Source organism: Bubalus kerabau, chromosome 19, assembly GCF_029407905.1.
Source record: "Bubalus kerabau isolate K-KA32 ecotype Philippines breed swamp buffalo chromosome 19, PCC_UOA_SB_1v2, whole genome shotgun sequence".
NCBI lineage: Eukaryota > Metazoa > Chordata > Mammalia > Artiodactyla > Bovidae > Bubalus > Bubalus kerabau.
In genome coordinates this window covers 60,508,590-60,796,947 of record NC_073642.1, presented here as the reverse complement: position 1 = coordinate 60,796,947, position 288,358 = coordinate 60,508,590, and the positions used below count along the sequence as shown (strand labels likewise).

The following is a 288,358-nucleotide window of genomic DNA, read 5'->3' as shown; positions in this document are numbered from 1 at the left end:
ATGCCAATAAAAATCTCAGCACATCCAGCCTACAGGCCCCGAGGCTCTGCCCTAGGGCCATAAACCTCCTGATACGAGCAGCTGGGGAGCCCAGGGGAAGAGTCCTGTGCTGAGAAGGCCACCAGCCAAAAGCCTGCAGTCTGGAAAGTCGTGGAGACACAGTTAGGTAAAGATGCCAAGGTTGGAGAGCAGGAAGGGAAGCTGCCTGCCCTGCCCAGGCCCTGTTCCAAGACCAGGCCAGAGCTGTAAAATCCAGGGGGACTTCAGGGAGGAGTAAGGACTGCCCAGAAACTGCAGGTTCTTGGAGAAACTGGGGAGGAACCGGCCTCAGGATGCAAACGGGAACAGACGCCATGGTGGTCAACTCAACTTTGAGGACATCCTGGGGACTCAACTGCACTCAATGACAAAGGGGGATGAAGTGAGTGTGTGTGTGTGTGTGCACATACACACATCTGAATCCACAGGCACTGGATATACCAGTCCTCTGTGTTATTGCTGTTTAGTTGCTAAGTCGTGTCTAACTCTTTGCAACCCCATGGACTGTAGCCCGCCAGGCTCCTCTGTCTATGGAAATTTTCCAAGCAAGAATACTGGAGTGGGTTGCCATTTCCTGCTCCAGGGGATCTTCCTGATGCCAGGATCGAACCTGCATCTCCTGCATTGGCAGGCAGGTTCTTTACCACTGAGCCACCAGGGAAGCTGGTCCTGTGTATACGTGAGCACATATTTGTGTATGCGGAGTAGGTGTTTGTGCAAGCAGAGTCACATGTACAAATGTGTCTATTTGTATGTGCATAGGATTGCCAGATTTAGCAAATAAATATACAGAATGCTCACTTACATCTGAAATTTAGATAATAAGTGAGTACTTTTTTGCTGGTACACATGTTCCCAAGTGTTGCATGGGACATGCTCAGACTGAAATTATTCACTGTTTATCTGAAATTCAAATGTAAGTAGGTGTCCGGTATTTCATCTGGTAATCTGATGTGTCTGTGAGTGTTCAAATTTAGAGTTGTACAAAGCATTTAAGACTACAGAAGGGGATTCTAGTAATGAGACCCCAGATACTTATATTTATGTATTATTAGCATGATCGTCCTCAAAATTTCTCCTACCAGGTGAACTACTCTCTATGAGAGGAAGGTTGTCTGCCTTATATGGTTTGGTGCAGCTATAACCTTGTTGTTGCTGTTGTTCAGTCACTCAGTCGTGTCTGACTGTGACCCCATGAACTGCAGCACACCAGGCTTCTCTGTCCTTCACCATCTCCCAGAGTTAGCTCAAACTCCTGTCTGTTGAGTTGATGATGCCGTCCAACCGTCTTATCCTGTGTCACCCCCTTCTCCTGCCTTCAATCTTTCCCAGCATCAGGGTCTTTTCCAATAAGTCATTTCTTCACATCAGGTGGCCAAAGTATTGGAGCTTCAGCTTCAGCATCAGTCCTTCCAATGAATATTCAGGACTGATTTCTTTTAGGATTGACTAGTTTGATCTCCTTGCTGTCCAAGGGACTCTCAAGAGTCTTCTCCAATACCACAGTTCAAAAGCATCCATTCTTCAGTGTTCAGCCTTCTTTATGATCCAACTCTCACATCCATACATGACTCCTGGAGAAACTATAGCTTTAACTAGATGGACCTTTGTCGGCTAAATGATTCTCTGCTTTTTAATACACTGTCTAGGTTTGTTGTAGCTATTCTTCCAAGAGCAAGCGTCTTTTAATTTCATGGCTGCAGTCACCATCTGCATTGATTTTGGAACTATAACCTAAATACATTTAACTTGCAAATGTATCTACAGAGCCTTGCAAAGAAGCAACACATGTAAATGGTGCGTTTGTGTTTCCCGCAGTTCCAACCAGTGAACTTGCATGAGTGAGTACCAGTTGAGAGACGCAAATCTGTACTCCCTCTGCCATCTCAGCCCAGACACCCCTCCTGGCAGGAGCACTGATCATCCTGGGGTCCTCTATGGTTTAAATATACCCATTTTGGGGCCTTCCCATGTGGTTCAGTGGATGAGAATCCACCTACCAGTGCAGGGGACATGAGGTCAATCCCAGGTCTGGAAAGAGTCCACCTAGCTCAGAGCAACTAAGGCCATATGCCACAGCTACTGAAGCCCGAGCGCCCTAGAGCCTGTGTTCCATAACAAGGGATACCGCTGCCGTAAGAAGCCCGCGGACCACAGCTAGAGAGTAGCCCCTGGTCTTTGCCACTAGAGAAAGCCTGCGCAGCAATGAAGACCCAGCGCAGCCCAAACAAAATTCATTAAAGCAAACAAACACATCCGTCGTCCTGCCCTTTGATACTGAAATACAAGCCAGCTCCTTCATTCTCAGCTTGCCACAGGTACAGACACTTGTTTGGAGTGAAATGGGAAAGATTGATCTGCATCCCTATTCAGTCCCACAGAAACTTGTGGAAACCAGCCAGAATTATGCCCATTTTACTACATAAAGAAACTGAGGCTCCAAGGAGGAGGAAAGTGCCTTGGAGGAGCAAACACAGACAGCCTCATTCTTCTACGATCTTGTCAGCAGAAGAGAGGAGGGGAAAGAGTGATTAGGATTATCTTGTAGAAAAAACCAGCAAATTCCTTCCACGCTGGATGAAACAGGAAATAAAGCGGACTGCTAATTTGTAGCTGTTGGAAATCCAAATACATCACTTGGAATAGAATTCTAGAAATTAATAGGGTCAAACAAATAAAATAACCAAAGACACACACATTTACTTTCTTAGGTTGATGGTATTGATAAAACAGATGCTAATCTAAATCACATCTGTTATTTTAGTTTTTAATTATCCTGATGAATAATTCCGGGCGATAACTTCCCATGCTGTTGATTAAGCTGACATGGCTCCGGTTTCAATGTGAATTGTGTTAGCTATAATTGTTTAGTCGCTAAGTCATGTCAGATCTTCTGCAACCCCATGGAAATTTCTCAGAAAATACTGGAGTGGGTTGCCATTCCCTTCTCCAGAGGATCTTCCCAAGCTAGGGATCCAACCCATTTCTCCTGCATTGGCAGGCAAATTCTTTACCACTTAGCCACCAGGGAAGCCCTATGCTATGCTATGCTAAGTTGCTTCAGTCGTGTCCGACTCTGTGTGACCCCATAGCCTGTGCGACCCACCAGGCTCCCCTGCTTCTGGGATTCCCCAGGCAAGAACACTGGAGTGGGTTGCCATTTCCTTCTCCAATGCATGAAAGTGAGAAGTGAAAGTGAAGTCGCTCAGTCATGTCCGACTCTTAGCGACCCCGTGGACTGCAGCCAAACAGGCTCCTCCGTCCATGGGATTTTCCAAGCAAGAGTACTGGAGTAGGGTGCCGTTGCCTTCTCCAAGGGAAGCCCTAGCTACGGTCGTTTGCATTTTATTTTTAATTACACTTAATTAGAGCTTCCCTGGTAGCTCAGATGGTCAAGTCTGCTTGCAACGTGGGAGACCCAGGTTTGATCCGTGGATTGGGAAGATCTCCTGAAGAAGAAAATGGCAATCCACTTCAGTAGTCTTGCCTGGAAAATCCCATGGATGGGAGAGACTGGAGGGCTACAGTCCATGGGGTTGCAAAGAGTCAGACACAACTGTGCACACACATGACTAATGTACACAATCGCACTTGCATTTTATTTTGTTATTAATAAAATGTTATTATTTATTGAGCATCACCTATTATATATCAGCTCTGTATAGTCTTTGGTAAATCTCACATCACCTGTATGAGATAGTTACTGTCATTATGCCCATTTTACAGATGAGGAGACTGGAGTCAAAGACATCCTTCAGCCAGAAACCAGAAAGTTGGGATTTGAGCCCAGCATTGCAAAACCAGGGTTTCTTCCAGAACACAAGTGCCCAGAGAAGCAGTACATGTGCTGAACTTAGCAGGAAATGTTAAAGGGGAGTGTAGGAAAGAGTCTTCACTGTCTCCTCTACCCCAAGTGTGTGTACTGAGGTCAAGGGCAAGTCCAGGCACAGAGGGAGATCCGGGTGATGTGCTAAGTCCTGACCTGTGGTCTGGCTGGTGACTCTGACCCTGACCCTCGGCTCACTGTCTGCTCATTGTGATCACAGTGGTCAGGGTCGGGGGCAGGCAGCCTGCCCCTCAGGGGGCTCTGATGAGAAAAGCACGGGTTTTGAAGGCAAACAGAGCTCCATGTGAAGCCTGACTTGACTATTCGCCAGTTGTATAGCCTTCAAGCTGGGACCACCTCTCCCTAAACCACAGAATCCTCATTATGAAGTGTGGGTCTGTAAGACCTTCCTGGCAGATAACACTGTGAGATGCAATGCTAGTTCCCTTCCACGCCCCAGCCCTGAGGAGCAGGTAAGCACACAACTGCAGCCCTCCTCCCTGAGACAGGGGACTGACTGCACAGAGGTGGTCACAGGCGTGCAGTGACAAGGGACCAGGGCAAGCACCTGCTCCGCACTGCTGGCTTATTGGCCATCTTCATCGACAGGAGGGAAGAGATTGCTCTTCCTCCCTTCTCAGGAGGAAGCTGAGCTGCCACTGAGGGACTGAGCACAGCACCTCCTCCTCTGACAGCTCCAAACCCCAGGCCTTCCTGGACACTTGGCATGAACTCGCCCCTTCTGTGTACCACCCAGGCTGCTATTTACTAAATACTTCCAAGTCTACTTGGTGTCTTTACTGAGATTCTCATTCAGAAGAACCTGTATTGCTGTAAATAGACTATAGCCCCGACAAAGCATTGGATTGATACCAACCAGGGTTCTCGGCCTTCCCCAATCAATAGGAATTGATGAGAAGCCAGATGAGAAATTCAGGTAGGGCTTTGCTGGGGCTCCTGTAGCTGCAGGAGAAAGAGAAAGCAGGTAAAGGGTTCCCTTGCTCGCTCCCCATGGGGGGTGAGCTAGTTCCTTACACGGGGTGAGGGTAGGGGTGTGTGTAGGGGTCAGGTCGGAGGGCTGGCTTAGGTGGTCTTGTGTGCAGGGGACATGTGCTGGACCCTGCTTTTGTTCCCGACCCACTGATTGTGCTCCAGCTCTTCAGAAGTGGCAGTTGGTCTTTTTGAGTCTTTTGTCCAGAATTTGCCCCCACCTCACATGCATACAGTGGTTCCTTGTAGTTTCTTTGTATTTTGCTGCGATCCAGGAGCAGTTTGTCCAGGTGCAAGCACTGCAGCAAAGGGTCCCAGGTCCCAGCCTGTCTCAGGATGACAGGAAGTCCAGGTTAATAAATTCCAGCCGGATGAGCCACCGCCTGCCCATGGCTCTGAACTTGGGCCTCCCCACTCCAGGTTTGAACCCAGAGGGAGATGAGTGAAGGTCAAAGGAGCGTTCAGGACAGAGCAGCACCAACAGGAGACTTTCTCCTCGACTCAACCAGAGGTTTGGAAGCAAACTCAAAAGGGAACAATTACATCCTGGTGTGGTCCCATGTTATTTAAAGCGACGATCCCCGAGTCACCAGAATCATGATTGGGTTTCCAGAACCAGCCCACTCTTTAGGAGCCACTGATGGACACAACCGTCCTTAGGATCAGGATGTTGAATGGCCTGCCCAGTGGTACACAGTAGGAAAACAGAGAACCAGCTTCTGTGGCTGGCCTCCGATGCTAAGTCCAGCTAACCCCTGCTGCCCACAGGGTCCAGAAACCCTCAGGGAAGGACTCAGAAGGCATCACTTGCCCAGGAATTCTGTTTCCAGATGTGGCAGATACAAATTTTCTCCCACGGATCATCCCCAAAGTGGGGCAAACTGGAGCCCTTGTGGGTTAGAAGCAGCTGTCTCCTACATGGAGATGCTTCATCCCTCGTGTCTGCTAATTTAGACCAGCGTTTCTCAACCTCAGCATTTGAGGCCAGATAGTTCTTTGTCGTTGGGAGGCCTTTCTGTGCACGGTGGGATGTTAAACAGCAACCCTGTGGCCTCCATCCACTTGATGCCCATAGCACCCCTCCAACTGGGACAGTAATAAATGCCTCCTGGGAGGCACACACTCCCCACCCCATTTGAGAATACTGCTGTCGATCGAATGAATATGGTTTTTAGCTCCAGGGGGAATATTCTCATATTAGTGAGGTTTTTAAAAAACTTTTAATAAAAAGGATGAGAAATGTGTAAGTAAGACTTATTATTCTTGCTACTTGAAAGTCATCTGCCTAAAGATTGATAAGCATGCAGGGTGCAGTCATGTATTATTTATGTCACTTGAGGCAAACTAAAAGCTAAGAGAATGGACCAGAGGGTGGGGGAGGAAGGAAGGAAGGAAAGGAACAGACATTTAAGGAGCACCCACTGTGTGCCGGATGCTTGACACACCTGCTCTCCTTTAACTCTTGGGAAAATCTTCAGGGAAAGGATGAGGAAGGGAGATTGGAAAGGTGGACTCTTCTGCTGCTGAGAAGCCCACACTCCCTGCCCCAAAGGGGAGAGAGGAAGACATTGTTGGTCCCCGTACTTGGAGGGACTTGGAGCCTGGCTGGTCCAAGCTTCCCAAGCTCAGAACAGTGATGGGATGTCCCGGAGGCCATCAGCTGATGTGACTAGAACCCAGTCTGTCATCAAGAGAGCAGAGAGGTTCATTCGTGAACGTTCTCCACTCCCCTAAAGCCTCGCACAACCCCATGAAGCAGACAGTCTCCTTACTCAGTTAAGGGAAGGGGAAGTCATTGCATACACTGAGCTCGTCACAGCGCTGGAGGAGGCAGAACAGGCTACAACATAGATGGTCTATCTCGTTGTCCTCTGCTCCAGACTCGACTCAACCAGATAGCCCTTCCTGCAATTATGCACAGATGGGGATGGACCTGGAAGGAAGGCATCTGAAACCACTCGATCCCTCATCTTCTCTCTCCGTCTCCTTTCAACTTAGCAACTCACTGCTTGATGGCAGAAACTCACGTCTGATGGAGCAACCCCTTGCACCTGGAAAGCCAGAGACCACACACGGGTCACTCCTCGGGCCAGGAGAGCCCGCCACATTTCTAGCCAGGTTAGGAGATAAAGTCCGGCTGCCAGAGGGAGGACCACATTTGCTTGCTAAACAGCAGGAGAGGAATCAAAGCTACTTCCCAACTGGCCATCCTGACATCAGAGTGAGTGTGCTGGGCACCTCATCACTGCCCTCAGCTTCTATGGAAACACTCAGAGGATTAAAGGGGTCATCATTTCTAGTGAAGTTCTATCCAGGGGACACTTGCCCTCCTCCAGGATTCTCTGAGTGCTAGGTGCCCAGCTTCACAGTTGCTCCATGGCAAGCTTATTAAATATGAGCTGGAAAGGACTTGGAGAAAGATGAACACTATCTCCTTCCTGTGATGGGAGAACTTCTCAGCAGAGGAACTTGCTCTGGGGCCCAGAGCTCTGCCCATTGCTCATGGAGGCCACGAGCAGCCTCTGCCTGCTACATGGAGCCAGACCCATTTGTGAAGATTTCTGTCTACTTTTGTTCTTGAGAGGACAGATGCTGGCGTTAACTTAGAGAAATGGGAGAATGAACCGGGGTGAATCAAGGAAGGCAGTCCTTGGCAGGATGCGTCTCCTCCGGCTGACACAAAAGGATTCACCTGGGAAAGGGGCCAGCTCAGGAAGGTCTTTGTGAGCGGCTCCTTGGCCGGAAGCTTCTGCCAAGCCAGCCAGTGGAGTGCCAGCCAGGCCATAGGTCACTCCTTCAGGGGCACTGGCTGTGCAAGGTGGCCGGTCCTTTCGCCAACTCGGACAACTGTCCAGTAGGGGGCGCTGTGGCCTCCACACTGGCAAAGCTCAAACATCCGCTTCTGGTGGACCCTGGCCCTGCACTCCCCAGGACTAGGGGCCCATCTCCAGCCCTGCAGCTGGCAAAAGGAGCTGGTGCTTACAGGCTGCCCAGGCCAGGCCTCCCTGGCAGTCCTGCGTCCTTAGGGATGATACATTATATGATACATAGTCATCATTATAGCGGCTGTTTACTGAGCACCTACTGTGTGCCAGGTGCTTTAACTCTGTTACTTCACCAAAATTTCACACGAAGCCCCTGGATTAGGTATAATTATGCCCGCTTTTCCGATATGAAAGGCAAGGCTCAGAGGCCACATGGTCAGTGAGCAACAGAGCTGTGGCTTTATGTACAGGTCCAGGCTCCTTCCACTACCCACACAGCCTCACATCTTGTCATTCCAGCTAGGCTGCCTCTCCTCTGGGATCCAGGATTTCCTCGACTGGCTAGAGCAGCCTTCAAGGGTACTTCAAAAGGGAGTCAAATAGATTCCGGGCCCCAGAGGGTAGAGATCAGGTTCTAAGTGGCTGCATGAGATTGGGCAAGTCATGTCCCATTTCTGATGGAGCTTCAAATCTCTCATCTGCAAACATCATCTCCAAGGGTTGTTGCGAGGCCAAGGGAGATGATGTCTGGAAGGGCTTTAACTTAGCCTGGAGAATCTTGAGGGCTTCCTGGAGGTGATGATGCCTCATCTTGAACCTTAGGTCCCACAAGGGTCTGGCCTGGAGAAGCCACCTGGTGAATCCCTGCAGAACTTGTTTCTTGTGTGAATGCTTATTGCATGTTGCAAGCACTGGGAGTTGGTGATGGACAGGGAAGCCTGGTGTGCTGCAGTCCATGGGGTCACAAAGAGTCAGACACGACTGAGCAACTGAACTGAACTGAACAGAACCTGAAGATGAGGTCCCTGTGGTCATGCCGCCTGCAGTCCCCAGCAGAGCCTGGGCACAGGTGGGTGTTTCCCGCTCCTCATCTGCTCTATAGGCAGAGATGGAACATCATCTTCTACTCCAGGGAACGCTTGGCAAGGTCTGGGCACATTTTTCTCATCACAAATGGCAGAGGTAGAGGGTGCTACTGGCACCTAGTGGGTAGAGACCAGGGATGCGGTTCAATATCCTCCAACACACAAGACAGTCCCCACCACAGAGACTGACCCACCTTTGAACTTGAACTAAAGTGTCCCTCTTGTTGATGGTGAGAAGCCCATTCGAGTCCAGGTCTACTGCCTTCTAATATTTTACTGAGGGGAAAACTGAAGTCCAGAGAGGGAATCGGCTGACTGGGCTATGTTGAGGTCCACGTGTCACAGTTCTGAAGGTCCCTTTGTGAATCCTCATGACCAGATGCCCATGAGCTTGGCTCTGTGTACAGGCTGGGCATGTGTTATCTCACCGAATCCTGACAAGCAGCTTGTGAGACTGGTACTATTAATAACCAAACACAGAGGGGTTAGACAACCTTCCCAGGGTCACACAGCTGTAGCAAGCAAAGCAGGGATTTGAACCTAGGATTCCTCGGATCCAAAGCCCATATTCTTTGCATCACCTGTGGCAGAGTCCCCATCAGAAACACAGCAGCCTTGTTTTCCAAAATAAATAGAAGAATCCTAGAAAGATTCTTAGGATCTGCATCACCATTGCCTTAGGGTCATAATCATTGGGCTCCTGCTGATCGGGGACTTTCTGGTCCTTTTCAGGATCAGCCACCCTTACATGGCCTTGGCCAAATGCTCTGGCCTCTCTGAGCCTCAGTTTCCCCACCTGAAAACAGACTCCAGGGCCAGTGCCTGCCGGGTGCTCTCTGGAATGAGATCACACTTGCCTGGTCCAGCCCCCTGCAGAGGACAAGCCAGCTCTGTCCCTCTTCGGAGCCCCTCTCCTTCCTGGTAGCGGCAATTCTGGTTCTGGCTCTGGAGTGACCTAGTGGGCTTTTTCCATGGCCAGAATTAAGGAGTCTTTACATATTTGTGTGGGCGGCTGAGTAGCTGCCCTGCTTTGCTCCTGAACAAAGACTCCTCATAGCACTTCCCTCTGCTCCCGCCTCCAGGGTGCTGGGAGCCGGCTGAATGGAGTGCTTGTGGCCCTGTGAGCAGCATTGTGCATTGTCAGAGGCCAGACCCAGCCGCCTGGAGGTCCGCGATCAAGGTCACATGGGGCGGGGCGTGCTGTGCACAAATCACGTGGGCTGCCTCCCAGGCAGCCTCCCAGCCCCGTGGATTGGTCCCAGCCCCTGGGCCGCGGGGACTTCCACCAAGCACGCCTTTCCCAGCCCCTCTCTGAACCTAATTAAGGCACCCATCGCTGGCTGACTGCAACCCTGCCCAGCTCAGGCGAAACCCCACATTCCTTAACGGAGCCCTGAACTGAAATGACCCAGGAAGCCAAGGGGGAATGAACCCCCAGCTGAAGCCAAATGTTTGTTTTTCACTGAACTGGAACAGCACTTGTGGGCTTTCCAAAGTCATTCACTCGGAACGGTTGTGCGTTTGTTTATTCATGGAACACACACTTAACTGGCCACTGTCCTGTGGGTCAGACCCAGTTCAAAGGCACAGGGGATATGTAAGTGGGGAGGAAGACATGGCGTCTGCCTCAAGTTGTGGAAACAGATAAGGGGAAACATTTCGAGATATGATGGCCTCTTCCACACTTAGTGCAAGGGTAGCGACTGCTTCTTGGAGCTCAGTAGGGAAAGGCAGGTAGAGGAAGCTGGGAGAAAAGTGGGGAGCAGGTTCCCCTATAGAGTGTGACCAAGTGCTAGAGGAACAGAAAGGGGAGGGCTGCTCCTTCTCCTGGCAATCTCAACCTGAAGCAAACTGGAATTTCACCTCCCTGAAGGGCAGGAGGAGCTTCCCTGATGGCTCAGTGGGTAAAGAATCTGCCTGCAATGCAGGAGACACGAGAAACATGGGATGCGACCCCATGGGCTGTACAGTCCATGGAATTCTCCAGGCCAGAATACTGGAGTGGGGAGCCTTTCCCTTCTCCAGGGGATCTTCCCAACCCAGGGACTGAACCCAGATCTCCCACACTGAAGGCGGATTCTTTCCCAGCAGAGCCACCAGGGAAGCCCAAGAATACCGGAGTGGGTAGCCTATCCCTTTTCCAACGGATCTTCCGAACTGGGGTCTCCTGCATTGCAGGCAGATTGTTTACCAACTGAGCTATCAGGAAAGCCCTCTGGATCCCTGCATAGGAAAATCACCCGGAGGAGGAAATGGCAACCCACTCCAGTATTCTTGCTTGAAAAATCCCAGGGACAGAGGAGCTATAGCGCAAAGGGTTGCAAAGAGCGGACCAGGACTGAGCAACAGAGCACGCATGCGGGAACTACAGGAAACTATGCAACATGAGGAGGATAAGGGATGCTGTTGGATTTTCAAAGGTCCAGAAGGTATCCTGAGCAGAATGCTGGGTTATTCGTTCATTCATCCCTCATTCTTTCATTCAAGCAGCGTTTATGGAGCACCCACCCTAAGCCAAAACCTGCCCAGACTTAACCCCAAGCCCTTCCAGTTTCCATAGCAACACAAAAGCATCTTCTAGGCAAGCCATTCAGTCAGTGGGGCTCGCAGACCTGGGTTCAAATCTCACAACAAATTACTGGAATAAAAAATTTAATTTATTTGAGGTTTTGTCCTCATTCGTAATGCAGCCTGCATTACGGCAACATTGGGAGAGGGCAATGGCACCCCACTCTAGTACTCTTGCCTGGAAAATCCCATGGATGGAGGAGCCTGGTAGGCTGCAGTCCATGGGGTCGCTAAGAGTTGGACACGACTGAGCGACTTCACTTTCACTTTTCACTTTCATGCATTGGAGGAGGAAATGGCAACCCACTCCAGTGTTCTTGCCTGGAGAATCCCAGGGACGGCGGGGCCTGGTGGGCTGCCGTCTATGAGGTCACACAGAGTCGGACACGACTGAAGCGACTTAGCAGCAGCAGCAGCAAAGTGTAAAAAGAGCATAGATCGAGAACCTTGAAGTTTGACCTGATGCTGTAACCAAGCTTCATGATGATGCCTGGAGGCTCTGAGGATTGATATGAAAGTGATGAGTCACACCTGACATCTGGGAGAGACTCGGGACCAAATATCACGCATCCCACCCATTCACGGCATGTTAGTGGCCAGAGAATGTTCTAGGAGGACTGCCTGGTGAGACAGATTTTATTTTCCAAAGGTGATCACAGCAGTATCTCCTCGTCTGCATTCTCTGCTGTAATGTAACTTTGCCAGTCTCCCATCATGACGTGGAATCTAATTCCTCTCTCTTAGAATCTGGCTTGGCCTTACCGACTTGCTTGACTGTAGAAAGTGGCTAGGCTCTAGGGCTAGGTCATAAGAAACTCTGCAGCACCCACTGGGGTCTCCTGAATTGATCTGGGAGTGATCTCAGGACCCAGCCACCATGCAGGAAGAAGTCCCCTCATGGAGAGCCCATCCTGGGGTGTGCTTGCTGCTCTCCCATTTGACAACCAGCCTGCCATCATGCTGTGTAAACTATCTCAGATAGCTGCAAGGTAAAGTCTGCAGATAATTTCAGCCCCAGCCAAATTCTGATATGCAAACAGCATGAAAGCCCGTAAGCAAGAACCACCCAGTTGAGCTCAGTCAAATCACTGAATCATGAGAAATGCTTCACTATTTTAAACTACAAAGTTGTGGGGTTTTTTTTTTTTTTTTAACATACATGGTGATGGATAACTGGAACACTTAGGGGTAATTTTCAGGACATTTTGATTAAAGAGAATTAAGGACAAGACATTAATCAGGGCTCCTCCTCTAAGCTCCCAGAGTTCACAATCAGAGTACCCTGAACCCAAATCATTTGTTTACTTGTCTCTCTCACTAGACTGTGGGATCCTGGAGGGCAGGGAAGATATTAGGATTCTGGGGTTGCTAACAACAGAAATTTTTGGCTCCAAAAATTTGGGGCTCCAAAATCACTGCAGATGGTGACCTTAGCCATGAAATTAAAAGATGCTTGCTCCTTGGAAGAAAAGTTATGACCAACCTAGATAGCTTATTAAAAAGCAAAAACATTACTTTGCCAACAAAGGTTCATCTAGTCAAAGCTATGGTTTTTCCAGTAGTCATGTATGGATGTGAGAGTTGGACTATAAAGAAAGCTGAGCCAAAGAATTGATGCTTTTGAACTGTGATGTTGAAGACTCTTAAGAGTCCCTTGGACAGCAAGGAGATCCAACAAGTCCATCCTAAAGGAAATCAGTCCTGAATATCCTTTGGAAGGACTGATGCTGAAGCTGAAACTCCAATACTTTGGCCACCTGATGTGAAGGACTGACTCATTTGAAAAGACCCTGATGCTGGGAAAGATTGAAGGCGGAAGGAGAAGAGGACAACAGAAGATGAGATGGTTGGACAGCATCACCGACTCAATGGACATGAGTTTGAGTAAACTCCAGGAGTTGCTGATGGCCAGGGGGGCCTGGCGTGCTGCAGTCCATGGGGTTGCAAAGAGTTGGACACAACTGAGCGACTGAACTGAACTGAACGACAGAAACAAACAGTGGTTTATGTATGTGGAAACAGAATTGATCAGGAGAATTTGGGAGAACTTGAAGAGTCTCAATAAAAATCTAAAGCTGGGTTCAGAAAGGAGTGAGGGAGCTCTAGGCAGTAGGGGTATCAGGAGAGTCCTTCAGGTGCCAGCACCGTAAATGAAGAATAGCCCTTTGTCATCCTCATGCCGCTCCGTGTGTGTGTGTGTGCTAAGCCGCTTCAGTCGTGTCTGACTCTTCGTGACCCTATGGGCTGTAGCCCTCCAGGCTCCTCTGTCTGTGGGATTCTCCAGGCAAGGATACTGGAGTGGGTTGCTGTACTGGAGGATCCTCCAGGGGATCTTCCCAACCCAGGAATCGAACCTGCGTCTCTTATGTTTCCTGCATTGGCAGGCAGGTTCTTTACCACTAGAGCCGCCTGGGAAGCCCTCCTGTCACTCTGCTCAATATGCAGATTCCAGGGGAAGACTCTTGGGTCACAGAAAAACAGGCCCAGCTGGATGACAGTCCCACCAAGGCTGTATCTGTTAGATGGAGCTGCTTCCTAGACAAAAGGCTGGGGAGTGGGTACTGAGCAGGCAAAACTGAGTCCCCCACCATTTACCTTCAGTTCAGTTCAGTCGCTCAGTCGTGTCCGACTCTTTGCAACCCCATGAATTGCAGCACGCCAGGCCTCCCTGTCCATCACCAACTCCCGGAGTTCACCCAGACTCACATCCATCGAGTCAGTGATGCCATCCAGCCATCTCATCCTCTGTCGTCCCCTTCTCCTCCTGCCCCCAATCCCTCCCAGCATCAGAGTCTTTTCCAATGAGTCAACCTTACCTTAGAGACCCCATTACTTGGCTTGAGGTCTGGCACATAGTAGGTGCTCAAGAAATATTTGTTTAATGAGTGAACAATTGAATGAATAAATCTGCATGAATGAATGAATGGAAAAATAACTGAGTGAATGTGGCTGGGCAGTGTGCTGGCCTGTGAAGATACTGGCCAGATTACAGCAGGCTTTTCTCCTCCACCCAGCCAGACTTTTCTCCTCTCAGGAGAGTTCCCAAGGCTGGATTCTAGAACGTATAGAATTTTAATCCCCTTATCTTCTCTTAAGAACATTATACACTTGGAACAGTGTGATAATTCCTGATAACACTCCCTAGCCCTGCTCGATTTTAAGTTAAGTTTTCAGGGGAAGGAGGGTGATGGAGACAGATGTGAGGAAGAGTCGACTCTGAGGCTGGAAACTGGAATGTCTGATGTTTCTTTTGTGGAACCAAGCAGCTGTTAAGCAGAAGGCAGGTGTATGATGCTTGGTCTGCTGGAGGCTACACTTGACCCAAGACAGGTGGGTCATCCACACATCTGCCCAAGATCTGCCCATAGAGGACGTCAGATGGTGCCTTAGCCTTTACACGGTCTCCTGAGAATAAATGGATGGATTTCATTAGCCCCTAAACAAGATCCTGCTACTTCTGTTTATTTTGTATGCTCTCAGACTCCTCCTAAGTGTATAACACAAAGTGGACACACAAGGAGAAGTGTTTGCAATATGAAACGAGTCTTTGATGCCTTCACAATTCCTTAGAACATACACAATGGAAGAAAAATTAAAAAGCAATTTGGCTCAAATGCTCAGGGAAAAAATTGAAAGCAAAAGGAGAAGGGGCTGGAAGAGGATGAGCTAGTTTGATAGCATCACCGTCTCAATGGACATCTGAGCAAACTCCAGGAGATAGTAAAGGACAGGGGAGCCTGGTGTGCTGTAGTTCATGGGGTTGCAAAGAATCCGGCAGGACTTAGTGACTGAATAACAACAACAATGTATCAGTATCTAGAAACATCCTAAATTAATTGCCTGGAGGTAAGTTGATGGGCTTCCTAGAGGGCGCTAGTGGTAAACATGCCTGCCAATGGAGGAGACATAAGAGACATGGGTTCGATCCGTGGGTTGGGAATATGCCTTGGAGGAGGGCTTGGGCACCCACTGCAGTATCCTTGCCTGGAGAATCCCCATGGACAGAAGAGCCTGGAGGGCTATAGTCCACAGGGTCGCAAAGAATCGGATATGACTGAAGCGACTTAGCACACACACACATGCGCTGTAACTTGACAGCTGTTCTCCAAACAGGAGGAAAAGAATAAAAGGAGGGAAACTCATTCCTGGTGGCACCTACCGTGCCAGGAGCTGTGCAGGGCACTTTCACTGTGTTATGTCCTTTTATCCCTACAGCAATCTGGAGATTCCTGTTAACCCCATTCCACAAGTGAGGAAACTGTGTCCAGAGAGTTTAGGTACATTACTCAAGGTCATGAAACTGCTAAGTGGCAGAGCCAGGATTTCGACTTGGATCACGTCAGATTCTGTGGCCTGTCTCCATTTCATTACATCACACTGCCTCCAAGGAGTAAACAAAAGAGGCTTTTGAGCTGAAACTCAGGGACCTTGTTCATGAGTGAGTCTGCCAGAGCCATTTAGTCTTGCTTTTACACAACTCTCACGAGTGTGATCATCTGATCCCTTACTTTCTGAGACAGCAAATAAGAAACAGGAGAGAAGGCTACAGAAGGAGACACTCTGGTAATGACAAATAGTGAAGCAGGGCTTACATTACAGCAAATGAATCGGTTGAATGAGAGTAACTCTCCTGATTGTAATGGCTAAAACCTCAGGACAGTGTATTTTAAAAAAATAAATAAATAAAAACATTTGAAGGCACTGAAAAAAAAATAGAGGGAAATCAAGTCTTGGAAAAAAAGAAAACGCACAATTTTATTAATCTCAAAGATAAAGCTTTTGGTTTCATTTTCTGCTTTTCAATTTCATTGATTTCTAATTTTACTTTATTACTTCCTTTCTTCTTCTTTCTTTGGTTTTAATTTGCTCTCCCTTTTCTTGTTTTTTTTTTTTTCTTGTTTTTAATGTGTTTTCATTGCTTTGAGAACTTTTCTCTCTTCTCGTGGCGATTAGTGCTATACATTTTCCTCTAAGCACCACTTTACTGCATCTTGTGAATGTTTTAATTTTCATTCAGTTCAAATTACTTTCTAGTTTCCCATTTGATTTTTTCTTTGGCCTACATGTTAGAAATGTGTTATTTAGTTCCCAATACAATGGGATTTTCTAGATATCTTTTGAGTATTGATTTCTAAATTAATTCCTTTACCACAGAACATACTTTGTATAACTGGAATCCTTAGACATTTACTGAGACCTGTTCTGTAGTCCAGACCTTGGTCTACTTAGGTGTATGTTCAGGGTGCTTGAAAGGAGCTTGTACTTTACTATCCTTGGGGGGAGTGGTCTATAAATGTCAACTAAGTCACGTTGGTTGATAGCATCCCATTTGGTTTTTTGTTCCCTTTTTTTTCTCTTTTTCTACCTTCCTTGGATTATATATTTTTTAACTCATTAAGTATTTATTTCTAGGTTTATTCAGTGCTATTAAAGTTCAATCAAATGTAAAACAGGGACTTCCCTGGGGATCCATTGACTAAGATGCCACACTCCTGACACTGGGGACCCGGGTTCAATCCCTGGTCAAGGAACTAGATCCCACAGCCACAACTAATAATTAGCATGCCACAACTAAAAAAATTCCACATGCTGCAATGAAACCTGGCACAGCCAAATAAATACATATTTATTAAAAAAAAATGTAAAACCTAGCAGACAGCCCACAGTTGTTAGGATTATCTCAAGGGACATTGAGTTGGGTATTGCAAGTCAACATAAACTAAAATGAGCTGGACTTAAGCTGTTGGCTCAGTCTCTCCAACCAATAGTCACTGCTTTGTTCCACCTCGGCTCAGTGAGAGCTCTGGGTAGCAGCAGCAGTGGGGTGGGGTGGGGGGGGGCGCGGTTGGAAGCTATTGGTATTGACATTTGCTTCCAGATGGATTGTACTTTTTATGATTCCATTTTATCTTTTTTGTTAGTTTCTTAATTATACCTCTTTGATTTAGTGCTTGCTTTAGGGTTATAGTACACGTTTTTAACTTATCACAGTCTTACCTTCAAATGATATTCTATCACTTCACATACTGTATAAAACCTTAAAACAGAGTGTCCCATTTCCTCCCTCCTGGCCTTTGTGCTAATGTGCCATACACTTTTACTTCTTTATATTATAAACCTTAGAATAAACTGTTAGTATTTTCACTTAAGTCAATTATCTTTTAAGCAGATTCTTTAAAAGAGAAAATACATATTTTACATTTACCTACATATACATCATTTCCAGTATTCTTCACTCTTCCAAAAAGAATTAACTAAATCAAGTATTGTCAACAATGTGAAGCAACTGGAACTTCCATGCACTGTTGATGGGGAAATAATATTGTGTAACCATTTTGGAAAACAGTTTGGTGGTTTCATGCTAAACACACACCTACATATCTAGATATTCTCATAAGAATTTATACAAAAGAAATATAAGCATATTTCTACACAAAGACAAATAGATGAATATTCACAGCTGTTTTTTCTATAACTGCCCCCAGCTGGAAGCAACCCAAGTGTTCATCAACAGGTGAATGGATAAACAGATTGTGGACATCCATACAACAGAATACTACTCAGCAATAATAGTGAATGCATGAGGACACCTATGGTAGTACAGATGAAGGGCAAAATAATTACGCTCTAAGAAAAAAATCCAGAAAGGAAAAAAGATACATGTTGTACAATTCCAATTATATATAATTCTAGAAAATGCAAACTAATTGGTAGTAGCAGAAAGCAAATCAGTAGCTGCCTTGAAGGAGAGTGAGAATGGGGGATAGATTTCAAAGAAGCACAAAGAAAGTTTTAGGGGTGATGGGTAAATCCATTATCTTAATTGTGGTGATATTTTATGGTTGTTCCATATCTCAAATTTCATCAAAGTTTACACTTTAAATATGTGCCATTTAGTGTATGTCGATTATATATCAACACAGCTGTAAAAATTTATTGAATGGCTTTAAAGCCAATTGGACACAGCAGAAGAAATGATCAGTTAACTTAAGGAAAACATATTGCTTCCATTGAAGAAAAATGAGAAACTAATATTGAAAAACAAAGAAGAGATCCTAAATGATTAGTGGGACAGATCCAGCAGGTTAACAGATGTTCAGCTAAAGTCTTGTAAGAGGAGGAAGATAAGCAGACAGGGAAAAAAAAACAAACAAACCAGGAAGAGATAAGGGCCACATTTTTCCTTTCCAAACTTGCAGTACACTAGAGGTCCAAAAAAGATCGACAAACTCAAGCAGGAAAAAGATGAAGAAATCCACATCCTAGTCAAATGTCTGAAAACTAAAGATAAAGAGAAAACCTTCAAAACATGTAGAATAAAAAAGGATACATCCAGCACAGGAAAATAGCAGCAGGAGTGACAGATACATTCTGTTCTCTATAGAAACAGGGAGAGACAGAAGACAATGGAATCACAGCTTTACAAGTGCTGAAAGGAAACAACTGCCAACCTAGAATTCTATATCCAGTAATAACTTTCTTCAAAAATACAGGGAAATAAAGACATTTTCTGATAAACAGACACTGAGAGAATCTACTGCCAGCAGATTCACACTGCAAGAGATGTTATATAAAATCCCTCTGGTTAAAGGGAACTGACACATATGGAAAAACAGATCTAAAGGAAGAAAAGAAGTGCACTGAAAATGTTGAATATGTGGGTGAACATAAATGACTAGTTTAAAAAAGATTTCTTTAAAATATGATTAAACATTTAAAGCAAAAAATATTTAAATGTGTAAAAGTTTATAACATAGAAATAAAACGGATGACAAGAAAAGCACAAAAGAATAAGAAAATAAATGAATTTATGCCATTGTGGTTCTTACATTTTACATGAAGTGGTAAAATATTAATTTAAGGTCAACTATAATAAGTTCAGAGTACCTACTGTAATAACTGAAGTAACCACTAAAAAATAATACAGATGCCAAAGTGTCAATGAGAGGGGAGAAAATTGGAACACTGAAAAATACTCTATTACCCCAAAGAAAACCTGAAAGGAGAAAGAGGAAAAGAGACAAAAAGAAAACAAGTAGAAAATGAAGGCTTACACCCAACCGTATCAGTAATTACTTTACATGTAAAATAAACACACCAATTAAAAGATAGCAGCTACCAGACTGGATTAAAGAGTAAAGAATAAAAAATTAATGCAAGACACAACTCTATGCTGTTGACAAGACAGAACTTTTGATATAATGAAGAAAACAGACCTGAAGTTCCAGTGACAGAAAAAGTACATAACATGAAACCATTAAGCACAGAAAAGCTAGTGTGGATACAATAGCAGAGTCAAGCTTAGACAAGATGTGTTGCCAGAGAAAAAGAGGAACGTCTCATGTTATAATCATTGATTAGTAAAAACATCATAGCAACCTTCAATGTGTATGTATGGATAATAGAGTTTCAAAACAGGTGAAGCAAACATTCTAAGAATGAAGGGGGACAGTAGACAGCTGCAATCACAGTTGGAGGTTTTAACAATTACTTTACCAATAACTCATTGAAACAGGGCCAGGACCAGGGAAAGACAAGTGAAGCATTCATCTTGAGTACAAAATTTAAGGGGCATCAAGAAACCTTGTAATCAAAATGATATTTTAAGATAGTATTTAAGAAAATCAAAATAAGTTCAAGAACTCCATAAGGAACAAAACTTCAAATTTTTAAATAATGACAGCATCAGTGTTTGTATTTCTTGAGCAAAGAGTCAGACACGACTGAGTGCACAGACACCAGTGTTCCAGATTTTTCCTTTTGCTCCAGGCTACAGTACAGATCAGAAGAACGTCATCACTGGCTCTTCATTAATAGTTTTATTTTTCCTCTCTCCATGATTCATAAGAAATTACAAAGAGAATTAGAAAGTATTTCAAACTGGTTGATGATGACATATATCATAGTAAGATATGAGGGATGCTGCTATAACACGTCTTATGGGAAAACATACATCTTTAAATGGCTATATCTGTATGACTCAGGGAACTCACACCGGGGCTCTGTAACAACCTAGAGGGGTGGGAAGGGGTGGGAGGTGGGAGGGAGGGTCAAGAAGGAGGGGACATATGTATGCAAGTGTGCTCAGTCACTTCAGTAGTGTCTGACTCTTTGCAACCCCATGGACTGTAGCCTGTAAGGATCCTCTGTCCATGGGGATTCTCCAGGCAAGAATACTGGAGCGGGTTGCCATGCCCTTCTCCAAGGGATTTTCCCAATCTAGGGATTGAACTGGCATCTCTTATGTCTCCTGCATTGGCAGGCAGGTTCTTTAGCACTCGAGTCAACTGGACCTATGGCTATTTCATGTTGATGTATGGCAGAAACCAAAACAATATGGTAAAGCAATTATCCTTCAACTAAATAAATTTTTAAAAAAAGAATAAAGTTTTAAAGTCCATGATCTATGCTTTCAGGTTAACAATATAGGGAGAAAAAGAACAGATTAAACTTTAGCTAACAGAAATTTATTCTAAAAATGAGTCAAAAGCAATGAAATAGACAGCAAACAAAAAATAGCAAAAATCAACAAGGTTGAAAGTTGTTTCCATGAAAAATTAATAAAGTATATAAATCCCCAGCTAGATTGATAAAAGAGTGGGAGAAAACACAATTTATCAATATCAAGAATAAAAAGGGGAATATTGTTATAGATACTATAAACATTAAATGGATAATAATGAATAATTTTATTCCAATGAATTGGACAATGTAGATGAAATGGATAATTACTCAAAAAGTGAAACCTATTAAAATTGATCAAGAAAAAAATAGAAAATTTGAAATTATTTGCTTCTGCTCTTACACACAACTCCCTTTTCTAGATCCTGGGCATCTTATATCTCAGGGTTCCCTGGCCCTCAGCCCCTCCTCTGGGAGATACAGTAAATAAATGTTTTTATTGATTGTGTTTTATAGCTCTATGTCATCTATATTTATTCCGTCATTAATTCAGCAAAAAGTTTACTGAGCATCTTCTGTGAGACACTGCCTAGGTATTGGAGTTACAATAGCTAATTGCATTAATTAGTGTGAATTGAATGTGATCATTTGTTTATTCTTATTAAAAAGTGGGCCTTGGATCCTTGGTGAGGGATGTAGCCCATCATTATGACATTGTTTCCATAGGGAAATCAGACTGTTATTTCCATATAAAAATCAGACTCCGTGGATGTTATTTCAAGGCAGTATCTTTGAATTGGAAATGAAGCTTATTCTAAACTTGAGGATTGACTGCATTCTATTGAGGCAGTAGATACATGCATAATACTATTTAGAAAGCTTTTTAACCAAAAACACTTACAAGGTGGTCAAGGCTTTAAAGGAACCTTCTGAATTCAGGTCAGTTACCTGAAAAACGAATATCTCTGATTCTCCAACAAGATGCTTCTAGATTGCCGGCATCGTGTGACCCACCTGCTGTGGTGGCACGTCAGGTTCCACAGGTGTGTGGGTGCTGTTGAGGCTGGGAAAGCGGGTGGGTGAGGAAGGAACCTGGGCTGAAGGGGAGCAGGACTGAAATCCCAGCTCTGCTACTCAGCAGCTGCCTGTGTCTGAAGAAGGCATTTCCCGTGTAACAGCCGGCTCAGGGTGGATTAGAGGAGTATGGGCGGGTCTCATTGCAGGCCCAGAGGTGCCTCAGCAGGTCTGCCCTGCATGTGACCCAGCCACCTTTTATCACCTGTCCCCTGGGGACCAGAACAGCTAGCCAGGAGGGTCCCAAGAACTCCTCCTTTTTGCACTCCGCCCCCACACCCGCACCTGTGCAGGACCCAGTCACACACAAACTCCAGGACCTCTGTAAACCATTAAGAGGGAGGCACTTGTAAGTTTAGAACAATATCTGCATCTTTACCTGGTCATGCACTCCACCACATGTAAAGCCCTAGCTCATCTCTCATTTAGCTTTCAAAACCACCTCCTAAGACTCCAGGGTGAGAATCATGTGCCCATTTCACAAAAGGAAAAATTGCTTGTCAGAAGGAAGTCGCATTTTCCCCAAGGACCCACAGTCATGGGCACAGCTGGGACTCCAAGCCTTCCCCAATCTTTGTCCCCCATGACCTTGGGCTGCAGGAGATTCTACTGTCCCCCTCTGGTCAGGAAGGCTGATGTGCAGTATTACTATGGATGCTGGAGGCTTAATTGGGCTTTTTTTTAGCCATATAATGAACACTTGTAAATATCTCTGGAGCCAGGTGGAGCCATTAAAATGTTAAACAAATAAGGGCTATCTTTTAGAATCTATAGGTTATTTCCTGGAGTCCGGGCCAAGCAAACATGATGGAGGTAAGGTCACCCCTTTTGCTGTGAAGGAGCTCAAAATAGCTCTTGGGGGTGGTGAGCTTCTACGATGGGCCTGTGGTTTCCTCTCCAAACCTGTGTAAACCTCTGAAGGGTGTCCTAAGGCCGGAGTGGTATTTCTTAGAGTGATGCTACTATACAAAGAGGGAGCTGTGAGGCAACTAGTTCCATGAAGAGGGGGTGCTATGAGAAGGGGGGTGCTGATGAGAAGGGGTGCTGATGCGAAGGGGTGCTGTTGAGAAGGGGTGCTGAGCAGCTGCTCCGGGCTGCCGTTTGCCCACTGTGTGCCATCTCCCCAGCTCCCGCCTCTCTCCCCAGGACCATGCAGATGACAAAGGCATCCAGTCTCCATTTCCCAGGGGCTTCTGTTTCTAGAGACCTTGTTAGTTTCCCCTCTATTTCTCTAAGGCTGCTGAACAGGTGGTTGTTTGACTTTTCTCTGTGCCTACATCAAACTTGCTTCTTTTCAGAAGCAGAGATCTCTGGATCTTCCTATAACCTCTCTTCTTTCCAACAGTACTCCAGGGTAAATTTCTAGCCTTTTGCTTCTGCTGAATTCCTCCCGGCACCTCCATCCCAAGTGCAGGGTCTGAGTCTTCAGACCCACCCAGGACGGCTGCACTGCCCTGGATCTCACCCAGTGGGAGTCCCAATGCCAACTTTGTGGGAGGTCTTCACCCTCTCCACTCCTAATCTCCACCAGCCTCCTCGCTCCACAGAGCCACCCTTCAGAGGTTTACACAGGTTTGGAGAGGAAACCACAGGCCCGTCGTAGAAGCTCACCACCCCCAAGAGCTGCTTTGAGCTCCTTCACCAAGCCATGCCACAGAGACATCAAGCCAGGAGGAAAAGAGCCTGCTTGTCATGAGAACAGCTTCAATATGAGTACAGTAAGCCCCCTACATATGAACATTCAAGTTGTGAACTTTCAAAGATGCAAATGTGCATGCCAGCCCCTGTGTGCTAAACTACTGTACTTTTCAAGGTAATGTACTATCAGATTAAAGGTGTTTTCTTTGTTTCTTGTGTTTGTTTGTTTTTTAGTGGCATAATAGTGAAAGTTGCTTAGTCATGTCCAACTCTTTGCGACCCCCATGGACTTGTAGCCCACCAGGCTTCACTGTCCATGGACTTTTCCAGGCAAGAATACTGGAGTGGATTGTCATGCCCTCCTCCAGGGGATCTTCCCGACACAGGGATCAAGCCCATGTCTCTTACGTCTCCTGTACTGGCAGGCAGGTTCTTTAGCGCTAGCACCACCTGGGAAGCCCCTCTTGGATAATACCAATACTGATAGCAATCCTAGGGTCACAGTGGTCTCCTGGCCTCGTTTTTGTAAATACTATGTTCAGGCAATGTAATGACCAACACTTTTATTGGTGTTTTAAAGTTAAAGCTCCTCCCTCCCTAGGCTAGCACCTGATGCAGGGAACAAAGGCCCGGGAGCGTTGTGGTCCCCGTGGAACACTTCTGCATTCTTTGTCCCATTATCAACACAAGTACAGTTGTACTGTCCCCTCCTCTGCTGCCAAAACCACCTCAAGTAGCTTCTTAAAGCCCTTGAGATTTCACAAGGGCGGGTCACACACCAGTCCACTGTGTCTCTGAAGCTGTGAATGACACATGTCATTCTCTCTGAGATCTTCTCAAAGCCCCTCCCAGCTAGCCTTAGACAAGAGGAAAGCACCACCCACTCCTCCTAACTGGAGAAGGGATTGGGGTGTGGAGGCGGGAAGGGGCTCCACGCACATGGACCACCCCAATGTGGTTCATTGAACAACTCCTCCAATCTCCTGGCTTTTCCTGTATGTTCTGGGGCATATAGTTGCTCAGTCATGTTCGGCTCTTTGTGACTCCATGGACTGTACAGTCCATGAATTTCTCCAGGCCAGAATACGGGAGTGGGTAACCATTCTCTTCTCCAAAGGATCTTCCCAACCCAGGGATCGAACCCAGGTCTCCCACATTGCAGGTGGATTCTTTACCAACTGAGCTACCAGGAAATCCCAGATGAGCCTACAGAGGTCACAAAATCAGTTGCTACCAGCTCCTTGGCAAGTCTGACCTAGGTGGTTTGGAATCCCTTCTAGAACATGGGAGTCTATTCCTTGAAGCCGTCATTTCAAGGCCTTGACAAAAATGAAGAATAAAATAGTTCTGCCTAAACACCCCAGGATATAATGTTCTCTTCATTTAAAAGGGCCTAGCACCCAGCAACCACGCATTAAGTGTTGCTATTCAACTAAGTGAATGAATGTTAACCAGTGCTGTTATTACCACTAATGATTACTCTTAGGATCTGGCCGGGCTTAGCGCTTGCAAAGCTTCTTTCCATTTATGGTCTAAACTTTCCAGATGCCTTGCACTTTCTTGCCTTTGCCCACGCTATTTCACCTCCCCTGGATGCCTTCTCATCCCACTCTCAGTCTGGAGAATTAACCTCTTCCTTCTAGCCCTTGTCACCTCATAGCCACACTGGCCGTCGATTCAACTTCCCCAGACAAACCTAACCTTTCTCTTACTCTGAGGCTCACAGCATCTAATCTGCCTTCATCCTGACACTGATCCCACCCACTGCATGACCTTCAGCTGATATCTCACTCTCCACATGTACACACACACACACAGGATTTTGAACCATGGCTTATGTATTTACATAGCTCTAGTGGACCTGTCCTCCCTGCCGCCACCCCTGGCCTTGGGCGTAGGGGCGTGGGGTAGCTCCTCTCGGCGGCCACCCCTGACCTCGGACTTGGGTAGCTCTTCTTGGCCGTTCCTGCGCCGTTGCAGCCTGGCACTCTCGGCCGCTGCCCCTGACCTTGGACTTGGGGTAGCTCCTCTTGATCGCCGCCCTTCGGGCATGGGGTCCTCCCAGCTTCTGCCCCTGACCTCGGACTTGGGGTAGCTCCTCTCGGCCGCACTTAGTGGGCCAGTCGCAGCCGCCGCCGCTGCGCTGGGCCGCGCTAGTAAAGTAATGCTCAAAATTCTCCAAGCCAGGCTTCAGCAATACGTGAACCGTGAACTTCCTGATGTTCAAGCTGGTTTTAGAAAAGGCAGAGGAACCAGAAATCAAATTGCCAATATCCACTGGATCATATAAAAAGCAAGAGAGTTCCAGAAAAACATCTATTTCTGCTTTATTGACTATGCCAAAGCCTTTGACTGTGTGGATCACAATAAACTGTGGAAAATTCTGAAGAGATGGGAATACCAGACCACCTGACCTGCCTCTTGAGAAATCTGTATGCAGGTCAGGAAGCAACAGTTAGAACTGGACATGGAACAACAGACTGGCTCCAAAAAGGAAAAGGAGTACTTCAAGGCTGTATATTATCACCCTGTTTATTTAACTTCTATGCAGAGTACATCATGAGAAACACTGGACTGGAAGAAACACAAGCTGGAATCAAGATTGCCAGGAGAAATATCAATAACCTCAGATATGCAGATGACACCACCCTTATGGCAGAAAGTGAAGAGGAACTAAAAAGCCTCTTGATGAAAGTGAAAGTGGAGAGTGAAAAAGTTGGCTTAAAGCTCAACATTCAGAAAATAAAGATCATAGCATCCGGTCCCATCACTTCATGGGAAATAGATGGGGAAACAGTGTCAGACTTTATTTTTGGGGGCTCCAAGATCACTGCAGATGGTGACTGCAGCCATGAAATTAAAAGACACTTACTCCTTGGAAGGAAAGTTATGACCAACCTAGATAGCATATTGAAAAGCAGAGACATTACTTTGCCAACAAAGGTCCGTCTAGTCAAGGCTATGGTTTTTCCTGTGGTCATGTATGGATGTGAGAGTTGGACTGTGAAGAAGGCTGAGTGCCGAAGAATTGATGCTTTTGAACTGTGGTGTTGGAGAAGACTCTTGAGAGTCCCTTGGACTGCAAGGAGATCCAACCAGTCCATTCTAGAAGAGATCAGCCCTGGGATTTCTTTGGAAGGAATGATGCTGAAGCTGAAACTCCAGTACTTTGGCCACCTCATGTGACGAGTTGACTCATTGGAAAAGACTGATGCTGGGAGGGATTGGGGGCAGGAGGAGAAGGGGACGACAGAGGATGAGGTGGCTGGATGGCATCACTGACTTGATGGACATGAGTCTGAGTGAACTCCTGGAGTTGGTGATGGACAGGGTGGCCTGGTGTGCTGTGATTCATGGGGTTGTGAAGAGCTGGACACGACTGAGCAACTGAACTGAACCAAGTGGACCTGTACTTAGCAAGGATTCTAGAATGATTGTGTGATGAGTGAATGCAGAATGGATACATCAAGGAACACAAAAAAAAAAAAAAAAAAAATCCGTCCATCCATCCATCAGTGAACTAGGAGAAGTGAAATTTTCCTCAATGAATTTTGCTCAAAGTTTCCACCTGTACTGGGTATTTGTTTTTGTTTTTTGAATGTTTATTTATTTATTTGGCTGCATTGGGTCTTCATGGCAGCACACGAGATCTTTGTTGAAGATGAAGGACCTTTAGTTGTGGCACATGGGATCTAGTTCCCTGACCAGGGATGGAACCAAGGCCCCCCTGTGTTTGGAGTGTGGAATCTTAGCCAATGGACCACCAGGGAATTCCTCCTGCCAAGCATTTGAGTGGCTTAAGTAAAGCTTGGGGATTTTCTCTGCATAAAATTGTATCTAGATTTCACGATGCCATTCACCTAGAAATATAGACTGGTGGGAGCAAGGGTGTGGTTCACCTCAGGTCCTCAAAGCAAGGCATACAACTGCCTTGACTCTGGAAAATCCCAAGGTCCTGAGACTAGTACAGTCAGTGCTTTGAGTGGCGATGGTCATTCCTTCAGTTTTCACTGAGGTTGCAATTCTCGTGATTCAAGAGATGGGAGGGACATATTCCCTATGGAGTAATAGTGATTGTGATCTGTAAGTTCTGCATCTGACACTGATCCTTGACAGTTTGACAAGGAAATTCATTTACCCAGTCTCACTTTTAGTCAAGTCTTTACACTTCCAATTTGCCAAATCCAGTGATCAATTTTCACTCCCATCTTCCTGGCAGCATTTATTAATAACACTGTTGATCACTATTTCCTCTGCCTTGAAACACTTTCTCAGACACCACGCTTTTATGGGTTTTCCTCCTACTTAACTGGCTTCTAATTCCAGATTCTGTCCTCCTCTGGACTTTTCCTTTCTTTCCCTTCCTTTCCTTCCCCTCCCTTCCCCTCTCTTCTCTTTTCCTCTCCTCTTCCTACAACTACACCTTTAGTGACCTTGTCCATTCTCAAGGCATTAAGTATCTTTTTACACTGATGATGCTAAAATATTCATCTCCAGCCATGCCAGCTCTTCTGAGCTTCACAAAGCCAACCGCCTAGTTGATATTGCCTCGCCGTGGATGGGCCTCCCTGGTAGCTCAGCTGGTAATGAATCTGCCTGCAATGAGGGAGACCTGGATTTGACCTCTGGGTTGGGAAGATCCCCTGGAGGAGGGCATCACAACCCACTCTAGTATTTTTGCCTGGAGAATCCCATGGACAGAGGAGCCTGGAGGGCTCCTCTGGGGTTGCAAAGAGTCATTACTGAAGTGACTTAACATACACACACACATACACACCTTGGATATCTCAGACTTTGGATTCTTGATTCGCACTGCCCATCTAACCACATTAGGTTCCCCTGGCCTTGTTCATCTCAGTAAATGACAGCATCATTCATCCAGACCAACAACCTCATATAGTCATTCTTACCTTTTTTCTTCCCCCTTATACTCATATACTCATAAGAGATGGTTGGATGCCATCACTGACTTGGTGTACATAAATTTGAGCAAGCTCCAGGGATTGGTGATGGACAGAGAAGCCTGGCATGCTGCAGTCCATGGGGTTGCAAAGAGTTGGACACAACTGAGCAACTGAAATGAACTGAACTGAACTGAACTGATACTCATATTGGCAAATTCTATTGGCAATGGCTTTAATGGCAGCTGACTGCTTGTCTCCTTCCAGCTCCTGCCCTGGTCCATGTCACTGTGGTTTCTTGCCTGGTTTATTGCAAAAGTCTCCTAACTTGTCCCCTTAGTGCCACACCCTGTCCCATTTGTTCTCCATACAGCACCCAGAAATATCTTTCAGAACAAGTCATAACATGCCTTTCCTTTGTTTGAAATTCTCAGGTTATGTCCCAGCCAATGCAATAAATCAAGAAAAAAATAACAAGATTGTAAAAAAAAAAAAATAAGAAGCAAAAATGGCATAATAGAGTCTGGTCATAAGAAACCTCAAGTTGCATTTTGTTGTCATTTCTTTTCAGTCTCTTCTGATGTGAAATGGGCTCTCATTCTTTCCTGCCTTTCACATCCTCAACAATTATGTGGGATGATCTTCAGCCTGTGCTGGCCTGACCCATTTATTGGTAAGATATATGGTATGTTCAGTTTTAGTAGAAACAGTCAAAAAGTTTTCCAAAGTGGTTGCACTTACCATGCATTCCCACCAGTAGTTTGCTGCACATCCTCATAAACACTTGGTATTTTCTGTTTTGCTTAATTTCAGTCATCCTGGAGGATGTGTAATAAAATCTCAGATAATTTGAACTGGCATTCCTCTCATGACTAATGAGGTTGAACACCTTTTCACGTGCCTACTGGCCATTTGAAGGTCTTCTTTTGTGAAGATCCTATTCAATAATTTTATTCACTTAAGAAGTAGATTTGTCTGTATTTTTTTGTATTGAAGTATAGCTGCAGGTGAACACCTGAATAGTTTCAGGTGAACAGCAAAGGGACTCAGCCATACAGATACATGCCAGCATTCTCCCCCAAACTCCCCTCCCATCCGGGCTGCCGCATAACACTGAGCGGAGTTCCATGTGCTATAAGTAGGTCTTTGTTAGTTATCCACTTCAAGTATGGCAGTGTATACATGTCCATCTCAAAATCCTAACTGTCCCTTCCCTTTATCCTTCCCCCCAGCAACCATAAGTTTGTTCTCTAAGTCTGTGAGTCTCTTTCTGTTTTGTAAGTTAAGTTTATTTGTAAATCATTTCTTTTTAGATTCCAGATAAAAGGGATGTCATATGATATTTTTCCTCCTCTGTCTGACTTACTTCACTCAGTATGACAATCTCTAGGTCCATCTATGTTGCTGCAAATGACATTATTGTGTTCTTTTTGATGGCTGAGTAACATCCCATTGTACATATGTACCACAGCTTCTTTATCCATTCCTCTATCAATGGACATTTAAGTTTTTCCCCATCTTGGCTACTGTAAAGAGTGCTGCAATGAACATTGGGGTGCATGTATCCTTTCAGATCTTTCTCTTATTGATTTGCATGAGTTCATTATATATTTTCAATATGCCTTGAAATGTTGAAAATAATACAATAAAGTTTCTAGAAGAAGCAATATTTTTGTGTAGGCAAAATTTTATTTAAATTGTTTAGGCAAAGATTTCTTTAAATCAATATAAAAAGCTCTAACCATAAAGGAAAAGATTGATAAATTGAATTACACTAAAATCAAGAACTTTTGTTCACTGAAAGATATTATTGAGAGTCTAAAGGCAAGCCATAAAATGAGAGAAGACACTTATAACACATACATCCAATAATGACATTTGGGGGCCATATTTACTAAAATTGATCATTTATATATACTATGAACTTGTACTAAACATTCCTGAGTACATATGTAACAGAAATGCTTACATATGTGTAACAAAAGCATGAACAAAAATGTTACTAGCAGGATTATTCTTTCTTTATTTTGTAAAAAAACTCTTTATATTACACTGGAGGATAGCCAATTAACAATGTTATGATAGTTTCAAGTGGACAGCAAAGGGATTCAGCCATACATATGCATGTATCAGCAGTATTACTCTTAATAGCTACAAACTGAAAACCACCCAAATGACTAGCAACGATAAGAATGGATAAATAAATCATGGTGTGGTTATATAAAATAAATAAATATTTAGTTTAAAAATAAATAGTTATGGGGAGAGAAAGATCTAATTGCTGCATGTACAGATAGGGATGAAATCTCATAGACAAGGTTGATCAAAGAAAGACAGGCACAAAGAAATATGTACAAAGTATTTGCAGTCATATGAAGTTTAAAAATAGGCAAAACTGCTTTTTACTTTGTAAAAACTTATCACTGATGTGTTTTCTTAACAATTGTATAATTCATAGTACATGAAGCATTTTGATTAAAATTAAAAGAATGACAAATGGTGCTCTAGCGGCTTCCTATCATACTCAGATGAAGTCCAGGTTCTTATCAAGACTGTATATTATTGGATGCCTTGGTCACTCACCTCAACTTCTACCTATTTACACCTCATTCACTCCACTCTAGCCATACTGACCTTGTGGCTGACACTTGAACACACAAAGCTAGCTTCCACTTGTGATAAATTTTGCCACGTGACTTTGCAATTGCTTCCACTATAAATAAAGTATATCTAGTATATTTCTCTGCCCTATGGATGTTAGCCTCAACATGGGATGTACTCTGCTCAATCAAATATGTTTAGAAGCCACAGTGTGCCAGTACTAAGCCTAGACTGTAAAAGAACTCATCTCTTTCTGCTTACCCTATTGCTCTTCTACCTCCATCTTGAGAATATATCCTCCTTAGCCTATTGATCCAAAGAGGATGAGAAACACAGATATGTGCCCTGGAGCCAAGCCCAGCTGAGGCCACCCTAGATCAGCTTCCTACTAGTGGATCTGCAGAGGCATCATCAAGAATAAATAGTTGTCGTCTTAAGCCACCTCATTTGGGGATGTTTGTTATATGGCATCATTGTAGCAACAGTTGACGAATACATCACTTCAGGGTCATTACCTTCTGCCAGAAAAGCTTGTTCTCCAAATTCTCACACGGTTCACATCCTTATTCTAGTCTTTGTTCAAATGCCACTTCTGCAAAGGTGCCTTCCCTAACTATTCTACCTTAAATATCCCCATTCCATCCCTTCATTCCTCTCCAGCTTCCTACCCTGCTTTGTATTGCTACCTAACATTTTATTGCACAGAAATACAAAGTGATCAGATGTTAGGTTAGTAGAAGAAAAAATACTAAAGCAAAAAAAAATCTGCAAAATCCACAAACTGTCATACCAGCCCCTGGGAAAACAATTCCATCATGATAATGATTGGGTATGAGCTACTGGGTGCCCAGGGAGTCCAGTTTCTCAGTCCATTCTTCCCAGAGCCCTTTCTGAGGCTTCGCTGCAAGAGAACATGCCCCAGGCAGGAAACAGCTACGCATCAGTGTGGCGTTGTGCATTTGCCAAACACCACCCACATGCCCAATCTTTCTGGAGTCCAACTACTGGCCATAAAGAGGAATGAGTGCCAACTATGTGGCTAGCCCCATGCCAGGTTCTTTGTGGGATTTATGACACAATATTCCCAAGATCTCACCAGGTAAACAGCATCAGCGTTACTGTTTACCAAGGAAACCACAGCCAGGGTGGTTAAAGAGCTTGTCTAAAGAAAAGTGGCAGAAGGATTTGAACCTCAGTCTGGACGGGGCTGAAGCCCAAGTGGCCACCACATTATCAAGTCCCTCTGCACAGAGAGAGACAGGGGTGACTGCACCAGAGCTGGTGAGTCTCAGGGCCGGTATTTGAGCCCCTACAGTTTTAGAGTCAGGATTTGATTTTTACCACATGTTCCTGGTTCTGGAATTCAACTTCGTGAAAGCATCATCTTGAACCTGACCTGCTCATTGTGAAATATTTTCGAGGTCTTAGGTGGATAAACAGATAGTTCTCAGTTGTAGCTTCAGATCCCAGCCTCCTCTTGAAATGCTTAAATAAAGGTGGGGGAATAGCACGTTCATAGCACCTATAAAGGTTGGTGCAGGCATAGTTAGAAAGGTGTACAATGGTTGAAAAGAAAGGAGGAAGTGGCCATGGACATATTTAGAGGGAATTGACATAGAAGGAAGGGAGAGAATAAAAATCGCCTTGGCTTCTACAAGGAACTACCACAGCACTTTGCAGGGTTATGTATGCCGAAGCCTGTGGCAAGAGGTAAAGGAAAAAATGCAAAAAGTTTCTCATCAAATAACTTTCCCAAGTACGGTACAAAGGTCTCTGGGTGTGTGCCCAGCATACCTCAGCCCAGAGGGAAGCAGTGGGAGCTGGAGGGGGGGTAGGGGGAGCAGGACAAACTCGTGAGAACAGGCAATTCAGGTCAGTGCTCACCAGCCTGGAAGGCAAGAGACAGTGGGTCCTGAATCAGCCCTGAAAGAAAGAAATCCCATATGACTGCTTTGCGGCTCCATAAACCTCCCATGTTGGTGGCCCAGGTTAGTGGCTGAGAGCTGGTGCAGATATTTATTACTGCCTGTAAATTGTCATAATCTTTGTGGTACTCCCAAAGAACCTTCCCATTTGCATATTGTTCATGCTGTTCACTATTTGTCTGCAGGAGACCCAGGTTCAATCCCTGCGTAAGGAAGATCTCCTGGAGAAGGGAATGGGTAACCCATTCCAATATTCTTGCCTGGGAAATCCCATGGACAGAGGAGCCTGGTGGGCTACAGTCCATGGGGTCACAAAGAGTCAGATATGACAGAGTGTCTAAACCACCACCACCACCATCTGTCTATCCCAGTGGAATACCAGCTCCATCATTCTGAAGAGTCAGGATGTTGAGTCCTGGGCTGCATGCTGAGAACCTGCCCAGGGCCGCATACAGCAGGAGTGCAGGAAGGGCTTGGGGTGTGAACATGTGTACCCCTAGGAGCTAGGACAGGCCCTTTGATGAGATCAACCCCCAGTGGACACTGGCCAGCTTGCAGCCCCAAGAGCTCTGCTACCTGCCAGCTGTAAACTCCTGAGAGCTCTGTCGATAGATTCAAGGTTCAATCTCCTGGAAGCTTTCCCCTCCCCCTGTCCCCCAGTCAGAATGAATCCTCCTGCCCACGGCTCCTGCCATGGCCTTTATCAGATGCACTTGCCTTTCACAGATGCCAGGCGCTCGGTCAGTGACCTCCATGAATCTCCCCCTGGCGGAGTCAGGAGCCACAAGGTTGAAGCAGAAAAGCATCCCCTTCTGAATGAAGTCTTAACAGGATCTGTCTGGCTGCTGGGCTGAGCTTAGTCTGAGGCGGGCCAGCAAGGATAGACACAAGGAGGCTAATTCAAAAGCAACTGCAATAATCTCATTGTGAGAGGATGCAGCCTGGTGGAGGGGGGCGGGGGGAAGAAATGATTGGATTATGGATTGTTAATTTTTAGGTAGAATCAATAGGGCATCTTAGGCACAGAGAGAGTACCCAAATACTAAGATCTGGAAGATGCGGGGAGCCAGTTTTGGAAGAAAAATAAGGAAGTCAGTTTGGGATGTGTTGAATCTGAGATGTCTGTAAGGCATCAAAGTAGAAATATCAAGTAGGTAGTTGGATCTATGAGACATAAGTGTGGGCGCTATCAGGGTGGAGTTAATGTATTAAAGCTAAGAGCCTGCTTGGGATCACGGAGAAGTGAGGGTGAAGGAAAAAAGAAAACCAAGGAACTGATCCCAGGGCTTGACTACACCTCGCTGAGCCCAGCTTTGTATTAGGAGCCAGGGGAGTGCACAGATTTAAATGAGATGCAGTTTCTGCCTTCAAGGAGCTCACAGCCTGGCTGGGAAGATGGAGTTTGCATCTCACCCATAGATCTAATGAGCTGGGCAACATGGAAAGAACTCCAGCCCCGAGCCAGGCAAACCTGGACTGGACGTCTCCCTCCACCATCCCCTCCCCACCCACTGGCCTGCCTTATCCCTGCTCTACAAGGATCTCCGAGCCTCAGGCTCTTCCTCTATAAAGCAGGGATAATTATACATCTTGCAGAGAAGACGCTGAGAGATGTAAAGAAAAGAGAGGTGCTTGGCACAAAGAGGGCCTCAGCATCCTGTGTTTTATGATTTGCTAGCATGTTCCCCTCCCTTAACCTTCCTGTCCAGAACCCCTTCTTAGCTCATAGCCTCAGTTGGGTTTCCACGGGGCCTGGTCCCCAGGAAGGGGCCCTGGGACTGCCCTTGCCTGCTGCCCAGCCTTCCTCCATGGCTGCTGCTAACTTGAGCAGGCTGGGGACTTCTGGTGGCAAGGTCAAGGCCACAGCTGCCCCTTGGAGTAATTGAAGATGACAACAATATTTCGTGTCTCAGGGAGACTGGTAGAGATCAAAGGCATTGCAAACGGGCTGCTGCGACAGGCAGGAATTCCCTGGCAAAAGCCACCAATTACCCCAAATTGGCTGCAGTTATGACTATTACCATTAAGGGCTGCCTGGCTTCCCCCAGACTGCCGCCGAAGCGCCCTTTTGACGGTGCGTGTAAGAACATCCTGGCCGGGCTGGAGTGGGCGGGTCAGAGAGAATCCCAAGGGTGTCCACCTGCCACACCTCAGGCTTCAACATGGATTATGGGCCAGAGACAAGCAAACAGGAATCTGGAAATGTTCTCTGAGCAAATAGGATTCGGGGGTCCTGGAAAAATGTGTGGGGAGAGAGGCTGAGCTCTTGTGCCCAGCAACGAAAATAACTGTGGGCTCTGGACTTTATCTCCATGAGCTGTGCCTCACCACAGGGCTGGGCATCAATCCTCGGCCCAGGGTCCTGACCAGAGGGCCCGGCTTTAAATGTTGTGCCAGGGATGGCCTCACTCTGGACCTGAGAACAAAGCAAAGGGGACCTTGACAGGGTGCAGGAGCCTGAACAGAGCTCCAGGGCTCTGCTGATATCTGATGCTGCTTCACTGCCTTCTGGGCCTGGCAGTGGCCTTGGGGAGAAGCTCCTGAAGAAGATGGGCAGCCAGAGAGTGATATCTAGGCCACTGACCTCTAGGCCAGCATATCAGAATTCCAGCAGGTGCCAGGGATGAGTGAATAGTACAGGAGCAAATAGTTCCTTCAAGGCTTTCTTCATTCTAGCCATGAAATATCATGTATCTGATCTCTGCCTCTAACACCTATGAGCTATGTGACCTGACCTCTCTGAACCTCTGATTCCACGTGTGGAAAGTGAGCAAAATAATACTGACATCAGAATCATACAAGATGGCACCATAATACGAATCATGAAATTATTATCACTGCTAAGAAAAGGTCCAAGACTAGCTGCTGCTTGGTGACCTGAGGGGGGTCCTTGCTGTCCACAAGGAACACACAGACCACTGCTTCTTGTGCTATCAATCAGCTAGTCAACGGGGATTGAAGGCATCATCCTGAGAGTAAAAAGCAAAATGACTTTGTGTTAGGATGCTTTGGGCTGCAAGTAACAAGATGCCTAATTGACAGGGGCTTAAACAATGAAGATTATCTCAGCCAGCAGCTGAAGGGGTGGGTTTAACAGCTTGACAAGTCAAGAATCCAGTTCCTTTCTCTCTTTAGTCTCTGCCATCTCCAATTAGTAGTCTCAGCCAGCACCAGCTGTATGATTTATAGAGCTCGGTGCAACGGAAATGAAGGACCCCTTATTATAAAACAGGAAAAGAAGCTCTGTAAAGGGTACTAAAACATAAAACATATTCCTTTCTTCCACAGTCTCTTTCTTGACATATAGTGTTTTTATTTGCTATATAATGCCGTGCATGCTTCATCATGAGGGCCTGGGGGTGGTGGGGGTCCTGCCTTGCAACTGGACACTGCTGGGCTCCTCTCCCCCAACTTTGGACTGACATTTGGTGGTCAGATGGGACCTGGAGCAGCAGGGGAACAGGCAGCCAAGAGACCCCTTGGGAAGGCAGTGGGGAAAACCGAGGATCCACTGCTCCAGGACATGCTCCATTGTCCCATGAGACTTCACTTATGAAACAAGAACTCAAAGATAAAATTATTCAGAATTTTAGTACAGCAACTACAGAGCATGAAACCATAAGCACAGGGCCCTTCAAAATAACTGCACTGGCCACACACCCTAAAAGCCAGCCCTGACCTGGGCTCTGCCCCCAGCGTCTTCACATGATGACATCCACAGGTAAGGAGAAAAAGGGCTTTCTCCACACTCTCTCACTTTTGCGAGGGGGAAATAAATATTTCCCTGAAGCCTCCCAGGGACCAGCGAGATGAAAGAGGAACTTCTGTCATCTCACTGGGTAAACTAGGTCATGTGACCCCTGGTAGCCGCAAAGGAGTCTGGGAAAAGGAGTATTTAGGATTTTCAGCTTCTGGAGGAGGAAGTGGGCAGGGAAGAAAAACCCTGGCAATAGCTGCTGCCTAGACAATCAACAGTGTAGACCACAGGCAGGTGTGGGAATTGTTCCTGAAACCCAGCTCCTGTGACCTAGATCCGCTTCTGGCTGATGGGTCATCAGCTGTACAGAGTTCAGGTCCACTGACCAGAGGAAGGGGCGCCGGGGACTGAGCAGGCAAACATCACGTGCCAGCTTCCTGGACACAACGCGTCTTTCTCGCCCCAGCCTAGGGGACATATGGTGTTAGTCTCACTTTCTGCAGATTGGAAAACTTGAGACTCACAGCTTCAAGTAAATTGTCCTAAATTCACAACAAGTGAATTAAGTGAGAGGCTGAGAACACGAGCAGACATTTCTCTGACGGAAGCCTCTGCCACCTCCTGTATCTGGTCCAAGGCCAAGCCCCCGAGGACAAGAAAGTTCCAGTGGCTTGCCTGAGGGGTGGGGACAGGGCAAGGCTCCAAACCAGGAAGGGTGTGAGGGAACATTCTCCAGAATGCCACAGCTTAGTCAATATTTATTGCCCCATTGTTAAGTGAAATGAGGAAACCTGACTCAGGATGCTCTCCACTTTTGCTTTTAAAAATATGTGACAAGCTGAGGACTTGAATAGCGAAATAGTTTGCTGAGGGGAGCAGTAAAGACAGTCCATGAAAAGGCCACAGAAGAGGGTGTGGTGGCAGGAGCTCTCAGGCTTCCCAAACCTGCCTCCTGTGGCTGCCATCAAAGTTCGCCTCCCACACGTTGGCCTCACAACAGCTCCGTGACCCCAAGGGCACGTGCGTTCCCATCACCGGCCTTTGCTGATGCCGCTCCCCCCACCCCTCACTGAAGGCCACTTCTGTGGCATGGTGGGAAGAGCACTGGCCTGGCAGCCTGGTGATGTGGTCCTTGTCTTGACACTGCCACTCCTCCATTTGTGATCCTGAGGACTCACTTCCTGTGTCAGTCAGAATTTGGGGGCTGCAAGCAACAGAAACCCACCTGGCTCACAGGGCAGGCCATAGACGGTTTCAGAATTAAGAGGAAAGCGAAAGGACCAGATTCTGCAGGCAGGATAACGCTTCCCAGAGTGGGGCTCCATGCAGCAGGAACTGATGAGGGGGTCTCCTTCACACACTACCGCACCCTCTCTTCCGGCTGTGTCAGCTCCAGGCATCTTCAGTGCTTGAAATTCTGGGGGTTGAGAGACAGAGCTTCTAATGAGTTGAGCTGGGCCCCACACCCATTCCTTGGCCAGAAGATGTGGGCACCTTGATAATTCCACTGGCCAGCTGATCACGAGGAGGAGGTAACTCCTCCCAAAGAAGTCAGAGTACTATTTTCAGAAGAAGCGGGAAGCGATATTGGTCAGAAAAAAGTCAACACATGTCTACTACAAATCCCACTTCTGGAGTCTCAGTTTCCCCATCTGTACAATGGAGACAGGCTTCCCAGGTGGCGCTGGTGGTAAAGAATCCACCTACCAGTGCAAGAGACATAAGAGATGTGGGTTCAACCCCTAGGTCAATAAGATCCCACTGGAGGAGGGCATGGCAACCCACTCCAGTTATTCTTGCTTGGAGAATCCCATGGGCAGAGGAGCCTGGCAGGCTGCAGTCCCTAGAGTCACAAAGAGCTGGACACGACCAAAGCGACTTATCACACACACACACACAGTGGAGGCGGTGATACCCATCTAACCTGAAGGTGGGGCTGATCCGGAGTAGCTGTGTGTGACCCACACCGAGTAAATAGTGACTGTTCATGCCGTAGCCAAAGGGGTGTCGTGAGATACCAAGACCATCCTTCACATGGATCTCAGCTGGATGGCTATGCATTTGGGACTGGATAAGGACTCAGTGTTCAAGCCCACTTATTTGAGTCCAGAAGGTGTTTCCTTCCAGGAAGAAAGAGGTGAGCCATACGGACATTTATGCTCACGTACTCATTGTGTCCAGCCCATTTTCCAGATGGGACCCAAGTCTCAGAGAACCTAAATAGCTCGTTAGTGTCAGGCACTGCTGAACCCAACTCAGGTCTGCGTGACTGCAACATGGCGATGGCAGTCACAGCTCAGGGTCTCACTGGAGCCTCCCTCCAGAAGGACCTCATGTGGAATTTCTCACCAAGCCTCCCAGGGCCCTGCAGATGGTTCTGCTTATTCTCTAAGGGAGTATTACGTGGATTCACTTGCAGTCATTTTCTGGGGGCAGGCAAGTTACCAGATGCTGGTACGTGGCCTCCCCCACACTCTTCCTGAGAGGTATGAAGCTTTAATTTTTGCTTTTCTTAAAAAATAATGGTTCTTGGGGCAGGAGGACACGTAAAATGAAAAGGAAATTGCAGGCAACGTGCAGACAATTCTTGGTTTCCAGATGCCTATCAGCCACCTCAGGAAATGGGCCCTCCTCACAGGTAGGAGCTGCCAGAATCCCTTTTCTGCGGCGGAACACCCTGGTGGAGAATTAACGAGAACTCTGCCTTCTCACCAGGGACCCTTCTTCATATTTAGCGGCATTTAAGAAACAATTCACCATCACTGCTGATTAAAAGGTACATCAATTTTACTGGAGAGGTGATACCAATGTTTGGCCACCTGCCCTTGCTGGAAGAGGTCACCCCCTTCTGAGTGTCTGCATTTCTTTCCTTTCCAAATTAGGCCCGGGTGTGTGAGGAGGCAGCCTCTGTCACTTCATGGGACCTCCTGGCAAAGATACCCAGTGGAAAGAAGGATCCTCTCATCTGTACAGGGCTGTGGGTCAGGAGACGGGTTACAGATTTTTCTGGCCCTGAGGTGTCACCTAGATGTCACTCTGGGAAACATGATCACTCCTCCTCCAACCACAAATACTCCTTGTGTGATGTTCTCTCTTGTGTTATGTCATGCCCATGTGAATTTCCAGCAATCAGGCAAAGTTGAGGGCATGCAGATTGCAACTTTCCAAATTTTGAGCCAGTCAGTTGTTCCATGTACAGTTCTAACTGTTGCTTCTTGACCCGCATAGTGATTACAAATTGGGAAAGGAGAACAACAGGCTGTATATTGTCACCCTGCCTTTTTTAACTTATATGCAGAGTACATTATGCAAAATGCCAAGCTGGATGAATCACAAGCTGGAATCAAGATGGCCAGGAGAAATATCAACAACCTCAGATATGCAGATGATATTACTTTAATGGCAGAAGGTGAAGAGGAACTAAAGAGCTTCTTGATAACGGTGGAAGAGGAGAGTGAAAAAGCTGGCTTGAAATTCAACATTCAAAAAACTAAGATCATGGGATCCGGTCCCATCACTTCCTAGTAAATAGAAGGGGAAAAAGTGGAAGCAGTGATGGATTTTATCTTCTTGGGCTCCAAAATCATTGCACATGTTGACTGCAGCCAAGAAATGAAAAGACACTTGTTCCTTGGAAGAAAAGCTATGGCAAACCTAGACAGCATATTAAAAAGCAGAGACATCATTTTGCCAACAAAGGTCCATATGGTTTTTCCTATAGTCATGTACAAATGTGAGAGTTGGACCATTAAAAAGACTACGTGCCAAAGAATTGATGCTTTCGAATTGTGGTGCTAGAGAAGACTCTTCAGAGTCCCTTGGACTACAAGAAGATCAAAGCAGTCAATTCTAAAAGAAATTGAATGAATATTCTGAATATTCATTGGAAGGACTGATGCTGAAGCTGAAGCTCCAATACTTTGGCTGCCTGATGGGAAGAGCTGATTCACTGGAAAAGACCCTGATGCTGGGAAAGACTGAAGGCAAAAGGAGAAGGGTGTGGCAGAGGATGAGATGGTTAGATAGCACCATCAACTCAATGGACATGAATCTGGGCAAACTCCAGGAGATAGCAGAGAACAGAGGAGCCTGGTGTACCGCAGTCCATGGGGTCACAAAGAGTTGAACATGACTTAGTGACTGAACAATGACAACAAATTGCAACTTGTAAATCAAAGAGAAGTTGAGTAATTGAATGGAAGCCTAGTCTTCTTGGGCTGCAAGTTTCATGCTAATCTCTTTACCAAAAATTTGCTGAGGCCCAGCGAAGGTATGGATGGGTTTATAGCAAGCAAGAAATGGAGAAAGAGAATGAACACCCTGTGGCCATCAGTCCTGTTTAAGTTCTGTAAAAGGCTTCATTCATGCTAATCAGATGCATCGGTTATCCTGTTGTAGTTCATAAACCCAAAAAATAAGTATTGATAAGAAAAGATCATTCTACATTTACAGAAGAACATCCATGCTAGCTATGATGCCAAGACCTAGGGATGGATTGAGAAATTAAACAAATGCAGGAGATGAGCCTGGATTCATTTTTTCATTCGTTCATTCGTTGCCACTCATTCATTTCCCCAACCAACTTGGAGGGTTTCCCAAGTGCCAGGCAATTTTCTAAACACTGGGATCCAGAGATGAGCAAGGCAGACAAGACCCCTGACCCCGCGGAGCTGTACCTCTGGGGTGGCAGCGCCAGGGCCATGGAGGAGAGAAAACAAAAAGAAGCAAATATTCACATCTTATGGAAAACCTTAACAAACTTCTTGGCACACAAGCCCATGAAAACTGCTAACAAAGACCCAGGGTAGTATGATAAGAATGGATTGCTTACTGCAGGTTAATGCACATGGATGTTGCAGGTATAGAGATACATGTGTATGGAGTCTAATTATCCTGGAGAAATTGGGCAGGAAAAGCTTCCCAAAGATAAGCACCATTTTTGGAATGCTTATTATGCAGCAGAATTTGTATCAGGTGTTTGACAGGTATTTTCTCTAACCCCTACAATGACCATCATAGTCCTACTTTGTAGATGCAAAACATTGAGGTTCAGAGAAGTTGCGCCTCTTGTCTAAGGTCACACAGCAATATGAAGCCAAGTGAGGGAGGACCCCAGGCCAGTCTGTGTCAAAGGGCACAGGCTGTTGAGTCTCACTCTCTTTGCAGAGGTTGTAAGGCCTGAGTAGGTGTTAACCTACTGGGCTGTGACTGCAGGGGTGGGAAGAGCTTAGTGAGTGAGTCAGGTGAGCAAAGAGGGTGGTGTGTAATTGTCTTGGTATATCTTTCCCTTTCTCCTTTGCCTTTAGCTTCTCTTCTGGGGAAACAATGGAAACAGTGACAGACTTTATTTTCTCGGGCTCCAAAATCACTGCAGATGGTGACTGCAGCCATGAAATTAAAAGACGCTTGCTCCTTGGAAGAAAAGCTGTGACCAACCTAGACAGCATATTAAAAAGCAGAGACGTTACTTTGTCGTCAAAGGTCCGTCTAGTCAAAGCTATGGTTTTTCCAGTAGTCATGTGAGGATGTGAGTTGCACCATAAAGAAAGCTGAGCATTGAAGAATTGATGCTTTTGAACTGTGGTGTTGGAGAAGACTCTTGAGAGTCCCTTGGACTGCAAGGAGATCCAACCAGTCCGTCCTAAAGGAAATCAGTCCTGGATATTCATTGGAAGGACTGATGCTGAAACTGAAACTCTAATACTTTGGCGACCTGATGTGAAGAACTGACTCATTGGAAAAGACCCTGATGCTGGGAAAGACTGAAGACGAGAGGAGAAGGGAACAACAGAGGATGAGATGGTTGGATGGCATCATCGACTTGATAGACATGAGTTTGAGTGAGCTCCAGGAGTTGGTGATGGACAGGGAAGCCTGGTGTGTTGCAGTCCATGGGGTCGCAAAGAATCAGACACGATTGAGTGACTGAACTGAACTGAATTGCCTGGTGTGATCCAGGAGCCCAGTGTGGCAGGGAACAGGCATATGAGATGAGGGGTAAGGCTGGAGGGCCTGGTGAGAGCAGGATCCAGTGTTCAGCACCAGAACCATGGAGGGTGTGAAACCAGGGAGGGCCATTTGTAGGTCTTTTCCTATCTTAGCCTTCTAAGCCTGTTTTTTGCACAGGTCCCTGGCACCCAGCTGCAGGATGGAGGCTGCCCCATGTCTGCAGCCTGTATGGACAGGATGCGCAGACAGACAGCAGAGCCAGGTTCAAATCCCAGCTCCATCTCCTCCTTACCGTGATGCCTTGGGGAAGGGACTTACCCACTCTGTACCTTGACTTCTCCCTTTGTGATCTGGGTCGTCATAGGGTCACAACAAGTTGTTGTTGTCTTTAAATAGCCTTTCATTTTCTTTAAGCAGTTTTAAATTCAGAGCAAAATTGAGTGGAAAGTACAGATTTACTGTGTACCTTCTGACCTCACACATGCACAGCTTCCTCTATTATCAACAACCTTCCCAAAGATCGGTACATTTATTGTAATCATTGAACCCACATTGACAAATCATCGTCATTCAAAATAGATACTTTACATCAGAATTTACTCTTGGTGTTGTACACTCTATGGGTTTAATGTTAATGTATGTATCCATCATTATTATAGTATCACACAGACTAGTTTCACTGCCCTAAAAATCCCCAGTGCTTCCCCTGTTTATCTCTCCCTGTCCCTAACCCCTGGCAACTACTGATCTTTTTCTTGTCTCCATAATTTTGCCTTTTCCAGAAAGTCACATAGTTGAAATCCTACCGTGTGTAGCCTTTTCAGATTGGCTTCTTTTACCTAGTAATACGAATTTGAGTTTCCCCACATCTTTTCATGGCCTGATAGCTCATTTCTTTCTTAGTGCTGAATAATATTCCATTGTCTGGAGGGACCACAGTTTATCCATCACCATGGTGAATCTTCGACAAAGTAACACATAAACAGCATGGAGAATGGCTCCTGAATGTAGGAGCCACTTGTAGGCAGAGTGAGGACAGCTTGCTGCCCTTTAAGGTGTCGGTCAAGTGTCCTACAGAGTAGAGTGGCTTGGAGGCAAGTTTGACCCTCTTCTGAGAACTGGACCCCAAGTGAAGGTAGGGTCTGAGGTTCTCAGTGATCTCAGAGTCCCTGTCTAGCAGGTGATGCAGGCCCTGTTAGAGCCGTGGGCTGAGTGCTCCTCTGAAGGTGTAAGGCTGCTGGGTTCATAGTATCCTTGAGCTCATTTCACTCAGAGAGACAGGGCCTGTGCAGTATCCATCACCAAACAGAATTCTTGTGTAAGGATAATCTCATCAATGGAAAGTATTTGCAATATTGCCCCTGCTAATTATCTAAAAAATTTTGGTATCAGTTCTGGGCTTCCCAGTTGGCGCTAGTGGTAAAGAACCCACCTGCCAATGCAGGAGATGCAGGACACGTCTCCTGCATTGGAGGAGGGTTAGGGTTAGGGTTAGGGTCCCCTACGTCAGGAAGATCCCCTGGAGTCAACCCACTCCTGTGTTCTTGCCTAGAGAATCCCATGGGCAGAAGAGCCTGGTGGACTACATTGCAAAGAGTTGGACATGACTGAAGTGACTTAATCACACACGCATGCACCAATTCAACAAACTGTTTTTGAGGCTTGCTGTTCTGTGCAGGGTGATTCCTAAATATATTACTTTAAAGACGTGTCCTAGGGTGTAGGTTCTAGTGAACCAGTGCACCTAACACGCATCTGGCAGCTTAAACCAAAGCTCAGTTCTAAGGATATTCACAGGAGTGTCACAAAGGCTGATTATGGAGTCCATCCCAGACAGTATCTGCCTGCTCCCTCTGCCTCTCCCCTCCCTCCTTGGCCTTGGGAACTGGCTCTTTAAACAACTCATTCCCCTGGACTGGTCACCAGCCAGGCTGAAAGCTGGGCATGGAGGTGGGCAGATGGGAGTTGTGAAGGCAGTAAGGAAGGACAGGGTGTGATAGAAAAGCCCTGGCCTCCATCGTGGGTCCCTGGGGTTGCCCTAATTTGCTGTGTGGCCTTGGAAACCCCTTCCCCTTTGAGAATCACTTCTTCTCTGAACGAGGCGCTGGGCTCTCTGATGGCCCACAGAGCCGCAGAGGCTCGCCACCCACAGGGCATCACCTGGGGAGCTGCAGGTGTGAACCAGGGCCCGTCCTCCCAGGACCACCCCTGGCTGGCCAGGAGACGGCAGGTGCCTCCTCCTCCCTGTTGGCTCTCTCTCTCACCTGCTCTCACCCAGAGAGAGGGGAGAGCCCAGGTCCTCAGGCTCTGGCATCCACAAAGGCAAACTGCTTGTGCCTCCCTCCTGCATTTCCCTCTGCCCTCAATGAACCCACTCCCATCCAGACAGAGGAGAGAGCCTCTGCCTTCGGGGGTATGGAGTCTGACTCTGGACATCACAGTTTGGGGATCTTTGAGCAAAGCTGACCAACACTGGATCCCAACACCACCTCTTCCTGGCAGGTGACCATGGACACAGAGATTTCCCAAACCCCATGTTCTTATCCATTTATTAGAAATATTGACATACCCAGCCCAGATTTTTCCTGGGGCTGGGAGGGTGTTGAATTGAGATTGTGAAGAGCCATGTGCTCGTGACAGCGTGGGCAGTTAATGCTGGGGATCCCTTGAGCCATGATGATGTTCAGGAGGAAGGCAGGAAGGAGAATGTTGCTTGGGTTAGAAGAGGAACCTTCAGCTGCCCACTGAAAAAGCCAGGGACTGAACAAGCAGAGGAAAGAAGAAAGAAGTGGGGAGGGCAGCCAGTGGGAGGAACAGAGTGAACCAAGACCCAGAAGCTGACCTGCGAAGAGTTGGAAGGATATATAGCATGCCCAGCCTGCCAGAGATGGCCCAGCCTGTCCCCTAGCAAAGAAATGCCTCCATTTTCCCAGCACTTCCTCCCTCTCTCCCTCTTACCTCTTTCTCTTCCCTTCTCCTCCTTTTCTTCTTTTTGCTTCCTTGTCCAAATACTTACTGGCACCTAACATGTCTCAGCCACTGTGCTGGCCACGGTAACCACATACCAGCCCCTGCTTGTACAGAGTTAAAGTGGGAGAAGCTCTTTTCATGAACAACACACTTTTCCGATAGTCAATTACAGGGGGCTGAGTGCCCTGCAGGGCAAGTTCAGGGAGTGTGAGAGTATGTAATAGGGAAGCTGTCCTCTCTGTGGGTTGAAGGCAGGGTGGATGGTTTAGAAGACACGGCCATGACTTCCCCCATCCAGAGGTGGAGTTTATTTCTTTACCTCCTGAATCTGAACTCGGTTTGTACCTTGCTTTGGACAATGGACACTAGCAAGTGCAACACAAGCAGAGGCTTAAGAAGCTCTTGTGTGTTGAGACCTGCCCTCTTTTGTGGCTCTTGGGATCCTGAGATGATAATGTGATGAGTTCAAGCTGGCCTGCTGACCACATGGAGGAGGACTGAGGTGACCCCATCAACAGGGTGCCAACTGCCATGCATAGGTGGCCACGCTAGGGCACCTAGCCCAGCCAAGATGCCAACTCACTATGGATACCTGAGAGAGCCCAAGGGAGACCAGTGCAAGACCCACCCAAACGGGCCACTATCGAGTCATAGGCTCATTATTGATTGCTGCTTTAAGTCACCACATTTTTGGGTGCTTTGTTACACACTCAGGACTGACTGATACAATAGGAAAAGAGTTTCCTAATGATGAAAGGTCTGGGCTAGATCTGAACATCCAGTAGGAATTAACCAGGGAAAGACTAAAAGAGGGCAGAGAATTCCAAGTAGAGCAAGAGTGTATGCAAAAGTGGCTTGGCAGGAGGTAGAGCAGTGCTTTCACTTTTGAACACTTTACGGAACTTGCACCCTGAAAATGCACACATTGACAAACTATCAAAGAGTGAAGAAACACTTGTACAATCAGACTCGTATAGTAAACAAAACATGACGAGCGCCCCCAGAGGACCCCTTAAGGTCCCTTCCCAGTCACCACCTCCCTCCAGAGCTGTCCACTATCCTGACTTCCGTCATAGAAAGAAGTGCTTTTGAACTTGTTAATTTTAAACCTCACAGATTGTTTCTGAACTTCTTTTTTAACTGAAGTGATTTATAATATTGTGTTAGTTTCGGGTACAGTGATTCAGTTTTTTCAGATCATATTCCATGAAGGGTTATTATAAGGAAGTGGGTATAATTCCCTGTGCCACAGAGTAAATCCTTGTTGCTTATCTGTTTTATGTATAGTCATTTGCATCTCTTAATCCCATAGCCCTAATTCATCCCTCCCCTCCCCCCCCCACTTTGGTAACCAGGAGTTTAGACTGTGAGTCTGTATATACATTTGTGTAATTTTTTAGATATCACACATAGATGATATCATACAGTGTTTGTATTCTGTAGAGCACTGCAGACGTGGGAAGGAGGCAGTTTTTCATAAGTGTGATGGGAAGCCGGAAAATGACAGGTCCTGATGCCATCCAAGATTGCTCTGGGGACTTGTGGGGAATACACACTGGGATGTTAGGTTGGGCACAGCTGGGGAGCAAGGAACCCAGCAGGAGGGGTGGAGGTTGTGGAAGGGAAAGATGCTGGTGGTCTGAATCAGGACGCCTGGGGAGGCAGAGACAAGAAAGTAGTGCTCTGGTTATCTAGTGCCGCACAACACAACTTAGTGACTTAAGACAGCAACGGCGATGCTTTTTCTCCAACAAGGTTGGGGTTGACGGGGCTCTCTGCTTAGAGGTTCTCACTTAAGGTCTCTCATGTGGTTACTGGCAGACGGTATCCAGGGTAATCAAGAGTTCAGCTGGATTGAAGGTGAGCATCTGTTCAAGATGGCTTTTTCACTCTTGTGCCTGATGGCTGGAGCAGCTGAGAGCTCTTGAGGCCTCTCTCTTCCTCTGTCTCTCTCCTCCTGGCTGCCCATGACTGGCTTGGCTTCCTTACAGCATGGCAGTTTCAGATTTAAGGACACCTGGCTCCCCCTGGAGTTAGTGTTTTAAGAGGCCAAGACAGGAACTGCAAGGCTTCTTATGACTCAGCCTCAGACGTCCTAGAACATTGCTTCTACCATATTCTCTTGGTCTAGCAAGTCATTAGGTCCATCCTAGGTTTAAGGGAAAGGAAATTAGACTCTACCTCTCCATGTGGAAGCAGCCCACACATGCATAGAGGGAAAGGTTGAGAGCAGCCATCCTTGGATGCTAGCAACCAAGAACAGATTTGGGAGACCAGATAAAATCAATAGAGCTTATATCACTGGTTTAGATCAATGCTTTTGCCCTTACTCCTTAGGACTCTACCTGTTAAATTCCATGTCAACCACACGAAACATACATCCTTCCCAGCAAAGCTACACTAAGTGTTTTTTACAACGAAATGCTGCCCCCTTTGAAATGCTTAGGGGTCAGAAGTAGAAATGCCGCTCGGCATTTTACACAAACACAAGAAACCTCCCTACAGAGGGCAATGGACAGAGTTTTTCTACTCCTGACCTAGCAGGAAAATCTCACCCCCAGTGGTCTTGCTTACCTAAAGCCGACAGTTAGCTGACAGATTTTATTTTCTTGGGCTCCAAAATCATTGTGGAAGGTGACTGCAGCCATGAAATTAAACGACATCTGCTCCTTGGAAGGAAAGCTATGGCAAACCTAGACAGTGTATTAAAAAGCAGAGACATCATTTTGCCAACAAAGGTCTGTGGTTTTCCAGTACTCATGTACAGGTGTGAGATTTGGACCATAAAGAAGGCTGAGCACCAAAGAATTGATGCTTTCGAATTGTGGTGCTAAAGACAACTCTTAAAAGTCCCTTGGACTGCAAGGAGATCAAACCAGGCAGTTCTAAAGAAAATCAACCCTGAATATTCATTGGAAGGACTGATGCTGAAGCTGAAGCTCCAATACTTTGGCCACCTGATGCGAAGAACCTACTCATTGGAAAAAAGCCTGATGCTGGGAAAGATTGAGGGCAAAAGGAGAAGGTGGCAGAAGATGAGATGGCTAGATAGCATCACTGACTTAATGGACATGAATTTGAGCAAACTCTGGGAGATAGTGGAGGACAGGGAAGCCTGGTGTGTTGTAGTCCATGGGGTTACAAAGAGTTGGATGTGACTTAGCGACTGAAAAACAAAAAACAGCTAAACTCATTTCCCAGTGAATCTCCAACATGAACCATTCCACTTAATAAGCTGGGCCAGTTAGAAGATTCTAAAGCTGCAGCCATAGAGAAGAAAGATCAAACTGGTTTTGGCACAGTATCTGGGGTTGAGTCCTTTCTCTACTAACCTATGACATGTGTGACCTTGGGGACATTCCTGAATTGCTTTCTGTCCTTAGTTTCCTCATCAATAAAGCCAGGATGATAATCATACTTCCTTCAAAGAGTTGTTGAGAGGATTAAATGAGATAAAGCAAGACATCTGATAAATCCCCCCACTCAAGACTGATTTTGCGGTAAATGTCAGCTGCACAGCAGGTAAGAGAGGCAATAAATTTGTTGAAATTGATTTGTCTGTGCAGGGACAGGGGCTGATCCAGGGACTTTTATTTGCCTAACTTTTCGCTTTTAAACCACCCTTCCTGAGCTTATCATCAGTGAAGTTTTCTTTTGATTTCAAAATGTTAAATTCTATATATTTCCCTAATGTTGTTGCAAGTACCTCATACAGGGTGTTTATTCTTCCTCGCAGCATCCTGTCCCTCCCCACATCATCACATTGCCAACATCTCACACTCTGGGGGAGAAAAAGTTTCATCATTTGCTTTACTGGAAAATATATACTCCTTAAATAGTGTTCTAATGCCTGCAAAAAAAAAAAAAAAAAAAATTAGCAGAGCTGTCTCCAGGGAAGCAGCCTTTGACTATTCAAACCTGGAAGAAATGAAGGGTTTTATTTGTGGAAATTGGGACATCCGGTGGTGTCTACTTAGGGAAGCAAGATTTTTTTTTTTTAACCACCCATCAACACCTCCACACTCTAAAAAGTAATAAAATCCCAGAGAATACATTAATATTTTACATTATGGGGAATCTCCCAGATTCATGGGCAGTTCATTTTATGCCACAGAAATGATCTGAATTTACTAAAGCATCTCTTCTCTATATGCGTATCTTTGCTCTCACAGTAACTTTGCCAGGTAGCGACTCTGGGCCCCATTTTACAGATGAAACCCCCAAAGGCTCAGAGAAGTTAAACACTTGCCCAAGCTCACACAGCCTGAGGCTTCACTGTCTGCCTACACACATATATCCTCCATGGTTTTGCTTGAACCTGAATTCCTTCTGTTTTTCAGTGTGTCTCCCTGCTACCAGCCTTTGTATCATGTCCTTTAGTATTCCTGGAGGCAGGTAGTAATCAACATAGAGAATTTAGCAGCAGAAAATTAGCAAATAGCAGACACGTAACATTCTGCAGGGTCACAAAGTGGAGAAGGCAATGGCACCCCACTCCAGTACTCTTGCCTGGAAAATCTCATGGGTGGAGGAGCCTGGTAGGCTGCAGTCCACGGGGTCGCTACGAGTTGGACATGACTGGGCGACTTCACTTTCACTTTTCACTTTCATGCATGAAGGAAATGGCAACCCACTCCAATGTTCTTGCCTGGAGAATCCCAGGGACGACGGAGCCTGGTGGGCTGCCATCTATGGGGTCGAACAGAGTAGGATAGGACTGAGTGACTAACACTTTCAATCTCACTAGCATTCCTAAGGCATAGAAGAGACCCCCTTTTGTGGCGACACTGAATGGCATGTGGGCTTTTAGTTCCTAGATGATGTTGTTTAGCTGCTAAGTTGTATCTGACTCTTTTGCAACCCCATGGAGTGCAGTCTGCCAGGCTCCTCTGTCCATGATATTTCCAAGGCAAGAAACCTAGAGTGGGTTGCCATTTCCTTCTCCAGGGGATTTTCCTGACCCAGGGATCGAATCTGTGTCTCCTGCATTGGCAAGCAGATTCTTTACTACTGAGCCACTGGTAAGCCTCATAGTTTCTAGACCAGATATCAAACCTGCGCCTCCTGCATTGAAAGTTTGGAGTCTGAACCACCGGACTGCCAGAGAAGTGGGACTTCTAGTCGGATCTTGGGATCCCGACTAGAGGAGCCCAGGGCTCCAAGAGATTTTAGAGTTACTGCTTCACGGAGTTAAATACACATTTATTCATTCATACACGCAACTGAGCTTTACCGACCACCTGCTATGTGCTCAGGATGATATCGGGTTCTGGTAAGACAAAGATGAACTAGGCAGTCCTGCCTGCACAGCACTTTTGAGAAATGTGCAATAAAGTGGGTTTAAGAGACATGCACAAGGACATGGACAGATGCTTCAAAATCCTTTAGCCAGCCTCCAGGTACTGTCAATGCCACTATCTGAACAGTCAGAGAATCTGTCTCTGCACGAGCTGCTCTGGTGTGGGCCATCACCATCTCGCACCTGTGTCACTGAGACCAACAGGGCCTCCCAAGCTGTGATCCCTTCCCATGCCACAACATGGGCATGGGAATGGACAATCTGACCCCTTTTCATCCTACAAAGGCTCCTCTCTGCCCTTAAAACAACAAAGTGCAAACGCCTGTACTGGAACACCTGCTCACAGGCAGAGTCTTGGTTTTGTCCTCTATTGGATCCTCCTGCAGGGCCAGGCCATGGGTGGGCACTGAACCAATGTTTTTTAAATGAATAAATGAGGTCAGGAGGTGGGTGTCTACCCTACAATGCAGTCTTATGACATCACAATGCAGACTCCTTGCTCAGAAGATGTTCTTAGTCTAGTTGAAGCATGATTAGGTAGGATTCACCACAATTTTAAAACTGGACTTGATATGAAATTGCTAACAGTTTTATATGCTGATGAGCGCTCTGATTTTAATGGAGCTATGATTTTTCAAATGTTATATAAACAAGACAAGGCATAGGTATGTGGGATTGATGTGGGTGGGCAGAGAGGACAAAGTCTGGTTTGGGCTTACTCTGAATTTGGACAGGTTACTAAACAGTTTTAAGCCTCGTCTAAAAGTGATGCCTGCCTAGCTGGCCTAACAAGGTCATGGTGAAGACCAGATTAGCTCTGATTGAGAAAGGACCGGCCAAACCCTAAAGAATTGTGCACACAAACAGGGCGATGACAGCGACCAGAGAAAACAATTTCCCGATTGGACACCCCCATCACACTCCTCTCCTGGAAGTGGGTGGGAGGGTCCACTGGGATTATCTTTGTTGTTTGTCTTCTCTGCCAGTGGGAGTGTGAATGGGGTGATATAAACCTCTGTCCACATGACCTGCCTGAAGTCATCAGTCTCTGTTAGCAGAGGCAGGAAGACCCGAGGTTTCAAAGTCCTTCTGTGGGCAGGGATGTTGGGTTTGAGGCTCTCTGAGGTTCGGACCAGGGATTCTCTACAACTCCTTTCACTTGGCAGAAATCAGTTTTAAACAATGACAAGGATTCTAGCAGAATTGGACAATTTCTAGAAAATTAGTTTCTGGAAAGTCCCGGGAAGTCAAGCCTTCAGGCAGAGTACTTTTCCTCCTCTGAAATGAAAGTGCAAAAGAAAAACAGTATTGTTAATTCATGCTAGAGGGCAAATAACCTAATCCCCCCTTGGAAGTCACATGGCCCTCACTCTCAGCCAGAATTCCAGACCCTGGAGGCTGCATGGACCTGAGAAGGAAGGGACCTTTCACAGTGTGGTGCTTCCCTGGTACTCAGCAGCATGGGTTTTACCCACTGCCAATGCACATTTTTTGATGGCCTCCCCAGAAGTTTACTTGGGCCCAAGACCTAGGGATCAACTGTTTGCCATTTGATCCCTGTTGTCTGAGTTCAAGCCAATAAAAAAGTCATTTATTCATCCATTCACTCAGTTTTGAGACCTGTCTCTAAGCCTAGCACTGTGCTAAGTGCTCAGATAGAGAAATTAATGAAACACCACCCTTATTCTCAAGTAGTTCACAGTTAAAGTGGGGGGAACCATCAGTTCAGTTCAGTTCAGTAGCTCAGTCGTGTCCAACTCTTTGCGACCCCATGAATCTCAGCGCGCCAGGCCTCCCTGTCCATCAACTCCCAGAGTTTACCCAGACTCACGTCCATCGAGTCAGTGATGCCATCCAGCCGTCTCATCCTCTGCCGTCCCCTTCTCCTCCTGCCCCCAATCCTTCCCAGCATCAGGGTCTTTTCCAATGAGTCAGCTCTTTGCATGAGGTGGCCAAAGTACTGGAGTTTCAGCTTTAGCATCAGTCCTTCCAAAGAAATCCCAGGGCTGATCTCTAGAATGGACTGGTTGGATCTCCTTGCAGTCCAAGGGACTCTCAAGAGTCTTCTCCAACACCACAGTTCAAAAGCATCAATTCTTCGGCGCTCAGCCTTCTTCATAGTCCAACTCTCACATCCATACATGACCACTGGAAAAACCATAGCCTTGACTAGACGGACCTTTGTTGGCAAAGTAATGTCTCTGCTTTTGAATATGCTATCTAGGTTGGTCATAACTTTCCTTCCAAGGAGTAAGTGTCTTTTAATTTCATGGCTGCAGTCACCATCTAGGAAAGATAATTATAATGCAATGTGGAAAATCGACAGCAGGGTCCACGGGACATCGTGAGATTGTACTGAGTACTATGGGAATTGTATAAGACGGCATTCAGCTGGGTCCAGAGGCTTTGGAGAAGGTTCTCTTATGGTAGATATGATAGAGCAGGAATAAGCCAGACGAAGGTGAAGAGCAGGGAACAGGGAAGGGATAGGGCATTTCAGAGGGAGAAGAAGGAATCAAGGCCTGGAGGTGATTGGACAGGACCTGAACTCGATCAAAAAAGTGGAAAATCAGGATGGATGGAGAAGGAGGCGGCATAGGGACCAATCAGGAAGGGCCAGAGTCCAGAGACCCTGAAGGGTGGGAGGGAGTGATATGGACACACGAGTTCAGGGACTATTCTTGGGCCTTGTAGAAGCCAGCATCATGTTCAGTGTTGAGTCAGGCTCCCAGCCCACTTTAAAAAAAACCACCTAAAAGTTTCTTTCCACTTGGATGCAAAGAAAGAACTTCTTTGGGCTGGTGATCCAACATCTGTTACACAGTTGGTGTTCCACCAATGGTGACCGAGGCCCCTCCTCGCCAGGGAGTGGCTGCCGCCTGTGCAATGGCCTCCAAAAGATGAGGTGTTTCCTTCCCAGGAACAGACATCTTTTTATCATGAAAGATGGCCCATCCCTGCAGCTAACATCCACGATGCTTGTTTAAAGCCCTCTGTTCCCTGAGATCTTGATGTCAAGGAAGGCTGATTCTCTTGGCTCTCGACTGGGGAAAGAAAATGACTTTTGGCCTAACTTAGCCCATAACAATTATGAAAAATAAATTGAAGTGTAAAAACAGGCGATGGCTAGCAGATGGGGCAAAATGAGGTGACGCCTGGCTTCTTGCACCCTGCTCTGCAGGACACAGACACAGACCCTGCTCCCTGGAGTGTGAAATGACCATGCATTTTCTAATCAAATCAGGAGGAAGGCTGCACCAACCTCAGCCTGGGGGCATGTGCCTGGACACCCATGGGCTCCCGTCGGCAACACAGGGCCTTCTTTGGGCTTCTAGACCCTCAGAGGAGGAGAGCCAGGGCAGGCTGGGAACTCCTGGGAAGGGCCTTGAGAGGTTAAAAAAGAACTTATTGGTTTTCTGTCTGATTGTAAAACTATATGCTCGTGGCGGGGAACTTGGCAAATGGAGAACGAGGAGAAAGAGAAAGCAAGCTAGAACTGTGGACCCGGACAGTTAGCTTCTCATTCATCTTCCAGATAAAGTCCCCCCACGGGAGTGGTAGCGCATGCGGGCAGCCACGTCCTTCTCTGGCTGTGCCCCGGGACTGCCTCCACTGACCTCCTGCCCCCAAAGCTGGCTCCTTTCATGTTTTAGGCTCAGATCCAATTCAGTCCTCAGAGACCTCCCTGACCCCTGTCTGCATCCCAGTTGTTTAGCCTGGGTGGATTTTTTTTTTTTCCTGGAGCTCACTTCTGTTTGTAATTGTCTCATTTCCGTGTTTGTTGGCTGGCCACCATTCCCAGGAATCTACCTGAGGGCCCTGCCTCAAGGGCATAGGGTCTGTGCATCGGTGGGGGCTTCATTGTTATTTCTTAATTAGGGAGTAGCCCACGGAGGTTTCTAGTATTTCAACCACATGAATGTGGCAATGATGAACGTGGCCCATATGTATAAATATTCACTGAGCCCTGCCTGTTTTTTTTCCTCTCTTGGAATATCTCATATGTACGCCATTCTCCTCCCCTCTTTCTCTGTGTGTCTGTTGTTTGTTTTCTGGAAAGGGTCAGAGTACTGAGCTGGGGGCAGGGACCTCACGTCTCTAACTCTTGCTTCAGCCTTTGGCAAATTCCAGGACTCCAATGCCTCTTTTTTCTTTTCTGAGTTTGAAAAGCCAATAAAGAATTCTGCCTAAGGTATGAGTTGTGAGCCCCAAATAAGATCCTGGAACTCTCAAGACTCAAAAGAAACAGTGAAGAAACACACACACCCACCACGGAAAGGTCCACACTCATTCTTTGGTTTTCAGTAAAGCCCCAGAGAGGGTCACTTGGAGACTGAGGTGCCCCAGACGCCAAGAGTACCCCAGCTCCCCTTGTGTCGCCGGCTTCTCCCTTCTCCCTATTATCTGGGGTCACCTCTGTACTGGATCCCCGCGGGACAGGTTCCCAATATCCAAACCCAGAAAAGAAATCTGGAGAGAGAACCCCCCGACTCCATCTGCTCACTCGCTGGCCCCCTTCCCAGGCCCTGGCCGGTGCCCGAGTGTCCCAGGGACGGATGGGCACGGCTTGGGGCGCCCCACTCCGTCGGGGGCTGCCTCCTCGAATTGAGCGGGGGCAGGGGGCCTGGGGTACAAGGGTGTGCCTGTCAGAGTCCTAGGTGGGACGGGAGCGGGGTTGGGGGAGGCGCTGGGAGTCAGGGTGGAGGGCGTATCAGCGACCCGCGGGGTGGCGTCACCCGACTCACCGCCCCCTGAGACATCACAATCTGGGGGCCGGGACCCCGCGCCTCATCACCAACCCTTTTGCAACCACACAATCCCAGCCACAAACACCCCGGAAAAAAAAAAGGAAAGAAACCGGCCGGAGTCCAGCCTCCCTCCCCGCCCCGCCCCGCCCCTTCCCTCGGCCCCCGGGGCCCCCGCCCCCGGATGGGGGAGTGAGCGCTAGCCAGGCGCCCCGCACCCGCCGCCCCGCGCCCGCCCGCTGCCAGCCCGCGGCGGGGGCGGCCCGCCGCGCGCTCGCCCGCGCCCCGCCCGCGCCCCGCCCGCGCTCCTCCGGCTCCGCGGCGCCCTCGCCGGGTGCGTGCCGCTCGCACGCCCGCCTGCCCGGCTCTCCGCGCCCGCCGCCCGCGCCCGGCCCCGGCGCCCCGGCCCTCCCGCCCGCGCTTCATGGCTGCGCAGGAATGGGACTGGTTCCAGCGCGAGGAGCTCATCGGACAGATCAGCGACATCCGAGTCCAGAACCTGCAAGGTAAAGCGCCCCCGCCTCCTCGGAGAGGGGCGCCGATCGGGGGGAGCCCGGAGCCCCGGGAGCCGCTCCCCACCCCCACCGACCGAGCACCGACCCGCGCCGGCCCCAGCCCGGTCCTGTCCCCGTCCTGTCACTTACTGGGGGCCCTGGCGGAGGAGGGTGGGGGTGGGGTGGGGAGGGTGGCCGCGAGACACCCGCCCTCAAACCCGGGCATTGCCGCCCCCGTGCCAGATGAACAGTGACCCGGGAGTGGGGTGGCACACGTGTGTGTGTGTGTGTGTGTGTGTGTGTGTGTGTGGCGGGGGGCATCCCATTTGCTTTGTGGAGGGGACGTCAAGACTCCCCCTCCAGCCATAGTTGTGAGTTTGGAGAAGTTTGTACTTGGGCTCTTGGGGGTGGTGGCCCAGGTCAGGGAGGGGAGGAGAAAGTGCGTTTGCATGTGCGTGTGTGTGTGTGTGTGTGTGTTTGCACACAGTTCCTAAGTACCTCCAGGGCTAGGGGAATTGAATGGGGGGCGGTGCCTCGCTATGGACGAGGAGAAGGAGGTCAGAGGCGCGGGGTCAAGAGGCCGCTTTGTTCGGGGAGCTGCGGGCTGGGGGTAGGATAAGGGCGAGGGCCGCCCGTGGCACGGGACGCTGGGACCTGTGTGTATCTTGGGACAAGGTGAAAGAGAAGCTTGGGAGCTAGCAGGTCTGACCTGGGCTGGGGGTGGGGGGCTGTCTCCCGCCACAGATGAAGTGTCTTTATCTTCCCGAGGAGTCTGTCAATTGTGGAAACTTAGAAAGCACAAACATATTTAAAGGGAAAACTTCATCTACAGTCTCCTGGTAACCCACGCATCCACCACACATCCAAAGAAAGCTGCTTTTTTGTGGAGGTGTACTTCCAGCCTCTCTCTTTTCATATACGGACTCTGCAGAACTGGACCAAGTTCCACCTCTGGGCTCTCTTCACTCATATAGACCCCAGCAGCTTCCTCTTCAGGCTTGGATTTCTAGAGATTCCATGGTTAGGGGGTGACTCAGAGAGAGCTGGGAGGCCTGGATAGAGAAGTAATGCGGGGGGTGGTGAGTCCCCCCTCTCATTCCAAGTGGGCGGGGTGCAGTCTTGAAAGGGGTGCCCAGGCAGTAAAGTTTAATTAAACATTACACTTGGTAGAATATTTCCTGGGGGGCCACATGGTCTGTTCACCCCTAGGCTGGGCAGGGACAGTGTATGCAGAGGTGACTTGAAGTGGGGAGGAAGGGAGCCCTGCACACTGGACACTGGAAATCGAGTTTGTTCTGGGCTCCCCTGAACCTTTTCTGCTGTGATTGGTGTAAAACAAGGAGGACTGAGCTGGAGATACTGAAAATCATCTTTTTCGATGTCTCACATCCGGGTCCCGTTGCCTGAGAACAGACATCCTGTTTTTGGGGTGAGCGTTAGTATCTTTTGCTGAGATGGCATCTAGTTTGGGCTGTCAGGGGGTGTGTGTGTGAGGCAATCAGTGGGTGTTTAATAAGCACAGACTAACCAAATCTTGGTGCAACTGTTCCCTGCACTCCTCAACTCTCAGTGTGAAGGATATCAGCTTGTGAAGGGATGTTCAACAATATGAGCAGCTAGTTACACTTGGAACAGTGAGAGAGGGCTTTGCTGAATGGGGGCAATTTGAAATGGGTCTTGAGGGTTGAGTAGGAGCTCACCGAGTGGACTCTCCTCTCTCAGCTCCCAGTAAACTGCCCTCGCTTCTACTCAATTGCCAATTACAGTTTGAGCGTCAATGGGCTTTGCTGTTTTAAAAAAACAAATTTTAATGTTGTGTGTGTTATTTATGTTTATTATGTGTATATAAAATATGCATTAATCTCAAGGACAAGCCCAACGTATTTTTATGGGTGGATACACATGTAGAACCATTACTAAGATCATGATGTAGAAATTTTCTAGTACTCAGATGGATGTTTTGTCTCCCTTCCCACCACCCCACCTCAATAAAGCAGCTACTATTTTAATCTTTATTGCTATAGTTTTGCCTCTAGAATTTCTTACAAAATTGAATAGTACAGTGTATGTACTCTTTTGAAATGGCCCTTTTTTTGGTTCCGCATTATATTGGTCCTTATCACCTTCTTGCTTGTATCAGTAGTTCCTTTTTTAAAGTTTTTTAAAAAACTACTTCACTGAAGTATGATTTACATATCATAAAATTCAACCTAAGTTTATAATTCAGTGATTTTTAGTAAATCTGCAGGGTTTTGCAAACATCCTAACAACACAGCTGGGGAACCCTTACATTACCTGCTAAAAGTCCCCAGTGCCCAGCATCTCGCTGTGTCAGTTGCGCTCCTAGCCCGAGATCAGGCAGAACGTACTTCCTTGTTTTTGCCAAGGACTCATCCACTGTATGGATGTACCACAGTGTGTTGGTATGTTCTTCAGTGAGGCCCCTTTGGGCTGTTTGCAGTTCAGGCTGTCCTGGAGGGTTGGAGCTGTGAGTCCTGGGGGGCGCTGTGGAGTTGCTGGCCGATAGCTGTGTGGCTCTAACCAGCATCGCTGAGAAGAGGCTGGGAGAGGAGGTGGGGACAGGAATCTGTCTTGTCTCTCTCCATCTTTCCCTTGGCATCCCCATCTCTTGAAGATGCTAAAAGGCCATTTTCTCTCCTCGTCTCTCTGGTGCTCAGGAAGTCCAGCCAAAGGGTCAGGTCTGGAAGGCTGCCTTCACCGTGCTTAGAGCATCTGCCCAAACCAGCTGGTGGGTGTCGGCTGGCCCTGGACGTGTCTGGGTGACATGTAGGCCGTGGGCGGGGGCCTCGATCATCTGAACTCGGTACTAGTCCAGGGAGGCAGGAGTCCAGGCAGAAGGGTTGTTTTCCAAACTCTGTGCTTCCTTCGAGCACAGGTGGGCAGCAGTTGTCGTGGTGATGGGATGCTGGGTACAGTGGCATTTCACAGATCTGCGTCACGGGGACCGAGGCGGATCCTCAGCCTCCAACAAGATTTTCTCTATGGCCTTGAACTGTGGAATTCTGGAATCCATGCAAATATGATTGTAATGTCACCAGACCATCCCTCCTGGAATGCTGGAATGAAGAGTTCCCGACCTGTCTCTGGAGGTCGGGGTGGGCAGGGCAGGAAGCATGGCCTCTCTCAGGAGGGCCGCGACAACTCCCTGTACCTGACACGTGAAGTCCTTTCTATGTGCTCGCATCCGTGGGCTCCTAAAAGTGTCTGCACATGAAGACCTCTCTGGCCAAGAGCACAGAGGTCCATCTGGGCGAGAAGCTGCCCGTGTCACCCCCACAGGGTCCATCGCAAGGAAACGGGGGCGGCCCAAGCTGTTGACCTTTTCAGAGGGGAGAACATGGAATTGCAGGATGTGGGCAGCTGCCACCTGGTGGCCCCCACTTCCTGGGAGCCGTGTGGGGTGGAGTGGAGGTTGGAGGCGGCTGGTTCAGGTCTGTGCCTTGGTGTTCAGCCTGGTTTCGGGCAGCCGCGGGCTGGGTGCCCTTCCGATGACAAGGCTGCCCTGACTTCCCCCTTTTGGACTTAGCCTCAGGGTCCAGCTGAATGCTGGACCAGTTCCGGGGTCCCCTGACTGTTGGTCCAAGGCTGGTGTCAGGCCAGGATTTGGAAGACGCCCCTGTTTATATACGGAGCCTCCTCCACCCCCAAGATTCACAGCCCTTTTCCTGTTGAGTTTAGTAAACATATGCCAAGAGGATTGCGTCATGCAGACACCAGGGAGCGCGGAGTTGGTTCCTGTCCCTGCTTTGAAGGAGTGTAACACCATCATGGCACTCAGCCAGACTGGGACTCCAGTTTTCTGCTTCTGGCAGCAAAGTCATCCATTCAGTGTGGGACCATCTCCTGTTACACGGGCGCCTGTTAGGTTTAATGCTGTGAAGCTTGACCTCATTGTTCCTGAGCGACCTGGCTAAGACCTGGCACCCAGAGTTGGAGATGGATGGAGTTAAGTAGGGCTGGGCTTCCTAGGGGGTGCAGAGGTGAAGAATCTGCCTGCCAATGCAGGAGACGTGAGAGTTGCGGGTTCCATCCCTGGATTGGGAAGATCTGCTGGAGTAGGAAATGGCAACCCACTCCAGTATCCTTGCCTGGAAAAATCCCATGGACAGAGCAGTCTGGCGGGCTACAGTCCATGGGGTTGCAGAGAGTTGGGCACGACTGAGCATGTACGCAGCGCGGCAGCGGGCATACGTAAGCCTTCCTCACTGCATCTCTAGGGGAGCCTGCTAGGTAGGGGTGTCCAGCACTGCCAACTGGGCCCTGCTAACTGGGGTTCCCTAAGCAGCATCCCCGCCTTGTTTCAGTGTCTCTCTCAGCCAGGATTTATCGGAGAGCAGTATCACCCAGGGTTAGCAAAACAAACTGTGTCTCGGGACACTTGGAATTGACTGCCAAACAGAGGTGGCGACAGTGCACTCAACTTTGAGCAGCCTGCGTGCCAGGCAAGGCACAAACCGCTCTTTAGAACTCTTTCCACAAGCCTTGGAGGCTGTTTGGGAAGTGGAGAGCTTGAATGACTTGCCCCCAAGGTCATGGGCTCGTAAGTGGGGCTGAGATTTGAACGCAGGTCAGACTAAGCCACGTTTCCCGTCCTCAGTGGCTCTGTAAATCTTGGGCAGAGGCCGCCTGGGTGAAGCAGCTGGTAGCCTCAGGGTGGGGAGCCGGGAGGGCCTCTGGGGGGAGTCGGCACTGAAACCAGACCTTGAGTGTGTGTGCTAAGTCACTTCAGTCGTGTCCAACTCTCTGTGACCCCATGGACTGTAGCCCGCCAGGCTCCTCTGTCCATGGGGTTCTCCAGGCAAGAGTACTGCAGTGAGTTGCCAGGCCCTCCTCCAGGCAATCCGACCCAGAGATTGAACCCATGTCTCTTAAGTCTCCTGCATTGGTAAGTGAGTTCTTTACCACTAGTGCCACCTGAGAACCCAGACCTTGAGGGCATAGCAGTAACTTGACTGCACGAATTCTATTGTATTACGCAACACGGAAGGCAGGAAAGTGGCCCAGGATTGCCTGAAGGCACGCTCAGGGGCAGGACTGTGCCTGTGTGCTCAGGAAGATCGGCCCTGGCCTTTATACCTGCTTCCTCCTCTCCTCCCGTTGGCCCATGCCCAGGCCCTCCTCACAGCAGCCCAGACTCCATAGTGACCTCCTTCAAGTCACCCACCACCCGGCCACCAACACATGTCCCTGCTAATGCTTTCAGTGGGTCTCCATGGCCAACCTGAGGGCACAGGGCAGCTTCTGTCCACCTAGGATAAGCTTCCTTATCCATGAGTGTTGAGGTGTGGAAAAGGTCAGGCTGCGCTGGTTTACAAGGTCAAGTCCAAGTCCTTTCCCTGGTGGATGAGGCCCTGTGGGGTCTGGTTCAGGATGCCACATCAGCCTCCCCTCCTGCTCCTCGCACCTGGCACCCTCCCGAGAGCAGGAGGAGAAGGGGACAACAGAGAACGAGATGGTTGGATGACATCATCGATTCCGTGGACATGAGTTTGAGCCAGCTCTGGGAGATAGTGAGGGACAGAAAAGCCTGGTGTGCTGCAGTCCGTGGGGTAGCAGCGAGTCGGATAAGACTGAGCGACTCAACAACAAAGACCTCTTGCGCAGACAGCCATGGGATCAGGAAATAACGCCACAGTCAAAGCTGGTAGCACCCAGAGAAGCCAAAGAACAGACAGGGAATCTCTTCTGCTTCTGCCTTCCTCAGCTCTCAGAGGGTGCAGCAAGCGTGCTGGAGGTTTGTCTACAAAAAAACCACCAAGTAAATCAAATTCAGATGCTTTGCATCCTCCAGAAACTTGCTGCCCATTAAGGCTCTGCCCCCAGGGCTGTATGCTTGGTTCTAAAGGATGAGTCAGTGTGTAGAACATGGCTTTCGGCCCCCCAGCTGGAGTCATGCTGCTGGCTTTGAGTTAACTCTGGATTTTGCCCACGAAAGGCTGTGTTCCAGCCCTGGCTGTCTGCCTCCCTCCGGGTGCGGATTCTTCTCGAACAGCCTTTCCAGGTGGAGCAGGTGCAGCTGGGGAAGCCGCAGCCAGGACAGGGCAGCTGCAGGCCCGGGTCTGGGTCCTGGCTTTGCCCGCTCGCTTGCTGGGGGATCCTGGGAAATCTCTTCCCCCTCCCTATGCCTTAGTCTCCTCATCTGCTGAAGGAGAGGGTAGGACTGTCAGGGGCTCACATGGGGCCCCAAAGGTGGTGCAGGGAGGGGTGGGCCCTGGACAGAGCGGGTGTGCGTGCCAAGTTGCTTCAGTCGTGTCTGACTCTGTGCGACCCTATGGACTATAGCCTGCTAGGTTCCTCTGTCCATGGGATTCTCCAGGCAGGAATACTGGAGTGGGTTGCCATGCCCTCCTCCAGGGGATCTTCTCCACCCAGAAATCGCACCCAAGTCTCCTGTGTCTCCTGCATTGCAGGCGGGTTCTTTACCATTGAGCCACCAGGGAAGCCCCCTGGACAGAGCATCCCCACGTAAAGCCATCCTGGTTCCAGCCCCTGGCACACATGGGTGGGCGGCCATCCTGAAGCTCTTGGCACCGCTGAGCACAGCTGGCTGCGCTCCTGAATTCTTCTTGCTGTCAGGAGCGGGAGACTCACTCCCATTAAGGGTCCCATGTAGAAGAGGTCGCAGGTCATGAGCTCTGTTAGAAAAGAGCACGTGGATAAATAAGGCACCTTCTTGGTTTATTCTTGGGCTGCTTAATCGTGGTTCTTAGGGTGATCCCAGGAAAGGTCTGGGACATGTACTCTGAACCAGCTGGGCAGAGTTGAGGGTTGACCTGGGGGAAGTTCAGGGACCGGCTCATGCATGGTCCGTGCCCTACACATGGGCATTTGTACTGAGGAATGTTCCAGACCATGTGGAGCAGAAGCCCATCACCGAAAGGGTTGGTCCTCAGTGAGACAGAAGCCCTCCATCCAGATGGCGACCCCGGAAGAGCTTTCTCACAGAATCCCTTGTTAGTGATTGGCCTTGACTCCATCAGAGCAGTCCCGGGGTTGAGGGGAGGCTTCTGAGCAGATCCAGCGTTCTGGGGAGCCAGCCCTTTGCCCAAGAGGCCCAGGTTACATTAACTGCCCTCCCGGAGCCGGGGAACATTCTGACATTTAATTTTTGACCGAAACAGCTGAGACAGTGGGCAGAGTCCTGTCTGACCAGCCAGAGGTCACGCCTGCCCTGCCTCAGAGGGGAAGAGAGAAGAAGAAAGTAATTGTCTTTTTAGTGGTTGAACCATTAGAAATCTTTTCTTACTCCCCCCACCCCGTCCCCGCACCTCTTATTTTTTTAAACAGTGGTGGATTGTCTCAGTCACAGAAGGAATTAGAGGCAGCATCAAAAATCACAAAGGGTGGTTTTAAAGAATCTTTCACAGTTTTTCCCTGAGTAGTCTGCTTTTCTTTCATTAATTTTTTTTTTTTTTTTCATATCAGGGCAGGGATTAGTGAACTATGATCTGAAGGCTGGATGCAGCCTGCTGCCTGTTTGGGGGGAATCAAGTTTTATTGGAATACAGCTCTGCCCATTCGAGTGTATCACAGTGACAACTGAGAAGCTGTGACAGCAGAGACCCACAAAACCCAAAATGGTTACTCTCTGGCCCCTTCGGAGTATGGGAATCCGGAGACCTTCCTGTTGGGTGGTGGGGTCCTTTTGTTTTCTCAACCCAGACCCAGGTCACCTGACAAGTCAGAGATGCTTGTGAAGGGTTGTTGCATGTACGCGGCCCAGCCTTATTTGCAGAAGGTTGACACGTGCCTGGGGTGGGTTCTGTGCCCGCTTTAGAAATGGAATTCCCCCTGGAAGCCTAGCCGTTTGTTTAAATAATCGTTGTTGAGTCCGCCCTGGAATGTGGGAGCTGGGATGGAGGGGTGGATGGATACTTAGGACACCGTGGACAAGGGCATCTTGAGGCTAAGATGAGCACTTTAGGACTGAGGATGCTAAGGTGGGTGCTACCAGGAGTAAGGGGCCAGGGGAGGCCTGATCCAGCCTTAAGGATGTGGGCCTGAAAATGTCTGTGGTCCCAGAGGCGGACAGTGTGGGACCGTGGGGTAGGGGAGTGTGGTGGGGGCAGGAGAGGCCTCTCTGGTGGGGTTGCAGGCAGGGTCGGATGGGGGGCGGTGCAGTGTAGGGGGTGGACCCCAGAGGTGGCCCATTCAGCTGCATTCCCCTTGCCCTTCCTGAGCACCAGGATCCACTGCTGCTTGGAGGTTATAGTCCAGAGCTCTGAGGACCAGGAAAAGCCAGGGAGGATTTAGGGAATTTTGTAGAAGCCTTGGAATCGTTCTGGTGTCAACCAATGGGACCTTCTGCTCCTGCAGAACTTGGGGGTGTCTAACTGGAAGGCATTAGGGCTCGATGTCATGCCCCACCCTGCTTACCCCTCCTAGGGGGGTGCACTCCATGTAGGCAGGAGCCTTTGCAGTATTTATATCCCTTTTTATATCTCTTTTAAACTATTTTTAATCTTCATTGGTATGACATACTTAAAAAGCAGCTTTCTGTGGCCTCCTTGCTGGGAACTGGGGCAGGGGGTGGGGAGGGGGCGTGGAGGTGATCTGAGAGTTTGGTGGTGAAATAACTGGACTCTCAGATGGGGCCCTCTCTCACCTCCCACAGCCGTCAGTCCTGACCCTCAAACATCTTTGTCTACCCCTTTTTTTGCCTCTCTTGCCTGCTTTTGCAAACATCTTCCTAGTCAGTTGCCAGGACCACTGTTTTCTTGCTTCTAGCTTCTCTGGTCCCAATTCAGCCCTGTGATCCGGAGGTCTGGCTCTCTCTGTCTCTGTCTCTCTCTCGCCAAGTCAGTCCTCTACCAAAACTTTTTGCCCTCGGGCAGAAACCCTACCGTGTCCTCTGGGCACCCTCACTTCTGTGTTTGCTGGAATCAACCAGCTGCATCCAGAATAGCTGGGTCCTGTTTCTCCCACAAGTCACTCCTTTCTCATCCCTGTATCTTTGTTTGCATGTCTCCTTCTGCAGAGAATGACCGTGGCTATATCTAGGGCAGCACCCTGCCTGCGCCCGCCTAGGGAGGAATTCACAGCCACCTCCCCTGGACTCCCGGCCACCCAGCCCTGAGCAGGTCCCCAGAGGAGCGCATGCATCTTTGTCCCGCCAGCTCTCAATTGCAGAACTGTTTGCCTCACTGCTATTGGCTGAATGATGGCCCCCAAACATATCGCCGGAACCAGGGACTGTGTTCCCTTACTTGGTAAAAGGGACTTTGAAGATATGATTAAATACAGGATCTTGGGATGATCACGGGTTACCCGGGTGGGTTCCCCTAATCACAAGCATCCTTGTAAGAGGGAAGCAGGAGGGTTGGAGAGGAGATGTGTGGATGGAAGCAGAGGCCATAGTGATGCCATTGCTGGAAGGAGCCATGAGCCATGGAGTGCAGGCAGCCTCTGGGAGCTGGAGCGAGAAGGAAAAGGATTCTCCTTTAGGGTCTCCAGGAGGAACACAGTCCTGCTGACAACTTTGATGTTACTCTGTCACACCCGTTGTGGACCCCTGACTCCAGAACTTTCAGATAATACAATTGTGTTGTTTTAATCCTCTGTGTGTGTGGTAATAGGTCACAGCAGCAACAGGAAACTGACACATGAATGAATTACAGGTGGCTTATCAAGCCTTCTCCTTTTTCCTGGAAGAGACGATCCTGGGGAACATGTGCACACCTGGAATACCCTTTCGTTTCCAGGGGAGTGTGATAGACACCCAGGGTGGTGGTGCTGAGCCTGAGTCAGGAGAGCAGAGGCCTGGGCTCTAGTCACAAGGCTGGCCCCACTTGGCTGTGGAATCTGGTGGGTGGGCTGCCTGGCTAAGGGCAGCAGAGCAGGACTTGAGGGGACAGGAGAGAGGGGCCTGCCTAGGCCTACAGAGACTTGGCTCAGAGGTCCACGTGCAGTAGTGGTGTGATCTGAGATACACGCAGGGCTGTGAATGACCGGGGAACGGTGCTCCGTGGCTCTGGCGACGTGCGTGGTGAGGCAGGAAAGGGTGACGTCACAGCAGCCTCTAGGTACCCCCTGTTATGTGGACCCTGCGATTCAACATGCTTGGACAGCCATACTGTCTCCGTTCTAATCCTTGTGTTCCTTTAGAGTTGAGATAATACACGAACTCCGGAAATGCTGATAACCCCGAGTGAGTCAAGTCTCGGATATTCTGGATAAACACTCTTCTATTTCATGGGAAATATCAAAGTCTATTTAGAAAACCTGAGCGCATCATTAGAGGATTGGCTTATATGCAGTTCATGATTTTTGGCAACGTTACATCGAGCGTTAAAAGTTCAAACATAAACATACAATTATGAGGAACCTAAATTCCCAGAGAAGGGAAGGAAAGCCCCAGTCACTCTTCACTGTTTAACCATGGTCGAATGACATGCTGTATTTCTGTTGTCTCATTTATGTCCCTGAACGTCCCCTCTCTGCTTACTTGAAGGTCACCCCATAACCGTCTTTGCTCTGGTTCCATCGGCTCCACGGTTAAGTTTATGGAACCAGTAGCGCTCACTGATAATGACACTTTGATTTTTTTCTATTCCTGCTTTTGTTTATAAAACAAGGAGGAATTGCAATCGGATATTCCAGGAATTCCCCAAACATGCGGGACAGTGAAGATGGCAGGGCAGCTCAAAGGCTCCCCTATGCTGTAGCCTGTTCCCGTCCTTGTCAGGCTGATTTAGCTGAGACCCGGCTTGAGTGACTAAGGATGATTTTGGGCATCGATGTTGTAAAAATGTATAATGTAGAGTACAGGCTGTATAAAAATCAGTCAAGTCAGGGATACATGGGGCTTTGATGTGATTATGGGGAGTGTAGGGATGGAGGGTCGACCCCTTTCTGGACCCTGAACCTCATCCTCCAAATAACCCGTGTGGTGGGCATTATTAGCTATCATCCCCAAACTAAGGCTGAGCAAGAACATCACGAATGCCAAGCTCTACTGAGCTAGTAAGTGGTAGAACCAAGAAACAGAACCAGGTCTGGGAAGATGGAGTAAGTTGAGGGGAGGGGATGTTAATAGGGGAGACTGATGGGACTTGGATTTGGGGGAAGGGGGAAGACTTGGTGAGCCCTGGCCCAAGGCTGGCTGTGGAGAGGGCAGTTGATTTGGAACCCAGGAAGAAAACTGGGCCAGGCTAAAGGCTGTTTGGCCAGCCGTCAGCCAGCCTTGGGTTCTGCTTCTTATCAGAGTGGGCTCAGTGACTCAGCTGTTTTGTAAGTCACGTACATACCAGGCTCCTCACACTGTGACAAAGTCAAGTCTGAATTCCCAACTGATGGTTCCTGACTAGTGATTCCCAGGGGCAGCTCTGAGAAGAGCTGGGACAAGGATCCCCTTTCAGAGGTTGACAAGATGAAATCCCTATAACCTTGAATTATGGCTGAAGCGGCTAGAGGCAGCCATGGGAAACCAACCTGTCAGCCTCTCCCTGCGCTGTATTGTGGCCATGGCAGATTATAAAGCACAGTGGGAACCCTCTGAGGTTAGTGGTGTATCCCCACTCTACAGGTGTGGTCACTGAGGCCTAGAGAAGTTTGGCTACTTTGCCCTGTCCCGCAGCAAGTGACATGAATTTGAGCCGACTCTGGGAGATAGTAAAGGACAGGGAAGCCTGGTGTGCTGCAGTCCATGGGGTCACAAAGAGTTGGACACGACTGAGTGACTAACCCTCCCCATTCTCGTGTCTGGGCCTTACACTGGCCCTGCATACTTACCGGTACCCGCTGAGGCCAGTCTGCGCAAGGTTATGCATCTCCCTCGATGTACACAGGGGACTGTGTGTGCAGCTCTCCCTTGGAGAACTGGTCTGGCCTTTGAGCTTGACTCCAATCTAAAACAAAACAAAACGTGATACCTTCCAAATCAAAGCTGAAGGCCTTGGACCTGGGTGGCAGCGGGTTGGCAGGCCTGGGTGACGGCCTGTTGAGTTCCTGAAGTGTTGTGGGCAAGCGCGAGGGTGTGGCATTTGATGGCTCACCTGTGCAGGGGGGTTGGGGAGGACGCGGTGCCATGATGCTGTGGGACCGATGGTGGGCTGGCAGAGGAGAAGGCCAGGAACCAGACGAGTGTTACCCTTGATAAACTGTGACCACCCAGGGTGGGCACTGCTGGGCTTGAGTTTGTTATTAGTTGTGGCTTGTTGACTGTTGGTTTGCCCTGGTAGACCCGAAGGCTCAGTGGTTCAGGCCCTGGGAACTGGCTCATCCACTACTCTATCCCAGGGCCTCACCTCTGTCCCAGGCTCAGTGTATGTATGCTCAGTTCATATTGGTTGAATATATAAATGAAGACTCAGAAGGAAAGTATAGATTCTGGGATCTGGCAAAACTAAGGTTTAGGCTTCAGCCACCTTTTAAAATTGCTTAGCTGTAGATGTCTGGGCCTGACAATATCTTTTTGGTGAAAGGGGGATAATCCCAACTTCTCTTAGCTGTGAGAACACTCAGTGATGTCACCCGTCTTCATCCATGTCTGTTAATCCCTTTCCCTTTGCAAGGCATCTGAGACTGTAGTGTTCTCCAAGGTTTATATGCAAAACAGGTGGTGTCCCCTTGTCGCTTTTCCTAGAGGCAGTCACTCACAAATTCTCCCAGCTGATGGTTTTGCTCTTTTCTTCCATATCTGTAAATAACATGCATTTATTCCTTCATCTTGATATTTTGGTTCTAGGCTCTGATTTCATATTATGGAAAGGAAGGAGGTAAGTCTCCTTTTTACCTCTTTTAACCACAGATCTTTCCTGTCCTCCTCACTTCCCGATATATTGGCATCATAATTTTGGTAAGATGGATGATTGAAGTTAACAGTGATCCTACTAGGCTGGTGCAGTTCAGAGCTTTGTTGTGAGTAAACTATAGTCACCTTTCCTGCTCTGCTTTCTGATTTCCTGGAGTTGCCTGGTGTTGTTGGTGTATGTGTTTAAATTATCCTCAGACTGGGTTAGTGTTCTCGACAGTCCCTCATGTCATTTGGATGCAGCAGGTAAATTCTCTGTTTCCTCTTCTTCAGCACTTCAGGATCCTCTGACCTGTCCCCAGTCTGGGCTCATTTCCCCACACCTGGGACCTGGCTGTCACCGGAGGCCTCTGTCACCATCACCTGTGGCTCCCTTCTGTCCTGGGTCAGATCTACCATTTCCTGTCTGCCTCTATGGCTTTGTCCCTTGAATGTAGGAGCACATCCTTCCTGAGAAAGAGTGATCAGAGGGGTGAATTTTCTGAGAATTTGCATGTGAGGAAATTGGGTTTATGCTCCTCTAATTCTTGATTTGCTAGATTAGCTGGGCATCAAATTCAAGGTTGGAAATAATTTTCCTTCCGATTATTGAAAACCTTGCCCCACTGTCTTCTGGCTTCCAGGGTTGCAGTTTTTTGATTCATGGTGTGGCCTGTTTTTGTTCTCCCTGAAAGTTGATAGAATCCTCTTTTAGTCCGCAGTTCCCTGAGACTTCCCGGTCACTTGCCCTGATGCTGGCCTCTTTTCATCTGTCATGCTGAGCTCCTATGAGATCCTTCCATCTGGAATTATGTCTTTCAGTTCTAGAACATTTTCTGGAATTCTATTGTGGTTTCTGCTCCTTGGTTTTCTCTAACCTGCTGGAACTTCTTTTATTTGGATATTGGTCCTCCTGGACGAATCTTCCAATTTTCTTATCGTTTTCTGTTTTCCATCTCTTTTGCTTTTTGCTCTCCTTTCTGGGAGACTGCATCAATTTAATGCTCCACATTTTAATCTATCACATTTTTAATTTGCTAGAGTTCTTTCTTATTCTTAGGAGGAGTTCAGCACCTTCTCTTTCGCACAGAGAATTTTAACGATGGACCGTGGTGGCTGGGATGATGCTTTGAAAGGCAGTGGTTGAGAGCATAGAGCCACACGGCCTGGTTTAAATCCCACCTCTGCCTCCTTTTTGCTTTGTGACTTCGGGCAAGTTGTTTAACCTCGTCATTCTTCAAATGCCTCATCTGTAAAATGAGAATAATCAGCCTGGTATCTGTCTCAAGAGCTATGGTGATTACAAGAATGACCAGAGGTGAAGGGTTGAGAGCTGCCCATGCACACTGGATGTGCTGACATGTGTGTGTTCTTTCTGCCTCTCCCTCTGTTTACTGTGTTTGTTTGATCTGGAGCTTTCACTTTAGAAAGTTCTTTCTTTAGCTGACTCATTCACAGTCCTTGGTTGGCTTCTCCAATTTAAGAGTTGGGGACTAAAAAGTGTCCTCTGAGCACAGGGGGCAGGGCTCCCTGACCAGAACTCCTCTGATGGGTGCCCTGTGGGTTGTGTCGTGGGGAACCCAATGCCACTATGCTTAAGTCTTTCCTTCTGTCTGAGCAGACTCCTCATGGAAGGGTCTTGCAGTCTCCTGTCTGGAGGGTCAAGATCGGACTGCTGGGGGTAAGGGCTGGAGGTCTGGGAGCTGAAAGGAGGAAGAAGGCTTAGGACAGGGTGGTCCTCTGCATCCAATAAGTGTAAAATCATTTAATCTGCCTGTTTTGAGTACAATTTGCATTGAGGCCTCTCTTTCTCTTTTTAGAGAATAAACTTCCAGTCTTATGCCTGGTGGAGGAGGGACAGTCACCCAGCTAGATGTGGGGAGGAGATACCAGGGCACACCTGGTTCTTTCCTTTCATCCTCTTTTTGCATTCTTTAACCCCAGCCTGTTTCCAGAGGTACCTGTCAGTACTCTTTTCTGAGCCTTTGAGATGTCCGTCTTGTACATGGACTTGGTTTTTGTCCCTTCTTACTGTCATTTGATTTTGTAAAAATTTTTTATCGGAGTCCAGTTGCTTTACAACGTTGTATTAGCTTCTGCTGTGCAGCAGACTGAGTCAGCTGTACGAACACATCCTCTTTTTTTGATTTCCTTCCATTTAGGTCATCGCAGAGCACTCAGTAGAGTTCCCTGTGCTGTACAGTAGGTTCTCATTAGTTACCTGTTTTATACATAGTAGCGTATATATGTCAATGCCAGTCTCCCAGTTCACCACCACCCCTGCCCTTTGATTTCTTGAATTTGGTAAATCAGGTATCAGAGGTTGGTCTTTTCCCTGCTCTACAGAATTTGTCACTGTGTCCCTTTCTGTCCTTTCCATCCTGGAGGATTTCTGTTCTCTGTATGCAATACATCCACCAGGCAAGATCCCTGTACTCTAGGTTTTATAGCATTTCCAGATGAACATGAATCAGAGTCCACGTTCTGTCTGTCCTCTTTTTCCAAGAAGGCACTCCCTCACTTTTCCAAGAGTCTCAGGACAGCCTCAGAGGAAATTGGCAGGCAGGTGCTGCATTCACTTTAGCCTTGAAGATTCCAAGCATGAAGATGCTTGCTTGGCGATGTTCTCTTCCCTTTTGACTGTTTTCCAGAGCCCATTGCTGAATACTCATTAACAGGTGACCTCAGGGAAGTCACGGCATGGGGGGCAAGCGGGGGGAGGCGGTGTGAAACAGTCACCTGATGGCTGTTTTCCCAGCCACACACAATGGATACCTGGGGCTGGGGCCCCAAGGGAGTCAGGGGTCTGCACGGGCTGCATCTGTTCAGGCGGAAGGACTTTCTCGCTTGAACTTGCCACCGAGGTCCCCCCAGGCATCAGCACCCTGATCAGTGGGCTGAAAACTCCTCTCACCTTGGCAGGTGGGGTTTTAATTGGACTCCCTGTGCTAACCTTTATGTGCTTGTTTTGCTGTTTTTGTTTTAAAGCAGCTGCCTCTGCTGCCCACGAGTTGCCTTGGTTCCTTGGAAGAGAAAAACCAAACTGCTGAAGGAACAGGTTGTTTGGTTTCTACATTGTTTGATGTTGGAACCCTGCCTGCTTTTATAAAACCTTCCCAAGCCCAAAGCCACAGGCCACCTGGGGGAGAATTGGCTGGGGCCAGGCTTTGAAAGTTAAGCTATTCTTCATGGCATGATTAAAGATTATCCTGCCTGAGCCTCCATCAGACACTGCCAGGCTGACTTGACTTGATTGTCTAGATTTGTGAGCGGGTCGGATTATGCTGGAGAAGGAGCACAGGAGAAACATTCTTTGGAGAGTCCAGTAAAGACCAAAGCAGTACATGACCCCCCAGGACCCCTGAAATGATGCCTCTTTGTCCTGCAACCCTTATCAAGTAAGCACATTTGATAAATATGAACAAAACCAGAGAAAGAAGAGCCTGTCTGGTCATGGCAGAATGAGGTGTTGGAAGCCAGGAGTGAACTTGAATTTTAGTTCCTTCGCTTTGTAGCCTTCACTTTTTGATCTCTTTCACCTGTAATGTCACTTTGATCGCAGGAAGGCCCTCCCAGGGTTGTTTGGAGGATTCAAAGAAGTTGTGAATGCTGAGTGCCTGCCACTAACCAGGACCTTTGAATAAATGTTTCCTTCTTTATTTCAAGAAAAAGAGGAGTTGTGTTGGTATGGTGGTCGATGTTTTGGTAGGGGTTCAACTGAACAACCACGAATGAATCCATCACTTAGTATTATGAGGTCAGATTTGGTGTCTGTACTGGGTGATTACATTGTGGAGACCACGGGGCAGTTGGCAAGCACTAAGTGAGTTGTCTAGCTGGAGGCTGGAATCCCTTGGAGATGGGCAGGATGAGGGGGGCCAAGCCATCCAGCAAGGTGCCACATAGCAGGACCATGTGTTGGGTGGGCACGGCAGATAGTTAGGTGGTGAGGGAGAGGGTTGGTACAAGCCAAGGTGCAGAGGCAGGAGTGTGCCAGAGTGTTCAGAAGGAGACTGGTCCAGCCTGGGTCAGAAAAGTGTCCAGAAGGTGTTAGTGGATCCTCATGAAAAATGAAGTGATTTTTGGACTCATTTTTCCCCTTGCCGCCATGTCACCTGGAGACATGGTCTGGGCTGGCTTGTGACCAGAATTGTACAATGTGTAGGTATTGGGGGGATGCCGTTGGGTTTTGGAGCAGATGGTCTTTCTTGGGTGGGATGTTCCACCTGTTACAGGAGATTTAGCATCTTTGGTTGTGTCCACAAAATGCCAATCATGTGATGATCAAAATCTCCTTCTACTTGGGGGAATTGATGCTTTTGAACTGTGGTGTTGGAGAAGACTCTTGAGGGTCCCTTGGACTTCAAGGAGATCAAACCAGTCAATCCTAAAGGAAATCAGTCCTGAATATTCATTGTGGAAGAACTGATGCTGAAGCTGGAACTCCCATACTGTGGCCACCTGATGTGAAGAACTAACTCATTACGCTGGGAAAGATTGGGGGCAGGAGGAGAAGGGGCCGACAGAGGACGAGATGGGTGGGTGGCATCACCAACTCAATGGACATGAGTTTAAGCAAGCTCCGGGAGTTGGTGATGGACAGGGAAGCCTGGCGTGCTGCAGTCCATGAGGTCTCAAAGAGTTGGACATGACTAAGCGACTGAACTGAACTGAACTTGGGGGAGTGTTACCACCCATTTGAGAACTAACAGGGCACCATGTATGCAGATGAAAAGGGGAATGTTGTGTTTTTCTAAAGAGCCATCTCCACTCTCGGACACAGAGGAGCTATGGTGACTACGTGTGCCCCTCACTCAAAAGACTCTTTGATAGGACACCCCAGCTTTGAGGCTCTTGGAAAATCAAAAGTTGATGTAATAGTTGTTCTGTGAATTGTGTCCATTATAACCAGAGTGCTCTCCAGTTCTTGGAAGTGTCCAGCAAAGTGATGCAACAATGCACGACCCTTTGGACTATTCACGGAAAATGGCTTAATGCCTCGGGTGCAGATGCTGCAACTTCCATTTGTTTTCCAAAATACTGCCTCTTCTCGCCAAATCAAACCAACCAGAATTCTTCTGGTTCCTAAGTGAACTTCATGCCACAACAACTTGCAACAGGTATTTGTTGAGTATCTGCTTGATGCCAGGTGCTCTCCCAGGTGCCAGGGAGAGATGGCCCTCATCTCTGGCCCACGGCAGGGAGTCAGTCCCCAGGGTCCCACCAGGATATAATGACGACTGTCATAGTGGACAGCTACGAAAGCGTCCAGCAAGGGAAGCCTGCAGCGGGTGCTGTGAAGGGCTTTCAGACAAGGTGACGTTTTAAGTTGATGTGAGAAGGATAAGTGGGAATTAGCCAGATGGAAGGGGAGAGGGACATTCCAGGCAGAGGAGACATCTCACCCAGAGGCTGAGGCAGGCAGGCGCGTGGCTCGTGGACACGGCTTTACCGACTGGAGGGGCCGGAGGTGGCCTTGGGGGCTGTATTCGATCTGGAACACCTAATGCACAGAGCGCTGGGCGAAGGTGGGCATGTCTTTGGAGTTGAGGCAGAGCTCCTGGACTTTTTCCATTCAGCGAAGCAGTAGACTGGGGCGCTGTGCCATCATCACAGGGGCCAAAAGGTCTGTGATTTGCTTGCATGCAAATAGGCTCAGCTCTGGGACTTCCCTGGCGGTCCAGTGGTTAAGAATTCGAGTTTCCACTGTATGGGCACAGGTTCGAGCCCTGGTCAGGGAACTAAGATCCTACATGCTGCACAGTGTAGCGAAAAGAAAAGAAATTGACAAATAGGCTCAGCTCTGAAGAGGGGCTCCCTGCCATTGGCAGAACATGAGTTGGCTCTAGTCCCTGGAGTTGGGGTGCCTTGGGCACAGCAGGCACTGTGGTTCTGGTGTCCTGTGGGCATGTCCTCTCTTCCCATGCCCATCTCGCTCATTTCCTTTTCCTGCACTGTCCTAGGTCAGGCGGATCTGCCCCTGCTAAGACAGGAGAGGCTGCTCCCTTCAAGCGTCGTTTTTCTGGGTTGGGGATGATGAAAATGTAGATGATGAAGGCAGTGTATTCACCACCTGTATAACCATCATGTCCCCATATTGAATGCCTACAGTGTGCCAAGAACTCTGTTGGGTATTTTATGTTTAATTCTCATTGCCACTGTATGAGGAGGGGAATTACCTCATTTTTCATGTAGGAAATTGAGGCTCAGAGAGGTCAAGTGTGAGGTTCATGGTCGCATAGCTGGAGAGCAGTCGGATCAGAATTTGGCTTCAGGTATTTCTTGCTCTAAAACCTGTGCTCTTTGGTCTAAGCCATACTCATCCCAAGATTGCGTCGGGCACTGCAATTAACAAGCATGTGGCTCTGGCCTCATTCAGCCGCCTCTGTGGACCTTAGTATCCTCAGTGTAAACTGAGGGGTGAGATTTGCACTACCCGTTATGGTAGCCACCAGTCACCTGTGCCTACAAGCGCGTGTCCGATTGAGATGTGGTGTGAGTGTAAAATTTGAAGACTTTTGGAGAAATATGAAACGAGTAGTTTGACAATATTTTGTTTTCATGTTGAGATGAAGATACTTTGGATATAGTAGGTTAAAAGTATATTATTAAAATGAATTTTGCCTGTTTCATGGGACTTTCTACAACATGGCTACTAAAAACTGTAACTTCACACATGTGGCTTGCCTTATATCTTGACTTGGCAGGGCTGGGTTAGACTATGATTCTGGAGGGCCTTTTCATGCTTAAATGTGCATACTCTGGGGCTTGTATCGCTCTTCTTCCTGTGTGGGGTCTTTGAGCCCCAAGTCCCCTTTGACTTCCTTATTCTGTGGTTGACTCTCCAAGTGGGGGCTCTTACCCTTGACTCCTGCCTGACTTCTGACTCCATTGCGGGAAAGAAATTTACCTGCTCCAGTAGCATCTGCCGCCCTGGACAGGTTGTTTCACCTTTCTGAGTCTCAAATGCCTCATCCATCAAGTGGAAGTGGATCTTGTCCTCCTCACAGGGTTGTTCTGATAAAACAATGTCTGTGAAGCCCCACACCTAGTAGGAGCTCTGCACACACCCACCGCCACTCACAGTCTGCAGCTGACGTTTGTCACCCTCGAAACAGAGACTAGTTGCGCTTGGCATTGTGCCGGCCATCACTGGTGTTCATTTCTCTAGCAAATTTGTTGGTGATGGGATGAGGCAGAGTCAAACGAGCCTCCCGCCCTGCTGGACTGCTGGCCAGGAGTCGGGAGTGGAGAGTTGCCCCACCCTGTGCCCTGGAGGCCAGGATGTGGGTTGGAGTCTGACTTGACTTTGCATCTGATGCCGAAACTCAGAGTCCTCTGAGCAAATGGGTCAAGTACCCACCCAGAATTCTGTCTCCGGAGGCCATAGATCCCAACACTGGTCCATCTCTTTGGTCTTCATGGGCTCAGATCTAGAAGCTCTGGGGTTAAAGAGTTAAAATGGGTCATTAGGGTGCTGGTGGGGCAGTTCTGGTGGGCATAGATGGTGGTGATGAGGGGGCAGGTATGGGAAAGGGGACTGTGCTGTATGAAACAGCCCTCATGTGCCACCAAAGCCGTGGGCTGCAGGATGAGCTGCCTGACCTCCTGGGCTCTGTTCCCCCAAGTACCTAGAGGAAACCAAGTCCTGATTTACTGACAATGTATGCAAAGCACTTGGCACACCCCAGTGGCATGAATCTGCTGTGTTATCATCTATGGCAATGACTGTTTTTGGTTTCATAGGTTTGTCAAAGTCAGGCAATCACATTTTGGGGCCACTGTCCTGTCACACCTGCCACTGTTAGTTTTGTGTGACCCCTTCTGGTCTTTTTCATAAGAGTTTGTGTTTTCCTCACTTGTGTCAGTTATCCGTTTGAGTCCTGCTTTTTTCTGCTCCTTGTCGTGTCTGATCCAGTGCCTTCTTCCATGCTGTTGGGTGGCCTCCCTGGTGCCCCGTGCTGGGTGAGGCCCCCTCTGTCCTTGGCATCATATCTCAGCTTTTGTCCCTTCCTTGTCACTCTGCTGTGACTTATCCCCTCCTCCATCAGACACGAGCCCTTTGCGGGAGAGTCTGGTTTGAGCCGCCTCAGTGGGCTGATCCAGCAGTGCCCAGAGAATAGACACACCACGTCCCATTGAGCACCCAGGCTGTGCTTCTTGAACCAGCTCCGTCCTGGGAGGCGTGAGGCTGCGCTCCAAGCAGAGTTGCCTTCTTGAGCATCTTGTTCTCTGCAGGGATCTTCACTTTGGGTGATGTATTCTCAGGATGCATGCTCAGTTGCTTCAGTCGTGTCCGACTCTTTGCGACCCTATGAACTGTAGCCCTCCAGGCTCCTCTGTCTGTGGGCTTCTCCAGGCAAAAATACTGGAGTGGATTGCCATGCCCTCCTCCAGGGGATCTTCATGACCCAGGGATCGAACCTGGGTCTCCTGCTTCTCCTGCACTGCAGGTGGATCCATTACTGCTGAGCCACTGGGGAAGCCCATTCTCAGAATAGGGCCCCTGAAAAACGATGACCGGGTCAAACATGGTGCGGCTCTTTGTTAGCCTTGATGGTGAGAGGAGCCTGGTGGGCTACAGTCCATAGGGTTGCAAAGAGTCAGACACGTTGCAGGGGAGTCACATTCCTGTCACTAAGGTTACCATCTTTTTGCACGACTGACCCCTTCCTCCCTGGGGTCCCTGGGCTAGTGACTCTGTGGCCCCTTAAACAGTCTCTCATCTTCTCGATGCAGTTGGTCTTCAAGAGTGGTAGACGGCACAAGAGAAGGTTGTGGTGGCTAAAAGGGGAGCCCTTGTCAGGCAGGGAAGGGTGACCTGGGACGGGACAAGCTGAATCCATCAGCTCCCCCCAGGCAGATAGATCTTTCTGTCCCTAATGACAAGAGAGAACGAGGCTCCCCGAGGTGCTTTGTGGTTCACTGGGGCAAAAAACTTGGGGAGAAGTGGGAGAGGAGAGGGGGTGCTGCAGGCAGGAACCAGTTGGGAAGCAGGTGCGGCAGGGGTGGTCAGGTGGGCTGAATCTGGGCGGTAATTGACCTTGCAGTTGGAAGGACTGTCTAGACTGCTATGCCTGGACCATGGTCCTCTCCCTGCAAGGGCTGTCCTGGCCGTGGAGCAGCTGGACTGCTCCTCCCCTGCTGGTGGGAATGCAAAATGGCACAGCTGCTTTGGCAAAGTTCAGTTGTTTCTTTTTTGTTGTTGTTGTTTCATATTTTATTTATTTATTTAGATGCATTGGGTCTTAGTTGTGGGACACAGGACCTCTCGTTGCAGCACAGACACTCTACTTCTGGCGTGGGCTTAGTAGTTGCAGTGCTCAGGCTTAGTTGCTCCGAGGCACGTGGGATCTTGGTTTCCAGACGAGGGATCGAACCCAAGTCCCCAGCATTGCAAGTGGATTCTCAACCACTGGACTGAGGAATCCTGGTAGTTTCTTATAAAGCGAAACATACACTTTTTGCTGTTTCACCCAGCAATTTCCCACCTTGAGGAATACATGTGTGTGTATGTGTGTGCTCAGTTGTGCCCGACTCTTTGCGACCCCATGGACTGTAGCCCGCCAGGCTCCTCTGTCCATGGGATTCTCCAGGCAAGAATACTGGAATGAGTTGCCATTTCCTTCACCAGGGGATCTTCCTGACTCAGGGATCAAACCCACATCTCTTGCGTTTCCTGCACGGGCAGGCAGGTTCTTTACCACTAATACCACTTGGGAAACTCTATGGAAATATTTATAGCTGCTTTAATCCCAAGAGCCAAAAACTGGACATGATACAAAAGTGCCTCAGTTGGTGAACAGTGGAACAATGCTGAGAAAGAAAAAGTTCCTGCATGTGTGACACCTGGATCTCCAAATCAGAATTTTTAAATGGCCCTGTGTTTACCAGGGGCCAAGAACAGGGGAAGAAGATTGGCTACTGCGGGGCACAGAGGAGCTTTGTGGGGGGTGGGTTGATAGAATAGTCTATATCTTGAATGTGCCGGTTCCATGATTTTATTCATTGAAACTTACAACATTGTACACGAGAGGGTAAATTTTACTATATGTAAATTGTACGTCAATGAATCTGACTCCCAAAAGAGACAAAGAGTGAAAAACCACTGACAAGCTGATAATCTCTGTATCAGTTTTTTTTTCCCCTTGATTCTGGTATGTTCATTTATTCAGGATGGCAGAAGAGTGGTCTTTTATGGTCCTGTGACCACTGGTGTAAGTAAGCACTTTCTGGGCTGATCTTTGAAATCTCTTTCTTGTAAAAACCACAGAACCCCACTGAGCCCCAGGCATAGATGTACCTTGTAAACGAGACTTTACAGACTTCTTTCACATCTAGTAAAGTGAGACCCGCAGGGAGGAACACAGGTAGGATTCTGACAGCACCTTTCCACTCTGGGCCCCACAAGCACCAAGCCCAGAGCCCTCCCTGGGAGTACATTAGCTGGCCTGCCTTTGCTTTCTGTGCCTCAGAGAGAGACAGACCTGGGGGTGACTCTGGATCTGTCTTGATTAGGCTTGGCTGTAAGTTACTGACAAACCCAGATAACAGTGTTGTAAACAGATATTTGTTTCTTTGAGGGCAGTCCAAAGCTGTTAGGCAACTATCTTCCACAACTATCTTAGTGACCCAGGCTCCCTCCAGCCCATTCCACTGCCATCTTCCTGTGTAGCTTTGACCTCACAGTCCAAGATGGCTGCTAGAGCTCCAGCCATCGCATTAGTGTTTTAGGCAGCAGGATGGAGGAAGGGACAATAAAGAAGGGTCAAGGAGTAGATTCTAGCTCTTTGTTAGTAGAAGTTTCAAGAAACTGCCTCTTGGCATTTCTGCTTTCATCTCATTGGCCAGCATGTGGTCACATGGTTATGATTCAGTGCAAGGGAGTCTGGGAAATAGTCTGTGGTGCCCACTTAAGAACAGGCAGTCTATTTTTATGGAAGAAAGAGAGAAGGGATATTTGAGGTGGGGAGCAACCAATAGTCTCTACCACAACTCTCAGTTTTGCTGTGTCTCTGTTGTGGGGCATTGAACCAATCTCTAAACTCTTGAGGTCTCAGTTTTTCCACCCATAAAATGAGCACGTAACTGCTACCTCACTTGCTCGTTTTGGAAATGAAACAAGACAATGTATATATAATCCTTGGGACACGTTTCCCCGTGGTAACCAGTTTTATTATTCCCACTGTGTTTTCTGTGGATGGTCTCTGGTTATTAACTTCTGGGCTGAAAGGGCGCAGCGGAGAACAGCATAAAGAGGGGAGACGCTTTGTCGTTACCAGAGCCGGTCATCCAGCCAGATTTACCCAGCAGTGAACTCCGATAGGCCCTGGGGGCCAGGCTACTACATGCTAGTGTCCCCGCTAGCCTACCCTGTAGCGGGCGTTCTGCACAAGGGTGCTCTTGATGTCCCCGTTGGGCAGAGGCGAAGCCGGAAGCACTGAAAGGCTCAGGGACTTGGGTGAAGTCACATGGCCAGTGAACGGTGGGGCATTTGCGCTCAGGCCAATGTGGGATTGGGGTCCCGAAGTGTGTCGTGGGTGCCCACGGCTTTGTGCCGGGACAGACTGCACAGCAGGGCAGGACAGTGGGGCAGGGTGAGCAGGTGCGTTACATGGGGCCCCCAAGATCAATGTCCCCCTTGAAAGCAGCCGAGTAGAGAGGTGGTGTAGGTGGAGGGTGGGGGGCATCCCAGGCAGAGGGGGAAGGTGGCAGTGATGGAGTGAGGGGGTGTGCCATTGGGGTGGGCTAGATGAGGTCATGGTGATCACTCCATCTCCCACTGAGCTGCTGGTCTTCATGATTCCTGCGTGTGGAGGCGTGTCGTCCACACTGTTTACTGGGTCACGTGCATCCCAGCCCCACCACTTGCTGGCTGTGTGGCCCATCTGAGCTTCTGATGTATTCCCCCCCATATCCTGGGCCCTACACTAAGCCTGGGTGAGAAGGCAGGACATAGGCCCTCAGGAGGCACCTGGCACTTCTTGGCAGGGGCCTGTCCTCATCTGGACCCACCTGGCCGTGGCCCTTACCTGCTCTGTGGCCTCCTCTGCACCCAACTGGGGGTCTGCTCTGTGGACAAGCCCCCTGACATGTCAGGATCCACAGTGCCCGTTTCCTTGGGTCCAGAGTGGGCCACTCCTCCTGTGTCTCCAGATGTCCAGGTCTCTGGCCTCCCAGCCCCACGCTTGGGATCCCTGTCCCGCTTCTTCTCCCCCTTCTGTTAGGCCCGTTGCCACCTTGTCCTTGGCACCCGCCGCCTCACCGTGAACCCTCCTCCACTGGCCCTCCTGTAACTGCTCTTTCTAGATGGTGAACTTTGGTGGTTCTGTGAGGAAGCTTTGCAGACTCAGTGCCTGTGACCTACCTGAAGTCAAGAGCCAGGCTTTGGAAACCGCTGTGTCCCAGGGGCGGGGACAGGGTGGGAGGCTTGCCAGGGCTTGGCTGACAGGTGGGCCTCACTTGCCCGCCCCCCTCTCTCCTCCCAGCGCATCTTGGTTTGAGCATCTCCTCGTGCCAGACACTGTTTTCGGTGCTGGGAACACGAGGTGGGCAAGACAGGCTAGACTCCACTCCCCTGGAGCTTCACAACCTAGTGGGGGAGATGAGCCGTACACAAGCGCACAAGCAATCAAAATCTGGATGTTAAAAGTGCCTGGCGGGGACTTCCCTGGTGGTACAGTGGATAAGAATCTGCCCGCCAGTGCAGGTCACACGGGTTCGATCCCTGGCCTGGGAAGATCCCACATGCTGCAGAGCAGCTTAGCCTGTGAGCCACAACTCCCGAGCCTGTGTGCTGCAACTACTGAACCCCGCGTGCCTAGAACCCATGCTTTGCAACAAGAGAAGTCACTGCAGTGAGAAGCTCGTGCCCCACAACTAGAGCAGAGGCCCTGCTCGCTGCAACTAGAGAAAGCCCTCATGTAGCAACAAAGACCCAGGGCAGCCAAAAATAAACAACTTATTTTAAAAAAAGAAGTGCCTGGCGGAAAATCAAGATGCTTTAGGGAAGGAGGGTGATGGGTGGGGAAGGAGGAGATGTGGGAGCCAGAATTTTGGTCCCCAGAGAGGCCCACGTTCTAACTCCTGGAACGTGCAGATGTGTATTTCCCAGGACAAAAAGGCCTTTGCAAATGTGATTAAGTGAAGGATCTTGAGGTGGGAGATTATCCCAGATTATCTGAGTGGGCTCAGTGTAATCACAAGGGTCCCTCCAAGTGAAAGAGGGCGGCGAGAGGTCAGAGTCAGAGAGAGGCAGCTTGAGAAGGACTTGACCAGCTGTTGCCGGCTTTGAAGAGGGAAGAAGACCGCAAGCCAGGGAATGTGGGTGGCCTCTCAAAGCTGGAGAAGGAAAATTGGTTTTCCCCTAGAACCTCCAGACCTAACAGCGCCTTGATTTTGGTTCAGTGAGACCCCTTTCAGGGTTTGACCTCTAGAACTCTTGAGATGAATTTTTGTGGTTTTGTGTCGCTGCGTTGGTGTTGATTTACAGCAGCCAGAGGAAGCCCATACAGGAGACTCTTTGCAGTCAGGGGAAGCCTCTGAGGAGGTGAGTGATGACCAGCAGCAACTCTGCAAAGATGGAGTGAAAAGTACTCTGGGCAGAGGAAGCTGCAAGTGCAAAGGTCCTGGGGTAGGATTGGTTTGTATGGCTCTTCTGTCCTGGCCAGCTGTCACGTGGAGTGACCTGGTCCTTTGGTCAATATGAGAACTCTGTCTTATGTCCTTGTCTTTGCTCATGTTTTCCCCTCTGCCCTGTGTGCTCCTTTAGCCAGCAAACTTCTATACATCTAAAGAGGCCGAACCCAGTGTCTCCGAGAGGCCCCTCCTGACATCAGAGCCGTACAGACTGGCAGTTCCGCTCTTTGCTGCCTTCGGCTCTCATCACTTATTCTGTGCACACCAGTCACCTGTTTACACATCTGTCCCCTCAGCTGGGCCATTCCCCAGGAGGAAAAGCTGTCTCTTACGCTGCTATCTTTAGCACTTGGCACAATGCCTGGGGTGTTTGTTGAGTGCCTGCAAGCGTTGACCTCTGAACTGGTTTTTTTTCCCGCAGCCTCTCACTCTTTCCGGCTACCAACCTCTGGGATTAGCCAGCTTGTGGGCGTGGCAGCCTGAACACATTTTCCGGAGGGACAATGTCCTCCACCCTGTCAAGAGCACTCAAATGCCTTGAGCTTTTCCTGAGGCCTTATCAGCCGGGAGCCCAGCAGGAAACTCACAGGGGAGAGTCTGCAGGGTTTGCTAAAGGGCTGTTCACAGGGTGGGGGTGAGAGAAGGGCCCAGGCAAGGAGGTGCAGCCCTGGGGACTCAAGGAGAGGGGATCCCTGTGGAGACCCCCCCCACCACCGCCCCACAAAGCACCCTTTACAGACTGGTGAGGAACTGTGGGTCAAGGTGAATGAATGAAGCCCTGGCATGAGAAGAAGTGAAGTGAAAGTTGCTCAGTCATATTCGATTCTTTGTGACCCCATGGACTGTAGCCCACCAGGCTCTTCTGTCCATGGGATTTTCCAGGCAAGAATACTGGATGGGTTGCCATTCCCTTCTCCAGGGGACCGTCCCAATCCACGGATCAAACCCAGGTCTCCTGCACTGCAGGCCGATTCTTTACCATCTGAGCCACAGGGGAGCCCATGAGTGCCGGAGACTGAATCATCAGACCCCTCTCCATCCCCACCCGGTCCTTCCAACAGGTGGCTGGAGGACAGGGGTGCCCAATGCTGCAGTCTGAGGAGGGTCAGTCTTCCAGATGGGCATGAACTGGGGAGAGGGGGTAGGGAGGGCATTGCCTGGGGAAACCCCACACCACAGCGACCTAATCCTGATCCTCAACCTAGTGCTTTAACATGTGTACTTTTCTGCACGTTATTCAAGACCAAGAGTCACTTGTCCAGTATGGAGCTGCTGGGAAGGACCAGGCGAGGGAGGGAGCCAGATTGTGGATGTGGGTCTGTCTCCCAGGTCTTTCTGCTCCACCTGATCCTTCCACCCAGATGCCAGTGGGTGTGGGTCCCTGAGCACCAACTACGTGCAGGTGCATGCCCGACAAGCACCCCAGCCCACCTCCTTCCTGAGGGACCCTGGGTTCCATCTCTTAGAGCCTAACCTTCTTCATTCATCCTTGCAACAATCCCTCTTTGTGATTCTATGGCTGGCTCTGTTTTCCAGACTAATGTCTGTCTTCCCTTGGCAAGCAGGACCCAGGCATCTTGCTCATCACTGTGGCCTCATTCAGTGGCTGACACATAGTAGATGCTTAGTAAATACCTCTAGATGGGAGAATGCGTCCTCCCTATTCATTGCAGGTCCTTCAGCAGGCGGGCTACCCTGCAGTCCTGGCTGCTTGGGGTGTAGTGAGTGGGTGGGTGGGGGAGTTGCCTGGGGTGGTAGGGCAGCTCTTCAGGGCCAGACTTCATGCCTTGAGCCCCACCTCCCCAGCCCTGCATCCCATTGGTCTGTTCTCCGTGTGGGTGTGGACCTCTCCCACTTCCTCCATCGGCAGCCCACACCCACCCTCAGCCAGGCAGGGGCCTGGCACCCTCCCTGCTGGCATTCAGCGAGCTTTGGCTGCAGCATTAAGTGCGAGACAAGTGGGAGGGATTTGTTTTTTTCCCTCTTCCTTTCTTTATGCTGCCTTCTTCCTTACCACGTGGAAGTCCAGGCCTGGTTTCTAGAGATCGCAGGTTTGTCTCATGGCCCCAGTGTGGGCAGGAAGGAGCCCAGGCTGTCATTCTCTTGCAGGGACAACTCCGCCTGGGGATGTGTTGTTGCCATGAATGTCTTTTTCATTTCATGAACCAGAGAGGGCTTCCTGGGGGCGGTGCACCAGCATGGTTCTGCCCTTCCCTGCTGCCCCTGACACAGAGCCAGTTCCAAACCTCTCCTGGGCATGGTCCAAAGGGAGCGGTACAGACCGGAGCCTGGCAGACTTCCCAGGAGAGTTTCAAAAAATATCTGTTTATTTGATTTGATTTCAAAATAAATTAGGGAAAGCTTGGGGGGCGGGGGGTGGCAAGGAAAGTACATTCAGGCCCATTCACTCTGATATAATTAGTGTCATTAAAAATTTTTTTTTTCATTTCTAATCCTTTCCCAAATACATTTTTATTTGTTCTCACAGTCATGAAAAAAAATGAAAAGTGTTAGTTGCTCAGTCATGTCTGACTCTTTTGCGACCCCATGGACTGTGGCCCGCCCAGCTCCTCTGTCCATGGGATTTTCCAGGCATGAATACTGGAGTGGGTTACCATTCCCTTCTCCAGGGGGTCTTTCCCACCCAGGGATTGGACCTGGATCTCCTGGATTGCAGGCAGATTCTTTACCATCTGAGCCACCAGGGAAGGCTACGTGTAAAATTTCCTTCTGCTCTGTGTCACTTGTAGACTTCTTCTTCCTGGTACTTAGGTGCCTCCGTCTGATCACCTCTGATGGCTGGTTGGGTGTGCTGGGATTGAATTTGCTGTGACCTTGGAGAGGCACAGACTCAGAGCCTCTGGTCCCCATGCCCCCATAAGCATCCATCCTGTGCTCTCACAGGCCTGACCTTCTGAGCCTTATCTTGCCCTCCCAAGCTTGTCTGTGCTAATCCTCCATGATTTTTCTCTCGCTCCCAGCAAATCCTGGCTCCTGGGAAAGCTGGTGTTTTTGCAGGGTGGGGGTTGCAAATGGAGTCCTCCCCCTCCCTCGCCTCCCCCACCCCCCGACCTCCATCCCTGGCCTGGGAACCGGGAGAGCAGGTAAAGCCAGAGGGCTCCCCTCTGCCTCCGGAGTGTGGAAGGGAAGCGCTGTTGTCAGGCTTTTGACTTGAAGGTCTTCAAAGTCAAGGGCATCTCCTGGGAAGGAAAATCAATGGGTAAGACAGTATGGCTTTTGCCTGTTCCAAGGTGGGGGCAAGGGGAGTCAGTCCTGGGAGGGCAGATCTCTCATTACTGGTCTTTGTGTCGTTGTTATTTAAGCCATTCTAGGGGACATTATGACATCTCTGGAGGCCTTTAAAAATAGCAGAGTTTCTAGGTTTAAAAGTAGCACATGTCCGCTGTATAAAATTTGGAAAATACCCAAAGTATAAAGAAGATAAAAATCATTTCAAATCGCACCATGCAGAAATGACTGCAATTAATATTTCAATACATCTGCTTTTCTGGCTTTTCCCCCCATAAAGGTATTGATGGTTTGAGGATATATGGTTTAACATACAGTCACTTGGACCTGCATACTGGTTACAGAGTCGTCACCTACAGGCCGAGGAATAATTGAACTAGAGGTTTCTCTCCATGTCTCAGTCCCTTAGTCTGTGCAACGGGCCTAAGGTGGAACCTTCCTCGATGGCTTGCAGTGAGGCTAAATGATGTCATATAAATACATGTCAAGCCCCAGCCCAGTGCCAGACACACAGTAGTGCTAAGTTGCTTCTGCCATGTCTGACTCTGCGACCCTATGGACTGCAGCCTGCCAGGCTCCTCTGTCTTCGGGATTCTCATAGTAAGGCACACAGTGAGTGCTTAATAAATGCTTATCGTCGTTATTTGGTCAATCCTGTACACAATTTTGTGTGCTTATGAACCCTTCTGCTAATGCAAGAGATGTGGGTTCAATCCCTGAGTCAGGAAGATGCCCTGGAAGAGGGCATGGCATCCCCCTCCAGTATTCTTGCCTGGAGAATCCCATGGACAGAGGGGCCTGGCAGGCTATGGCCCATAGGGTCGACAGATAGTCAGACACGACTGAAGTGATTTAGCATGCACATACACAATGTTGAACCCTGCTCCTTTTCATTTTGTGTTAGGAGCTCAGAATTTTCCCACATCTTAAAAGCTGGATAAACACCATTTCTGTGGCTGCATAAGACTTCTCCCTATGACTTTTTAAACCACTGTGTACCATTTAGGGCTCCTCCAGCTTTTCCCTGTTTTTGATATATCCTGCTGTGATGAAGTTCTATGCCCATTCATTCGTTCTCCTGGTTTCTGATGATCTTTAGGACAATTAAAGAGGTGCAAACATATTGGGTCGCTGGATTTAGGAATTTCTTTCTGGTGCTTCGGATAATGCAAGACCTGATTACTTTTCAGGAGGGCGATACTGCTCTACATTCCCTTGATGCCTTTGCAAGGACCAATCTCATCTTCCCTTCACCAGGATTCTGGGGGGTTGATGTTTATTTGCAAAAGTGACCATCCTGACCATGCCTGTAACCAGGAACCTCTGGGATGAGAGGCAGACACTCTGGCCAGGGACATTTTCAGGCAGGATGAGGGTATCTGGTTTCCGTGTGTGTGTGTGTGTTTTGTTCTGTTGGCATCGGCACTCTGCAGCCAGAGGTATTAGCTCCCAGCAGGGCAGGAGCTGTGGGAACAGGAGGATGCAGATTGGCGTGGGCGGGAGGAGGCATCTGTTTACAGAGCATTGCTAGGCAGCTGGGCTCCCATTGAACCTGGCGGTCCCAACAGGTGGTTTCCTGGAGGGCGAGCCAAGTCCCAGGCAGTCTGGAGGCGCCACACCTGCCGCTCGGTGCGTGGATGTTGTCGTCAGTAACCAGGGACACGGAAACATCCCCGGTTCCACTCCAGCCAGCTAAAACCCGTTCCAAGGTGGTTTCTTTTTCAGTTGTTCCTGTTCTTTTGGAAATGAAGAGTTCGACACAACAGCTTGGCCAGGCCGGAGCCTAGCAGATAGCTCGGAGGCTGTTAATAATAATGAAACTAACACAATGACCATTTCAGAGAACTGGGCCCTTTCCAGCCATGTTTTCCTGGGACCTGTTCTGCAACCACGTGGGATGCACGCACGCCCTCTCATATCCTGGCTTTTGTGCATCATTATTCCTGGACTGCTAAGACTTATTGGCCCTGTGCTGAGAACCACCACCCACCCCACCCCACCCTCACCCTCAACTGCCAATGAACTCTTGGAATCTGAGCAATGCAGACAAAACGAAGCAGATAGAGAATAACACAACACCCATTTTATAGGTGAGACTCAGAGAGGTTAGCTTGTCCTCTCACCCAGCTGAGAAAGGACAGAAGCGGGATCTTAACAAGGTCTACCTTCAAGCTCTGCTCTTTCAATGTCCTCTGTATACTCCCTTCATACAACTGGTGTGGGTTTTTGTTTTGTTTTAAATGTTTTTTTTGTTTGTTTTAATGTGGATCATTTTTTAAGTCTTTATTGAATCTGTTACCACGATGTTTCTGTTTTATGTTTTGGGTTTTTTGTCTGCAAGGCATTCAATCAGGGATTGAACCCACGTTCCCCACATTGGAAGGCCAAGTCTTCACCTCTGGGCCTCTAGGGACCTCCCACAACTAGGGTTGAGAAATTCAGAGAACAGCAAAGCTGATCTGACATTCAGCTCCTCACAGCATCATAAGGAGGCTTGTGAGTTTCCTGTGGATGCTGTCTCAAATTGCCACACTTCCTGGTTTCAAAGAACACAGCTTTATTTTTTCATTAATTTTTATTTTAGTCTAGTTGCTCTGCAGTGTTCTGTTAGTTTCTGCTGTACAGCAAAGTGAACCAGCTCTACGTTTACATATATCCCCTCTCTTTTTGGATTTCCTTTCCATTTGGGTCACCATAGAGCGCTGTGTCTGGGCTTCCAAGGGGCACAGTGGTGATGAATCTGCCAATGCAGGAGATGCAGGAGATGCGCGTTCAGTCCCTGGGTCGGGAAGATCCCCTGGAGTAGGACATGGCAACCCACTGCAGTACTCTTGCCTGGAAAATCACATAGAGGAGCTTGGTGGGCTACAGTCCGTGGGGTTGCAAAGAGTCGGACACGACTGAGCAGAGCACAAAAGCTCAGCTGGGCCTTGGGTAGGGTTTCCTGTGCTGTCCAGTAGGTTCTCATTAGTTATCAATATCTGTTTTATACTCAGTCTCCCAGTTCATCCCAACCCCTGCCCCGCTTCCCCTTGTCGTGTCCATATGTTTGTTCTCTATGTCTCTTTATCAAATAAGCTCATCTATATCATTTTTCTAGATTCTACATGTACACGTTGATATATAATAGCAGAGAACATAGCTTTATTATCTGATGGTTCTGGAGGTGATGTGGTCTCACTTCCAGGGACCAGCAGAACGGTATTCCTTCCAGAGACTTCAGGAGAAAATCTGTCTCTTTGCCTTTTCTTGCTTCTAGAGGCCACCTGGGTTCCCTGGCTCGTGGCCCCTTCCTCCAGCCTCACAGCCAGCAGGGTCTCGTCTTCTGTCGCTGACTCTGCCTCTGTTAATGGCTTTCTCTTCTGTCCTCTGGGTCAAATCCTTCTCTGCCCCTCTCTCATAAGGACCTTTGTGATTCCACTGGGCCTATCCAGAAAATCCAGGATCTCTCCACATCCAGATCCTTCATTTAGTGGAGATGGGATAGGGGAAGAGATCAAGTAAGAGTTAGGAATTAATAGTTAACACTGCTATATATAAAATAGGTCAACAGCAAGGACCTACTGTATAGCACAGGGGAGTCTACTCAGTATCTTGTAATAACCTCTAATGGGAAGGAATCTGAAAAAGAATATAAATATATATGTATATGTAGACATATGTATATATGTGCACATAACTGAATCACTCTGCTTCACACTGGGAAATAATGCAGCATTGCACACCAGCTGTGATGTGGTTTAGTTGCTAAGTCATATCCGACTGTTTGCTACCCCATGGGCTGGAACCCACCCGGCTCCTCTGTCTATAGAATTTCCCAGGCAAGAATTCTGGAGTGGGTTGCCATTTCCTTCTCCAGGGGATCTTCCCAACCCATGGATTGAACCCATGTCTCCTGCTTGACAGGCGGATTCTTTACCACTGAGTCACCTGGGAAGCCCCAAGGGTTGCATGTCAGGATTCTAAAGAACCATGCGTGGGTCTGACCGCTGCAGAAATCCATCCCTCTGACTTTAACTCTGTGCCATTCTCTCCGTAATTTCTCCTATTGGTAAGGGAAAAAGTCAAGGTGTAATATAGATACAGTAAGAATATCACTCAGTAGGTCTCTTTTATCGAGTGTGATATGTGTACAGTGTGATGTACAGATTGCCCAAATCTTCTACTTGTGTGTGCTCAGTCGCTCAGTTGTGTCTGACTCTTTTGCGACTCCATGGACAGTAGCCCACCAGGCTCCTCTGTATGTGGAATTTTCCAGTCAAGAATACTGGAGTGGGTTGCCATTTCCTCCTCCAGGGGATCTTCCTGACCCAGGGATTGAACCTGTGTCTCTTGTGTCTTCTGCATGGGCAGGCGGATTCTTTACCACCTTGCCACTTGGGAAGCCCAACTTTTAGCTTACAAATTGGTGAATTTTAACAAGTGCATCATCTATGCAACTACTCTTCAGAATCACAGGAAGGGAACTTGTAGAACCCCAGGAGCTAACCCCCTGTGCCCCTTCCCTGTAAACACCGGCCTCCAGCAGTAACCTCTGTTCTGATTCCTTTCACCATGACGAGCAGTCCTTGTTCTTGAACTTTATATAAATGGAATCATGCAGCCTGCATTCTTTGTGTACATGTGTTGTGGCTTCTGCTTGATCTGTGTCTGTGAGACTCATTCAGGTTGAAGGGAGCAGTCGTTCTTTTTCATGGCTGTATAATATCTCTTTGTGTTAAAGCAGCACCATTTTCCTTTTTCCTTGTGGATGGACAGTTAGGTTGTTTCTGGTGTGGGGCTCTACGAATACTGTGATTAAGAACATTTCTAGGGCATGCCTTTTGGTGGACTTCAGCACCTGTTCTGGGTTATACTCAGAGGTGGACTTGCTAAATTGAAAGGTTTGACGTGTTTCATTTTTGTAGAGGTGTCCAAACAGCTTTCGAAAGAGTCCTCACTCACACTCCTGCCTGCGATGGATAAGATAAGCCCAGACTCCACCGTGTTCCTCATGAGACCCCCAAGCGCAGAATCCACCTGTCTCTTCGACTCGCCCTTAGTCACCTGGGAGAACCGGTGGTCCAGCTGCTCAAGTTTCAGTCGCTCTCTTGTCTCTCATCCTCTGCGTCTCCTATTCCCTCTGCCTGGAGCACTGTTCTTTGCAGCCCTGCCATCTCATTTGGCCTCACTTCCCTTCATCTTACCTCTTTCGAGACGCCTCCTCTGATCCCCAGCCTTCATTCAGGGCCCTCCATGGGCTCCCTTTCCGCCAGGACTGGACAGGCCATACCTGTGGCCAGTCTGGGCTATAGCTGCCCAGGTTAGTCCTCTCCAAGCGGGGGATCTGGTGTGAGTGAGGCCTTTGAATACAGGACTTATGGGGGGATGTTGCTATGGTGATATTGAACTCCTACAGGGTTTAGAGGCCGAGGCCAGAGACCTCTCTGAGGCCCCTCTGTTCTTCAGCTGTGAGATCTTAGGCTAGTCACTACCTTCCTGAGGCTGTTTCCTCAGCTGCAAAGTTGGCATCAAACCTGACTTGAGTCAGAGACACACTGAAAGAACCTACCAGCTAATGGTCAGGAAATGCTTTTGTAAACTGGTAAGTGGCATTTAAGCATGCACACAGAATCTTGATGTTCACTAATTGTTTTGGGGTTGATTGAGAAGGGAAACTGCAGAGAGCTGGCCAGGAATCCTTCTGTCCCCTCAAAACACAGGAGGATGTAGAGATAAAAGATATTGGGTGGTTTTGGTCATGAGTGGTGAGCTATGGGATCCCACCAAAGACCCAGAATCCCAGAACTTCTCCAGCGCCCGAGTCTTGTTGAAGGTTTGGTTCATGGAAATCTTACATGCTAAGCTCCTGGAGCAGAGGTTCTTAAAGTGTGATTTCTGGGCGCCAGCTTCATCATCACCTGGGGATGGATTAGAAATGTTGATTATCAGGCCCCACCCCAGGCTGCTAAATCAGAGACCCTGGGCATGGGGCCTAGCAGGGTTGGCAACCCCGGCACTACAGGAAGGGAAACTCACAGACCCTCCTCTCACTCTTGGAATCATTGGAAATTATGGATCCAATTACTGCCGGCTGATTCACCCGGCTCCCCTGAGATTCCCGGGGCCCCAGACCTGTGCTGAGGAGGCCGGGCAGGTTGAGGCAGGCCCCGCAACCTGGCCCTCTGGTCTGTGTGAGGCACTGGGCTTCGGTGGAGACTGACCACAGGGCTGAGCTAGGAGAGACGCTGCTATCAGACGCAGGGTTTGTGGGCAGAGGACCGACGTGGGCGGACAGGTTTTTATTTATTAATGTAGACACAGACGTGATGCTCAGATCCACAGGATTGTGCTGATTTGCACAGTCAGCTCATCAGAATCACTTCTCACTGCTTCTGCAGATTTGCAGGAGAGGAGTGTCAGAGGGGAGGTGCAAGGACCGGCTAAGGCGGGTACTGGGATTGTGGGAATGTCATGGAAGCAAAGTGCAATAGCCCTGGGGGATGTGGCCTGAGAAGCCGCTTAAAATGTGACCAGTTTCTACTCTTGTCCAAGCTCCCATCACTTTGGCCTGGACCGAGACAGCTTCCTTAATGACTTCTTGACTTGTTCTTGCTTCCCATCCCAGCCTCCCCTCCATAGGCCACCAGAGTGGTGCTCTTAACTCTGATTTGGCCATCTGCCATAGTTGTGTTGAGGTCCAGATCTTAGTGCAACAAAGACCATCCAACATCCGGCACTTGCCTTCTGCCCATCCTCTGCTCCTGCAAAACCAAACTGCTCAGGTGTTTTGTACACACTGGTCCCTGGTCATTCTCTTCTCTGGCTACTGTGGCTGGTGAACTCCTGTTCATCCTTCAGAACCCAATTCACATTCTCACCTCCTCATGCAGCTGCCGCTCTGAGGAAAATTACTACCCTTGACCAGAGACACACAACCACGTCCAGAGGGTGTGGCCCATCGCAGACAAAAGTGGAGAGTTCTCTGGTGGATCAAGGGATGGAGAAACACACACACCTCTGCTCCCCTCTCTCCTTCCATCTCCCAGTGTTGGAGTAGCCCATCTCTGTGCGAGAAAACATTGTGTTGTCACAAACCACTGTCGAGAGTTGAAAGTCAAAATTTCTAAAACCTGCTTCCAAGTGTCCAGATAGGAAGATTTCAGCTAAGAATGGCTTTGAATAGGGCCATTTTAATTTCAAGCCAACATATGCCATCATAGCAGATTCCAAGAAGTCTCAGAAGCGTTTCCCAGTATAGACTTAATTCTGGTCCTGTGTAGTAGTTTCCTTGTTTGTGAGCATGAAATACCTGCCACTGATTTCCCCGGGGCTTAATGCAGCATCTCTGAGCAGAGAGACTGCTTTGCCTTTGCAAGGCCAAGAGATTCCTGCATCCAGAGGTCTCCTGATGCTGGCAGTTTCAGACTGACCCAGAGCACTGTCTGGGAGAGCACCTATGTAGCCTTTAAAGCTTAGCTTCTCCAGACATCACCTCTTCTGGGAACCTTCCTTGATTTTCCCCCAGTCAAGGGAATGAGGAGCTTACTGCTGCCGGAGACGGTAGCTTGGACTTCCTTGCTTTTAGACCATGAGCTCCTGGAGGGCAGGGATGCTGAGTTTTCATCTTGTGAGTTCTTGTGTTTAACACAGTGCTGGGCACAGAGTTAATATTCATGGTTTGTCGAATGAATGAAAGATTCCTCATTGATTGATTAGTCTGGATTTGAGGGAGTCCCTGACCCCCACCTGATTCTCTGTGCTTTGCACTCATCTTCCCATTTCATGTTTTCATTTCCTGTTTCTCTTCTGCTCTTGACTAGCCCAACAAATCTCTAAGCACTGCCCTGAACTGCTGAACCAAAGTGACTGCTACTTTCTATTTGAAACACCAGAAGGAAAGTTATTGAACTCACCAAAATTTCCATCAAGAGGAGTTCGGATCGTCAGAAGATAAGCTTTGGTTATCTAGAACTTGTGTGACTTGGGATAGCTTTGTCCTGATGACCTCTCTAAATGCTGTTCTTTGAAATGATTCAGTAAGGTTGCAGGTGGGACATGAACTCGCATCTAAGACTTCTGATCCTCACTTGCTTGCATCTCCAGCATGTCAGTTAATCAGAAGTCTGACATCTAAGCTTGATTCTTCATCTTTGGCCTGGACCAGGTCTCCATCTGTAAGATGCTCTTGGTGGCCTGGGACTGGGAGTGGGTCCTTGGCAAAGGCTTCTTGGCACATACAAGCTCCATTTTATTCTGAGAGCACCTTGAGATGGTCTATCCAAAATGCCAGCCTCTTATTAAGGCCTCACTCAACCAGGAAATTAGTGAAGGGGGGTCCTGGCAGCAGGGGCACGTGACGAGACCCTCCCTCCTTCTCTCCCTGTGCTCACGGCACCAGGAAGTACCAGTTCAGGACCCTGGGATAGGCTCCCGCACCCACGTCTGCCTACCGGGAGGGGATGATGAAATTGATTCCCCAAACCTTTTCTCTGAAGTCTCTTACGTCTCCTGAATTGGCAGGCAGTTTCTTTACCACTGGCACCACCTGGGAAGCCCACCATATATTTTAACTCCTATTAATTTTAGAAAATGTGATTATAGAGTATTTCAAGCATTCACCAAAGTAGAAAGACTAGGACAGTGCACCCTTCGCCCTTTGCAGCTTCAGCACTAATCCAGCTGCGACCTCCCGTGCGTCACCCTGTGCCCCGAGCCCACCTCCCCCACTGGCCCTGATTGTTTTGAAGCAAATCCCAGACCTCAGATCATTTTATCCACAGATGTTTTAGTCGAGAACTCCAAAAGAAACATTTTTAAACCATAGCAATGGCAACATCATCACACCTGACAAGTCAAACAAAATCCGTTTAATATCATCGATACCACCAGCACTGAGATTTCCCTAATTGTCTCCGTGCATGGCTTTGGTTTTGCTTTCTGCCATTGTTGTTCAAGTTGGGATCCAAACAGGGGCTCCCATTGCACCTGGTTGCTCTATCTTCCAGGTCTCTTCTAATTAGTGGTGCTTTAAGGCAGAGATGTGAGAATCCTTTTCATTATTATTATTATTGTTATTGTTATTGGAGTATAGATGCTTTACACCGTTGTGTTGGTTTCTGCTGTGCAGCAAAGTGAATCAGCTCTGCATGTTCCAATATCCCCTCTGGATTTCCTTCCCATTTAGGTCACTACAGAGCATTGAGAGTTCCCTGTGCTGTAGAGTACGTTCTCATTAGTTACCTGTTTTCTATGTAGGAGAGTATATCTGTCAGTTCCAACCTCCCAGTTCATCCCACTCCTCCCTTCCCTGCCTTGTTATCTGTAAGTTTGTTCTCTGCATCTGGGTCTCTGTGAGGTTTGGACATTCTGGAAGGGTTTAGAGGGGTCAGTCCACTCCAGCCCCGCTGACCACCTTCCCTGCCCCTCCAGCCACAGCCCGGCCCCCGGCGCGAGCTCCCTGGCATTGGCTGAACTGCTTCCCTCTGCTTCCATCCGTCCCTCCACCTCCCTCAACAAGCGCCTTCTTGTCCTGCCTTTATTTCCCTGTGTCCTCAACATCCCCCAGGTGTCCATGGTACTGACCTTGATACAGGGATAACAGTGATGAATCTCACCGAAAAGATACTACATGCCCAACCTGTGTCAGAATCCATGTGCACCGATGTGTGTGTATGCATGTGGGTGTGTGTGTGATCATATACATTTGCTACCCTCTGTTGCCCTCAGGTCTGAACTGAGATGTCACCTTTTCGATAAGCCTTCCCTAGCCAGGGTTTCTGGAACTCAGCACTAGGGATATCTTGGAACGGATCACTCTACGCCATGAGGGGCCGTACTGTGCATTAGAGGAGGTTTAACAGCCTCCCTGGTCTCTGCCTGCCAGATGCCTGTGGCACCCTCCTCCGAGTTGTGATGATCAAAAACTAGGAATTGCCAAATGTCCCCTGGGGTCAGAATTATGCCACAGTGAGGACTATTGATTGAAATGTTAATTGGGAGAATTAAAATACTACCACTTTTCATCTATTTCACTCACAGACTCCTTCTCCCTTCCCCTTTTGTGTTTTATTTTTCTCTTTGGCCCTTAGACCCTGCTAACGGACTAGACATTTTGTGTATTTATCCCCTTGGTTGTTAACCTCTCCATATCAGACGTGCAGCTGTCACGCATCTGGGGCTTTAGTTGGCATCATTTGCAAGATACCCACCTATGCTGTTTCCCCAGGGCCTGGAGCACTGTCTGGCCCATAGGAGGGGTCAGTAATTGTTTGCTGAATGAATAAGTGATGGTCTTATAAAAATATTGTGAGACACACCCAGTCAGGGGCTTCTCCACCAGTAGTCACAGGTTTGGAGGCGTCCTTCCGAGGCAGCATGCTGGGACCAGCTCCCTGGGGCTCAGGACGTGCTTCCCTCCTAACCAGTGACCAGGGCCATGTGCCCTGGTGTCTAGGAACCAACAGGAAATGGCATGTGGCAGCCGCTGCTGAACAGAGATGCAGGCAGCTCCCCAGGGGGTATGTTTGGTGACCATGTGATGGCATGATGACGGCTAATCATGGTCCATGCCTGCCAAGCATGGGCAGGGCTGGCAATTAAAATATCGGCTGATTTCAGTGTCCCAGATGCCACGTAGCCTTGGGAAGCTTAAAAGGTATGGTTAGTGCAGTGTGGGTCTGATGGGCGGGCAGGGAGGAGAGAAAAAAAACAGGCGTTTCCAAGCAGAGCAATGGGGAGAAAAAGACCAGAGGAGGGAGAGGGGACTGGGGCTGTGCAGAGCTCTGAGAGCTAAGCATTTCCAGGAGGAAGCAAGCTCGAGCCAAAAGCAGGGGGCGGGGACTACACTGCAAATGCAGGGATGAGAAATGATAATAACTGGGAAATAGAAAGACTGCAGTCATGGATGGAGTGAAACCGATCGCTAAGCCAGAGCCCAGGTCATGAACCTATGAAGATAACAGGGCAAAACTCTTCCTTGTCTTTCTCTGCCACAAACACACACAGGAAGAAAAAGAAGTAAAACAACTCTCAAACCATATGGGCAAAGAATTTGTTTTTTATTTATCAGCCAAAGTAGGGGAAAGGTTCAAGATTGGTTAGCTGAGCAGGGTTCAGAGTGAGAGTCTGAGTGCAAGCTGGACTGGATGGAAGATGGCTCCGTAGAAAGTCTTTGAAAGGGCTACGCAGTCACTGATTGTCAGGCTGGCTCTGGCAAACAGAGCTTTGTAGCTGTTGGTATTATTGTTGACCTAAGGTGTGTAGTCAGAGTGGAGACCAGGTAGGTGAGAACAGAGGCGGTGTTTGTAGAACCGCAGGTCAAATGTCCACTCACAGTTATCCATCCTGTCCCAGGCTGATAGTCAAAATTATTAAATTCCCTGGATGCAGCCGTGAGTGTACAGATGCACCGAGTGTCATTGTTACTGATCCATCCCAAACACCACTGAGCCTTTCGGAGCCTTTCTTGAATGCTCTTGTAGTTCGTGGACTCTTGTGTATTTAGTAATGAGCCAAGGCTCAGCAGTAAAGAATTTGCCTGCCAATGCAGGAGATGTGGGTTCAAATCCTGTGTCAGGAAGATCCCCTGGAGGAGGAGATAGCAACCCACTCCAGTATTCTTGCCTGGGAAATCCCATAGACAGAGTAGCCTGGTGGGCTGCTGTCCACAGGGTCTCAAAAGAGTCAGACACAATTCAGCAACTAAACAACAGCAACAACATATCTGATAAGGGACTTGCATCAAAATGTCCACTTGTGTCTCAATAGTAAAATGACAAACAACCCAATTAAAAATGAGCAAAGAATTGGAATAGACGTCATTAGTCCTTAGGGAAATGAAATAGAAAGTGCAGTGAAATACCACTTCACAAGCACTAGATGGCTTAAACCCGTAAGACAGACAATAACAAGTGTTGACAAGAACGTGGAGAAACTAGAACCTTCATATGCTGCTATGTGAAAGTAGGGGATGGTGCAGCTGCTTTAGAAAGCATTCTGGCAATCCCTCAAAATATCAGTTACTATATAATCGAGCAATTCCACTCATAGCTGTATTTCCAAGATAAATGAAAACATCCATCCACACAGAAACTTGTACACGGATGTTCATAGCAGCATTGCAGAATTATTCAAAAATTGGAAACAACTCAACTGTCCATCGACATGGAATGGATAAATGAAATGCTGTATATCTGTACTATGGAATATTATTCAGCAATAAAAAGGAATGAGGCCCCGATTCATGTTGTAACATGAATGAACCTCAAAAACATTATACTAAGCAAAAGAAGCAAGTCACAAAAGACCACATAATCTGACTCCATTTATGTGAAATGTCTCAAGTTATGGGAGGTAGAAAGTAGATTAAAGTTTGCCTGAGGCTGGAGAGGAAGGTGGAGAGTTTAGTAGTATTAGCTGTTGTTTTGCTAAGAGTTGGACACGACTGAGCAAATTCACTTTCACTCTTAACTTTCATGCATTGGAGAAGGAAATGGCAACCCACTCCGGTGTTCTTGCCTGGAGAATCCCAGGGACGGGGGAGCCTGGTGGGCTGCCGTCTCTGGGGTTGCACAGAGTCGGACACGACTGAAGCGACTTAGCAGCAGCAGCAGCAGTTGTTGTTTAGTTGCTAAGTTTTGTCCGACTCTTTTGCAACCCCATGGAATGTAGTATGCTAGCCTCCTCTGTCTGTAGGATTTCCCAGGCAAGAATACTGGAGTGGGTTGCCATTTCCTTCTCCAGAGGATCTTCCTGACCCAGGGGTCAAACTTACATCTCCTGTATTGACAGGCGGATTCTTTACCACTAACCAGGGAAGGGAGGTGTGGGGAGTATAGAATGATTTCTAATGAGTATGGGATTTCTTTTGAAGCAGGTATTCTGAAATTAGATTGTGGCTACATTTACACAACTCTGCACATATACTAAAACCTGCAGACCTGTACTTTAAATAGGAATATAGTATGTAAATTGTGTCTTAAAGAAAAAAAGTGATTATTTGGCAAGTATAAGGGGGAATTAATTATTTTTCATTGACTTACCAGGGAAACACTGAGTTAGGTGTCAATGATAGAGAGATGGTCAATAAAGATAGCATTTGACTGGACTGTGGTTTGGCAAAGAGATGTGGTACTTTGCTGAGGGAGGGTCCCCACTGATGGCCTGAGTCCTGGGCTTGGCCCTCCTGGCTGGCTGTTTGACCCTGCCCAAGTCATCCTCCTCCTTAGGTTTTGTTTTCTTCTTCATAAAATAGGAACCTGTGTTAGGGGAATGTGAGCTGCTCTAGCAGATAAGCACGTGCATCACAGTGGTTTCATGGAGCAGAAGTTAATTTCTCACTCATGCCAAGTCATACAGCCCTCCAGCCAGTAGATGGGATGGGAGAGCTGGGGTAGGAGTACATGACAGGGTGGAAGACCAAGCCAGAAAGTGACATGGACACTTCCACCCCATCCATTGACTAGACCTCTTCATATGACCCCAGCTAAATGCAGGGGTCAGAGGATGCAGTCACCTCCCAGGAGTGTCTTCACACTTTGAGGCGGGAGCCTGAAGCTTGGTGGGCAGGCAGCTGGGCTTAGGGCTGCAGGAGGGGAGCCTGGGAGTCAAGAGGCCACGTCATTGTCCGATGGGACTATGAGTACAGACCGTGTGCTGAGTTGAAAGGCACTATATGAACCCAAAGTACTATAGGCTTTATCACGAATCACAGGCTGGGATGAAGACCTTTCAGTTCTGCCGTGGGTCAGGCCATCTGACTACTTTCAGGAGATCTGGGAATTGGGGAAGCATATGTTTATATGAACACCTGTGAACCCCGAAATCAAAAGACAGTAGAGCTGCTCACTTCCTCCGCTTCATTCAGGTCCGAAGCCAAGGAGCAGCTCTGACCCTCCGTCCCACACGATCCTGCTGTCTCAGGCCCAGATGGTGGCTTCTCCTCTGGCCTGCATGTGAGCTGGGTTTCACCGGGAGATGGCTTGCAGCTGCCAAGAGGATTGTGTTGTGAGACTGTTGCTATAGAGAGAATCTGATTACATTCAAACTTAAGTTCATTCAACCAGAGTGTTCTTTTTCCTCAAGGCTGGAGAATGTCACCGGGAGGCCCTCCTTCCCTCTATCTGCTTCAGGCTACTGGAAGGCCAGTATTCCACAGGGCTGTGTCTGAGCATGAAAAGAATGCCTTGTTCCTTCTGATCCCAGCCAGCTGCTTGACATATGATTCACTGGGAGCAAAAAATGAGAAACTGATATGGTAGGAGCAGTGGCAGATGGCTGCAGGCAGGAGGTCTGATTTGCAGGTAGTGACTTTCTCCTCTTACCCACACTCGCAGGGGCCACAGCTCAGCCCAGTATGTTTCAGTGAGGGTCCTCTAGGGAAATGGAACCCACAGGTTGCACGTACTTGTGCTGTCCCTTCAGTCGTGTCCAGCTCTTTGTGACCCCATGGACTGTAGCCCACCAGGCTCCTCTGTCCATGGGATTCTCCAGGCAAGAATACTAGAGTGGGTTGCCATGCCTTTCTTCAAGAGATTCTTCCTGACCTAGGGATCAAACCTATCTGTTATGTCTCCTGCATTGGCACCTGGGTTCTTTACCTCTCACACCACCTGGGAATCCCATGTGTATACACAGATTTATTTTAAAGAATTGGCTTATGGAGGCTGGCAAGTCCAAAATCTCCATCAGGCTGGAGACATGCAGAAGAGTCTCAGCTCAAGTCCAAAGGCCATCTGTTGGCAGAATTCCTTCTTACTCAGGGGAGGTCAGTTTCTGTTCTAGCCCACCCTTCAACTGATTGGGTGAGGCCCACCCACCTTATGGAGGGCAATCTGTTTTACTCAAAGTCTATTGATTTAAATGTTAATCTCATTCCCAAAAAACAAGCCTTCACAGAAACATCCAGAATGATGTTTGACTAAATATCTGGGTACATGGCACAGTCAAGTTGACACATAAAATTAACCATCACACCAGGTTTATTACAAACATGCTCACAGAGGTGGTGAGCTGACCTGCTGAAGTGCATTGACACTGGGAACCTTGGCTGTGAATCTTGCCTCCTGAATATTCTAAGAATGCAACTGTAACCTCTCTGAGACTCTGTGATCTTGTAAAAATACCGGCCACTTATTGAACCACTTCTTTAACTGAGGATGGTGGATTCATGATTCTCCCCAAGTTTAAAGACAGGGTATTTAGGGGACTGGCCCAAGGCTGTACAGCCACTTAGTGAGGAGTGGAGCCCACCAGGTCTGGCCTCCCAGCTCACAGTCTGCCCACCATTGGGCACCAGGCTGGGGAAAAGGATCAATTAAGTAAGGTGTTGCTGCTTAGTCACTTCATGTCCGACTCTGTGCGACCCCAGAGACGGCAGCCCACGAGGGTCCCCCGTCCCTGGGATTCTCCAGGCAAGAACACTGGAGTGGGTTGCCATTTCCTTCTCCAATGCATGAAACTGAAAAGAGAAAGGGAAGTCGCTCAGTTGTGTCTGACTCCCAGCGACCCCATGGACTGCAGCCCACCAGGCTCCTCCATCCATGGGATTTTCCAGGCAAGAGTACTGGAGTGGGATGCCATTGCCTTCAAAACCAAGCACAAAGCTGGCCCCTGTCTGGCTGGAGCTTGGTTAGTAACAGGTTTCTTTTCAGAAGGCCCCTTTAGGGGTGGTGATATTCAGTCTGGACTTGGAGAGTCTAAGGCTGTACTGGTGAGGGTGACAACCTTCTTACTGGGTGTCTGCTGTGCCAGCCATTTGTCTTTATTCTTCCCAGACACTTGCTCATTCAGTTCTCATGGCAACCCCACGAGATGACTGTGGAGATGATCCCTAAGTCTGTATCCCACCTCCCAGAAGGACCAGCCATGTGGCCTGGGTCACATCCCCTGACTTCCTAAGTCCGACTTCCTCCTCCAGAAAATGATGAGAAAATCTAGAAAACAGCCCCTACCTGGAACCTAGTGAGGTTGGATCAGATCATATCTCTGAAACCTGTAGCACAGGGCCTGCCTGGCACACAGCAAGAGCCTGAGAGATCGTTTTCTATTTTTACGAGCCATGTAATAAATGCCAAGTGGATGTCTCTTGGCTGATTCTCTGCTTGTTCTAGATCATTTTTCAGGTCATAGCTCGCTGAGCTGTCCTATTATCACCAGAATATATTTGTCTTTTGTGGAGGGAAATACGGTGACCTGTCCAGTGAGCAGAACAGCTGGGGAAAGGCTAGATAGATGTTTGGTAGCCAGGCTGAAAACTGGGTCAACCACAGGGCTGATACAGACCCTGAGAAAATGGTCAACAGAGCCCCCAGAGTTGGCTCTGAGAGTGGCTTTAATGCTTTTGAACAAGTGATGACACTCGATGGCTGGCGCCCTGCTCGAGGTGGGGAGACACGTGGAGAGTTCAGCTTGATTTCCCAGGATGATCGGGAATGCAGATGAGGACACTGGCCCGGCCCCGGTGCCTGCCATCCTCTCCTGCGCCCTGAGCCGAGCTACGGCTCGGAGGAGGAGTTCCCAGGAAAGGCATCTGAGAAAGGGAGCTCCCTGCAAATTGTCAGGATTCATTGCCTATCAGAACGCAGTTGATGGTTGCTTTCAGAGGCCCAAGCAGTGAGGGGACGCTGATGGCTTCCAGGTTCTTGCTGCGGGTGGGAGATGGGTTGTAGGTTGTGTCCCCTGGGGGGTGGAGGAGCCAGCATACCTGCCATCAGCCTTGGATGGCCGGGGTGGGCGAGCCACCCTGCCCAACAGCAGTGATGTGCTTTGCGGTGTCCCACTGCGCAGGTCTCAAGACCCTGGTGACTCTCAGACTGTAGAGAGTAAAAGATGGTTCAGTGGTTCACAGTGAAAGGGGATGCTATTGGGTACAGTCCGTGCTCTTTATCTGCGGATTCTGTATTTGCAGCTCGCCTAATCGTACATGTTATTTGTGATCCCCAAATCAGTTCTTATGCAGTCATTTGCAGACACATCAGAGTGACGGAAGATTTGAGTATCTAGCTCACGAGTTCCAGCTGAGACGGAACAAAGTGATGGCTGTCTTCTTGTTTCACGTCTCTTACTGTCCACAAGTGTTCTTTCAAGGTCTTGTTAGTGCCATGCTTTTAGCATTTTTCTGCTTTTTCTTGGTAATCTTGCTATTTAAAATGGCCCCTGCACACAGCACTAAAGTTCAGGAAGGCTGTGATGTGCCCTACAGAAAAAGTACGTACATTAGATAAGCTTGGTTCAGGCTTGATCGATGTTAATGAGTCAGTGATATATATTAACTATAGGGTCTTTAGACAGAAACACACATAAAACAATGTATCTGTTGATCAGTTGACAAAAAATGTGTCCATGAATAGGAACCCAAACTCATGTTTCCCATAGGAGGAGTAATTCAACTTTTGCTAATTCAGTGTTTGTGGTGACTTTCTAGAATGGAACTATTGTGAATAATGAGAATCAACTATATTGCCTTTGATCAATAGGAATAAGCCTAATCACATCATCACTCAAGATCTAATGTAGTCACCTCTTCCAGGAAGCCTCCCATGATCTCTCCAGCCTCCAAAGATCCTTTTCTGACCCCATCTTGCCCAAATGTAATACAATATGTATTACATTTACCGTGGATTTGACATGCGACATCGACTGCAAGATATTAGTCATTTTCCCCACGTTTATCTTACTGAGTGACAATGCCATGAACTCCTTAAAAGCTGGCACTGCGTCTGTTATAACTCTTTGGACTCTACTCATAGTACTGTGTGTTTGATTCTTTCTGCAAATATTTGATTGATTAGTTTGATTTGCGTGTTGGATTTTTATGGACAAATAAATGCAAGGTTGACTGAAGGAAGGAAGGAGTGATGTGCGCACTGAATGCCAGGCACCCATGGGAGGCAGTGATGATGAGAGAGTCACAGGACACAGAGGCCTGGGTGCTGCAATCGTGGGGAGCAGAGACGAGGCTCCCCCCATTCTACGGTGGGCAGGGCGGGCCAGGGGAATTTGATGAGTGGGTGGAGGAGGGCAGGAAGGGTGTTCCGAGCAGTGCAAAACCCATATGTACAAAGGCCCAGAGGCAGGTGAGCAGGCATGTTAGGGGGCAGCGAGGGGAGAGAGAGAGAGGAGAGGAGGGGACAGGTGGGGAGCCAGGCCCCCACGGCCTTGGGTCTGCATGCTGAGGAGTCCTGCATTAGGAAGGGCCACTGGGAGGTCAAGCACTCAGAGGGTTGTGGTTAAATGTGACGCTTTCATCCTCCATTCTCTCAGCAGCACACACATGTAATTTGGAACGGGTGTCTGCCCTGTGCTGGTCAGTGGGTCAGAGGACAGAGGCCCTGTCCTCTGGGTCAGTGCCGGGGCCCTCAGGGAGCTCAGGCCCAGGAGGGCGAGATGCAGACACGTCAACTCCTTCTGCAGCCCCACCAGTGGGGCCTAAACCAGATCCTCAAACAGGTCAAGATCGTGCCTTTCTGTCTGCTCCCAGCAGCTCCGTGGGAACCGCGGCTCCCAGGTCCTGCGAAGGACACGCTCTGGCAGCCCCTGGGCTGGCCCACACTGTGCTCCCTCCCTGCTCTGAAGTCAAGCCCGGGTGCGGGCAGCCAGGGGACGCCCAGCGTCCGAGCTCCCAGCCTGGGCCTGCGTCACAGCCACACAGGGTCGCCTCCCTCCGTCCTGCCCCAGGAGGAGCTCTCCGGGTCCAGCTCCTTTCCCAGCCCCATGGGCCTGTGTCTGTGCTTCTGGGTCCAGCAGTGACCCCTGAACACACCTGCACACACACCCGACACACACACACCACACACACACACACATGCATACACACTCACAGACACACACACCACAGACACACACACATGCATACACAGACACACACACATACATACTTACAGACTCACACACACACCACAGACACACTCACATGCATACACACAGACACAGACACACACATCACAGACACACACACATACATACTCACAGACTACACAGACACACACACACCACAGACACACACACATGCATACACAGACACAGACACACATTCCACAGACACACACAAATGCAGACACACTCATAGACACACACACCACAGACACACACAAATGCAGACACACTCACAGACACAGACACACACACATGCATACACACTCAGACACAGGCACACACACATGCATACACACTCAGACACAGGCACACACACCACAGACACACACACATGTATATGCAGACACACATACCACAGACACACACACATACATGCATACACAGACACACCACAGACACACACACATGCATACACACTCATAGACACACACACCACAGACACACACACATGCATACACACTCACAGACACACACACCACAGACACACACACATACATACACACTCAGACACGACACACACCACAGACACACACACATGCATACACACTCAGACACAGACACACACACCACAGACACACACATACATGCATACACAGACACACACACACATACACACTCACAGATTCAGACACACACACATGCGTACACACACAGACACACATCACGGACACACACACAGACATACACACTCACAGATAGACACACATACCACAGACACACACACACACTGACACACACCATAGACACAGACACATACATACACAGTCACAGACACAGACACACATCATAGACACACACATGCATACACACTCACACACACACACACATACATATACACTCACAGACACAAACACACACCACACAGACACCCTACATGTACTATTAATACATAAACCATACACACAAATACATACATACTGCACACACCACCCAGACACATTACCACCCCCCACACACATACTACACACACATCATATACAAACACACACACTGAACACAAACATCCACACACATCACATACCCTACACTACCTGTACACAGCCAGCATGCCACACACACTGCATATACACACATACAGGCACACCACATGTATTACACAACCAGATACACAAAACACCCACACGTGGCATATCCTCTCCACACATGCCACACATGTACTGCACACACAGCATGCGTCATACACCCGCACACCACACACACATTACCACTCCCCCACTACATACCACACACATCCTATACAAACACACATGCTCTACACAAACACCCACACATATCACATACCCAACACACACCTGTACACACACACCTCACACGTACCACACACTGCATACTTGTACACACTGCACACCCCTTACGCACATCATACCCCCATACAAACACATGTGCCCCTATACCACACCCACACACCATGCACAAATACATACAAACTACACACACCACCCCCACACACCACATACACACATAGTACACACACACATGCACACGTGAGATGCTCTGTTACCTGGTGCTCGGGGCCAGGCCCCACATGCTCCCTGTCTGCCCAGACGTGTTTCCTCCCAGCACTGTCTTTTTTGTCTCTCGGGTTTTCATTCCAGGTCCCTTGGCTGGAGGCTCCCGTCAGCACTTGTCAAGATCAGCTGCACAGGCATGCCGCATGCCACGCTTGACATCACGCCTTCCCTCCACAGGAGACTCTTTGCGAGCATCTAGTGAACCATGCGTGCTTCCTTCCCTCTTCTCTGGGCATGAGCCTATCCCCAGAATCTTCCTCATCCCACAGACATAGAGACCAGGCTGGCTTCCCCCTAGCCCTTTATCTTAGAGCCTTCTGTTCAGGAAAGATGGGAACGTGGCTCCTCCTGTCGGAACACGGTTGTCAAGGAAACACCAGGCTTCCTTGGAGTTCTAGCAAAGGAGGGAGGATCTTCTGCAGCTCTTGGGGCAGTGTGACTGTTAGAACAGGAGACACAGCTACAGCTGAAGGCACACCCGCAGCATGACTGCTGTGTGCCGGCTTTATAATTCTTACCACAACATGCCCCACACGCCAGGGCCACCGGTATTACTTCAGTCATTGCACAGGTGGGCAGGATGGATCTCAGAGCGTCTGTTAGTTTGTTAGTGTTGCCTAATACAGTACCACAGGTTGGTGCTTTAACAGCAGAAACGTATTTGCTCACCGCTCTGGAGGCCAAGTCCAAGATCAGGGTTGGTTCCTCCTGAGATCCCTGAGGGCCGGATCTGTTCCTTGGGTGTGGACGGCCGTCTTCTCCCTGTGTCTTCACGTGGTCTTCCCCATGTGTGTCTAAGGACCCCTGTCCTCTTGGGTTTGGACCCACCCTAATGACACTTACTTCTTGAAAGGAAAGTTATGACCAACCTAGATAGCATATTGAAAAGCAGAGACATTACTTTGCCAACAAAGGTCCGTCTAGTCAAGGCTATGGTTTTTCCAGTGGTCATGTATGGATGTGAGAGTTGGACTGTGAAGAAGGCTGAGCGCCGAAGAATTGATGCTTTTAAACTGTGGTGTTGGAGAAGACTCTTGATAGTCCCTTGGACTGCAAGGAGATCCAACCAGTCCGTTCTAAAGGAGATCAGTCCTGGGTGTTCTTTGGAAGGACTGATGCTAAAGCTGAAACTCCAGTACTTTGGTCACCTCATGCGAAGAGTTGACTCATTGGAAAAGACTCTGGTGTTGGGAGGGATTGGGGGCAGGAGGAGAAGGGGACGACAGAGGATGAGGTGGCTGGATGGCATCACTGACGCAATGGACGTGACTTTGAGTGAACTCCGGGAGTTGGTGATGGACAGGGAGGCCTGGCGTGCTGCGATTCATGGGGTCACAAAGAGTCAGACACGACTGAATGACTGAACTGAACTGACCAACTCTTTGGCCAACTCAAAAACTGTGACCAGAGAGGGTCAGAACAAGGTGGCTCCACAGCCCTTATGGCCATGTGGCAGGGGCAGGGGGAGCGAGGGGGCAGTCTCCTAAAGACAGAGTTTGAAGGCACCATCGTTGAGAAAATTAAACAAGATGATGGTGAGGACTCAGCCGACTGCCCGACTCCAGAAATGTTAGCCCTTTTCTCCCTCACCCGCTCATGAAGTAATGCTAGTGAATTGGAAGAGAGTAATTTGAATTAATGAGGTGTGTGCCAATATTTTAAACACTTAAGCACATAGTTACTCTATTAGCAAAACATTTTCAGTGGCTCCTGCTGGGTCTTTGTCAATGAATGGATGCCTTATTTATAGTTGGCATCCTTCGCCACCAAGAGAATGACTTAGAATCTATTACTTGAGTAAGATAGAGAGGGAAAAGCGAATAAAAGCGGTAACAAATAGCTCCTCGTCTAGACACAGCTGGCAGCAGGTCCCGACAATTGTTTCATTGGGTGAACAAAGTATAAATCATCCGTTTTCCTCTTGCCTCTGCCTTGGTTTACTTCTCAGATTCTAATTGGCATTCTGCAACCCAGAATGAAAGAGCGCATGTTCTAATTCAAGGAAATGCACAGGAATAATGGCCTTGTTGTGTATTTAGTCCAAAGGAACCCCTTGAGGGGCATTCATGGCTCTCTCCCCAAGCCCACCCTCCCCCCACTTTGTAAAATAATTTTATTTATTGTTTATTGACTGCGCTGGGTCTTCTTTGCTGTGCGGGCTTTTCTCCAGTTGCGGCCGCGGGGGCTGCTCTCGCATTGTGCTGTGAGGGCTTCTCCTGGCTGTGACTTCTCTTGTTGCGGAGTGGGGCCTCCGTAGGTGCTGTTCCCGGGCTCTAGAGCACAAGCTCAGTAGTTGAGGTGCACAGGCTTAGTTGCTCTGCTGCACGTGGGATCTTCTTGGACCAGGGATGGAACCCCTGTCTCCTGCACTGGCAGGCGAGTTCTCCACCACTGAGCCGCCAGGGAAGCCCACCGTCCCCGTTTTTGCCCCGCTTCCCCCTGCCAAGGAGCTGGGGGCCGACGGGTCTCAGAACCTACCCTTTGTTATGAGTCAGGCTCCAGTCTCCTCTGTCCTCCTGCAGGGAAGGCCCCTCCTCCCCCTTCCCTTTCAGCTGACCTTGGACCTCCAAGTTCCTGCTTCGGCTCCACTCCTACCTGGGAAGTTTCTGAGTGCATGCTGCCTCCGGCGCGAGAGCCCTTCTCCTGGCGTTGAGTTTTTCCTGTGCCTGTGTGCTCGGTGGGGTGCTGGCCAAGCCCCGTCTGGTTTCCCTCCTGTCGACACAGATGCCCATTATGCATCCAGCGCGTTGTTCGGTTTTGTTCTGAAATGAATACGTGAAGGAACGTCTAGCCAGGAGCCACCTGCTCATTTCAGTGTCGTGAGTGAGTGACATTTAAATGAGATGCATGGGAAGAGAGGTGTTGGGTCCTCACTGGATACATGCCACCACATGCCACATGCCCGCCTGGGAGCATGGCAGGTGAGGTGTGCTCTGGGTCTTTCTGAGGGAGTCACCGAACTCATCAAGAAAATGTTTTCTAAGCATGAAGCCTGGCAGTACTCTGCTGAATCACAAAGACCCTGGTTGCCATTTCCTTAGGCAAGATTCGCTGTGGTTGACCACACTAGGAGAGAGCTCCTTCCCGCTAAGCACTCATGAACCAGGCTGTGCTCTTTTGTCAGTTAGATTTGGTTTAATATGGTGTGGGGGCTCTGTGAGGACCTTCCTGACTGGTGTGGAGGAGCGGGTGGTGGGGACTCAGTGGAGAGTGTCTGCGGGAAGGAAGGTCTGGGGGCCTCGCTCCCCTGAAGTCCATCCGTGTAACCACTATACTTCCCTTGGTCCAGAACCTGGGCTCTGGAGCCTGATCTCAGGGCCCAGATTGCAGTTCTGCCACTTGTCAGCTGTGTGACTGAAGGCAACTTACTTACTCTCTCTGTGCCTCAGTTTTCTTATTTGTAAAATGGGGAGAGTTGTAGTGTTTGCCTCAGGCTTCCCTGGTGGCTCAGCTGGTAAAGAATCTGCCTGCAAGGCAGGAGACCTGGGTTCGATCCCTGGGTTGGGAAGATCCCCTGGAGAAGGGAAAGGCTACCCACTCCAGTATTCTGGCCTAGAGAACTCCATGGACTTGTATAATCCATGGGGTCGCAAAGAGCTGGACACGACTGAGCGACTTTCACTTACTTGCCTCATGGGATTAAAAGACTTGAGGTTAAAATAAGTCATTTAGGTGAAGTGCAGAGAATAGTACAATTAGTTCTGCTGTAACATATGTACTCCTGAACAACAATGTCCTAATGCATAGCCCAGGGAACTATATTCAATATCCTGAGATAAACCATAATGGAAAAGAATGTAAAAAAACAATGTATATATATGTATAACTGAGTCACTTTGCTGTATGGCAGAAAGTAACACGACATTGTAAATCAAATATACTTTAGTTTAAAAAAACACTAAAAGAATCAGCCATACTATACATTCATCCCCTCTGTTTTGGGCTTCTTCCCATTTAGATCACCACAGTGCCTTAGGAAGAGTTCTCTGTGCTAAACAATAGGTTCTCATTAGTTGTGTATTCTGCTGTACAGTAGAAACTAACGCGACATTGTAAAGTGAATATACTCCAATAAAAATTAATTTTTTAAAAGATACACCAGAAAAACCACTAAAACACATAAGTACTCCTAAAAGTCTCCAACTAATAAGAAAATAAAAATGAGGGAAAATAGAACTAGAGGCATGTCTGGGCTGCTGGAGCAAAATGCCAGAGGCTGGGGGACTTATAAACAACAGGGATTTGTTTCTCACGGTTCTGGAGGCTGGAAGTCTGAGGTCAGGGTGCCGGCAGATTGGGTGTCCGGTGAGGCCTCTTCCTCCTGCTGCTCGGATGGCCGTCTTCTCGCCGTGTCCTCACAGGGTCTCGCCCTGTGCACACGCTCCCCTTGTCTCTGTGTCCAAACCTCCTGTTCTTAGGACACCAGTCAGATTGGATCAGGGTCCCCCCTTCTGGCCTCCTTTTAACTTAATCACCTCTTGAAGGACCCCGTCTCCAAATATGGTCACATGTGGAGTTATGGGGGGGTTAGGACTTGAATATATGAATTTTGTGGGGGGACCCAAGCCAGCCCATTGCAGGTTGTAGCGTTAGAGGTGATCGGCATGGCTCATGATACACTTGGTGGCCCAAGGGGGCTGGTAGATGTTTGAAGTATGCACACAAGAACGTGTGTGTGTGTGTGTTGTGTAGTTGTACGTGGCTCTATTTGGCTCCGATGAACTGGTTGTAGCTTTCTCTATACATCCAGCGTTTCTCAAAGACAAAATTGTACATCAGCAAATGCAGAATTCAGATTGTGCTCAGATTGTCCCCTAGCACGTGCACTGCACTGGGACTGAGTTGTGTTTCTAACAAGCCTTGTAGCAGAACCGTCTGTCCCGCTGCATGGTATGTGCTATAGGCCGCTCCTCTTTGGGTGTGGCTGTGGCTCCCGGGACTCAGTGCCAGGGCTGCCCAAGCATGGCATCCTCACAGCTCTTCCACAAGTGGGAAAGGGCAGCTGTTACCATCATCCCCATTGTGTAGATGGAAAAACTAAGACCCAGAACTTGAGACCTGCCCAGTGTCTCGACAGCAGTTCTCAAATCTGCCCCTGTGAGAGCGTCAGCCTGCAGCGGGGATGTTCCATGTGCAGATCCCAGGCTCCTTCATTGCCATCTGGGTCCTGTCCATCAGAGCCTGGGCCTGGGCAGCTGTGTTAACAGACTCGTGATCGTGACTGGACCAGGCAAGTCAGGTGACACTGTCCTACATCTCCCAGCATGTAGGTGAGACTTGACCCACGATTGTAGTCGTGATTAAAAAAAAAAAGTGTAGAAACCGGCATTTTCCATATGTGTGGGACCTCCTTCTGAAGGTGGGCCTGGCTCATCCCCACGCTGACCTCTGCCCCTGAGAGGTAGGGTGGCCCAGTGCAGAGGGCTCGGGCCATGGAGTTGAAGCCTGGATTCTTCTTGCTCCCACACTGTGAGACCCTGGGCAACTCACAACCTGGAAAGGTAGGTGCTGTGGGTCCCATTTTACAGATGTGGAAACTGAGGTGCCCATGAGATTGTATCTGAAACGCCCTCTACTTCGTTGTTTCCAGTTTGGGTGGTTGGAGGTCCCAGAGGACATGAAACTCAGGAGGGGTGGTGTTGGGGAAGTTGCCTGGACAGCACCCTTATTTCTGTTGCTAACTGCAAGTTGGAGGGGTTCTCAGACCACCCTCAGGTTTGATCATGTCTTAGGAAAACACAGAACTCACATGAAAGTGATTCCACTCACATCCCCCTCCTGGCGCTGGTGTGCAGCAATACACACAGACGTTACCCACTAGGGGAGCTCATGGCAGCTTCAGTGCCCGGAGTTTTTATTGGGGCTTGGTTCATCAGCATGATCAATTGATTGATAGATTGATGGATGGCCCACGTGGTTGTACTCAGTCTCCAGGCCCGCTGGTATTGTCTGACCCACAGCCCCCATCCCAGGTCACACTAGTGGTCTCTCTGGCATAGTCAGCCCCAGCCTAAACAAAGACATTCCCGCTGAATGGCACAGGTCACCTCCCAGAAGCCGAGGGCAAAGGCCAGACCTGTCTTTGGCCAAAGCCAGATTTCTGTGCTTCTCAGAAGTGATGGCAGGAGCTGGCTTTGACTGACCTGATGGATGTAGACGTGCTCACCCTGTCCCAGGGCTGGGCTGTCCCATCTGCCGTCACTGCCACCTGTCAAGTTCTAGTGAAAGTCGCTCAGTCGTGTCTGACTCTTTGGGACCCTGTGGACCGTAGCCCGCCAGGCTCCTCTGTCCATGGGATTCTCCAGGCAAGAATACTGGAGTGGGTTGCCATTTCCTTCTCCAGGGGATCTTCCTGACTCAGAGATCGAACCCAGGTCTCCTGCACTGCAGGCGGATGCTTTACCATCTGAGCCACCAGAGAAGCTGCCTTTGTCAGGCTTTGGCTGACCTGATGGATGTAAAAGGGCTCACCCTGTCCCAGGGCTGGGCTGTACCATCAGCATCACTGCCATGTGTCAAGTTCTAAGTGTTCTGTAAATGCCTGCTCTCACTGCTTCCTCATGCCAACCCCACGGTGTTGGGGACTGCCCCCTGCTTTGCAGATGGGACCCGTGAGGGGAGGGGCACCTTGCTCAGCAGTGCGGAGCTGGTACATGGTGGAACCAGAATGCCTCGGGCCCTGCATGTTCACTGCCTTCGTCTTAAAACTTTAAAAAAAAACAAAACATGAGGAAGTTGCTGCCCGACTTCATGTGGTCCGCTCAGCAGCCCTCCGGTGCTCCTTTAGTAATTTCCGGTCCCTTGGAGAAGGAAGGACCACCCTGAGTCCAGCAGTCTTGGGGCCAGACTCAGCCAGAGCCGAGAGGAAGGGGTGCGAAGCCATAAAGCGGCCGGGAGGGAAGTTATTTTTCAATCAAGTTGGACTTTGCCTGCTAATCCTTCCCCTCGGCAGGGGCCGAGGACAGAAACTCTTCTCTGCATGAAGACCCTGTGGTCTGGCCCCAGTCCTTGGACCTGCATTTAGAACGTGGCCTGCCGCTTTTGAGAATAAGCAAAACAAAAGGAATGTCTCGGAAAACCTCCAGGCCCCGAAGAGTTCCAACTGCTCCTTTTATGAAAGAAGCAATTGGAAGGATGGAGGAGGCGACCTCTCCCCAACAAGGAGCCAGCAATTTTCTCTGTGACACCCCTTGCTCTAGAAATCAGAGTGCATTAGCTTAAGACATTTAAAAGTCCTTTTTTTCCCCTTCCTGTGTGACCCTGAACACAGAATTCCCCCACCTCTCTGAGCCTCAGTTTCCTCATTTGTAAAATGGAGATATTAGCATTCACAATGCTCACACCTCACAGGTGGCCAGTGCAGAGTCCAGAACGTAATACTCTTAGGGCCCTGGTTCTCACAGTCGAGGGTAAGAGAGGATCTTTGTAATTTTATTGCCAGGGTGTCGAGTCCTTATTCTGCAATAAATGAGATCTATTATATAAAGTTGAAGACATTCTGGATTGGATATGTAGGGAACAAATGTGTTGTAAAAAGTGCAAAGACCACTTGATTGGGAGATGAGTCTCTTTTACTACACCTCTGATTTTATAGGGCTGGTCCTTGAGGATACAGGGATTCACTTTACAGCCAGAGTGATTGGACCTCGTTCACAAAACTGACATCAAGGGCAGAGGTGCCAAGCTTTTTCCAAATGCAAGATGGCAGGTGGTGGTTTTATGATCATCATCTAAGAACGAAGACGGACGTTGTCTTTGGCTCTTCAGTACTTCCCCCTCCCCCACCGGCCCCACCACGCGGGACGGCTATGTTCAGACGCCAAATGCGTGTACCACATGGGAAATAAAAAGTGCCTCAGGAAAGCTCGAGGTTAGAGGGGGTGATGGTTCCAGGTGGTCCCTGGAGCAGATTTCCTGTGTTTTTAAGAACCAGCCCTCTCCTAATGCCTTTTCAAGATCTCACAGTCTTTGCCACCTTTTCTAATACCTCCCCAGCCCCCCTGCCCGCAGCCTGCTACTCCTCCAGCCCACCCGACATGCAAACATTGGTTATCATCTCTGGTTTTTTTGTCCCACCCCTTAGTGTTGTTCAGAGGCCCCAAGCAATATACAATATTCCTGAGCCACCTGTATGGCTTAATCTGTCGTGGTCATTGGTTCTTTGCACCCTGCAGTTAGAGACAGACTTCCTGGCTTCACAGGGTGACCTCCAGTAGGGTTAATCTGCAGGGTTTTAGAACCTGGACAACATGCCCCTAGCTCTTCACAGTTTGTACTTGTTTCTCATTTCTCACTTGGACTCAGCAGGCACTATTGAGCGAAGTTGGATGGCTCTTTGAACAAAACTTAGATGCTGAGGGAAACATAAAGGAGAGAGAAGACATCATGGGAATTCTGGTGCCTGTAACTTGCCCCTGAGCCATCCTGTCTTTAATCACTTGTCTCTGGCTTCTTGTCTTGAATCACTTGTCTCTGGCTTCTTGTCTTGAATCACTTGTCTCTGGCTTCATGAGAGAATGGACGTGAAAGAGTTTTGCAGGTTGTACAGTGCTATAGACATGTGAGGACCCACAGGTGCTTATGCATAGATGTGCTTATTACTGAAATATTTTTAGCAGCCAAAAAAAATTGGAACTAGCCTCACTGTCCAACCATAGGGATATAGTCGCATAAGTGTTGAAGAGTTTATGTTGGATTTATCATATCATACAAGAGGGTGTGTATTGTGTCAGTTAAGATTGCATTGAGCTGCAAGTAACAAAAAACCAACTTAGAGTGATTTCATCAAATAGGATTTATTTATCTCATACAGTGAAGCCTGGAGATAAGCAGCTTGGAGCCATTTCTGGGACCCAGCAGAGGCATCAAGGAACCAGCTGCTTCTATTCACTGCTCAGTCACTCTGAGCAGTGGCTGTTATGTTTTTCAGCGTCACAGCTTCATGACTGGAAACCGGAGGACTAAAGAAAAGTAAACTCCAGCCCTCTCTGCTCCTTTTTACAGAGCACTCCTGGAAAGCCCACCTCCTAACTTTCTCTTCCACTTCATTGGCCAAGCTTTGTCACATAACTCTCCTGGACTGCAAGGGGCACTGGGAAATGATCATTTTTAAAGGAGGCAGATTGCTGGCTCAAGATTAGGATTCTGTTAGTTGAGAAGAAGGGAAGGATGAGTATTGCGGTGGTGACTAGCCATGCCTGCTGCTTTCCACCCCGTTGGCTTCCCGCCATCCATGCATACCTGATTTCTATCTCAGGACTCATGTAAATATTCCTTATCAGAGCATTCCCAAGGAAAAGCCAGAAAGTTTCACCCTATCTGAAGTGAGTGGAAGTCGCTCAGTTGTGTCCAACTCTTTGCAACCCCATGGACTATACAGTTCATGAAATTGTCCAGGCCAGAATACTGGGGTGGGTTCCTGTTCCCTTCTCTAAGGGATCTTCCCAACCCAGGGATCGAACCCAGGTCTCCCACATTGCAGACAGATTCTTTACCAACTGAGCCAAAATCCAGGGTCATGAAGAGCTGTGCCAGTTACCCATCAGGTTTGACTATGTCTGTCTGGATCCTTATACCTGTAAACTAAAAGACAAGCTCTTTGCCCTCTCTCCCAGCATAGCCAATACACAGTGATGGAGAAGGAGCAAGCCTACTGGTAATAATAAAAATGACAGCTTCTACTACTGACATTCAGGAAAGGTCAGAAAAGGCATTGGGCAGGCAAACTGCAAGTGCCCGCCCCACAGATTACCACATTGTAAATATAACATGGTCAGCATTGTGTTAAAGCAAGCAAGCAAAATTTAAAAATGCATAGAGGAAGAATAAAAGGAAATAAGCTTGCCTTGGAATAACTGAATCCATGGCGTTTTTTTTTTTCTTTCTATTGTATTTTCTAATTTTTCGTTTTATAGGTGTCTATTCATTTTACAAACAGAACCCTCTTTTGTTAGGTAGGACATTGGTAAACATTTCTCCCAGTGATATTAGGGACAAAAGATGAAAAAAGATTGTGCTATCCCCAGAGTTGGGTGCATAGCAAATTTTTTAAAGTAAAACTGAAAATGTCTATCCCATGTATGCACATCATTTTAAAATTTAAATATACAGAACGACCTTGTAATAATATTCGTAGTCTCCTTCCCCAGCTGTCTCCGCTTCCAGGCTTACTTCTCCAGGGAAACTCTTTGATAGGTTTTAGGCTTTGAAGATAGGGTTCTTCTCTGGCAGAAGCTGTGGTCTAACGTGGGAAAACTGATAAAATATATGAACCTCTAATAGCACAGCCTCAGAAAGTAGGCGTCCCTGTGCAGAGGAAGCCGCCAAGGCGGCCCCCGGCACAGCAGGAGTTAGTGACCTAAATTGGAAGGACTTAGAATAGTTCTGCTAATGAGCTCTGTCCTGGTTTGCTGCGAAGTCTGGGAGTGGCGGTGCTGGCTGGTGTCCTGGTCAAGGCTGAGGTCAGAGGCAGTGTGCCCAGTGTGCTGGGTGGGACACAGGCTCTAGGGCCAGACCTGGGTGTGAAAACTGGCTGTTACTGACCAGTTTCATCCCTGCCTCAGTTAGTGCATCAACAAAGCTTTTGACTGTGTGGATCACAATAAACTGTGGAAAATTCTGAAGGAGATGGGAATACCAGACCACCTGACCTGCCTCTTGAGAAACCTGTATGCAGGTCAGGAAGCACCAGTTAGAACTGGACATGGAACAACAAAAAAACAGACTGGTTCCAAATAGGAAAAGGAGTAAATCAAGGCTGTATACTGTCACCCTGCTTATTTAACTTCTATGCAGAGTACATCATGAGAAATGCTGGGCTGGAGGAAGCACAAGCTGGAATCAAGATTGCTGCGAGAAATATCAATAACCTCAGATATGCAGGTGACACCACCCTCACGGCAGAAAGTGAAGAAGAACTAAAGAGCCTCTTGATGAAAGTGAAAGAGGAGAGTGAAAAAGCTGGCTTAAAGCTCATCATTCAGAAAACGAAGATCATGGCATCTGATCCCATCACTTCATGGCAAATAGATGGGGAAACAGTGGAAAAAGTGGCTGACTTTATTTTTGGGGGCTCCAGAATCACTGCAGATGGTGATTGCAGCCATGAAATTAAAAGATGCTTACTCCTTGGAAGGAAAGTTATGACCAACCTAGACAGCATATTAAAAAGCAGAGACATTACTTTGCCAACAAAGGTCCGTCTAGTCAAGGCTATGGTTTTTCCAGTGGTCATGTATGGATGTGAGAGTTGGACTGTGAAGAAGCCTGAGCGCCGAAGAATTGATGCTTTTGAACTGTGGTGTTGGAGAAGACTCTTTAGGGTCCCTTGGACTGCAAGGAGATCCAACCAGTCCATTCTGAAGGAGATCAGTCCTGGGTGTTCATTGGAAGGACTGATGTTGAAGCTGAAACTCCAATACTTTGGCCACCTGATGCAAGGAGCTGACTTGTTTGAAAAGACCCTGATGGTGGGAAAGATTGAGGGCAGGAGGAGAAGGGGACAACAGAGGATGAGATGGTTGAATGACATCACCAACTCAATGGACATGGGTTTGGGTAGACTCTGGCAGTTGGTGATGGATAGGCAGGCCTGGCGTGCTGCAGTTCATGGGGTTGCAAAGAGTAGGACACGACTGAGCGACTGAACTGAACTGAAAGTGGGATTCGGGACTGTTCGAGTTAAGGACTGGTTGTTGTTGATTTTATTTTTAAACATTTTAAAAAAACATTTTGTTGATGAGGACCATTTTTAAATTCTTTATTGAATTGGTTACACTATTGCTTCTGTTTTGTGTTTTTTGGCTGCTACTCGTGTGGGATCTTAGCTTCCTGACCAGGGATTAAACCTGCACCCCCTGCACTGGGAGGTGAAGTGTTAAGCAGTGGACTGTCAGGGAAGGCCTTTAATACCTGTTGGTTTATTTAAATTCTATATTTCTTCTTGCCGTAATTTTGGCATTTTTATAATCTTTTAAGAATTTATCTTAGCTATGTGTTTGAACTTTCAGAATACAATTATTTTATCTTTGAAGCTATTTATTTGAATCAGGATCTGAATAAAGGCCACACACCGTAATCAGTGGGTATCCCTTAAGCTTTGCTTCATCTAGTTGTCCCTTCATCTCTCTCTTTGAATTTGTAGTTTGCTTGTTGAAGAAATTAAGGGGGATGCTTTCGTTGCGATCAACAGAAACCCATGAGAGCTTAATTAAGCTAAAATGCTGCGTTTGCTTTAAGAAATAAGTGCAGGAGTCCCACCGAATCCAGAGGCCAGCGTGTGTGTAGCAGGGCCACCCATCTCTCATCTCTCTGTCTCTCTTTCTTCCCAATTGCTCTGTCAGCTCTCCAGTCCAAGTGGCAGTGACTGGCCCCCATGCCATTTGCTGCATTCAGGGGGCCAATCAGATGGCAGTCAGACCCATTCTGATTCCTAAGAAGGAGCGCGGGCCCAACCCTGCTCCAGTAGCTGTGTTGTTGGCTTCTAGGGTCCCCCTGCCTTTACCACCTGGACTGACGACCAGGGAGGGGCATCTTCATATCAGGGGGTGCTCTGCAGAGCACTCTGGAGTGCCTTCTACAATGACGGTACCTGTCCCTTAGGGTCACAGGTCAGAGAAAAGAGATAGGGGATGCAAAGTTCGGGGTACATAGTGAGCCTGGAAAAGGTAGCAGTTTCAGTAATAAAAGGTAGACACCAGAAATTTTTAAGGGTTAGGAAGATGAGTTCATACAGCAGTGTCATGCGGCAGAATGTCCCTTTTCTTCCTGAGTGGCAGTTAGCTGCAGGATCTTGTCATCATCGTTGTTGTTTTTATTTGAAAACATTCTTAGATGCAGCATCCTGATTGGCCATTCATTTAAGCTAAGTGCGGAGGTGCTTAACCTGGGTTAGATGTGGCTCTTGACTGCTGTGTGCAGGTGGTGGCCCTTTTGCAGTCAGGCTGGTCCTCTTGATACCTGAACCCGGGAGAAATCAGAATCCAGCTCTCACTAATGAGCCATGGTAACTTGTCCCATCAGAGACGAATGGTCACAAGTTCCTTGGGCCAGCACACGCCTGAGCTCGTTCCCATACTGACTCCTGGGTATCTTTATCCAGGCTTTCGGAGTGCCATTCCATAGATTGCACCAGGAGACTGTAGCTTATGTCAACGACCTGGCCATACTGTGAACAGGAATGGCAGGTACGAAAAAGGAGATGACCTAGTTTTTGTTCCTAGAGCCGCACTGGTAAGGTTAGACGGACAGATTGGAGAGGTCACAGCTGAGAAGTGAGTGATCCAGGCTGTGTCAGGATGAGCCTGGTAGTTTCAGAGGCCAGATGTAATGAGCAGACTAGTAGGTGGGTTTTCCACTGATGGACTGATTCACTCATTCATTTATTCATTCATTCATTCTTTCAAGAAGCATCTCTACTTATACACCAGGCATGGGTGCGGTGAGGAGGGTAGCAATCATGTAGCAACCACTCTATTTACTTATGAATTTGCTCGTTCACTTGTCTGTCCATTCATTTATTATATTCTGCTTTCTTGAGCAAAAACATGTAAGGTAGTTTATACAAGCCACAAAATAAAGTTTAAAAGTTTATAAACAGAAGAATCTGTATCAAATTCAGCTGGCCCTCAGTATTTACACGTTCTGCATCTGTGGATTTAGATTAAAAATATTCTGAAAAATTTTCCAGAAAGTTTCAAAAAGCAAAACTTGAGTTTGCCACGGGGGCAACTATTTACATAGTATTTACATTAGGTCTTATAGGTAATTTAGAGATGGTTTAAAGTATATGGGAGGGTGTGTTTAGATTATCTACAAATTCTGCAGTGTTTTATATAAAGGACTTGACCATCCATGAATTTTCTTATGCACTGGGGGCCTAGAATCAATTCCTTGAAGATACTGAGGACAACTGCAATATTTTTGTGAAAATTGAAGCCCAGGGGAAAGTTAATATCCAGATATACAGGCCACAGTTCCACTCATTTGTTAAACTTGGCCTTCACGTTTAAGGAATAGGGCTTCCCTGGTGGTCCAGTGGCTAAGAATCCACCTGCCAATGCAGGGGACATGAGTTCGATCCCTGGTCTGGGAAAGCTCCACAGGGCATGTAGCAGCTAAGCCTGTGCACCACAACTAGGGAGCCTGAGCTCTAGAGCCCTCAAGCTGCAACTGAAGTCTGCCTGGCCTGAAGCCCATGCTCTGCAACAAGAGAAGCCACCTCAAAGAGGAACCCAAGCACCATAACTGGAGAAAGCTGACATGCGGCTACAAAGATCCAGTGCAGCCAAAATTCAGTTCAGTTCAGTCGCTCAGTCATGTCTGACTCTTTGCGACCCCATGAACTGCAGCAAGCCAGGCCTCCCTGTCCATCACCAACTCCCAGAGTTTACCCAAACTCATGTCCATTGAGTCGGTGATGCCATCTAACCATCTCATCCTCTGTCGCCCCCTTCTCCTCCTGCCTTCAATCTTTCCCTGAATCAGTGTCTTTTCAAACGAGTCGGCTCTTCACATCAGGTGGCCAAAGTATTGGAGTTTAAGCTTCAGCATCAGTCCTTCCAGTGAACACCCAGGACTGATTTCCTTTTTGGTTGGACTGGTTGGATTTCCTTGCAGTCCAAGGGACTCTCAAGCAGCCAAACTTAACTCCCTGATTTTTAGGGTGTAAGGAAGAATTTCCCGACAGAAAAGTGGAGAAGTGAACTGGTTATGAGAGTCCTGTCCGTCGCCCCCGCCCCACTGAAGAGGAAACCCTGAATATTTGCTGTGGCGCCTGCCCCTTTGTATAACAACCCGTTCAAAATCTGTTAGTGATAGGACACGGCCCCTCTTTTAGCAGATTAGAGTGTTTTCCTCTCCTGCATAAATGTACAAATTCGTTTTCAAATAAAAATTCACCCGCTAAGCAGCCAGTGCCAAGGACTGGTCTTCATGGCATATCTGGTTGGAGGGATCACAGTAGTTTTCAGGCAAGGTGGCAAAACTTTCCTCCAGCTCATCAGATTTTCCAAGAGCCTGAAAATACATTTACGAGGGCTTCCTGGCCAGAATCTCAGAATATCTGTGTGTTTTTAGTTTTTCTCTCAAACGTTAGGATTTGAAGAACTGGGAGTGTCTGGCCTCTCTAGGTGTCCTGTCCCATGGTTGGTGAGCTCTGATGGCCTCGCTTCCTGACACCAGACCAAAGCCTGAGATCCTCTAGCTCCTCACTCGTACCCACTGAGCTTTCCCCTTTTCCATAAGACAAGCTGTGGGATTGTGGAAGCCAGATCTTGGAGAGGTACTGAGCGTCTCGTCTTGAGAGGCATTCAAGTAGATGCTGGATAACTGTCTCGATGGCAAGATTGAATGAGAAGCTGCTCGTGGTGTTTTTTTTTTTTTTAATTTTACTTATTTGTTTTAATTTTGGGCGCCCTGGGTCTTCGTTGCGGCAGGCGCTTTTTCTAGCTGTGGTGAGTAGCTACTCTGTAGTTGTGGTGTACAGGCTTCTCACTGCCGGGACTTCTCTTGTTACATAGCACAGGCTTTAGGGCACAGGCTCAGTAGCTGCAGCTCATGGGCTCAGTAGTTATGACTGAGCTTGGTTGGTTGGTTGGGCTTGGTTGCTCCTTGGCATGTAGAATCTTCCCGGACCAGGGATAGAACCTGTGTCCCCTGCAGGTGGATTAACCACTGGACCACTAGGGAAGTCCTATTCTTGGTATTTAATGGCCTCTCTATGCAGAACATAGGCTGCCAAGCTTGCTGATGGGCAAAATAATTCTGGGTTCCTTGTGATGTTAAGAAATGGGTGGGTGGGGGATTGTTCACCTTGGACAAAATTTAGTCTACTAAGAAATTTTACCTACAGGTAGCTCTGTTTGATTTCTTTAAACCTGTTATCGTTTAAGCCTACTGATTTCTTTAAACCTGTTCCCATTTAAACTTTACAAAAGAAGAAGAAAAAAATGATTGTGTAGAGTTGTTTTTCTGCTCCATGCTTGCTCCCTTGGATTCTTCAGACAAAATGGATATTTAGCAGGAGATGAGGAGGGAGAAGGCAATGGCACCCCACTCCAGTACTCTTGCCTGGAAAATCCCATGGACGGAGGAGCCTGGTAGGCTGCAGTCCATGGGGTCGGTAAGAGTCGGACATGACAGAGCGACTTCACTTTCACTTTCACTTTTCACTTTCATGCATTGGAGAAGGAAATGGCAACCCACTCCAGTGTTCTTGCCTGGAGAATCCCAGGGACGGGGGAGCCTGGTGGGCTGCGTCTCTGGGGTCGCACAGAGTCAGACACGACTGAAGCAACTTAGCAGCAGCAGCAGACGAGGGAGAGGCAAGGTGATAGAACCTGATTTGTAAAAGGCCAGCTGTTGAAGAAGGAAAATAAAAGCAAGCATGACTTTAGAGTCTGGTTGCCCCACATGTGATTTTCCTTGTTGGTTTTGGTGGTGGGAGAAGAAAATCCACGTGGCTTTCTCTGACGTATAGGGACCAAATACTCGTTTGTTTTTTGTAACTGCTTTTATTTCCCATCCATTTTCCGTCCCTTCCACACTGCCAGTGCTGTTTGCTTTTTCTTATGACAGTAAAGTAAAAGTGTTAGTCACTTAGTCATGTCCACCTCTTAGTGACTCCATGAAACGTAACCTGCCAGGCTCCTCTTCTATGGGATTTCCCAGGCAAGAATACTGGAGTGGGTTGCCATTTTCTTCTCCAGGGGATTTTCCTGACTCAGGAATTGAACCCAGATTTCCTACATTGCAGGCAGATCCTTTACCTGAATCTGAGCCACCAGAAAAGCCATTTTAACAGTAAACAGAAGGCAAAGAACTCCCTGCTCCTGAAGCCCAAAACTGACTTAAAAGTTGGGCTGTGAAAGGTATGGGCTTCCTAGGTGCCTCAGTGGTAAAGAATCTGCCTGCCAATACCAGGAGACACAGGAGACGTGGGTTTGATCCCCGGGCCAGGAAGATCCCCTGGAGGAGGATATGGCAACCCACTCCAGTATTCTTGCCTGGAGAATCCCATGGACAGAGTAGACTGATGGGCTACAGTCGCAGAGTCGGACACGACTGAGTGACTGAGCACTCACGCACATGAGGGGTATGGCCACCAGCAAGGTCTAGAATGGTTGCTTAAATCAGGCAAATCTTGCAGAGGCTTGTGAAGTCTCAAGCAGGGCTTGGCAAGCTGCAGCCCACCGGCTGTTCTTATAAATAAAGTTTTATTGGAACACAGCCATGACCATTTGTATATCACCTTGGCTCGTTTCCAGCACCACCGCAGAGCTGACTAGTTGCTGAAGACCATATGGCCTGAAAAGTCTAAAACATTTACTATCTGGCCCTTGACAAGAAAAATTTGCCAACTTCTGGCAGGGAGCAATGGTTCTCAGCCTTGGCTCAGCATCATGATCGCCTTGGGAGCTTTAAAAATGCAGATGCCTGGGCCCACCCCCAGGGATTCTGATTCAGTTAGTCTGGAGTAGAGCCCAGGCATCCAGATCCCCAGGTGATTGTCCTGTGTAGCCAGGATTGAGCATCAGGAGTTCAGTCTCAGTGGGGTTTTGTAAGATTAGTGAAAGGGAAAATGTTAGTTGCTCAGTTGTGTCTGACTCTTTGCAACCTCATGGACTGTGGCCTGCCAGGCTCCTCTGTCCATGGGATTTCCCAGGCAAGAATACTGGAGTGGGCTGCCATTCCCTTCTCCAGGGAATCTTCCTGACCCAGGAATTGCATCTGGGTCTCCCGCATTGCAGGCAGATTCTTGACTGTCCAAACCACCAGGGAAGCCGTTTGTCAGATTACAGAACTGGAATTTGCCACTCCACAGGGTTTCTACCCAGTGGCAGTGATCTGACCTTGACCTCAGTGTCAGAGTGCAGTCCTGGAGCGCTGGACCATCATGGCTGTGGCATAAGGGAGACCATGTGATGCCAAAATTCCTCCAGTGACCCTGGGAACTACAAGTCCCTGAAGAAGGTTGAGAGTGATCCAAATTACCTTGAGGTATGTGTGTGTGTATACACACTCAAGCATGCACTCTTTAGATGGTTTGTATATGTAGATAACTTTTGTCTGTTTTCAAGCACATGCATTTCAAAAAGGAGCCCGTGGTGTGTGAAGCATTCATATTTGTCACCTTGGCAGCCTCTCGACTCTCAGGCTAATAATTAACGTGAAGTGTTGGGGACACTTCCAGCTCCAGGAGGAGTTGACACCTCTTGTCTTTCTCTATTTCATTTCCAATGTTACCTCTTCTGCTCAGGGTAGGAATTTAAATTCAGGCCAGTATCAGTTTTCATTGGCAGGTGAAGCTGTAAATGGGAATTTCAGGGTTTGTTCCATCCCTGGCATTTTTTTTGGCGGTGCTGGGTTTTTCTCTAGTTGTGGTACACAGGCTTCTCCGTGCAGTGGTTTCTTTTGCTGCAGAACATGGGCTCCAGGGCACGTGGGCTTCAGTAGTTGTGGCACATGGGCTCCAGAGTTGTGGCTCCCAGGCTCTAGAGCCAGGTTGAATTATGGAATATGGTTGTGGCTGCTGCTGCTAAGTCGCTTCAGTCGTGTCCGACTCTGTGCGACCCTATAGACGGCAGCCCACCAGGCTTCTCTGTCCCTGGGATTCTCCAGGCAAGAACACTGGAGTGGGTTGCCATTTCCTCCTCCAATGCATGCATGCACGCTAAGTCGCTTCAGTAGTATCCAACTCTCTGCAACCCTGTGGACACCAGCCCACCAGGTTCCTCCGTCCACAGGATTCTCTAGGCAAGAATACTGGAGTGGGCTGCTGTTTCCTTCTCCACAGTTGTGGGGTATAGGCTTAGTTGCTCCAGTGCATGTGGGATCTTTCCCAATCAGGGATTGAGACCGTGTCCCATGCATTGGCAAGTAGATTCTTATCCACTGTGCCACCAGGGAAGCCCCTGTCCCTGGCATTTAAAGCAAATGTTAATCGCCTTGCGTTACACTGTCTCTGCCTCCCATGTGGCTCCCAGGGCCTTCTGCCCCTCCCAGCAGCTGTCCCTCCCGCCCTGCTGTCCAAATACAACACCATGTCTACTGCCTGGAATGACCCCCTCCTCCTGGTTTGCCTTGGACTTTCCCAGTCTTAGCGCTGTTCATCCTGGGTCTCTGGATCTCCCTCAGTCCAGGGCAAACCAAGATATCTGGTCACCCTAATTCTAGAGAATCACCCTGAATTCTAGAGGCCAGTTCAGATGATTGGCTTTTGCATGGACGTAAAAACATTGGCATTTGAAGGGTGAGTGTGGGACTTTATTAAAGACAGGTGTGCTTCAAAATACAAGTCAAGGTCATGTGTATGAGCATTTTAGTCTCCTTTTTCTAAAAATAGCTGAACCCAAGAGGTTAAGCTAATTCTTATTGCTAAGTTGCTTCAATCATGTCTGACTCTTTGCAACCCTATGGACTGCAGCCTACCAGGCTTCTCCGTCCATGGGATTTTCCAGGCAAGAATACTGGAGTGGGTTGCCATGCCCTCCTCCAGGGGATCTTCCAGGAATCAAACCCGAGTCTCCTGCGGCTCCTGCATTGCAGGCGGATCCTTTGCCACTGAGCCCATTAAACTCAGTTTGGGAGCAAAGCACTAGGTCAGCCTGTATTCTGCTGTGGAGCTCACCCGGGTTTGAAACAGATGCTTCCTGAAGATTCTTCAACAAGATGTTTGCTTGGAAGGGGATCCGCCAGCCCAGAGAGGTGCCATAGAGAGGGTGCTGGCTCATGCCACCAGGCTAGCCTCTTCCTCAGCTGTGCCCTCAAGATCTGGGGCAGGTCATTTCCCCTTCTCCGAGACTCAGTTTCCCCATCTACACTGAAAGCACCATTACTTGCCTGTCAAGGTTGCTGTGAGAATTCAGTAATGGATGCAGAGTGTCTCACTGTACTTGGAAGAGGCTGCAGAGGCTGCAGAAATGTTAGCCACAGGGGCGAGTTCAGGTCCCAAGGAATCACCGTCTCCGTAGAATGGGAAAGGAATATGGTTCCCTCTTTGTTCCCTTCCTTAACCTCTTCCCCTCTCTCTCTCTCCAGCTTTCTTTGTGGGCTCTGGCAAAGGAAGCCTGTGAGGATGGGGTCTGCATTCTTATTTTCCATGGTTGGGTGTAAGCATCAACCCTTTTGCTTCCTGGATAGGTGTGTAGTGTGTAAACAATCTAAGGTGTCGGATACCACTTAAACCTCTGTCTCCGTTTCAGCTGGATGTGTCCGGGCAGTCTGCCTGGCTTGGTCGTGTCACCTGGTCTGCCCATCTGGGTGGGTGTTAAAATCCTTTTTCCCAAGCTTGGTTTTTATGATGGGCTGTCGTCATCTATCGTAAATCAAGGTGGACCAAGGTTGAGCACTGAGGTTAGACAGAATCACTCACAGAAAAAGCTAGAGTGGGTTTAGTTTTTTTTTTTAATTTCAGTTACAGGCACCAGTCCTGTATATATATATATATACACACACACATATAGCTTAAAACTTAATTTGGTGTGTAATTGGGACTAGCTCTTTGGAGCCCTGGGTTATGTGTTTTAGAGCAGCTGAGAAGCAGGGGCATGGCAGGGCAGGACGTGGTATGTTAATTGGTGGCCTCTGGGACCTGTGAGAGAATTGGATTTAAGTCCCTGGTTCGAATGAGCTTGGCAGTTTTATTGGGAGTCTCTCCGGGCGCAAACTGGGGAGACCACCGTTTTGCGCCAGCTGGAGCCAGGAGTTGCTCTTGGCCCCGATGCCCATCGGAGCACCCCTGGCTGCCCCAGGGACAAAGGCAATGGAGGAGCCAGAGAGACAGTGAGGGGGCCCCCACCCACTCAGCCGGCCACCCCCTGCATACTGTTTGGTAGAAGTTGCAGGCTTCCTCGGCCTGTGGTCCCAAGGAGGGTTTTGCATTTTATTACCAAAGTCTCGATAAAAGGGACCTGGGTCAGAGCAAACATTGAGGGAGGAAAAACAAAGGAAATTAAATGCAAAATCACCGCTGGCGGGGCAAACCACATGGAGGCCTTGGCTTTACCACCGCCAGAGCCGATGGGGGAAGTGGCCCCCAGGAGTCGGAACCGAAGGCTGCTGGCCTGGTATTCCTGAAGCCTGGCTCCTCTGCTGTTTGAAAAGAAATTGCCGTTTAATTTGTTTCTGAGTTTTATTTCTCAAGTGAACCAGCATGGGGCCATGTAATGAGGTTGTGTTTCTGGGAGGTGTTGAAAGACAGGGGAAGGAGCGAAACCACAGTTGGTTGGGGGGGTGCCCCTTCTAGGGGCGGCCAGGGGCTCCCGGGGGTCCTTGCTGGGCAGGGGGGCAGGCCGGGGCCCCCGAGAGCTGCCTTCTCTGTGTGCTGTCCGTGGGGCAGCGGGTGCCCTTGTGTAGTCTGGTGGCAGTCCAGCTGAGAGAGAGGGATGTGTCCGAATTCCAGGTTTAAGATCCCCAGCTGATGGAGAGAATTGACACAACTGAAGGGAGCCAAGGTGGTGGTGGGGGCGTGGGGGTGGGCAGGGATGGTTCCTTAGAATGAGAAGGGGTCTGAGCCATGGAGAAAAAGAAGGATATTTGGCAAGGAGAGTGGGTTTCCCACCCAGTGGAGGAAGTCAGCTCAGACCAAAACGGGATAGTGAATGAAAGTGTCTTAGGATGTCACTCCTTTGAGGTTGGACAAGAGGTTTCTGGACCTGTCTACTATCGGAGGAACCCCTCGAGACTGTCACCAGTGGGGCTGTGACTTCCCCTGGAACTGAGATGGCCCTCTGAACAGACCTGGGCTTTGTAGCAAACAAGGCCTGGGGTATGGGAGCCGATGGATGCATGCCAGGGTCCTGCCCACTGGCCTCCAATCCAACAGGAGTAAGCTTGAAAAGCTCAGGGCCTCCAGCCGCCTTGCCTGCCCCAGCCTGCTGGACAGAGAGGGGTGAGTGGGGCCCTCAGTGACCTTTCCACTCTGGGGACAGAGGGCCACCACCTGTCACAAGGGCAGCCACTCTCCATCTTGTAGAAAGCTGCCTGTGGGGTCCGCGTATGTGTCCACTGAACTCCTCTGTGTTCCCAGAACACACACACACACACACACACACACACACACTCGCATCATCATTTTGTTTGGTCAGGGTAAGGGGAGTGGTGGTGGCATAGTCTCTATTGTACAGAAAAGAAACTCAACTTCGGAAGAGTTCAGCAGCTTGTCAGAGGTGAGCAGTAACACCCACAGCTGCATTTGTTCAGCACACGTGCTGTGCCCGGCCCTGGGCGAGGGCTCTGAGCTCCTGGAGATGCGGCCACAGCTCGCCCATCCCAGCCGCCTCCCTCCTCCCACCCGGGCATCGCTCCTGAAGCTGCAAACAAGGCCCCCAGCCGCCCCCTTGGGATGGGCATCAAAGGATCAGCCTCCCCTGTGGGATTCCGGTCTGCGGCCCTCCTAGGTGAGCTCCAGTTCATCGCTCAGGCGTATCAGAGCAGCTGTATGAAATTAGCAACTTAAAACGTCATCAGAAAGAGCATTTTTGACAAAGCAGAAAAGGACTCTCGTTGCTGCTGCTGTTGTAAACTTTATTGCACTTAACGATCAGGGCCAGCCCGCGAGCCCCTATACATGTCTCCATGTCAGAGTCTGGGGTGGTGCCCGTGGGCCTGGCTCCAGAATGCCGGCTCCTTCTCCTCCGCAGGAAATGTCCCATTGCTGTCTCTACTCTGCCCCAAGATGATCAAGGAATTGTGTCCCTTGCCTCTTCCCAGGAGGCCCCACTTCTCCAGCTGTGTCCTGTCATCGCCCCCGAGCTGATTCAATTCAGATGCCCAGGCCCCAGGCCCAGAGAGTGTGACCCAGTAGGTCTTGGCTCAGGCCCAGGGATTAGCACGTTGACTCTCACACGCTCTTGATATCAGAAGCTCTTGATATTAGGGATCCCTGAGCCGTGCTTTGACAAATACTGAGTCTTTAGGTGATCGCGTTGCAATTGTGTACAAGAGCACCCACGTGGATTAACTGAGCATGTGTGTATGTGTGTGTCTGTGTAGTTCTAAGAGAATGGTCATTAAAAAGTCCATAGTGGTGATCCCTGGGTGTAATGAGATTTCAAGAGGTTTGAGATCTGTTTCTCTGTGCTTTCCTATATTGTTTTAATTTTTTTTTATAATGGGCATATGATTTTCCTCAACAGATAAAGTCATCAGGTCTTTCCCATGGGCAGGGAAGAGCAGACTATTATAGAGGAAATATTTACTGTGTGGGAAGTAGAATTGGGGGAAATGTGGACCTACGGCAAGAAGGCCGCAAGTGTGAATGAGTCTGTTTTAATTCCCAGAGCCTGCATCCCTCTTTCTGTGGCGTCCAACTCCTGAGCCTGCCATCGAGAAGGAAGGAATGTCACACCCCCTGTTTTCAAATGGCCCGTTCTTGGCAAAGCCGGGGCCAAAGTCATGCCCGGGAATTTGGGACGGTGGGCTTGAGAGAGAAGGCTGAGCCGCCCCTCCTGTCCCTGTCTCTGGAGCCCCATCCTGCCCCTCCTCCCTGCTCTGCGTACGGGCACCCTGGCCGGCCAGGCAGAACCGAGATGGTGATTTTACAGTGCTGTTACGACTCTGTTGCTGTCCAGTAAACCCACACCGGGCCCCACAAACGCTCCTCGAGAAGGCCAGACCCTTCTTGAGAAATGGTTTCCTACACCTTTACAACGTGATAGGTGCCGTGGAAAAAAGGGGCCGTTGGATTTATGGAAACTATATAAAGTTTATAGAGTCTTGGCAAGCCAGAAGGAGAAAAAGCCTATGGGATGGGGGTGGGTACTTGGAAATGGAGAAGGCCCTGAAAGGGCGTCAGATCTCTGTGTCCAGACACCAGACGAAATACCTCAAGGGCATGCGGTGGGGGGAGGGCCATGGCCCTTCTGGAACAGCTGCTGGGGGCGCCCTGCAGGCAGACCCCATTTGGTCTTCAGGGCATCCCTGTGAGGGAGGCATGGTTGTCCCCATCCTGCAGAGGGGAAGCTGAGACAGAGGTGCTCAGAAAGTTCTGACCTTGCCCAAGGTCACACAGCGAATGGTCTGAGGGTGTGTGGCTCTCAGGTGGGCCTTCTGGGGCAGGCTCAGTTCTTGCACTCCGTCTCCCGTGTACCGAGTGGCGTGTCCTGGTTTCAGGTACAGAAAATATGGTCTCCGTGCCCTGTTTCGGGTCGGGACCGTTTGCTATTTGTGACTGCGTTTCTTGGTCCCCTGGTGTCTTCCGTCATCACAGTGCTGTCCTGTGACTCCACTTTGCTCTGAAAGTTGATTTGTGCCCGCATTTGTTCCGGGCCTCGGCTGGAACTGGAGTGAAGCCACCCAGAGGTTGGCTGTGGATTGGGGTGGGGCTAAGATGCTGTCTTTGCCTTTCGGGATCCCCTCCGTGTCCCACTTCTATGGGGGATCCTCTTAGGGCCCCCAGAAGAGTCCCCCATGGAGTCTGAAATTACCTCCTCCAAACCCGTCAGCCCGTGAAATTTCTAATTCATTTTTTCTTGCTTATGTGCCTTGCGGCACCCGTTGTTTTCTCTCCTCCTTGGCTGTAATTCTTGGAGTGCAGATTCCATGAATGCTTAATTCTTCATCTGTGATTTTGCCTACAGGGTTGGGCATGGTTCCCAGCAAGTAGTAATCACTGAATAAGTATCAGCTGGGAGGCTGGCTGGCTGGATGAATAGATGGATGAGAGGATGGCTGGCTGGCTGGCCTGGTGGGTGGGTGGGTGGGTGGATGGAGGGATGTACGGACAGACCAACTGATGGGTGCGTGGGTGAATGGATGGACAGATAGGTGGGTGGGCAGGCAGAATGATGAGTCGTATACATAGACTAACAGACACCCACTTCCTCATTTTCACCCTTCCGCGCAGTTAAACTAACAGCCTACGCCTGGTTCTCTTAGGCTTTCACTGAATGCACTTCTGTTTCAGGAGACAGACTTTGCTCTCTCTGAAGCCATATGGAGAAACCAGCCTGAGTGTTTGAATGTGTGTGTAAATACTTTACAGTCCCCATAAACTTGTTTAAAGACAGGTGGGGGTGAAGGTATAAACTGGGGCAGCCTTTTGGGAGGGCCATTTGGAAGTAGCTATTAAATTTTTAAATGTGCCTACTACTAAGACCCAGCAGTTGCACTTGGAGTCGTCAAGCATAAGGAATATATTCACACATTTGTGCACAGAGACTCACATACCAGGGTGCTTGTGCCCGGTGCTGGCTACAGCCCTGCTCCACACAGTGAAAAACCGGAAACCGCCCATGTTCATCCACGGCGAGACAGACACAAAACTATGGGAGACCCACACTATGGGAAAACCTGCAGCGGCAGAAAGCTCTCCCGTATTCTGGAAAGTTCTGAGGCTCTGTAACTCATGGCCCTTCCTGCCTCATTGCCATCAGCTTCTTTTCCTTTCTCCCTCCTCTGTCCACCACAAAACACAGTTTGCTGGAAGGAGATCTTTCAACCTGATGCCTGCTAGCCAGTGACCTTCCCTTACAGAAAAGAAGGAACATGGGAGAGAAGCAGTTATGTGTATAATTACTGTCTGCTGGCTCTTCAGTTAAAAAGATTGAAAGGCACAATATTAAAATTTGATTTATGGGCACCACTATCTACCTAATAATGAGGCTGGGAGGAAAAAAAGAAACACAGTCGTTAGAGAAAACCGTAGCCTTTTTTTTCTCTCCGCCAGGAGATAAATTGCCTCTCATTTTCTTATTGCTAAAGAAATGTGAAATGGTTTTAAGCACATGTGATGTGTTCTTCCAATATGTTGAAATCCAGAACTTAGTAATTTAGGAGTCATCTGGCTCCGACGTTTCCAGGAAGCTTCCTGAGAGACGTAGCAGCTTCAGCAGCGGGGGCTGCTGCCACGGTCCACGGGGCTCCCAGACCCAGACTGAGGCACAGGTACCACCGCTGGTCACGGAAACTTCCCCCAGGTCCCGGGGCATCAAGCTGGCTGATGCCACAGAACCTGAGAGAGAATGGGAAAAGCACCGACTCTAGTTCCAAGTCCCAATTTTGTGGCCTATTCGTTCTCTGATCCTTGGTTTCTTCATCTGTAAAATAGGAGCAATACCCTTACTTATTGCGTGATGCTGGGCAAGTGCCCAGGTTTTCCCACCTTGAAGGTATAATAGTCCCTCCCTGAGAGGGTTGTAGGAAGGATTAAGTCAGTGAATCTGTGTAAAGTGCATAGCTGTGTACCTGCCATGTAGCAAGTGCACAGTATATATTTTTTATAATCGTCGTCATCACCACTGCAGATGCCTTTTCGTAGTTTTTGGAAGCGTTGGAATTCAAACCCAAGTCTTCCAGTTCTAGGTGCTGGCTGATGAGGGGTGGATAGACAGATTCTTGGCTCGGTCTCTGTCCAACTGATGCCCAAGGCAAGTCAGGGTACTTCTCTGAGCCCCATCGTGTGTATCTCTAAGATACCCATTTCTACTTCGCAAGGTGATGGTGTCAGATTTAAAGATTATTGGAAACAAAGTGTCCAGGACACAATTAGTTCTGGGCCAACAGATGGTAATAACCCTTGAAAAGGAAAGATCTTTCCTTGAAACCTATTTGGGGAGGGGGGGAATGCTGTCCCCCGGGAGGAGAGATCTGTGTCTAGTTGGTGCCCTCGCACCTCACTGGGGCTGCGCAGAACTCCCCTGCCCCAGGAGTGGAGACGGAAGGGTGCAAAATATTCCCTGGCTCTAAAAATAATAGCTGCAAAGAAAAAAAAAAAAAAAAGGAACAGCCACTGTGCCAGGAACTGTGTGGAGCTTCACCTGAGGGGTCACAGGTCAGTCTCAGGGCAGCCTGGTGGCGAGCTGGCCTTATCTTCAGGGGGCAGATCAGATATGGGGATAGGTGACTGGCCCAAGAACACAAAGCTGGGGGTGACCGGGCTGAGAGTCCAAGCCAGGACTGTCAAATTCTTTGCGCCACACATTGCCGAGCCCCCTCCCAGTTCCTAGTCCCTGACCTCCCCTCCTCTCCTCCATCCCTGCCCTTCTAACCCATTTCTGCCGCCTAGAAGGTGTGCGGCACCATCAGCCGGTGCTTTAAATTTATATCTTCCCACCAGTGCTTGTGCTGGAGAGTCAAACGCCCCAGCGCTCATGTTAGCTTGTGCCGATCATTTGTTCTATGTCTCTGAATTTGTGGGTGTTTTTAATCTGTTCAAGGTGCTCGGGGTTGGGCTGGAGAAAATGGATTCTAGGTGCTGCCAACACCTTGCCAACTGCATTCCGGGAAGGTTTCCATACCTATGGGACTTCCGGGCTCTCCATCCTGCAGAGATTCCGTAGACTCTCCCCCTTGGGAAGAGGAGGGCAGGATTTTGCATGTATTTCTTTTCACCCAGCTAATGGCATCTCTTTATTTTCAGTTGAGAGGGAGAATGTGCAGAAGCGGACTTTTACTCGATGGATAAATCTCCATCTGGAGAAGGTAAGCAGGGCGCTTGGGTTGTTAAGTGATCGATGCCTCCATAACTGGGTGCACAGTTCAGCAGAGCAGTGAGGAGGGGAGGGGGATGCTCTTTGTTCTCGTTGTGTTGGTGTTTTTCAGTCATTCATTTAAACGTTTGTTGAGTGCGTTCTCATTGCGAGAATCAAGTTCACTGCTGGGAACAATCCCTTGGATAGAGAAGGCTGGCAGAGCCTGGCAGGCTACAGTCAATAGGGTCACAAAGAGTCGGACATGACTGAAGCAACTTAGCACGCACGCACGCACACTTGGAACACAAAGACATGTAAGACATGAGGTTCTGGCCTTGTGAGGTTATCAGCCTAGCTGGGGAAGGAGAGGGTCCATCTTTAAAGGGGAATTGATGAGCAGAAGTTAGGAAGCATTCATTGTTGAATAACCCAAACATGGGATTGAGGGGGGATCTTGACTTCTAGTCTGGAGAGGTCAGGGAGGCTCTCATTAAGAGCCATCTATAGGTATTTGGGTTGATTTAAGCAAGAACTCCTGACAGTTTTTAACCAAGCCAGATTGCCTGGTTCATCACATAAGGTTCAACACGATCGACAGTGTCATCTGCTCGTTTTGGTGCATAGGGCACTCAGCTCCTCTAATCCTCAAGACAGCCTTCCTCACCTCCCACCCCCATGGTGTTCAGAAGGCTGGAGACATTGAATTGCGTCCCTGTAATCCCACAACTCTTGGAGAAGAAAGCTCTTCCTTTGGCTTCCCTTGGATATTCAATTTGGTAGCCCCTCTTCTTCCTGGGCAGCCCCCATTTTTTTTGCTAACATTCTCTGGCCAAGCGGGGTCCAACTGCATTTTGTCTGCCAGCCTCTCAGGCACACAAACCCTAAAACAAAAGCATCTGAACCAGACAGAAGGATGGGCAGCGGAGAAGGGGTAGGATGTGAAATGGATAAATGAAGCGTTCAGAGGCATAGAAATCCAAACCCTCCTCACCACGAGCTTAGCCTCCGGGGGGAGAACATTCTAAATTGCCCCAGCGCTGGGGAAGGAGGGATTCTTTTTCTTTTACAAGAAAGTTGATTTATGAGGATTCATTTTACTCACTTCGCATCTTAAATTCCACGATCTGGTTCTCCCAATAAACCCAACCAGTAGTCTCCTGTGTTTCAAAGCTGGTGGTGGTACTCAAGGATTCCTCTTCAGTGACATTTCTTCTTTTTTCTCCTCTTAAAAGGCACAGGAGTAATATTGATTGCCCTTAAGAGTTCGCCCCAAAGAAAGGTTCATAGAGGAAAATCACTAAAATGATTAGAAAGCAGAGAAAATAAATGTGGCGTTTTAGGAAGTGGCGCTCTTGACCGACATTCTAATTCACGTAGTGTGAGCTTTAGGCCTATAATATTTCCCCAGTAGCTGCCTGACCACCCACACTTCTGCTCCCCACCTGTAGAATGGGCTCCACTCAGCCCAGGAGGTTTCTCAAAGCTCCAGGGCAAAAACTCTCTACATCATGGATGAAGCATTGTAAATCATTTGCCCGTTGTTTTGACTATTGGTGCATTTTCGGCAGAGCTCATAAAGTGAAGTGTTATTTTTGGAAAAAAAGGAAAACTGTTCCCAAAACTTGAGTTCCCCGAACTCCTAAATTAATGCCTGATGTGTGTCAGGGTAACTGGAAATTCCTCCTGGTGGACAGAGCTTAGCCAGGACGTATTTCTTTCTTTCTTCCCTTTTATAAATTAAAAAAATAAATACAGAAAAGCATGGAGGGTAATAGAGCAAATGCTCATGCACCAACTCAACCCTCAAACAAATCTCTGTTAGCCTTGATCACATCCAGAATTTTCTCTCCGGCCACGCTTCTGCCCCTGTTTCAGGGCAGGTGGGTAGCACCCACTCTGAAGATAAATCAGACAGTACTTGAAACTGAAGCCTAACACACAGGGCAAAATTCACAGCCGTGTTTCCAACCTTGAGACTTTCAAGAACAACCTTTCATGTAAAGGAAACCGAGGAACTCCTTGGGGAAGTGGGCTTAGCTGCAATTTGAAGGCTGTCAGAAATATTTACGGACTCTCTGGCTTCTGGAAAAAATCCTTAATTTACCGAAGGAGTTAGATCATGAAGAAACCCCTGGGGGTGCTGTTTACTTGGCCATACCAATCTCATGAAGCCCACAGAACGTCTGGAACCCCGAGGAGTGTTTTCACTGGAGTGGGTTCAATTTCTCCTCCTGCCATCACGCGGATGGCTGCCAGCCAAGGCCCCGCTTGCCGCTGCTGGGCTGGGGGCTCTTACAGACAGTTAGTGGGAATGACCCTCCTGGTTCAGCTCCAAGGCATGGCTTGGCCACAGCTGGGGCTGGTAACTGGAAATGCTGTGAGTCCATCTATCAGGGGCTGTTTTTGTTCGGGTCTTGTGCCGTTTCTGCCCCGCGTTAGCAGGAATAACGTTCCCCTATGAGTCTTGGTAACCTGATGCCCTGGTGCTCCGTGTGGAATGTTCCTGAGGAGCAGCGGGGAGTTTGCAAAGAAATAATTTGCCTCTGGGTTCAAAGTCACACTTGCCCTTGAAGCAGAACCCTCTTCTGTGCACCTGCGGGTGGAATTCCCGTTTTGACTACCTAGGGGTGTGGGTGGGGGGCTTGCATAAGAGGCCAGGAAATGCCACCTTCCTGAATAGAAAAAGAAAACACAGGCCCTCCGAGGCTTTCACGGGGTGGGAGTTCCCCGAGGAAAGGGTGCCCAGGCCACAGCTCCGAGAGTTCCCTGGCTCTCTGGCTGGTGATAGCAGCCACCCCCTGCCCCCACCCCATTAATCCCATCTCCAGTGGGAACCCCCCTCCTTCCTTGTACCCAAAAGCGGAGAGAGTGAGTACCCAGCTGAAATGTTATAATGCTTCCAAAGATTCCAGTACCAAAAAGTAAATAGAATCCATGCTGGTTGTTGCTGTTGTTTAGTTGCTAAGTTGTGTCCAACACTCCATGACCCCGTGGACTGATGCCCGCCAGACTCCTCTGTCCATGGGATTTCCCAGGCAAGAATACTGGAGTGGGTTGCCATTTCCTCCTCCAGGGATCTTCCCAACCCGGGGATTGAACCTGCGTCTCTTGCATTGCAGGTGGATTCTTTACCACTAAGTCACCAGGGGAGCTCCATTCATGCTAGTGGGGCGGGACGGAGGTGGTAATTAAAAATGCAGGTTCCTGGCCCTTGGCCCCCAAGATTCAGTAAGTCCTAACCATCCTGCATTAAAATTTTTATCAAGTTTGTTTAGTCAACAGAAGCCTTTCTGTAAGCATAGAGTTCTTACCTGGAACTCTAAATAAAAGCCAATAAGAGCGGATGGCAGAGAAATGTAGTGGATTAGTCTCCTTTTGGAACCCCCTCCCCCCAGTAGGGGTCCCTGAAGCTGGTGTGCTGAAGCCTAGGGTGCGGGGAGCATGGTTTGCATAGCCCTGTGCTGGGACAGCTGACCAACAGGTTCCTGCTGGCCCCACGGACTCCAGGCCACACCTAGCCAAGCTCTGGGTGGACAGGACGCGGTGTCCCTCAGACCTCCCCAGGTCAGAGAGGAAAGCAGTGAGCTTCTGGCTTTTTCCACCCGGAGCCTCCTCGGGGGCTCCCCAGCACAACCCCTGCCTATGCAGCGCCATCTCCAGGGAGAGAGGGTTACTACCTCCTCGGATGCCCGTAGGCAGCGCTGGATGTTGTAGGTTTTTTCTTCAGATCACTGATCGGCTACTTTCTTTTCCCCTCTTCCGCAGTGCAACCCACCTCTAGAAGTTAAAGATTTATTCGTCGATATACAAGATGGCAAAATCCTAATGGCTTTGTTAGAAGTCCTGTCTGGGCGGAATCTGGTACGTATGTTCCAGAAGGGTTGGGAAGAGGTAAAAATTAAAGGAAAACACTGCCCGTAGTTCTTTTCCATACCGTTCTCTATGTCTGTACATATATCTGGCCATCCATAAGTTCCTATGACGGGAAACTTGGGAGGGCAGCATTCCTTTTTCAGTGACTAAGACTGATAGAATCATGTATAACTAAGCAAATATACCTTAGCAAGTAAATAAACGTCCCATGTTTTCTGTGAGTCCAAAGCTGAAGATTTTAACTGGATCAAGAGTGTTTAGCTGGCCAGACATTCAGTTAATGAGAATGAGAGCTAAGATTCAGGAATACGGATGAGCAAGACATCTTATCAACCAGATTCTATAAATTCACCCCGCGACTAAAGCTAGATACACAGAATTCTAGAACCTTCTTGTGAATATGGCTGAAACTGAATTGAACCAGCTGGTCTTGAGGTTCATTCCAATTTGGATCTTTGCCAAAGCGCTCCACGTTGCCTTGTCTGATGTGTGCAAGTCAGTCCTCTCGCCTCGATTCACCGTGCAGTGTTAACAGCTTCGGCACTGTTGGCATTTTGTTTTGTTTTATTTTTTATCCATTTATTTAGTTGACTGCACTGAGTCCTCGTTGCTGCACGCAGGCTTTCTCTAGTTGCGGTGCTCAGGCTTCTGATTGCGGTGGCTTCTTCTACTGTGGAGCACAGGCTCTAGGGCACATGGGCTTCAGTAGTTCCAGCTCATGGGTTCTAGAGCACGGGCACAGTGGCTGTGGGGCATGGACTTAGTTGCTCCGAGGCATGTGGAATCCTCCCGGACCAGGGATTGAAACTGTGTCCCCTGCATTGGCTGACCTGGTCATTGCCGGATGTGTGACAGCATCCTTGCTCTCTATCCACTGGATACCAGTAGCACCGCCGGTGTGACAACCAAAAATGTCCCCAGGCACTGCCAGATATTCCTTTTTTGCGGAGCGGGGGGGTGGGGGGGGGGCGGTTGGCGTTCCAATGATCTGGCTAGTGTACCAGAGGTGTCAATCTTGAGAAACGGGCTCTAGAGTCCAGTGTTTGATTGGCCTACGTGACCCAGTGTGGCTGATATGAAGGTGTCTCTGTAGGGCCCCAGCGCTACCAAACCACAGCTCAGCCCATGCAGACCTCTCTGGGTTTGCTCTTAACTCTGGGTTTAAAGTCAAGAGCTCCGACTTCAGTGCTCAGCTCTAAGGCAGCTGGAGTCTTACACAACCCCTCACCTCTTTCTTGCCTTTCTTTTCCCAGTAGCCACCCCCAAGGGGGCTGTAGCAAGTGACATGAATGAATTCTCATGAAGGGCAGACCCACTGTGGTAGAAAGAGTACTTGGTTTCTTGACAGAACTCACTGTGGGCTGGCAGCGTAGTCCTCAAAAGGCTTCCTGAAAAAGCATATTCAAGTCCTTGGTTCTGTGTTGCCAGCAGCCCAGGCTCCCACTTTGTTGCCTGGGCACTGACTGGGAGCCGCTATAGCCTCGGTGGGAAGGGAGGCTGTGTTGGGAGTGTTTGATCCGGGAGTCCAGCCCAGAACAGCCAAGACCTCACCGGTGAGATCACCTGGCAGTTCATACCGTGTGCAAGGGATACCCACTGGCTTTCCTGTTAGTGTGAAGCACTCACCCAAAGGGGCAGGGGTGGGCTTCCGTTTCAGGACGAGTTTCCTCTGCCGGTGCTCCTAGCGTGTGCCGCAAGCATTGTCAGAGTTTTTGCTTCTGCAAGCTCCTTTCTCTTTTCCTCTTTGGGTTTCTCTGTGTCTGTCTCTTTCTTGGTGTCTCTGTCTCTCTGTATTTCTCTCTCTGTCTCCATCTTTCTCTCCCTCTGTCTCTCTGACATGGGACACATGTCCACCAAGCCCTTGGCCAGAAAACAGAAACATCTGTGGCCGCCAGGGAGGGTTTGCCGGATGATTTAGCAGCTGCGGGTGACGCTCCCGGCTGGCGCTCTCTGCCTTGACAAACAGCATCAGCGCAGAGAGGAGAGCATGTCACCGATGGTCTCTGGGGGAGGGAGGGCTATCAAAAGCCAGGAGCTGGGTCAGAGAGGGAAATTTGACAAATCTGCCCCCTGTTTAACCCCCGGGTTCCCCTCCCTCACCAACTCAAGTGAGTTTGGTCCCAGAAACCATAAATAAGGTGACCCTTGGGGACCCCTGAGACTACGGTTGTGTGTCCAGGGCCCCTGCATGGGTTTGGATGTGGTCCACGCGGGCTCTGCTGTGAGCCCCGTCCTTCTCTTGAGATTCATGTGAAAAAGGTAAAGAAAAAGGCAAGCGCGTCCAATGGCACCGCTGGGACCCGAGTGCCTGTCTGGGCTTAACTGCTTGTGTTGTTCTGCTTTGTGTTACAGCTGCACGAGTACAAATCCTCATCCCATCGTATTTTTCGGTTAAACAACATAGCGAAAGCACTTAAGTTTTTGGAAGATAGCAATGTAAGTATCTGAAACACATCTTGTTCACAGAGCCTTCCCTGAGACAAAAAAGACATGATTTGAAGTCTAGTGCTGGTCACAAGAGACGCGGGCAAAGGGGTCCCTGCTAAGACAGTCAGATGGAACAAGCTGAAATGTTAAAGGAGCTCCATCAGTTGAGATACAGCTAATCCATCAGGCGGGATGCAGTCCCTGATTCCCTGCCCACCCGCCCCTCCAGCTCCATCAGGATGAAAACTGTGGATGTCTGGGCGTGGGAAGGGCGGAAATGCTGAGTGGCTCTCAGATGTTCAGAATTTAGTTGACATTTTCCTTTTCACTTTGGGGCATAAGAGTACAGTGAAAAGCCAGTGCTCTGTGACTCCTAGAGGGGTGGGATGGGGCGGGAGGTGGGGGCGTGGTTCAAGAGGGAAGGAGCATGTGTATACCTATGGCGGATTCAGGTTGATGTATGGCAGAAACCATCACGATATGGTAAAGCAATTACCCTCTAATTTTAAAAAGAGTACAGTGAGCATGTCAAGGTGTAAAACTTGATCTTAGCACTCAGACTATGGCAGAAGCAAGGAAGAGAAGGGGGCTGACTGAGCCAGAGGAAAATCACGTAATTCTGTCCTCTTTGATAGAACTTTCCAGACTTAAATTAGCCCTTTTTGTGTGTTTTGAACTCTGCTTCGTGTCCTTCAAAAATGGGAGGGAATGGCCCCAGAGAGCTAAAATTTCCGAAGTTCCCCTTTCATTAAGTTTCATCAGTTACTCTGGGTGAAAAGCCCTCAGCTCGCCTGACACGTCGGCATGTACAGTAGAACGTCATCACAAAGTGCTATTCGTTTGGCGCTCCTGGGTCATAAGGGGATCTAATCTGGGCTGATTTAAGCAGCAAAGGAATGTATTGAAAGCATGCCAAGAAGTCACAGGATGACTTCAAAGCCCAGGGAATCAGGGATGGAGCCCAAGACTGCTAAATGCCAGGACCACTGCAGAGCCCCGCCCCCTCTGAACGCAAGGACCCACGTGGGCACGGCTGCCACTACCCTCTCTCTCTGGCCCCACTCCCTCAGCCCCTGGAAGGAACTCTCAGCATCACTCATTCAAGTTGAAAGGCCTGGGCTGATAAGCCTGCATCCTCGCCCATGTCCTGGCTGCCAAGTGCAAAGAAAAGCGCTTTTGGCTTTTTGAAGAGGGAGGTGGGCTCTGCTTCCCATATTGTGGGGAAAGACCCGACCTAGGAGGCGGTTCAGATGGTGGTGACCAAAGGGCAGGGCCCAGTTCACAGCACCATCATTCATAATAGCCCAAAGGTGGGAGCAACCCGGATGCCCATCCACAGACAAAGGGATGAATCAAGTATGGTCTGCCTGTGCAGTGGAATATTATTCCACCATGAGAAAGAATGGAGTGTTGATACAAGCCTCAGTGTGGATGAAACTTGAAAACATTATGAAAGATGCCAGACCAAAAGGACCACTTCTTCTAAAACATTCCTGTGATACGTCCGGCACAGGGAAATCTCTCAAGTCGGAAGACAGATGAGTGTTTGCTCAAGGTTGAGAGGAACTGGGAGATTAGATAGGTGACAGTTAAAAGGTACAAGATTTCTTTTTGAGGTGATGAAAATGCACTAAAATTATGGTAACGCTAAAAAACCATGGAATTGTGCGCTTTAAATGGGTGAATTGGTTCAGTTCAGTTTAGTCGCTCAGTTATGTCCAGCTCTTTGCGACCCCATGGACTGCAGCATGCCAGGCTTCCCTATCCATCACCAACTCCAACTTCCCTGTCAGAGTTGGACCATAAAGAAAGCTGAGCACCAAAGAATTGATGCTTTTGAACTGTGGTGTTGGAGAAGACTCTTGAGAGTCCTTGGACTGCAAGGAGATCAAACCAGTCAATCTTAAAGGAAATCAGCCCTGAATATTCATTGGAAGGACTGATGCTGAAGCTGAAGCTTCAATACTTGGGCCACCTGATGTGAAGAACTGACTCATTGGAAAAGATCCTGATGCTGGGCAAGATTGTAGGCAGGAAGAGAAGGGGATGACAGAGGATGAGATGGTTGGATGGTATTATTGACTCAATGGACATAATTTTGAGCAAGCTCCGGGAGGTGGTGATGGACAGGGAAACCTGGCGTGCTGCAGTCCATGGGGTCACAAAGAGTCAGACACAGTTGAACAACTGAACTGAACTGTCTTAGCCATCATGGCCAGATCGTTGATGTCAGTAATCTGTGTCTGTCCAAAGACATGTTAAATCTGGAAGTTTGGTGGTGTTAGTGTAGCATGCAGACAGACCCTGGGCATGTGCCATCTGTTCTTGGAAAAGATGTCTCTCTTACTAGCTGTGTGTTCTGGGCACTTTCCATTGACCTCTCTGGAATTTCTTCACCTGAAATACAGAGATAATAGAAGAATCTGTGTTGTGAGGTTGTTGTGAAAATAAACAGAGCTAATACTCTGAGAATAGTGTCTGATAATAGGAAGTACTGTGTACTGTTTATTAGACACATTTATGTACGCTTTTGCATGTTGGGGTCCCCGAGAGGTGGCCTGTGGCATCACCAAACAGCACAGGTGAGAAAGAGAAACAGGCCCACAAGGGCATCAGGAAATGATGTGTTGCAACCTACTTGGACCCCATCTTTAAGCTCATACATTGCTTCTCTCCAGGTAAAGCTGGTTAGCATTGATGCAGCAGAAATAGCAGATGGCAACCCCTCTTTGGTTCTTGGGCTGATTTGGAACATAATCCTCTTCTTCCAGGTAAAATCACTTTTTTCCCATAACATACATCAGTCATCTCTGCCAATACAGGAGTGGGGCCCGGATCGTGGGAGACAGTCAGATTTCGTTTCTGACAGATTTTGCCTTTTCTCTTTCCTAGAAAAGAACCAGAGGAATCTTGGTTGCTAAAGATTTTGAGTCCCTGTGATTCTAAAAGTGATGTGAGCTCTGTTCTTCTCTTGGGACTTGAAGAGTTAAATATTTACTTGGAAAAGTAGTTTTCTTCTAAAGGGTTCCAAGAGCCAGGGAAATACTTCCAGCCAAAAATTGAACTAGGTAGAGTTACTCTCCTAACATGACAAGTGTTCATAAGAGACGGTTAGAAAGCCTCTACAAAGACAGCTCTAGGAAGAGGCATGTGTAACAGGGAGGCCTTGCAGCCTTCACAGCCTCAGCATCTGTCTGAAAATGCAGATTTTATAGAAGAAAGACAGGGTCTGGGGCTGGAATGTAAAGGGGTTACTTCGAGTTGTGCTCAAGTTCTTTCCCTGAATAGGAGGGAGTAAGCTGACAGTTCATCTTCTAAAATCCCCCTCTTTTGAAAGAGAAAATTATGGCTCACTATTTAATGGCCCTCCCAAGAGTAAAAATGATGTACACAGAGGTGGAGCCAGGTCAGGAGGCCCTCAAGAGCAGCTTCTGCCCAGAGCTAGACAGACTCCAGGAAGAGATGATTCTCCCTGCTAAGCATCCTTGCATGCAGCACAAGCCACACGGAACAGCCTGGCCATCATGAGTACTGACACACGACCCTCAGGAAGGAGTAATCAGTTCTGCGTGAGCTGATCCCTCCAGCCGGGGTCCAAGAGAGCCCATGCTGGGTCTGCCTCCTGGGTCTGAAACGTCATTTCCCTTCCAGATTAAAGAACTCACGGGCAACCTCAGCAGAAACTCTCCATCCTCCAGCCTGTCACCCGGCTCGGGGGGCACAGACTCAGACTCCTCCTTCCCACCCACACCCACTGCAGAGAGGAGCGTGGCAATCTCGGTGAAAGACCAGAGGAAAGCCATCAGGACGCTGTTGGCCTGGGTGCAGAGGAAAACGAGGAAGTAAGCCCCATGCCCTGCTCCCCAGCACCCCACGCTGCTACCAGGCAGAGGGAGGAGGGCAGAGGAAGGGGGCATCACCGTGTATTCAGTTCTGTGTCCATTATGTGCCTGGCGCTTCACGTAAACTCTCAGAACAGGGAATTCTGTCCTTTCTGTGTCTGCACACAAAACTGTATTTGCCCAGTGTTTGGTTTGCAGAAATCTGATGAGAGAATTTGGATAGAAATCCAAGGGGCCTTCACCACTTTAAATCCCTAAGTGGGGTTGGTCCTTGGATCCTAGTAACATGGACATGTTTATTATTATGGGTTTCCCAGGTGGTGCTAGTGGTAAAGAACCCACCTTTCAGTGCAGAAGACCATAAGAGATGCCGGTTCGATCCCTGGCTCAGGAAGATCCCTTGGAGGAGGGCATGGCAACCCACTCCAGTGCATAGAGAATCCCACAGACAGAGGAGCCTGGCGGGCTACAGTTCATGGGGTCACAAAGAGTTGGACACGACTGAAGCAACTTAGCATGCTTATTATTAAGCTTCTGGGTATCTTTCAGGGTCTGTACCTACTTAAAAGCAAGTAGCAATCAAGGCTGCAACCTATCAGAGTCAGGTCTGGCCCTCCCGACACTGAGACAGGTGAACTGGAACCAAATCCCTGGACTTGTGTTTAATCCCTGCCAGATTGGGAAGACATGGTACATCAGTTTCCTCTCTAAGCTGCACCTATAAGATGGTGACTTACTACTCACCCCCTTATGGGATAGTTAGGGTTAAATGAAATAAACTCTGTGAAAGCAGAGTACCAGCACTTCATAAGCACTTAGCACCAGATCCCATCTTCCCAGTATATGGAAATAAAAGGTGGCAGGAAAAATAAAAGATGGGAGGGAAGTTAGATCTTGGGGGTTTTGATTAAGGGGTTGAACATGATAGAGTTGATTAATGTGAACAACCATTAAATGTTGTTTTAAAATAAATCAAAAGTGAGCTCATTGCCAGGAGTTAGGGTGACTGTAACGGAGAGGAAGGGTATTTCAGGGGAGACAGTCTGTATGACCACTGTGGTAGCGGTCACAGGAATGGGTGCTTGAGACAGAGTGTCCTGGCGCTTCTGCCACACCTGTGACAGTGAAACCAAAGAAACACTAGCACGTGGCTTATAGCCCTGGCTCGTCTGTGGCTCGTGGCCCTGGACCCACATCCGTGCCTGGTTCTGATGACACTCGCCTGTAACTTAAGACCCTGTGTTGAGGGAAGCAGATGATGTGTACCAAGGGCTCTTTGTACTGCTTTTGCAACTTCTTATGACTCTCCATACATATCTAAATAAAAAGATATTTGTGTTTTTTTTTAAGAGTGTTCAGTGACCCCAGTAGGGAAATTGGCAGCAGGAAGAGGGGCTCTCGAGGGATGGAGTCTAAAGGAAATTAATACAGGATGACCTCTCCTTGTCATTTTTAAAGTTGTAATTTTATTTCTACTAATCATGACATTAGCTAGCACTTACTGAGTGGCTTCTGTGGGGCACCTACATCACACATGGTCCACGTGGTATGGCCGCTCTGGGGGCGGGTTCAACCTAATCCTTCCCCATGACAGCTCTGTTTTATACGTTTGAGTCTAAGAAGGTATGTGATCTGCCCAAGGCCACAGCGCTGGAAGCACAGGGGCAGCCGAGGTGTGAACATGAACTTTCTGGCTCTATTTTATGACAAACACACCCGTGTTTGCTGCATTTCAAAGATCACTGATAAACGGAATCATGTGTTAGACGAAGGATTTATGTATCTGGGAGGGGAACTCAAGTTCCTGTTATGTCTCCTTGTGCGACATAACCTTCCTGTTTGGTTTGTCCGGAAATGGAAACACAGATGGGTCAGTGCGGCTGTCCTGATACTCAGGGCCCAGGGCATCTAGTCCTCGCCAGGTCAGCAGCTCCCAGCCCCACTTGGAGGCCAGCGAGGCATCCCTGAGTCTGATTACCCACCTGCCCTGTGGCTGCTGCTTTCCCTTCAGGTATGGCGTGGCGGTGCAGGACTTTGCAGGCAGCTGGCGGAGCGGGCTGGCTTTCCTGGCTGTGATCAAGGCCATCGACCCCAGCCTGGTGGACATGAAGCAGGCGCTGGAAGACTCCATGCGGGAGAATCTGGAGAAGGCTTTCAGCATTGCTCACGATGCCCTTCACATCCCCAGGCTCCTGGAGCCAGAAGGTAGCCGTGGTCCTCTCTTTCCTCATAACTTATTTTTAACTTGTAACGCCTTCTGTCCACATGGAAATTCTGGAGAATACAGAAACATCTAACGAAGTCATTTTTATATCTCCTATATTCCTGCCACTGACATCATTTCCCCAATGTTTTTCCTTATATCTCAATACAATTTTTTAACATAATTGGGATTATTCAGTGTATGTATGACTTTGTCTCTTCCTTTTTTGTTTTTTTTTTAAGGCTTTTAGAACTTTTCTTTTATTGTGAAATATAACACACATGTAGAAAAATGCATAAAACAAACATGCATTTTTGTGATTCTCTGATAATCACATGTGAACATCTGTGTAGCTACCAACCAAGTTCACAGCCTGCAGCCCCCTGTGCTTCTTTCCATTGCTACCTATTTTGCTGTTTAATTGTCAAGACGTCTCATATCATTTTGATTTTTTTATGTTCCACCTCTACTACTTTCTTTTGTATTAAACAAGCATTTCTACTTTTTTTTTTTTTTAAAGTTTTTTTTAAAAAAAACCTTTATTTTGTACTGGTTAGCAAATAATTAACCAGTACAAAATAAAGGTTTTTTTAAAAAAACTTTTTTTTTAAAAAAACTTTTTTTTTTTTAAAAGTAGAAATGCTTGTTTAATACAAAAGAAAGTAGTAGAGGTGGAACATAAAAAAATCAAAATGATATGAGACGTCTTGACAATTAAACAGCAAAATGGGTAGCAATGGGAAGAAGCACAGGGGACTGCAGGCTGTGAACTTGGTTGGTAGCTACGCAGATCACTTTCACTTTCCACTTTCATGCATTGGAGAAGGAAATGGCACCCCACTCCAGTGTTCTTGCCTGGAGAATCCCAGGGACGGGGGAGCCTGGTAGGCTGCCGTCTATGGGGTCGCACAGGGTCGGACACGACTGAAGCGACTTAGCAGCAGCAGCAGCAAATAATTAACAAATAATATTGTGATAGTTTCAGCTGCACACAGTAAAGGGACTCAGCCATATATATACATGTATCCATTCTCCCCCAAACTCCCCTCCCATCCAGGGTACCACATAACATGTATCTTCCTTTTTTTAACCTAAACATTATAATTGTGATGTAAATATTTTGCATGCTGCTAGGATGTCTTCAGTATGTTTTTATTGGCTGCATAATGGTCCATCTAGTGGGCATACCAAAGTGTACTTAACTCTTTAGCACTGGTAGATGTTCAGGTTGTTTTGGAATGGTCTTGTATGCTGCTAAGTCGCTTCAGTCGTGTCCGACTCTGTGCGACACCATGGACGGCAGCCCACCAGGCCCCGCCGTCCCTGGGATTCTCCAGGCAAGAGCACTGGAGTGGGTTGCCATTTCCTCCTCCAATGCATGAAAGTGAAAAGTGAAAGTGAAGTAGCTCAGTTGTGTCCAGCTCTTAGCGACCCCATGGACTGCAGCCCACCAGGCTCCTCTGTCCATGGGATTTTCCAGGCAAGAGTACTGGAGTGGGGTGCCTTCTCTGTAGTCTTGTATTTAATGCTGCAGTGAACATCTTATTAGATAAAGTTCAGTGTGCATCTCAGATTATTTCCTCCAGGACCACGTTTCATCTGTGGAATGATGCAGCTAGAAAGTACACACCTTTTTAAGGCACCTGGTTATCTCTATCAAATCATATTCCATGTGGGTCAGGCTTGCTTAGGATTTTCTCCAGCAGTGTGTAAGGGTCTCAGCTCAACAGACTCTCTGATGGGATGGGCCGTGAACTGGCCGCTCACAGGGAGGGACTTGGCCAGCAGGGAATAACAGAATCTTGGGTGCAAGGAGTCTTGGATTCCCCATCCCAGCTTCTCTGCTCATCAGCCAAGTGTGAGGCTTTACTACTCAAATCATCCCCCTTCACTTAAAGAGCTTAAATTTCCTGACGTGAAATAAAGAGAAAAAACCTCCCTGGTCTGTGGGATCCTTCACCATCAAGCATCCCAAGATCCCATGTGAAAACTCTGTTCTTGTTGTGGGAATGTGAACTGGTTCAGCTCTTATGGAAAACTTCATGGAGAGCCCTCAAAAAATAAAAAAAGACAATTGTGTGATCCAGCAAACTCTCTGTTGTTGTTCAGTCACTCAGTCATGTCTGACTCTTTGCAACCCCATTGACTGCAGCACGCCAGGCTTCCCTGTCCCTCGCTGTCTCCCAGAGTTTGCCCAAGTTCATATCCATTGAGTCATGAACATGACTATCCAACCATCTCTTCCTCTGTCACCCCCTTCTCCTCCTCCCCTCAATCTTCCCCAGCATCAGGGCCTTTTCCAGTGAGTAGGCTGTTTGCATCAGGTGGCCAAACTATTGGCAAACCTTCTACTGAACATATATTCAAAGGAAATTAAATTTAAAGGAAACAAGCTTGTGAATTCCCTGGTGGTCCAATGGTTAAGACTTGGTGCTTTCCCTGCTGTGGACAAGAGTTCAATCCCTGGTCAGGGAAATAAATCCCATAAGCTGCACAGTGCAGCAAAAAAGACCCCAGAAAACCCCCAAAACAAAAAAAATAAAACCAAAGGAAAGGAAATTGCAGTCTTGAAGAAATATCTGCACACTAGTGTTCATTGCAGCATTATTCACAGTAGCTAAAGCATAGTAACAACCTAAGTGTCCATCAGTGGATGAATAGATAAGGAAAATGCCATGGATATACAATGAGATATCACTCAGCCATGGAAAGAAGAAAATTCTGTCATTTGTAACAACACGAATGAACCTGGAGGACATTGTGCTGAAATAGGCCAATTACAGAAAAATACTACATGATCTCACTTATATGTGGAACCTAAAAAAGTCAAACTCATAGAACCAGAGAGTATGATGATGGTTACCAGGAGCTGGGGGTTGACAGTGGAAAAAGTAGAGAAATGTACAAACTCTCGTAAGTTCTGGAGAAGTCTAACATACAATATAGTAACTATAGTTAATAACACTGTATTGTCTACTAGAAATTTGCTAAAAGAGTAGATCTTAAGTTTTCTTAGCACATCAAAATAAAGTAACTGTGTGAGATGATGGATGTGTAAATTAACTTAATTGTGAGAGTCATTTCTCAATGTCTATGTATGTCAGACTATCATGTTGTATGCCTTAAATATATACAATTTTCATTTGTCAATTATACCTTGATAAAGCTGGAAAAAATTTAAAAATTTTTAAAAATGTAAAAATAAATAAAATAAAACCTGTGTTTTACATGTCCTTCTAATTCCCCTGTTTCTCTTAACAGACATCATGGTTGACACACCAGATGAGCAGTCCATCGTGACTTACGTGGCTCAGTTTCTAGAACATTTCCCGGAGTTGGAAGCCGTATGTCTGTTTTCCTTACCTATAATTCAGAAACTGTACATTTCCATCATGAGATGATGAGTTCTGACCATGAGATGAAGCTGGTGTCTGAGCTGTGTGGCTACTGTAATAACTGAATCTCGATCTCATGTGCCTTGCCACATTTTCATTTCAAAATCATAGCTAACGTGTGCACCGTTAAAAAGCAGAATGGAAAGTCAGGCACACCTCTCACAAACCTCTCCCCATCCCAAACTTTTAAGATGCCCACTTGTTATATGAATCAGCTACTTGATTTTCTAGATGTCAGATGGGATATTTTAGCAGTCTACCAGATTTTATCAGAGTGTGAAAAATTTTAAAGTCAATGACCAAGCACACGTTTTTAATTTTTAGAATCTGAGCATACTTGGTGACTGATTTTTTGGAGCAGAATCAGACCTTTTAGAAGTTGTCAAGACTCTGTTGAACCTCCAGCCAACCCATCCACAAGCCTAGGATTATAGTAGTAATTATCACAACAGTAACAACAGTCCTTTATTGACTTTATTGGAAAATTACTTCATTGGAACACCCATGGCTGGCTCAGGGAAGCTTAACAGTAAATGAGATGGATGAGGTCCCTGACCTTGTGTAGCTTTGTTATAATAGAGAAAACAGGTGACAAGTCAACAAACACATTATTGTTTCAAGTAGTTAGAAATACTAGACTCCCTTCCGCCCCGCCAAAAAAAAAAAAAAAATCGTACAGAACTAACACTCACAGGAGGGACAGGCTGCGCTTTTAGCCGGAGGCTTGTCAGGTCGGCATCCTGTGTGTCTCTGGGCTGACTGCCAGCCCTGCAATCCCACTTGACTCTGTATCATGATTTTCATTTTGTAGAAGAGAAAACGGATGCTCAAAGAGGCTTAAAGACCTCTCCAGGGTTGCCCAGCTGCCAAGCGCAGAGCTGGGGTTTGATCTCAGTTCTCTGTGGTTCCAAAGCTCAGGCATTTAGATTCCTTACAACATATGGCTAAAACTGAGACCCCATTTTGCACAACTCAGAAGAGCCAGGCTGGATCCTTTCCAGGCTTCCTATGTGTGTGTTTCCCATCTGTTTCTGGACCACAGATCACTTTCCAGGGTGCGTTAGAAGCAGGCATTCCATGGGCTGGAATGTCAGCTCTGCCACTTAAAGCTTTGTGGCCTTGAGCTGTTTAGGTAATCTCTCTGATACCTGTCTGTATGAGATGCCATCTGTAAAATGGAAATATGACCCACATTTTCAGGGTTATGTGAAGAGTAAATAGACATGTAAAGTCCTGTTGGCACAACAGTTGATGCTCAGAAAATGGTGATATTAATGTCATTCTTTAATCTTCATTATGAAATTTGGAAATACTAGGGACTGGGGCTTTTATTAGCCCTGAGCTCTTCAACCTAGGCAGAGTTTGAAATCAACTAAAATTTATGGTGTATGTGTGAGTCAAGGTCATAGCTTGGATTCAGCAAATCTGACACTTGAATCTCCCCAGTGCTGGGGTCAGAGACTGGGCCTGGGGAAGGAGGGGTCAAGCAAGATAGAACACATGGGGAAAGTCCCCCTGACCCACACAGCACAGGGCATCCCCTCAGAACAGTCTGTTTGCATCCCTAGGGGATACAGATGAGGCATCCCAGCTGATCTAGACTCCTGTCGAACCGTTGTTTTTTTAAGTTTAGTAATTCAGCTAACTGTAGTACACTTTAATAAATATTCATTAAGCCCTGGTCGTGTGCCAGACACTGTGCCTGGCTTTATGCCCTGACATATGGTTTATTTGGGTAAATGTACCATATGCATTTGAAAAAATGTATCTTGTACAGTGAAAGCATCAGTAGTCAATTAGGTTGAGTTGGTTAATATGCTGTTCTAATACTCTAGAGAGGTGCCCATTTTTTTTTTTTTTTCTTTTCCTATCAGTGAGTGTGAGGGAGAAAAGTTAAAAATCTCTGACTTATGATTGTGACTTTATTGTTCTTAGTTCTGTCAGATTTTGCTTTGTGTGTGTGGAAGCTATGCCATAAATGCATATACATTAAGGACTGTTGTTTCTCTTTGAGGTCATCATTTTATTTTTGTTTTATTTCATCATGGAGTAAATTTGATAGGAATATAGGAACTATCATAAGTTAGTATTTGTATGATTTATCATTTTCTATTAATATCTTTCTCCTTTCAGTGTACGTGTGCTTATATTTAAAGCATGTTTCTTGTAAAAATACCTTAGTGTTAGGTCTTGTTTTTTATCCATTTTGACAAGAATTATTAGCATGTCACTTTATTAGTGTATTTTTTGCCCATTTACATAGATGTAATCTACCATCTTATTGTTGTTTTCCACTGGTCCTGTCTGTTTTATGCTGCTTTGTTCTTCCTTTCTCGTTTTTTTTGGATTGTTCAATTGTTTTTTGGTTTCCATTTTATCTCCTCTGTTGGCTTTTTAGCCACATCTGTTTGTTTTATCTTTTTAGTAGTTTTCCTAGGGATTATAATACTCATCTTGAACATACCTCAGTCTACCTTGGATTACTATTAGGTAACTTTTATTTTTTAATTTGGCTGCATCCGGATCTTCCCTGCATCACGGGGGATCCTTTGTGCTGCATGGACTCTAGTGGTGATGCGCAGCCTCGGTAGTTGTGGCACACGGGCTCCAGAGCACACGGGTTCGGGAGCTGTGGCTTGCACGCTTAGTTGCCCCTCAGCCTGTGGGATCCTAGCTGCCTGACCAGGGATTGAACTCACATCCCCTGCTTTGCAAGGCAGATTCTTAACCTCTGGATCCCCAGAGAAGTCCCTCATTGTACAATTTTAAATAGGTATGTATTTTATATATTTTTGAATATGCAGCTGTTTGATCCCACTCACTTTTCTTCTCCCTTCCTTTTGCTATTATTGGCATTTGCTTTGCTTCTGTATACGTTAATTTGTCATGGTTTGTTATTATTTTTGCTGTAAGCAGGAGACTTCTTAAGTAAACTTTTAAGATCATCTTTTATATCAGTTATACATTTACCGTTTTTAAGTACTTCTCATTCCCCTATTCCAGATCCAGGCTTTCATCTGTGATTGTTTCCTTTTAGCCTGAAGAATGACCTTTGTGTTTCTTGAGGTGTAGGTTAAACAGTTGTTTTATGGTCTTTATGCTAATTCTAACCCTGGGTTATCTTTGGGTCTACTTCTAATGACTAATGTTTCTCTTGATTATGGATCTCTTTGTTTGCTTCTTTGTATCTTTTTTTAAATTTTATTAATAATTTATTGTCAGTAAGAGAAACTGGTTAATGGTAGTTTTCAGTAAAAACCTTTACAAGACCTTGCATCACAAATATACAGACACTATAAAAATTGTGTCGTGGTGGTTTGGGTTCTAAACGATTCTGCAGAAGGTCCTCATTACACTTTCCAATAATGAAAAATGTTTATAATCCTAAAATACAGCAACCCACTTATTTAAGACATGTTCATGGATCAGATCTGTCCTCATCCTATGTACAGCTGGAAATGAATGACTATACTGAAATGTATGAATGAAATGTCCTACTTCAGTTGAAAAGGACAGAGAGTGAAACACTGGTTGTATTAAGAAAAAAAAATCAGGGTGCTAGGTAATTTTAATTTTATGCCATATCTGATATGTGATGAGGTACATGATATTTCCCCCACCCCCAGAGAATGTAACCCTTTCCCAAACAAGGACCTATGACCAGGAGCTGACCATTTTGACCTTCTCAGAACTTGATAAGGACTCTGTTGCAGTTTTATTTAATTTCAGCTCTCTGATTTCAACTAGTTTTAGAATGAGACCAATCCACTCTCCCCACCAGTACATTGGGAGCCAAGCACTGCAGAACCACCAAGATTGCTCTCTACTTTCAGCCCTGCTCTCAGCTGCATCTTTTTTTTAAATTGAAATATAATTGCCTTACAATGTTGTGTTAGTTTCTGCTATATGGCAAAGTGATTCAGTTATATATGTATATGGATCTCTGTACATACATATTCTTTAAATTCTTTGCCATTATGGTTTATTACAAGATACTATACTTCCCTATATTAAGTGCCATAAAGTAGATCCTGTTGCTTATCTATTTTATATATAGTAGTTCGTATCTGCTAATGCTAAATTCCTAATTTATCCCTCCCCCACTTTCCTCTTTGGAAACCACGAGTTTGTTTTCTGTGGCTGTGGGTCTGTTTCTGATTTGTAAATAAGTCCATTTATGTAACATTTGAGATTACACATATAAGTGGTATCACATGGTATTTGTCTTTCTCTGCCTTTGCTTAATATGATAATGTCTAGGTCCATTCATGTTGCTGCAAATTAGCGTTATGTCATTTGTTTCTATGGCTGAGTAGTATTCCATTGTATAGATGTACCACATCTTCTTTATCCATTCATTTGTCTGTGGACACTTAGGTTGCTTCTGTGTCTTGGCTTCTGTAAATAGTTCAGCCGCACCATGCTTATCAGGAGTCCCTGTGTGGGAAAACTAGTATATGAAGAGAAGTGGTTTTTTGTGTTTGAGGCCCTTCTGGATTCAATCTCTCACACCAGCCCAACAATCAGTACAGATTTAGCTGCTCTTTCCTTATCTTAGGTGGGTTCACTTCTCAGTCCGTACCCAGACTAGGCAGTGGCCCACAGGTATGAGGTTGCTGATAATCTCCTCGCTTAGAAAGGGCCCATTCTTCTCCAGAGTTCAGTTCATTGAGATGTCTTTGCAGTCATAGCTTTGAAAATGACCTTCTCTTTAACGTACCTGATGTTTTCACATTTCAGCAGGAACAACAGTCATTTGCCCATCTACAACACTTCCATTCATTCTGAAGTGCTCTTGCTGGTTTGTTTTTGTGTTTTGAGAGGGCACTCTACGTGGCACTTAGACACTGATAATTTCATGGTGCCCTGTGTTTCTTGGTAGGAGGATTTTGTGGATTCTGACAAAGAAGCCCCTATCGAATCCACCTTCGTTCGCATCAAAGAAACCCCTTCAGAACAAGAGAGCGCTGTTTTCCTTCTGACCGAGGACGGGGAGCGAGCCTACACCATCAACCATGAGGCCAGCCACCCGCCTCCCTCCAAAGTCTTCGTCTGTGACAAGCCTGAGGACGCGAAGGAGCCCTGGCTGGGTGGCGTTTCCAGCCAGGAGCTGGTGGACAGCTCCTCCGAGTTCATGAACCAGATCATCGAGCAGGTTCTCCAAGGGATCCCTGGGAAGCTCAACAGCACCAGTGAACCCGCTCCAGAATCTTCCATCCTATCATCCCGAAAGGACAACCGGAGGTCCAACTCTCTGCCAATCAAGAAGACGGTGCACTTTGAGGCCGACACCTACAAGGATGCCTCCTGCAGTCAGGACCCTTTCTACAGTGCAGACCTGCACTTCGAAGGGAGCCCCGGAGAGACCAAGGAGTCGTCCAAGCAGGATGAACAGGTCTTGGCGGCTGACACTGCTGAAGAAACACCGAAACGGGAGGCACCGGAGATCCTGGAAGCAGCCTCCGACGAGGTCCCTGGCGACGTGTCCTCAGTGGATGGTGAGATCAGTCATCCTCCGACTTCCTGGACCTCTCCCCCCTGGAATGGGGCATTGGAGAGGGCATCCAGCCCTGGGGACGAAGGCCATCTCCCCTCACCCCCGGGAGAGAACACCGTTATGGCCAATGCCTTGGAGATCAAGGTGAAGCTGCTGATGGTAGAAGTGATGGATAAAGAAGACTATTTTGAAGCCATACCATTAAAAGCCTCAAAGTTTAACAGCGACCTCATCGATTTTGCCTCTACCAGCCAGGCTTTCAACGAGGTTCCTTCGCCTCATGAGAAAAAACCTGCAGAGGAGGAGCTGTCGGAGGATCACCCCGAGAGGTTGGGCAAACGGAGAGGGAAATCCGCCCACAAGAAGACAGATTCGGATGAGGCTCCAGTGAAGCTCGACCAACCTGACCCTCACAAGGACCCTGGAGACCAAGACCAAGGCTATTCTTTGGCCCCCGAGGAGGCCCTGGTGGATAAAAAGCCAGAGGTGTATGAGAAAGCCAAGCGCAAGTCCTTCCGACGCCGCCGTCGGGGCGAGGAGGAAGGGGAAGCCGAGTGCCTCCGGGGGCTCGGGGGAGAATTGCCTTCCAACCCGCCAAGCAGCAGCGTCAGCTTGGAGACCCTCCGCAGCCCCAGCGAGGAGGGCCTGGACTTTAAGCCGTCTCCCCCGCTCTCCAAGATTTCCGTCATCCCCCATGACCTTTTCTACTACCCGCATTACGAGGTGCCCCTGGCGGCGGTTTTGGAGGCTTACGCGGAAGGCTCGGAGGATTTGAAAAACGAAGAGATGGACCTGGAAGAACCGGAGGGCTATCTGCTGGACCTGGGGGCCAGGGAGGATGAGCCCGAGGAGGCCGAGGCCTCCCACAGCAGCTTCAGCTTCTCCGGGCTGGGCGAGGACCTCCCCCAGGCCAGCACTGCAGAGGATGCCAGTCCCGCCTCGGAACCCTCTCCCCAACCCTCGCCTGAGGACCACCAGCAAAGGGAGGCCAAAGACAGCGTCCCCGTGCAGGGCCATCAGGTATGTGACTATGGAGTTGGGAACCCTGCGTGGGGAATTCTGTGCTTCTCCCCAAATCCCCTTGTGTGTGCGTGCTAAGTTGCTTCAGTCGGGTCTGACCAAGTGTGACACTATGGACCGTAGCCCGCCAGGCTCCTTTGTCCATGGGATTCTCCAGGCAAGAATACTGGAGTGGGTTGCCATTTCCTTCACCTAAACTCCCCTTCTTCCTGCATAAAACAGAGAAATGCAGCTTCCCGCACAGGCATCCCAGGTCCAGAATTTAGGGCGAAATTCACTCCAGGCTCAGGCAAAGGGCTAGGTGAGCGCCTGAGAGGGACACTGGTCCAGTTTGGCACCCTGGACACCTTGCTGGCCTCCCCGTAGTCCTGGCCCTGCCCACAGGCTGCCTGGGAAATAAGCTGAGGTCATGCTTGGTGGCAGTGGGGGAGTCCCAGCGTAGCGATAGCAGAAATCATTTTCATTAGTGATCACAGCTCCGCCTCTCCTGCACTGAGTCAACTGCAGCCCGTTCTCCTCCAGCAGCTGGGAAAACCAAGCCAGACCTCACACTGGACCCCAGCCTTGATGTTTCAAGGCCTGTTATCTGTTTGGCACGATAGTTTGGCTCCTGCTGTTAGAAGTGGGTTGTATAAACAAGGCCAGGGAGGGACACGCACGTCTGAGCTGGAGCAGCCAGGCACACGCTGTCTGCCACCTCGAGTCTGCCTTCACCTGGCCCAGCAGCTCTAGAGGGGCCCCCAGAGTGAGCGGTGAGAGGGTGTAGGGTCCTCTTCCCCGCCTCCCAGACGCTCCTTTGCCTCCAGGCTTTGCTAAAGTTGCTCCCCTATCTGGAGGCCTTTGCCTACCACCTGTTTGTGTGTGTGTGTGTCTGTGTGTGTTTGCATGCTCAGCTGCTCAGTCATGTCGGACTCTTTTCGAGTCTCATGGGTCGTGATTTTCTCTCCCAGTAAAGAGGGAGCATTTGTGTATTCATCTCTGGGCTCCAGAGGCCAGCCCGACAGGGCCTGCAAAGCTGCTGTCAATGTACACTGAACGGCAGTTTGGGGTGTCCTGTGAGGACAGGTAAATTAAACCCTGAGCTGATGGAGAGTCAAGACAGGATCCAGTGAGGGCCCAGAGGTGCTCGGAGGAACAAGGAAGCCTTGCCCTCCGGGGAGGCTGCGGAAAGGGAATCTGAGTAACCTTAAAACACGTTTAGGGGGTTTCCCTGTTGGCTCAGCGGCAAAGAACCTGCCTGCAATGCAGGAGACCCGGGTTCGATCCCTGGCTCAGGAAGATCTCCTGGAGGAGGACACGCAACTCACCCCAGTATTCTTGCCTGGAGAATCCCATGGACAGAGAAGAGCCTGGTGGGCTATAGTCCATAGGGTCGCACAGAGTTGAACACCACTGAAGTGACTGAGCACGCGCGCATACAGAAGACATTTAGGGGACTCTCCTGGTGGTCCAGTGGCTGGAACTCCAAGCTCCCAGTGCAAGGGGCCCAGTTTCCATCCCTGGTCAGGGAACTAGATCCCACATGCCACAGCTAAAAGTTCGTACAGTGCAACTAAAGATCTCGCGTTCCACAACTAAGGCCCGGAGCAGCCAAATCGATGAATGAATTAATTTTTAAAAACCAGACATTTAGGGTTTAGATGGGCCAGAAGTGATAGCATCATTTGTGGCTTTGCCAACTCCAGACAGTGGAGGAAAGCCCCTGCCTGAGTGCTGGGGGTGGAGTAGGGTTCTCTGGCCCTGACGGCGTAGAAGCCAAGCATGGCCTGACCAGTTCTTTGGGGCCGAGCACCCACTCTCTGGCTTTGGCTGGAGGAGAGGGCTGGGTGGCTCATAGGTGCCAGCGACCTGCCTGCCACTGTTCTGCCTTAGGGAAAGGAGCCGAGTCCTGCCTTCCTGCCCCTCCCCGGCCATCTGCTGTCTGTCAGAGCAGGCTTGTCCTGTGGGAGACCCCAAAAATCCTGCGGGGTAGGAAATGCCCCTCAGTAGGTCTCAGGGTCCCCAGGTTGGGGATGACAACAGCAACTGGGATGATTCTCTGAACCGTTAGAGGCTGAAAATTTCTTTTCAGGCAAAAGAAAGGGGACCAAGTGGGTGGTGAGGAGAGGGCCTGAGTTGCCTCTCTGCCCCTCTGTGTGACTTAAAATGGCTAATGAGGGGACTTCCCTGGCGGTCCAGTGGTTAAGAATCTGAGCTTCCAGTGCAAAGGGTGTGTGTTCAGTCCCTGGTCGGGGAACTAAGATCCCACAGCCTTGCTGCATGGCCAAGAAAATTAAAAAAAAAAAAAAGGTTGGAAAATGACTAATGAGCGCCTCAGTCTCCTCCCCCAGTGACTGATTGTGGACGCGTAGATGAGGCACTTCAGTCAAAGGCAGGCTTTGCACCTGTGTATGTGGCCAGCATGTGGACAGATGGTTTGGGACAAGGTTGGAAGAGCCCTGGACTGGGAAGGGCTTCGGGAGATCTAGGTTTGCATCTGTTTTACCCTGAGCTGCAGGAGAGCTTGGGGCGAGCTTGCATTTCTGGGTTCGGGGTGGGCATCCGCCCGCATCGCTCATCACTGGGCTGCTTCCTCCGGTGCTCACCGGACCAACCAGCAGGTGCCCACTCCTTCCAAACACACCTTGTAATTGGCTCCCAAGGGTATGTAGCCAGGCCTTGATCCCAGTGAGTGAGCAGGGCCAGGGGAGGGGAAGCGGTGAGGCCCAGGATGACAGGTGAGGTCTGGGAGTCTTGTTTCCTGACAAAGAAGACGACATGGATGGAGAATTTCTCCCATACCCGGCCTTCCTTTGAAAAGAAAAGAAAAAAACTATCTTCTAAATGGACTATAAAATGCCAAGTTCTGGCTTCTAGTCTTTAAGAAAATCAGTCCTCTCCTCATCTCACCTTTCAGAAAGGTAGCATTTGTTCACTGATGATGGAGGAACTGGCATTTCAGCTTGCTGAGAGCGGGTTTAATATCTGCAGGGAGCTTTGTTCTCCTGGGCCGCAGGGGTCTGGCCACTCTGATCCTCTTATTAGAATACCTGTTGAGCAAGTTTTTCCAGCCCCTGTCAGAATTCTTGAGAGGTATCGCCAACAATTCCCACGCTTCTTAATTTCATGTGAGAGAGCTTGGTGGGGTTGACGGTCAAAGAATCTTCCTTATTACGTAAATGCAATGGAGGTTGCGCTGCCATCCACCTTTGGCTAAAAGCACAGTGAAGACTCATCTCCTCAAACACAGGGGCCACCTTTACAACCCTTGGCTCACATGGCCTCCAGTAGCCATTCTTCTGTTTAAGTAGATGATAGTTGTGTGAAGGGTCTAACCATTGCCCGCTGTGGGGGACATCATTTATAGGAACCACAGTGGTATAAGCACTTTATCAGAGGCTGATAATTATTATACGCATTTGACAGACAGAGAAACTGAGGATCAAAGGGATCGAGTCAGCTACTCAAGGTCAGAGAACTGACTTAGCCAAGATTTGAAACCAGGTCTTACTGACTGGAAAACCCATGCTGTTTTGATCCATCAGTCTGGAGCATTTGGAACTCTATACAGGGAGCAGGAATTCTGGCGGGCTTCTCCTCCACACTGGGCTGTGCTGGAAGGAACCCATGGGAGTGGCAGGATTGGAGGGGGCACCTTAGCTGGGCCTTGAAGTGAAGGTGGAGCAGGTTGCTGCTGGGTGGTGTCACGCACTCCATGTCGCGGCATAAAATGCTGACTTGTATTTGGTTGTCTTGTCCTTCAGTCCCAGGAATCCCCAAACTCGGAAAACTTAGCCAGCCCCTTAGAGGAAAAGGTAATGGAAGAATCGATCAGCAGTAAAAAAAAGGAGAAAAGGAAACATGTGGACCAAGTAGAAAGCTCAATATTTGTAGCACCCGGAACTGTTCGCTCCTCAGATGACCTGGAAGAAGACACCGGTGACCACAAAGTCCTTTCCAGGTATTTTATTAACATCTTCTCGCCCCAGAGCCCCTGCCTGGGGAGCTACTCTCTAATCTCATCCCATTTCCGGTTTCTGATTGGATGGGGATGTGGGGGCAGGGCTGGACAACAAGGGAAACAGATTCAGACAAAGAGCTCCTCCACACGGGCTCCCCTAGGACCTCCCCACAAAACCAGGAGGACCTGCACCTCACCTTCTCTTCTCACCCCCAGCAGCTCTGGGTGGAAATGGGCAGAAAGCAGAGAGATGGCTGAACCATAGGTAGGGGTGGGGATGGGAGGTAATAGACTTGACCCTGCCACCCTTAGTCCATGATAACTACCAGTCAGTGTAGGTAGAGACCAAACTTAGCTGTTTAGGAGCATCTTACAGAATCGGAAGGGATGTATTGCATATGCGTGGAGGGAACCACTTATCGCTGTTGCATGGAAGCTGGACTTTAATATGACAGCTTCACCCGTGAGTTTGGTTTCCAAGGCAGTAATGATGGTCGATTTACCCGAGGGGAAGAGGAGGCAGAGAGGATAATGAACTTAAACTGCTAGGAAGTCTGTAGCACACATCTGCTCTGTCACTCCGAGGCCGCTGGATGGTCCGGATTATTCCCAGGAAAAATGTTTAACTGCTGAATGTCAGAAGACCCTGGGGTCTCTCCCCATCATCACTCATCATCACATTTACCATCAGCTTGTACCAGCCCTTGTGTATTCAGGCATTTCCCTTACATTGGTTCATCAATTCTCGTGGGCACCCCGATAGGCAGGCAGGTGTGACTGTGCATCATTAGGAAGCTTGGGGGGTACCTCTCAGCTTAGAAGATGCCAGAGCTGGGGGTCTTGGACCCAGACCTGTCAGAAGTCCTTGCTCCTTCTGTGACCCCACATTGCTCACGTGCTGGGTGAGCCATGCTGGCCACAGAGGGAAATGATTGAGATAATCATTGCGGGAGTGAGGGGGTCTTGAAGCCCTTACAGGGAGAGCCAGGGGGTGGGGGTGTCCAATGCCCTGCTTCCCACCTCTCCGCCACCTGGCTCCCATGTTGGGTTTTGGGGGACAAAGAGCAGGTGGGAGCCCAGGGGAGGAGACACAAGGCACAATGGGAGGCAGCTGCCAACTTAGCCTATGACTCTAAGTCCTTCTTCCTGCCCTTGGCCGTGACTGGCCAGCAGACGTCTGTGTCTCCTGTGCGGCTGGACCTGACCCTGCTCTAAATGCAGATGAGCACTCCCGGGCAGGTGGTCCAGGGCTATCATCTACTCCACCCCAACTCGGGAGGGGCCACTAGTCAGATGCCAGACTGCCCCCCTTCTCCCTAAGCAGATCAGGCCTTAGCAGTCTTTGAGCCGTCATGTATGTGTGATGGAGCCCGCTAGACTTGGGGACTCTGGAAGACGCCGGCCACAGCTCTGCCCTCCAGGAGCCCCCAGCTGGAAGGAGACAGGGAGTGTTCCATCTATCCTGCTGGGACTGGGTGGGCACCTTGGGTGTGAGAGGCAAGTAGGGATTTATGATGAGACCTCAGAGGGGCCAGAGTGGGTCAGGGCAGCCTAGGTGCTGAGAGATCATTTGAATTCAGCATCAAGGGATGAGCAGGACTTGCATTTGGGAGAGGGAGAGAGATGTTCCAGGTGGGACAAACAGCCTGAGCAACAACTGGCACATAGTAGGCATCTCAGGAAGCATTCATGGAATGGGAGGGGCCGGGAGGATAAACAGGGGAGCATGGGGGTGGGGAGGAAGCAAGCACCTTGGGTTCATCCCTGGTCATCAGAAGGACCAGCAAAACCCACCCCATGGAGATGGGACTGGGGGGAGGGATAGAGAAAAGTAAACCGATATTTCAGTGTCTGTGAGCATGAGGCCGGGCTGACCTTTTCGTGCAAAGGTTTTACTCTGATCTCTCAGCTCCTCCATCCCATCTCACTTAAGCAAAGCTGTAACTGTGATGCAGCATTTTAGCCAAGGTGGAAGCTAGATGCCTAATGTCATCAGATAACGTGGAGGGGCGCTCATGCGCATGAAGGAACTTGGACCCTGATGCCCGTCCTGTGCTCAGGGCCATCTCACCTGCCCCCTGCCCCCCCGCCCCCCCCCGCCACCCCAAGCCTGACTCCAGATCACTGATCAGGGAGGTCATTGTCTGGCTGAGGCTTAGGAAAGGAACGTAGCCCTGGGCATCTCTCTCTCTGCGCAGGGACGATACAGGGTGTTTTCCTGGCAGTCGGTCACCCCTGTGGCTCCCCGTTGGTCTAGGCAGAAAGGCCGTTCACCCAGAGCCTGCAGGACCCCTCATGGCCTCATCTCTGTCCACCCTCCGTCACCCTCTTCTCCATCCCCAGCGCACCAAGCACCCTGGCCTTAGTTGAGGTCCTGGAATGCCCCCAGCCAATCTCCTTCACCTTTCAGGATTCTCTGTCCCTTGCCTGTCTCCTGTCTTGCTCCCTTGAGTCTCAGCTCCACTACCACTTCCTCCAGGCAGCCCTCTTGGATTCCTCCAGGCTATTTTTGATCCTTTATATGTTCTCTTAGCTTCTATTCTCTTTCTTCACAGCATTGATCAAAGCAGTCATTTCTATAATAATATGTGGAAGGACGCATTTATCATCTACTCTCCCCCTAGATTGTCAGCCAGCTCCAGCCAGGTAGGACCAGTATGGTCCTATTGTTTAGCGCAGCACCTGGCTTGCATTCCGCATTCAAGGAATAAAAGTTCTTTGTAGGGGGCAGGAGGTAGGGAATGATAAGGAGTGGGCGTGCTCTCTCAGTTCAATGTGGGCTCCTGGAGGAGCGGGTTCTTTGTGTTTTTTTCTTTTCCTGTTGGTGCATTTTGTTTCATTTCTGTGCTGTGATACCAGCCAGGAAAAACTAACACAGACTTTGAATTGAGGATGAAGACTGAAGTTTCCCTAGGCCTAGCCCTGCACCTGGGACATAGTAGGTGCTCAAAACCTGTTAGCTGGAAACGTGCCACCCGCAGAAAGGGAAGAGCTTGATAATATTGAGAGGACAGCCATGAGCGGTAATAGCAAGGCTGACAATAATGGGAATAAACTCTTCCCTGGACCCCACAATGCCATATAGTAGGTCTGCCTTGAGAAAACTGATGTGATGGTCTCTATATCAGGCCAGTCCACATCCAATACCTCATTCTTCTGTTGAGCAGCGAGACAGGACCCCTTTGACCTACGGAATGCTAGTATCCCTGACAGCTCCAAGAAGCAGATGGAGTGGGAATGATGATCCATTTCACAGATGAGGAAAACTGATCAGAGGTATAACTATTTGACTACAGTTAATCAACTACGGTTAATTGACTATGGTCAATCAGCCGGGATGAGAACCAAGACCTCTGGCTGGGTGTCTTTTTTCCCTTAGCCCTAAGTGAACCATAGAGTGGTGTTATCTGCATATCTGAAGTTACTGATATTTCTCCCGGCAGTCTTGTTTCCAGCTTGTGCTTCCTCCAGCCCAGCATTTTTCATGATGTACTCTGCATATAAGTTAAATAAGCAGGGTGACAATATGTAGCACTGACGTACTCCTTTCCCTATTTGGAACCAGTCTGTTGTTCCACGTCCAGTTCTAACTGTACTGAAGCAGCTTCATTAGAAGATCAGAGATACTTCCCACATCAGCCTGACAGATATAGCTAGAAAATCCGCCACCTCTTGTATGAAAGGAAACGAGGTGGTCCAGACCCAGGAATCCTCAGCATCATGCACGGAGCACTGCAGAGGGAGTCCAGGTCCCAGGACCCAGTCCAGGTCTCACTTTAGCTTGCAGACAACCTCTGGTGAGTCCGACGATTGGGGGATGTTTGGAAAAAGAAATCTTCCTCCTGCTCTGAAACCCTATGATTTTTAAGAATATGTGGTCTGCTTTCTATTTGAAATTATCTCTCACTTTTTTTTTTTCTTGTCAATGAAGGCTCAGTGTGTCTCTTTCATATCATCCTGCTGTTTTTAAGCACGCATACTGGATAATGGGTCTCATTTCCATCACTAGGTCTTAAGTCAGAGCTTGCCTAAATCCACATGTGGCAGCCTCGGGAAGGGGGCAATGAGTTCTTGGTGGCATCAATTCAAAACATGTGTTTATTTTTCAGGACGAGTCACAGTGACTCCAGCATTTATATTCGACGACATACTAATAGGTCTTTGGAATCGGTTAGTATGTGAATTTCTTCTTCTTGCATCCGGCCCCTGCTAATCAATTCCTTTCCCTCCTTCCTTCCCCCCAGCCCAGAGCTTTGAAATTACTGACGTGCAACAGCTATGCTTTTGGATAGAAGACAAGCAAATTGAAACCTTGTCATTAAGCACAGTCCAATCAGATGTCCAGTTTGGGCATTAGGGGATGTAAATAAAGTGATGATTTTAAAGCCCAAAGGCCTCTTTGTTATAACAATCGTACCCAAGACCTCCCACCCCACCCCTGCACACACATCCAGAAAGATCACCTTCAAAGACAGAGATGCAGCCTAAGCAGAGGGTTCCCTTTGTCTTCACAACCGCTTAGCTCTGCATGTGTTGGGCCCCAAAAAGCCCGGGGATCCATAGCTTGCCCCATTTGTGGGGGGTGGGGCCTCTTCCGTCCACCCATGGGAATAATGTGTAGATCATTACATACTAGTTTTATTGTGGAACTAGATGTTTGCAAGATTGAGAAAAGCATGGCATGCTCGACTTTGTATATTTAAAATCATCTTATTTTCTGTTTCAGAGATTTCATCTTTACTAATTGGGTTGCGGGGGTTTTGTTTATAAATTTCACTGTAGGATCATTTTAGCTATGTTCAGTTGAGGAACGCAGCGGATGTGGATGACAGAAGAAACCGAATGTTAACCAGGTGGGTGGCTGGACTCCAGGCTCAGTAGGGTTTAAGGGATTTTTTTTTTCTTTAATCACACAGTCTACCTTCTGGGGGTGGCTCTTCTCCAACTAGGGCTTTGTTGGATAATAATATTAATAGTCTAGAAACATGCAAGAAAATACCTGTTCCAGAGAAAGTGAATGGAAATTGACTGTGAGTGGGAGGGCAACGTAGATATGAATCCAGGTTGACAAGCAGGGCACGGTTCAGAAAAAAATGACTTGGTTTAAAGGCAGGTCTGGGTCATGAGACCTGGGTGTGAGAGTTCATTGAGATAATGCAGTGGCATCAGCTGGCCCTCTGAACAGAGCCAGGCAGAGGAGGTAGGGATGGGATACTGTGTGTGCTTTTTAAAATTCTGTAGCCCCTGACAACCGTGTTCCTTCTGTGTCACACCACAGGTACAATACTCAGAAGCTCACTGAGCTGATTTTACAGTTTTATGGCATCAGAGCAGACATGAAGAGGGAGTGGAAACATGCCAGGATGTCTATGAAAGTATTTCTTACTGTCGGAGAACTAGATGGCCCAGACTGAGTGTCGAATGGTTGTCACACCGCCCGTTTAGAACATAGGCAGACAGACAAATCTGAAACTCTGACAATCCTGAGATGTCCCTATCCCTGTTAAAGTTATTGAATCACTTAATTTTATTTATTTATTGTATTTGCTGTGGATTTGAATTGGCTTGGAAGGACTTGAAAATGTCAGTCACTCAGTTGTGTCCAACTGTTTGTGAGCCCATGGACTGTAGCCTGCCAGGTTCCTCTGCTCATGGGGTTCTCCAGGCGAGAATACCGGAGTGGGTTGCCATTCCCTTCTCCAGGGGCTCTTCCTGACCCAGAGATCAAACCCGGGTCTCCTGCATTACAGGCAGATTCTTTACCTTCTGAGCCACCAGGGAAGCCTGGAAGGACTTAGATTATTCAAACGGAAAGACTCTGAAAATTTCCCAACAGCCAGGAGTGTGATCTTTAGACGTCTACCTCTCCGGTTCTTAAAAAAAAAAAGAGGCAAGATTTGTTTCCCTCTCCGGCCGTAAAATGGAAATATTAATTCACATTTTCCACTGGGCTTGACATCCTCATAGGAAAATAGTACTTTTAGCTTTTATGAGATAGAGTCTTTGAAAATTGAACCCTCAAGGTTGAGAAATGCCGTCGCATTTTCCATGCTTTTGAGCATTTATTACCTATGCAATAAAAAAAAAGTAGTTTAAAATTTCTCTAAAACAGTTTGAAGAAGAAGAAAGAAATTCTGCCCCTTATCTGTGTGGGAATCACTCAGTTTCCAGACCAGGGCAAAGGTTTAATCCCCTCTTGGCCTGGCTTCTTGCTATATCAGGAGCTGATTCAGGGAAGAGGTGATTTTTGCTTCTCATACTCTGTCACGTGCCCCAGATTGACCCCGAGGAGCTTACACACAGGTTCTATAAATGCAGCTGCAAGCAGAGACCCCCAGCCCCGACTGCGATCAGATAGTGTCTTCTGAGCCTTTTCTGTCACCACCGCACAGCCCCTTTCTAGGCTCCCTCCACCAGGCAACAGTAAAGCGTCAGTTTAGTGCTACCTTAGGGCTTCCCTTGGAGAAGGAAACGGCACCCACTCCAGTGTTCTCGCCTGGAGAATCCCAGGGATGGCGGAGCCTGCTGGGCTGCCATCTATGGGGTTGCACAGAGTCGGACACGACTGAAGTGACTTAGCAGCAGCAGCAGCAGCAGCAGCAGGGCTTCCCTAATAGCTCAGTTGACAAAGAATCCACCTGCAATGTGGGAAACCTGGGTTCGATCCCTAGGTTGGGAAGATCCCCTGGAGAAGGGATAGGCTACCCACTCCAGTATTTTTGGGCTTCCCTGGTGGCTCAGCTGGTAAAGAATCCGCCTGCAGTGCAGGAGGCCTGGGTTCGGAAGATCCCCTGGAGAAGGGAAAGGCTACCCATTCCAGTATTCTGGCCTGGATAATTCCATACAGTCCATGGGGTCGCAAAGAGTCGGACACGACTGAGCGACTTTCACTTTCACTTTCTGTTAAAATAAGATAAAAATAAGAGAAGAGGGACTTGCCTGGAGAGTGAGTGGCTAAGACTCAATGCTTCCAACACAGAGAGTCCTGGGTTCAGTCCCTGGTCAGGGGACTAGATCCCGCTTGCCACAACAGAGATTCCACATGCTGCAACGAAGACCTGGTGCAGCCAGATAAATAAAAATAGATATTAAATATATATATATATATATATACTCTCTTAAAATTATATATCTACTCTCTTCTCTTAAAAAAGAAAATAAGAAAGATACCTCTCACCAATATGGAACCTGGTAATCATTTTCAAGGTTAGATTCCGAAGCCAAGAATAAAAACTAGATGGTAGAGAAGTGTATCTTTTTGTTGCTAATGGCTGTTTTTAAATGATTGGTTGGCAGGGAACGCCTCATTTCTCTCCTTAGATTCCTTAGGAAGCCCCTCTGTTCCTGGGAGCATAAAAGAGAGCTGTCAGCCTCTAACTCTGCGTTCAGGGCACTGCTGTATAACGGGACACATCCTGGAGGAGGGGGCAGAGCTGGCCCGGGTCCCAGCTCTGTCACAAAAGTCATTGTGTGGGCTGGAGAAAGCCACCCTCCACCCACCCCACAAGGTTCAGCAGGCCCATCTGCAGAATGGGGCTAACAGCTCTTTTGTCTTGGTGTCGTGGAGATGAACTGAGAGGGTCTGAAAGCTCAGAGCGTCCCAGGACCCCACCCTCCACCTGGGTCTGCCCCTCGCTGGGAAGCCCTTGGCTCTCCAGTTGGGCAGTGAGGCTGGAGGACAGGGAGGGAGCGGGGGTCCCCTGGGTGATGGAACCCCACTTGTGACTGCTTTGATGTGTCTCCGTCCTGCAGGAAGGCCAACCACTCGGGCAAAGCCAGGCTGCGGGAGATCCACAGCGCCCAGAGCGACTCGCTGACACAGCTGGTCCAGCAGCCGGACGTGATGTACTTTATCCTCTTCCTCTGGCTCCTGGTTTACTGCCTGCTGCTCTTCCCCCAGCTGGACGTCAACAGACTCTGATGCGTGCGTCTGCGTAATAAAAGAGACAGGACCCTGGCCGTGGGGTGGGCATTCTCCTTCCTTCCTCTTCTTGCCTATTCTGGACGGGGCGCTTCTGCAGATAGTGGAAGACCTCCAAGGAAAACTTAGACCCCCCCCAACCCTTCCCCACTATTTTTTTTTCATGTTTCCTTTCGTTTTCTTTTATTGTAAGTCCTAAGCATGCTTTTCTCTTAGGCTGTGAACATAACACTCAGGTGTGTGGCCGGATCCTTGGGTGGGGTTTGTTTGTGTGCCTTGTTCTGCCAGGTAATACTATTAAGCTTCATGGCTGAGACTTATGGGGCTTCCCAGGTGGCTCAGTGGTAAAGAATCTGCCTGCCAGTGCCGGAGACACAAGAGATGCGGGTTTGATCCCTGAGTCGGGAAGATCCCCTGGAGAAGGAAATGGCAGCCCACTCCAGTATTCTTGCCCGGAGAATCCCATGGACAGAGGGGCCTGGCGGGCTACAGTCCCTGGGGTCGCAAAGAGCTGGACACAACTCATCGACTGAGCACAAGCACTGATTCTTAGCTCGCTCGGCTTTTAAGGTCCCAGATGGACTTGAGTTTGTTACCTCCTGATGACAAAAGGGATGGATACCCCAGGGAGAGCCCCTATGGGAAGAAAACTGCCCCACTTTCCTCCAAGAAGGGCATTTGGGTGAAGGCGCTGGGGGCCCTGTGGTGGTCTGGTGGTTGGTCGTGGTCTTTGCGGGGCGGGAGAGGGGTTATCCAAAGAACAGCACAAAACTGCCGGCCCCAGGAAAGTGCGTCCACAGTCAGCAAAATTCACAGAAAGTAAAGGCTGAGTTGTGAGCTGCAGTGCACACTTGTTCACACTAGGGTGTTTTTCTAGGGAGGGGATGCATTTTCATTTTGCTTTTGCACTGACTGAATTGAGATAAAGCTGTGATTTTTCAAACCTTTTCCACCCATGGAATCCTCTTTTCAAGAGGATTCTCAGGGGGTGGTCTAGTCGAAACATGAAAAGCAGAGCTTTGGCTGACTCGGGCAAGGCCTGGGATCCCTTTTGCTTTGTCTGGGCAGTCCCGCACCCGCACCCCCCCACCTCCAGCTTCCATCCGTGGCTCCTAAGGCCGGTACCCAAGGCTGGTACCCAAAGCCCTGCAGAGCACTGTAAACACCAAGAACCTCCCAGAGCCCCAGGAGGAGGGCAGAGGTGACCTGGCTGAGAATGAGCTCTGGTTGGTGGTAGAGCAGGTAGTAGCCCAGCAGGTTCCTGCTCCAAGAGCACCTGTGTGCACACTGCCGCACAGTGCGAGTCTCTGCACCGCCGTCCTTTGTGGTCCGTTATAATGGGTTTCTTGAAAAGGAGGAAGGTTTCCAGAAGGCATCTTGAGAAGTAGCCAGAACTGGCAGGTGATAGAGGAAGGGCATCCAGCCGCCCTTTGGTCTTCTGTCTTCCTTCTACCCTGGGCTCCCTGCTTCCTTTCAAGACACAGGCCCTGCCTCCCTGGGTATCGCTTCCTCCTCCCCTTGTCCGCCCCTGCTCAGAAAGCATATCGAGTGAGACTTATAAACCCACAGACTACGAGGTCTAGAGGGCTGTTCAGACAGCATCTTCGCTGCTGAACCTGGAGAGGCAGAGCCGTTTGACCAAGATCGCACAGCCAACCAGTAGCAGACTTGCAAGTGTACCCAGGCCACCCGATGTCCTCCCCGGAGCTGTCCCCTCTCTTAGGGAACTTCTCTTGGGCCCAAGGATGTCCTGAAAAAAATAAAATAATAAAATGAATAGATAAGAATGTCCTCATTTAAAACAAAACCAAAATTCTTAGGTCAACGACCAACCTTTGTTTTTTTCTCATATTTTTCCCACAAAGTTTTGTTCACTTCCAGGCTTGTCACCCGTTCCTTCTGGAATATCCTTCACGGCTCTAACAGCCTGTCAGCTGACACACCAGTGTTGTTCTTACTCCAAGAATCATGCTTCTCTCTCTGCAAGCCAAGGGCTTGCTTATTTCAAGCAGTGGGTCTCCAGTTTACAGAATTCCAGCATGGCCAAAAGAATTTACCTAGCACATTTGAGTTGATGACAGCCAAAACCTGACTTCTATCCCACTCTAGTTATAGCCTGCCTTCTCTCCATGAACGAATCTAAGCCGTCCAAGCTGAAAGCTGTTGGGAGCTTGGAGCAATTCCATCTAGAGGGCCAAGTGTCCCATGGAAAATGAGCTAATTAATGAGCTCCCTAGCATCATTGAACGCTCAAAGGTACAGATACTAAAGATTATGTGTGTGATATTTTATAACTCTGGACATCAAGCAGTCCTCACCTAAATTAGATGCTTGAAGAGCCAAGGAAGAGCAGACCCAAGCATTAATCGTTTCATTTTAAGGATCTAGACCTTGTTCAGAAAAGTCTGCAGGTTTTCTCTCTCACCCATTACAAAGTGTAATATTGTTTAAAACCATCTACTGGCAAGATGCCTGAAAGTCTTTAGTTCAAGTTGGCAGCAAACTGATTTTTTTTTTTTTAAGAACAAAGATTCTCACTTGAGGATAGGCTTGTGTGAATGAAGTCAGTTATAGAAGGTGAGTAAGAAGCCAGCAGGACAAACCACCCCATGGTTTTTGTTTTTTTTAAGAATTTATTTTTAATTCTTATCCAAGTAATACATATTCATAGTTTTAAAAGAAACAAATACAAGAAGGCTTTTAATGGAAACTAGCAATCTCCTGTGTCTTGCTTCCTGAAAGTAACCCTTTCAACTCTTCCTATTTCTTCTAATATTTACCTTTGCATTTCTATATAACATGTTTATATTTCTTTTTATTTTTAGAATAGCAAGATACCTACTGGCTTGCTACTATGGTCGAGAAGGATCTTGCTCTTAGCCTAACCCCACTTTGTTTTTCCAGCATGGTTAGATTTTGTTGTTTGGTACATCTCTCTTCATCGTGAGCCTATGAGGTCTGTTTACTTCTGAACCAAGTGGTGTACTATAGTTGCTTGTCTTTTCTCGTCAAATTTTTTCTCCTTGATGATGATGATGATGATGATTTTGGTGTGATACCTTCCTTAGTAACTTCCTGAGAAAAGAACATGGGAAGTAAATATTTTGAGATTTTGCATAACTTAAAACGTCCTTATTCTGCCCTTACCCAGGGGTAGCTGGATATAGAATTGTGGGTGGAAAATAATACCCTCCCACCACTCCCACCTCCAACGTGGTTGTTGAGATTCTTAATGTCATTCTGATTCCCAGGCCTTTAGCTGTGATCTGGGTTTCTCCACCTTCCCAGGAAACATTTCAGATCCCTTCATTCTTGGTGTTCTGAACAGTCCCAGTGATGGTGTGCCCTTGATGGTGTACCTCATTCTGGGCTCTCATGGGAAATTTCTTAAGTTTTCTTGTAATTGTTCACATTTTTTCTTTCTGGACCACCTGTTGTTCCAATGTTGGACCTCCCAGGCTAATCCTCTAATATTGTTTTTTCTATTTCTCATGTCTTAATTTTTTATCTGCTTGCAAAGACAGTTAACTTTATCTTCTCAGTGTTCCTGGTGAATGGTTTTTAACTTCCAAGACATTTTGTGGCTCTTCTCTTGTTTCTGTTTTATAGGGTCCTGTTCTTGTTTCTTGGCTGCAGAACTTATCTCTCTGGATGTTCATGATAGTGGGGTTTTGAGGTACTTCTTTTCTGCTGTTTTGCTTTTATTTCCTCTAAGTTCCCTTTCTTTTGGTTAGTCTCAGTCTCTGTCTTTCATGTTACACATTTTCTTGTGATATCTAGTGATCCTGTGGATCTGTTCTTGTGTAAGAGTGATATTTCAAAAAATGGATTGGAAACTCTGTCAACTCGTGGATTTTCCTGTAGGGTCACCAGGTGGGCACCTGAACTCTTCAGGGGAGGACCACACATATCAGTAGGTCTTATGCAGGTCTTTTCTCATTGTGTTTCTTTAGAGATATTTCCACTTCTCTCTGAGCATACACAGGGCTGCTACTAGCCTATGCAGAGCCCTCGTGCAGTTTCAAAAGGGCATTCCCTCTGAGTGGATAACTTCAAGATAGGTGCCCCTCTGGGGCAGAAGCCACCTGTGGGCATGTGGCCAAACTGGCAGGCACATTGTTTGCCTCTTTCTCCAGGGAAAGGCTTGAGGAACAGAGCTAGGGCTAGAGTTAATTCCCAGTTTCCCCTTAGCCTTGCCTCTTTGTGCAATGCACAGACTGTAGGGCCGTACCCAGACATGCCGGCGCACACCTGAGTGCCCGCATCCTGACCTCTGAGCAGGCATCTCATCACCATCAGTATGTAGACACAGTGAATCGGTCCCGCCGCACTGTGCCTGGTGTCCCCAGGTTGGACCTCCTCTGCTTCCCCCAAGGAGCGGCTGCAGCTCAGTACCGCACCTCTCCTCTGCACATACGAGGTATTGGGATTCCTTGACTCTGCCCGTCTGCCTCCACTCGGCCCCTGCCATAAATGGGTTGGCATCTCTCACCTGCTGTCACCTCCTCTCTATCATTCTGTCTTCATGATGCCATCACTTCCATTCCTTTGCTCTTGTTTCTGTGGGCTCTCACCAGGGAAGACATGAGCCCACGTGCTCAGGTCACCATCTCGAACACATGGGCCCTCTCTATGCAGTCCCCCGTGTGCTCTCTCCCTGCTGGTTAGGCAAGCTCGCTGCTATGTGGACATGCTTGTGAACTTGCCCTGAGTCCTGCTGAGCCAGTGGTCTTCAAGCGCCTTCAGTTTGCACTGGGCCAGGTTGGGGGTGTTGGGGAGGGAACACACCGTGCTCCCCTCGATGCCACAGTGCAGATAGGGGTTCTCCTTCCTGCCTCTTTCACCTCCTGCCCCCACACAACCATCTTAGAGCTCCCGCTGCCCCCAAGCTCCATGGAGTCATGCACTTTTTACGTTTCCCTTGCCTTGCTTCATTGGAAAACCAGTAGCCCACACTGGTGTCGGCCAGTGAACAATACGGCTGCCCCCTCTACTGGGTGGCTGTTTGGAACTGGGTGGGCAGTTTTTCCTGGTCAAGCCAGGACTCTGTGGGGAGATGGGTTCCCACCAGGACTGAGAATGGAGTACTATCTTCCCTGCCCCTTAGACAACCACTCCGGACACAGGCTGCTTCTCCCTTCCTGGGATTCAGCAGAATTCTCCCCAGCTTTCCTCTCATCCCTGTGCAGTGCTAACATGCTCTGTGTGAGGGTTGATCTCATAGAAGGCAGAAGATTTGGAGGCTGTCTCCCTGTATAGCCGATCTCCATAAATTGTAGATTGTTTGCTAGCCTTAGGGATCACGTAGGGATCACAGTGCCTCATTTAAGAAATAAGAAAGGTGAGGATCAGGAAGGAGAAATGACTAGTCCCAATGTTGCTTAGTGCCCTCAGGAGGGACATCTTGACACCCAAATGAGTTTTCTGCAAACCTCCAGCCTCCAGTCCCTGAAGCCCACTTGCACCTCCTTTCCCATCGAGGACTCAGAACATCCAGGAGCTGATCTCAGACACAAGCCCGAGGAAACAAGGAAAGACTGTATCTCCTGAATACCAGAATTCATGGTGGCTTCCTTGTTAAGAACTCTTCTGTCTCCATGGTCATGTCATTGAAGGGCAGTCCTGTGACGCACTCTCTTTCACGTGACCTTGGCTTTTCTTAACTCTTCAGAATGCCACTGCAGCTCGCAGATGTGGCCTCTCTCTCCTTTCTGCTTGGAGACCTCCCCAGCCATCTCCATTGACGTCCTGAAGTCCCCGAGGTGGGCTGTGTGCAAGTTTCAAGCCAGCATGGCTCTTCAGAACCTTCTTGGTGATGCCTTGGCCAGGAAACAAGAGCCTGTGATGCCCTTCGAGTCCAGAGGTATTTCTCTCGCCCCGACATTGCATCATCTCTGCTGAACCCACCTTTGGGGGCAGATTTAGTGCCCGGAGCCCCCACTGAACGGCTGACTCTTCATCCGGTCCATCCAGCTGCTGAGCGGGGCTGAGCTCAGGATGAGGGCCAGGACCTGGGCTGAGCGGCTGAAGGCTGAGAGCCAGCATGAGTGATAACATGCTCATTTGCTGGAAATGGCTGCAGAGTTTGCCTTAACGGTTAGCCAGCGTCAGGGAGCCAAGAAATGAGATGTGGCTTCTTTGCTGGACATGAAATCCCACGGATCTCTTTTTGCGCTGTCTCTTGTCGGGCATCTCGTTGAGGAAAAACAGTCAGCCAAGGGAAGTGAACCTGATGCAGGCAGAGCCGGGACTGTTTTGCATCCAGAATTTTCCATTTCCATGGCGAGCATGCAGATGCTGTGGCCCCAGGCTCCAGGTGAGCCCTAGCCTTCCGTTCTCTGATATGTGAGAGCTCCAACGTGACCCGCAGGTCTTCACCGTCCTCCACTCTCGTGGGCTCTGCCAGCTTGGGAAGGGACAAAGGCCTGGAGACTCTGAGCCCCTACTTCCCAAGGGTCAGCAGAGTTCCGGAACCCCTCTGATTTTTCTGAAATGGCCAAGTCCTCCTGCACAGGGAAGATCAACTTAGATGTTTATAATTTGTTCTGAGAAACTTGATGAAAACCCATCCGACAAGCAGTCACCTCTAGCCCAGGGCTATAGCACCAACAAGCCAAAAAGCATCCTCATCTGTGGGAAGAAGACAGCCAGTGTTTTATGCTGTTTGACCACATGGTGTTAAATACACAACAGTCTGGCCCTGATCCCACCGGTAACTTTAAAATCCCTGACACTTAGATGTCAAGGCCAGCTTTCATTTGGCAGAAATCTCTCTAACTGAAGCCGCCCGCCCACTCATTTTATAGTCACTTCCTTCCCAAGGAGGTTTTATGGGATGGGGAGGAGGGCAGGTTTGGGAATCACCCAGATTTATGTTCCAGTTCCAGCTCTGTCTCTAGGTACCTGGATGACCTTGGGCAAATAACCTCTCTGACCATCTTCTGTGCAGAGTAGATACTCAACACATGTTTGTTGAGTGAATGATAGTTTCCTTGTGGACTTGCGCAGTGGTCTAGTGGTTAAGACTCCATGCTTCCACCGCAGGGGACACAGGTTCGAGTCTTGGGAAAGTTCCACGTGCGGCCAAAAATATTAATAGCTTCCTCATGAGCTCATTACAACATTGTATGCTGCTCAGCAGCTCCTTGCCTGCCTGTCCCTCAAGCTTTGACTAGACCTCCTTTCATTATATTCAGTTACCATAGCTTTTCCCAGCTTCTTTCCAACCCACCTCCCTCTTGCCAGCTGCTCTGTCTCAAACCTAACTCATACCTTTTATAAGAGGAAGTCTACCCATGAACTCACTGGACCCTTAACAATCACAGGAGGTGGTTCTTTCACCCCAGGAGGTGGTGCTTTTAGCTTTAGAGGAAGCTAAAACACAAGAAGGAAAAATAACAAGATCATAGAGCTGGCAGGTGGCAGAACCGCAAATATGGGACTTCCTTCCAAATGCTGATTTCCACCCTAGACTTCACTGCTTAGAAAATAAGCTTTGCCCCAAGGTGATTCTGATTGTTACTGACTTCAGTCTAGTTGGCAAGAGTGGGTGAGGACCTCAGAGCTGGGCAGGTGGTGAACTTTATCTGTCACTTGTAACCCCCCACCTTGTGTTCTTCCCCTTTCTAGGTTTCTGCACACTTTGACCCTTCCTTGGTGACTTGGTGGTAAAGAATCCACCTGCAATGCGGGAGACCCAGGTTCTGTCCCTGGGTCAGGAAGATCCCCTGGAGGAGGGCATGGCAACCCACTCCAGTATTCTTGCCTGGAGAGTCCCATGGACAGAGGAGCCTGGTGGGCTACAGTCCATGGGGTTGCCAAGAGCTGGACACAACTGAGTGATTAACACTTTCACTTTCCACATCAACACTGCTTAAATATTTCCTTCATCCTCAGTTTGTAAAAGTGGCTGAGTAACATTGTACATCAATTATACTTCAATTAAAAATAAGTTTAAAAAAATTTTAATAACTGAGGACACCCCAAATTCAAGTTTTACCCTAAGGTTGCAAATTTATAACTAAAATGACTGCTTTTATTTATTTATTTTTCTTCTGGGACTTTGGTAAATTTCATTAGAAAAGATATATTTTTTTTTAATTTTATTTTATTTTTAAACCTGAAACACTGTATTAGTTTTGCCAAACATCAAAACGAATCCGCCACAGGTATACATACGCTCCCCATCAGCAGCATAAACTCAGTGTCTTAACATTCAAGAGTGAGACTTTAATTAACCACCCCCAGCTCTTCACTCAGTTCTTCTAACATGCTTTTCAGAGTGGAAGAGAGGCCCCCTCCTTTGAAAAGCAAATTTCATTGTCCTGGGCAGAACACAATTAAAATAAGAAGGAGAACTTGAATTCCTGGGAGGAAGACAACAGGTTGGTCTGTGAGATAGGAATCACCATTTTCCCCCTTTGTTCTGCCTTTAAAAAGTTGTGGGTTTTGCATTGTTGCAAAAACAAATAGAAAAGTGTCTTTTGATAGGTTGTTTTTTTTTTGTTTTACCACCATTTGCGATAGTTCCCACTTCTCTTAGCCCCACCAGAAGTCAGTAGACTTTGCTGTGAGGATAGCCACAACACGCCTGGTTGAAACACTTTTTAAAAGGAAACTCTTAAGAGTGTCTGTAACCTAGAGAGTTGACAGTGTTCCAGAGTAGGACGGCACTGGCCTGGCTGTTAGGAACGCAGGTCCTAGCTCGGGCCCGCCTGCTGTGGCACCTTGAATAATTCATTTACCTTTCTGGGTTGGAAGTTTGAAGACCTCTTTTTAGAAGTTCATCCTAGGTTTAAAAATCCAAAGGTTAGCAAGTTCGTTTTTTTTTTAAACATCTCAGTAAGTAGCCTATTTGCTTAGAATAAATGTGCCTCTGCATTTGTAAGTGAATTCCAAAGCTTAGAGCAGGGCTTCCGGCTTCAGTATTTAGAAAGGTGCCTTCGGAAAGGGTTTGGTGGAATAAAAGGTAGTCTGTCTGTGGAAGGTGTGGGGGTGGAAGCTTGTAGAACGTGAGAGATCTGCTTCCTGGGCTCCCAGAACTAAACTGGTCTCCTTAAATTAAATCAGCATCTGATGCAGCAGTTTTCTCAGATTCGTTGCAATTCACAAGTTCAGCCGCAGGAATACACAGATGTAAACACCTGGACCTTTCTATTCTCCTCTATTCCCCCAGCCCCTCTGAGCATCGACACGCATAGTGTTAGCCACTCGGTTGTGTCCGACTCTCTGCAACCCCGTGGATGGTGGCCCACCAGGCTCCTCTGTCTAGGCACAGAAATTCCACTTGAATCAGAGGCTGGTTGCATTCTAGCATTGGATCCTTGAAGCCAAAGACTGGCACGTTTGTGTAGAATGTCCCTGGGGTGGGTGTGGCACTCGGGGAATGGGTAGCATGAAACAGAGACCCTTTGCCCTTGAACTGCACCCTAAATTAGCTGCTGGCGTCACTTACATTGATGCTGGTAACATCAGCCAAAGACAAAGAGTAAATACAGAAAGATGGTCGGTCCCTGCCGTGGAGCAGGTGCAAGGTCGGGACCAATTAGTAAACCTGGGCACAGGAGTTGTTGAAAGTGTATAGTATTGAGTGATGATAGGTTTATTTTTTCAAGGTCTGTAGTATGTTTAATAGATTCACTGCTACTGTTTCTTTTAATATCATGGCAGGACTTAATTGATAATGTCTGAATATTTTTACTGAGAGGTCTAAGAACTATTGGAAAAAAGTGAAATGTTATTTTGTAGTACAAGAATTATTTTGTCTATTTAGTCTATACATAGCTGTAGCTTTGTAAAAAAAAAAAAGGTATCTTTGTAAAAAAATTGTATGAACGTGCACTCTTATTTATTAATTATTGTAAATGAAGATATAAATGATTATTTGCATAATTTATACCTGTGGGAAATTAACTGGAGTATTTGTTATTTGACTGTTTTCTATTAAGGAGTATTAGGCTTGGTGCTATGATGAATGGTCTTGTAAAATTCCATGTATTCTTAAGAAAAATTCTGAGTATAAATCTCATGAATCAACCGGCTCATTGATCATTCTCATTTCCATGTGTATCCGTGCCTTTCCCAACGAGAAATGACACTGTCTTTCCTTCATCCCGACAAAGAGAGCTGTTGCCAGGGTAAAAATGAAGCCAACTGATTATAGAACCATAGAGATTGTAAGAAATCCATCTTTTTTTTTAAACCATTAACTTGCCTTGCGCCTTTGCAGGTGCAGCTCTAAGAAGGAACTACAGCGGTAGTGGTGATGGTACTCCTGTGGGAGCGGTGGTGGCCCTGTGATTCTGGAGTCAGGCTGGTTGCCTAGGCTTGAATCCTGGGTCTGTCTCTTACCAACCGTGTGATCTGTACCAAGTTACTGTAGTAATAGCCTAGGTCCCTCAGAAAACAGAGCCCGAGTTAAACCTCACGTGCTTATGTATCACTGGGGAGTGGTGCGATCCCAGGACAGCAAGAGTGAAGCAAGGAAGGAGGAAAAGCAAATCAGAGGTGATACAGCAGGTATCTATCACACACCTACCTAGCATCAGGCACTATTGTGGTCGCTGAGAATAGAGTAATAAATGAAACCAAAGTTGTCGTACTCACAGAGCTTATGTTCTAGCAGGGGAGACAGACATAAACAAAATAGGTAAAGTATATAGCATGTCAGATACCTATCAAGATGTGATGCAAGAAAGATCAGGTCAGGAGCATCAGTTTGGAGGTAGATGGGGAGGTGATACAGTGTTAATAGTCAGGGAGGCCTCGTTGAGAGGGAGACATTAGACCAAAGACTTGCAGAAGATGCAAGGACAACTCGCTTGAATAACGGAAAGAGCTTTCCAAGCGAAGGGAAAAGCAGGTGCTAAGGCACCGTGGTGGGTCATGGCTGGTGTTTTCAGGGGACACCCAAGAGCCTGGCGTGGCTAAGCACAGGTGATGGAGGTGGGAGAGAAGCAGGAGAGGAGTTCACCGGGGCGGGGCTGGTAGGGCCGTGCTGGGTGTTTAAGGACTTTGGCCTTCACCCTGAGTGACCTGGACTTCCTGGAGGATTTTGAGCACATGTTGAGCCAGACTCACCCTGGCCGCCATGATGGGAATAGACTTGGGAGCAAGGGGAGAACCCAGAGGCCACCTAGGAGGCCATTGCGACAATGCAGGAAAGAGGATGATGGTGCAGACCGAGATGCGGGCCCTGGGAGTGATGAGCGGTGATGAGCTCTGTCTGTATTATCAGAGCAGACTCCCTGGGTTTGCTTATGGATTGGATGTAGGGTGTGAGAGAAAGAGGGGATCTAGAAAAGCTCTAGGGGACTTCCCTGGTGGTTCAGTGGCTAAGACTCTGCGCTCCCAATGCAGGGGCCTGGGTTCTATCCCTGGTTGGGGAACTAGATCCCATATGCCACAGCTAAGACCCTGCACAGCCAAATAATATATATATTTTTCTTTTTGGTAAAAAAGAAAGGCTCTAAGTTTTGATCCGAGCAGCGGGAAGGGTGGAGGCGCTCTGGGCTGAGATGGGGGAGTCGTGGGGGGAGGAGGTTTGGAGTGGAATGAGCACACTAAGCTGAGATGGTGGGTACATGTCTCCTTGCCCTCTCCTTGCCCAAGTGTGCCAACCCTGGGATGGCCCAGCCCCCATAGCCCTTAGCTGCTCTGCTGCTGCATCACATTGGAGGCTTGGGAATCTCTGATGGGTTTTGGGAGCCCAGGTCCCCAGTGCATCAGGAGGCTGCTCCCTCAAGCCGGTCCCTCTGTCCTTCCCTTCCCTCCTCTCCCCCTGTTTCTTCATGTGTTTAATCTTTTCAACACAGAAGAAACCTTCCTTGACATGTGTGGAGGCTGCTCCTGCTTGAATGGAGAAACAGGGTGGAAACACATCAAACTATCTGAACCACATTAAAAAGGGGGCGGGAGGGTAACATGATAGCAAGGGAGACCACGCACTTGGATCGCTGAAGCCTAAAACCAGCTGCGTGCAATCACTTTTGAACCTGGGGGCTTGCGTTTTCATTTGGACAAGGTGGTGATACCATTTAGCACTCAAAGAAAGATGGGGGTGACATTTTTCTTTCCAGGATTGCCTTAACATTTAGCTTGGGTTTCAGCTGCCTCTGACAGAAAACCCACAAAAAACAATGGCTTAAACACGATGGAGGGTTTTAGTCTTGTCTCTCTTGAGAGAGGCCATTGATCCGGGTTGGTTTTGCAGCTTCAGCTGCTCCTGCTGCCCCGAGTGTTCTTTTAGCTGCGTCGTACCCAAACCACTGAACTCGTCTGCATGGTCCACGATGGCATCTGTCCATCCAGAGCATGCATCCGTGTCCTCTGTGGCAGAATGGAAGGAGAGGAGAACTGGGCTGCCCCCTCCTATAAGACTTCCCGGAAGAATCACACAGCACGTCAGCTTTCATCCCATTGTTCAGCTGCCAGGGAGGCAGGAAGCGGGTCCTTCGGCTGAATGCTCTGCTCAGTTAATTGCCAACAGGAAGAAACTGTAGGTTGGAACGGGCAACTAGCAGCGTCGGTGACACCTGGCCCAGTCCTGGTGGTCAGATTGGGCCAGATGTGGGCAGTTTCTTCATTAAACAGTCTTGTACAGAGGGCCGACTGGGTTTCATGGGGGCTCAGCATCACTGCTAAAGACAGGATTGAGATCAAATCCATCCTCGGAAACGGCTCGCGGAGGAGCTGGAGAGGCGAGCAATGCTTATGGAGTCCAGCTACCATTTCTTGAGCTCTCGCCCAGGTGCTGGACTAGGGCCTCACTGAATGATCATAAAACTCTCAAAACATCCCATGGGGAGGTGGCCACGTCCTGCCCATAAGAGGAGGCAGGAAAAAATGAATGTGGGGAAAATGAGTTCCTTCACGTGCTGCCCAGCAGAGTTAGAATAAGAACCTGGGGCCACCAGACTTTCCCCATCATATCAGCCTGCCTTCTGTGGCCCTGAAAGGGACCCTTGAGAGAAAGTGACGCGCCCCCCCCCCCCAAGAGAACGTGGACTGGGGCACAGGGTCCACGGCTGCTCCCAGACAGAGCTCACAGAGGCTCAGGGGGAGAGAGCAATCACCCATTCTGATCTGAGACCCACGTCCTGCCTGCCGTGGGGAAGAAAACAATAGGGGAGCTTCCCTGGGCACGCTGAATCAGGGGTCACCTCTCCCAGGGACCCTAAGCAAGTCTCAACTCTCCCAGGCCTCAGTTCCTTCAAATGTGAAATAGAAATAATAACTACCCCAATGTGAGGCCTGAGATGACCTACTGTCTGTGAAAATACCCAAGAAATAACCCTAAATAAATGTTCATTGTTTTATCAGGAGAGCATCCTCCTTCCTTCCTCTCTTAAACAACAGAATCCTAAAGGTTCAATTATTGATTTCTTTTAGAACTTGGCCCGCTCCTACCCAGTATTTATCATCAGCAGACTCTTTGGTGCCATTGCCGTAATCCTCGTGATGTTCCGACAGCCTCGAATGTTCTAAATGGAGCAGCATTTCTAGACTACAGCTCTCTCTGGCCCTGGGCAGCAATGTCCCAACCACTGAGATTTGGCATGAAGGGGCAGAATTAATTACCCTTCATGCGCCTCTGCCGACAAAATCCTTGTGTTAGGTCAGTCCTACTGGGTTATAGCAGCCCATCTGTAGTAACCACACACACACACACACACAAACCTAAAGTCTGAGTGTAGTATTTAATCTCATTCCTGTTGATTGATTGTCTATTCAAGGGTGGGGAGATAGGCCTTCTGTACAAGACTGTTCAATGAAGAAACTGCCCATATCCAGCCCAACCTGACAACCAAGCCTGGGCCAAGTGTCACCAAAAGATCAAATCACGTTGCTGTGCAGTCACTAAGTTGTGTCCGACTCTGCGATGCCGTGGACTGCAGCACACCAGGCTCCTCTGTCCTTCACCATCTTCCAGGGTTTGCTCAAACTCATGTCCATTGAGTGGGTGATGCTATCTAACCATCTCATCCTCTGTTGTCCCCTTCTCCTCCTGCCTTTATTCTTTCCCAGCATAAGGGTCTTTTCCAATGAGTTGGCTCTTTGCATCAGGTGGCCAAAGTATTAGAGCTTCAGCTTCAGCATCAGTCCTTCCAATGACCATTCAGGGTTGACTTCCTTTAGGATTGACTGGTTTGATCACATAGGTGCCATTTTATGGGAAATTACTCACTACGAAGTATTAGCTCAGTCTCTGGAGACTCTGGGAGGGTCCCAGATGACACCCCTTGTAGGAATGTGCACTTGCAGATGGAGATTGGGTAGGAGTGTGGACAGGAGCCCTGCCCATCTGAGCAGAGTTCCCTAAATCAGAATCTATGGGGAGAAACTCTAGGCTTTCCCAAGCTATCTGGATGAAGGACCTTTTAAAAAAAATGTATTTATTTCTAGTTTCTCATAGACCGAGTTTTGTAAAATACATTACACTTTAAGTACCTCAGAAATGATATTAAAAATGACATGAATAATACAAGTCATGATTTTTTTTTTTTTTTGCCGAGCCATGTGGCTTTTGGGGTCTTAGTTCCCCACCAGGGATTGAACTCGGGCTCTTGGCAGTGAAAGCCCAGAGTCTTAACCATTGGACCACCAGGGGATTTCCCCTAATTTTTTATAATCAAATGTAATAGACATAAAATTGTCCTGTAACATCCCTCAAAGATGAATTTACTTCTTTGAGGCTCAGGGACCTACAAGAAGCCAGAGACGAACCCCTGAGCAGCATTGCCTGAACCCAACTGCAGCTCCAACTTTCTAAAAGGAAATGATCATCCTTGTCTTAAGGCAACCACAGTAATTTTTCATTAATAGGCACTGCTTATCTAAACTTCTGGGTCACAGCTGACTGGTTTATTTTCTAATAATTTTCCATTTCCTTGCAAGGAGTATAAGGTCCTCACAGATATGTGGTCTAATTTTGTTTTGCGGGTATCTCACCAAGTTTCATAAAGGTATGTGGTATTTCTTATTTGACTGATACAGCTGGACTGAGAAAGGTCATCTGAGTTGATGAGGAGGTGGGAGGAGAGGCAGCCCCATTGGATCACACACTTGAAGTGGCCGTCAGAACCAGCCCAGCCCCAGCAGGGCTGCCCAGAGCTGCCCATCCACTGCCGGAAATGGATGACGAAAGACTCATGGCAGTTTCATCCCAACAAGCCTTATTGGGTTTGGTTCTGAGCCTCCACTGAATTCAGGTCTGGCAAGCAGGCTTGTCCACCACTAGAAGAATTACACCTGCCAGGGCAAGACACTGTCCAGGGCCTGTGGTTATCAGAGACGTGGGAGATTTTGTCCCAACTGTCACCCTTGGGACCCAGGTGAATGCCTGGCTTCAGTAAGCCTGCATCCTCCAGCATCGTCAACGCACCAGACACGACCAAATCAGGTTTCTCCCCTCCTCTTAAACACTCAGGGATTCCCTGGACACCAGTTGGGAAGGGAGTCAAATTCCAATACGTCCTGTGTACAGCAGGTGAAACGGTAGCTGGCATTGCACTCCAGGGACCAATGAAATCTGTAACCAGAGACAGACCATTTCATAGACGCTATGGGAAAATATTTAGTTTTTCTAAATCTATCCAAAAATGGTATCTTTCACTTTTACCATCTATGTGATAAGTAGGATAAAAATCTAGGCTGCCCTCCCCTAGTACATTCTGTCACTCATGTTTCAAGGTCATTAGTAGTAGTAGTGTTAGTTGCTCGGTCATGTCCGACTCTTTGTGACCCCATGGACTGTAGCCTGCAGGGTTCCTCTGTCCATGGAATTCTCCAGGCAAGAATACTGGAGTGGGTTGCCATTCCCTTCTCCAGGGGATTGAACGTGGGTCTCCTGCATCACAGGTAGATTCTTTACCATTTGAGTTACAGGGAAGCTCTTCTTCAAGATGACTGCTGCTGCTAAGTCGCTTCAGTCGTGTCCGACTCTGTGCGACCCCATAGATGGCAGCCCACCAGGCTCTGCCGTCCCCAGGACTCTCCAGGCAAGAACACGGGAGTGGGTTGCCATTGCCTTCTCCATTGTGTGAAAGTGAAGTCGCTCAGTCGCGCCCGACCCGTAGCGACCCCATGGACTGCAGCCCACCAGGCTCCTCCATCCATGGGACTTTCCAGGCAAGAGTACTGGAGTGGCTTGCCATTGCCTTCTTGAATACTAGGAGCTAATTCATTGGGTCCACGGCCCGATAGGTGTGGTCTTCACATCAGTTAGGGATTACATTCAGCTGCATGTTACAGAACTCTGATGCTTTCACCTTCCAGGGCTCGTTTTTCACACCGGACATTGAAGCAGGTGGTCCCAAGGTATAGTGGCTCCATGATGCCACCAAAGGCTCAGATTTTTCCCATCTTCTGTTCTGTCATCTTAGCATGGTCTCTAAGGTCTCTTAGCAGAGGTCATGAGATGGCCTCTGCAGCCCTAGCCTCACATTCCTGTGCTAGGAAGGTAGAAGGAAACTACACAGAGAATATAAAATAGTTCCATAGACGTTCATGTAAGAACCATTGACCAACACTGTGAAACAGGAAGCCCCGTGCTGCAAGGGAGGTTGGGAAATGTAGTTCTGTAGCTAGCAATTTTGCTGCCCCATGAGAAAGAAAAATCTGTTGTTAAAAAGGGAAGAATGAATCCTGGGGAGGCAGCCAGTCCTATCTTTTCCAGCCTCTTCTTCTGCATCTTGGGAAGTGGATTTAGCTTGTTATTTTCCCAATGGAACAGCTGATAAAAATGACCATTAGTTAAATATCTATTATATATATACATACATATATATATATCTTTCAGGGAAAAAAAAAAACTTTTGTCTGTTTATGTCTGATTTTTCTTTAGAATTTTTGGTCTTCTGCTGCTCAATTAAAAAAAATTAACCTCATCCCACAGTATTGTGGAACCCTAGTTCCCCAAGGAGGAATTGAACCCATGTCGCCTGCATTGGAAGGCAAAGTCTTAACCACTGGCTCACCAAGAAAGTCCCTAAGTATCTATTATAAACCAGAAAGTTTGTCAGATCCTTTATGTTCATTTTCTCCTTCAACCTTCACAATAATAACCTGGGAGGTAACTTATTATCATTTCCATTTTATAGACAAAGAAACAAATGGAGGCTGAGAAATATCAAGTACCTCATCCAAGGTGGCACACAGGAAACTGATAACAAAATCTAAATTTTAATCCTCATGTCTCTGTCCCTAAAATCTAACTTGCCACTATAGCTCAACATACATCTTAATGGTTGTCTCAGAGGAAGGGCTGGGGCTGAGAGATTTTCTTGTTGAAGCTTATTCTAAATTCAGCATCTTTTGTATCCTGGCTATTTTCCTCTGCTGCCTGTCTCATTGGTTAACCTCACTAATATTAATATAAATAATCTGGTACCCAGTCTCAGATGGACACTTGCATTATTTTGGTTTCCACAGACATTTTTGTAGCAAAACTCCTATAAATACAAGTGCTAAAAAGTTCACCTGTCTCTTGGAGTCCAGGGAAACCTGAGTCTTAAGTAAATTGATCAGTCAAGAGTCTTAGTTCCAAGCAAGAGAGATTTATTCTGGATGATTAAGAAGAAATAAGTTAATGAAGATGATAGGGACAGAGTAGTTAATAATGCTGGGGAGGGGGCAGAAACGGTGCTGTTTGTTTATTCCATATGTATAATTAGCTATAAACTCTTCCAAAGTAAACTAAATAAGTAAATAAAAGGACATGGACTTGTTCATAGAATTGTTGGGAAAGGTAGAGAACCAGATTCGGGAGGCTAAAGCTTGGTGAACAATACCCAAATCTGATGAGAAAATCCTATGGGGGACCTGTCCCACCAAGTCCTGGGGAAAGGCACAAGGGCCCACCTTGTCCCTCTTCTCTCCTCTCCTTTCTCTTCCCTCTCCTCATCTCCCTCACTACCTGTTCAACACCAAGACCTCAGCTTTGCAAGCCCCCACCACAGCTGCCTCTCTCAAAGCCAGATAGCCCCATCACCACCAAGCCAGCAACACAAGAGCCTGTTTTCTCACTTTGCCCATTTCCAAGTCAATTTTACATGGATGTGCCCATGTACTAGCTTCAATTTGAGTTCTCATTTTTATAGTGGGAGGCAGGACTCCAAAGGCAGGAATTTCCCTAGGTGTAGAAAGACCATTCAAAAGATGATGGATCCGTAACATAAGGGACCCTTGCAGTGACTGAAATTTTTTGTATCTTAACATGTCAATGCTAATATCCTGGTTGTGATCCAGCACCACAGGTGTGCAGGATGTTACCATTGGGAGAAACTGAGTTAAGGGTATAAGGGACCTCTCTGTATTACATCTTACAACTGCATGTGAACCTATAATTATCTCAAAATAAAAGTTTAACTGTAAAAGACATTAAGAGAATGAAGACAAGCCATAGACCGGGGGGAAAATGTTTGAAAAACATATCTGATAAAGGATTTGTATGCAAAATATACAAAGAACTTTTCATATTTAGTAAGAAAAAAACTCAATTGAAACTAAAAAAAAAAGATCAGAATGGACCCCACAAATGAAGATGTATAGATGGCAAATAAGCACATGAAAAGATGCTCAACATCATATGTCATAGTGAATTGCAAATTAGAACAACACGAGATACCATATATACTTTTTAGAGTGGTTGAGATCCAGAATGCTGACATCACCAAATGCTGGCAAGGATGTGGAGCAACGGGAATGCTCATTTGTTCTGGTGGGAATGCAAAATAGTGCAGCCACTTTGAAAGACTGTGTGGCAGTCTCTTACAAAATTAAACATAGTCTTACCATAAGATCCCAAAATCATGCTTCTTGGTACTTACCCAAGTGAGCTGAAAACTCATGTTCACCAAAAAAAAAAAAAAAAAAAAGCACCTGTTCATGAATGCTTATAGCAGCCTTATTCATAATTGCCAAAACTTGGAAGCAACCAAGATGTCCTTCGAGAGGTGAATGGATGAAGGAACTGTGGCACATCTAGTCAATGGAATATTATTTAGCAATATATAGACATGAGTGGGAATTCCCTGGTGGTCCAGTAGTTAGGACTCTGCACTTTCACTGCTGAGAGCCTGAGTTCAATCACCAGTTGAGGAACTAAGATTCCAAGATCCCACAAACCAAGAGGCATGACCAAATAGGGAAGAAATGAGCTATCAAGTCATGAAAATATAGGGAGGATTCTTAAATGCATATTGCTAAGTGAAAGATGCCAGAGTAAATAGGCCACACACTGTATGATTCCAACTACTATTTGACATTCTGAAAAAGGCAAAACTACGGAGACAGTAAAAATATCAGTGGTTGCTAGGGTTCATGGGGAAGGGTGGGAGGGATGAATAGAGGGAATATGGGATTTTTAGGGCAGTGAAATTATTCTGCACAATACTGTAATGGTGAATATCTGACAACATACATTTATCAAGACCCTCTGAATTATACAACACAAAGAGCGAACCTAATATAAACTATGGTTCCTGGACTGTAACAAATGGAAGCAAGATGTCAATAACAGGGGAAACTGTGGAAGAAAGTAGGGTATATGGGAACTCTTTGTACTTGTCCCTCAGTATTTCCTTAACCCAAGACCTGCACTACAAAATAAAGTTTACTAATTTTTAAAAAAGTTTAATTACAAAAAAGACAAGGGACGGCCATGATTCTAACAGGAGTTATTACAGAATTACCTAGAGAGGTTAGAGGGGTTCAGCATTAGAGGCTTAGACAATCTAAACGATGGAGCCACATAGAAGAAAGCATGAATTGTAAATAAATATCCGGGTGGAAATGGCAACCAAAGAGATGTAAGTTACAAGTATTTAATACTACTTTAAGCACAGTAAATGAACAGAATGTAAATAAAGGTACTTTTTCACACTTGCTAAACTAGCATACAACTTCCAATATGCCCTGGTGCTCACCAGGCTCTGAGGAATGTGCCAGGATAATACCTAACCAGTGGTGGTTAGGTGGGTACTGGAGAAACACTTCTACTTGTCAGTAGTGAGCAAAGGCCATACAGATAGACACTCATGCCCTTTAACCAGAAAATTCTAGAAGTTTATTTTAAAGAATGATTCCTGAGGACCTATTTCAACAGAAGTTAAAAATCTATTGTGGCATATTACTACTCAGGAAAAATGACCTAGTCTCTTTAAAAAATTGATGGCATTTAAAAAAGCAGGTTTTGGAGAGATGTTACAGAATAAAGGAGACATAAGATATAACACCCAAATGCAGTGTATGGAGTTTGGACTCCATTTGAATGAACAACTATAAAAAGCCTGTGGGTATTTTTTGGATATTGTTGTTGTTATTGTTATTTAGTTTCTCAGTTGTGTCTGGCTCTTTGTAACGCCATGGACTGTAGTCTGCCAGACTACAGGGTCCTATAGTAGGACCTATCCATGGGATTTTGTGGGAAAGATTACTGGAGTGGGTTGCCATTTCCTCCTCCAGGAGATCTTCCCGACCCAGGATAGAACCCACCTCTCCTTGTCTCCTACATTTCAGGTGGATTCTTTACCACTGAGCCACAGGGGAAATTTTACTATTGACTGGAAATTAGGTGATATTAACAAACTATTAGTATTGTTCTGTATAAAAATGGCAGATAATTAGATTTTAAAAAGTCAGCATCAGAGAGCATTGTGAAGTATTTATGGATAAGATGTCATGCTAAAAATAACCCAGCTTTTATGTATGTGCACAGTTGGCCTTCTGTATCTGCAGACGGAACCAAATGTAGGCTGAATTCCATCTGGGGTTGGTTGAATCCACACATGCAGAATCCATGGATACAAAGGACCACTGCACTACACCATTTATACCAGGGAATTTATACCAGTGAATTTTTGTATCCATGGGCGTCCTAGAACCAATCCCCAGCAGATACCACAGACTGTATTTTACCACAATTTTTTTTTTGTTTTTAAACCAGCGAGGGGTGGCGGGAAGTGCAGGCTGTGGGGAAGTGAGCAGTATGAAGCAAGGATGGCTAATGTTGCTAATGGTTGGAGATGTTTGATGGGTACATTGAAATTCATTATACAATTATATATGCTTGAAAATTTCCATAATAAAAAGTTCTAAAGCATCATATTGTGGCAGGATACTAGCAGTACGTTACTATCTGTTGCAGATATTTAGCTCAGCATGTCGCCTCCTAGCAAAGATGATTTCCCAGCCTTCCTTGCTACTGCATGCATCCTTTGCTGTTATCAACATCCTTTACCAGTGGTGCATTTGCTACAGCTAATGAACCTACACTGACACATTATGATTACCCAAGTCCATAGCTTAGGAATTAAGGTTTATCTCTGGCATTTAATAATGTCTATTACTTGTTCCGATTACTTTTAATCATAGTACCATTTTCAGGGAAACTCTTGAATAACATTTTAAACCAGTTTTTAGGTAGCAAGGATAAAGAGGGCAAAGTGAATCCCATGGCTTTTAATTTACTTAATCAAAAAGAACTGACAGCTGCTGAAATGTTAATAATTTCACATGATATATGAAATACAGAGTAGATCACAGTGGAACTATATAGCTCCATCTACTGTAAATACTTTGAATTGGATATCCCTGAGTTTTGTACTTGATGGATCTTAGGTTGTTTTCATGATGGATTTAGGAGTTTTGTAAGTGATGTCATGCTCGGAGCATTTTGCAGGACTCTGAGTGATATAATGAACAGGAGGATGCAGCCCTCAGGAACACTGAACAGTGGAACAGCATTCAGGCAGCCTCCAGCCCCAGCTGACATTTGGTGACCTATTGAGCCTGTGTTACCCAAGAAAGGCTGAGGTTTGAGCATATAAAAGGAGCTACACTGCTTTCCCTCAAGCCACAGTCATCGGGATGGGATGAAACAAAATGACCCTTGAGAGGGGAAAGGATTTTTTGAAAGTGTTGGAGAGATGGGAGGGAAATGGCAGTCCAGGGGTGAGGGTAAGGTAAGGTCATGATATTCTCACTTACCCCTGGCTGACCAGCATTTGAGGGTAACAAAAGGACATGGTCAGAGGTGATTGTTGCACATGGGGTCAGGTCACTCATTCACAGCAGTTATGCCCAGCATGGACCAGACAGCACGTTCTGAACTGAGAGAACACCCAAGCAACCACTGTCTAGTAGAGTAAGAAGAAATTCCCTGTAACCTGTAATACGTGCTAGAATAAAAGTATATTCGATGTGCCTTAAAGGGAGGGAGAAGGAAGATCTTCAGTCTGTTTCAGGGATAGGGGTTGAGCAGAGTTGGCTTTAGGTCTCAGAATGGGGTGACCTCACAAAGGAGGAGACAGTTGAGACAGACACTGAAGAACAGGAGGCTTTCAAAGTGCACAGGAAGAGAGGAAGGGCATTTCGGGCAAGAGGAACAGCATGAACTACTGTACAGAGGAGTGAAATTTCATCGTGCGTTGAAACAGGAAATAGGGTCGGCTTCTTGGCTGAAACTTAGTAAGACGGTGGGGCAAGAAGGACTGAGAACTTAAGTAGGGACCAGCTTCTCCAGGACCTTGAACTCCAGGCTGAAAAGTGTACAAACACTAGGGAGCATTGAGAGCGTCGAACAAGGCAGAGACGAGGAAACAGTCATCTGGATGCAAAGCAGAGGGTAGATTGTAGCCAGTTAAGACTAGAGGTCAGAGATGCTGGTTAGGAAGCTACTGTAAGGAGTTCAGAAGAGAAACAGAGAATCAGAACCAGGGCAGGGGCGTATAAGAAGGACAAAACAGAATCTTGGAGGGAGTTCAAGTTCACCTCGGAAATGGGTGGCACTGGGCCATGGACTGGACTTGGGTGACAAACAGGACAGGACATTCAGCGGAGTGGCCAGGCATCTGATTAAGATCCCCCTGTTGGCACAGTAAGTGACACATAAAAAGTGTTCTCTGCGTGAAATCTGTGGTTATTGCCACTATTATTACTATTCTTATTTATCTCAAATACTACGTCATCTCTTGTTGATTTTTTTCAGATACTGATCTTCATAGCTATTCTGTAGGAAAGTTACATAATTGGGTTTCCTAATATAGAACAAAATACAACCCATAGAATCACAGAGATCATTGGTTTTATTGTGTGTAAGGTTATTAAACCTTAAATCAGAGCTTTTGTATCTTAGTCTATTCAGTGTTGCCCCATAAAGCAACTGCAAAGCATTGGGGAATTAACTCCATCTAGTCTGCCTTCATCTCCTGCCCTCACACTGGACTGAGAACTTCCCAAGGTGAGACCCTAGAACTTACTTGCCATTGTGTCCCCAGTCTTTAGGAGAACATTAGAATATGGCCAGTGCTCCAAAGACCTTTGTTGAAGAGGGAATAAATAAATGTATGGATGGATGATTGGAACAATTAAAAAAATTAAATCTTAAAAAAAAACCCTTCTTTTGGATTAAGTGTAATGTATATTATCTTTGAAATTGGTCAAATGACCAGCCAAAGGGAGGAGTAGAATGAATCCTTGACAGATGCTTAGACACGGTGGACTCGACTCTACAGTGAACAAAGGCCAGTCAGCTGGCCACCCAGAAGTAGCTCAAGTAAAGCCACCCACATACCCCATCTCCATAGTGAGATTCATCAAGGCAGGGCAGGTTTCAGCCCAAATAATTTGGATTCATTGCCCAATATTGCTCAGATTTTCTGCAGACTTCACAGACTTTTTGTACTGGGATATTGATTCTTCTACCAGAACAAAACCCGAAATGCCAGTGATTCAAACAGTACACAAGGGTATGTTTAGGCTCTTACTGCTGGCTCCAATATCCTGTATTTTGAGATTCCAGGTTTTTTCCATCTTGAAGTTCTGTCACCGTCAATGCTCAGCTTCTATCATCTCATTGAAAAAATGACAGATCTGGTCCCACACCACTGTATGCCCCACCTGATTCCAGTCCCAAAAAAGGACAAAAGAGGAGGTATGTATAAGGTTCACGCCTTAAGGTCTGAACCTTAAGGCAGTGGTCCCTGACCTTTTTGGCACCATGGACCGGTTTCTTGGAAAACAGTTTTTCCACAGACTGGGGCAGGGGGGATGGCTTTGGGACTATTCAATTTATTGTGCAGTTTTTTAAAATTATCATTACATCAGTTCCCTCTCAGATCACCAGGCGTTAGATCCTGGAGACTGGGGACCCCTGCCTTAAGGCATAACCAAGAAGTTGCACACATTATTTCTGTTCACATCTCAAGAATCAAAACCTGATCACATGGCCACAAGTGGCTTCCAGCAATGCTGGGAAGTGAAGATTTTAGCCTCCCTAAAATTTCTATCAGTCTAGAGGAGGAGTTCTTAACCTTTCCCATGCAATCGACACCTTTGTCCATCTGATGAAACTGCTTCACAGAATTCTCAAACAAAAGTTTTAATTTAAAAAGTTTAAAATAATTAAAAATAATTGTGGGGGCTTCGTGGTGGTCCAGTGGTTAAGATCCACCTGCCATTGCAGGGGACATGGGTTTGGTACCCGCTCCAGGAAGATGCCGTGGGACAACTACGCCTAAGCATCACAACTGCAGAAGCCCACGTGCCTAAAACCTGTGCTCTACAACAAGAGTAGCCCCTGCTCTCTGCAACAGGAGGAAGTCCACGTGCAGCAAAGAAGACCCAGCAGAGCCAAAAATAAAATAAGGAAATAAATCTTAAATAAATAATTGTAAAAATAGTTGCAACCATGATTATTATTGCAAGAATAACAAATATAGCAGCTGGTCTAATCACTACTATAACTCCAAAGTTAAGATGAGCATAAGCAAAATTTCAAGGTCTCTGCCATCATAATGTGATATAAAAATATCTGTGATTCCTTCTGGTAACAAAGTTACATACAGTATGAATCCTACTATGACCATCACTTACATTCACTATTGAAGGAAATGCTGAATTTCAGTTAGAGGGCAGTCAAGACAAAGATGTGATTTTTTTCCTCAACCTGATGCATGGACAGCCTGAATTCTATTCAAAGCCTTTTGGGGGTCTATGAGCCTAGTTTAAACACTGCCCCCGCATCCAATAGAAGAAGAGAATGGAGACTGAGTAGCATTAACAGTGCCGGTTACATGCCCCATCGCAGTAGATGCTCAGGCTTTGTGATCGGTACTCTGTGTTAATTATGGTTCAATGAAGAAACAGACTCTTTGCCACCCCATGGACTGTAGCCCGCCAGGCTCCTCTGTCCATGGGATTCTCCAGGCAAGAATACTGGAGTGGGTTGCCGTGCCCTTCTCCCGGGGACCTTGCCAACCCAAGGATAGAACCCAGGTCTCCCCCATTGCAGGCAGATTCTTTACTGTGAGTCACCAGGGAAGCCTGAAGAAACAGAAAGCACAGAGAAATCTGAAAGGGAAATTTTAATATAAAGAATTATTAAATGAAGCAGGCTTTGGTGTCATGAGAGATTGATGAGTAAGAAGAGATGCTAAAGAACACAGGAACTGCAGATAAAAAAAAAAAAGGCTGAGAGCTGATATCTGGAAATTGTCAGAGGACAGGGCAGGCTTCCTGAATGGCCGAGCAGTTGCTGCGGTGTCACGCTGGGAATTCATCTGCTAGATGCTTGGGAAAGCTGCTGTTGGAGTGGCTCCTCCTGGAGGCACTATAAAACCCCCAGTGGAAGATGGTGGGTGCAGGATGCCAGGGACTGCTGACCACTGGGTCCCGAAGAAGCCAGGCTCTGGGGAAGACACGTACACTGAGAAGGAAACCAGAATGTGTCCCCCCTAAATAGGCCACTTTGGCAAATTGATTATTTTGAATGAAAGGCATGTGAGAAACAGCAAAAACTAGGACACTTTGACCCTCTTCTTGCTTCCTAAAAGGAGATAAATCTCCAGTGTGAAAGGTACCCTCCCCGGATGAGGAGGAAAGAAGACCTTCTTATCAGCACAGAGATAGCACCAGAGGAATCTGCAAATGAACCTCAGTCCCCTTCTTTCCTCCCATGTATTTACTTTCCCACCTTCCAAGTTTGCCTTCCTTGGGAGCCTGAAGCTGCTCTCCTTTGTCCAGTCATTTCTCTACAAATTATTTTTTATCGAAGTTGTCGAATCTCTGGAATTCTAAATCACAGTCTGAGTTACTTTTGGTTTAATCGTCTCCCACATGACACGTGTTGCACATTTTAACTGTTTTTCTCTTGCTAATCTGCCTTTTAGTACAAGGGTGTCAGCCAAGAACTCAGAAAGTAAAAAGAACATTATTCTTCCTTCCCTACAGCTGCAAGGCAGGGCCCTGGGGGAGCTGGGAACTGGATGCTAGGAGACCTGCCTGCCCTGGGGTAACTGGAGATGCTCTAAGCTGGATGGCTTGTCAACAGTCCTTGTTGGATCACTAATTTGAAAATTTCCTCCAGATTCCAGCCTTGTTTGCTCCCAGTCTATGGTTCTGGGCCTCTGCCCAAGTTCTTGGTTTGTCTCCTGGTTCTCTAAGCAAAGGTTCAAAAACAGCCCTGAATCCTGCCGACTGGGCTAGAACTTGAATACTTTGCTCAGCCTTTTCTATCTCATTTCCTGGAGCCCCAAACTATTATCCAAATATCCTCACTTATCAGTTAGATCCTAATCAATCTAGAAAATTATGTGAGGTCATAATGCTGTCTGAGAACCTCATCAGATACTGGGCCCCATCCTGTAACTGATTAAGTCCTCTTGGATCAAGCCCAGGCCTGTCAATGTCTTTTGGATCCCGGGAATCTCTCTGACTCCAGTTTACATGTGCTCTGTGTGCACGCCAAGTCACTTCAGTCACATCTGACTCATTGTGACCCTATGGACTGTAGCGTGCCAGGCAACTCTGTCCATGGGATTCTCCAGGCAAGAATACTGGAGAGGGTTGCCATACACTCCTCCAGGGGATCTTCCCGACCCAGGGATTGAATTGGTGTACTACCTTGCAGGTGGATTCTTTACCACTGAGCCGCTAGAGGAGGCTTCCCTGGCCTCCTTTTATAAAGGCACTAATATTGTTCATGAGGACTCTGCCCTCATGACCTAATAACCCCCAAAAGTCCACCTCCTAAATACCAGCAACTTGGATTTCAACGTACAAATTTTGGGGGACACAAATGTTCAGATCACAGCAGGGAGCTACCCTGGTAGCATTTTTATTCTGATTTGCTTTGCTCATGTCATATGGGGAAGATGTCAGAGAACTGCATGGAAGAAAATCTGTGAGAATGAGAACTAAGAGGAAAAACCATAGTAAATTTAATTTGTCTAAGAAAATGGTTTGGAAGAGAGGATGAATGATAAAGTTACTAAAAATCAATTTTAAAATCTGTAGTTCTGTTTAACCACATTAAAAATAAATCTGGGCAAACTTGGTTTTGTAATTCTAAGGTCCTTTAGAAAATCATTTATCAGAAGTACTAACACTGCATGAATGTGGTTTACTAAGTAATAATTCAATATAAATTAAGATTACATGTTTCCAAATGAAAAAGAGCGGAAGCTGAGATATAGGAAAACTGTTTTATTCCAGTTGGTGGGGAAAGTCAACCCAATATTGTGACACTGATATGAGTACCACATGCTGTAATCTTTCTGTTGTTTTATTTTTCCCTGTGGGATTGAAAAGATACTGAAACTCTATAGGAGAATTATTCCGGGTACTGGGAAAAGCAGAAAGTGGTTGTAGATAACTTCTGGTAAAAGATTGCATACTCTGAAGGTCAACGTTCTTTAGCTGTAAATTAAAACAGTCCTCAGGGATTCAATACTGATGTGAAGGCAAAAGACATCACTGAAGTAAATGCCAACTCCCCACAAAAAAGATGACAAGAAATATTTAGTTAATTTCACTGAAGTCAAAAGAGAGGCATGATATAACTATGATCTGGGACAATGAAAAAGATATTGAAGGTGCCCAACCAGTATATTTTTTCTGTTTTATTCTAGCTGAAGATGCTGTTTGAGTAGGTTAAGATTTGTGTTTTGCTGTTTTAAGTATTTTGTTAAAAACAAAGCAAAATAACAACAATAAAAGTTTAACCCTGTGACAAAGACTGTTAATCACAGTTAACAAAGCTCTCTGGTGAGGCGGAAAAGCTCTGCTGCCTGGCAGTGTGTTATCCTAACTGCACCTTCAACTTTCTAGACAATAGAGTCTTGGTTACTTTGAAACCACAATGGAGAATAAAATGGAGAATAAAACACTCACATTTTACCTTCCAAATATCTCTAATTCAGCTTCACCTCACTCCCACGAAGCCTAACCTCGTCAAAGCCACCACATCTCTTACACTATTGTGAACAAACACTTCAGTTGTGCTTTTCTACATTTCCTACACTCGGGGAAATTAACTTATAAAATGTGAGTCTGGGGTGGCGGGAGGGAAGCTCAAGAGGGAGGGGACACGTGTATAGTTATGGCTGATTCATGTTGTTGTACGGCAGAAACCAACGTAACATTGTAGAACAATTATCCTTCAATTAACATTTTAAAAAAAAATTTAAATCTGATCATATCACCTTTGATTCAAAAACTTTTCTACAGTTTCTATAAAGCAGTAAATCCTTAAATAATACACACACCCTTTAGCGTCCTGGCACCATTTTTCTCTCTCTCATCTCTGGCTCTCTGTTTGGGTCAGTACTGGACTTTCAGATCCTTGAATGGGCCATACTTCTTTGCCTCTAGGTTTCGGGTATACTGTTCCTTCTACCTGGACTGCTCCCTATTCTTTACCTGGCTACCACTATTCCAGTTTCCTGGTGTCTTTTGGTGGTCAATTCCCTCCTCCTCATCTTTTGCCCCCATCAACCACAGATTTCATTTCTTTCCCTCTAGTTTTGCCTTTTCCAGAATGTCACATAAACGGCATTCTACAGGATGTAACCTTTTGTCTGGCTTCTTTTACTTGGCGTAATTCTTTTGAGATTGAACAGTGCTGTTGCGTGCATCAGTAGCGCTTTCCCTTTTTATTGTTGCATAGTATTTCATTCTCTGGATGAAGCACAATCTGTTTCCTTATTCACCAACTGAGAGGCATTTGGGTCATTTCCAGTTTTTGGCTACTGTGAAAAAGGTTGCTATAAACATTCACACAGAAGTCTTTACGTGGACATTTGTTTTTCATTTCTTTAAGGTAAACAGCTAGGAATGAGATTCCCAAGTTATATGGAAAGCATATATTTAACTTTATAAGAAACTGCCATACTGTCTTCCACAGTGGTTATTTGCATTTCCATCAGTAGTGTATGAGACTTCCATTAATAATTGTCCTGTATTCTCATAGACACAGGAGATGTGGGTTCGAGCTGTAGGTTGGGAAGAACCCCTGGAGGAGGAAATGGCAACCTACTCTAGTGTTTTTGCCTGGAAAATTCTATGACCAGAGGAGCCTGGCAGGCTGCAGTCCACACGGTCAGCCAGCAGTTGGATATTACGCATTAGTCAGTCTTTTTAGCCACAAGGCTATTTTTTTTTTTTAAGCCATTCTAGTAGGTATGCAGTGTAGTTTTAACCTGCATTTTTCTAAGGACTAATGATGTTGAGACCCTTTTTATGTTTTTGCTATCTGTATATTTCCACAGGTAATGCTTATGTTCAAACATTTTGCCCATTTTTTTAGTTGGGTTGTATTCATTATTGAGTTGTAAGAATTCTTTATATATGCTGCATGCAAATAATTTATCAGATACATATTCAGAAACATCTTTCCCAGGATGTGCTTGTCTTTCATTTTCTTACCAATGTCTTCCAAAGGGCAGAAATTTAGATGATCAATTTTTAAATTAGGGAGTCTAATTTATCAATTTAAAAGATTTCCTGGTTCATAGTTTTTTTTTTTTTCGTCTCAAACAAACCTTGACTTAACCCAGTGTTACAAAGATTTTCTCCCATGGTTTGTTCTAGAAATCTTACACTTTGAGGTTTTAAGTCGATGATATATTTGCATACCTCCTTCTCCTACAGAAAACAGTACAATGGGAAAGACTAGAAATCTCTTCAAGATAATTAGAGATAGCAAGGGAACATTTTATGCAAAGGTGGGCACAATAAAGGACAGAAACTGTATGGACCTAACAGAAGCAGGAGATATTAAGAAGAGGTGGCAAGAATACACAGAAGACCTATACAAAAAAGATCTTCATGACTCAGATAATCACGATGGTGTGATCACTGACCTAGAGCCAGACATCCTGGAATGTGAAGTCAAGTGGGCCTTAGGAAGCATCACTACGAACAAAGCTAGTGGAGGTGATGGAATTCCAGTTGAGCTATTTCAAATCCTAAAAGAGGATGCTGTGAAAGTGCTGCACTCAATATGCCAGCAAATTTGGAAAACTCAGCAGTGGCCACAGGACTGGAAAAGGTCAGTTTTCATTCCAATCCCAAAGAAAGGCAATGCCAAAGAATGCTCAAACTACCGCACAATTGCACTCATCTCACATGCTAGTCAAGTGATGCTCAAAATTCTCCAAGCCAGGCTTCAACAATACATGAACCGTGAACTTCCAGATATCCAAGCTGGTTTTAGAAAAGGCAGAGGAACCAGAGATCAAATTGCCAACATCTGCTGGATCATCGAAAAAGCAAGAGAGCTCCAGAAAAATATTGATTTCTGCTTAAGCCTTTGACTATGTGGATCACAATAAACTGTGGAAAATCCTGAAAGAGATGGGTTAATACCAGATCACCTGACCTGCCTCACGAGAAATCTGTATGCAGGTCAGGAAGCAACAGTTAGAACTGGATATGGAACAACTGACTGGTTCCAAATAGGAAAAGGAATATGTCAAGGCTGCATATTGTCATCCTGCTTATTTAACTTATATGCAGAGTACATCATGAGAAATGCTGGGCTGGATGAAGCACAAGCTGGAATCAAGATTGCCGGGAGAAATATCAATAACCTCAGATATGCAGATGACACCACCCTTATGGCAGAAAGTGAAGAACTAAAGAGCCTCTTGATGAAAGTGAAAGAGGAGAATGAAAAAGTTAGCTTAATGCTCAACATTCAGAAAACTAAGATCATGGCATCCGGTCCCATTACTTCATGGCAAATAGATGGAGAAACAGTGGAAACAGTGGCAGACTTTATCACTGCAGATGGTGACTGCAGCCATGAAATTAAAAAACACTTACTCCTTGGAAGGAAAGTTATGACCAACCTAGACAGCATATTCAAAAGCAGAGACATTACTTTGCCAACAAAGGTCCATCTAGCCAAAGCTATGGTTTTTCCAGTATCATGTATGGATGTGAGAGTTGGACTATAAAGAAAGCTGAGTGCTGAAGAAGTAATGCTCTTGAACTCTGGTGTTGGAGAAGACTTTTGAGAGTCACTTGGACTGCAAAAGGAGATCAAATCAGTCAATTCTAAAGGAAATCAGTCCTGACTAGTCATTTGAAGGACTGATGCTGAAGCTGAAGCTCCAATACTTTGGGCCACCTGATGTGAAGAACTGACTCATTTGAAAAGACTCTGTTACTGGGAAAGATTGAAGGCAGGAAGAGAAGGGGACGACAGAAAATGAAATGGTTGGATGGCATCACTGACTCAATGGACATGAGTTTGAGTAGGCTCCAGGAGTTGGTGATGGACCAGGAAGCCTGGCGTGCTGCAGTCTGTGGGGTCTGAAAAAGTAGGATATGACTGAGTGACTGAGCTGAGCATTTGTTGTTCAGTCAGCTAAGTTATGACTGACTGTTTGTGACCCCACGAACTGCAGCATGCCAGGCTTCCCTGTCTTTCCAGTATCTCCCAGGGAGGCCTGGTGTGCTGCAGTCCTTGGGGTCACAAAGAGTCAGACACGACTGAGCGACTAAACTGGAACTTATGTCTATATATTGAAAACTTTGAATTCACATCAGTACTTCCAATTCCGATCCAACCTGTCAAGCTTTCTTGCTATTCCCCTTTCTGTATCTTAATCCCCTTCTCCAACAGTGAGAAATCTGGCTCCCCTCATCCTTTACATAGTATTCCTTTGGGAAGTCCTCTAGTACATGATAAGTCACCTGACTTTGCAGGACCGAGTCCCCCACCTTCCTTGCTGGGCTCTGATCCCGACTCTGAGCTGACTTCCTAGCTGAATATAGGGGTGCCTATATTCTCCTATGAAGATGGAAAAGCAGGGAGATCAGTCAGGAGAGTGAGATGCACAGATGAGACAGAGACACAGAAAATTAACCACAGAATAAACACACAGAGAGTAACCTCTGGGTCCTTGAAAGCTTTCCAACTCCTGGATCTAGTCTTTTGCTAAGATATAGCTGAATGCCTGCTCTGGGCTTTTGTGACAAGTTCCTGTATCCTTCTGATAAATTCTCCCCCTTTTAAACTATTTCAGGTTGGTTTTTTTACATGCAAACATAGAATCTTAAACAAAGGTATATTTATATCCTGGCTTGTTCTACAGAATATGAAACAAATTGTGGAAATAATCAGGGCAAAGGGAAAATAAAAAATTAGCCCACAGAAAATGCATACCACATGGTACTATACTATTGCTTACTGTGGGCTCAAATATTAGCTCTGAGATTTCTAGTGATGCAAACAAAGTGTGAAACACGATCCCTTGTAAGATTTTATGTCTCCAGATTTAAAACAAACCAGCAATTGGAGCATGAATAGATAGACCAATGGAACAGAACACAGAATCTAGAAGTGAACTCTTCAGCAAATGGCTGATAAATGGCAAACTCTGTAGCCATCTGGGAAAAAAAGTATTTTTTTTTTTATATCATATTTTCTTTTAATTTTTTTTTATTTTTAAACTTTACAAAATTGTATTAGTTTTGCCAAATATCAAAATGAATCCGCCACAGGTATACATGTGTTCCCCATCCTGAACCCTCCTCCCTCCCCATACCATCCCTCTGGGTCGTCCCAGTGTACTAGCCCCAAGCATCCAGTATCGTGCATTGAACCTTCATACCTTATCCCATATACTCAATCAATTATAAATGGATCAGTGTTCAATTACAAAAGACTGGAAGTCTAAATGTCCATCAATAGAGAACTGGTTAAATTATGTGCACATCCCTGCAATAAAATGTTATGGAGATTTGAAAAAAATAGCAAGGAGTTCTGTATCTATTGCTATAGACATATATTCTTGATATATTGTTACAAAAAGCAAGGTAGAGTTAATGTGTATGGCACACTATCATTTTTGTAAATGAGGAATGTCTTGGCTTCTACTGTATAAAAAAAATAATCTGGGAGAATGTGCAAGGAACAGTGCTTACCTGTCTGGAGCATGGGGACAGGTGTGGGAGAGTCTTTTTACTGTATACCTGTTTATGCTTTCTAATGAATGAACCATATATGTAATACTCTTTTTAAAAGTTAAAAAAAAAAAAAAAACCTGATGAAAATCAGACAAACCTGGTGAAGGAGAAGCTCAGCTAGTCTTGACAGACTGAGAGGACAATAGGAGAGAATGAAAATTTTACCTGCCCACAAATTTCCACTGTTAGTGAACCCCAGTGCCTATCTCCACCCAGAGATGCCATTCTTCTTACAAAGGATCATCTCCAAAAAGGCTTTACTGAGCAACCTGGGGAGGCCTTCTGCCTATAGTGCAATATAAATGCTTGATACATATAAGAAAATTATTTCTATGGAGACCTGACAAAGAGTGTTCTACTTCCTAATTTTGCCCATGAACATTCTATGTTTATGTGAAACATCTTGCCAACTGACAGTATATATAACGATCAAAATGTGAACACTGTAGTACCAGCCCTGAAGCCAGATCCCCAGGGTTCAAATCTAAGTTGTTCACTTATTAGCAGCTTACTTGCTAGAGGTTATGAATTTCTGTCCTCTGTTATTATAAAATGGAGGGCAAGCAACAGCATCTGCTTTACAGGATCCACGTGAAAATCAAAGCTTATAACAGCCCGTCCAATAGCAACATAATGCTAGCCACAAAAGACATTAAATACTTCCTAGAATTCAAATTAAAAAAAAAAACCCCACTATTTATCCCAGTATGTCAAAAACATTATCGCTTTAACGTGTAATGAATATAACAAATAATAGTGTGGTTTCATATTATTTTTTGGTAAGGAAAATATACATCTGATTTTCAGGTCTCCTATCTAGTTAAGACTGTGCTGTGCTTAGTCGCTCAGCCGTGTTCGACTCCTGTGACCCCATGGACTGTATGTAGCCTGCCAGGCCCCTCTGTCTACGGGGATTCTCTAGGCAAGAATACTAGCGGGTTGCCATGCCCTTCTCCAGGGGGATCTTCCCAATTCAGGGATCGAACCCCGGTCTCCCAAATTGCAGGCAGATTCTTTACCGTCTGAGCCACCAGGGAAACCCCCAATCAACACTAGCCTTATTTTAAATGGTCGACAGCCCTCTTTGCATCAGCGCAGCCCTAGACATGTCTAGCACGCGGTAGGTGCTATGTGCTCTTAGCAGAAGCATGGTTGCGGTTATGCTACCTCTTTTGGAGTAAACTCGTCTATCAGGTGAGCCATCTGGAAGACATGCATATTTTGGAATAAACTAATGCGATTTTCTTTTAGCCAGTCACTTACTGGACCTCCATATTAATTCACAGCTACAAGATAAGGTGCAAGTTTCCGATCTATTCAAATAAACTATTTACATAAGTGGGGCCGCTGCCCTCATCTCATTTTCTGGTCATCCTAGTTCCGGGTTGGGGATGGAGTGGGTTGGGGGAAGGAGGTGGGGTTAATTGTCTTCCCTAATACGGAGGGCCCTGGACCACTAACCCTGGGGAAATGCAGGCGAGTGGGACGGTCCTTTAAAAAGGGGATGGGGCGGTGAAAAAGAGCGCCGAGCTCTCGGGAGAACAATTAACAGCCAAGGCGAAGGGCCACGTTTAGGGGGCGGTCCGTGCCAGAAGGGGCAACCATGAAGGCGGACGAATTCTGAGCGCCAGCAGAATTCTCGCCGAGCCAAGCGAGCGTCCGCAGGCCGGGCGTGCAGGCACCGGGCGGGCGGCGAAGGTGCCTGGCCTCCGCGCGGGCCCGCTGAACGTCCGCGTCCAACCCCGGCTCCTCCGGGCCGCAAACACCGCCAGTGGCCTCTGCCGCTCGCGTCCACTGTCTCCCGGCTCCTGAGTGGCTGGGGGGCCGGGATTAACCTTTCACCGCCGCGCGCTGTCCAATCACAGGCTCGCTCTCATGCCGGCGCGGGGCGAGCGGGGGAGAGCGGGGGCGCGGGCGCCGGGGAGATTCTCCAAGCCCCCGTGCGCCGTTGCCGCGGGGCCGTGCGCGGGCCGCGAGCGAGCCGGGCGCTGCGCAGTCTCCGCAGGCGCCGGCGGGAGGGGTCGAGGCTCGGAGGCGCGGCGCGGCGCGGGCTGCTCCAGGCCCCAGGTTGGATGGAGTGACCTGACAGCGGGGACGAGGCGACGGCGAGCGGGAGGACATGGCGGCGGCGGCGGCGGCGCCGGGCGGCACCGGGAGGCCTGGGCTGTGACGCGCGCGCCGGAGCGGGGGTCCGATGGTTCTCGAAGGCCCGCGGCGCCCCGTGCTGCAGGTGAGGGGGGCTTCCCCCGCCGCGGAGCCGCTTTTGTGTCCCGGGAGTGGGGGGCGGAGCGGGGAGCGTCTCCGCGCGCCGCCGAGGCCCGCGTGGGCTCCGGACTCCGGTGGGGAGACCGGCGCGGGGCATATGGCGCGGCCTCCTCGCAAGGTCCTGGGCGGGGCTGGTCCCCGCGCCGCCGGGCTCGGCGCAGCCCCGACTCGCTGGCGTGCGTCCTGACTCGGCGCTTCCCGGGGACTTTGTGCGCGGGGTCGCCTGGGCACCGGGTGGGCACGCTGCCGCCTCCGCACCCGGAGTGGAGCGCGCGGGGGGGTCCTCGCCGCTCACCCACCCACCCACCCCCGGCCCGCGGAGAGCTGGGCTTTGACAGGTCCGGCTGCGCGCACCCGAGTGGCGTGGGGTCCGCCGCCGCCGCGTCTCGGGAGCATCCCCGGGAGGCTGCGCGGTGGCCGGCGCTGGCCTCCTGGGTGGACACCTTCGAGGGGGCCGGGAGGGAAGGCAGGCCGGGCCCTCCTGCGCTGGCAGGAAAGCGCGAGCCTTCGGGGGCGCGCCCGGGCGAGGATTGTTCGTGTCTATTGGCAGGTGACCAGCTCTCTGGGTCCCCAGGGGGCGGGTGGCCGAGGCCATGTTTTCGCCCCTCCTCTCCGATTTTTTTTTTTTTTTTTTGGTGCCAGCACGCCCCTGGACCCTTGCAAAGCGAGGCTTTCGCAAAGGGTTTTTCAATCCTTGGCAAATCAGTGTATGTTTTAAGTTAGCACTGCAGATTTTTTTGGGGGGTGGGGTGGGGTGGGGGTAGACTTTGCAGAAAAGCTGAGTTCCTCCAGGGCTTTGCCCGCAGTGTAGAGCTAGCAGACCATTTAATGTGTCTTTTTAATGGCCTGAAGATTTGCAAAGACAGATGAGTGAGGGAGTATTTACTATAGAGTGTTCAGTCCATGCTTTTGTGGAGAAAGTCATGCTTACAGGGACACCTTATTTACCCAGATGATCAGATTTAAGTATTGAGGTGACTATATTTACAAATATTCAGCTGATGAAAGAGTTTTAATTTGAAGTCTTTGCTTTTTTGGTGCTTTGGATTTTGCTGCTGCTGCTGCTTACTCGCTACAGTCATGTCCAACTCTTGTGCGACCCTATGGATTGTATGTAGCCTGTCAGGCTTCTCTCTCTGTCCATGGGATTCTCCAGGCAAGAGTACTGGAGCGGGTTGCCATGCCCTCCTCCAGGGTGTCTTCCCAACCCAGGGAGCGAACCTTGGTCTCCTGCATTGCAGGCAGATTCTTTATCTCTGAGCCACCAGGGAAGCCCCTTGGATTTTTCTGGATCTTCACAATCCTGATGTTCAGTTCTCTTCCTGTTGCTTGGTTTTCAAGTGCAGCAGACTCAGTGAATGGAAAAGGGCACAGATTAGAAATTAAGTAACTCGGGGGGAAAGAAAAGAAAAAAATATATATAGAATGTGTCTTAGTAAAGGTTAATTACATTGAAAATATATTGGTATAAACATTAAATTTTCTAAATAAAAATACCCATTTTAGCCAAGGGCTCCAATAATTTATTAGAGGATGGATGATGGTACAGATTCTGAATAAGGGTGCTAGTGAATAGTAATTTTAGTATTCATATCTTTGGGAACTAGGTGGGCCTAATCAGTTTATTTTGCAAAACTTGTTAGTAGCTCTCTGTGGCAAATCATATTACATGTAATATATGCTGTGTATACTTACATATAATTTTTCAAATTTTCATTGTGGGACATATTTTGTAATACTATAGATTAGAAACACTACAAAGAGTGCTTTTAATATGATCACTGTGAACATTGTATGGATTTATTCAGGGCATCAAAATGCTGTTTTAAGAAAAGATGTACACATTTAATTTGGGGAGACCTTCATTTCCTGCAATTATTATAATAAGGGTTTGCTTTACCTTTTATGCTGTCATCTCATCATGAAAGGTTAAGTTCTGTCTACTGTGTTATACCTATGGCACTGGGAATGAGTTCTCAAGTGTGGTGGTTTTGCCATTTCTGAATTTTATTGGCTTGGTTTTAGAAAACATTTGATTTTGATGTGGCTCAAATGATTCTTATTTGATAGTGATTTTGTGGCAGTGTATGGTGGGTTGTACTTTTAGTGTAGTGCTACCTTTGAGGAAGGGTAACTTTTTGACCTTGAGAGATTTATACCCTGCCACTGTCTCATGTATGAGATGCTTGTTTCGTTTGAGAAAGTAGGTATTTCTTTGACATTCTCTCACTTGTGACCTTAGCATCCTGTGGTCATTACTTGTGGCTAAAGAGCAAAGGGAAACATTTATTAATAAGAAGTTCCTGGTAATATATGCCAAGATATTTCAGGTTCTTTTATCTATGTTCTTATTTAATCCACACTGTGACCCTGAGACAGATTTAATATTGTCTTATTGTGTGTACATGCAAGGAAGCTAAGACTCAGAGCTGTGAATCTGGAAGTGGCAAGGCTAGCGCTGAGTCATGGCTTGATTTCTGAATCTTTGCATATGGGCCCTTTTCCCAACATTATATTGCTGTTCCAGGTGAATTTTAGGGGAACAACCTGCATAAGTTGCAGGTAAGCCCTTAATTAGTACTTGTTAAAAGAATGAAACTCTTGTCTTAAATGTTCATGGGGCCTTTGATTATCTGAGTAAGATTCTTTCCCTTTTTTTTTTGTCGTAAAATACAACAAAACATACCGTTTTAACCACTTTTGATGGTACAGATCTGTGGCATTAAGTACATTCACATTGTTTTGCTCCCATCACCACCAGTCCATCTCCAGAACTTTCTCATCTTCCTCAACTGAAACTCTGTACCCATTAAACACTAACTCCCCATTCCACCCTCCTCCCAGGCCCAGGCAACCACCATTTTCTTTTATGTCTCTATGTATTTCCTGCTCACGGATATGTAGGTATGTGTCTGCTTATCCATTAATCCCCCCATGTACTCTTGGGGTGTTTGTATCTTTTGGCCTTGTGAGCAATGCTCCTATGAACAAATAGCGAAAATAACGAAACATATTTGTACAAAGGTGAACAAATACCTGTTGGAACCCCAGCTTCTACTTCTTTGGAGTATCTCCCCAGAAGCGGTCCAGTTGTTTCTTGATCATCAACACGTTTGACTCAGAACTTACTGCCGAGTTTTCTCAGGGTTGTTCAGATGGTTATACTGTATTACAAATAGGAACTGTTTATTAATAGAAGACTTGAATTTTCTTGAAACCCAGGATTTACTAATTTTTATGATCTCAGTTCCTATCAGCATTTGGCAGGTAACTGCATTCATTCAGTTGGTCCATCATGGAGCTCTGTTGGATGGCAAAGGAAGGTACTGCTCAGGTCCATGTTTAACTTGCATAAATATTAAGTTGGAGCTGAGTGACTTGTCCTTGTGCTCTGCATTTTGGATATTCCGGTTTTCAGCTCATTTTCAAAGACCGATGGGTGTATGTGCTTTATTATTTGCCTACTATGAGAAAGGATTTGAGGTGGTCTTATAATAGATGTTTGAGAGGACAGTGAAAATAATGGTGAAGGTTGAAGGAGGGGTAGGGTGTGGAGGGAGCTGGAGAGAATTAGAAGAGAAGCTTAGGACAAGGATAATTAGTGTCTGCATGTCACTAAAGGTTTTCGTTTTTTAAATATTAACCAAAGAAAAAGAGGAAGCAGGACTAATTATAGTTGATATTGATTAATGAAAGGAAGTATACGAGTTAAGCAGGAAAAAGCAAACTTTTCTCTTGTATGATGAATACGCATCTGAATTCTTATGTAAAATGACATTAACAATATGTAGAGAAAACGTTTTACATTTTACAAATGATGGAGAAATATTTCTCACATGCCATTTTCGAGAAACTGGATAAAGGCCTCAGGCATAATGGAAAAGCCTTAGTAATGTAGATACAGACATTCTGGTGATTTGATTCACTAGAGTTTAGTTAATTTATCTTTCAGACGATATCCCTAGTATGTCAGTTGTGTCGTTCAGGCTTTTGACAAATGCTGAATAATAATTCATTCACAAATGTACTCTTTTCCGGATCATATAAGCAGTCAGGATTTTCAGGATTCTGTCTGCCAGTCTTCGGGAATGTGTGTTGGTCTAAAAAGTAGGATTGCTTGTGTGGGGGTATATACTCTCTGAATGAATACAGAGAGAAAAGCCTTATTTTTGAGGTTCCAGTTGAGCTCTTTCAAATCCTGAAAGATGATGCTGTGAAAGTGCTGCACTCAATATGCCAGCAAATTTGGAAAACTCAGCAGTGGCCACAGGACTGGCAAAGGTCAGTTTTCATTCCAATCCCAAAGAAAGGCAATGCCAAAGAATGCTCAAACTATCGCACAATTGCACTCATCTCACACGCTAGTAAAATAATGCTCAAAATTCTCCAAGCCAGGCTTCAGCAATATGTGAACTGTGAACTTCTGATGTTCAAGCTGGTTTTAGAAAGGCAGAGGAACCAGAGATCAAATAGCCAACATCTGCTGGATCATGGAAAAAGCAAGAGAGTTCCAGAAAAACATCTATTTCTGCTTTATTGACTATGCCAGAGCCTTTGACTGTGTGGATCACAATAAACTGTGGAAAATTCTGAAAGAGGTGGGAATACCAGACCACCTGATCTGCCTTTTGAGAAATCTATATGTAGGTCAGGAAGCAACAGTTAGAACTGGACATGGAACAACAGACTGGTTCCAAATTGGAAAAGGAGTACGTCAAGGCTGTTTATTGTCACCCTGCTTATTTAACTTATATGCAGAGTACATCATGAGAAACGCTGGACTGGAAGAAACACAATCTGGAATCAAGATTGCCGGGAGAAATATCAGTAACTTCAGCTATGCATATGACACCACCCTTATGGCAGAAAGTGAAGAGGAACTCAAAAGCCTCTTGATGAAAGTGAAAGTGGAGAGTGAAAAAGTTAGCTTAAAGCTCAACATTCAGAAAACGAAGATCATGGCATCTGGTCCCATCACTTCATGGGAAATAGATGGGGAAACAGTGTCAGACTTTATTTTTTTGGGCTCCAAAATCACTGCAGATGGTGACTGCAGCCATGAAATTAAAAGAAGCTTACTTCTTGGAAGGAAAGTTATGACCAACCTAGATAGCATATTCAAAAGCAGAGACATTTCTTTGCCAACAAAGGTTTGTCTAGTCAAGGCTATGGTTTTTCCTGTGGTCACGTATGGATGTGAGAGTTGGACTGTGAAGAAGGCTGAGTGCTGAAGAATCGATGCTTCTGAACTGTGGTGTTGGAGAAGACTCTTGAGAGTCCCTTGGACTGCAAGGAGATCCAACCAGTCCATTCTGAAGGAGATAAAGCCCTGGGATTTCTTTGGAAGGACTGATGCTAAAGCTGAAACTCCAGTACTTTGGCCACCTCATGTGAAGAGTTGACTCATTGGAAAAGACTCTGATGCTGGGAGGGATTGGGGGCAGGAGGAGAAGGGGATGACAGAGGATGAGATGGCTGGATGGCATCACTGACTCGATGGACGTGAGTCTGGGTGAACTCCGGGAGTTGGTGATGGACAGGGAGGCCTGGCCTGCTGCGATTCATGGGGTCGCAAAGAGTCAGACACGACTGAGCGACTGAACTGAACTGATGAAATTGAAATTTTCAGTCATGTAAGAAAACTTTTTTTAATTTTTTAAAAAAATTTTGAGTACAAATTGGTTTCCTATTTTCCCTAAAATCGTCACTGAATTGGTGGTTCTTTTTAAGTATGCAAGGCTGCTATCCATTTTAAGTAGATAACTAAGAAGATGCCCCAAGAAAATTTGTCTGAAGATGTCAGTAAGTGTTACTAGATTCAAGACATGGAAGACTTGAATTTTGGCCTTAGTATTCTGATTTTTCAAGCTCATGGTAACATTAAGTGTCATGCTCTGTTAAATGTACTATCCTTTTAAACAAATAGAATTGTAAGGATAGTAAGGGTAGAACAGAACGGTGCTGACATAAACAAGGTGCTCAGATTTGCTGAGTGAATAACTTAGTTTATTTTATATTAGTTTTTAAAAGACTTAGAAGCTAACAGTTCTATGTAAAGTAATATTGCTTATATCATTACTGTTCTGATTTTGGACAGATCATGCTGCCTGGTTCTTCAAGTAAGGACACATGATTAGGTGTATGGAAGCATTATGGACAGAGAGAATTAAGAATTTCATAGAAGAAAATCGCTATTAAATTGGGAGTTTTCCTGGTGTTGTAGGCTTTCTTATTGCTGAAGCTGGCTAACCCTGATAGTTGTCGTGGTGGTTCTGTTTTAGGTGACAGCTCAATGTGTGCAATAAAGTAGGAATTTAGAAAACACATTTGGAAATTCTCTTGAGGATTAGAACATGTCAGCGAACCAGAATTTTAAAATAAAGTGTTTAAAGAGCTCAGATAATGAGAGAAGGATCTCAGTTTAAGAGCTGATCTTTGACATAATGTAGAAAGGTTCTTTGATTAAGGACTTAGGTCAGTAATCCTATTTGAAGGGAAAGAGAAAGGCAGTGGCAGAGACTTTTTTGAGAGGGTAAGTTTAACATGATGAGCTGGAGTTTTAAGGGGTATCTTCTCGTGCCTGTCCTGCTGCTTGGCCGTCACTCAAGAGTAGCTCCTATTAGTTGTATTTTCAGCTATTTTCCTTTTGCAAAATTAAATATATTAATATTTTATCAAAGCATTATAAGAATGTTTAAGAGCAAGTCTTTGGTGTCAGAGGGGTTCAAATTCTGCTTCCTTCAGTTTATCCATGAGGAGCACAGGGTGTCTGGTGGTCTTTCTGAGTCAGCTCCCTCATCTGAAGTCCGGTCTTGATAGTAGTACCTATTTCTTGAGGTTGTAAGGAAAAATTGAGTTTCTTAAACCTTTAGCCCAGTTCTAGCCCACAACTAGCATAAAATTTAGCTGATATTGCTTCAAATATGTACATTAGAGGAAATCTGTTCTTAATGTGATTTGATTATGTTGTGATTTCTCCCCAAATTTTTGAATATTGAGATGTATGTTTAGTTTTATAATGGAAGATGAAAAAGAAAAAGGGCTTGAGAGCAGTATTTCACAGGTAAGTCTTCTATGTGAGGGCTTCCCTGTGGCTCAGCTGGTAAAGAGTCTGCCTGCAATGTGGGAGACCTAGGTTTGATCCCTGGGTTGGGAAGATCCCCTGGAGAATGGAAAGGCTACCCACTCCAGTATTCTGGCCTGGAGAATTCCATGGACTGTAGTTCATGGGGTCACAAAGAGTTGGATAAGACTGAGTGACTTTCACTTCATTCTATGTGAGGCTTGTCTGTAGTGGATCAGATGGTTCAGCTTAGTTGGGTCCCTGTAGTAGTGATACCAAGCATAACAGAGCCTTAAATATTGCTAACTTTCCTATATAACCATCATTCCTCTATTATGTACGAATAAGTGCATTATCCTTGAATCTGTATTTTGAAGCAGCATAAACTTTTTATATATGTCATATGTACTTGATATAGCCCTGTGGGTCTTATTCTTTGGAGATTCCTGATTTGACAAAAGATACGAATCTTATCCCCAGAAAAAGTGTACATGTGCATATTCAGAATTTTATGTACATTTATAGGAGGTACAGGGACCCCTGTGGGACCCCATCCATGGATGCCGATTTAAACTATATCTACACAAATAAAGAGAAGTAGTTGGTTAACCAAGGAACAACACAATTCCAGAAAACTGAGGCAGACATGATCAGTGGAATGAATGAACAGTGTAAAATAATGAGTGGTTAGGAAACCCGTGTTCTAGTTTGGCTTTACTTCTGAATAACTAGATGTGTCTTTAAGGGCAGGTCGCCCTGGCCTTTCTATACTTAGTTTTGTTTTCTTACTTTTAAACTGAGAACATTTGTAAGTCTCCAAAGTCTTGTGGTTGGTAATCTTTGAAGCACTCATGTAATTCAGAGACTTCTCCGCTTCAAGCTGAATCTAGATTAAATGTGAGACCTGGAAAGGAGAGGCTGCATTTGTTAAGAAGCGTGGAGGTCGTATGTAGCGACCGTAAGAAAGTAGTGGTGGAATCATGAGATGTTCTGAGCGGGAAACTTAAGGTTAAAACCCCAGGAAGTAAAGCTTGGAAAGTAGATCAGATCGGATATTGCCTTAGGATGGCAAAATCTTTCAGAGAGAATTGAGTCTTTACATCTTTTATCTCTGCGTCTAGTAAAGCTTTGCTGTTGTTCAGTCGCTCAGTCGTGTCCGACTCTTTGTGACCCCATAGACTGTAGCCCACCAGGCTTCCCTGTCCTTCACCATCTCCCGGAGCTTGCTTAAACTCATATCCATGATTTGGTGATGCCATCCAACCATCTCATCCTCTGTCATCCCCTTTTCCTCCTGCCAGCATTCTTGCCATGAACTGTATGAGAGGTACAGCTTAGTAAATGATTATTAATGAATGAGAATCTGATAGGAGCTGTTTAACTTTTGATCTGATCCTTATGATGAAGAGCAAGCAGCCCACTGAGAGGCCTCTGATACTATGAATGAGGAAAAATATTTGATAGGCACTCTTGTATTTTAATTTTGAAAGCTTATTAAATTTTGCATATAACACAATACTGGGATTACCTGGCTTTGTCCATAGACTTGTATATTGTATAGCTGAACATTAAAAAGAAAAAAGAAGCCCTAATTTAAAAATCTTTATATGTACCTATCACATATAATAAACTCAGGTAATTTATTTGTGTTAGATCAAACATAATTTTGGTGTTTGGTGGAAAATGCATAATTTTGTTGATATATGAACAAATAATAGAATAATCTAAATTAGACATTTAAATGCAGTGTGTATATTCTACTGGAGTTAAGGCAAGCTATAATTTTCAAATGCTATTAGTACTTAAAAAGAGTAATTCTTTATTGCTTATGTAATATATGGACTTCAGTTTCCAGCTCTTCTTCAGTAAAATATGTGCAATGAAGCATTGTTAGAGGGTGCTTTCTTTTGGGGATAATTTGTTAAAAAATAGTTTTCATTGACATATGACGGAGTTCTGATGAAGAATACTATTATTATTTATAATCAATCTTTATAAATCTCTACCTTTTTTGTTGCTGAACATTAGGAGAATTCGGGGTAGCTTTTTACATATGAGTTGGGTCCATATTTTGGCCAGGAGTAGGGAAATAAATAATTTTCCTAAGGCCTCATTAGCACGCATACACTTAAACACATATATGCATGTGTGAAATCTGTCTTGCCTTAGCAGCAAATGCTCTGGCAAAATGCTTACCTGTGTTGTCTGTCCTGAGTGGTGAAAAAGTTACATAGTACATTGCAGTTTCCATAATATTTATTTGTCTAATTATTTCACTATGTCTGAACCCCCTTTATGTTACTCATCTCTCTTAAAGTAGCACTTATTTATTCCACTGGAGAAAGAAGTCATTAGGTAGTGTTTGTATCAAGGAGTAAACCATGTTTAGTCTTCAGCTAAATGTGATAAAGATACTGAAAAAAATGGTGAGATACAGTCTGTTAGTGTGTATTTATTGAGTACCTATGTTCCTAGACTAGAAAGACCAGGAGAACTATCCATCGACAGGGCTGATTTAAGTTGTTACAGCTTTACAATTAAAACAATATTTACTTATCTGTGTTTGTGCAGATTCAGTTAAAAATAAAATATTCATTGGGCATCTGTTAATCTTAAATTGGGTCCATTCTCTTTCAACCCCCTGGAGAGATCAAAAGAAACATATCCACATAGATATTTTGATTGGTAAGTCAGTGTAAACTGACACTTCCTTTGAGACCATGGTGTTTTGTATATTGTGAAAATAAAAGTTTGGAGTCAACCAAATTCTAAGTAGAATCCCACCTCTCCTATTTATTAGTCAAATAGCCTTGGGCAAGTTATTTCAAATCCTTGTAAAGTGGAGATAATTCTTGTCTTAGTGTTGCTTTGTGGGTTAGACCAGATGATAGACTGTAAATACTTAATAAAAGTGAATTTTCTCATTTTCCTTCTTTACTCTGATACTGTACTTACCATGGTAAATGAAGAATTTTTTACACATTGTATTGAGGATTGTTTACTTCTCCTTTAAAATTAACTTTAAGTGAAATCACTTTCAGTTGCTACACAGGAAAGCACATAAGTCACAAGGACACACAAAGTGAACATGCTTGTAACCAGTGCCCAGATGAAGACACGTATGACCCGTATTTTATAAGGTTTTGTTTTATATTTTATTTTGTAAGGTTTCTAAATGCCCCCTCTCAGGCACTTCCCTCTCCCCTCACCAGCCTCTTCCAAAAAAGAGCAAACATCATTCTGACTTAATTATTTTTCCTCATTTTTAACTTTCTATCATGGAAATTATATGGTAAGACTTATATGTTCAGTTTTTTTTTTTTTACTTAAGAGTTTAAATGTGAGTCATTCTCTATTGCATCATCAAGTTATAGCATTTAATCATGTGATACGTCAGTATTGTCTATTTTATTGTTTTTAAATTTAATTAATTTATGGCTGTGCTGGGTCTTCATTGCTGTGTGGGCTACTCTAGTTAACGTGCATGGGCTTCTCATTGTGCTGGCCTTTCTTCATTTGTTCAAGAAGATCGTGCTTGTGCCTGGAACTTGGATTGGTTCTGGATATAGGGATTATATGTGTTGCATTTCCTAAGGCCTCTTTAGCATCACACATTTAAACACGTATGCATGTATGAAGTCTGTCTTGTCTTAGCAGCAAATGCTGTAGCAAAACGCTTACCTGTGTTGTCTATACTGAGTACCGAAAAAGTTTTTTAACTGTGTTTTAACTGAAGCTGTTGACTTTGTGACACCAAACTGAAGATTGGGGAGCGGATAGCAGGGGATGGTGTGTGTGAAGGCTCTGAGCTGGGAAGGAGCTTGACGGAGGGTCTGAGTCTGTGACCAGCGGGAGCTGGGGGAGCTAGCCTGGCCCGGTGGGGGAGAGGGAGGGGCAGGTCGCCACAGCAAGGGTTTTAGATGTTATCCTAAGCGCAGAGGGGCTCCACTGAAGGCTTTGAGCTGTCTCGCTGTCCTGGTTTGATTCATCACGTTTCCCCTACCTGACAGATCCATGTTCTGCTCTTAGTGGTGGATAACCGTGTGTCAGTCACATCGTCTGCTTGCCATTCAGGCAGTTTACTGAGGGGATCCCTTGGAGATGCCGGACTTTTATCTTTGCAGTCGCATGTAAGCAGGTCCTTATTGGGTGTCCTCGCAGCTTTGGTCGTGTTCAAACAGTATAGGATTATAAACACGAGCTTGTGGATACGGTAGCTGCTGGTTTTGTCCTTTGGTCCAGGGTGGGTAACTGCCTGTTTTTTTTTTAAAGAGGAGAACAAAAATCCTGAAAGATGAGAGCAGTTGTAGTTTCGGTTCTTGCTCTTCTTCCCATTCTCTGTAGTCCCAAGATTTGTAAACCCTGTAGCTTGCTCTTGATTGACCTCCAGGGAGGGTGAGAGGGCTCAGAGAGCCTTCTCTAGTGTGGCTCCTGCAGTCTCTCACCGCCTCTCCCAGTATGTGCAGTTTGTTTTTCCATACGAAACATCTTACCTGTTTTTTTTTTTTAAATATAATTGGCATCGTTGACTTAGCTAATAATTAAATGTTTGTGTTGTGAATTAAGCAGGGGAGAAGGAGTGAGCCAAGGGGTTGCCATCTGTGTTGGTCCTGTTATAGAAATGAGACTCAGTGAGACAGGAGTTATTTACCTGCAGTCTTAGAGCTAACAGATGGGTTCATTCACCACCCTGTCTTCGGAGCCTACTTCCTTTCCTGTCTTATCTGGATTTTTCCTGTAATATGATGTATATTGGGTTTAATTGCAACATAATTGGGTGAAATAAAAGTTCTTACCTTGCGTGTGTGTGCGTGCTCAGTCATGTCCGACTCTGTGGCCGCATGGACTATAGCCCGCCAGGCCTCTCTGTCCACGGTATTAATATTTCCCAGGCAAGAATCCTGGAGTGGGTTGCCATTCCCTTCTCCAGAGGATCATCGCAGCCCAGGGATCGAACGCATGTCTCTTGCGTCTCCTTCATTGGCAGGCGGACTCTACCACTGAGCCACCAGGGAAGCCCCTTAGGAGACTGCATTTATTCTGATGCTGCGTTTCTTTCTTGAAACATCTCTGGAATTCCTGTAAGGGAAATCGTGTGTGTCTGTTGGGTGGTGGTGTTTTGTTTTTTTAAAAAATTGTATTTAGCAGTAGCAGATCTTCAGCTTTCTTTTTAGATCAATTGTACTTAAGGAATTTTGGGGAAGGCTCCATTGAGAGCCAAGTGAGGATCTCCAAGTGCAGGCAGGCAGGGATAGTGAATTGGCGCTGGAGATGGGGTGACTGATGCCGTGGTTCTTCTGTGTTTAGAGTGAGTGGGTGGGTGGTTCCTGGGATAAGGGATTGCAGTGCTCCAGCAGGGATGGTTCCAGGCAAACCAGTATGTGTAAAGGCAGTGATTGCAGCCAGGAGAAGGAGTGTCCCCTCTAAAGGAAAGAGGCAAGCGAGGAGTCTCTTGCCTTGTGTTTAGATGTTCTTGTCAGCGGGCCTTGATAGAGGCTCAGGCCGAGATTAAGTCGGTGACAACCCTTGCTGTGTAGTGAGACTCAAAAGGCTCACGGGATGAGCTTCTGACCCTGTAGAGCTGCGTATAAGGCCCTTCCTGCTCTCGCTCCTGCTCACGTGTGATGGTCTTGCCATTCCCCTGTGGGCCGCACACTGTGCCACACGGCTTGTCCTTCCGCCCGTCCCCTCGCCTGTTCAGGTGCTTCTACGCATGCTGTCCGCTGGTCCCTACGATGCCTGTGTGGGCTTCTCCCCGAGCAGTGCCCTTCCCGCACGTTCTTCAAAACTCAACTCAGGTTCTCATATCCTATAGGATACAAGTCTGCGTTAGGGATGTTTTGCTTAATAAATATTTGTTGAATGAGTGAACAAATAATTTAAGGGTCAGAAGGTACGATGAGAGTTTTGCTTGTGTTCTTAAGTGGGGAAGACTGAATACTACTTTTTATACTGTTCTGAGATAAAATCAGACGTGTTCTGTTTTCCTGTGTTCTTCTAGTAGTCAAATATACAGGTCAGTATTTAGCAGAGTTTTGTTTTTGTATGTTTTAAAATAGTTTTCAAATCTATGAGTTGTAGGAGTCGTATAAAGAATCCCCTATTGTTGCCTGTGTTTGCTAGTAGCTATCATCTTAGGCGGGGGCGGAGGGGACAGAGAGTCCCACTTGTGTCTGCCGTCTCTCTGTTGCCTTAGTGCCAGATTGGCACATTCAGAGCTGGCATCTTCTGATCCTCCTTCATCCCCCGAACGTCCGCTGTAGCAGTTTCCTTTTCCTGATAACAAGACCCGGTACAGGAACGTACATTGTGTTCAGTTGTCCTGTCTCTTTTCTCTTTTAATCTGGAATAGTTTCTCAGTTTTTTTTTTTTTTTTGTGTGTGTGTGTGTGATAGTGATATTTTTGAAGAGCACAAGCCAGCTGCTATGTAAAATGAGCCTCAGATTTTGTTTTCATGTTTCCTCAGGATTACATTCAGGTTTTGCACTTCTGACAAATGATACTTCTTTTCTCAGTTCGTCACATTAGGAGGCACGTATTGTCAGCTTGTCCCAATATTGGTGGTGTTAACTTTGTCCCTTGAGTTAAGGAGGTATTATTTGTCAGGTTTAAGCATCCAAGCAGCAGTGAACAAACCCCCCTCATTTTTACCATGTCTTCTAGCCACCTTCCCTGGTGGCTCAGATGGTAAAGAATCTGCCTGCAGTGCTGGAGACCTGGATTTGATCCCTGTGTCAGGAAGATCCCCTGGAGAAGGGAATGGCTAGAGAATTCCATGGACAGAGGGGCCTGGGGGTCCATAGTGTGTGGGATCACAAAGACTCAGACATGACTGAGTGACTAACACTTTCACTTTTCCAGTGTAAAAATAACAGTTTTTCATTTGAATTCAGTTCAGTTCAGTCGCTCAGTCATGTCCGACTCTTTGTGACCCCATGAACCACAGCACGCCAGGCCTCCCTGTCCATCACCAACTCCTGTGGTCCACCCAAACCCATGTCCATTGAGTCCGTGATGCCATGGCAGCCATCTCATCCTCTGTTGTCCCCTTCTCCTCCTGCCCTCAATTTTTCCCAGCATCAGGGTCTTTTCAAATGAGTCAGCTCTTTGCATCAGGTGGCCAAAGTATTGGAGTTTCAGCTTCAGCATCAGTCCTTCCAATGAATATTCAGGACTGATTTCCTTTAGGATGGACTGGTTGGATCTCCTTGTAGTCCAAGGGACTCTCAAGAGTCTTCTCCAAGACCACAGTTCAAAAGCATCAGTTCTTTGGTGCTCAGCCTTCCTTATAGTCCAACTCTCACATCCATACAGGACCACTGGAAAAACCATAGCTTTGACTAGATGGACCTTTGTTGATAAAGTAATGTCTCTGTTTTTTAATATGCTGTCTAGGTTGGTCATAACTTTCCTTCCAAGGAGCAAGAGTCTTTTAATTTCATGGCTGCAGTCACCATCTGCAGTGATTTTGGAGCCCAGAAAGATAAAGTCTGACACTGTGTCCACTGTTTCCCCATCTATTTGCCATGAAGTGATGGGACTGGATGCTATGATCTTAGTTTTCTGAATGTTGAGCTTTAAGCCAACGTTTTCACTCTCCACTTTCACTTTCATCAAGAGGCTCTTTAGTTCTTCTTTACTTTCTGCCATAAGGGTGGTGTCATCTACATATCTGAGGTTATTGATATATCTCCTGGCAATCTTGATTCCAGCTTGTGCTTCCTCCAGCCCAGCGTTTCTCATGATGTACTCTGCATGTAAGTTAAATAAGCAGGGTGACAATATACAGCCTTGACGTACTCCTTTTCCAATGGAACCAGTCTGTTGTTCCATGTCCAGTTCTAACTGTTGCTTCCTGACCTGCATATAGGTTTCTCAAGAGGCAGATCAGGTGGTCTGGTATTCCCATCTCTTTCATAATTTTCCACAGTTTATTGTGATCCACACAGTCAAAGGCTTTGGCATAGTCAATAAAGCAGAAATAGATGTTTTTCTGGAACTCTCTTGCTTTTTCATTTGAATTAGTAGGTAGTATATACAGAGAGACTTTGAAACTTTCACCCAATAGATTTGTCATCCTTTAATGATTCTTAATGAAAAGACTGTATGTTGTCACCCTGCTTATTTAACTTATATGCAGAGTAATCATGCAGAATGCCAGGCTGGATGAATCACAAGCTGGAATTAAGATTGCCAGGGAAAATATAAATAACCTCAGATATGCAGATTATACCACTGTAATGGCAGAAAGTGAAGAGGAATTAAAGAACCTCTTGATGAGGGTGAAAGAGGAGAGGGAAAAAGCAGGCTTGAAACTCAACAATAAAAATACTTAGATAAGCTCATCTGGTCACATCAGTTCAGTTCAGTCACCAAGTCTGACTCTTTGCAACCCCATGGACTGCAGCATACCAGGCCTCCCTGTCCATCACCACCTCCCGGAGTTTATTCAAACTCATGTCCATTGAGTCGGTGATGCCATCCAACCATCTCATCCTCTGTTGTCCCCTTCTCCTCTAGCTTTCAGTCTTTCCCAACATCAGGGTCTTTTTTCAGATGAGTCAGTTCTTTGCATCAGGTGGCCAAAGTATTGGAGTTTCAGCTTCAGCATCGGTCCTTCCAATGAATATTCAGGACTGATTTCCTTTAGGATGGACTGGTTGGATCTTCTTACAGTCCACGGGACTCTCAAGAGTCTTCTCCAACACTATAGTTCAAAAGCATCAATTCTTGAGCACTCAGCTTTCTTTATGGTCCAACTTTCACATCCATGCATGACTACTGGAAAACCATAGCTTTGACTAGACGGAGCTTTGTTGGCAAAGTAGTGTCTCTGCTTTTTAATATGCTGTCTAGGTTAGTCATAACTTTTCTTCCAAGGAGCAAGCGTCTTTTAACTTTGTGGCTGCAGTCACCACCTCAGTGATTTTGGAGCCCAAGAAAATAAAGTCTGTCACTGTTTCCATTGCTTCCCCATCTATTTGCCATGAAATGATGGGCCCAGATGCCATGATCTTTGTTTTTTGGATGTTGAGTTTTAAGCCAACTTTTTCACTCTCCTCTTTGACTTTCATCAAGAGGCTTTGGTTCCATTACTTCATGGCAAATAGAAGGAGAAAAAGTGGAAGGCAGTGGTTTTTGCAGTAGCTTTGTACGGATGTAAGAGTTGGACCATAAAGAAGGCTGAGTGCCAAAGAATTGATGATTTCAAATTGTGGTGCTGGAGAAGACTCTTGAGAGTTCCTTGGACTGCAAGGAGATCAAACTGGTCAATCCCAAAGGAAATCAACCCTGAATATTCATTGGAAGAACTTGGTGAAGCTGAATCTCTAATACCTTGGCCACCTGAGATGAAGAGCTGACTCATTGGAAAAGACCCTGATACTGGGAAAGATCGAAGGCAAATGAGAAGGGGGTGGCAGAGGCTGAGATGGTTAGTTAGCATCACTCACTCAACGGTTGTAAATTTGAGCAAACTCCAGGAGATAGTGGAAGACACAAGAGTCTGGCTTGCTGCAGTCCATGGGGTCTCAAAGAGTCAGACATGACATAGTGACTGCACAGCAACAGTGATTCTTGTCTTAATTACTAATGTGATGGTTAAAAGTGGTGATTTTTCTGTCATTTTTTCCCTACATTTATTGGTTGACATTAAATAGTTTTGTCTGAATTTTAAACCTAATAAAATAAATTCTAAAATGAAACATCCATGAGAATTTTATAGGTTGGGAGTTACATGAAAAGGGCTAGGGTGGGAGAATGGATATAGTTGGATGATGTCAAAATTATCATTGCATGAATTGATGCATCTCTTGCTTTGATAGTTTCAGGTCAGCTCTGAAGTATTCTTTGTTGGGGGAGGGGGCAAGAGTAGGGGTATTAAACTTGTTGGAATCATCTGGGTTGTTTAAAATCTTTTAAAAGTAGGAAGTGTCTAAACTGAATTTTCTATTTGGTCACAAAAAGATGCAGGTTAATTTAGGTTTAGATCAATAAGATTCATTTTCAACATGGAATTAATGAATGAAAATATTTTTATGGACATTGCCAGGTTTCCTCTATGTTAGTCGAGTATGAGATTATCTTTCCTTTCAAAGGTCTTAGAATTTTGGGGGGAAGGAGCAATGGCAATAACATCTAATGTGGAGCATATGTAATGAAGCCCTGATTTGGGTGCTGTAGGGAGCCCCCACTGTGCTGGAAGAGAGGAGAGCGGAATGATGGGGGTTATTAGGGAAAGTTTAGGGGTGGGGCGGAGGGCTTGGGGCTCCGGAAATAGAGACTCGTCCTTGGGGAGTGTGGTGCACCCGTGGTGGAGTCACGGGGAAAGCAGAGCGCATGCGTGGTTGCACATGGCTATGATGAGGGCTTTGCCTCTCACCCGAAACTTGAACACATTTGCTTCCTGACTCAACACTGAGTAAGCATTTGTTACCCTTAGCAGTTTCTTAGGCTCCTTTTGTCTCAGAACTGACCTCTCTTTTACTAGTGAAATCTTCGCTTTGTGTAGTGTCTTAAAGCAACCTGTCAGAACTGTGACCCTTTTTTTCCTCCTGGACATTCTAACGTGGTAAGAGGAAAGATTGCCTAACATTCTAGCACTTGTTTTTTATTGAGTGAAGTACAGAAACTTCAAAGCAAATATTAACCTAAAAACTCACCTTGCAAGTTAGTGATGTATTAAATGTTTACCTCTCTGAAAACAAAATTGCAGAGGAAAGGTCATTATAGGTGAGTTGAAGGGCAGAGGTGGGTATCTGTGCCCTTTTGATGTGTTGGAATGTTGTCTTTTTAAGAAGTATTCCAAGTAAGTGCGCCATTGGCTGGCAGCCTAGGGTTAACTTTCTATATGGAGATTTTGGTGGATGGAATTTGTTAAAATGATATTTGACCTGTATTCAACTTCAATTTTGGACAAATTTAATTTTAGGCATAATTACATTGAAATGTAAACATAATATGTTTATGTTACAGATTTTAGAGAAATGCAGGAATTTGTTTGGTTCATCGAGTAGTGCAGGAAAAGAAAGCTGGTGAATTTGTGGTGTCAGTTATAGAAACGGGGGTAAATCTTCAACCGCATTCAGTGGCTTAAGAACGGAGTCCTTCTCGCCAGTACTTAAGACAGAGTCATATATGTTTATTGTCTTCATTCTCACTTTAAAACTTTGTTTAATTCTAAATGTAATAAAGTGTCCGAATTGTAGGGAATTTTAAAATACAGAAGAGCCTTAAGGAAGAAGAAATGACTTACGTTAGTAATCCCATGCTCAGTTTTGGGGGGAATTTTCTTTTCCTCTGTTCCTCCCTTCTTCCCTTTCTTCTTTTCTTTAGTTTTTAACTTGAAGACACAACCAGATCTTCCTGTAAATAAAAATTTTTTTTTTCATTGAATCCCATAACATAAGCATTTTTGTTTATTACAGACTGTCATCATTTTAATAGCTCAGTTGAAGCGCACCATGTAAAGTGAGCCATCTGTGGTTTACCAGAGCACTCCCTTATTTGTTGTTAGACATGTCGTTTTTCGGAAAGGTGGGAGGGGCACTTTTTGTTCTTATAAATGATAATGCCGAGGAAGCATATCTGAATGTAGCTTGTGTAATGTTGCAGGCTAGATTAAATATGCAAGGCTTTCTAATTAATAATGATAGTTATGACAAAAGTGAAAATAGAAATATTCCTGTTGTGCTGTGTATTTACCTAAGACTAAAAATTACAGTGTTTAAATTCTTGAAATTATTGTCCTTTTTCCTCTTTGGTCTCTTGGTCTTTGATTTGACTGTAGTCTTTTCATAATCTGTATTCACCAAATAATGGTTGGTAAATCCTTGAAATCTTTATTTCATGTATCATGGGTATTTTGGATATTTCCTATCTTTTTGTTTTCTCTTTTCTTGCGTTTTATATTTTCCAAGCTTGTCTACTGGATGGTAATGGTGAGAATGATTACTTGCCCAAGCATGTGAACCATTTCATTGCCTCAAAAACAGTTAACTAATGTTTTCAGTGAAGTTTGGGGAGCCAAACAGAAGGAGCACATAGTATTTTTTGGTTTTTGCTTTTAAAGAGATCGGGCAGAAAGCTGTTTAATTTTATTTTACATTATATACCATGCTTTGCGATTTAAATTGATTTTCATTTTATTGTAAGTTCATAGTGACTAGTAGTTTGGAGTTAGTGGTTTTTCAAGTTCATCTGATTAAAAATACTGTATAAAATCTTGTATAGTTCTTCAACTTTGAGAATGCTGTTTTTATATTGAATCTTAAGATTAATAAAACATTTTAGGTTCTTAAAGGAGTTCCTTAAAGTCTTAAGAGTTCTATGAAAACAATGGTTATAGATAAGAGATGGGAGTGTGGCTTCTTTCAGTTCATTCGCTCAGTCGTGTCCGACTCTTTGTGAACCCATGGACTGCAGCACGCCAGGCCTCCTTGTCCATCACCAACTCCTGGAGCTTGCTCAAACTCATGTCTATTGAGTCGGTGATGCCATCCAACTGTAGCATCCTGTTGTCCCCTTTTTCTCCTGCCTTCAATCTTTCCCAGCGTCAGGGTCTTTTCCAATGAGTCAACTCTTCTCATGAGGTGGCCAAAGTATTGGAGCTTCAGCCTCAGCATCAGTCCTTCCAATAAATATTCAGGGCTGATTTCCTTTAGGATTGACTGGTTGGATCTCCTTCCAGTCCAAGGGACCCTCAAGAGTCTTCTCCAACACCACAGTTCAAAAGCATCAATTCTTTGGCGCTCACTGTTCTTTATAGTCCAACTCGCACATCCATACATGACTACTGGAAAAACCACAGCCTTGACTTAGATGGACCTTTGTTGGCAAAGTAACGTCTCTGCTTTTTAACATGCTGTCTAGGTTCGTCATAGCTTTTCTTCCAAGGAGCAAGCGTCTTTTAATTTCATGTCTGCAGTCACCATCTGCAGTGATTTTGGAGCCCCCCAAAAATAAAGTCTGACACTGTTTCCACTGTTTCCCCATCTATTTGCCCTGAAGTGATGGGACCGGATGCCATCATCTTTGTTTTTCGAATGTTGAGTTTTAAGTCAGTTTTTCCCTCTCCTCTTTGACTTTCATCAAGAGGCCCTTTAGTTCCTCATTGCTTTCTGCCATAAGGGTGGTGTCATCTGCATTTCTGGGTAAGCACTTTTTCTCTACCAAGGTTAATATGCATTCAATTTCTTAATCCTCATACTAATCAAGTGTTCTCTTTTATTGGAGGGAAACAAACTTAGAGAGAGGTGGTGGAGTTGGATGGGCCTTGGTCTTCCTGACACAGATGGTCATCTGCTAGCATTCAGATGATTTTAATAAAATATTCTTAGAAAACACTGCCTTCTACATCCCCAGAGGCCTTACCCAGTGTCCTGCCTTATCAGAGGGCCTCCGTGAGGAGGGAGTGACTGTATGCCCCAAAGTATTAAGAGGGGAGCTCATTGCCTTTACTTATGACTTAGCTTAAAACAGCTGACTCTCTTTCTCCTCTAACTTTAATTTCGAAAAGGGAGGTTGGTGGGAGTTGTTTGTAAACACTTTGGATCCTCCCTGTGTGCAGATTCCTTTTTAGGGATAAGAGGAGGTGTTTGCCAACTTTTCATTTTGAAAACCGTTCTCTCCAGTGCCATAAGGCAGCATAGTTTAGGATTTCTTTACGGTTTTAAATTTTAAGAAAGGGGTTTTGTTATTTATCATGTATACCGCTTGAGAGTTGAACTTTTTTTTTTTTTTTAAGCTGATGCTGGGAAAATATAATTAAAAATGACCTCTTCCCAACCAGAAAATCTCTCCAAAAATGTAGAAGGGGAGGAAACAATTTTATTGAGTAAGCATTAAACCAGAATGTGATGTGTATCTAGGCTATCCACTAAAGAGATCGCAAAGATAGAAGTCTTAATCTCTTGTATAGCTAAGTGGTTACAACACTTTACGTTCGTGTTTTCAAGATAAAATTTCCAATTCTCTTGTATCTTTACGACTGGAGGCAGGTTTTGCAATTTGGAGTCGGTTGACAAATTAGGCCATCCTGGGAAACTGGGAGATGGGGCATATCTTTCTTGGTGATAACATATCTTAAGGAAACATTCCTGAGAAGTGAGACTGGCTAGAGGCTTACTTAGCTTTTAGAAAGATTCAAGTACAGCCGACAAGGACTGAAAAGAGTTCTGAAAAAGAGGGAAGGGGGAGGGATGCCTTCCCCTTTGTTTTGAAATGGGAGAATTAAGCCACTTATTTTTAATCTGTGCTTATATGATCAACCTGTATTCTAAACCTGTTATTTTATATCCATAGCCAGGGATGCTTTTAGCATTTAGGCTTGGTTGGAGTTAAAATTAATGTCTTGGATCTCCATAGCATAGTTGTCAGTAGGGACTAAAAGCTCGTCAAGACATTTTTAGTTTTATATGTTAGCTTCCAGAAGCACTTTCAACAGTGTCTTAATGTCACAGTATCGATACTGTGTGTGTGTTTTCTTTTGTTCACTCTGGGACTTCATGGTGGTTGCGCGTTTTGGACTTCATATAGAGATGAAATTGGGACACTGATATTCGTCAAGTTAGTAGTATCAGACTCTGATACATAATAAAATGAATGAGTTGGAGGTTTTCTGTTACCAGTTTTGAAAATACGCAGCAGGAAGCTCTAGATGCCTTTGATTTAAGACTAGGAGGGTTTAGCCATTGTTACAGCCTTTGTCTGAAAGGATACAGCCATATACGGGATTTAGATGGTAATTAGATTAAATTTGTTGGTTTATACTGGAACTTGACTAAGCCTGTGGTCTGTGGTGTGTCTTTTGCAGAGTTATCTTAAAGAGCCCTATCAAACACTTTTTTTTTTTTTTTTCGGTAATTTAAATCATGATCATCAATTAAAATTAGAAAACTTGACCTATTAGCTGTGTAGTATGAAAATAAAATAAATTATCACTGTGCTTGGCATGTTAACTTCCTAATGTCTCTTTATACAGAATTGTTTAGGGAAGTAATTTGGATAACTCAACAGTAATTTTGCAATAGTGTAGTTGCATTGAATTTTCAAGGGTTGTCAGCTTATTATTTTGGTGTTTCTAGAATAGAGGTGAATATCACTTGAGAAGATGTCTAGTGCGACATATCAGGCCAAGTTGGTGTATTGAATTTGCGTCATATTAGGTGGCAGTGTAGAAGGGAATTAAAAGTCAAAGCATGAGGCAGTTTTAGAAAACATAAACTGGCTCCTTAGAAGAGGGGTTATAAGCTCATGAGAGCACGATATGGACTTAGCGTAGTCTTTAAATGTTTTTAAAGTCAAGATTTTACTGGGGGAAAATGTAATTTACTTCCAGAAATTCTCCCTTATATATCTGATTGGATTGTGCTAACAGCTTTAAAAATTTTTCAATTGTAATAGAACATCATAAATACTAATTTTAAAGGGCAACTCTTTCATACATATACTGTGTTCTTGACTCCCAATAAATAAATACAAGAAATGTTTTTATCAGAGATCTTATTCGGATAAGTAAATTATGAAAATCTTGTCAAGTAGGAAATTTCTTAAAGTTGTTTTTTAAAAATGAGTTGTATGTTCTAAAATATTCTCTCTGATTGCTTTTAGGTTACCTAGGGTATGAATTAATACAGACTTGGAAACTGAAAGAACTTAGAATCAGCATTTTGAGGTAAATATGTAAATACTAAAGTAGTGTTAAGGTTCCCCCATTCTGCTTTATTAACTTATTAGCAAAACCAATTTATGTATGAAATGAGAAAGTTCAACCTCTACGTGAATGTCCTTTAAACTGCTATAGACTAGACCAGATGCAAATAAGTGAGAAGAGACCGCTGCCAATTCATTTTTTCCTGACCCTGTGGTAATAGAGGCGTTGAACTTAAGGAGCATAAATTAAATCTGGTACCAGATCTAGGAAAATCAACATTTGTTAATTGAATTAAGCTTTTCACGTCATTGCTTTATGCTTCTTATTTGATATCTAGTCTCTTAGGATTATTTGGGACCACCCTTAACTTTAAATTTCTCCACAGTATTAACATTCTTGAACTGTCTTCCTGAATTCTTTTATTCATACATGAATTTAATGAAACTTTATAGTTAGATTAATTGCTCTTTAAGATCATGTTTTAAATTTTCTTTGAGAAATTTAAATTGCTGATAAGACTTCATACATGTGCTGAAGACTTACCACCAGCTGATTTGGATTACTCAGACAAGTACCTCTTCTGGTGACCTTCTGTACTTCTCTTGTGTATATGAATTTAGGAAATAACACATCTGGGCTGCAGTCCATGGGGTTGCAGAGAGTCAGACATGACTGAACAGCTGTGTGCACACGCGCGCGCGCACACACACATTTATTTATTTATTTATTCCATTTTCCTAGTCATTCTCTTTAGAATTTTATGTACTTTGATTTCGTTGTATTCATTTTAAGATCTTTCCTTGAACTTTTGTATAACCCCACCTCCTCCCTGCCCCTGATCTCTGGAAATCAGGCATGCTGTTGTTACAGCTCATTCTCTTGTTCTTTGTTTTAGAATAAGACTTAGTATCCTAAAATAACCCAGATGTCTTTTGTTTTAAAGTTTAATACAAAATAATGGCCTTTTATTCAACTTTTCATATCAATGGAACTTTCTTGTAGATGTGTTTATATTCAGTTTAAGTGCAAGAATCTTAAACTTGGCTATTTTTGCCTTTATTTTTAGAGCAGAAGCTTGGGTATGCTGTGATTTTCCAATAAACTGCTATCACAATGTCAAAATGCAGTTCAGACAACAGCAACACAGAGATCTCAAACATTAAGACGGTAAATCTGGGCTTTATCCTATGTGGAAAAAGGAAGAGAGTTTATTCATGTGTCTTACTAAGTTGTTTCTAAACGACTCATCCAAAACTATGAAAGTCTTACCACTTTGATGAGTGTTAATTGTTAAAATCTGTGATCGGAAAATAGTCACGTGGATTATCCTGTTGGCTCTGCTGAGGCAGTTAATCTATGAAACTCTAGAACTTTTACTTACCAGTAGGGATTCAGAGCTTTTCGTTAAGGCCAAGTTAAGAGAGAGGGAAAAAAAAAATCTATTTAAACATGCCAAAGAAAGTAAAAATTGGCAAAATCATAGGCTTTTTGAGTTTTCATGTTATTGGATTACTTGTTGAGTTTTCAGTGTTGGGTTTGCTTTCCCCAAATAGATAGTATATTACTGGGGCCAGTCATTGTGCGAAGTGAATGAAAATTAGTTTAAATATTGTGACCTAATGGGAATGTAATGGGAGGGTTCAATTCCTGTTCTCCATTTCCTTGCAGATTTTCTCTCCTGTATCTGCCCTTCAGGGTGAGTAGGAGTCGGGTGGGTGTGCATTTCCAAACCAAGTACTGTAGAATCTCTTTTAAGCTGTCTGTGCTTCCCTTGTGTATGCTATTGTGTGGACATTCATGAATCTCTGATTGAGTTCATCACGTTTTTATTTAGATGTATATATATGACACACGTACGGAAATTTAAGAGCTGCAGAGAATGAGACACACGTCCTGTTCACATGGAACGTGTGTGCCAGTCAAGAATGAGCCGTGTCCGTGTCTCTTAGAATATGTGCAACGTGACATAACCGATGAAGGGGAAAGAGACGCCGTGTGAAGGTGTCTGTCATGCACCTAGGTGGCGTCTTCACCCTACAAGCCTGTGTTGTTTGTTTGTTACGTCTGGGGCGTGGTTTGGTTTGGTAGGTGGTATATGTGAGAGGTACAGCTCCTACACTCAAGGAGATGCTGGTCTCATGGGTCATATTTAACTATTTACTTTTTAAAACTCTTTATTTGGAAGAAATTTCAAACTTACAGAAAAGAATAAGACTAGGACAAAGACTACATGCTTTACCTGTTTTGCTGCATTTGCTTTATCAGTCACATCCACTCTCTATTTCTATGTGTAGTTTCTGGTTCTGAGCCATTTGAGAATAAGTTGCCTGCATTATGGCCCTTTTACTCCTGAATACGTCACTGTGGACTTGCCAAGAATAAGGGTGCTCCCCTCCACACGCATGGCGCAGTGCTCATCTCAGTGAGTGTAACGGTGCGTTGTCTGCAGCCTTATCGCTGGACTCGATAATGGCCCTTGTAGCCTTTGTTCTATAACAGGAGAGGATCTAGTTTGAGGTCAGTTACTGCGTGTAGTTGTCATGTTTCCACAGTCTTCTTTAATTGGGAACATTTTTAGTTTTTCTATGTATTTTATGATACTGATAATTTTGAAGAATATCATGTGCCCTTAAAAAAATAGAGCATCGTTGTATTTTTTAGACTATTCTAAGCCTATTCTAAAAATAGATTTTATTTTTTAGACTGAAGCGTGTCCGACCCTGTGCGACCCCGTAGACGGCAGCCCACCAGGCTCCCCCATCCCTGGGATTCTCTAGGCAATAATACTGGAGTGGGTTGCTTTTTCCTTCTCCAATGCATGAAAGTGAAAAGTCAAAGTGAAGTCTCTCAGTTGTGTCCGACTCTCAGCGACCCCATGGACTGCAGCCTACCAGGCTCCTCTGTCCATGGGATTTTCCAGGCAAGAGTCCTGGAGTGGGGTGCCATTGCCTTCTCTAACTTTTATATAGTCTATAATAAATTTTTAAGTATTTATAAATAGGTTTTTTAACACTGTTCTAAAAATAGAACATTCATTTATGTTTTAGACTTTTCTGGCTCTATCATTACCACTAATGTTGTCTACATCAGAAGAAACGGTGAGAGTGGTAAGAAGGAGGGTTCCTGGAGGTGGAGGAGGTGTGTTTGAGGATTTACATAGTTGCCCTCTTTTCTCCTTTGAGAATTTCCATCCACCAGCAGGATTTGGGCTTTTTTCCTGATCCCTCCACCATTTATTTATTTGATCTTGGATTAACATTTGGGCTGGGTGGGAAGTGAAGCATCAGGCTTAAACAGTCATACCAGTGAGCGGCCTAGAGTAGTGAAGAAGTACACTTGTCCCTCGCTGCCCGTGGTGAGTGGTTCCAGGACCCTCTGATGCCCAAATCCCCAGGTGCTCATGTCCCTTGCATAGTACAGTTGAGCCTCTGCATCCGTGGATTCATCCAGCCAAGGATAGATTGACCTGTGGAAGTGGAACCTGCGGATAAGGAGCACCGTGTGGAGATACCCCAAGAATGGGTAGCCATGTGGGAAGTGCCTGCAGGTCTCAGCCTTGGGCCTTCAGCATGACCTTCCGGGTCTCAGGCTGTTAGGTAAAATAGCCTTCCACTTCAGGTTCTCTGCCCCCGGCTTGAGTAGGAAGCTTGACTGATCAACCCGAGACTGTTTATCCTGTAGGCCTGCAGAATTGAGAGAAGTGAGTGCTGAGTATAGAAGAGGTAGGAGGAAAGGCTGTTGGGACTTCGGTTCAGTAGAGAATGAGCACATTATTTCTCGTGGAAAATGTAGTTCTGTTTGACCCCGGCAAAAGAAGGACTTGATAGTTTTTCATAGTGTACTCTGGAACACTCTGCTTGCCTTCTTCCTCTGAGAGGGATACTGAGAATGGTCGTGCTCTCTGGTCCACAAACACACCGCCTTGCTGAGGCCTGAGGCCCTGCGGCCATTTACTGGAGGTGCTACTTGTATTAACTGGATGTTGAATTCTTGTCAGCTGAATTAAGCTCTGAAATCAAAATTTTGGTGTTAAGCCTATGCATACAAGAGACTGTACTCTCGAGGCTTCTTGGTGGATTAGACACAACAGTTAAGTCACTGTGTTGTGCCATGGTTATAAATTTAACAGGTCAGGAGATTCAAAGTTTTTGTTGTCAAGGAACAAAGACTGGGGATTCTTTCTTTCCAGTTTCATAGAGTAATAACAGTGAACACTGCAAAGCAGCACAAGGGGAAATTCCCTTCTACGGGCAAGTCAGTCCTGCGCCGGTGGGCTTTCTCATAGAGATTTGAACCCTAACCCTTTATCTGCAGGTTAGGAGTTTTACAAAGCCTGAATTTCTGTTTTATCCTTTCACATAATCAAATTTATCTTTGGGGAAGAATATGTGAAATATAGAAGAGTGCTTAGATACCATGAAGTAGCTCTTATTTCACAAAATGGTGTTGCCTTGTTTTAATTTATCTAGGATATGCATGATTTTAAAGATACTTATGTAAATAGTCAGCTGTGCAATTGTGATAGGGTGTCAGTTAAGAAAAATAACCTTCTTCTCTGTTTATGGTCCTTTGATAAAATGACCAAATGTTGGTGGCATTTGACTCCTTCTTGTGTGTACGTGGTATGAAATGCCTTTCATACAGTTTTCTCATTATTTTATCAATAATAGCATCATAGAATTTACAGATGTTTGAAATATATTTACATATATATTTACATGTTTTGTATATAAACATATTTATTTTAAAGAGCATCATAGTATACAAATTTTCTTTTAAAGGTATTTTATGGACATGGTTCTATGTCAGTAAATATAGATCTGTATTATCTTAATGGATTTAAAGTTTTCCACTTTAAGACTAGACCATAATTTACTTAGATAATTTTTTATTAATTCATTTTAAGGTTATTTCTTGTTCTTAAGTAATAATATGACAATAAATATTCATGTGTTTACATCTTTGTGCATCTGCCTAATCCTTTCAGGCAGGTTTCTGGGTATAGAATTGCTGGGTTGGCGAGTGTAGAATGCTTGACTTTTAAAACAGATCCTCTTAGATCAAGAAAAAGCTAAAACAATTACAGGAAGAATTTGAAAAGGCCTATAGGAACGATATTCTGATGTTTCTCTTGTTTCTGTGCTTTCTTTTGTTTTTAACCCTGCATGGTTGTGTAATGGTATTCTTTTTCCCTTTTGTAGTAAGCTGTGCTAGAACAAAAATGCAATGAAAGAGACACTGGATGAATGAAAAGCCCTGCTTTGCAACCCCTCAGCATGGCAGGCCTGCAGCTCATGACCCCTGCTTCCTCACCAATGGGTCCTTTCTTTGGACTGCCATGGCAACAAGAAGCAATTCATGATAACATTTATACGCCAAGAAAATATCAGGTACTAATGAGAACACTAATACTGGAGCATTTTCACTAAAATGGAATAAATTTGCATACAGTTGACACAACTTCTATAAAACTCCTTTACCTTTTTAAGCTTTCCTCTTCTGATTAATTTTCTCATTCCAAATACTTTTGTTCTTAATAGTCATTTTCTTTCCTAACATCTGCTGGGTAATTGATTTGATAGTTTTATTGATGAAATTTCTTATCTTTTTTACCCTGTAAAAACCTCACTGTTCCTGAGTATCTATTTGGGTGTGTCTGTCCTCATGATCTGGGTAGGAATCGAGATTGGTTTGAACAAACATGGACTGTCAGAACTATGGTTATAGTCTTTTTTTTTTTTTTTAAAGAAACAGTATATTACAGTTGGTCTAAAGTGGTAAATAAGAGTAGATCAGTATAATAAGCAGTAGTAAAATCATTAATTTTCTTCTTTACTTTGACTTTGCAAATGAATTTTAAATAACCACTTATTTTCCATTAAGTTATAGTGTTTCAGTTGTTCATATCATTCTAGAAAAGTTTCTGTTCCTGTGAAAATGATTTTTAAAGAAATTGTAAATGCCATTTCAGCACATTTATACAGCATGGCTATGTGTAACCTGCATTTTAATGCCTCTGATTATTATTATTAAATAAACATGTAGAAGGTAAGCTTTTTGAAAGGGCAAATTTATTGGAGGAAGATTTTAGAAAACAGTGGAATTTTCTGAATTGAAACAAAATCCAGTTTTTAAAATTCTGTACTTAGATAAGTGTGTAATCTTTTTCCCCCACTGTATTTCTAGGTTGAACTGCTTGAAGCAGCTCTGGATCATAATACCATAGTCTGTTTAAACACTGGCTCAGGGAAGACGTTTATTGCAGTACTACTCACTAAAGAGCTGTCCTATCAGATCAGGGGAGACTTCAACAGAAATGGCAAAAGGACGGTGTTCTTGGTCAACTCTGGTAATAAAGCACTATTTTATCAAATTGCATGGAGGAAATTGGATGAGATCTTATGGTTAAGCAGATTTGCTCTTGGGGTATAAAGTTAAAGTCTTGAAAGTATAGAGAGGTTGATGAATAATGTGCTTGTTGAAGCAGAATATCATTCTGTCTTACTTGTTAACTTTACATAGTATTTCTCTTAAATGATAGTCATCCTATTTCATAGATGTTAAACGTTAGCTTTCTTCTTAAATGGAACTGCATTTAATTCTGGCTCTGCATTTCTTTTGAAGGATTCCTTTTGGAATATAATCTGATCTCAGTAGTTAGTTATTTTGTTTTTAATGTTTCAGTTTCACAAAATGTATCATAAGGAGCTTGATTATAGGTAACTTTTTGATTTATGATTTTGCTATACCAGTTGTAGAAAGAAAGTCAGAGGCTTTTTGAAAGTTAGATATTCAGTAAGAGTTTAAAGTATAGGTTTTTATGTGTTTGGGGTTATGTATTAAAATAAAAAGTATAAAATGTGAATATAAACAGCTCAAGTACTAACATAACCATGTCACTCCTCTCCTTTTTTTCTTTTCTTTTTAGATTGTTTCAGCATGTGATGTTCTCATGTGCTTTAAATGCATATCAGTCTGTGTTACTTCTTGGTGATACAATCTGATTTTATTGAAGAAAGCAGGAGGGGTGGATAGTAGTTGCCTTTCTAGCCTAGAAATTGTGTTCTTAGATTGGGGAAAGGCACCTTAAAGAAGGAAGGTGATCTAAGACTTTGTAAAGTGAGTGACAGAGAGGCAGGGTGGTGAGTATAAGAAGCATATTTTGGAGATAACTGTGAAAGTATGATTTTAAGTTGGCTATGTAAAAAATTGGTGGTTAGATATAATATATAATAATAAGGATTTCCCTTAGCTGTTTAATCAGTAGTCGTCCAGAGAGCCATTTAGGGAAGAGTTCTTGCATTTACATGGAATATTGTATTTGTAATCAGCAAACCAGGTTGCTCAACAAGTGTCAGCTGTCAGAACTCACTCAGATCTCAAGGTCGGGGAATACTCAAACTTAGAAGTAAGTGCATCTTGGACAAAAGAGAAATGGAACCTAGAGTTTACTAAACATCAGGTAAGACTCATAAATGAAGAAATTTCACTTAATAAATCTGTACAAGTCCTTGATTTATAAGATGACCTGAAGCCCTCATTACGTGAATTAGGTTTGAAGACTCTACTTTCCTGTACTTAGTCAGCCTAGAAACTAGTCCTCATGCATTTTCTTACTATAATCTCATCCTAAATCCAAATAACCTAGTCCTTTGTGTTGCTGTTACTGAATAGAAAAGAAACAGCTTTACAGTATGATTTTTTGTTTGAAAATGCAAATTCTTATGATCTGTTTCCATCTTGCAGATAACTTGCTTTCAGAAAGTTTACTCTTGAGTTAAATGCCTTGACATTTCTTGGTTGAGATCTTAGTATTTTTGATGGAGACTTCCTGTAACTTGGCTTCCCTTGTGGCTCAGCTGGTAAAGAATCTGCCTGCAATGAGGGAGACCTGGGTTTGATCCCTCGGTTGGGAAGATCCCGTAGAGAAGGAAAAGGTTACCCACTCCAGTGTTCTGGCCCGGAGAATGCCACGGACTGTGTATAGTCCATGGGGTCGCAGAGAGTCAGACGCGACTGAGTGACTGTCACTTCCTGTAACCTAGACGTTTCCATGTCACCAGCTCGTGCTGAGGGCCTTTCACGTGTTGGTGAATCTGAAATGGTTAAGAGATGTTTCCTAACTGACCTCAGGCAGTCCCTGGTCTGCTAGTATGTCTTACATATTGGGTTCAGTCAGTTCAGTTCAGTCGCTCAGTCGTGTCTGACTCTTTGCGACCCCATGAATCGCAGCACGCCAGGCTTCCCTGTCCATCACCAACTCCCGGAGTTCACTCAGACACATTTCCATCGAGTCAGTGATGCCCTCCAGCCATCTCATCCTCTGTTGTCCCCTTCTCCTCCTGCCCCCAATCCCTCCCAGCATCAGAGTCTTTTCCAATGAGTCAGCTCTTCACATGAGGTGGCCAAAGTATTGGAGTTTCAGCTTTAGCATCATTCCTTCCAAAGAAATCCCAGGGCTGATCTCCTTCAGAATGGACTGGTTGGATCTCCTTGCAGTCCAAGGGACTCTCAAGAGTCTTCTCCAACACCACAGTTCAAAAGCATCAATTCTTTGGCGCTCAGCTTTCTTCACAGTCCAACTCTCACATCCATACATGACCACTGGAAAAACCATAGCCTTGACTAGATGGACCTTTGTTGGCAAAATAATGTCTCTGCTTTTGAATATGCTATCTAGGTTGGTCATAACTTTTCTTCCAAGGAGTAAGCGTCTTTTAGTTAAGCTCTCTTAATAACTCATTTAAAATCCACAGAATGATAAGCCATTAAAAAAACTAAGGAGTCCGTGTCTTCTTCCAGAAAACCTTGTAAATTTGACAGGAAAAAACTGTGTGAATTATTTTGTGATCTGATAAAACTGACAGGTCTCATCAATCAAATTATGAGGAAGCTGAAAACCTGAAGTGGATTGAGTAGATTTATCATAAAAACTTGGTCTCCATTATCAGTATTTTTTTTCTTGTCTCTTTCCATGTTTTCCTTGTTTTACATCTTGATTCTCAAGTATGAGCTTCCATACATTGAGATTTTTGTTGTAATTTTTTTGTTGTTGTGATTTTTAATGATGACTTTCTTAATCCTCACCTAAAATACAGTAGTTCCCTAATCTGATTTCATAGAAGTATATCCAGGCAGGTGAATGGCTTGTTTGTATACTGATAGCAGTTTTATTTTAGGTTCTCGTTATGACTTGCTATGTCGCCTTGAATGTTTTGAAAAATGGTTACTTATCACTGTCAGACATTAACCTTTTGGTGTTTGATGAGTGTCATCTTGCAATCCTAGACCACCCCTACCGAGAAATTATGAAGGTAAGTTTTTAGATTTTATCAGTGTTAATAATGCAGGTCAGATTCCTGAGTAAAAGCAATGTTTTTATATACCAAAAGCAATATTAGTTACCACTTTTGGGAACTTGGTTTCAGTGTAGGAATGAGTGACTGAATATTAAACTAATGTTCATTTAAATCTGTAATTTATAATATTAGTACATTTATAACTTCTAAATCTATAATAAAAGTTTAAACAATAAAAATCAGTAAATTATGTGATCTATCATAAGTGAATTGCATAGTTTATCATAGCATATTTAAATGTTCCTTTTTGATAAATTGATCTTTTAAGTAAGCTACAGTAAATTCCGTAAGTGACCATTTTGGTATTTGTTAGGTCTTTTTGACATGTTTAATCAGGATGCTGTCTCTTTGGTTGGGGCCTTGCAAAATGAATTCCTTACTGTCAGTATCTTTTGTTACATTAGCTTTGTGAAAATTGTCCATCATGTCCTCGTATTTTGGGACTAACTGCTTCCATTTTAAATGGGAAATGTGATCCAGAGGAATTGGAAGAAAAGATTCAGAAACTGGAGAAAATTCTTAAGAGTAATGCTGAAACTGCAACTGACTTGGTGGTCTTAGACAGGTAAGCACTTAGGACTAACTAGGCTTCAGTGAAACCTGCTAGGGTGGTTTTAGGCCTTTGGTTCCATACTCCCTTGGAAGACCTAAGAATTCCTTATCAGGACAGTCATCTTCAGATGCAGGAATTGAGCCTTGTTTCCAGAAAGTGTAACAGATGGTGGTGTTTCACCCTTAAGAGGGAATGTTGGATACACGTGGTCCCAGCCTGTCTGCTCATGTTGATGAGGGCTGGGAACTCAGTAGGAGATCTGTGTCCTTTTCTGTCAGTGTGTGCATTTTTTTGTTCTGACCCAAACATCCCACATGATGGTTTGAAAGAACATTAATTTATTTACAGAATTCAGTATTTTACGGTCTGATTGAAAATAATGGGAAGCACCCTCTGATTTTGAAAATGGGTGTGAATTTCTGACCTGTTTCTAGGTTTGTCTCTTTGAGGAGGTTGCTATTTTGAGTTTCATTGAAACATATAACACAGCCTTTGTAATCTAAGTTGTTAGAAGGGAGCCTTTATAAGTTAGGTTTTTAAATTACAATGACTAATTCAGTTCATATTAAATTATCCTTATATCCTTGTTAGGTACAGCCTTTAACAAGGTTAATGATTACCAAGTAGTGGTTCTTGAAACAGTTACACTAGAGAAGACTTATTTCTCAGATTGTGAAGTTAAATCACACATGGGTTTTGAGGACTGGCTCCACTAATGTGTGACTTCAAGTGTGTCATTAATTGTCCCTGAGCCTAAAAAATGGCATTACCAGTGGCTTCAGGGGACTGTTGGGTGATCAGTTACATTGACATGAAAACACCTGTCACTTGGTAGGAATTTGGAAAGAGTTCTCTTTGTTAAATGAGAAGAAAAGTTAACATTTAGATTCATGGAAGTTAGATGTGATATGAAATACAAATCTGATGACCTTTAAGGTGTTTAGGTAAAAAACTGATAGATATTCTATTGCGTTTGGCATTACTTAGCTCTCAAAATCTCACTTATAAATTGTAGTTGGGAATAATGAACACTATCATTTTAAAATATATCTTTAATATATTTATTTTCCTTAATTATTATATATGCTTTTAGGATTGTGTGTGTTGTTATCATATTATGAAAGGCATGAAAGATCCAAGGAATGATACTGTTGTGATTGATTGAAATGTGGGGGAGTTTTCCTTAAGAGGGCATGTTAAAATATGACTCAACCCTAAAAAGGAACACATTTGAGTCAGTTCTAGTGAGGTGGATGAACCTAGAGCCTGATAATACAGAGTGAAGTAAGTCAGAAAGAGAAAAGCAAATACCATATGTTAACACATACATATGGAATCTAGAAAAATGATTACTGATGAACCTGTCTGCAGGGCAAGAATAGCGGCTCCGACGGAGAACATAGAGAGAGCAGACCGTGTACGGTGTGGGAAGGGGGGTGGGAGCTGGGCGCGCAGCACTGCAGCACGCACATCGCCGCGCAGAGGCGCACATCGCCGCGCAGAGGCGCGCATCGCCGGCAGAGGCGCACATCGCCGCGCAGAGGCGCACATCGCGCAGAGGCGGCGGCGCAGCGCTGTGGCACGCGGAGCTCCGCCCACCGCTCTGTGACAGCCTGGGGCTGGCGGGCAGGCTCAGGAGGGAGGGCACGAGTGTGCTTGTGTCTGATGCCTGTTGCTGTGTGGCGGAGGTCAACACAGTATTGTAGAGCAGTTATCGTCCAGTTAAAAATAAATTAAAAGATTTATTTAAAAACCAAGAAGGTTGACATTTGCAAATGCTAAATGTTTCAAGTAGTTTGGAAATGGATACGTTTAATGATAATACTTCCTCCTTATGATCTCCTCCTGCCTTCCCTATTTCTGGGTCTGAGAAGTAATCATTGTTGAGTTTCTTGTCTATTTTGACAAATTTTCTCATTCTGGGTGATGCCTTAGGGGGCAAAAGGTGAAACTCTAAACCTAAAAATCAAAATGAAAAACCTGTGATTAACAATGAAACAACAGAATTCTTTTGACTGTTAGCCTTATGCATTTATTGACACTTAGCTGGCAAATATAGTACAGGTAGAAGTGGGTACAACTTGAGGAAGGCTTGTTGTGAGCCTGCATGTTCCTCCAAGTAGTTACACAGCTGAAAAGAGGGAGTTTCTTTTTTGGCTTGGATATATAATGGATGGTAATGCTGTAGTGAATTTATTGTGGTTTTGACAACTTCTGTTTCTGATGTTAAAGATATACTTCTCAGCCATGTGAGATTGTGGTAGACTGTGGACCATTTACTGACAGAAGTGGGCTTTATGAAAGACTGCTGATGGAGTTAGAAGAAGCACTTAATTTTATCAATGACTGTAACATATCTGTACATTCAAAAGAAAGAGATTCTACTTTAATTTCTAAACAGGTAAGCCTATATGAAGTAAGTACAGAGAGTATAATAAAAGGCGTTGATACATTTTTAATGTTGAAATGAATTTTCTTTTAATGAGGCTGTTTTATATACATTTTCGTTTAAGGCCTTACCTTCTTGTATCTTTGGACATTTTTCATTGAGTGTATCATATTGGGTTGAGTTTAGTGTTACCTGACCGACATTTCTATTAAGTGGAGACCTCCCGGGTTTAAGGAGGTGTCATGATTGTTTGAATATAAGAAGTGAGTCCCAGTTTTTTTTTCTTAGTCAGATGAGTTAGTTCCTGATCAAACCCTGAGCTGAAAGAATTCTTCTGTTGTTTCTTTGTATGTAACTGGACAGGAGCCCATCATCTCTGAGTAGGGTAGCTTTGAGAAGCGATTCCTTAGGACAGTGGTCCTCAAAGTGTGGACCCTGGACGAGAAGCATCAGCTTCCCTCTGGAACTTGCTTGACATGCACATGAGAGGCCCCACCCTTGACCTGCTGAATCTGAAGCTCTGGGGTGGGAGCCAGCTGTCTAAGATTGGAAGCCCTTCAGTCAATCCTGTTGCCTTTAAAATTTGAGAACCATTGTCCCAGGACAATTTGTCAGTTGTCCTAGCCAGCTGTGAATGTTACTACCGTGTTGAATCGAATCCTTAATTCTCTCTTGCTAATTTTCTCTGGAGCAGCAATGCCCAGACTCTGTTCAGCAACTGTCTTCTCATTAAGTCCATGTTCAACCCAGTGGGTCTTTCATTTGCCTGCAGAACTGGCAGTTACAGCCTCACTGTGGGTTTACATTCCAGTCTGAGCTAGGGTTGTAAGTTGTGGCACTCTGGGGCACAGATACAGTTCAAGGAAAATCATCTTGCTTTTCTTTGATACCTAAAATAAAATGACATACTCTGCCGCATATGCACACACATTTATATATTCTGCTATGTAGTTCTTGTGTATTTACCTGGAAGTAAATGACTTAGTTGTACTTCTGACCACAGCTCTGAGGTTGCTTTATTAACTGTATACAGTTGCCTCTTTTAATTTCTGTCATTTGATTATTTTCACTGGGGAAAACAGAAGGGTGGTTCTGGGCATGTGTATGAAAAAGTAGAGCTTGGAAAGACTGCTGACCCCTCTCCCTAACCTTTTAAGGAATGAACCCCAGTGTTGATATTAGTGGGGTAAGTTTATTTTCAAGGGGCAGATTGAAGACAACTGAAATCCCAGTTGGACTCCCCGTGAAGATACTGCAGGAGTATTGTTTCGCATTGGAGTCTTTACCTTTTTTTGTAGATACTCTCAGACTGCCGTGCGGTCCTGGTTGTCCTGGGACCCTGGTGTGCCGATAAAGTAGCTGGAATGATGGTCAGAGAGCTGCAGAAACACATCAAACATGAGCAAGAGGAGCTGCACCGGAAGTTTCTGTTGTTCACAGACACTTTCCTACGGAAAATCCACGCCCTGTGTGAAGAGCACTTCTCCCCTGCCTCGCTTGACCTGAAGTTTGTCACTCCTAAAGTAATAAAGCTGCTCGAGATCTTACGCAAATACAAACCGTATGAGCGGCAGCAGTTTGAAAGCGTGGAGTGGTATAATAATAGGAACCAGGATAATTACGTGTCCTGGAGCGATTCTGAGGATGACGAGGAAGATGAAGAGATTGAAGAGAAAGAAAAGCCAGAGACAAATTTTCCTTCTCCATTTACCAATATTTTGTGTGGAATTATTTTTGTGGAAAGAAGATACACAGCCGTGGTCTTAAACAGGTAACTCTCTGAGATTAACATTTTTTCCCCTGTAGTAGAACAGGCAGCTTTTTGTTGTTCTGTGAAGTGAGACCTTGTAATAGCTTGAAGAGCTGGGCAGAAGCTTAGGGAAGCGTCCTTCACTTGGCACCATCGTCAGAACTCAACATGTAACGCTATCCTGGGATCAGCAGGATGTTTATATATACAATCGCTTGACTGAGGTTTTGTTCCTAAAGGATGCTAATCTTTTCTAATCCATCTGAAATCGAGTGCAAGTACAGAAAAATTAAGTTGACATTAAAGTAAACCTTCCTTGTTCTGTATTCAGTTGTTAGATTTAGTTCAGATATTTATTAACCTGTTACTATGGTGTGTTCGGAGAAAGCGATTGCACCCCACTCCAGTACTCTTGCCTGGAAAATCCCATGGATGGAGGAGCCTGGTGGGCTGCAGTCCATGGGGTCGCTGAGGGTAGGACACGACTGAGCGACTTCACTTTGACTTTTCACTTTCATGCATTGGAGAAGGAAATGGCAACCCACTCCAGTGTTCTTGCCTGGAGAATCCCAGGGACGGGGGAGCCTGGTGGGCCACAGTCCACAGGGTTCCAAACAGTGGGACATGACTGAGTGCACACACATGATGTGTTAGGCGTGGTTTTGAGCATTTCACACCACGCTTTCTCCTTCAGGTGATCTTAGGATATATTGTATCAGGATATTGCTGTGGCTAGTTTTTCTGTGTTAGCTTTTTTTCTTAACAAATGCCTATTCAAGTTTGCACGTTTGCAGTGAAAAGCATTAACAGCTGGGTTTGAAATTTGAATTGGTTCATAGACTACATATTAAAATTTTCTGAATCAGAAGATAATAAAAATGTTAGGGAGGAATTCAGAGAATACTGGCAAAGGTGGCAGTGAATGCCAATTAGGTTGTAAATTTCCACCCTACCTCCTTCTTCAGTAGAAGTGTATTTTTCCTGAATATAGACCCAACCAAGGAGCTTCACTTCAAATTTGCGTCACGTGGTCACTTAATGTATATTTCTTTTGATTTGTGGATGGTTGCTCTATTATTTGTAAGGGCCAAAAAGAGTCCTTATTTAGTACTTCAAACTACTTGTTTCTACAAGATCTATTAATTGGCCAAAGTTGATCCCTAAGAACCTTTTCTGCAAGTATTGATCTCTGAGGAGAAATTAAACTTTGTTTCCTGAGGTAATTTGGGGTTTAAAAAAAAAAAAGAACTGCTTCTGACTTGAGAATGTACTTGAGTAACGAGAAATTGGACTCTGGGGTCGTCGTCTGGCGGTTTTCAGTCTGGAAGTTTTCATAGTCATTGGGCCTGATCCTGATGATGGATATGAAGTAGAATAATTTTAGGTAGTGAATTACATTGAAATCAGAAGTTTAAGATTGGAAAGGAACTTCACTGACTAATCCAACCCACTTACTCTTACTCTTATAAGCAAAAAAAAAAGGAGGAAAGCGTCTGGAGGATAAGTGATTTGCTCTGAGTTAAATTGCCAGCCAGTGGCAGAGACCATTCAAGAATCCTGATATTCTGCCTCCTCGTTTCCACTTCTTTGTATAATCATCATGCCCTTGGGTATCACAGAACGCTAACAACCAGAGCTTTACAGTGGGAAGACTGCCAGGCGACAGTCCAGGGAGTGCAGGACTACTCAGGTTATTTTTTAGAATGGGGGAAAGGCATTTTTGGGGTCAGAAAAGTTTAATGTTGGCACAGTTCTAAGCTGAGTTCTAGACGGACTCCCTGCCCCACACAGGATAGGTTAAGAATTAAGTACATTTTCTGGGGCTTGGAGAGGACTGGGGGTTCATTTTCTTCCTTTTTTCCTCTTTTGTACGTGTGTTTGTAAGTATGAAGATGTGCCAGTTTTCACTGAAGGAATATTAGCCTGAAAAGGTTTATCAGAAATCAGTGTTACTTCCTGTTGACTTTGAGGATCAGATTAATTGCGATCAACTTTCATAAAGTGTGCCTGGAATTTAGTGTTGGATGATGAATCAGGAGTGGTTTGAGGGTTTACTTTATGGGCAGCTAATTAAATGTACAATAGAGGTCTTGTTCCAGTAAGCTTTTTAATAAGCTTAGAAAAACTTCCTGAAATCCAGATTCTTTCCTTCCATCAATTTAATGGGAGGAAAAACCATTCTTCAGCAAACAGTTTCACGGGAGTAGAAGCTATTGTAATACATGGGTGGTTTTCTACTCTCCTAATCAGAAAAATAAAAAATAGCTACTTCTGTTGTATGTGTACAGTCTTGGGTTTACAGTTTTTCTTTTGCCTTATATACTTAAGGCTTTATCGTCTATAATTTACCTTTTGTATCAGTCAGTCAGTTCAGTTGCTCAGTCGTGTCTGACTCTTTGCAACCCCATGGACTGCAGCATACCAGGCCTCCCTGTCCATCACCAACTCCCGGAGCTTGCTCAAACTCATGTCCATTGAGTCGGTGATGCCATCCAACCATCTCATCCTCTGTCATCCACTTCTCCTCCTGCCTCCAATCTTTCCCAGCATCAGGGTCTTTTCCAGGGAGTCAGTTCTTTGTATCAGGTAGCCAGAGTATTGGAGTTTCAGCTTCAGCATCAGTCCTTCTAATGAATATTCAGGGCTGATTTCCTTTAGGCCTGACAGGTTTGATATCCTTGCAGTCCAAGGGACTCTCAAGAGTCTTCTCCAACATTGTGGTTCAAAAACATCAGTTCTTTGGCACTCAGCTTTCTTTATGGTCCAACTCTCATATCCATATACCTGACTTCTGGAAAAACCACAGCTTTGACTATACAGACCTTGTCAGCAAAGTGATGTCTCTGCTTTTTAATATGCTATCTAGGTTGGTCATAGCTTTTCTTCCAAGGAACAAGCATCTTTTAAATTTCATGGCTGCAGTCACCATTTTCAGTGATTCTGGAGCCCAAGAAAATAAAGTCTGTCACTGTTTCCTTTTTTCCCTATTTGCCATGAAGTGATGGGACCAGATGCCATGGTCTTAGTTTTTGAATGTTGAATTTTAAACCAGCTTTTTCAGTCTCCTCTTTCACTTTCATCAAGAGGCTCTTTAGTTCCTCTTTGCTTTCTGCCATAAGGGTGGTGTCATCTGCGTATCTGAGGTTATTGATATTTCTCCCAGCAATCTGGATTCCAGCTTGTGCTTTAACCAGCCTGGCATTTCGCATGATGTACTTTGCTGCTGCTGCTACTGTTAAGTCACCTCAGTTGTGTCTGACTCTGTGCGACCCCATAGACGGCAGCCCACCAGGCTCCCCCGTCCCTGGGATTCTCTAGGCAAGAACACTGGAGTGGGTTGCCATTTCCTTCTCCAATGGATGAAAGTGAAAGTGAAGTCAATCAGTCATGTCTGACTCTTAGCGACGCCATGGACTGCAGCCTACCAGGCTCCTCCGCCACGGGATTTTTCAGGCAAGAGTACTGGAGTGGGGTGCCATTGCCTTCTCCGGATGTACTCTGCATATAAGTTAAATAAACAGGGTGACAGTGTAGAGCCTTGATGTACTCCTTTCCCAGTTTGGAACCAGTCCATTGTTCATGTCTGGTACTTTTATATAGTTTTAAAATTTCAGAACACTCCATGAGGGAAGAAGATAGATGTTTTTACTCTATCATAGATGATATGTCTCCCAGCAGTCTGGATTCCAGCTTGTGCTTTATCCAGCCTGGCATTTCGCAGAACTCCTGAAATAACTCAAGGATCAAGTGGCAGAAAGTGACTTCCACTCTCCAAGTCTAGAGCTCTTTTCACTGTGTGATTTATGAGTATTGTGTGACTTTGGCATTGAACAAACCTGGGTTGATGTCTTCTCTCTATCCCCCATCCCTCCACCCCTTTCTTTTTCCAGTAGCTTTGTCTTTACAGAAAAGTTGCAGGGATGTACTGAGTTCCCCTTACGCATTCTGGGTTTCCCCCATGTCTTATGTCAGTAACATCTTACCGTATCAGGGTACGTTTGTTGCAACCAAGAAACTAACGTTGGTGTATTACTATTAACTAACTTCTAGACTCTATTGGATTTCCCCAGTTTTCCCATTAATGTCTTCTTTTTAATCCAAGGTGTACCAGAGTTCATTTAGTTTTATTTCCCTAATCTCCTTTGGTCTCTTACGGCTTCTTGTTCTTTCCTTGTTTTCGATGACCTTGATGTGAGGAGGACAGGTATTTTGTGGACTGCCCCTCAGTTTAAATTTGTCTGATGTTTTTCTCAGGATTAGACTGGGTTTTAGCATTTGAAAGAAGGCTGCGGATATGAGGTGCCCTTCTCGTTGCTTTATCTTAGGGGGATTCGTGGTCTCGACACAGCCCATCGTGGGTAATGTTAAACTTCTTCACGTGATTATGATTGCACTTGCCCATTTCCTCCACTGTGAAGTTATTATTTTTCTTATTTCTTACTTGATTCTTTGGAAGCAGGTCACTGAAGCTAGTTTATCTTGGGGAGAGAGGAATTCAGCTTCATGCCTGGAGAGGGGCTTCTCTATGTGTGTTACTGAAATTCTTCTGTAAGGGAAACATGTCTCTTTTATCCTATTTATCTGTTTATATTTGTTGACTCATGTTCGTTTATCACTGTGAACTTGTGTTTGTTTATTTTATACCTTGGTTATGATCTGATGCTGGGTTAGTTTTCTGTAAAAGTTATTCCACCCTGGGCCACTGGGGGCTGTTGGAGGTTAGTGCCTGTGTCCTTTTGACATGCCCCTATCCTTCTGATTTTTGAACCCTGCCTGACTTTCTGGTAGAAGAATGCTTCAGCCATGGAATCAGCCATTTCTCCGAGGGACCCTGGTTCTTTTTATCTTCACTTACTTTTTAGGTATATATTCTGTGCAAGTTATTTCACTTTTTAGAGCCTCAACATCTTCATCTATAAGATAATAATAATACCTCCCTTTCTTACTGAGTCGTTAGTGAGAGACACTGTATACAAACACTGCAGTCTTACCACCTGACATTGTGCTCGGGGAGGCTGTGTACATGCACAGGGTGAGCCTGTGCCGGCCACGGTGAGGAAGGTACAGGGGTGGAGGGTAAGCACCAGCTCTTTTAGTTTTTAGAGTAAATTATGTCTGCTGAATATGATTGTATTTATAAACTCGTACATTTTTATGTCTGCTGAATATTATACAGTTGGCCATTGAATTTTAATACTTTTTAAGTTATGTTTTCTTAGTAGTTAATTTTCATGGAATTTTACAAAAATACTGGTTTCAGGTGAATTTGAAAACAGGAAAAAAAATCACTTCCTTGCTAGAGATTGTTTGAGGAGCTCTAGTGAGCTGCTGTCCATGAGGTCGCACAGAGTCGGACACGACTGAAGCGACTTAGCAGCAGCAGCAGCAGCAGCAGCAGTGAGTGTTTGCTGCACTAGAGAACAGCATTCTTTATCAGACAGCTTGCTTTTGGAACAACTCACATAAACTCAGTGTAAAATTAAAAGAACGAGATTCTATCCTGGCAGTTCTGTGGTACCGTGAAATCTCAGGGCAGATAGTGTAGTCCTTATTAATACAAGTGCCCTGACAACAGTAGACTTTGGTTTGTTTTTCTGGAAGCCCGTAGCTTGTCTGTAGGGATTCCTTAAACATATCTGATAGAGAAATTTTTGCTTTTTAAACATTGTGAGCATAGGTATGTAGCATTTAATTGCTGCTTACAAGGGACTTTGTCTTTGAATGTGCTCATTGTTTCTTCCGTTACCTGCAGTCCTGATGAGAGTCTCATTAAGGAGAAATAAAAGTACTCTTGGTGCTTCCAATTCTCAGCTAGTTGAAGTCTACCAGATTTATTATTTTAGGCAAATGAAGATACATTCTCTGCCTAATTAGGAGTAACTGGAAACGCATTTTTAAACCTCTGTTTTGTTCAAATTGCTTGTTTACATAAACTGAAGTTTGGAAGTACATATTATTTCTACAATAATTGATTTCATATTTTAGATGTTGGGGCATGCAGTTTGTGTGTAACACTGTTTTCTGTTACTGACATCATAAGTTCATAATAACAAATCTTTGAACATATTAAAAAACTTTCTGACTTTGAACATTTTAGGTACTTGAACTGTAGAGCAGACTCTCAAACTAACCTAGGCATGCCAGTGTTTTACTGATTTGGAGGCAGGAAGATATTCTAGATGGCCATTCAAGGTTTTTCCCAGGGCTTTGATATTAGTCTGTTTCATGTACTTATTAAAAAAAAAAAAAAAAAAAGAATGGTTTGACTTAAAAATGCAATTTTCTATTAGGAATTTGTGCTACATTGTATGACTTCAGAGGAACCATATGGGATCACTTAGGTCAGGTGTGGAACCATTTATCCTGTGTGCTGAGTTTTCCAATGTGGGTATTTCCAAAATAGCTGTAATGGCAACACTAACTGTTAACCTTCTGCACCCATGTAACGTGAGCCTGTCCCGTAGCTCTTTTTCATTTTGTAGCCGAGGGCCCGCTTTCAGGGACAAGCTTTCTGGGTTGATAGAGAGGAGCAGGTAGGAAGGGGAACGAGCTCAAGAGCCTATCCTAGTTCCTGCCCGGATGGGAGGGGAGTTATCTCAGCCTTGCAGGGAGGCAAGCTCTGTCAGCCTTGCAGGGCAGAAGCTCAGTGGCCTTTCATGCAGAACTGTGGTCAGTGGCCATCCGCAGGGCCATGAAGTGTTGGGAATGGAGATGCTAATCAGTGGATGGAGGCTTTCCTTGCCCTGGAGCCCTCCTTCCAGAGGGACAGGGCACTGGGGTAAATTGAACAGAAATGACATGCTTCTTTCTTTGCACGTGCAGCTAGGACTCTTACTACACGGAAAGAGAGGAGAATGAAGTTTCCCTTGGGGTGTTTGGTACTTAACTCTCCGTAAGCTTGGTCATAGAGACAGGGGCATGACCACTGCGGCAAGTTGTGCGTGCGCTTAGGGAAGCATGTTTTGGAGATAGAGTGTGTGTGGCTTTTTCATTATAAGGCTTGGCCTAAAGCCAGAACACATGAAGAGTCCATGTTTCTCTCTGCCGAGTGCTGTCACTTCCCAGGCCATGTTTCTGTGACGGTCATTACTGCCAAATTAGAAAGTTTGAGGGACTGTGACCATTTTGTTCACCCGTGTCGTGTAAATCAACCCTGTCTTTGGTGTTCTGAGTATTTGGTGCACAGATTGACACAGAGAAGAGCGACGGTGATTTCTTTTTAAGCTAGAGGGGGGAGAAATACCAAGACTAGTTTGTTAGGTATGTTGGCAAAAAAAACTCCTGTATTTCCATTTTAAGAGAGACCTTACAAACAAAAGTTTAAATTTTTTTTCCCTCAGCAGTGCTTAACTTCCAAATGTGTATAATTTTCTTAGATTGATAAAGGAAGCTGGCAAACAAGATCCAGAGCTGGCTTACATCAGCAGCAATTTTATAACTGGACATGGCATCGGAAAGAATCAGCCTCGGAACAAACAGATGGAAGCAGAATTCAGAAAGCAGGAAGAGGTAAGCTAAGTGAAAATAATTTTACAGTAACAGTTTTCAGAACATATATAAACTCTGCCCATAGGAACCCCCTCTCTCTATAGTTCCTCTGCATTTTTTTGGTGCTATAGAGTACTCGTAAACAGAGACTCACCATTTCCCTTGAGGTAGCCGAACGATGATTCTCATGTGTAGAATTAGAATACCTGTCTGGTAAATCAATTTTGTGTCTTAATTGCCATCGGCCATTTTATTTTCCTTTATGGGGCTGAGGATACACAGCTACGTTTCATAGAAGACAGCTCATGTAAATATAACTCTTGCTGACTTGTTACGATTCTGAAGCAACAAACTGAAATCTTTTTCCTAGAATGTGTTTTGTTTGCTATTCAAAGTCCTACCTTGGTTGACTATTTTAAAAACAACAATATATTTTAAAGATTTTTGCTTTAATTTTTTTTCATGCTTTTTATTCAAGATTTGATATAGGAAGTAGCACTGTAAAGATGATAAAAACCTAACATAGTGTTCCTGGCTTGCAAATAAAAACTTTTTATGTAAAATTTGTTGTTTAAGTTAAAAGTAGCAGAATAATTCATGTTGAAGTCATTTTTCTTTGATAATACTCCAAGTTTGGGGAGTTCAGTAGCCAGAGTCTTGACAGATCAGTCTAAAACCCAGCTTAATTTCTTATTTAACTTACGGTGAATTGGGAAATGATGTTACCTTAAATCTACTATGAAAAAAACTTTTCACTTAAAAAAAAAATCATTTCTGATCCCTTAAATTAAGTATGTCCCAAGATGTCAGAAAATAAGTGATGCTTTGCTTGTAGTTTTTAATTCCAAGTGATTTAGGGATTTTAGTGACAACAGTTTTGACATCTTTGGAGGGATGTTGGCATAGGTGCACAGACATAGGTCCCATAGGGAGGCACAGAATATCAACAGGATTTCAGAAGTGAATTCATTTGGTCACTCTGGTGGTTATTAAAGAAGCCAGTGTCTTTAGCCGGAAGACTGTGATTTGTCCATGGGTGCTTCTCTAAAGTAGAAAGGCATTTTGATTTTTTCAAGTCATGTTCAGCTGAAAATGTCTTTGAATCAGAGTTTCTTGGCCCGGATGTTCATGGCGTCTCGAATTTTGTGTGATACTCATTGTTTTTAGCCTGGCCTGGATTACGAGTGCTCAGAGTACTGTCACAAATGACAGCTGTCCCTTCATTTAACTGTGCTCTTTTCTTTGGAAACTTTGTTAGAATTCCTTTTCTTGGTGGATTTTTTTCAGGTACTTAGGAAATTTCGGGCACATGAAACCAACCTGCTTATTGCAACAAGTATTGTGGAGGAGGGTGTCGACATACCGAAATGCAACTTGGTGGTTCGTTTCGATCTGCCCACAGAGTATCGATCCTATGTTCAGTCGAAGGGAAGAGCGAGGGCACCCATCTCTAATTATGTAATGTTAGCAGACACAGATAAAATAAAGAGTTTTGAAGAAGACCTTAAAACATACAAAGCTATTGAAAAGGTAAGATGTACATGTTATCTATAAGTTATTCCTGTGCATATAGAAATAATAAAAACAGTTGTATCTTCAGAGAATAGTCTCAACAGAGGTGTGCAGTGGGTAGATTATTAGACAGTTGAGAGTAATTGCACAGAGCCAGCAGTATTTTACAGTAAAATGGCAGTGAAAATGGTCATATAGGTTACTGGGGAAGATTAGGAAGTACACTGTTCACGTGCACGGTGTCGTCCTCGTTGACTGAGTTGGAGACTGGTTTGAGAGTGATGACACAGCCCAGATACTCCTGTAAGGCTGGCGATCACTTGTGTGCTGCTGGTAGGTGCAGTTCAGTGTCTTGTTCCCTGTATGGGAACGTCTCCGTGTGACTGGAGCTGGGAAGGATGCGTTGGGAAAAACTGTCTGCAGCAGGTGGCTCTGGAGTATTGAGGTATGTGTTTAGGAGAGAGAGAGATTTCGTGTCAAGAGAGCTTTTTCTTAGGTTCAGAGGCAGACAGCTAGTGGCAGGAAAGGCATTTGTTCTCATAAATTCTGTTCTGAAACTGCTCAGATCTTGCGAAACAAATGTTCCAAGTCGGTTGATACCGGGGAGGCCGACACGGAGCCCGTGGTGGATGACGACGATGTTTTCCCACCGTACGTGCTGAGGCCTGAGGACGGTCCCCGTGTCACGATCAACACAGCCATTGGGCATGTCAACAGGTACGGCCGTGGGCTACGTGGTAGACAACCTGTGAGAAACGTGAGATTTCGGTCTGACTCTATAAGGATTGTGTTGTTCACCATCTGCAAGCAATAACCAATCTCGCCGTTTATGGCCTGTGATGCCTCAGTGACAGAAAAAGAAGTTGCTTTTTTCTGTTCATTGTTTTTTTGGTCAGAATGCAAAACTAGTATTGTGCAGAAATAAATATTTCTAGTATTGTGCAGAAATAAATGTTTCCCTTCTCATTGTTAAGGCTGACCTAATGAATGCATACATCTTTTAATTGGATTGAAATTAATTTTGCAACGCTCACTGTTCTTTTCTAAATCTTAAAACTTGTTTTGTGTCAAGCGTTGGCGGCCATTGAATTTTCCTTTAGCAGAAACCGGAGACTTGATACGTTAACTTTTTTTTTTTTTTAAGTATATGCCATTTTATCCATACTTTGTCCTGATTTGGTGATAACATTTTTAAGAACTAAGGAAAGCAGATGCATAGCTAGATTACATATCAGGATAAATTTCATGCAGAGGCAAAATCGAGGAGCAGAAAATGTAAGTGTTTCTTTTTAACTGTTTATTTGGGAACAGTTTTAAACTTTAAAATATTGCAAGGATGCTTTAAAATGTTTCAAGAATACTGCAAAGAACACCCAGAGAAGACCATTCAGGTTTCCCAAGAACGTTTTCTGGAGGGCACGGGTCCAGCGCAGGGCCATGGGGCGCTCTTGTTTTCCTCGTCTGTCTGGTCTGCTTCATCCTGGCAGCTTTCTTCAGTCCTTCTTGGGCTCGAATGGCCTTGAACATTTTCAGGATGGCAGGCCAGTCACTGTGTCGTCTGCCCCTCAGTGTGGGTTTATTGGGTACTTTCTCATGACTGGACCCCGGTTGTGCGTTTTTGGCCAGCATGTCACCCAGGCGATGCTGGATTCCTTGCATCTGACCGGGTCACCCCGTGTCGGTTTGTCCTCTGGTGACGGCGGCGACTGTCATCACTTGCGCGAGTCGGCCAGCTTTCTCTCCTGCACGGTTGCCTTTTCCCCTCCGTAATTCGTGAGTATTTCATGGAGAGACATTCTGAGATTATATAAAATTCATCCCTCTCCTCAGTTTTCACCCATTGATATTTCTTGCCTGGATTGATTATTTCTGTGATGTCTTCCAAATGGGGATTTTCTGACTCCTGAATTCTTTCTGCGTTTATTAGTTGTCATTTTACCATGAGAAAGAGCTTTCTCTTTTCTCTGTTTATTTGTTCCTTTTATTTTTTTATCCAGTGTGAACTAATGGACTCCTGTTTGGCTCAGTCATTTTTAGTCTTTTACTCTCGTTTCTTGTTTATTTTGATGTGAAACTTGTGTAAAATTTGGCTGCTGAGGACCCCTTCGGTGTAAATTCAGTGTCTTTTTAACACGTCACCACTATTCTTTGGACAGTTCTGTATTTTAAGGCACACAAGATGTTCTAGACTCACAGTTTCCCTGCCCTCAGGCTAGATGTTGGCTATTTCTCCAGAAGGTCCTGGCTCCTTTTAGTGGAGGTTGAGTTGTGTTTAGAAACCAAGGTATGTTCATTGCCTCTGGAGTATAATTGCTACCAGGCTGTTTGGCAAATGGAGCTAGAAAATACGTCCATGCCTTTTCACGTGTGTTATACCTGTATCTGACTGCCTGTCTGTGGTTAGCTCCAGTTTGACTGTGACTCCAGAGGGTTTGTTCTTGCTGTCCCCTTTTCCATCTTTCTCCCTGGCTGGCTTGTTTAATAGTGAGAAATCTCAATTCCCCTTGTCGTCAGATACATTACTGTTCAGGCTCCCCATACGTAGCGGTCTCCCTCCTCCGGGGGCTGCCCCCGTGTTCAGGAGCCCTCGTTTTGCAGGTCCGGGCCTTGCAGCGTCGCGGCCCATTCCACTGCCCTCCTTGTATGCATCCTCTTCCCCACCAGGTTGGCTTCCTGTCCCGGCCCCCTCCCTGCTCGGGCTAAGCTCCCTCAGGGCCGGCTTCCTGCCCGCGTTCCTTGTGCTGTTGTGGGGCGGCCCAGTTGTTCTCCTGCCCTCCTTGGGTGAACACCAAGCCCACTGCTGATGCCTGCCTTGCACAGGCCCCCGTAATTGTTGGTGATCATTAAGGAACAAACGGCGGTTTGTTCCCTTAATGGATTCTGAACAATACTTTCTGCACTGTCCAGTCACAGCACTAGACCTATATGGCTATTGATGCTCAAGTATCAATTTTAATAAAAATTAAAGTAAAAAGTTTAGTTTCTTAGCTGCCCTTGCCACAGTTCAAGAGCTCAGTGGCTTCTCTGTTGAACAGCACAGATACAGAACGTCATCTCAAAGTTTTATATATATATATATATATATAAACATACTAGTCCATCTTATTGAAAGTTTGAAACAGTGATGCTGAAACCATGCATATAAATACCTATCCAGTAGAGGGAAAGAGGAACATAAAAAATCAAACTGTAGAATGTGAATATCAGATTTTTTCCTTCTGTTTCTTAGTTGTAGACTCAGTGTTACCATTTCTTTTTTTTTTCCCCCCACAGATACTGTGCTAGATTACCAAGTGATCCATTTACTCATCTGGCTCCTAAATGTAGAACCCGAGAGTTGCCTGATGGTACATTTTATTCAACTCTTTATCTGCCAATTAACTCACCTCTTCGAGCCTCCATTGTTGTAAGTTTAGAAAAAGAAATGATTGTGCCTTAAAGTTAATGTCATTTATGGATTTGTTTTCAGCTTCTCTAAGGCTGTGCAAGTTATAGGTAAATTTGGCTTTAAATCTCCTTTAAAAAGTACATTTTAAAATCTCTTTTGTAGTCAACTACGTGTTCGAGTCTTCAATAGACTATATATATGTAATTTGTAGACTCTCCAAATTAGGCTAGACGACCTCTGAAGATTCCTCTAAAGTCTTTTACTATGAACATTTCTGGCGGCATCATTCACTTGTGGCTTTAGATCCTTATAGTGACAGAGAATTCATTAAATACAGTTGGGCTGTTCTAGTGATTTTGTTGTTGATTAGAAAAATATACCTTTATACAATTGCTGTCCTTGGTCTCAATCCTGATATATTAAATTCTTACTGAAATTTAAATTCATCAAGATTATAAACTTATGATAACTGGTGTAGGTTTTACTGGGCAGGATTTTGACAGATGACTTTCAAATATAGACACTAGTATCTTTTAAAACTGGCTGATGTTTTTCATAATGAAGAACTTTGGTAAATTACAGCTTTAAAGATACTAGAGCAGAGGTTTCATCTGTGTTTTATGCGCTGATACTCCAGCTCCATGCATATACTGTGGACATGTTTTTTTTTTGTTACTTCCAGGGTCCCCCAATGAGCTGCATTCGATTGGCTGAAAGAGTCGTGGCTCTCATTTGCTGTGAAAAACTGCACAAAATTGGTAAGAGTGTGTGAAAAGCACATGTAAATAAAAATAAAGTTAAAAACATTGTATAACAAAAGCACCTCAAGGGCTGTATGGGTCTCCAGGGCTTTGCGGGCTGTGAACGCCTTGCTTTTGGTGTGCTTCAGGGAGGATAGATGTAAGTGTGATGTAACTTGAAGACCCTGTAAGATGGAGGAGCTCTGTTTTTCACAGCTGAGCAGCTATAATTTATTTGCTCTCATTTCTAACTCCTTTTAAATATATAAATGTAATAAGGTCGTCTGACTGTTGAATCGTGAACATTTATGTTTTGTGTTGTAATGTATCGATTTCTCAAATTAGTCTGTATTTATGTACAGATGAAAGTTTTTCTAAAAATGGGTGGACTTGTTTTCCGGTGGCATTCATAAAAGGATGATCTGATACTGTTTTCCTGTTTACATGTTTTTGTTTTTTGAGTCTTAAAACAGAATTTATAATCCTCATCATACTGAATATATGAACCTCACAATCGACTTTGCTTTCAGTTATCACACGTGATTACTCTTCTGTTGTTAAAAGCACAGATGCTTTAGTTTTTGTGATTTGTCCAGTTGTTTCCCAGCACAGAGCTGCTCTGGATGATCCACTGATTAATTAGGCAGAATCAGGATTGAGCATTTTACTACAAAATCACGTTCCTTCTCTTTACATTTCTTAGGCGAACTGGATGACCATTTGATGCCAGTTGGGAAGGAGACTGTTAAATACGAGGAAGAGCTGGATTTACACGATGAAGAAGAGACCAGTGTTCCAGGAAGACCAGGTTCCACAAAACGAAGACAGTGCTACCCAAAAGCAGTTAGTATTGGTTAGAACCAAATACAAATCTAGCCTTTCTGACTTTCTGTTGCTTGCTGTACCAGGCCCAGATTCCTTTGCTTGGCTTCCCAAACCTGTGCAATGCAGCCCACCCCGTGGGTCTCAGCTCGTCTCCCGGCCTCGTTCACAGCTCCTCTCACAGCAGCCCCTTCGCTGTCACATGTACAGAGTGTGCTCTTTCTCACTTCAGACATCACTTTTGTTTTTCTTCTCAAAAGGATTCTTGTGTTTGTCACATTCTATCCAGAATGAGTTAATGTCATTTAAAGAGACATTCTTTGTTTCATTCACTTTAGTGGCCAGGTCCTCGGTCTACCTTACACTGGGGACTAAGACCTCAAGGGTATGTATGCTAAAACAGGCATGTGCCCGTACAGGGTGAGGGGCGCACGGCAGGTGTGAGCCCAGAGACTTGTCGGGAGTCAGGGTGTGGCCTGACGGGTCATAGTCAGCTTTTCCAACATGTCCTGTCTAGCTGGATCTGTGGTTTTCTAGCTGTAACCATGCGGGGCTGGAGTACTTATTTTAAAAATATTAGTCAATATTTTTACCTTATTAAACCCCCAGACAAAAGCAGAAATTTGCTATGTACTTTGATCTTAGCTTAAATATGATTCTTTTTATTTATTTTTTTGCAGTTTTATTGAGTTTTTACTTTTTTTTTTAGAAAAAGTTTGCACCCAGCTAAGCATTTTCAAGATTCAAAATCATGTCACTTTTTCAAAAATCAGGAATTAAGTTATCTGATTTTCTGAACTGCTTATTTTCTCATATCCAGTTTTCCTATTCTAACATTACCCTAGAGGTTCTTGGGCTAGTTTCATGTGACAAATGTTACCACTAATAAGTGTTTTGAGAAGCATAGTACTGCTTTGGATCCTGTGTAATTATTAGGTGCATTCTAGTAACTATATCTCTTAGCCAGCATTTCCACACCTTTTAACTATAGATGTAATTGTTTATATTATTGAGCCTTGGAAACTGTAGACTATTGGGTGGGGTTGTGTGAATATTAGAAGTTTAGAAACTTAGTTTAGTTTAAATCATAGTTTACTCCTTTAATCAGACAGCCATTAAAAATAATACTAACTTGTATTGACCCTGAAAGATATTCTCATTGTAGTAACCGGAGCTAAAAATCAGTGATACCTTTGTTTTGTGGTTCCATTTGTAATGAAAAATATGTATGTGTATATATTTATGTGCATTTATTCTGGAATGTATACATTTATTCCAGAAAAGTCTGGAAGATGATATGGTATGTGACAGTGTTACTAAAGGTTATCTGAGCTTCAGGATTATGTAGGATTTTAAAAAACTTGGCTACTTTTATTTTCTGACATTCAACAGTGAGTAAAGACTCAGAAACCCAGGGAAGAAAACCTTTGTTCTCTAGTCAAAAGAAAGAGATCAAATAAAATGTTGCTGCTTAGTTGCTAAGTTGTGTTCCAACTCTTTTGCAACCCATGGACTTTAACCCACCAGGCTCCTCTGTCCGTGGGATTTCCCAGGCAAGAATACTGGAGTGGGTAGCCATTTCCTTCTTCAGGGGATCTTTCTGACCCAGGGATTGAACCTATGTCTCCTGCATTGGTAGGCGGATTCTTTACTATTGAGCCATCACGGAAGCCCACATCAAAGGAATAGTATTGTGTTAAAAGACCCTGCGGTGTTTGATGGTTTTGTATACTTCTCCAGTGAGGTTAAGTAAATGAGGAGGTCTCCTGCCTTGGGTCTTAGTTTTCTCTCATCAGCTTTTAGTAAAGTCAGGAAATAAATTTATTTTCTTGCCAACATCTGGAAAAGAGGTGAATACGCTGGCACTTGTTGCTTACATTTTTCTTTCCACTCCCAGATTCCAGAATGTTTGAGGGAGAGCTACCCCAGGCCCGGTCAGCCCTGTTACCTGTACGTGATCGGAATGGTCCTGACGACACCTTTACCTGATGAGCTCAACTTCAGAAGGCGGAAGCTCTACCCCCCTGAGGACACCACAAGATGCTTTGGAATACTGACAGCCAAGCCCATACCTCAGGTGGACGTTTCATAGTGGCCTTTTATGTTGGACTGTCTTTGTTTTTTTTTAAAAGGAAAAGTGACTTTAAAAGTAACTGTCTTTTGTTACCTCAAAATGGTCACTATTTTACACTTGGAAGTGTCTCTTCTGTTCCCCTGATAGAAAGCATCATTCCTCTTCTGAAGTTATCTATTTATAATGGACTGAAATCTTGGCTAACCTTGGGCTTTATTTTTCTTTCTCTGAAGATCCCACACTTTCCTGTGTATACGCGCTCTGGAGAGGTGACCATATCTATTGAGTTGAAGAAGTCCGGCTTCACGTTATCTCTGCAAATGCTTGAGTTGATCACAAGGCTTCACCAGTATATATTCTCACATATTCTTCGGCTTGAAAAACCTGCACTAGAATTTAAACCCACAGACGCGGACTCAGCCTACTGCGTTCTACCTCTTAATGTTGGTAAGAAGGACCCAGACTCTAAAGCGTTGTCTGTATAGTAGCTAAAAAACGAAAGTGTTGCTTAACAATGAGCTTAACTGAATATAGTACAGAAATCTCTTTGATAACTCTGAACTAGGCACATGGAATGAAGGTAGAGCTTGAGGGAGGGTCTTACCCGTGTTATGACATTTTAACAAGCTTAAAGATCTTTTTCTTCCCTAAGTTAATGACTCCAGCACTTTGGACATTGACTTTAAATTCATGGAAGATATCGAGAAATCTGAAGCTCGCATAGGCATTCCCAGCACAAAGTATTCAAAAGAAACTCCCTTTGTTTTCAAATTAGAAGATTACCAAGATGCAGTTATCATTCCAAGGTAAGGTGTTAAGTGGAAATCAAAGTGGAGGTGACACTTTGCTTTTGAAGGTTCCCTCTGGGCACATGGGGCACATGGTGGGCTGTGACCCTGGCATCGCCATGGCCAGTAGAAAATTTAGGTATCTCTTAGTGGCAGGCCTGTGCTCCCCAGTTTACTTACATAAAAACAAAGCCTGAAGTGCTGTTGGTGAAAGGATTCTACTTTGTGAAGCTCAGCTCATCTAAATGATGTTGATAGGCTTTCTTTGTAAAACCTCCATCCTTTTAATCCCCAAAGTCTTAAAGAATTTGATTATAAATAACAGTTTATTAAAGTTGTTGAAAGGCATAGTGTTATTTAGCGCAATGAAAATAGTTAATTACAATGCTTTGTTGTATGTGTGCTAAGTCACGTTAGTCGTGTCTGATGCTCTGTGACACTATGGACCGTAGCCCGTCAGGCTCCTCTGTCAGTGGGGTTCTCTAGCCAAGAATACTGGAGTGGGTTGCCATGCCCTTTTCCAGGGACTCTTCCGGACCCAGGGATTGAACCCGAGCCTCTTATGTCTCCTGCATTTGCAGGCAGGTTCTTTACCACTAGTGCCATCTTTTTGGTAAAAATTTAGGGCATAAAGTTTTTGAGCATTAAGATTAAATATCACACTTTTTAAAGAATTAAAATACTGGCTGCAGTTGTCTTTGGATTTTGTTCTGTTTTTGTTTTTTCTGTTTTCACTTTGTACCTCAGTGCCATGTTTTAAATGTTAGTTAACACCAGCCTATCAATATCAGAAATGGTGCAGTAACATACGTTTTGTGGGGCAAGAATCTTTCATGTTTAGCGTTAGTAATATATAAACTATTTACTTGGTTGCTTGGATATTGAAAGTTTTCTATACTGTTTATATTGATTAAATTAGAGATATTTAAAGGAGCCATTTAAGCTCCAGTATTTTGGCCATTTGATGTGAAGAGCACACTCTTCGGAAAAGTGCCTGATGCTGGGAAAGACTGAAAGCGACAGGAGAAGGGAATGGCAGAATATGAGATGGTTAGATAGCATCACCCACTCAATGGACATGATTCTGAGCAAATTCTGGGAGGTAGTGATGAACAGGTGCTGCACCTCATGGGGTCTCGAAGAATCAGACACGACTTAGCAACTGAACAATGACAAAAGGAGCCACTTGGCTTTCATGTGTTATCAAAGTATAGATATTTAGAATAAAGATGAGATATTTAGAATAGGAGAGAATGGAGAGTCAGGTTTTCACTTGATGTAAATATGGTTTCTCTTGGCTTAAATTCACTTGAAATGTATTAGTTAGAGTTGAAGTGTCATTGCTGTTATATTTTTTTAACCTTTTGAACTTTTACTTTAAAATCATAATTTGCATTTCTGTATTACAAACAGTTTGTGTTTTGAGAATAGTTGATTTAAACCATAAAGTCACTGAAACTGTTTTTCTTTTTTAGATACCGCAATTTTGATCAGCCTCATCGATTTTATGTCGCTGACGTGTACACTGATCTTACCCCCCTGAGTAAATTTCCTTCCCCTGAGTATGAAACGTTTGCGGAGTATTACAAAACAAAGTATAACCTTGACCTGACCAATCTCAACCAGCCGCTGCTGGACGTGGACCACACGTCTTCACGGTAAGGCACTCCAGAGACGGCACTCGGATTGTACCTGTGCCAGTTTCCCCAGGTCAGTAGGCAGATGTGGAGGTTTGTGGTCCCCGCGGCCCACCGGTATGTAGACCCTGAACTCAGGAGGTCCTTGGCACACACAGTTGCCCAGAGTCTGGTCCAGGGGTCTGCAGTTTGAATGAGCTCTTCCAGTGAGCTGCCCTGAAGTCGTAGAGCCACTGTCAAGAGTCAACTTGCTTTTGTCTGTTTGATAAGATTATTTTGAAATTTTTCTAGACTTAATCTTTTGACACCTCGTCATTTGAATCAGAAGGGGAAAGCTCTTCCTCTGAGCAGTGCCGAGAAGAGGAAAGCCAAGTGGGAAAGCCTGCAGAATAAACAGGTAGCGCGTTCACTGTCACCAGCATAGCTTAGTGTTTTGAAAGACGCTTGAATTTTATGTTACCAAGTGAATTGAGTGACTTAGGAGTTTTTGGGAAGTTGCCCGACACTTAGGTTTTGTTTTGCTTTAATTAATGTGGCATATTGGCTTCATTTGAATGTCTTTTTTTTAATTAATTAATTTTTTTATTGAACGGTAGTTGCTTTACAGAATTTTGTTGTTTCTGTCAAACGTCAGCACGATGAATGTCTTTTTGGTAAGCATGAGCGGTTTGGCCTTTATGCTTGGTCCGCTGATAGCCATTCTGTCATGAAATTCTAGGATAAATCCTGTTTTCCTTAAAGGGTTAGTTTTTAAAACATTTCTAAAATAAGATTTTGCTAGTGTTTCTGATTTTTGTCTTTATTCATCAGTGAAATTGATTTTTAAGTTTTATTTTTATTCTCTTGTGTGCTTGCTTTATATTTACCTCTCCACAATTTACACTTATCCACATGTTTTGCTCACTCACAGATACTGGTTCCAGAACTCTGTGCTATACATCCAATTCCAGCATCACTGTGGAGAAAAGCCGTTTGTCTCCCCAGCATACTGTACCGCCTTCACTGCCTTCTGACTGCAGAGGAGCTCAGAGCCCAGACAGCCAGCGATGCTGGTGTGGGAGTCAGATCACTTCCTGTGGATTTTAGGTATGCCTGTGCTGCGGGTCAGAAAGAACACGGCTCATGAAATCCCGTTTGCAAAAAGCACTGACTTTGGTTCACATTTTAATTTTATGTAGAATAATTTTTTAAAAGATTGGAAAGAAAATGTGGATATCTATTTAATACCTGAAATAGTTGCATCATTTGACTCCTAAGTGAACGTCTATATATTGAGTCATCGTTTGCTGATGCTCAGAGGGAGAGGAGAGCCTAAGGTCAAAACCAATGGTTCCCTTTTCAGTGGTGGCAGTTCAAGTAAAAATGAAAAGAGTTGTTTGTCCCAGGGCTGACATTTTAAGGCTCTTCCTCTTTTATAAATCAAATATGTGTTAAAGAGCAGTTGCCTCAGTGTGCGTCTTCAGTTGTTCTCTTCTCACTAGTCAAGTCTCTGCATTCTAAGGAAATTACTGGTTTAATGACTCAGATTTATTTTGCTTATCCAGTTGGCAAGAGCAAGTTGCTTCAGGAACTGAGGAACTTGTTAAATAGTACCAATCACTTACTACAGTGTCAAACACTGGTTTAAGCGCTATAGCTTATGTTAGATGGTTTCATCTTTAGGACAGTCCTATGAGGTAGGAATTATTGGTTCCTCTTCCAGGGATGGTAGCTAAGGTACAGAGACATTGAGTCAATTACTCGAAATTCCCCAGCTAGTCACCCCGCTGGCCTGGAGTCCCAGCGCATGCAGTCTGTGGCCCTGGGTCTGCTAGGCTGACCCGAGGCTTCATGAACTCCGCCCCACCCAGAGCTGCAGGGTTGGGAACCATGTCCCACTGTGTGGTTTATGTTGTGAAGAATTCCCAGTAGTGCTGATATCTGCCTCGGAACCTTATTTCTCTTCTAAGGTAGGAATATATTTATACTGATGTTTATTTAACTTTTACTCAGATTGCACTAGCCTCTTTGAAGGGTCTGATGAAAAGTTATAAAAAATGTCTTTGCAGATACCCTAACTTAGACTTTGGGTGGAAAAAATCTATCGACAGCAAATCTTTCATCTCAATTGCTAACTCCTCTTCAGCTGAAAATGAGAATTACTGTAAGCACAGCACAATTGTCGTCCCTGAAAATGCTGCACATCAAGGTGCTAATAGAACCTCCCCTCTAGAAAATCATGACCAAATGTCTGTGAACTGCAGAACGTTGTTCAGCGAGTCACCTGGTAAGCTCCAAATTGAAGTTTCAACAGATCTGACAGCAATTAATGGTCTTTCTTACAATAAAAGTCTTGCCAATGGCAGTTACGATTTAGCTAACAGAGACTTTTGCCAAGGAAACCATCTGAATTACTATAAGCAGGAAATACCTGTACAACCAACTACCTCATATCCCATTCAGAATTTATACAATTACGAGAACCAGCCCAAGCCCAGCGATGAATGTACTCTACTGAGTAATAAATACCTTGATGGAAATGCTAACACATCTACCTCAGATGGAAGTCCCGTGACGGCCGCCGTGCCTGGTACTACAGAGACTGGGGAGGCGCCCCCGGACAGGACGGCTTCTGAGCAGAGCCCTTCTCCTGGGTACTCCTCGAGGACGCTTGGCCCCAACCCTGGGCTCATTCTTCAGGCTTTGACCCTTTCGAACGCTAGCGATGGATTTAACCTGGAGCGGCTCGAGATGCTTGGCGACTCCTTCCTCAAGCACGCCATCACCACGTATCTCTTCTGCACTTACCCCGATGCGCACGAGGGCCGCCTTTCCTACATGAGAAGCAAAAAGGTAAGGAACTGTCCTTTAACCCTTGCGCTGCTGCTGCTAGGTCGCTTTGGTTGTGTCCGACTCTGTGCGACCCCATAGACGGCAGCCCATCAGGCTCCCCCATCCCTGGGATTCTCCAGGCAAGAACACTGGAGTGGGTTGCCATTTCCTTCTCCAGTCCATGAAAGTGAAAAGTGAAAGTGAAGTCGCTCAGTTGTGTCCAACTCTTAGCGACCCCATGGATGGCAGCCTACCCAGGCTCCTCCGTCCATGGGATTCTCCAGGCAAGAGTACTGGAGTGGGGTGCCATTGCCTTCTCCGAACCCCTGCGCAGTTAGAGGAATTACTCAGGGTGGCTTCCAGCATCTGTGATCCAGAGGACTAGCAGAGTCCTGCTGCAGGGGCCGCCACAGCCGACTGGGCAGCGGGGGGCCTCCGAGCACGTGCACGGGAAAAGGAAAGTGCAAGTCCCCAGCTGTGTCCCACTCTGTGCCACCGCACGGGCTGTGGCCCGCCAGGCTCCTCTGTCCCTGGGATTCTCCAGGAAAGAATACTGGAGCGGGTTGCCATTCCCTTCTCCAGGGGATCTTCCCGACCCAGGAATCGAACCTGGGTCTCTTGCATTGTAGGCAGATTGTTTACCAGCTGAGCCACCAGGGAAACCCCGCACAGGAGTGACACTAAATGTAGTGTGGAATTAAGATTCAGAGAAGAAAAGTAATGAGGATAAACATTTAAATGATGATGAGAGAGGGATCACAAGGCGCCAGGTACCTGTTTGGCATATAACACACAAAGCTGCTGAGCACTTGGAAGGAAGGACTATCACTTGTGATCAGGGAAGGCGTTAATGGAAGGACGTGTGTTAATAGTGTGTAAACAGGGAACAGATGGCAGAGCGTGTCAGCACTCGGTGAATAAACCATGGCAGCAGTCAAAACTGTGGAAATACGTGGCATGGCCTAGACAGTCCAGCTTTAGAGACCTTGCTCTTGACCATTACACCGCCCTCCCCCTGCTGTTGTCCGTGACACTTGGCACTGCACTGAGCGGCCGCAGACGTTCTCCATCCGGTCTTCTCAGCGAACCCCTGAGAGGTCGATGGTAACACGGCCCCATCCTGCAGATGAGCACACTCTTGCCTAGAGAGTTTTGTCGGCTGGTGCAGTTCACCTGGCTGGTCTGGGATGGTCAGGAGCGTGGCTGAGGCTGGAGTCCAAGCCTTCCACACTCTTCCCTGCAGCCTCCTTAAGTAAAGAGGGTGCTTGCTGCAGGAGTAACCCCCAGGGCAGCCAGGCTCTAAGGGGCCAGTGCTGGGGGAGGCAGGAGTGTCAGAATCAAAGTGAAGTTTAGGGCTTTCTATTTCACAGACTTGGCGGTGGAATGTTCAGGTAATTAAGAATGTAGGACTTAGATGTGGTCTGGGGGAATCGTCTTTGTAAGAGTGCTAATTGAGAGCAAACGAGATTTCCCTGGGGTGGTTGCAGAGGTTGAGAGTGAGTAGAAAGTAACTTCATCCTCTTAGGTAGGAAAGAGGTCATTTTCTGTTTTGAAAGTTCTTCCATCCTGCTGTTCAGAAAGCTCCGACTCCTTACTTGCTGCAGAGATCATTGTCACTCGTGCAGTGGGGTACTGAAGGCCCTTTCGGCGTGCCCGCCCCAGCTGTGCCGCGGCCAGGCGGCCTCCCCAGCTGTCTTTCCCGGGCCTGCATACACCTGCTGCTGCTACTCTGCTGCTCGCCTCATGTCTCCATGTGAACTCGGCCCGCCCCACCTTGTACCTCCCGTGGGCCCTCTCTGAGCTCTTTGTACCTCCTCCTTTCTAAGGACCATTTCCGCTGACTTTGTAATTTCCATCCAAGTGCCTGTTGCGCTTTATCCTCTCGTTGGCATCTGCGATGCTGTGGTCCCACGGAGTGGAGAGGGAAACCAGAGTCTGCTTACGCCATGCGGGCAGCGTCGGAAAGCCCTTCGGCGCAGAGTGAGCCTCGTGGGGGGCTTCCCCCCCAATCCCGCAGGCTTCAGGGACCACTTCTCTGTCTCACATCCCAACCAGTGCCTTTCCAGCATGGGTGCTTGTTCAGGGGTATTGAGTTACATGGGGGAAAGGGACTCATGAAGTGCTTAATAAAAAGCCCTGTTTTTGGAAAATGAGATCGACAGTTCTAGACCTTGGTGTTCAAGTAAAAGCTAGGCAGAGACACAGCGATTTGAGTAGATTATGGAGGAGATGAAGGCTTTAGAAAAAATGGACCAGAGGGAAGACAGTAAAGCTGGTTTATTGATGTCAGTAAACATGGAATTTCTCTTTATTACCTTTGTTCTGTTTTAAAATAGTTGAAATATCTTGAAATGCCATCCAAAACAAAAGAATGATATTTGGAAAAGCATTGTAGTTGAAATCATATTTATAGTTTAGGTTCAAGGAACTTAAAAAATTACTTTAGTTCAGTTCAGTGCTGGTTTTATTTTATAGCTAGAGTTTATGGTACTTCGCCTTTTATTTCATTGAGAATATTGGGACATTTTGGACTTGGTGGATTTTGATTATTTCCTATTTTGATAGCTCCAATCAGCAGTTTGAATTTTATATCTTCAGATTACATGAGAATTTAATATTTCCTATCATGAACAGGTAGAAAAACTGTTCAGTCTGTGTAACTGATGACTAGTTATGGAATATGAAGAATCTTTAGCTAAAAATTACATTCATGTCTTATATGAGTTTCCACAGCGATCATTTATGGATAAGTGTTGCATAAATTTTTTTCTGCTGCAGGTCAGCAACTGTAATCTGTATCGGCTTGGAAAAAAGAAGGGGCTGCCCAGCCGCATGGTGGTGTCCATATTTGACCCCCCTGTGAATTGGCTTCCTCCTGGTTACGTAGTAAACCAAGACAAAAGTAACACAGAGAAATGGGAAAAAGATGAAATGGTAAGTTTTTTGTAACTGGGTGGATTTATTTTCTGGTGAAGGGGCAGAATCTTGTTCTATTAATTTTTTGTTTCTTTTCCCCAGTGTGTTTATAATCGAGGAGAAATTCTATATAGTAAATTAATTTCTTTTCATTGAATTTAGAACAGTGTTGTAACTGTGATAGAGAACAGTTTCTATTATCTTCACTTGCCAAAGGCAAAAGAGTATCTGGTGTTGTGATTCAAAAAAAAAAAGGGCTTAACTCTGTGACATTTCACTTAAATATGACATATTGCGATTTATCATAGATCCTTAGCTCTGTTCAGTGAAATCAGTAGCCTATAATCTCCAATTTGTCTGTGAAATGATTTCAGTAAAATCTTGCTTTTGCAGGTCAGGGCCTCCTCAGGACTATTTCTCCTCTTGTGACCTTAAAAAAATAAAAATACATAAAGGTTGTAGTTTCCTGGAAATAGTTTAAATCTTGCCAACAACTTAAAAGCAGCCTGCAAACGTTAGCTGCGGCTGCTGTGTTTCGTCTCGTCTGGAAGGCCACCAGAGGGCAGCTCGCAGGGCCTGGGAGCCCGGAGCTGTGGAAGCCCGCCATCCAGGGCGGTTGGCTGGGAGGCCATCTTGCCAGCCGTGTCATTTTTCAGACATTTATTTTGCATTAATGATGAACTGGTTAATTGTTACTTCATCTCTACTTCAGATCAGCAATGAGAATACCGTTTTTTCACAAGTTTTGTTTTCTACATGTGTTTTTTTTTCCTCTCATCTTCTTTCTGACATGTATGCCCTAGATAATCTGTTTTTAAGTATTTCCAGGTAGCATGCTTGGTGACCCTGTTTTGATTTTTTAACCTGTTCACTGAGAATGTTTTTATACTTGTGCAGTATTTGACTACCTGGCAGAGCATTGAGTATTTTAATGCAAGTTGGGTTAGAAAAATTATATATGTTATTTAATTTAGGAATAGAAGCTTAGAGGAAAGTATGTATGATTTTGAGAACTTCAGAGAAAATCTTGCATGTCTATGACAAAAATTCCAGAAACACTTATCCTGCCTTATAAATAGTTTCATAGTATCATTGGTGCTTTAAAAACTTTTTTTTTAGCATAAAGGTGATATTAGCATGTCCTTTTAATTAAAAAAAATTTCTTTTTTAAAGATACAACATAAAGTTCTTATTTATTTTCCTTAGCATTTCAAATGGCCTGGTACTTTGATTTTTAGATTGCATTAAAATACTGTTTATGTTTTTATTTAATAATTTCTGCATCTCGAAACAGACTGTTAGATGATATTGGGAAACTTATGCTTAATCCACTCCTATTCTGCCTGCTTCGCTGCTCAGCAAGTAGGTTTACATGAAAGCTTTGTGTACAGATGCCAGAGGTGGGAATAGTTTAGGTGGAAAGTGAACTTGAACTGTGAGAGCAAAGAGTTTCTTGCTAGTGTTTTTTTGTTTTTGTTTGTTCTTAAGGAGCTGGAAGTGCTCCTGGAAACCATTTAGTAAGGTAGAATCCCACTGTTTTGCAGATAGAAAAACTGAAACCCAGAGGCATTAAAGAACTTTGCACAAGATCACACAGCTTATTTGTTGATAAAAACTCCAGCCTTTTTTGCACTTTGCTAATTTTTGGTTATGGTAGCATTTTACTAAAGATACATAAATATTTTTTTAAATGAAAATATTGTCTTTTTTTAAAATCAAAATTTAGCCTCCCCCCCCCCCTCCACCCCCTTACGGACCAGATAGTCAAAAACATCTCATGTTACTCTGGGAAAGTATAAGGTTTTTATTAGGTAATAGTCCCTAGAGGTATCCACCATTATAGCTTTTTTTTTTTTTTGGTGTTCTTCCTTATTCTTGAAAAGAAATCGTAAACTTTTTAATCAAAAAATATAAAGAGATAGTTGTAGATACATGGCTTGGTTCATTGCACTTATTTCTTTTCAGACAAATGCACTGTTTGTATCTCTCTTGAAAAAAATGCTCCACAGAAAGCTTAAAAACCTTTTTGCCATAATACTCTGCAAAGTTGTCACTATCAGAATTGAAGCACACCCTCCTGCCTTTCTCCCCAAGTAAAGTCTTGTTTATTTTATTTTTTTTTTTCATTGCACAACAGAAATTTGGTATCTTTCTAGCATTGCAGAAAAGTTTCATGGTTACTGAATCCTGGCCCATTATTAAGATTGTCACTCACAAATAAGCTTTGGCCAGAGAAACTGGAATTAGCAAAGACCTTCTGACAGAAATGGGATTGTTGTGTTTCATGTTAGTCTAAATTGTCTTCTATTTTTGTCAGTTATGCTATAATCTGTTACCCTGAAGGGAAAAGCATAATTTCTCAAATTCATAGCTTCATGGTGATCACTTTTAGTTTCCAAGCAAGGCAGTTTGGTTTTACATTGTAGCAAATGTGCTTGGATTTGAAGTGGCAGTAGGGACAAAACCTTCATCATGGAGCCCCACTGTACATTTTAATGTTATAAAGAAAATAATTTTATCTATTTATGTATTATACTCTTACTGAATTGCAGAAGTTATGCTTTTTCTACACCTGGAATTTAATTTTGTTAATTTGAAAATCTTTAAAAATTTTTTTTAAAACTGTCACACAAAATCGAAGAGCTCTGTGATCGGCATATGAGAGCTTTCATTGTGTATCTTGCCAGAGTTATAATTCTTAGCTGAAGTTTTGCCTTGTGAGCCTTAATTTTAAACTTCATATCCATGTATAAAATCCTTAACTTAAAGCTTCATACTAGATAAATCTAAGGTCATTTTATAACTTAGAAAACGAACATTCAAAGAACATGTTTAACTTTGTTTATATGATTAAATAACTTATTTTATGTTAATTGAAAACAAATGGCCGTGATTTGAAAGTTGCCTTTTAGTATTTGTGGTTGTCATTTGAAATTATCCATAACCCTTGCTTTTATTGAGTCTCAAACCCTTTTAAAAACAGCAGCTATGTCTCCCCTCCTTCCCCATTCCCCCTCTTCCAGACAAAAGACTGCATGTTGGCTAATGGCAAACTGGACGATGACTTTGAGGAGGAGGAAGAGGAGGAGGAGGACCTGATGTGGAGAGCTCCCAAGGAGGATGCGGACGACGAGGACGACTTCCTGGAATACGATCAGGAGCACATCAAGTTCATAGATAACATGCTGATGGGGTCAGGGGCTTTCGTCAAGAAAATCTCACTTTCTCCTTTTTCCGCCACCGATTCTGCATACGAGTGGAAAATGCCCAAAAAGTCCTCCCTTGGTAGTCTGCCATTCTCATCCGATTTTGAGGATTTCGACTACAGCTCGTGGGATGCGATGTGCTATCTGGATCCGAGCAAAGCCGTTGAAGAGGATGACTTTGTGGTGGGGTTCTGGAATCCATCAGAAGAAAACTGTGGTGTGGACACAGGGAAGCAGTCCATCTCTTACGACCTGCACACCGAGCAGTGCATTGCTGACAAAAGCATAGCCGACTGTGTGGAAGCCCTGCTGGGCTGCTATTTAACCAGCTGTGGTGAGAGGGCTGCTCAGCTTTTCCTCTGTTCGCTGGGGCTGAAGGTGCTCCCGGTAATTAAAAGGACTGATCGGGAAAAGGCCATGTGCCCGACCAGGGAGAATTTCACCAGCCAACAAAAGAACCTTTCAGGGAGCCGTGCGGCCGCCTCTGGAGCCGGCTACCGAGCCTCTGTGTTGAAAGACTTGGAGTATGGGTGTTTGAAGATCCCCCCGAGGTGTATGTTTGATCACCCCGACGCAGACAGGACACTGCGTCACCTGATCTCGGGTTTTGAAAATTTCGAAAAGAAAATCAACTACAGATTCAAGAATAAGGCTTACCTTCTACAGGCTTTTACACACGCCTCCTACCACTACAATACGATCACGGGTAAGGAGCCCCAGACCACAGCTTGCTGCTCTGAAAATGAGACCTGGTGTTAATTGGATCGACCCGTAAAATAATGTAAAGAGAATAATCTGTGTATGTACAGACTTAGAGCTTAATATGCACGGTGGGGGGAGGAAGCGCAGGCAAATGAAAGCGGTCCTTTTTTTCCCCCTCACCTTTCTGGGCGCTACACTGTTCCTAAACTTTGATAGTTGGGAGCAGAGCTGTCTAAGCAACTCGTGTCATTTTCTGTGCAGCATAATTAGATTCGAGCCTTAGTGTTGTGATGTGTTTTTGCCGTTTTATCCACCGCAGCACCTTTATGGTGTCCACTCGCTGCTGCTTCAGGTTCTTAAATAATTTACTCCTATATCCTCGATGTGTCTCCATGTCTTTTTATTGTTCTTCCTGAACAAAAAGGCCCCTCTCTTAGGGTCTTTTAAAGTCTAAAGAGGAATCGATTAAAAGAAACTCTTATCACAGGAAGGTTTCATCGCCCTTGCTCTGTTTTTCCCGTCACCTGCTTTGCAGTAAGCTCCATGTTTCTTTCTCTCCTTTATTTAATCGACTCCCAGTCCATTCGATTAGAAGAGAGAATAAGCGCCTAAAACCAAAACCAGCTTCAGGTTGTGAAACAGCGAGAGTCTGTAGTTGTGTTTTATTTTTTTTCTCTATGTCAGAGTCATAAGCTCTTGAATTCAGAAAACCAAAGCTGAGTATAACATTTGTATAAGAAAAACAGTGTAGGTTAAGATGATCAGAAGAATGTAAAACCAAAAGTGAAAAATTATCTGGCTCTAGACTAGAAACACTGGTGAAACTGAAACCTGTTTTTCTTTGTGGAGAAGAAATGAGGCCTGGTTTTCTACCGCACTCTACTGGAAGGAGCCCTGGGTTCTATTCTGTCTCAGCCCTTGCTTCTGAGCTCACTGGGGATGAGGGGGCCGCTCACCCTTAATCTGTTCCCACCTGGGTTTCTACAGTTGAACGGCTCCTTTTAAATCAGTGTGAGAAAATAGAAGTGTTGGTTAGTGTCGATAAGGTCTCACATTTTGACATTGATCATTTTTAGCCTAAGGTCTCTGCTTGCCCCTGCTATTCTCCTTCTTGATTTGTGTCAAAGTCACCATTTTTCATTCAGTTTGAGCAGAAGGTCTTCTTGTACCAAGTGTTATCTTATGTAACAAATGGAACCCAGGAGTGGTGAGGCATGTACCACTCCCACACTTTCCAGAGTGTGAGTGCACAGTGCCCAGTGGTGGTAGCGGAGCGTGGGGAGGGGACCTGTGCAGGTCTGCCGTTGCGAGATGCCGATCTTGATGAAGGCTTTAGAATGATGCCCCAGCACCTACCTGGCCAGCAGAGAGCCATAGGAAAAGGCTCAGTGAAATGATGTCACTTGGGAAATGCCTTTTTCTTAAAGAGTGTTAGTCTTTTGGCAACTTAAGGGTTTTATGACCCCAATTTATGTATCAGAAATGTGCTTAATTTGCCATTAGAATTTAATTTCCAGAAGCTTCAGTAGGATGTCATTCACTAATTCTGTCATTTAAGAATATATGTGTAAATGGAACCCCCTCCTCAATAAAGGTCTTTTCAGTGGGTCTTGGGGGAATCCATCCTTTAACTGAGTTATTATTTGGAATCATGTCGGTGGTTTTGCTGGTGCTCATGGTTTCCCTTTGAATCTTCCTTCAGATTGTTACCAGCGCTTAGAATTCCTGGGAGATGCAATTTTGGACTACCTCATAACTAAGCACCTTTATGAAGACCCACGGCAGCACTCCCCAGGGGTCCTGACTGACCTGCGCTCTGCTCTGGTCAACAACACCATCTTCGCGTCGTTGGCTGTGAAGTATGACTACCACAAGTACTTTAAGGCCGTTTCTCCCGAGCTCTTCCACGTCATTGATGATTTCGTGCAGTTTCAGCTCGAGAAGAACGAAATGCAAGGAATGGATTCTGAGGTTAGTGCTGTTTTAAGATACGTTGAGTTCAGTGTCTAAAATAAGCCTTCCAACTAGGCTTCTCAACACAGCCATCCAAAGAGCTGGCTGAAGGCCAGGGTTGTGGTCCTCAGCACGCTCTGCATTCTCCAGGAAACCTACGTGGGTCATAGTCTTCAGGCAGCCCTTTTAAACTTGGCCACAGGTACTGTGGTCATTCTGGTGAGGAGAAGGAGCCAGGGCTTCCAGCAGCTTCATCCCCAGTCCTTGATGTGGGCTTCCGGTATTCAGGCACGCCAGAGAGGTGCACCGCGCCCCCTGCCCCCCAATGTGAGCCTCCGGTATTCAGGCACGCCAGAGAGGTGCACCGCGCCCCCTGCCCCCCAATGTGAGCCTCCGGTATTCAGGCATGCCAGAGAGGTGCACTGCGCCCCCTGCCCCCAATGTGGGCTTCCGGTATTCAGGCATGCCAGAGAGGTGCACTGCGCCCCCTGCCCCCCAATGTGGGCTTCCTGTATTCAGGCATGCCAGAGAGGTGCACCATGCCCCCTGCCGCCCAGTGTGGGCTTCCGGTATTCAGGCACGCCAGAGAGGTGCACCGCGCCCCCTGCCCCCCAGTGTGGGCTTCCTGTATTCAGGCACGCCAGAGAGGTGCACCGCACCCCCTGCCTCCCAGTGTGGGCTTCCTGTATTCAGGCATGCCAGAGAGGTGCACCGCGCCCCCTGCCCCCCAGTGTGGGCTTCCAGTATTCAGGCACGCCAGAGAGGTGCACCGCGTCCCCTGCCCCCCAATGTGGGCTTCCGGTATTCAGGTACACCAGAGAGGTGCAGCCCACCCTTCCCCCCACCGGTCCCCCAAAAAGCTTTAACCTTAGTGAGAGCTAGGCATGGGGGATTCTGTCCTTTCTCTCTGTTTAAAATAGATCAGAAATATTTGCTCTATCTCAGGTAAGCATCACGAATGTACATCCTGCTTCACTTGAAATGGGGAAATCTCATTTAAAAAGCAAACTTCTAAAATTCTAAGGATTGGAATCTGAGAGACGTCTATTGTAGGTTCAGCCAAAGGTCCTTTTGGTGATGGAGCTAATTCTCGTGTGTGTGTGTGTGTGTGTGTGTGTGTGTGACCTGTTTTGAAGTTTTGTAAGAAAAGATTTTGCTGAGATCTTTCCAGCCTCTGATTCTTCACTAACATCCATCCACATACCTGGGTACCCAGGAGAGTACTCTCATTTCTTCTTCTCATTCCGACTCCTTTGTTCTTTCCATAGATTTCTTACGAGAGCTCAGGGAATCCATTCGTAACTCGGGTAGCCACTGTAATTCTTCTTTCTTGACTATGTACCTCCCTGTTGTTAGTTACACAGACTTTGTTAAGGAGGAGTGCCCTTCCTTGGCGTCCTATGAGAGAAGTGGGGAGCCTGGGTTTGGAGGTGGAGCCACAGGGCAGAGGTCAGGCGGTGAATGGGGTGGCGGGTGTGCTGAAGGAGGGGCATAGCTGGCTCCCTTCCTGCCCTCTTCCTCCTGGCACACTCTTCCGAGATTAGGGGCCTGAGGCGGAGTACAGCCAGCAGCGAGACCAGGAGTCACAGCCACCTCAGATACATTCAGGGTTGCTTCTAGTCTCCTCCTGTAGAAATACATAAGCTTAGAAGTTGAGGAATTAGCTAAAACTAAAGTTATCTTTTGACTTCTCTGGTGATTCAGTGGTTAAGACTCTGAGCTTCCAATGAAGGGGGCACAGGTTCAATTCCCTCCTTGGAGAACTAAGGTCCTTGGTAAAAAAAAAACCTTTCGATGACAGTTGGACATACTGGCTTTTGCTAGTTTTTGTTCATTCTTTTCCTGCCCTTTGTTTGTTTAAACATATGTATGGAAGTTACGAAAAAGTGATGGGGAATGTCATGGTCTGGCTTCTCTAACTTACTGTTTGATCTTAAGAAAGTCTCTTCACCTTTCTGGGCCTCAGTTTCCTCCTTTGTAAAAGAAGAGAATTAAACTTAGTGAAAAAAAGAAAGTGAGGTCGCTCAGTCATGTTCGACTCTTTGCGACCCCGTGGACTGTAGCCTACCAGGCTCCTTCGTCCATGGGATTTTCCAGGCAAGAGTACTGGAGTGGGTTGCCGTTTCCTTCTCCAGGGGATCTTCCCAACCCAGGGATTGAACCTGGGTCTCCCACGTTGCACGCAGATGCTTTTCCGTCTGAACCACAAGTAGATGCTTATAAACTTGGTAAGTTTTAAAATTCCCATCCACTACAATAAGTTGTCTTGTTTTTCCAGTAGTCGGCATTATAAATCCACTGTATAGAATTTTGTGTGGCTAAGCAATCCATTTAGAAATGGCTCTCCCCTCTTCTTTTTATTTCTCTTTCACAAGTAATTTTTATTTTATAAAATAACCAAAATTATCATTTTGTGATGTTTTGTTGCTAACGTATATAAACATAAACTTAGGTAACATACGAAAAGAAATTCTATCACGCATACCCTGTTTTTTACTTAATATACTGTGGGTGACTTTCTCCAATCATTATTAATTGGGATTATGACTTTTAGTAGGCTACATGCTAGCGAATATATGGCTGAAGTGTAATGTGTCCAAACAGCTCCTTCGTTGCTGGATTGTTACTGTATTTTTAGGTAGGGTTTTAATAAACATGTATGTGATAAATATACTTAAATATCCAGCTGCCCTCTTAAGATGAACTCCTGGAGATGGAATTGCCACATCAAAGAATTAGGAACTTTTAAAAGGCATTTGCTACATATGTAAATTTTTATTCTATTAATTTGAATACCTACTATGTGTCAGGTTCTCTGTCAGAATGATTTATTAAGCGGTTTAATGAAAGGAGAGCTGGGAGGAAAATATCTTCCAAGTAGAATTTCCCTGTCAAAAAGTGGCGGTTTACCCTCCCCGCAGCAGTGTGCACCCTTGCTCACACTGCATGGATGAGGATTCTGCTGGCTCCTGGCTGAGCTGCCGGCGGGGAGAGCTGTTTCAGCATTCAGTTCTGTGATTGTGCGTGAATTTGAAATTTTTTTTCATAAATCTGTTGACTATTACAGTTTGTGTTAGTGTTGTCTTTGGTCTTATTTGAAAGTAATCTTTTTTCCCTTGTTGAATACAGAATACTAAATAGAGAAGAGCTTTTTTTTTCTTAAGTGAAAAACTTTTTAAGATAAGGTAATGTTTGGACTCATTGGGAGAAACCCTGATGCTGGGAAAAACTGAAGGCAAAAGGAGAAGGGGTGGCAGAGGATGAGATGGTTAGATGGCATAACGGACACAATGGATATGAATTTGAGGAAACTCTGGGAGCTAGTGGAGGACAGAGGAGCCTGGCGTGCTATAGGCCAAGGGGTCTCTGAGTCAGACACAACAGCAACTTTTATGAAGAGCCTATTACATAATGTGTAGTTGGCCTGTCATAAATGTTTGGTGGTGTTACCCTTGTTAAAGAGATAGTAGGAGTCACATCCGAGAAAAGAAAACATCTCTGTAGACTGCCTTTCAAAGAGGCCTTTCTGCTTACGAGTTTCTTTTCTCACTATAATAGCTTAGGCGATCCGAGGAGGATGAAGAGAAGGAAGAGGATATTGAAGTTCCAAAGGCCATGGGGGATATTTTCGAGTCACTCGCGGGCGCCATTTACATGGACAGTGGGATGTCGCTGGAGACGGTCTGGCAGGTGTACTATCCCATGATGCGGCCGCTGATCGGTACGGTTGGCTCCCCTTTGAAAGAAGCAGGATCACAATTAAAAGCAACTTAAAACAAAACAAAACAAAACAAGCATATTAAGCACATTATTCTTTCATTTTGATTACAGAAAAATTTTCTGCAAATGTGCCCCGTTCCCCTGTGCGAGAATTGCTTGAAATGGAACCAGAAACTGCCAAATTCAGGTAAGCGTAAGTGTGCATGAAAGAGCGTTAACTCACTGAAAAACAAGGAGAAAAGTCCTCAGAGATGCCATAAACTCACGGTTTTGAAGAAATACTCACCCTGGGACGTGCTGTCCTGCGGTTGCCATTTGCAGCCTGACTGGCTCTTTTTGCTCCTGGGAAGTGAGAAGAAAGTGGCAGCACCATCTGTTGGCAGTGGGCGGCTGTCAGAATGCTCATTTCCTCTGTGTGGTGTCAGCCTGAGAGTACGTACTCAGTGCTGATTGACAATAACAATAAATACGTCTGACTTCTCATTTGAGCTGCTTGGCTCTTTTGCAGCCCAGCTGAGAGAACCTACGATGGCAAGGTCAGAGTCACCGTGGAAGTGGTCGGGAAGGGGAAGTTCAAAGGCGTTGGCCGAAGTTACAGGATTGCCAAGTCTGCAGCAGCAAGAAGAGCCCTGCGAAGCCTCAAAGCTAATCAACCTCAGGTTCCCAATAGCTGAAAACCCCTTTTTAAATTAAAAAAAAAAAAAAAAAAAAAAAGGAAAGCAGAATTAAGGTGGAAAATATTTAAGTTGAAAAGGATGATTTAAAACTGATAGTGAGTGGAACGAGTTGAAGGCAGAACGTAAAGTTTGTTTGATAACAAGATAGATTACAGAATAAAACATTTAATCTATGTATAAAAATTTTGGAACTAACCGTAGTTTTAGTTTTTTGCGCAAACACAATCTTTCTTGTCTTCTTTCCTCACTTCTGCTTTGTTTAAATCACGAGAGTGCTTTACTGATGACATTTTCGCAAGTGTTCAAAGTGATTCTTGACAGTTTTTGTCTTGTTTCATTTTAGTTTAATTTCTGTCGGTTTTGCTTAGAGTTAGGAGTCCAAGGAGCTTAAACCTGAAACAGCACCCCCCACCCCACAACGGGTTCTGTTGAGAGCTCTGGGCAGCCATCAGCGTGCGTGGCAGAGCCCGCCCCGCGGCGTCGATAAGCCGAGCAGAGGGATGCAGTTTGAGAGAGGAGTGTGCTGGTGCTGTCTCTCCTTTCCACATTGTGTCGCATAAGACGATGCTTCCCGGTCGCTGTTGCACTTACTAGTAAGGGACAGACTGTTGATCAGCATGGGCCGGCGTGTTGGCAGATCACATCCAAGTTTTCTCATGCCATGCTATCTTGCATAAAAGAGGTTCTTGCCTTAAAAGTAAAATCCTTGTGGATATTCTTTCACTTCTGATCTTTCTGGAACAAACTGTTCACATTCCCTTCATTCTGTCTATTACGCATTAGACCTCGAGACAGCGTGATACTTAACGACTCACTAGTATAGCTGTAACCTAACTAATGACAGGATTATATGAGAATTTCTGTCAGGTGTACTGAAGACATTTTCAAAACCAGAATATGTAACCTATGGATTTTTTAAAAGATACATCATAAAAATCATCTTTGGCTAAATACCCCACTTTTACTAGAAACCTCCAGCTAGGTAGTTCCACGGATGGAAATTGTCTGTGGCAAATAAACCTTGCCCTGTAGGCTGTTGCTCTAACAAAATAAACTTTATACATATCACACCTAAGATATGCTGCAGATCTTATAATGGATTGATCACTTACTTAAAGAAGCAGAGCAGAGCTCCTTACCCTGAGTCTTCTCACACGTTTCCTACTGTGCTTTTCACAGTGCTGCATGCAGACGTCACCTACCAAAGCTGTGCTGTCCATGCCGTCAAAGTTTAACGTTTGCGATAAACTGCCGTAATTTTGATATGTCTGTGATTTAGGCCATTAAAAATTTAGGTAAACTAGCTCATTGTTTCCATCTTTGGAAAAGGAAGAAAAAAAGACACTTTTAGGCGTTTGCCTAAGTTTCTTTAATTAGACTTGTAGGCACTCTTCACTTAAATACCTCAGTTCTTTTCTTTTGCATGCATGTTTCCCCTCCCCATTTGGTGCTACGTTTATGTATTATGCTTGAAATTTTAATTTTTTTTTTTTTGCACTGTAACTATAATACCTCTTAATTTACCTTTTTAAAAGCTGTGGGTCAGTCTTGCACTCCCACCAACGTACCAGTAGAGTTTTGCTGCAATTGCCCCTTAATTATGCTTGAAATTCAAGAAAGCTGAGCAGAGGTGTCTCGTAATTTCCAGCACATCATTCTGAACGTGACGCCTCATATAATGCTGCATTGATATTTTGAATTGCAGTCGAATACTGTACTTCTCGCTTTATCTGCGCCACCCACCCCCAGAGAAACACCTCTGCACGCGTGTACCCAGAAACCTGTCCGCTCCGCTTTCTAAGGAGACCTGAGTGAAGGGAGCATTCAGCTTCTCCCACGTGATTTGTCGTCTCCAACCTTAAACTTCCACTGAGATCTCAGTTACTAAACGAGCTTTAGAGCAAATTTATTTGGATGGACATGTTTTTTAAAAATTTAATTCTGATTTGGAACCTTTGATTTCTATTTGATTTTTTTTTTAAAGACACCTCCATGTAAGATCTCCTGACAATGTAAAACCAGGCGCTTCTTGAATTACATAACTGTAAATGTGTCAGGCTGGATATGAATTTTCCTTGTGAGGGTGATTCGTGATAAAGCTGTATCACAAATCTCTTGATAATTATAAACTACCTGCTGCCAGGAGCTTAGGGCCTTGCGCTGTGTCTAATGCACTAATCCCAGTGTTGAGGCGTCCTCTGGCTCCTGGCACCAAAATCAGATTGTTCCACAGTTACAATCCCCGTTGGGAGAAAAATGCCTCAATATATTTTGTAACCTTAAGAAGAGTATTTTTTGTTAATACTAAAAAGTTCAGACTTGGATAAGATTAGGTCACACAGTCTCAGGGGTTCAAATTTCCTGCTATCATTCAAAATGTTTTATCAACAGCAGACTTTAGCTATTGCTTTTTTTTTTTTTTTTTCCTTTTGGTTGGAGGACAGTAGCTGATTTTAGTTTGTGACTCACACTTTGAACCAATCTCTGATCCCCTGGTTCCCAAGTTGAAAAGTCAAAACTCTGATGTAGACATACGAAATGGTTATGAATGCTTTTGTGCTGCTGATTTTTTAATGCTGTAAACTTCCCCCCAGTTTAGCTTACTGAAATGTTTTGCATCCATTTAATTAAGGGACAAAAAAAAAAAAATTGCTCTCTGTCGCCCCACTCGACCACCTTGTCTGTCATCCTTTTGTTCCTGTGATTGCCACGTGAGACCCGGTGTGATCTGGAAGCCCCCCTGGTGGGCGGTGTGGTTGTACGGCCAGCACACGCGGGAAGGACTGGGCAGGCACGTTTTGAAAAGCAACTGCAGAAATTCCTTACGATGATTGTGTGGAGGTTAGTTGGCATGAACCTTCATTGTAAATGGTTTTTGATTTTTTTTTTTAAATAATACTTTCAGCAGTCCTGACTATGCTGCGTTTTGTAATAGCTTTTCCCCTCTGTTCTGTTCATGTAGCACAGATAAGCATTGCACTTGGTACCATGCTTTACCTCATTTCAAGGAAAATACGCTTAACCGAGAGGAAAAAATGTGGTTTGGCCTCGCTGCTGTTTTGATAAACCGAATTTGAAAAAAAAATAATTATAATGCCTGCAATGTGTCATATACTTGCACAACTTAAATAGGTCATTTTTGTCTGTGGCATTTTTACTGTTTGTGAAAGTATGACAAAGATTTGTTAACTGAACTCTTAATTATGTTTTAAAGATGTTTGTTAACTTTTTCTTTTCTCTTTTACGTTATGTGAAATGATTAAATTTAGAACGACCTCTAACACTCCTGTAAATTATCTTTTAAAATGCTAGTATTTTTCCTCTCTTAATAATAGCTTGCCCTCAGAAAGATTCAAACTACCCTGCCTAAATAGCAAGAGACTGGAGGCTACTCTGGTCTGTCGGTTCAGTTCATAAGTACAATTATTCACACAGCAGTCGGCTCTTGGAGTCATCACCTGACATTGGCCGGTGACTGCAGAGTGCAGAGACTGATCGAGATGCAGACCCACCTCAGATCAGTCTTCAGGCCCCGTTGATTTAAAACTTTCTATCTTGCTCTGTTAGGGTATCTAATCCTTTTACACAACATTTAAGCCACCAAACTGAGACCTTGATATCTTCATTTGAAACAGCATCTGAAGTTCTGTTAGCGCCCTGAACCAGTTTGTGTTCGCTACGGAACTGAAACTCATGTCTTGTTTATTACCTATATGGTTATTTTAATTACATTTAAATAGGTATATTTTTTCAACCACTGATTGCTTTTCAGGAACTTAATTATTTCCAAATAAATTTCTTTATTTTATATTGTACATGAGAAGTTTTTAAGATATGTTTAAGACCAAGAATATTGAAATGATTTTAAAAGTTGTTGGAATTTGCCAGTAGCAATACCTAGGGAATTTGCATTGAGACTATTGTATTTTCCACTAGAGGTGAAAATGATGTTTTGAAACTAACTTGTAAATATATTTTAATCATTGTGTTTTTGTTTTTTTTCCCCCTCTAGTCCATTTTTATTTGGACATCACCCACCATTTAAATTTTCTAGATGCACTCAGAATTCACTGCAGCAGCAGGTTACGTAGCAAAAATGCAAAGGTGAATAGAAAGTGAAATTTCTGGCTTTTCTGCTGTAAATAGAACGAAAGAAACATGACTAAAATCAAGTAAGACTAACATGTATAATTTGATTGACAATAAAACACTTAGCATCACATGCTGCAGCTGTTTTTAAGGAACGTGATGTGATCCGTTCATACAGGAATCATCTGCAGAAGTTCGCAGTCTGCACCTTAAGGGTCACGATTACCTTTAGTCGTTTTTGTTTTTGTTTCTTTTTTTTGTAATTGTAGCCAAGTAAATCTCCAATAAAGTTATGGTCTGTTCGCTTTGTGCCCTTTTGACTTTTTATTTTCTTGTTTTGATTCATTTTGAGTGGATGATAGCACCTAGATAGTTGTAGCAGAAATTATCTTTAAAATGTTTTGATTCCATGGTCACCCGAAAATGTGTCCTTTAAAAGGATAAAATGTTGTTCACCAAGTTCTACTTCATAGGCTGGTAGAGTTCTACGTCACCTGCTGGGAGCGTTATCAGCTAACACTTTGCCTTGTTCTTTTCAGACTTAAATAATGCCAGTGTGATTTTCTGAAATTCTGCCACATTGACTGATGGGTTCCAGGTCCTGGATTATTTATGACACGTTTGACACATTCCTTAAGTAAATTTAGTTATTCTGAAGTAAAGTGGACAAAATGTTCAAGCTTCTAGATTTTTAGGAGGCACTTTCAGTATATTATCGGTTAAGAAAGAATTCTGTTATTTCAGGCTTTGACCTAACCTTTTCGTAACTCAGTAAACCAAGCACTAAAAGGAATGACTTGGCTGGAGGAACAAGATGACAAGTAGAAGTTTCTTAAAATGAGAAAAAAAAAAATTCCATTTTCTTTTACAAGGGTTTAAATTAATCTCTTCCTTTTCTCTCCCTCTGACTTCTCTAAACTGAAGGAGAAAAAGTACGTGTTTTTTGAAAATTTTATTTATTTTTAATTGAAGGATGATGGCTTTATAATACTGTGTTGGCTTCTGCCATACATCCACATGAATCAGCCGTAGGTGTATGTATGCGTCCCCTCCCTCTTGAACCTACCGCCCACCCCATCCCACCCCCTTAGGGTGTCACAGAGCCCCCGTTTGAGTTCCCCGAGTCGTACAGCAAATTCCCATTGACATGTTTTACAGATGGCAGTGTATATGGTCCCATGGTACTCTCTCCATCCATCCCACCCTCTCCTTCCTCCCCCCGCCCCTGTGTCCATAAGTCTGTTCTTTGTGTCTGCATCTCCACTGCTGCCCTGCCAATCGGTTCATCAGTACCATCTTTCTAGATTCCAAATAATATGCATTACTATGTGATATTTGTTTTTCTGTGTAATAGGCTCTCGGTTCATCCACCTTATTACAACTGACTCAATTGTGTTCCTTTTTATGGCTGAGTAATATTCCATGGTACATATGTACCACAGCTTCTTTATCCATTCGTCTGTCGATAGACAGCTAGGTTGCTTCCGTGTCCTAGCTGTTGTAAATAGTGCTGCAGTGAACATTGGGGTACCTGTGTCTTTTTCAATTTTGGTTTTCTCAGGGTTTTTGCCTAGTAGTGGGCTTGGTGGATCATATGGTAGTTTTATTCCTAGTTTCTTAAGGAATCTCCGTGCTGTCTTCCAATATGTGTTTTCCTCTTGAGGACTTTTGCTCAGCGTTGTGTGCTGGCCCACGTCGGTCTTCCTGCCCCGAATCCACTGTGTGTTGAAGACCACGCCTGACACCACAGCCCTCTCCCTCCCCCTGGCCGGCCCCTCCCATGGCTGCAAGAGGGGACACGGGCAGGCCAGGCAAGTCAGCATACAGGTTGTGGTGTGCGTGGAAAGGATCCAGATAGAAGTGAACTTTTCCTTTTTGTGGATCCATGAGTGTATAATATAGGTGTTGGGTGGAAAGGCAGATGCTGGTCATAGCCTCCTGGGGTGGGGACCGAGTTGTGACCCCTGCAGAGACACCAGGAGCAAGGGGTGCCTTCACGGCAGACAGGCAGCCAGGAGCATCCCTGACCTGTGTGTAAGGCCATGTGGGAACAACTTGTAGATCTTGTTGGTTTTCTTTTTTTCTTTCTGTGGCAAATTACACATAAAACCCACCATAGAGCCATTAAGTTTAGAATATACTGACACTGAGTACATTCACATTCACATTGTTCTGCAACCATCAGAACCTGGTTCCAGAACTTTTCTTCATCCCAAATCTGAACCCTGTCCCTATTAAACACTAACTCCCACCCCTTCCTTACCCCAGTCTTGGTATCCACCCGTTCTATTACATCAATACTTGCTGTCTCTGAGTCCAGCTGTTGTAGGTACTTACATATAGGTGGAACCAGGCAACATTTGTCCTGCAGCATCTGGCTTGTTTATCAAGGGCCAGCTATGTTGTAACGTGTGTCGCATTTCCTTGTTTTTAGGCCTGAGTACCATTTCTTTGTATGTTTGTAGAGCACGGCTTCCAAGGTGGCTCAGGAGTAAAGAATCCGCCTGCCAGTGCAGGAGATGTGGGTTCGATCCTTGGCCTAGAAAGACCCCTTGGAGAAGCAAATGGCCACCTACCCCAGTGTTCTTGCCTGGGAAGTCCCACGGACAGAGGAGCCTGGTGGCCTGCAGGTCGCAAAGAGCTGGACACACTTCACGACTGAACAACAGCAGAATAGAGCAGATTTCGTTGACCCGTTTGTCTGCCGCTGGGCGTTTGGGTTGCTTCCGCTTTTTGGTTATCGTGGTCATTGCTGCCGTGAACACTGGTGTACACATACCTCTTTGAACACCTTTCAGTGCCTTAGCGTGTGTATCCAGGAGTGGAAATGCTCGCTCACGCTAATTCTGTGTGCTTTTCTGAGAAGCTGCCATCCTGTTTCCACAGCACTGCACCATGTTGCATGCTCACCACCAGCATGCAAGGGTCCAGTTTCTTCACATCCTCACCAACTCGGGCTTTTATTTCTGTTTTTGGTCATAGTTGCCCGGTGACTGAGGCGCTTCTTACTGTAGCTCTGAGCTTTTTGCCCTTGTGTGTGTCTTTGGAGGCCTGTCTCCTCAAGCCCTTTGCCCATTTTTGAATTGGGTTGTTTTTTGTTGTTGAGTTTTAAGGAGTTCTTTATGTATTTTAGATATTAAACCTCTATCAAGTTTATAATTTACAAATACATCTTTGCATTCTGTGCATTGTCTTTTTGCTCCCTTGAAAATTCTCCTGAAAAATTCTAAATTGCAAGGTACATTGGCCTCCGGGATTTCAGATTAGGGCTCTCAGACCTATACTAGCTAAGATTTATTGAACATGTACTAGGTGCCTGATCCGTACTAAATGTTGCACACATTTTATGCTGTTTATTCCTCACCATGATTACAGAAACGGCTGCTTCTGGAGAGAAGTAGGGCATAGACATTCACGTGGAGAACACAAGTCAGAATGTCTGGTTTCCAGCACTGTGTGACTTCGGGCAAGTTATTAAACCACTCTGAGCCTCACGTCCTAGCCTTTTCCATGAGGAAGGGACATTGGGATTCAGTGAGAGTTGATGTAAAACGCTGGGCACGGTGTCCCGCACATCCTAAAGCCCGCAGCAGATGCTCACTGTTACTGTAACCCTCATTTTGCAGATGGGAAGAATGAGGCACAGAGAAGGGAAATTACTTGCCTGAGGTCGCAGTAAGACCTTGAACACCTGTTTACTTAAAAAAGAGTGTTTAACTACCATTCAGTAATTCTCTAACTTATGTGGCTCCTCTAAGATAAAGATGGAAATGCGTGAATGTATGTGGATGTCACAGGGTTTTCCCATTTGAGGAGAAACCCATAACCATGGTTGGTGACTCATAACCAGCACGGGCGCCAACTGCAGGATTTGTTTCTTCGTTTTGTATGTAACCCTAGTAGCTCCTGAGAAGAAGATTCATGGTCTTTGTTAGAGAGCCAGGGCTAAAACCTACCATTACCCTATTACCCAACTCACTTTAGTCTGAAAGACTAGGGACATGCCCAGCACCCATTCTGGGTCTGTGCACAAAGTCAGTAGTCTTGGTAGGAGAAGCCGTTGGTTCCTAGTTTTAAGTAACGCTCTTCCTGGTCCAACAAGTAGCAGGCGTTTATTTCAATGTCTTGCTTTTTTCCCCTCCTGCTTTTGCATTCACTGTATTTTGAAAAGAAAGCACTTTTCCTTCAGTAAAGGCTCTCCCGTTATGCCGTAAGGTGTCCTTATAACAGAACCAAAATGTGACTGAAGCTGGACTTCAGTCCAGAGTGTGTGTTCTCTGTGCATGCACACACACACACACACACACACACACACACACACAGCCTCGCAACAGAAGCGTGGCCCATGATGGGATTTGTGCCCTGCAGAGTGAACAGGATCTTTCCCGAGCTTGGGGACCTCCTCCCAGCTGTCCGTGCTTGGGGGACTGGGTGTGGTGGGTGGTGTGTGCATAACCTCAGAGCTCGCTAAGAAGCTTTCAGAGGATGAAGCAGTACTTGAGCCGTGTGTGCTTAGTCACTGTCATGTCCGACTCTTTCCGACCCCATGGACTGTAGCCCGCCAGGCTCCTCTGTCCATGGGGATTCTCCAGGGAAGAATACTGAAGTGGGTTGCCATGACCGCCTCCAGGGGGTCTTCCCAACCCAGGGATCAAACCCAGGTCTCCCGCACTGGGGATTCTTTACTGACTGAGCCACCAGGGAATTAGAATTTTTTTCTAACAATTTTGGAGAATAATTTTTGGTGAGTTGCTTACTAATGTTGGGTGTTGCTCTTCTGAGCATTGCCTTTCAACCATCCCTGCATTCCACTCAGTGCCTGACTCGACCCTTGAGTTCAAGACTTAAAGTAAATTCCAGGGATGATATGGCAAAAAAAAAAAAAAAAGGTTCCATAATTAAGTTTGGGGATGTATGGGTTAAACACAAACAGTGTTCTTTGCAGGACTTCTCAGGTCCTTTATTAAGCTGAAGTGCCTTTGGCCTCTCCTAGAGAGGGCTGTGTTTCCCAAACTTATCAGACCACACACAGATAACCTTCACAGTAAATCTTAGATGCCAGCATGCTGAGCAACACACATGAAGACTTGCCCTGCCAAGGACCCGTGAGCTTTGGTGAACCACATCTCTGAGGGTGCCCAGAGTGCCAGGGCACTCTGATGGTGCCCCACCTGTGGTCTGTCACATGAAGGTGACAAGCAGCCCCTGCGGTTGCTGCACCAGACGGGACACTAAGAGTTCTGATCGCTGGGTCTCTTTGGCTCCCAGTCATAGGTGAGTCCCGTGGTCCTGGGTACACGTGACTTGCTATTGGCAGTCACAAAGTCAAGTCCCATTAGATGTGTTTTCTGGTTCAGAGCTTGTTTACTGACAGTTCCAGAGCAGGACACACTCCAGGACGTTCTCCTCCTCCCGAGGTCTGCACCTTGGCCGTCCCAGCACAACAGACCTTGACTTCCCGATAATCCCATCCGCAGGGAGGCCGTTCTGTGTGCTCTGCTGTTGTCCAGTTGCTGAGTCGTGGCTGACTCTTTGCGACCCCATGGACTGCAGCACGCCAGGCTTTCCTGTCCTTCACCATCTCCCGGAGTTTGCTCAAATTCATGTCCATCGAGTCGGTGATGCCATCCAACCATCTCATCCTCTGTTGTCCCCTTCCTCTGCCTTCAATCTTTCCCAGCATCAGGGTCTTTTCTAGTGAGTCAGTTCTTCGTATCAGGTGACCAATTATTAGAGCTTCAGCATCAGTCCTTCCAATGAATATTCAGGACTGATTTCCTTTAGAATGCACTGGCTTGATCTCCTTGCTGTCCAAGGGACTCTCGAGTCTTCTCCAACACCAGTTTATAAGCATCAGTTCTTCAGTGCTTAGCCTTATTATGGTCCAACCCTCACATCCATACATTACTGTAAAAACCATAGCTTTGACTAGACGGACCTTTGTGTGCTGCTGACTCTGCCTAAGACCAATTCTGGCCCTCCTCCACCTCTTTCCTCATTCACTGCTGCCCTTCCTTGCAGACAGAGCTAGCCCCCAGCCCGCTGTGACATAACTTCCCATACCCAGCACCCCCCTCCCCAGCCTGGGTGTCCACCACAGACCCCTACCCTTCTCACAGCACAGCTCACCCCATCGCCCCCGACCTCTCACCATCTGTGAGCCTCTGGAATGAAAGGACTGAATCCTAGGTACACTGGCCACTGGAGAGCCTCAGTGCTCATCTCAGCTCCGTGCTCTGTATCCTCTGTTTGCAGGTGCTGATTCTCCAGGAGACAGCTGATGAGCAGGGTCGGGAGGGGCTGGGGGTGACGGGGCAGCAGAGTGGAGAGCGGGGAGGATCCCTGCCTTGTCCCGCGTCTTGCTGAGGGGAACAGGACCTGGTCCTCCTGAACATCGTGTCGTCGCGTTGGGTGGAGTGTGTGTCTCCTGGCCAGTGGGACACAGCTGCTTCACGTAGACCTGAAAACCCTGTCTAGAAATGGCTGAGAGAGCCTATGCTTTTTCCTGAAGATCAGGCTTGCAACTGCTTTTCCTTCCCTTTGTGCTTTGTTCAGTTGCTCAGTCGTGTCTGCCTCTTTGTGACCCCATGGACTGCAGCACGCCTGGCCTCCCTGTCCATCATCAACTCCCAGAGTTTGTTTAAACTCATCATGTCCATTGAGTTGACCGTTTGGCAGCTAAGAGCCAGATTTGCAGCAGGCCTGAGGGTCGGACACGACTGAGCGACTGATCTGATCTGAGGGTCTCGTGTTCACGGAAATATTCATGGGGCACCATCTGTTCATGGCACTTTCTAGGCACCGGGGGCAGAGCAGCAGGCATGCGAAGTCCTTCTCATAGGCAGTCTCATGCCAGTGGGGAAGACAGGCCGCAGCCAAACCAACGGGTAGTTAACTTTCTGGGAATAAAACCCTGTGTTTGTATTAGCAGTTTCTCATTTCCCTCTGCCCTGGTTCCCCTCACACTCCATCCTGTCCTGTTAAGACATCTCTACAGTCGTTACCATGGATCTTGGGAATAGGATGGGTTGTGACAAGCATATCCATACTCCTCGGTCCAGAATATACGTCTTAAAGCAGCTACTAAATATTCCATGTGGAGCTGACCTAGGTGGGGAAGGTGGTTCTTGAGAAGACAGGTAGCACCACTGAATCACAGCTTTGAACCTTGTGCTGGTTTGGCTGCAAGGTCCCAGTGGGCCGGCCTGTTAAATGGGTCCAGCCACAATCCACACGCTGTTCCATGAAGACAAGCAAGGCGACAGCCAGCCGTGCTCTCCCCCAAACAGGCATCATGCTCTCTGGGGCCCCCCCATCCCGAGCCCAGGCTCGAATGTGGGCAGACACAGTGGGACACAAGTTGCTTTTATGGGAAAGTGTGTTTGAGCTTTATGTTCTTTAAAGAGCCGTGAGGCCACTTTGGCTTTTGTTTAGTGGTTAGTTATTTTTACTTGTATTTACCTATTTTGGAATAAAGGGCTGAATCAGTTCTCTTAACAAGCTAGAATTCCAACTTGAGGTTATGTTTATAAATAGAAAATCGAGGCTTTCCAGAACTAAAGCTCACTAAAACCAAGTTTGTTGACAAAGAGGAGGTCCTGTAAGCTAGTGGTCTGAGTGTTTCGAGGCATCTGGAATTCCTGAGTCCCAGACACGCCCCCAGGGCAATGTAGCTTTAACCCTCCTGTACCAAGGATGCTGCAAGAAGCCAGTCAGCCTATACCAGGGAGCCTGCACCTCGGCCAAGTCATTAACCTCCCACAGCCTCTCCCTCCTCTCTATACGCTAAAGGAGTTGGCAGAGGGTCTAACAGCTGATAATAGTCAAAGCCACAGAACTTGAACTTGTGAATGCAGAAGTCATAGAGATCTGAGTCATGGCTGGTCAAGACCATGGATTCCTAGAAGCCAGGGTCATGATCTTGTTCTTTCACTCGACTCATCAGCTACGCATTCATCCACAAATGTCACTTCACCATCCACTATGGTCAACCCTGTCTGGGCTCCTAGAGTCTGGGATTGGGAGTCATTTAGGTCTCACATTCACAGAAGCTTACATTCCAGTGGAATGTAATGGGAGTGGGAGGGGAAACAGATCTTAAAGCAACCTGATAGTTTTGGAAACAGGTGGAGTGGTGTGGCCACAGATTACAATGATCAATAACGTTTAGTGAGTGCTTACTGTTCTAAGCACTGTCCCTGTGTTTCAAACAAGGGTAGGTAAAGATTTCCAGATGGGTAAAGATACACAGAGGGGCTTCCCTGGTGACTCAGATGGTAGAGAATATACCTGCAGCACAAGAGACTCAGGTTCAATCCCTGGATTGGGAAGGTCCCCTGGAGAAGGGAATGGCTATCCACTCCAGTATTCTTGCCTGGAGAATCCGATGGACAGGGGAGCCTGGCGGGCTACAGTCCCTGGGGTCGCAAAGAGCTGGACACGACCGAATGACTCACACACACAACACAAGGGTGTGCAGAAATGCTGCTGCCGTCCTTGAAAATAAAACACAGACCCTACATTCAGGGCTCAAATTATGGTGGGGAAAATTGTGTATAACCAAAGAGTTTCAATCCAGTGATGCCTGCGATAAAGGGCTGGCCAGGACACCAAGGAAGAAAACTGGAGAATTAATGGAACATTTATGGAAGGGGATGACACTTGAGCTGAGTTTTGAGGGATGAGTAGAAGTTTCTCACAGAATGTCTCACTGTCTACTGACATGGTTCCACTGACATTCGAGGCTCCTTAACAGACCACGTAATTCTTCTGCATGATTGATCCAGGGAGCCTCCTGAGACGTGGGTCATGTTATATGGCCATTTCAGGGAAGAGATCACTATAAATCTTCAAAATTAACTCACACATTTTAACCTAGATTTACAATGTCAATGTAGATAATGACATCCTTGCAAACATACTGAGAGCAGGCTATATTTTTCTGCCTTGTAGCTTTAAACCTGTGTTTCCTTAAGCAAATCTCAGAGCGTCTTGGGTTCCTCGGGTTCCTCACACACTGGGGGGGTTCAGCCACACCAGTGAATCTGAGTTAGCATCACTGAAATCAGAATGTCTGTGGTGAGGCCCAGGCATCTGTGTTTTAAAAAACATGTTGCCCAGATGATTGCAAAGTGTAGCCAAGGTGAGGGGCCACAGGAGTAGAAACAGGGTCTCCCCTGTGCCCTGCAGAAGGCGGAGCTGTTGCGATAGTATCTGGTCTGTTTACTGAGCTTTCTTACAATGGGGCGTGGGAAGAAAGGGCCCTACTGCCAAAACTAATGTTTGAAAACCAATGAGCCAGAAGCTGGCTTGGACCCTCTGACTTTACATCTGTGGTTCTCTGCGGGGTTTTTCCCTGAGGCCTGCATCTTGGTACCACTTCTGCGCTCTGTAAAGCAGCTGCCTTCTCTCCCAGCTCTGGCTACTTTTCCTTGATAGGTGAGCTAATCCCCGAATGTGACGGCGGCAGCCTTACAATGAGGGTTTTGATTACCTCGTTATGAATTACGGCGCAGTGCCCTGGTGAAGGGTCGAAGGTATTTGAGATCCTTTGGGATCAAATGCGAGATATTACTAAAACGAGACTCCATTTAATAGGTGATAAATCTTGATATTGTAAGTTTAATATAGTTTGATGGTTGTAAATCCAGTGAATCTACGGTAGGAATTTGGTGTGCATTGCATTTATGAAATATTTAGTCAGGTGTTTTTAAAGGTATGATTTTTCTCATAAGGTACTAATTTTTATGGGCTTAACAAGCAAATTTCATATTGGTGTCAAATATGCTGCTGTTCACAGGCCTTTGAAATGAAAAAAAGAGAAGGCATTGTAGTCTTTTTTTTTTTTTATTATAAGAAAGCTCTTAGATAATATTCTCTTGGCAACCCTATAGTTTGTAGCCCTCTAATCTTCTCTGTTCATGGAATTCCCCAGGCAAGAATACTGGAGTGGGTTGTCATTTCCTTCTCTAGGGGATCTTCCCAACCCAGGGATCAAACCTAGGTCTCCTGCATTGCAGGCAGATGCTTTACCATCTGAGCCACAGAG

At 45.9% G+C, this 288,358-nt stretch overlaps 2 protein-coding genes across 8 annotated transcripts; both read left to right on the top strand.

Annotated features, from left to right (window-relative positions):
- The first annotated feature begins 55,820 nt into the window (after window positions 1-55,820).
- Window positions 55,821-177,537, top strand: CLMN (calmin). Its single transcript, XM_055555806.1, has 13 exons — window positions 55,821-55,980; window positions 133,331-133,392; window positions 137,148-137,243; window positions 139,608-139,691; window positions 142,361-142,453; window positions 143,334-143,524; window positions 145,536-145,729; window positions 148,989-149,071; window positions 154,005-155,639; window positions 159,383-159,579; window positions 163,689-163,749; window positions 164,362-164,432; window positions 167,332-177,537. Exons 1-13 carry the CDS (start codon window positions 55,899-55,901, stop codon window positions 167,498-167,500), a joined length of 3,018 nt encoding a protein of 1,005 aa, XP_055411781.1. The 5' UTR covers window positions 55,821-55,898; the 3' UTR covers window positions 167,501-177,537.
- A 25,308-nt stretch (window positions 177,538-202,845) lies between these two features.
- On the top strand, window positions 202,846-278,612 carry DICER1 (dicer 1, ribonuclease III). Of its 7 annotated transcripts, none has more exons than XM_055556660.1 (30): window positions 202,847-202,985; window positions 225,694-225,757; window positions 226,808-226,903; window positions 227,405-227,432; window positions 230,938-231,126; window positions 231,923-232,085; window positions 233,068-233,198; window positions 234,916-235,050; window positions 235,500-235,660; window positions 237,881-238,049; window positions 239,336-239,808; window positions 247,164-247,296; window positions 248,563-248,805; window positions 249,353-249,504; window positions 252,061-252,193; window positions 252,858-252,933; window positions 253,619-253,758; window positions 255,635-255,814; window positions 256,045-256,258; window positions 256,464-256,617; window positions 258,075-258,257; window positions 258,528-258,633; window positions 259,147-259,322; window positions 260,285-261,068; window positions 263,826-263,981; window positions 266,987-267,875; window positions 269,574-269,842; window positions 273,383-273,545; window positions 273,656-273,731; window positions 274,053-278,612. In XM_055556660.1, exons 5-30 carry the CDS (start codon window positions 230,983-230,985, stop codon window positions 274,216-274,218), a joined length of 5,769 nt encoding a protein of 1,922 aa, XP_055412635.1. In that variant the 5' UTR covers window positions 202,847-202,985; window positions 225,694-225,757; window positions 226,808-226,903; window positions 227,405-227,432; window positions 230,938-230,982; the 3' UTR covers window positions 274,219-278,612. The 7 variants fall into 7 exon arrangements, with proteins under 7 accessions (XP_055412637.1, XP_055412635.1, XP_055412632.1 ...); XM_055556657.1 differs by having other exon boundaries at window positions 226,803-226,903; XM_055556661.1 differs by lacking the exon at window positions 227,405-227,432.
- The last annotated feature ends 9,746 nt before the right edge of the window (window positions 278,613-288,358 follow it).

What these genes read in the sequence shown, in the direction of transcription:
- CLMN (XM_055555806.1), top strand. Translation starts at nt 55,899, where the DNA reads ATGGCTGCGCAGGAATGGGACTGGTTCCAGCGCGAGGAGCTCATCGGA. An exon ending in CCGAGTCCAGAACCTGCAAG is followed by an intron (nt 55,981 to 133,330) that starts GTAAAGCGCCCC and finishes CTTTATTTTCAG; the next exon opens with TTGAGAGGGAGAATGTGCAG. An exon ending in AGTTTTTGGAAGATAGCAAT is followed by an intron (nt 139,692 to 142,360) that starts GTAAGTATCTGA and finishes GCTTCTCTCCAG; the next exon opens with GTAAAGCTGGTTAGCATTGA.
- DICER1 (XM_055556662.1), top strand. Translation starts at nt 230,983, where the DNA reads ATGAAAAGCCCTGCTTTGCAACCCCTCAGCATGGCAGGCCTGCAGCTC. An exon ending in ACAGCCGTGGTCTTAAACAG is followed by an intron (nt 239,809 to 247,163) that starts GTAACTCTCTGA and finishes TAATTTTCTTAG; the next exon opens with ATTGATAAAGGAAGCTGGCA. An exon ending in GCCATTGGGCATGTCAACAG is followed by an intron (nt 249,505 to 252,060) that starts GTACGGCCGTGG and finishes TTCCCCCCACAG; the next exon opens with ATACTGTGCTAGATTACCAA.